At 40.0% G+C, this 249,959-nt stretch overlaps 7 protein-coding genes across 21 annotated transcripts; 4 read left to right on the forward strand and 3 right to left on the reverse strand.

Annotated features, from left to right (window-relative positions):
* The first annotated feature begins 67,531 nt into the window (after positions 1-67,531).
* Positions 67,532-77,975, forward strand: ZBTB43 (zinc finger and BTB domain containing 43). 5 transcript variants are annotated; one of them, XM_027741347.2, is made up of 3 exons: positions 67,608-67,704; positions 69,664-69,824; positions 69,918-76,832. In XM_027741347.2, exon 3 carries the CDS (start codon positions 69,941-69,943, stop codon positions 71,333-71,335), a length of 1,395 nt encoding a protein of 464 aa, XP_027597148.1. In that variant the 5' UTR covers positions 67,608-67,704; positions 69,664-69,824; positions 69,918-69,940; the 3' UTR covers positions 71,336-76,832. The 5 variants fall into 5 exon arrangements, 4 of the variants coding, with proteins under 4 accessions (XP_027597145.1, XP_027597148.1, XP_039240415.1 ...); XR_005564757.1 differs by lacking the exons at positions 69,664-69,824; positions 69,918-76,832 and adding exons at positions 77,034-77,146; positions 77,695-77,975 and having other exon boundaries at positions 67,643-67,704; XM_039384481.1 differs by lacking the exon at positions 67,608-67,704 and adding an exon at positions 67,833-68,909.
* Positions 77,715-90,420, forward strand: ZBTB34 (zinc finger and BTB domain containing 34). 4 transcript variants are annotated; one of them, XM_039384285.1, is made up of 3 exons: positions 77,715-77,748; positions 85,583-85,697; positions 86,661-90,420. In XM_039384285.1, exons 2-3 carry the CDS (start codon positions 85,657-85,659, stop codon positions 88,180-88,182), a joined length of 1,563 nt encoding a protein of 520 aa, XP_039240219.1. In that variant the 5' UTR covers positions 77,715-77,748; positions 85,583-85,656; the 3' UTR covers positions 88,183-90,420. The 4 variants fall into 4 exon arrangements, with proteins under 4 accessions (XP_039240219.1, XP_027597200.1, XP_027597197.1 ...); XM_027741396.2 differs by lacking the exon at positions 77,715-77,748 and adding an exon at positions 78,284-78,368; XM_039384354.1 differs by lacking the exon at positions 77,715-77,748 and adding an exon at positions 78,570-79,032.
* A 6,704-nt stretch (positions 90,421-97,124) lies between these two features.
* Positions 97,125-176,108, forward strand: RALGPS1 (Ral GEF with PH domain and SH3 binding motif 1). 3 transcript variants are annotated; one of them, XM_039384673.1, is made up of 22 exons: positions 97,125-97,268; positions 98,512-98,628; positions 101,468-101,563; positions 103,454-103,576; positions 105,201-105,308; positions 107,148-107,198; positions 110,147-110,230; positions 110,709-110,798; positions 112,249-112,341; positions 113,416-113,542; positions 142,520-142,657; positions 144,346-144,439; positions 150,737-150,804; positions 161,987-162,113; positions 162,992-163,143; positions 164,382-164,433; positions 164,722-164,802; positions 166,928-167,033; positions 168,069-168,161; positions 168,336-168,441; positions 169,440-169,531; positions 175,052-176,108. In XM_039384673.1, exons 4-22 carry the CDS (start codon positions 103,520-103,522, stop codon positions 175,061-175,063), a joined length of 1,731 nt encoding a protein of 576 aa, XP_039240607.1. In that variant the 5' UTR covers positions 97,125-97,268; positions 98,512-98,628; positions 101,468-101,563; positions 103,454-103,519; the 3' UTR covers positions 175,064-176,108. The 3 variants fall into 3 exon arrangements, with proteins under 3 accessions (XP_039240607.1, XP_027582853.1, XP_027582855.1); XM_027727052.2 differs by lacking the exon at positions 175,052-176,108 and adding an exon at positions 169,873-173,600; XM_027727054.2 differs by lacking the exons at positions 97,125-97,268; positions 98,512-98,628; positions 101,468-101,563; positions 103,454-103,576; positions 175,052-176,108 and adding exons at positions 106,797-106,898; positions 169,873-173,600 and having other exon boundaries at positions 105,231-105,308.
* On the reverse strand, positions 117,461-134,352 carry ANGPTL2 (angiopoietin like 2). Its single transcript, XM_027727055.2, has 5 exons — positions 133,956-134,352; positions 124,442-125,295; positions 119,989-120,182; positions 119,553-119,823; positions 117,461-119,070 (listed from the first exon to the last, which is right to left on the reverse strand). Exons 2-5 carry the CDS (start codon positions 125,244-125,246, stop codon positions 118,871-118,873), a joined length of 1,470 nt encoding a protein of 489 aa, XP_027582856.2. The 5' UTR covers positions 125,247-125,295; positions 133,956-134,352; the 3' UTR covers positions 117,461-118,870.
* A 7,903-nt stretch (positions 176,109-184,011) lies between the features above and the next one.
* Positions 184,012-194,179, forward strand: LOC113991060. Of its 3 annotated transcripts, none has more exons than XM_039384786.1 (3): positions 184,437-184,486; positions 190,161-190,247; positions 190,408-194,179. In XM_039384786.1, the coding sequence occupies exons 2-3, from the start codon at positions 190,200-190,202 to the stop codon at positions 191,761-191,763; spliced, it is 1,404 nt and encodes a 467-aa protein (XP_039240720.1). In that variant the 5' UTR covers positions 184,437-184,486; positions 190,161-190,199; the 3' UTR covers positions 191,764-194,179. The 3 variants fall into 3 exon arrangements, with proteins under 3 accessions (XP_027582861.2, XP_039240720.1, XP_027582860.2); XM_027727059.2 differs by lacking the exon at positions 184,437-184,486 and adding an exon at positions 188,087-188,128; XM_027727060.2 differs by lacking the exon at positions 190,161-190,247 and having other exon boundaries at positions 184,012-184,486.
* Positions 194,180-194,481: 302 nt separating this feature from the next.
* Positions 194,482-204,903, reverse strand: FBXW2 (F-box and WD repeat domain containing 2). 2 transcript variants are annotated; one of them, XM_027727063.2, is made up of 7 exons: positions 203,314-204,903; positions 201,373-201,882; positions 199,872-200,066; positions 198,945-199,078; positions 198,250-198,336; positions 197,401-197,570; positions 194,482-195,944 (listed from the first exon to the last, which is right to left on the reverse strand). In XM_027727063.2, exons 2-7 carry the CDS (start codon positions 201,860-201,862, stop codon positions 195,656-195,658), a joined length of 1,365 nt encoding a protein of 454 aa, XP_027582864.1. In that variant the 5' UTR covers positions 201,863-201,882; positions 203,314-204,903; the 3' UTR covers positions 194,482-195,655. The 2 variants fall into 2 exon arrangements, with proteins under 2 accessions (XP_027582864.1, XP_039240827.1); XM_039384893.1 differs by having other exon boundaries at positions 201,373-201,790; positions 203,314-203,587.
* A 5-nt stretch (positions 204,904-204,908) lies between these two features.
* Positions 204,909-243,096, reverse strand: GARNL3 (GTPase activating Rap/RanGAP domain like 3). Of its 3 annotated transcripts, XM_027727050.2 has the most exons (30): positions 242,907-243,096; positions 237,591-237,660; positions 235,178-235,252; positions 233,648-233,747; positions 233,175-233,293; positions 232,484-232,548; positions 232,102-232,165; positions 231,828-231,854; positions 231,370-231,445; positions 230,656-230,754; positions 230,031-230,134; positions 228,745-228,853; positions 227,422-227,467; positions 224,852-224,958; positions 223,880-224,001; positions 223,021-223,125; positions 220,474-220,548; positions 219,425-219,536; positions 218,593-218,691; positions 217,906-218,022; positions 217,084-217,256; positions 216,613-216,771; positions 215,812-215,878; positions 214,775-214,882; positions 214,231-214,349; positions 213,672-213,807; positions 212,413-212,622; positions 211,993-212,104; positions 210,561-210,669; positions 204,909-204,985 (listed from the first exon to the last, which is right to left on the reverse strand). In XM_027727050.2, the coding sequence occupies exons 1-29, from the start codon at positions 242,960-242,962 to the stop codon at positions 210,597-210,599; spliced, it is 2,904 nt and encodes a 967-aa protein (XP_027582851.1). In that variant the 5' UTR covers positions 242,963-243,096; the 3' UTR covers positions 204,909-204,985; positions 210,561-210,596. The 3 variants fall into 3 exon arrangements, with proteins under 3 accessions (XP_027582851.1, XP_027582850.1, XP_027582849.1); XM_027727049.2 differs by lacking the exon at positions 204,909-204,985 and having other exon boundaries at positions 209,274-210,669; XM_027727048.2 differs by lacking the exon at positions 204,909-204,985 and having other exon boundaries at positions 209,274-211,264.
* Between the last annotated feature and the right edge of the window lie 6,863 nt (positions 243,097-249,959).

A 249,959-nucleotide genomic window follows, 5' to 3' on the forward strand; every position in this document is an offset into this window, starting at 1 on the left:
CGGTCACACAATTGTGCTCATTTATGTGCCAACCACTGCCTCTGCTCTACACATGTATTTTTTAGAACAGAGGAGAAAACCATTTTTTTTTCTCATGAAGTAGGTTACTTTCCATTTATTCTGGCAGCTACTCTTTGCTACAATGCTCTTAAAATAGTACATTGTAAAATATCTTAAGTCTTGCAGTAATGGTTAATGTTGATGATAGTAATTGGCAACTGCGTCATTATACACCAGGCTGTCATCTTCTCGCACTAGTAACTGTAAATATCAAGGCAGCTTCAGTTTGCCACCGCTATCCTCAGCCAGATGAACTGGTACCTTCATGTACACCAGTGACTTCTTCCGAATCCAGTTAGAAGGTGCACTTGAAAATCCAAGAAATGAAGTGGCTTCCTATAGATTTCCTTTGCTATAGTCCATCTTCTGTTCCCATAGCTCTTGACTCTTCACTGCTGAACAGGTGCAAGATGTTTGCAGAAATTGCTGCTGTGCTCCTGGATGTGTAAGTTCCTTTCTCGAGCTGCCCTTGAGCAAACACTCTGCCTGGGTAATGTTGGCCAGCACAGTTGGCAAGTAATGTTAATATACAAATAATGAAAGAAAGGAAGGAAAGATAAACCCTATTTTATTTCTAGCCATAACAGACATTTAGTAACCATATGCTACTTGCTTAGCACTCCAACAGATTTCCTTATTGACCTTTTCATGGCACATTTCAGGATACAGCTGAAAGCTGAGGGCCAGAGCAATATCAAGCAGGACAGTTAGAGACATTCCTACAGATTGTTTTAGCTTGGGAAGATGCTGCTTTATGATCACAGCAGCTGGAAACACTAAGAACTGAACTGTGGCAGGGAGAAGAGTGTGGTAGTTAACATGCATAAAGTTTTATAAAGTTTTCAATGTATGTGCCTTGTCAGAATTTACAATAATTTAAGGTGCTTATTATTCCTTCAGGCATGGAACTCATAAATATTACTCAGTGCTATTTGTCACTGGCTTCTCTGTCATGCATACAGCAAAATTAAATACTTATCTCTATATCGTTAACGTATTAAACATTAGGATTTATGGGGTTTGAGATTTTACTTGCTCTGAGAACATTAACTTCCTGATGAAAGATCTAAATGCAAATAGAAGGAATGCCAAAATACCCTGGAACATAATTAAGGATACTGAGGTGCAAGGAAGCCCCAGGCACAGGAATGTGCAGTTTTCTTACTTCCACTGTCATGGTGGGCTAGTTTTCTTTGTTCCATATTTTTATGCACTGTCCCAGTGTGCCACCTTGTTTCTTTGTCATCAGGTGAAGAAAATGTAAGTTCAGTCTTATATGGGTTATCAGAGAAATAGTGTTTCTGGTTTAAAATGTATCCTTGATATGCGTACTGGGAAACAACAATTCAGTAGTGTCTAAATTTAAAAAAAATCATAGATCACTCTTTCCACGTGAAGAAAAATTCCCTTGGGAGCTTTACTTGATTTGTTGCTCTTGTTGCTACTCAAGAGTTCCTGCAGACAGGAACAGAAAGGGACAACTTTCCTGCAGAAAGGGACAACTTTTTAACAAATTTGTATTTCTGTAGCAGAATAGAAACACTTTCTGTGCTGGGGTACAGCCTGTACAGCTCTAACTAAATCTACATCCTATTGTCCATCCAGTGCAGAATGATCACTACCACTATTTTTGTCTCTTCACACATGAGGCCAAGATATGTCCCAGCAGCAATGTTGGTGGCCGATCCAAATACACAGATAGAACTTGCTGGCACTGTAACATCCTGTATCTCATCCCAAAGGACTATGTCGTTTTATTCAAAAGACATTTTCTATTCTACCTTGTTCTAGTTGATTTAAATATCCTTAGTGACATACTCCACCCTTTGATTATGAGACTTCTCACAGCCCTGCAGAGCTCGCTGCCAGCTCAAGGTTTGCCATTATTCATTCCTTCCATCATTCCTGCTTTTACAATCCATTAGTAATTCCTCTCCCACTTATATGTCAGCTATAAGGCCTCATCTTTGAGGCCGAGTAACTTCTGCCACTTTTCTCATTTGACCCATTCTTTTGGCCCGTTTCTATTATGTTTTGATTCTTGCTAATATTTGTGACCCTTTCCATTTAAGTACAAGTAAGTAATTGTATTAATCACTCTATTAAAAAAAACAAGTTAATGAGTTCCGACTTCACACCAACTGTTGAAAAACCTGAGCTGACCCTCCCCACTGCTCATGAGACAGAGAACAGCGGTGAAAGTTCCACTGCCATCATTCACCCCCTGTACCAGTCGCAAAAAGAGGGCAGATGCTGTCACTTGCTTCCTCTTGAGGCAATTAGGAGGGAGGACTTGCATCATTCATGGTAAGACAAACAGCACAATAGGCTTGCCAGATCTGCACAGAGGATTAACAAAACTTTGTGCTGTCCTCCATGAGTGAGCAGCAGCCAGGTACCACCCAGCATCCAGTACTCAGCACCTGGGGGCATTTTTCTTTGTCTTGATAAAAGTACCTTTCACGGAGGTTACTACATGGTGGTGGGAACTGGTTTAATCCTACTGTGAGAGGGGGTTCAGAAACTTTCCCCATGTATAGATCAAAGCACAGTAGCACTGACTTCAGAGTAGTGATTGTTTGCACACAGCTCATCTCTCCCAGCTTCTCCAGATGTGACATCACTGTTGCATTTGGGACAGCCTTTTTACTCAAACCAATCTCCTCACTGAGATGCCTCTAAAGAGCTCAGCACACATAGAACCACCCACCCACACCATGCTGCTCCTTGACCTGTGACAGGAGCTTCCCAAGGCTGTGCTGGCCTCCCTGTGATCAGCAAAACACCGTGAAAACCTCATTCTAAACTGTAGACTTTATGCAGATCAATTTATTGACAAGTCAAATTGTCCTCCTGTCCCAGGCTGTTGTTGTAGGTGCATGTGATGAGGTTTTTGAGGGGAACAAGACGTAACTGGCTGACTTCACTCACTTCATCAGTTCTTCACTCACTCTGCTTGGTCTCTCTCATCTTTTCTAGGTCGAGGCCAAAAAGCCGTATCTTCACTTACTATATCTTCCTCTGTTGCTTGCACAGATTAAGGACTTTTTTTTAACATATTAATAACTGAAAGAGCATGACCAAAGTAAAAGATCTTTTAAAAGACTAAAGAATTTTGAAAAATTAAAAAATCTGTTGTTTGTTTGGAGATTATAAAATCCAAAATGAATACTAAAATGTCAGCCACAAGATTTCCAGTATACCAGTCTTCTCTTTTAAGGAGGTCTTTTCTCATTCTGTGCATTACGGATGTTTAAATGAAAGGTTACACACAGGGTCATCAACAAGGCTCACAATGCCTCCAGCCTTACAATACGCTTCACTTCAAAGGGATTGGCTGCATTCCTGAGCCTTGTACCAATAAGCACTAATAACACTGAAAAATGAAAACTGAAACAGATGTCTCCAATAGTATTGATTCTTATTAGCTGTTCACAGCTATTCTTACACCTCTGGGCATAATGAGGCAGAGCCGCACGCTGGGTGTGTGGCTGCCGAGCCAGTAATGCCGTTGGAATGCTCCCACACTGCTGCATGCTGCATTCTTGACAGACTGGCTCCATTATGATCTTAAGAAAACTTCTTTAAAATGTCATTTAACAATGCGTCAAATGTGTGAACTCTTACTTAATCAGGACAGGATTTGACAGTGACATGTACTTCTTAAAATTAACCCCCAAAAAGTGACAAAATGTATGGTAGAACTGACCCAAACCTTTATCTGTGCCTCGCTGCCAATCCCAGAGCTGTCGTGGCCACCCAGAATGAGTTTAGGACAGGTCTGTGGCAAGAGAGATGAAGAATGACAATCAATAATTTTAAAAAGTGTTGTGCATACTGCTATGTTGTAAATACTTCAAGCAGACAAGTAACAGCCATCAGTTCTTCACTAAATCTGCTCAGTGAATGGAAGTGAAACTGCTTTGGTATAACCCACAAGCACAATGAGTATCTGTACCCTTGACCACAGACCCAGAGCCTAAAACACATGCTTCTTTGGTTTTGCAGAACTTCCTTGTCTGCCTGATTTTCTAACACACTTTTGTTCTTGGACATCATCTTTCTTCTCAGGAAGAAGGGCAACCCTGACAGACAGGGAGTCCAGAGGGAACACATTTTAACCTCATCTAATGCACAGGCAAGAGACACTGCTAATACTCCTTTGGAGACAGAGCTGAAGAATCACCATGCACATTCTTTACCAGTTGAACATTAAGTATTCTCCTAATAAATGTAAACAAAAAACCCAACCAAACAAACCCCCAAAACCAGACAATGCAATTGTTACCAAAGTGAAGGCCAGATGACCAAAATAGGAAAGTCAAAAACTCTTTCATAGAGCAGCTGTCCATGTGAACAGCACAGGCAAAGGCACATGATCTTCTGCTTCAAGGGAAATTCGTCCATTACTCTATTTTCCCTTTTCCCAATGCCAGCAAACACCAGAGTTATTCTAAGGCTCTGCAGTGATGAAAATCATAGTAAAGAAGGAAGAAGCAAGGATGATTGCATCAACCAAGGGAAGTTTCATGGAAAAGATATTTATTGGGTCCACTTGCATCCATCGATGAGTAACAAGTGGTGCATCACTCAACTAACTGGATGGAGCTCAAGGGAGACAGACAAATTTAGGACTTAACTAGAAGTAAGAAATGTTGCAATGACTTGTAAAACATGTCTGTTGGATCTGGGCTTCTGCCATCCTCACTTCTGTCTGTAAAATCCATTCCACAAGTTCTATATTGGGTTATATCCCAAATGAGATTATTTTACACACAACTATATTTAATTTGCAGTGAGGGGAACACCTTGGTTTGTTTTATGTCAACATGCCTGTTTAATTGGGCTTCTGATTATTTAATGTCACTGCTGCAAATGTAGCTTTTATGAGGCACAAAAGAAAATTTAATGAAAATTATTCACAAGCCCAACTTCTGACTAGTAAAACCCAGAGCTTAATGTAAGAGGCAAAGTCCCCATCTGGTGCTTCTCTTTGAAAAGAACAGCCCACATGAAGGATTTATTGTGACATTACAATGCTTGATGTCAAATAATCTAGCCAGAGGAACAATATTGCCCTAAAGAGAGCCATCAGGCCCTGTGTGACATGGGTATTTGAAAGGATTAACTGCACTTAAATCAATATGGGCAATGAAAACAGAAATAACCAATCTCTTGGCCGTTCAATTATTTAAGAGTGTCTTTAGTCCCCACAGAATGGAATTAAACGCTTGTTTAAGAGGACTGACAATTAAATCTATTTCTTTAATGTCAAAATAAGGGCATGGGATCTGTGACTGCAGTACAGCATGAGGAAGTGGCATCTCACGGAGAGGAACACGTGAAGGAGCCATTGGTGAGGGGTTTTCCCGGGGAGGGGACCTGGCTGCTCCCACTGGCACAGCTCTGTGTGTCCTACAGAATCATGGGATGGGGTGGCCTGGAGGGAACCACAGTGGCTCATCTGGTCCCAGCTTCCTGCTCAAGCAGGGTCATCTCAGAGCACATGGCACAGGATTGCGTCCAGATGGTTTTGGAATATCTTCAGGGAGGGAGACTCCACACCCTCTCTGCACAACCTGTTCCAGTGCCCTGCCACTGCACAGTGAGGAAGATCTTCCTCATGGTCAGGTGGAACTTCCTGTGCATCAGTTTCTGCCCATTGGCTCCACTCAGCAGAGTCTGGTCCATCCTTTGACACCTCCCTGCAGATACTGGCAGATATTTATGAGGTCCTCTCTCAGCTGTACCTTCTCGAGGCTGAACAGGCCCAGTTCCCTCAGCCTGTCCTCATAAGAGCGATACTCCAGTCCTTTAGTCAGCTTAGCAGCTCTTCGCTGGATCTGCTCCAGGAGCTCCCTGTCTTTCTTGCCCTGAGGAGCCCAGAACTGGACAAAGCACTGCAGGGCTGAGCAGAGGGGCAGGATCCCCTCGTTGGGCTCCCCTGCCATGCCAGTCTCTGTGGCAGTGTGGGACTGGGGGACAGCAGGAGGTCCCGTGGCAGTGCTGCCAGGTGAGACCAGCTACACACAGCCACCCTTGTGAAAGGCTGCACCCAGAGACAGCTCCTTGGCTATCCCTTTCTCTTCCTAGTGCTATGCTTTAGGAGTATAAAATGCAGGCTTTAAAATTCACAGAATACTAATAATTGAGTGTTTTTCCAGGTATATAAATGTAAGACCATTTAATTGAAGTGGACTGACAATTTCCCAGTTATCTTCATTTTGAAGTTTGTCTCACCTATCCCAATATTGTTTTTAAGATTTTTTAAGGTGTTTTACAGAGTAACCACTCTGACCTTTCATGATGATACTATTTCTCCTGAGGTGTTTGTTCATCTGAAATGCACTGAAAAAATTCCCAGTGTGGAAAACTTTAATAAGAAGTTCTATTTTCAGGTGATAAAAAGGAGGTAACAGAAGCAGGGTGTATGCAAAGCATTGAATGTTCATCCATCATATTGCAGATACTCTAGGTGACAGGGAAATACCAGATGCCTGCATGCCTTCAGTTAGAGTTCCCAGCCTGAAAAGCTGAGAGGTGTTCTTAAATTAGAGACAAGCCATTGCACTAGAAATCTGTGGAAAAGAAGAAATTCTAGTCGCAGTTGTCCATCATGAATTTCAGTCTTTCTGAGGTTTCTGTGAGTGGCAGGACAGTTAAGAAGCCTGATTTTTTTATTTTTAGGTAACTTCAAAACATGGCAAATCTCTGCAGAAGCCCTTCTCTGTTTGGCAATCAACACGTGATAGTCATTCTCAATGTGCCATAGGGACTTCTTCCCACTGCTGAGCTCTGACTGATGATAGAAAAGCTCTTCCGGGATCCTCCATCTCTTTTTTGCATTTTGTATCTGTCCATTAAAATATCTTTAGATATTAATTCTTTTCAGCCAGGAAAAAAGTGCAGTCCAGAGAAGCTGATATTTTTCCAAGTATTTTTTAAAAACAATTTGTGAAAATGTACTGCAGAAAATCATTACTCATGATTTTTGCCTTGACACTTATAAGCATAATAGCTTGAAGGTATTGTTGATTAATGATTTCTAGTTCCTCTGATGTTCTTGTACTAACTTGTCCACATTTTGGAGTCATAGAGTAAGGTGCAAACAAAGAAAAAAAAAAGAGAATTGTCACTTTGTAAGCAGAGACTGTAGATTTTCTGGTTTATATATGCCCTGACAGATACTTTTAGTATTGATCCAATAGCTGTGATGCTGAGCCTCACCCTCAGCACATGGCTGGTTTGCAGCACCCCGCTGGTTATTTCATGCTATTATTTTACTGATCATCACCAAATGATTTATTGCCTCATCTCCTGCATCAGTATTACAGACCTGTTCATTCTTCTTTAAAGCATTCAGATCACTTTCTCTGCCCTTCCTGCCCTGTTATTCCTCCCACGTTTCTAGCAGTTCCACCACGACTGGGGCACACATCTTTCAGCCACACATGAACCCATCTAAGCTGCAGTTTTACTGATGCTGCCATCATTATTATCTGCCCTGAAATGCTGACAGTCTTGATATAAGATGATTCACAACAGGTAAAGATCACAAAGATCTGCAGAACATCAGGTATCAATGAGCTGGTGCTGGTCCACACTGTCAGACAGTCACAGCACACGTGCAGCCCAAACACCACTGACGCTTCCATAGCTCCAGCCACGTGTTTGCTCTCCCAGCCTGTGCTTGCAATCACACCAGTGCATGGGGAGAGTGCAAGGGGCTGCCTTGCAGAACTGGGCACACTCCCTGAGCCACAGGGAAGATGCAGCCACAGTGTCCTGTGAGGGGAAGGATGGTCTGCTGTGGGCACCTGCTTTGTGTGAACAAGTTCAGGTGGCTAGGTGAGAGCTGCAGTGTCCCTTTTCCAATCCCTTGGAATGAAAGTGTTAAACCATTCTCTGCCATATAATTTCAAGGTACTGATTGTCACGCTTGGTAAAATTTGCATTAAACTGTATGTATGTTTATACACATTAGAGGCAGAAAAGGTGAATTTGATTTGCTTGCAGATTTCAGAATTTCAGAATTTAGAACTAAGTAGAATTTCACAGGAGAGGAAGTTTTTTTTTCCAGCATGGAATTAATTATATGAATCCAAATTTGGTGCATTCATTTCCCACTAGCTTACTTCTGCAGCACCTGAAGGATGTGGATCTTGAATATATGTGACATTGCCTGCATGATGTTACAGCCTGTGATGTGAGAATCAACTATTTTGGGCAATAATCCTGATGCAATGAGCAGGTAGGCCATCACTGAGCCACCCACAGTCACGGGGACTTGCAAGGGGCTGAGCAGCACAAGCCTTTCCACAGCAATTCTGTGCTACCTGCTGCACCAAAGTTCACTGTTAGCAGAGCTCTTGGGAACTGAAAACACAAAGGGAATCTCTTCCCCTCTCCCCTGACTTGTATTCTGGCATCAGCTGACTTGAAGGCTGGATTTCAGCCACACTGACACTGTGCCACAGCCACAGAGAGCTCTGTTTTTCTCATCATGTTATACTTTCCATCCTCTTTTACTCAACAAGAATTACTGCTACTGCACATTGCATGTAAACACTGCTCCAAAGTGGTGCCTGCAACCTAGGAAATACTTCTTCAGAGCTGGTGCCAGCCTTTCCCACCCTGTGACCTGAAGGTGTTTTCTGGTTCCCTTGGCAGGAAGACACAAGTCTCAGCAGGAGAGCTTCAGCTAAGCCAAGGAGGAATCATGCTGTGTGTTTTCAGGACTGACTTCTATCAGCTCTGTCCCAGCTGTTTTGACCCAGTCACCTGTGGCTGCTCTCTGACAGGGCTAGTTCGTGCCTGCCTCTTGCCACTTGCTAAGTGGGAGAACTTGTCTTGCTCAGACTGTGCTGTCACTTTTTTTCACTTGACAGAAGACTGGTCTGACATGGTTCTTGTCACTCAAGTGGTGTAGAGCACAGATCCCTTTAATCCATCTAACAAGAAGTTCTCTTGTCTTCTCTCAGCACCAAAACTAATTACACAGCAAACCACAAGTGTGTGGTTTCATGCAGGGATATAAGGAAAAAAAAGACAATGTTTGCATGAGGGTATACAGAATAGCCAGACATAAAGTCTGTCACATTTTGCTTCCTTTCAGCCCTTTTCCCACACCTGAGAAAAGCCAGGGCACAGTTTAAATCAAGCTTAATAGTTAGATCTTCAGCTGGGCTCATCTCTCCTGATGCAAAATGCTGGCTCTCTGTGGCAGGCCAGATGCTGTAACTTCTCACACAGGTTTTCTTCCACAGGCTTTGCCACAAGCTGCAGCAAACTCTTTCCTATGGCTCTGTGTCCTCCTCATTCACAGAATGATTCAAATCATGGACCCTCTTCAGAGGACCCATGGATGTTCACCCACATATGTCCTACTGTGACCACTGTGCGTGTGGCAAATTGAAGCTATGGCCTTCAGTTCTCTGTGCCAGGAGTCTACTCTTTTAAAGTTTCAACAGAAGACAGGTTCAATCTTTTCCAGATGAGAAAATAGGAATATTTTCCCCATGCTAATTATATTCACTGTTCTCTAGTGTCATAACAAACCCGGAGCACTAATCTTTAATCCACCTCTTTGCCCAATTTCTAACGGATGGACAGGAAAATAAAGTTTTGTGAGACAAGAATTCATCCATTACTGGTGCTTCTTCCTGGACTTAGTAGTTGAAGATTTGTGCTAAGTAAATGGAAATAGAGTCGTCTATTTAGGCAGAATGACAAGGAATGAGCAAGAAGTAAAATAAGAAGTCTAATCTTCCTAATAGTTCCCAGGCCAGGGAACTAAGCATCATAGAGATGGGAAGGAAGGAGCCGGTGGAACAGCGCAGCATTTATTCTCTTATGAAGAAATCTGACTTGGACAGTATGTTTTGGAAGAAGCATGCTGGACAGGCATGAAATCAGCATTTTACTTTGCAGCTATACTGATAGGACCATAACTGTAAGTAGATGCACATGAGCACAGGATTTGAATCCCACCTCTGGCCTTCGCAGCTCTCTACTGCAGAAGGAATAAGTCCTATGTATGAGTTGCAGAAAGAGATAGGAAAGGATGTCAAACATCTAGCTGTAAAATCCAAGGGATAGATCAAAATTGTTTCAAAAAGCAGTAAGATCTTTCTCTGCAGCATTCCCCCTACGTCCTGGGGCAGGCCATGCACCTACGGAGGCTCCAGCGACCCGTCACCCCCATTTGCGGGAGAAGAGCCCTGTGGCTGGAGGGCTTTCAAGGCTCAACATTCCTCCTGCAAACTGCCAATTCACCTGTTTCTAAGCTGTGCTCCAGCTCCTCCCCTTACCAGCACACCCTTTCATTTTATTTATTAGGGAAAATGGTGGGCATGGGTTTAATCAGCGGAGAGGTGGGATGCTGATAGCTCCGGGGCTGTCCCAGCTGTGGGATGGAGCCGGCGCTGCAGGGAAGAGGATGGTTGACAAGCTTTGCAGCTTTAATCTCCATGGGCTTCATGTTCCCATGGGGGAAGCCCGTGTCAGATCTGAGAGATGGCTCAGCACAGGCTGGCCAGGCAGCGCTGTGCTTGCAGAATGCCTGTTATTGGGTTCATTTGTCAGGACATAACACAGCCAGGAATCCTTCAGAAATCTCCCCCGATGTCACTCCTGCATTAATGTGAAAAAATCGGTGGAATCTGAAGTAAGATACTCCTTATTAATAAAAGACAGCACGTCAGAGGCAGCGGTGACGTGGCATTCCTGGGCCTGTTTGGAAGCAGGGGCAGTTCTGAAGGCAGCGGAGAGGCAAAGTGTGTTTGTGTGTACACTGAGAGAGAGGAGCAGAGAGAGGGACATTCTGCCCTCTTTTACCCAAAAGGAATGGAAAACACATATAGCACATTGTGATGGACTTCTGAGTGACTACTGGGGAATGGGCAGGTTCAAAACAATTCTTGTTACTAGAAGCCAACAATTCCGCTTATTCCTGTATGAAACACAGGGAGTGACTTGAAATGTGATCCTGTTTCAAAATACACTTTAGCTGCAATAAAGCAACATTTCTGAAGTACTGTCTCTACTGTCTGTCACTATGGCAACCCGTGCGGTGCTGAGAGGCAGAACCTGCGCTGGGGCTGCATCCCGCGGCTGTGTCCTAGGGCAATCCACATGGCAAACAAACAAACACTGGTTAAAATCTTCACAAAGGCATTGAGCAGGACTTTCAGCAAACTCAGAAAGCAAACTGAGGATTGGCAAACAGCTGCCTCTAAAATTACATTTTGGAAATCCCTTCTGACCATATCGCTCCCCCAGCCCCTCCCCACTCTGACACTGGGGCGATGGCTGGCAGCTGGGCTTTGGAGCAAGTCCAAGAATTGCTCCTTGCATTTATGACCATAAGACCAGCGAGCATTTGTTAATATTGAAATATTTAATATTAAAAGCAAATAAAGCAAAAAATATTTTTAAGATAGTATTTCGCAGATGAAATGCTTTAGTGATATCAGAGGCTCAGAAATGAGAAATCACATTCTGCCTTTCTATTATATTTTTAAGGAAATACAAGAGAGTGATTGCACAGTCTAAAGACAGATGTTGGTAAACATTTGTGCCCACAGCCCAGACTTGTCAGGAAAGCACCAATTTGTTTTGCCACTTCTGACCGAAGTGTATGTTTTTAGAATGTCTGCATTGAAAAGCTTATTCCAAGGTGAGAAAGGGTAAGAGAAGAATACTTTCAAAAGAGGTCCTTTTTCTCATGTAGTCTCTCAGGATATTTACGAATTATTAAGTATTTTGGGTTTGGGTTACAGAAATTGCAATATTTTAAGAAGTGAGTTCAGGCATTTTGCTGGAAACCAACATCCCGATCTGCAAGTTAATGCCAGTTCTGCAGTCAGAATTATCAGAGTGACAAACATTTCTGGCATATTTATTGAGAATGATCTGCCACTCACCCAGGTCCCACTCCAGAGCCTGGGACCAAGCAGATAACAGCCTTTCCCTGAATCTCCGTGAGGTGAAGGTCTGATCTGTATGCAGACAGCTCTAAAAATGGGTCCTGAGTCACCAAATTCTCCTCTAAAACTTCCATCCCCTTCCCCGGACTGGGAGCAGAGCTGCTCCTCTCAGCATCCTGGAGGGCCCATCTATGAAGAGAAGACACAGACTTCTTTTTTAAAGCACGGAGGCATTAAAAAATGCACAATTTTATGCCTATCTGTACAGAATAACTCAGTAAATGTGCCATAACATATAAAAGAAGCAGAAATAAGTCCATGTCTCCCAGAAATATGAGAGAAAAAGACATTCTGTTTTTCTCATTCAAACAGAATGACTCTTCAGAGTTGGGAAAGAAACATTAAAAGTAAAAAATAAATTATATATAAGATTAATACCTACATGTTTTTTTAAGGTCACAGTTACTTGGTTCTTTGCTACAAGCAACTCACGAGCTGTGTGAACTCAAGGTGCTCAGTCTCAGTCGAAACAAATGTTCAAATCCCCTTCTCTTGAGTTTTGAATGACCAACCCAGACCCAGTTCTGAGCCTTGTTCTGGCCTTTTCCCACAAGTGAGGTCAAGCCTACCAGGTTTTATGCTCAGGAACACTGATACACAGCAAATGTTGAAGTATTCTTTGCATCATATTTGGAAACCCCGTATTAAAATTCTGCTAAGAGAACCTTAGCAGCAAGATTGTTTGGAAAGCTGATTCCTGTTCTCTGCTGTGAGAACACTGTGCCCGACCAATGCAGCCAATTGTGCTGAAGGAGAAGAGACTTGGTCAATTACATTTGAAAGTTTTTAGAATTGGTCAATTTGGTTTGAAAGTTTTTAAAATTAACGGAAGAAAACAATAATGTTTTTTCTAAAAAGTGGAATAAGATAATAATTTGCTTGTGGATATTCCACAAACAGGAAAGAGACCAAATGCATTTAATAAATGATTCACCATGAATTACATACCCAATATAGACAAAAATAAAGTTCATTCACACAACCATGACCCAGCCTTGATGGTTTCAGCTGTTACTTTCTCTCAGAAGTGGCATTTCATTAACAAAAATCAACGAGAAGGTATTAGGTGCTTTCTGTGACTAGCACAATATCTCTGTGACTAGCACAATACCATCTGCTGAGATCAAGGATCAAGAGGTAAGAAGGAAAGGCCTCAGATGTAGGCTCGGGAATTTCAGTGCACAGAGGAAAGGCAGGAATGCAAATAAACTAAAAATCATCCTTATGCTGAAACTGTATCTGAAAATAATAGTGGACAAACACTGTCCTTTAGCCAATACTACAAAAGGGGTAACAAGCTTCCTAGAGGAAGTGTAAATAGATCTCTGTGTCTCTGAGATGCTTGATGGAAGCAAAGAGGTTAATAATGTTCCAGTTATAATAACAACACGTCCTTCCAAAGTAAGTCACTCCAACCTCACTTCACTGATCCCTCTTTAAGTCCAGTTGTGGAATAAACCAGGTTGTCACTGGGGTGAATTTATGGTGTAAACTGCTTCGGTCAGAGCACTGTGAAATAACTGAACTGGGAGGATATTTGCATCTCTCAAGCCAGGGCTCAGGGCTGGCCCAGAATTCTTGCCCAGCTGCTGGGCATTAACTCGCACAATTATGGCCACAAGATCAGCTCCGGGAGCATTTCTGTGTTGGGGATTTATAGAGGATGCATTTTCATTAAAGATGGCTGAGTGTTAAGATGAAGACAAAGACAGTGATGGGGAACAAAAAGACCTGTGTATTTATCAAAAGGTTTGGCATAAATACGATGCTAGTAGAGGGTTTCAGCTGTTTTATGTCTCAGCAACAGTTCAGACAATAACATTCATATCACAGAATGGTGTAGATAATATCTGCAATAAAACCGGGTCTTTTATGTTCAGGAGCAGACAAAGCCAGGGAAGCACATTGATAAATGAAACTGAACCTTTGCATTTCGTAGTGGTGGAGCTCCCTCTAGCTTATGGCATTAACCCCGTGTCTGTAAATCATATTTGCTCAAACTCATACCTCCATTTTTGGGGTAGAAAAGGCTTCTGATTGTATATTCTTGGAAGCATTTATGACATTTATAATTCGTCTGAAAAAAAAATGCTCCTAAAGCCCATCTGCTGAATGGCATTAATAGCATTGACGGCAGTAAATTCCAGACTTTTAAAAAGAACAGTATAAGGGAAAAAATTGTGGCATCAGGGGATGTGACTGTCATAAGCAGCTTTCTGCCTCTTCCAGCTTTATTATCTTTTATTTTCACATCTAGAAATATATATAACTTTACCCACTTGGTTGAGAGAACTACACATTCCAAAACAGCAATGAGGAAGTTAAGGACATTAAGGTAAATTTATTTGTTAAATGAATAACATTAGATAATAAATTAGTCTGAATAACTCAAATTCATAAAAAAATATTCTATTCACCTTTATTTATTGATAAGAACAAATCATAAAAAGTGATTAAGGAGTATCTTAGTCTGATTAGGGGTAGGAAACTAATCTCCATCACTTCTCTTGTGCAGAATAAAAATATTCGTTTATTTTAGTTGCAGAATCTGCACAGGTCCCCCTCTTTAGGATTCCTCTGTTTTTCAAGGCTGAATTAATGGATGTAAATACTAACTGCACCTTTAAAAAAAGTGACATGAATGGCGCATTATGGAAACCTTGCTTTGCTGAAATGCTAATTTGTGTAGATTAAGAAGACATTTCTGAAGAACAATATCCAAAATCTGATGTGAAGCTTAAATAACTGCAGAAATGATAAGCAGGCAGAGCTACAGGAGAAGAGTTAATTAAAAATCTCCAAGGCAACTTATATTCCTTTGTCACAAAAGAAATGCTATGCTGCTGATACTGTACCTGGAAACTGAAAAATCACCAGCTGCTGTAGCAAAGCAGAGAATAGAAAAGGATTTACTGGTTAGCAAAGTCACAAATATTCTGCATTTTAAATGCATTTGGCCACATTTCTTCATAAATATTACTCCCTGGGTTTTCTATTTAATTCAAAACTACTTATCATAAGCTCCTTTGTACACTGAAAAATTAAGTTCACTCATGTTAAAATTAACAACAAAGAATCAGTTTATTACAGACTTTGAAGAATCTGATTCAATAAGAATAAATATTAAATTCTTATTGAACACTGAAACAAAATAGATGCTTTACATACCTTGTTTGGGATACGAAAGCATAATGAAAAACAGAGCTGTAAAAATCTTTAGGGCTGAACTGTGTCTGTATTATTGCTGCTCCCCCACCCCAGTAAATTAATATATGAGAGTCTTTTTATGTTTCAAAATTAAATATGCTATTTAGATGTGTTAGAATACTGAGATTTAGAAACTGAATGCTCTGAAAACTGTCTGATCAGAATGCCAATTTATCTGCTAAACTGCAGCAGTGATAAGAGATAAAAGTTTAAAAAAATATATCTGCTGCAGTTTGCTCTGTGTTAGCTACCGGGAAGTAATCCTCCACAGAATTTGCTGTAATTCAAAGTACATTTGAATTAATTCTAAAGAGATGAGAGAAAAGAGAGAAATACTACTTTTAATGGAAGAATATCACATTTAGTTCTATCAATTTTAATTTTAAATATCACTGCTCTTCTCAAAGTGTTTTTGGTTTGTATCATATTTTAGAAAACACAAATTTAGCCAAATTCATCTTAGAGTTTAAAATATTCTCCAATAAATGCAGTGTAGTTTAGGATGAGATGTACAGGTAGAAGCCCAACAATCACAACTGATTAGTGATGAAAAGTTCAAAGAAAGAAGTCTTTTTTAAAAACATTTTTCCTGTACTGGGCAGCGTGGGTGCTCCTGCTTGGAGTATCAGCATGACAAGAAATTGTGACAAAACCCCTTGATTTACTGCCCTCGTGTTATATGAAGAATTCTTGCTCTTGAATGACTCAATGTCAGAATTGCACATCCAGTTTTGTGGGTTTTTTAATTAATTTTCCCAGAGGCATTCCTGTTACATGCTGAAATCAATCTCCATCATCAAATTTTGGAGGGGAGTAAGAGGACAAGAGTCTGACACTTGCTATCCCTCGGAATTTGGGGAATTGTCTAATTTCAAAGCATTTAGTCTGCATGAGATCTAACAAGACTCTTGTCACCTTCTTGTTTTAAAATGTATCATACAAGTTAAACTTAAAAACGAGTGCAGCTTACTATGAGGGTCAGTAATCACAAATTCTTTTGAAATATGTATTAAACTTGAAACCAAGTCTTATCTTATAATCTTAAGTGCCAATAGATCTGATAGCTGTGCACAGGAAGAACCCAGAGGCTCTTTTTATTAAACATGCTAATAATAAACTTATGTTCCTTAAATCACACTCAATACAAATAGTATGGGCTAGATTTGTAGCAGATTCCTAACTGCTGGCCTTTCTTAATGGTCTGTATCATAAGAGAAATTGCTCTTATGATTTCAAGAATGAAAACTAATTATTAGAAGCCTTAATTTTTTTCATAAAAGATAAATATCATCATACACTGACAAGGTGTACCTTTGAAAAGGTCAAAAGCAGAATACAGAAGAGCAACAGAAATATGTGAAATGACACTATGGCAGTGCTATAAGGTACAGTGCTTTGCTTCCATGAAAAGACCCTATTTTTGAATTATCATGGCACTGAAAATGCTTGATATGATTCGTTTGCAGCCTGTGTAGAGAGACAAAACCTGTTATACACATGCTCACATCCAGCTTTGGTTTGCTGTGAGCTCACAGTAACCAATACATCAGAGAATGAGAAGAAAAACATGAAAACAGCAGATGAAATGTTGAGGCTTAAAATCAGTTGGCTTAGATTGGAACAACTAGGCACAAATAAAGGATGGTTATTTTCAATTTTTTTAATGAACATTTTCAGACAATTTTTTTTTCCCTTTAAAGTCTTGCTCTGTAGTTAGGCATTTAAGTGACTTTATGTACAAAATAAAGGATATAATTTTGAAAGCCTTCTCAAATTTATACTTTAAAAGAAAATCGTTCTTACACAATCGAATATTATAACTTTATCCTGTAGGTTCCTTATAATAATTTTCTATTTTCAAAATTCTGTTAACGCTAAACCTGCACCTTTCTGCTTCTTGTTGAATATTTTTTCATCACTAAAATTATGTGACTGAGAAATCTATAGAGAAATGCTCTTTTTCTCTTACTTACGCTATTTCCCCTTCTTGCCACAATAATTTTGAAGCTTTCACAATGAGTTTCTAAGCTATACATTACCCTGAAATATTTGCCCAGGAGATGACACAAATCAGGGCAAGCCACTACCTCTGAGGAGAGACAACACGCATACATACATCCTATCAAGTCTATTTTTCATGCATCAAATCAGAGACACAGGAAACCTGTGTATGAACAAGAGTGTGGAGACCTGGGGAGATAAAAAATAAAACAAAGACACTGCAACAGCCATCAGGAAACTCAAAAAGGCAATGCCACCACTTCCCAGGCAAGGCAGGGCTCCAGGACAGGTCAGCACAAGTGCCTTTATATCTATATATATATACCTGTTGCAGGTGCTTTGCTGAAGAAGTCAACTAATAAAAAGTTTTCCTTAGCTCCACAAATAATTTGTCTTACACTTGAGTTTTAAGGTGTTTGCCATAGGTAGGTAAAAATGACCAGACTGAGTGGGACCAGAGGTGGCTCCTGTTCCCAAAGTGCAGTCCAGTACCAGACCCAGAGAATGCCCCGTGGGGAGTCCCAGAGTGGGGGGCTGTGCCTCTTCCTGTGTTCATCAACTGCATCAAAATCAGTGAGTGTAACGGCAATAGTTTTTTTCCTGGGCTTCTCTATCTCTGATGTACAGTGAAAAAAAAATTGTTTGAACAATTTAGTTCAATTTTTTTAGGCGAAAAGTGTTACCACTTTTTCTTTAAAACATATTTTTCAATGCTTAATAGCTAGGAAGGTCAATAACAGATAGTTGCAAGAAGTAGGAGGTGGAAATAGAGTCACAGGGATACAGCCATCAAAGTCCAGTGGCCAGAGATACTGGGAAATTTCACTGACTGACTTCTGGAGAGCACTATTTCTGTATGTTTTCCTTTTTTGTTTTATGGTGGCTGATTGGGTTCCTTTTTTTCTGATTCTAAATTTTCTGTTTTGAATTAGACCTTCAGCTTCCGCATTTTAACATTCAATAGCATTTTTCAAGTTGGAGTATCTGGAAGAGTATTCCTAAAAGAGAAGTATCAAAACTACATTCCATGCCTTTAATTAGAGACTTACTTTTCTGCTCACAAATTTAGACATCATCTTTTATAGAAATGTATTTTTATGCCATATGCAGGTGTCACATTCAGCAAAACTAGAAAGACTTTCCCAGATTACATAACTTGCATCACTCACAGCTAATGCTTTTGGGACCTCAGGGGAATCTTTGTTCTTGGCTGGGCTCTTGCCCCACTTCATTCTCAGCTGCTTTGCTCACTGAACTATCCTCTACATCAGCACAAGTTAAATCCTGCCCCTTCACATACTCATCATCTCACCCCTCAGTCTCTAAAAGCATTTTGGGCCAGTTTGTCCAGCTGTAGTTTATGCCTTGTTTAGCCCTACAATTCAGGACTGCCTGGGATGGCACTGGTGAGTAGCATGAGCAGCCTGCACACCCGGGCCAGCACAGGTCAGATGCACCAGAGAGGAGCTGCCAGGGGGAGCAGGGAAGGCAGTCACAAACAGCTCCTTATTTGCACATGTACTTACATCCCAAGCTTAACAGGTTGAAGCAGTAATAGGCAGGTCATAGCTGAGCAACACATTTCTCTGCAAACATTTGCCTTAAGGGGAACAGACCAATTTTTCTTGCATCCACTGAAACAGGATCTGTTGCCCCGCAAAGCTGTACAGGAGCTCATGAGAAAGAGGCTTGGTTTAAAATAGGATTATTCACAGGCAAACACAATTTTAGAAAAAATATTTTTTTACACAATTATTACAGCATGTAAGAAAAAGTGATGCAATGAGCACTAGTCTGTAGTCACACCTGAGCTGAAAATCACAGCAGATAAAGGCCAGCTCCCAAAGATAGCAAGTGTAAAATAACTTGCCCCAACTGTTCTTGATTAACTCCCATTTGAGGGCACGAAAGCATCTTTTTCCTAGTCAGCTAAGAGACATTTAAAAAATGGAATAAGCTAATGAAGAAACAAGATAGTCTCATTAAAAAAAATAAAAACATGTCCTTAGAAGGAGCTTCTCTTACCTGGGGAATATGAAGTGCATTACTTTATGTGCATTAATTTTCTAATACAATTTAGCAAAAGGAAGAGGTAAAAATTGTCCTCAAACTTAGTGTGGCAGCTCTCATGTCCCAGGACATCAGCAGGCTGAGCAGGCTGTATTCCTCAGGCTGGTACTGCTCTAAGTGCAGAGACAGCAGGAAGTGCCCCAGAGTGCCAGCTGGGCACAGGGAGCACTCACATCCCAGCTGCACCTCAGCCCTGTCTGTAGGGATGCAACCTCCAAAGCAGAGGTTTATCTATGACCTCTGAAGGTTATGACAAGCTTAGCACCTGCAATCCCCCTCCCAGCAGCGTACCCCAGATGCTCTGGATGGGCTAACATGTGTGAGCAGAGGTATCTCTCCTTTCTTTCCATAAATCCATATGCAACCTTCGCTCTGAGGCTGAGAAAGGGTGTGATAACAGTTTCACTGTAAGATTCTGGCTGGGTGCTGGGTAACGACTGTCATTCCTCTAACGCCACTGACTTCTACAAAAAGTTTATAGTATGTGTGTTATTATCTCTTTTGGGTTTTTCTTTTGTCATTAACTTACACACGAGGTAAATTCATCTGTGCTGCAAATTTGGCTTTAACTGTATGAGCCTGATTCCTGCTCAGTGAGAGAGCCAGCACTGATGTTCCACCCAGTGAGTGAGTGAACTCTGACAGGTCAGATGAGCTGACCAAAGGTCCCGCTCTGCTGTGCCCAGAGGGGTGTCCTTGCTGTGTGCCAGCCTGCCATGCCAGCTTAGTGATGGCCTGAGGGACCGAGGAGCTGAATTCTGCTGTGTGACTTGTCACACCTTCCACAGTATGAACAGAAGGGAAGTGTGGGTTTAAGAAATCAAATATAGGGAAACAAGAGAGGGAAAAGACTTTTTTGCTGCTGACATGCAGATTAGCCCAAAGATACTGTGAAACAGTGTAATGGTGGGGCTAAGGGGAAAGGCAGTAAAGCTGTTGGTGGTGGGTCTTAACAAGAGACATAAGGGAAAGCACTCCCATTTTCATACAGTTTTAGTTTTCCTTGGGGAAATAATGACCATTCAGCTGTCTTCAAAGAAACCCCTGGGATTTTGTGAGGAGCTTTTTTGTTTAGCCATTAGGATGCAAAGCAGAGGGTGTGCCCTCCCACGTACCAGGCACACCCGAGCCCCATCTTGTACTCAGGTGCAGGGGCTGCTCCCCATTTCTAGCACGTGTCCAGTGTCCAGTGGGTGGCTGGGGCTGCAGCATTGCTCTGCCCACCACCAATCTAACCTGACTGATCAGGACACCTTTCTGTTAAAGACATCCTTCAGTATAAAGTTCAAAATTACTGTGTTGTTATTGTAAATAATACGGTGTTTATTAATGTGTGAATTATGACATTAATAAATTTTGATATATCATTATTAAATAAGTTGCCAGCACATTCAGAATGAAATTTCCTAAGAAATGCAATGAACTGAGGTGGAAAAGTTAGTAAGTGGGTTTAATCTCTCTTTTCCCTTGCAGTTCTCTTAAGTAGAATGATGAATAGGAGAAAGACCCTGTTTGAAGAACTTCAGTGACCTCTCTGTGCCTTACACACCGGAAAGGATTGCTGGCCTGAAGTGGAAAGTGCTGCAGCTTTGCAGAAGGATGAGAATTCTTTGATACAACCTCAAAATCATACCTCAATGCTAATTTATAAAGAATAAAGTCAAGAAGAATCAGTATAAATTCAGAGACAGTTTAGTCTGACTGAAGCCAAGACACATTGATGCGTGATTTAAAGAGCTCATAAAAACAGACAGCTGGCTTTAGAATCCATGGAAAGCAATAAAGCAGTTAAAAATTCTCCCAGTTGTAATGCCTATAGATTTCCTTATCTTAAATTCTTTGGCCAAACCCCTGGAGCAAATTGCAGGGCACGTGATGGGAGTTTTGTCTTTCAGCCCGGGGCTCCGGGGCAGTTCCCGGCCCCTCTCGGTGCCCCCCTCTGCGCGCGGTGGCTCCGCTCTAGGGGAGCTTGTCTTGGCGGCAGTGTCTAGACATTCCCAGCTCCTATCCTTCCTGACAGTCTCATGCCAGTGGTAATTTAAAAATTGTTTGGGATAGGCTGTGCCTCATAGACACAGGGAGCCAGTAATAACCCCCAGTTCAGTGACCCTGGTCGGATCATCAAACAGATGGTACAAGCAACCTCAGTTCAGTGTTGGGTCAGGAATCGTGACCTCCCCTGACCTTTTTTGTAGATTTAAAATTGTTTTGAGAAAGAGAAGAATAAAAAAGATACGACTCCAGGCAGTTCTGGAAAGCACTCTAGCTTCCTGTACTGTACACATGCATATAAGTAACATGTTTAAACAGATGCAGCTCTGGCAGGCCTGAAAAATTAGGATTTAGATACTTTGTACATTTTTTTTTAATGCAGTGCACATTGCTTCTATTTACTCTAGAAACTTTGAAGTTAAAAGACACTGTATGAAAACATTATCTTCACTACATTTAATAGAAAAGACAAAAAAGCAGGTCAGGTAAATTTATTTTTTAAAAATGAAGGATTAGCTAAGCAAAAAAAATAACCAAAATCACCGTATGTGGATTTTTCAGATGCATTACAGAAAACTGTCTGGTGGATCAGTGGTGTGTACCAGATGAAAAAAATTAACACTAAGATTATTAGACAAATTGCCTTGTAAGAGCAAAATGTATACAAATGTAGACTGGTTGGTTTTCAAAGGTTTCCTTTGTGTACACAGTATTTGCAGTCACAACCAATAAAACAAAATATACTGGCACTTTATTTGTGGTTTTGGTTTTGGAATTGCATAATGGTGACTAATATTTTCTCAAAATCTACTTTATAATGTTTACTTAGCAGAATTTTCATGCACTGTACCTGGAAAGTATGAAATGTACTTTGTGTGCTTCCAAAGGGTTGTGAAGGCTCAGGAAGAAGTTTACCAGTTAATGGAAAGAGAGCAGAGAGTGTTTCTCCTCTCTGGGCTTTTATATGGGCTGGTACAGATCAGAAACACGTCAGCCAGGAGAGGGAAGGGAAGAGTAAAGTTACAGGAGCTCTCAAAGAAACATCAAAGTATAGACTGGCAAATGAACCGCCAGTTCCAGAACGGCACACGGATTTTACAGGAGCAAACGCAGTTTAACACACCAAGGATATCAGTGCTTTTGCTGTTTTACAAAAGAAAAGCATGTACCTTTCTGTTACAGAAATGAAACTGTCAGCAAAGCTCAGCACTAATGTGTCACGGTGGGGCTCAGGGATCTGGGCCATTCCCGGACAGAGCAGCGTGTTCCCAGCAATCCCCCCAGCTGCCTTCTGATCATGTCCAAGCCATCAGCACTGTCCTCCCTGGCTGTGCACAGCCCCATCCCAGAGAGGCACACGCAGCCTCTGGGAGCTCCTGCTCTCCAACTAAACACCCCTTGGGACTAGGACAGCAGTTCTTGCTGTGTCAGTTATCCCTTCAGAGTCTTCTCAAACACAGGCAGCTGTTCCTGTACTTATACACAGCTGGTTATATTGCATGTATATTCTCAGGTTGTCTCCTAAAGCTTTCGAGACACACACTAATTCCATTTTTTGTACTGAAAGGTTGCGGTCTGATCTAATCATGGGAGGTCAGGAGACAGGGGTCCTACAGTCATATCCATAATTTCCTAATCCAGTCCTGACAAATGAAGTTTTTGCAGCATAAACCACTCTTAGAGAGCTGTTTCTCACTGAATTCCTTTATTTTACCAGAGATAAATTTGCTGCTGTTCTCACTGTGAGGAACTACTGCCCTGAGTTTAAGCAAATTCTATAAAACCCAACTCCTAGGTAAAATTCCTGAAGACTTTCCATTGCCATAGACCGGGACAAAAAGGTGGTTGCAAGGTCTCATGTCACCTCCAAGTGAGTAGAGAAACAGTATTTGCTTGCCAAAAGCTGTTCTTATTGCAAATCCTTTCTAATTTTTCTTCTTCTCCAGCATTCTCTGGAGCAGTCACTGGAGAAAAGTAACCAGAAGAAGCAGGCAGTTCCAGTAACCTGCCTCTCCTAGCACACAATCTGCCATGGGCCTGGGTGTGCTCAGCTCTTAGTGATGCAGAACTCCCTCAGCAGAGACCCTTGGTATCTCTTTTTAATCAGTAATGGCAATTTAAAACAATAGTTGTATGGTTTTTCTCCCTTCTGTTTGAAGTATCCCAGCTTCAGCCTTGCTCTTTGATGCCAGAGTATGTGTTCACTAGGGGGTGTGATGGCAGTAAATGGACCCAAACCTCACAACTCACAGAGACTGAGTACAACAAAAAGTTTTGGTTCCCAGGGATTCCTGGAGGCTGCAAACTACTAAAGATTATCTGAAATTACTGTTCTCTATGCACCCAATGGTGAAGTCATGCTGCCTGTCTGAAACAAGCACCTGAGGAACAGCACTCCCCAGCACTTGTGTTACAAAGGTGCTTTCCTGCCCTTGAGACCTGCAGATATTGCTGTGCTTAAATAGGAGTAAGAGGAGACAGCAACAGAATTCTAGAGGCTAAAGTGATCACTGAATCATGCCAGGGAACTCATACCAGGCCCGTGTCAGGCTACAGCCCACAGAATGGCCAGCCCAGGACACACCAGCCCCACACACCCCCAAGGATCTCACCCAGTTTCTCTGGGTTCACATCTCCCATGTTATGCTGGAAATTTCTCTCCATGGTTGCATCAGTAGCTGACTGAAATAGGAATCTAGTTAGTCTTTAGAGCACACAAACAATAGGTATTATGATGGCTCTGGTAACTAGAGTGTTACTGGTGCTAACAATTAGTTGCTGTAATTTTAATAAAGTATTAGTAGTGTAAATAATTAAATCTGCATGAGAACATCCATCAGGAAACCCAGGCAACCAAAAGAAAATCACTTCTAAAACTTAACATCAAATTGATTAATTTTTAAGGCCTGAATTTCTTCTTCCCATGGGGGCTGGTATGGGAGAGCGAGGTTAGACCCAGCTAGATGCTATTGTGTCTCTATGGCAACGGGGGAGTTCAAGTAGCCTCTGCCATTCCCTGTGATTGGCAAAATCACTACACAGTGGATAAACTGGCCAAGAGAAGCAGCAGCCAATAAATACAGAAAATCCTTAAATCAAAGAGACACAGAAATAAGAGGTGGAAACAACCTGTTAGATCATCTTGCTCATTCCCTGAGGCCCTGTGCAGTATTATTAACAGCCTCAAGAACCTTGAAAAAATCCTAAAAATTCCATCCAAGGTACTTGTAAAAAGTTAGTGAAGGGGAGAGCAATTTCTCGGGAAGTTTTAAAAAATCTTCCTAATCTGCTTTCAGGTGTGTACTGAGCATGCTTAGACATCAGGTTCTCCAGCCTTTGAGAAATGGGATGCAGGGAAGAGGTTTAAGGGCATTACTCACCCTAACACAAGTACTTTTGCCAAAAATGAGACATCCTTCAGTGTCAGCTATATCCCTCCAAATTCCCCCCTCCAAACCACAGAACAGTTTGCTGTATCTTCAAAGCAGAATAACTGTTTTAAGAGCCTGCTTGTCCATTTCAGCTGGTAGTTCCAGGTGTCCCACTGATGAGTTGCAGAACAAATTTCAAATAGAAAAAAGATATTTTAGACAAGCATTTGTGTTAAAGTTATAGCTCCCCTCCTGCTTTTTCAGTGAAAGGGAAGAGAGGAATTAGACTGCTTCAAAACTTGTGAACCTCTGTCAGGAATACAGAGGGAATGCCCACATGTGCCAAAGCATCCTAGTGTGCCGCACTCCGCAAAAGCACACACATTCCACTTTCAATAAAATAATGAAAAAAATGTATCATATGTATCATTCAGGTGGTATAAGACTGGAGAAATCTACCTGGTCTTGTTCTCATTGTTGCAAAGCAGTTGAAGACATGATGGTGGAAGCCTGTGCCCTCCTACCCAAAGTGATTTACACCTACCAGGTCAAATACTGCTGTTACACAAAACTGTGCTGCTCCAGAGTAATTTTCTAAAGCCAATAGCATTAATATAGGTTTGCTCAGGTTAAAGGAAGATATATCTTTTCCACAGGGATTATATGCTGTCTTCAGGCAGAGCTATGACTACAGGTGTGACATCAGCAGCAGCACAGATATACCCTAAAGATATATAGATATATCTAGAAATATAGATATATCTTAAAGGAGTGCTACCTTCACTTTGGCATTAGGTTATTGCTGTACTACATAACAGTGACTGAGGCAGCTGCAGTTTCTACATCTACAGCTACATATCTACAGTAATGGGGCAGATGTCACCAAACACTTGAGAAGAGGTTGAATGTTGGCTGGATGAGGTAGGAGCAGGACTGTATCTCCTCACCCTGCTCACCTGTCTCCCCCCAGCCTCTCCTGAACTGCATAGCCTCAGGAATGAACCAGGGCAGTGCCAGGCTCATGCCAATCTCCACTGGTCTGCACCCCCCAGTCAGGGCTGGGCTGCTGGGATGCATCCCATTACTTCCCAGCCTGAGAAGGACTAGCAAGGAAGAGGGGACTCACCTCTGGAGCAGGAGCTGCCAGGAGAGTTCTTCTGCAGCTGCTGAACCAAGCTATTTAGTCTGTCAGCAATTGGCTAAGCAGAAGTAATGCTCAGCAGCTGACACAGAAGTTCTGGTATCACCGCACATGCTTTATTTTCTTGCAACCACCTATTGATCACACTCAGCCTCTCAAGAAGAGAAAATAAGACATCTCATCCTATATTTTTATTTCCTTATTTTATCCCATCTGCTGTTCTTTCCAAGTGTGGGACCCTAATTATGTTCATATTCAGGATTGACTCCTCTTCTGATAAAGAAATGTGGACTTTGAAGCTAGCCCAGCCTTGGATCACGTTACCAGGCCAGTTACATTCCCCAGTGGAAATGAGTCTTATTTTATTTATAGATAAAAAAATAAAAACTTAGTATTGTCTATTATCCCAAGGGCATTGTTTACATTAATTTAGCAACTGCTTCCAAGGAGCTACAGCGTTCAAGAGCATTGCTAAACAGTGAGAGCCCATCCTGGATTGAGTTACTGACAGAATTACAGCTGACACTAAGAACTGCTTGAAATGTCTTGAGGGGAACTGCAGACAATGGGCTGTATTATTTAGCAGAATAGAGGTGAAGTTACAGGGGATACTAGAGAACAAGAAAGGCAGAGTCAGTGAATCTACCACAAGTATCTGCTGTGGTTGTACTAACAGCTAGCAGGGATCCCAGATCAAGAAAAGGAGATGTTAAACTTGAAGTAAGCCAATTTGTTGAAACTTCAGCAATTTTTATTCTTTCTTCTGTAACATTCAGCCATACATTGGACCATCAGATACACTCTTTGCTTACTGTTCTATCAATACCTTCTTTATAATCATTAATACAAAAGATGGAAAAACATTTGAGTTAGCTAATAAAACCACAACATATTCATGGTATTTCACAGGTAGAATAAATATGTCAAAGAAATTATTTGCTGGACATTATTCTTCAGAGACCTCATAATTAGTTAAAGACACCAGGCATAGAATGCAAAAAAGAAATGAAAATGTTTCTGATACCAATGTTTATTTACCATGGGGATACTTTATAATTCTCCCATTCCAGTGGATGTTTTGAAATTCTTTCCAAGACAGGTGTGATATTTTCTTGACAAGTATCAAGTGGAGGTATTGTAGTGATAACCATGTTATCAATAGTGTTGAATGAATCTCCTGTTTGTAGTTAGCTAATAAAGCATAAGTGTCTTGTGCTCTGCTAGTAGGGGAGCATTATTGCATTGTGGGTAGGGACAGTGGGCAGAGTTTTCCCACTTCACACATAATTGTAGCTCTTGGCTTGATATTTCTGCACTTGGCTAGTTTGTGGAGCACTATATGAAATTCAGTCAGATCAGTTTCTTTTACTGCCCCTATGTCAGGGCAGTTCTCAGCCTCTTGAGAAAATCTATAGAGAGCAGTAAAGCCAGATTGTCCAACCAAGCTCAGTAATTGGGTCAAAGCACTATCAAGGGGTTCAAAATCATTTTTCACTCAGCGTTTCTTATGAGTAGTTACTCTCTACTTTAAAGCCCTTCTCCACAGCATATTTGCATCATTACTGTTCTAGCACTGCTTAAGGCCTCTGAGCAGAAAACAAGGATTGCCTAAATGATAATTTTGTTGCTTACTTCAGCTAGGGTATGAGGTACAACCAATTAGCAAGAGCTCGCAGCCTGTCAGAGGTATGTCCCACAACACCTCTCAGCAGAGCGAGTGCAATAGCAGGCACTGGGATCCCATGACAAATTACTTCACTCTTCGTTTAACTGCTCTGATAAAGAAGCCCTAGGAAAAAAGTCTCAAAATCACAATTTTTTTCTTTTGAATGAAAGAGCAAACACAGAGATGGAGCTGAAGATTGAATTCCAGAACTCTCAGAATAAAGTGGGAATAGTCTGACATGGTTGCATAACCCTGTAAACAGGCCTGTGCTTGAAAAGTTGTCTGCTTCTATAGCTATTTACAGTAAGCCACAAAAGAATAAATTTGCACTAATAACCTTGAGGGTTTAGTTTCCACCTGCACATCATGACACTTACAGCTGACACTGCCTGTTCCTTTTAACTTCTTGACCCACAACTTTTACCAGTAACTCAAGCAAACAGAGCAAGCTGAAAATAGATGGATGAGACTGAAGAAACCTCCAAATCCATTCAGTCTGCTCCAAAGCTGGCTTTTCGTGTTGCTGGAATGTCTCTATTAGCAGCAATTTCCAAACTGAAGTCTTAGCCGAATGGTGACCTTCCCATACTCACAATCTGTAGCTGAGTATTTGCTGTTCTTCTGGACTGTGGCTTCAGCTGCTGCAGCATTATCTCAGCCTCATCCCGAGGATGAGCAGTTGTCATGGTTTTCCACACAGATTTTGTGAATTTGCACTGAAATTCAGGGGTTGGGCTCTACCAGATGGGCACTGGCAAATGCAACATCTTCTAATTTGAACCTAATTTCTATGCGATTTTTAATCTGAAATTCCCCAGTTCTGGTCCTCATAGTGTTCTGTACTATGGTCTTTGTCCAGGTAACCACTGCAAGCATCACAAAACACACGAGAGGCCTTTGCAAGTAAAAGTGTCTCTGTCCTAAGAATCTTGCTGTCAAGTGACATCTGTACTGCCATGAGCTGTCATGCCCAAGAGCAGCCCCTCTTAGTGGTGCTCTGCAGTTCTGCTTCATACGGCTGCTGGACCCTGGGCTGAGGCCCCTCGTGCTCAGGGGTCCACAAGAGAGCTTCTGGTAGCCTTTCACAGGAACCTCAGGCTGAATTTGATTGCTTCTTGAGGACCATGGAAAACATGCGCCAATTTTCTTCTCTTCCCTGCACAAAATACCTATAGGAGATAGCAATAGGAGTGTCTACCCCGACAGCACCTACTGGCAACTGAATTGGGCTGCAAAGCTGCACCCCTTGCTCTCGACATCACACACACAGGTATGCACAGACAAAGCTGACGTGGCTTCACTGTGAACGGGCAATTTTGAACTCAGAGACCATGGTCAGAAAGCCCATTCTTACCACAACAGCAGGGAAGGAGGTGGGATATTTGTCAGCACCAACTAAATTGTTATCTTTCCAACTGCTGCCAGTGCAACTTTTCACGAGCTTGGAGAGGGTGATTCCCTTCCAAAATATTTCCTCTGCGGTTGCACTCCAGCAGCAGCGTTTCTCTTTGCAGATCACCAACCCTCCATATGATTCCTCCCTGCCCTTCCTCTTCTCTCACGCCTTTTTCTTCTCCACCTTCCCACAGTGGGACTCAGCCCTAGCAGGACTCGGCAGGAAGGCAAGAAGGAATCCCTCCTCCCCTCCATGAGCAATAGGAGATCATTCCTCACATATTTTATTCAATATTATTTTGACATTCTGAAGTTAAAACAAGATCACTTGGCACTAGGGCCAGCAGAGTAGCGTCCTTCTTTGATCACAGGTCACTGCACAGCCCCTGCTGGGCTACCTCACAGTTTGTGTTCAGTAGCTGTGCTGGGGGGGACTGGGAACCCCACCACTGCTCTGGTCCCAGACAGTGCACCATGTAGTGTTTCTCTACCAAAGTCACACATAGCAATGAAAATCACAAAGAAACAACAGCAATGACAAGATCCCTGAGCCACAGAGAGCAAAAGGCTGCTGAGGCCGAGTTTGTGTTGATCACTCCACACTCAGCCTTCACCCCTCCAGTCAGGGTGAAAGTCAGGAGAACAGCTGGCATGAACTGCATGTAAAATGCTGCGACAGTGGCCAAATCTTGGAGGGATAAATACAGTGATGACATCTCAGAAAGAATCCCTCTTCCCACTCCTTCTCACCTGTGTCCTGTAGGTACCATCTTTTCCAGAGCTGGAGGGAGATGAAATGACTTATTTCCAGCATGAGGACTTCACTGAGCAATGTAGCTCAGTGTAGTGCTAAGCCTGCTGCACATGCCTGACCAGCCCCATCCAAACTCATGTTGTCTTCCCAGTCTCTGGGCTATCCCAACACATACTATCTGCAGCAGTATTTGTGCAAGAACAGGAGAAGCAGGTTCTCCTTCCCTGTGCAGCCCTCCAGATAGAGCCCAGGTAAAGCCCCTGGATCTGAGGAGATGGGAGGTAAAGCACAGGAGCTGCCCATCTGGGCAGATACCTTTCCCAATAACCTGCTCAGTGGAGGAAGCACCCACCTCCAATGCCAGCTTCCTTGAGTTTGCAGGTGATTGGATCTCTATTTCAAAAAGAAAATGACCGCTGCTTTGTTCCTTCACTCCAGCTGAATACTGCAGGTTTATGCTCAGCAGATGTGCAGGAGGGAAGATAATTTTCCCTGACAGCAAGGCCAGAAGAACTACAGAATCTCTCTCCTCCTAAGCAGCAGCTCACTGTGCTGAGCACAGTCTCCAGGAGAGGGAGGCCAGAACAGTGGGTAATTCACTGAGAGAGGGAGTATGCTACTTCTGCTGGTCCCAAGTTGAGACTCACAATGTTGATGCATGTTTTACCACAGCAATCTCATAGGATATCCCATAGGATACTCAAGGGGTAGCGAGTGTGATGTAAGGTAAGAAATAAGGGGATAGGACCAGGTTCTGGTGTCTGTAATTGTAGGCAAACAAATTATAAAAATAATAGTAATTTTGAATGTGTCAAGATATTAAATCAGAGATAACATTTACATCATAAAAATGTAGCTGTTTAAATTTTACTTGAAAACTGTAATGAAATCTCTGCAACCGGTAGCTTTTGCTGTATATCTCCCAATTATTCACATTGATCTGCTAATAATAGGATATAGAATGCTTTTCATCACCAGAGAAGCTGTAGTTATTAGTCAACCTTGGAGTTTTTGATTCAGTTCATTATTCTCAATTATGCTAATGAAAAAGCTGATGTGGAGAAATGAGCCTGTTGATTTTCCTGTGATTGCTGGAACGCAGGAGCACCAGGCACCTCCCTAGGTCTTTGCTCTTACCAGCTGCTCTTGCCAAGCTGATCAGAATGTCCTGGATCCATGGACAAGAAGTAGGAATGCTTGTTTTCTCAAAAAGGTAAAATAAGGTCTAAAGCAAGCCAGGCCCAAATATCTTGAGCAGTACCCCTACCCCACCTGCTGTTCTCCTAAGCTATACTGTGGAGCTTATCTAGGAAGCAGCTGAAACAAAAATATCTAAGTCAGGGAACATTTGTTTTCCTAAAATTTTCCCTGGTTGCAGCCAAAATTCTTCCAATGGAGCCAGCTGTTCAGGTGCCATGGTTGGGCCAGGATTAAAGGAGCCCTCAGGTGGTCAGTAGCTCTGAGCTTCATTCACTGTTGGTCACTGGCAAAGGTTCAGGATTTGGCTCCCTTACCTTTTCCCATGAGCTAAGCCTCAGAACTCAGCAAACAGTGACAGCTGTCTGTTCATGACCTGCAAAAAGACGTCACATTGAACTCTGTGGATCACTCAAAACTAGAGAAATTACATCACGAGCTGGATTTGATCTGCTGAATAATAGCCATGTCCTTTCACTGCTGAGCAAGGGGCAGACAACACCATTAAAAGCACTAAATAAAAAATACAGGTAAATAGGTAACTTTATTGTGTGGCATTCCTATCGGTAGGTTATGAGACAAATCACTTCAACAGGATTTAAAACAGGGCAGATAAGTTGGCAGAACCCAAAATAATGCAAACACATAAGCTTAGGGAGTGATGCATAACAAAGCATGCTCTGGTGTGTAAAGTGACTCTCTGCATGTCAGAGACACCTCTGGCATGTCAGCTCTCTGCAATTGGCACAAACTGCAGTGAGAATGGTTAGGGGTGAGATGGTACTCACGGGACAAGGGCCAAGGTGAGGGCAGATGACAGATTCCACACACCCCCACGGCACAAAGGCTGCGGTACGGGCGGATGGCAGACCCAACTGACCTGGAAGAAACTGTTCTCCTCTACCAGCTGTTTTAATGGTCAAAATATCTTTTGTGAAAAGTACTTCATGCATTCCCACATTAGAACTTAATCTTGCCCTACAGATTCCTTCTTAGAGCTGTTCCTATTTGCATAATTAAAATGAGGACAGCAGAGTCTTTTGTGTCCTTTTTTTTTTTTTTTAACTCAAGTCAGGGGCACCACCTAATGGCCATTGAATCCCCAGCTTTGCCTCCCTGTGGCTGGAGAGTTGTTCTACCAACACTGACACTACAGGTAGCAGAGATAAAATCCAACTGTTAAATTGAGTTTGAACTAACAATTACTAATCCTGAAAACTGGCAAGATTGATCAGGGCACTTTACATTATACATACAAGCACACCACTACACTCAGCCATGCACACAACTGATCTTCAGAAAGAAAATTAAGCCTCCGTGGGTCACCAGGCCCTGAGGGCATCTGGCAAAAATCAGGAACGGCTCTGGCTTTTAGGGCTGGGCTAGCACAGCAGACAGCACTCTGTCCCAAACACTTCTAGCCCTTTTGCTTTTGTGGTTGGTCACTTATTCGGAGCAGTGCAGCTCAATTAATCCTCAAGATGGTTCACAGCATCTGTGATCTCACCTGCAGATAGTGCATGGCAAGGACAGGAAGAAAAGAGCACTTCTTGTGCTTTTGTGAAATCCAAATGCTGGTAATTTGAGTGTTTGGAGGAGTTGCAAAACTATAACTGAATAACACAGATCAACATATTTAGTGGCAGAATGTGTTACAAACACAGGGAGAGTGTGAAGTAGGAAGATACAGACAGTCTAAAGAGCATGTTCTTCTAACACATCCAGGAGGAAATTTATTCTATACTCTCTTCCCTTCATCTTTAGATAAAACACTGGTTTATAGCACGCTCATGGGAAATACAGAGATTATTCCTTTTTCTGTGGATGATGGCAAAGCACAATTCAACTCATGCAGCTTTGCAAACTTGCTATACACACCTGTACAGGAAAATTTGTCCCACTTTGAAGTGCTTCTTTGGGAAAGGAAACTCACGCAACTAACCCAACAATTACATCAGTAAAATCACATGAGAAAAAGGGCACTTTTAAGTTTTTTTCATTAAAGACTTTGGGTCACAGTTCAAAACTTGCCAAGGAAGATGGTTTCTTAATAGTTTCTCACAAGAATTCATCAAAACTTAAAAAAAGTAATACCGCTTCTCCTTATGCTAACTGGGCAAGTCTAACTCTGGACAAACTTTGAACATGTGCAAATGTCACCTGTATAGCTGGAGGGACTCTTCACCTACACCAAAATGCTTCTTATACAGTAGCCTTTTGCCACCCATGTACCTAGACCTGCTTTAGCTTGTCATCTTTTATAGTCATTGCTCTCCAATTAACTTGGGGTGTTGACAGTTTCCATCAGGATTGCTAACTCCTTCATGAATCTCTCTAAATGTTTTATCATTTTCTAACAATTTCAGTGGTTCTCTGAAAAGCAATCCCCCCCATCAGTCTCATTTATTCAGCATGATGTGTCAAGGAACTACTTTCACTTTAACATAGTGTGAAATTCATAATAAAACTTTCAATTTTCTTGTTCTATAAATATGACACAAATTATTTCATCTCTAAGTATTACATAGACAAAAACATCTGGGAAGTTTCTGTGGCTTTCTTCTTTGTCTGCAGAGATGTATTTGTCAACCAAAAGTAAAAAAATGACACGACTGCTCATTACTGCAGTAAGCAAGGGCTTCTGGACTACAGAGCTAGTGCCCCAGACACTGCCACTGAGTATGTTCAAGCTGCTTGCTTTCTCACAAAACCTCCTTAGCAGCCAGGTGAAGATGATTACTGCCCACTCTGATGAAAGTATGGTGTACTTCTGCTACCTTTTGAAAAATGACTGGCTTTGTTTGTTATAATTGGCAAAAAGGGACCTAACCTGATTTCAACCTTGATAAAGTAGAGATATGGGCACTTTGCTCTCTTTTTGGAAGAGGATATGAGGAATCTTTACCTGATATGGCCTTCACTTTAATGCTTTTTTATAGCTTTATATTTCAAAATAAGTTTGGACATAATGAATTGTTTTTACCACCAATGGGGTGTAAAATCTGCATGTGCCCTACCTGCACTGCAGCAGCAGGCAATGCTCTGCACTGCTGCAGGAGTCAGCTCAGTTTAGGCCACAGGAGGTCAACAAATAATCTCCAAAGCATTGAATAATTTAAAGGGTAATTCGGTGGTCAATGAATGTCAGATCTTTGTAATTCCATAAATCATCTCTCAAAATGATCAATAAATTGCATTACACAATGAATTTTACACAGTTCTCCCATTGACTGTCTGTCCCACATAAGTATGGATTTCAGGTGGGTAATTGTATATGCTCCAGTTGTTCTGATGATTTGTAGGACAAGGAAGCCAAGCTGAGTATTGCCACTTGCATTCAGAAAAATGTGTGACAGTGTCCTACCAAAAGATAATACAGTAGGACACCATCTAGTGAACACAGAGGCTCACAGAGTTTGAGGTTGCTGTCCTGAGGGTTCATCAGGAACACTTTGTTCTACATGAGCTTCATTTTTATTTCTTGATTTGTTTTGAAAAAATGGAGAATGTTAAAATCATGAGCTGCCTGACTTCTGTAGACTGTGCAATGGATTCTGCCAGCCACCCATTTAATTGAGCTGAATCTGAATTTTTCCTTCCTATAAAGTTTTTACTGAGCATACCCAATGATATGTGAAAGTGTCTTTTAACTAATCTTCTCCATATTGCTTCTTTAAAGTTCTGAAGTGGACATGTTCTTTTTCTGTGCTTTCTTCCGAGTAAATTTGTCTCCAGCAAGTAACTGCAAGGTCAGGGCTATTGGCATACAGACAAGGAATGGGCAAACCATGAAAGAGAAGCTTAGTGACATCTTTTCCACCTCAAGCCGAGTGAAGGTGCCAGCCTCAGTGTCCCCTGTGGCCCAAGACAAAGCACAGGTTCTTTCGGTCCAAGAGTCAACAGCTCTGCTGGGCAGTTACACCTGGGCAAGGCAGACCTAACATGCCTGTAGTACTTTCCTCACCCCAGAAATGCCAACTGTCTCCCTGGGCAGCCCAAAGTCACTTTGTGGGCAATCAAGATTGTTTTTTCTGAGGCTTGTTAGTAGACTCCACAAAGCGTAGCAGACAGTTCTGGGTGCTTTTTTGTGGTGCTCATCTTATGTTCCCATTGCTATTAGAAAACAATGAAATATAGAGGAAACTAATATATCCATCTATTTAACCTCGAAAACTGATGAGCAGATTATCCAAGGTTACTGTACCTGCTTCGGAGATTAAACATCATTTGGAAGTCAAAGGGCAACTATTTATCGGCTGCAATGTATTTAATTCAGAGCCTTGAGCAGGATTATGTTTCTCATGGGTATTTGTGCTAATTTCAAAGGCTAGACTGACAGACAGTGTCTGAAAACAAAAGTATAGAGGGATGGATTTAAACAGAATGTTTTCCTTTCCAGAATCCAAAGTGGCCTTATTTTTCAGTTGCTGGACTGAAAAATACTTCCACGTCCTTGGAGGATCAAGGGCTATCAAAACAGACAAAAGGAAGATCTGTGATTTAGTGGCATCACAGTTCACATGGTTTGTATTTCTACTAAGCTTCCTGTGCTGTTTCACAGACCATGTGGCTTGGGATTGCTTTCAGACACAAAACTATGCACGGAAGTACAGATTTAGATACAACCTAAGATACATCCACAAATATTTTGTGCTTCTGAACAATCTGTATTGAATCAAACCTGCTTATATTAAAGTATTAAGTACATGTTGTCTTTAGAAATTTTCAAAGGCATCTTCGGGAAGTTGTTATGTGGAAAATTTAAGTAATAGCTTTAGACCAAAAGGACAGTGGGCCATCTGAACAAACAGAGCCTGCAGAGTATCTTTTAGAGTGAAGGACTATTTCACTTGTAATTACCACAGCAGCAGCATTGGATTGTATTATTCTAGCACATGCTTTCAACAAACCATATTTTTCAGTTTCTTCCTGATTAAAACAATTATTTTTGCATTCATTCAGTGCTCCCAGTGCAGTGTGAGGAAAAAAAACATGTCAGAGAAAGGTCTGAGACCACTTTGGGAGTGGAGAGTAACTCTTGAATCCTGAGAAAGTACTGCAGCTTTTACCTGACAAATGATCTGAGGTAAGTTGGAAGTCTAAGTTGCTGTGCCATGTAAACGTTGTGGGTTCCCCCCCTGGTAGTAGCTCAGCCCCACAGAGCCATTGACTCACTCTCCAACTGCCCCCATCAGCAGGATGGGGAACAGAAGAAAAGTGGAAAGGCAAAAGTGGGAAAACTCATAGGTTTTACAGTTTTACAGGTTTTACAGAGATAGTTTAACAGGTAAAGCAAAAGCTTTCCACACAAGCAAAGCAAAAGAAGGAATTCATTGCCTACCTCCCACAGGCAGGCAGGTGTTCAGCCATCCCCAGGACAGCAGGGCTCTGGCGTGGGTAACGCTGAGTTGGGAAGACAAATGCCATCACTCCAAGCATCCTCTCCTTCCCTCTTCCCACAGCTTTTATTGCTGAGCACGATGCCATATGATGTGGGATATCCACCACTGGTCGGTTGGGGTCAACTGTCCTGGCTGTGTCCCCTCCCAGCTTCTGGTGCACCCCAGCCCCCCTGCTCATCAGTAACTGGAACACTAGTTACCAGGGTGTTACCAAGGCTGCTTTGGTCACACATCCAGATCACACATCCATACCAGCTACTTGGAAGAAAAGTAATGTTATCCCAGCCAAAACCAGAAAAACAAAGCAGTAGTAAAATTTGTTCACCAATCATATGCAGTCATAGTGGACGGTAGCAGAAAACAGGGATTTCTAAGAGAAAAGAATAAGCATTTAGAAACCAATCAACTTTCTCCTTGAAAACCTGCAATGAACAAGTAGATCCAGGTTTCAGCCTTGCAATGTGCATCTGAGAGGGAAGCATTACAAAATCTTTGGCTGGATTTGAGTCATTCTTCTAAGCAAAAATAATCAGCACTGTGGGCACTGGTTGTAAATTAATGACCAGCTAAAAGAGTTGGCCTGGGACATGAACTGTAGTGAGTTATTAACTCTGTAAGCCCGTGAGCCAATGTCATGACTGCTATGCCCCCTTCAGGGTTTCCATTCTGTTCGGAGGAACTCGCCCCACTCTATTTGCAGCGTCAGCTGTCAGCAAAGGCAGAGCTGATGGATATGTGCATCCCTGACACAAGCATCCTGCCCAGCGCATTCCTTCAGGTCATGCCAGTTCCACAGGCTCTTTGCACACCCTCTAACCTGATCCACTGCCAAAATCTTAGTCAGAGAGCTTGTGTCATTCTTCCTTACAGTACTCATTACCTACAAAGTAACACTGTAGCAGCACGTATAGCAAACAGTGCTCCAGGATTTCCATGAGCCTTTTGTCTAGACTGTGAGCTCTTTGAAGCCCTCATCCTCAGCAGAGGTGGAGGGGACAGTATTTAGGCACTGGAGATACTAAGGTTTTAGCTCCACAGCTAAAAAAATCTGCTTTGGTGCTTTTCAGTTCCTTTCAAATTTCAGAATTCCCCAGTCTGGGACACAAACAGTTTCAAATGCAGAGAACTGAGTCTGGACCCCTTTAAGTTTTGCACAAGAGCTGCTAAAAGCAACTGACTAGTCAAACCCAAAGAGCAGATTTGTGCTGATCCTGGTTCTTGATGCTGGGGTGGAAGATTTCTCCTTCAAAACAGCTCTAATCACAGTTTCAGAATATAAGATGCCTTTTAGGATGCCAGACCACACTATTCACACTTGAGGTCTACCAGCATCCCCTTCGATCTGCCCTCTGCTCTCTGCAGGGTACTGCTGGTTGTCACAATGCTGTGTCAGGCACAGCCACACACCTGCAACCTGCACAAGGTAAGACAAAGCAACAGGGAAAGGAATTTTCAATGTAAGACAATGAGAAGCACTCTCGGAGGAATAGGCGATTGCAGGGTTTCTTCACAGTACCTGCAGAGTCTCTGCTCCTTGTTCCCCAATCATGGTGTCAGCCATCTGCAGAGAACCCTCTGCAGTGTACCATCCCAGCACCTCTGAAATGATGTGCCTGGAGAACCACACACTGGTTCAGATCACTCCAAAGCCCCCTTAGTGGTTAGTGCTGTGGGACATTAGTTCTGGATGACTAATTATTTGGTTTAAAAACAGGGTTTTTGTTTCTTGGGCTATAAAGACAACATGACCACTTTCTGTACTTTTGACCCCAGGGAAAGAAAAGCCACAGATAATAGAATTAAACCCTCATTTCACTTGACATAATATTTGTATAAGCTCCCTTAGTAAAATGTCGTGTACACTGCCAAGTCTGCAGGTTATCACTTCCACAGTTTGAGTGTTTGGAGACAGGGCTTGGAAGTAGGGGGTATTTGGGTGAAAGCTCTGAGAATTATAAGACCTGTAACTGTAGAACGTTTTTCCTTCTCAGCCCAACATTTCCTTCAAGACTTGAGCTCAGACAGAATAACGGTTAGGATATTTTTTATTGGCCCAACACAGGAACATTTTATGAGGTTTCAAGGCCACACAGATGATTTTCCCCCTTTTAGTAAGACTCTCTGTAGACTTTGCAGGGAGAAGAATCAACACATTCAACTATGATTCCAACCGTGCTCCTCTTTCAAGGGATTATTTTAAAATTCTAAGCACCATGAAGCAAGAGAGCAAGTCCTCCCCATCAACACTCAGAGCCTTTTCCTTATAACTCTGAAATCACACCAACAATAATAAAGCTTCTTGGCCAAGTGTTAGTTTGAGACATGTCATTCCATTCCAGGGAAGAAATGAGCTAACCCTCCCTTTTCCTGCTGCACTCCTATTGTGTTTGGATGCCCATACAGTTTCAGGTAACCAAGATTATTTCATTCCATAACATTGGAGTCAGTCCTTCCACTGCCTTCTCCCTTCCCCAACATGTTATCTTTTTTGCTTTGTAAATTGCAGTACCTGTTCTGCAAAAAAAAAAACAACAATGGCACAAAGAGAATTTTAAACTCTCTTGACCTAGGTAGCACTCTGAGCAAGTTGGGTGATCACACAATACAGAGCTTTTTAGAGTGGCTTGTCTTCCCAATAAGGAAATGAAATTGAGGAACTTAACTTCAAAAAGTACAAGTCAATTTTTAAAATATTTATTATATAATCAGAACTTCTTAACTGCAGAACACCACTCCAGCCTTATCTGTGAAGGAATCTAAACTACCAGTTCTCTATTGTGCCTGTCCTCTATCAAATCTCAATACACTTTTTTAGGGTGTACATGTTCATTCAGTCGATATACCATGGTGCAATGTTTTCCTTAATTCACAGCTTCCAGCTGTTTCTCCTGTCATTTTATCTCCATGACAGAGTTGTAGAGGCAAAGCCCTGGCCCGGTGTGTCTTCATGTACAAAGCTGGTTTCTGAGGGCAGGGAGGGCTGCTGGAACTAGTCGAAGGAAAACAGGAGAGAAAGAAACTATTAGCTCTGCTTTGTGCAGTATGCTTTGGTGTCTTGTTACAGAATAGTCTGTCTACAGCGGCAATCCGCGTCCCTGCGCGATGCCACTGATGCCGCTGAGACCTGACACAGCATGCATGTGCATATATCCATGCTCTTTCATTCCATATCCCCCTCACAGGTTGGTGTCTGCAGCGAGCAGCTCCAGAATGTCTGTTTGAAGCACTTGTCCAAAAATACTGAGAAAGCTGAGCTGTAAACAAGTTCCAAGAATGAAATGGACAAAGGCGTGAGGGAGAAAATTTGCAGAAAGCAATTAAAGCAACCTATATTGTTATGACTTAGCTGCAGAATTCTGGGGTTGGAACAACATGAAAAACACTGGAAGTGGAAAGATCCTGTCCTTCTTGAGTCCTTTTTATGCTTCTGGCAATGGCTAATCCAGTAATACCTGACAAAAAGAAACATGACCTGGCATACGGGAAACTGGCTTTGTTGGTCACAACCAGAAGCACAGCCTACAAGTGGAACTACCCTACAGTCACCTCCACAGGAGACAGGCACTTGTCAGTCAGGACAGGCACAGCCCCAGCTCTTGGGCAGTGCCAGCTGGAGCCTTTACTGTCCACTGCTCCAGAATGCCCATGCTTCCAACCGGCCCCAGAAGATTTCTGCAGTGACTTGATGCCTCTGTGTGCATGTGTTCAGGTGAACAGACGCACACAGATTTGTTTGGTATTATCTCAGATATTTGTATAGAAGTTGAATGAAAGAACAGGCTGTGCACCACTTTTATTATCCCAATTTAAACCTGGCACACGGCCTCCCAAAAGCAGGTGCTAGATAGAAGAGCCTGTGGTCTTGAAGGACAGCTGTACAATACACCACTTTTAAGGACATAGGAAGGCTTCTGTGGTTACTTAGTGTACACTATGATAGAATAACAACCAATACAACAGTCTCTTACTGAAAGGAAAAAAGAAAGGATTGTTTGAACAGAAATCTTAAAAATAAATAAATAAGCAAAAATTTCCACAGCAGTTTAAACAGATTATTTTAAAAATCATACTATTAGTAAAGCCTTTAAAAGTCCATGTGAGAAGGATTATACAGCCAAAATCCCAGAGAGCAGTAGCACATAACTTCTAGTTGTCTTACTGTTCAAGCAGAGTCCTTCCCAAGAATTTCCACTACTCATCCTCTGTTTCCATCCCTCCAATAGAAAAATGAATAAATGATCTGTCCTCAAGTATTTCAAATACTTACTATTGAGCAATTCAGGATCCAGAAAAAAAGAAATCTTCCAAGTCTCCCTTTTCAGCCTTAAAAATGCTACAGAGGATATAAACACTATTTCTTCTCTTTAGCAGGTCACTTGTAATAGACAAGCTGCTTTTGATGCATTCCATGCTGGGACCAGCTATAAGCCATGCATCTGCTGAATTTAGGAATGAAGAGCTGGTCCATAAAATGTGGAATCAGAGGAGTGGTCTCAGGGGCATAATGGTGCATTTCTGCTGTGAGATGAGAGTGTTTCACTGAAAGATATATATTGTTACAGGAAAAGGGCTTCGATGCTTTTTGATTCTGTCATTATTTATTGTTGGCATTGCTCGTTCTGTGGTGCTTGATCACACAGCAGAGAGAACTCCACAGCTGGCTCTGAAGCTCACATTATTTGCCGTGGCAAAGGAAAGTTTTGTTATTAGAGCAAGTTGTGTGCAAGAACATTTAAGCTACTGCTCATCTAAATCTAGGAATAACTAGACTGTTTTACTTCCTGAGAAGGTCAGGCAGGCATTGCTCTTTGCTACCTCTCTACTGAACAATTCGATGGAGACAAACAGGATGAAGGAAGACAAAGGACGAGCAAGCTGTTAACAGACCTTCCCATACAGACAACCTCATTTAGCATTAGGCCCAGACACACTTCCACCTCTTACTCCTTTTTAATAGCAAAGGGCAAATATGCATTCTAGTCTGCTCAGGCCTTAATTACTAATTAAGCCTTAAGTCCCCAGGTGCTGGGAGAAACTTCTAACCAGCTGACCATTATCAGCCATAATTTTTTACTAGATACACCTGAAAACTATGACATTTATTAAGCAAGAGTCAGTGATTAACTGTGGATACATTTCCTATGCTTTTTCTCCTGTAAGTTTTTCTCAACAGAATAACTCAAGTGTATTGCTCCTTAGGTTTGCTGGATTAAAAAAAAATATGGATTCAAAGTCGCTTGAATTAATTATTTTTTGAACCGTCTAATGGGATTTATGTCTAGGAACAGAAATGTGTCTCTTTAGAATCAAGTGTCTGTATACTTTCTTGCAGCTGGATGTGCAGCTTTCTTAGGGCCATTTGGTGGCTCTCAGGCTCTTCAAACTGGTGTGGTGCCTGCCTGCTCTGAGGCTGCTCTGATAGTCAGGTTGTTTCTGCTTAATAACTTCACACATATAAGCAGCCTTGTCCAAAAAGACAGAGCAGTGCTGAGTGTCAAGTAGGGATGGGTTCCACATGTTGAGGGCTGTCACTTTTACTAGGTAGAGCAATACCACGTTTCCCTCCCTATCTTGAAAATGATGGGAGGAAAGGTACATTAGCATGGATCTCTGCCTTGATCCTCTTGCCATGCTGCAGCTTCACACACCTCTGCCCTGCAGTGCTGTCGATCACCCACTGGAAAGGCTGTGGCAGGCTTGAACGTGCTCAGCTGTGACATGTTGGAGCATTTTTTGTGGAGAAAACACAGAGGCAGTGACTGCATGCACACTGGGGAGCCAAGGGTGGACCTTACTGCTTCTAAGTGGTCACTATTGGTTTCAGCTGGCTAGTGATAGATAAGACCAGTCTCACCTGAAGCTGATATGAGCAGAAACACCATGAACTTTGCCCTACTTCTGCTATTTCTTGGCTCCTCAGAAAGTCCACTCATAGGTGAAGGGGGGATTTCTGAATATGAATTCATAGTTTATCTCACTGCCCAGAGATGATTCTGGGAGTTACAAACTATGCCAGAAAAAAACCTGACAGAAAACACACAGAATAGGATTACTAGATGGTAGCTAAATCTAAGACACTGGTTTCTTTTGTCCGTTTTCAGCACTAGCTAATTTCTCCCAATTTAAATGTTTCTAGCAGGAGAAATCTTGCCACTTCCAAACTGTATCCCAAGTCCTTATCAGATAGAGATGTCAGTACAGTTTGTTCCCAGACTTCTATTCAGCTGGATTCAGGTATGCTTCCTAAAGCACAGCAAAGCTAGGACTGTCCCTGCAGAAGGTGCCTGACCAGGATGGTGGCTCTGGAGGCACTGAGCCTGTGGATTGAGTGGTGGTGGCAGCAGGGTCACCTGCAGGGTCACCTGCCCTGTGACCCTGCACACAGGCAGGAGGTGCAGCCCTTCACCCTCTCTAGGTACCGAGTGCCACCAGAAATAGCAGCAGACAGGCAGGTGGATCTGCAGACTGTGGGAAATGCCCGCTGCAGTGCACAGGGGATGGTTCTGTGCTATGCATCTGGTTTGTAAAGATGATACTTTCCTTATAGAAAGCCTTGTCACTCTCATACAAGGTGTCCTTTATTTCTTCTGAACAGTTCTTGGCAGCTACAAATGGAGTTTCTAGGTAAGATGCCAAAACAAGCTTCATCTCTGTAATCCCAGATCAAGTGAAGGCATCCAGAAGATTAATTTGGGAATTTTCTCTACAGGGCTGCTCCTGGAGAGCTCCAAAAGAGACCCAGAAACTCTGGTTTGCTCTCATTTTAGTTCCCATATTTTTACTTCAGAGAAGGCTCTGAGGAACAAGTGTCTAAGCACCAGCATTAATGGGGCCTGTACTCGCCCTTTCCATCCCCTGTCATTCTTACCCCTGGAAATGGGAGATTCGGCAGCATCTTTCCCCAGAGGACAGAGCTGTTTCAGACTGAAAGTTATTGCTGGAGACTGTGTGTAGGGTTAGAGGGTAAATGTGAATTTGTTTTTTATAAAACAGTTTCTCCTGCACTGATTTGTCAAATATTGACCTCAGGGTCCTATATTTCCCATATTAAATTGATGATCTCACATATTCTGCTTAATGTGGTACCTGTTCTATGAGATATTGTATCTAAATATTTCTTTGGAGATGCATTTACCTTACATTCCTGCTGGAGACAAAACAGTTGAGATTTTATACTGTACTGGGATTCATTGTGTGTTTTTAGGTAAAAGTTTGTGAACCTCATTTGAAGGTATTGGGGTTTTTTCCAAAACATATATGGATGCCTGAACATACTGCTAGATATTTCACTGAGGTAATGTATTAATATTCTGAGAAGATAACGTTGGTGAATGCCTTCTTTAATACAAATGCCATACAAGAGGATATAAGACATAAAAATTGCATATATATGCTTGATATTAAGTCAGAAAGTCATCAAACTGGTCAGAAAACGTAATTGCAGCAGGGTGAAATGCAGAGAAGTGGTTCTGTACAGCCACAGCCTCATCACTCATGGGAACATATCAGATCTGCCAGCCCTAATCCACTCCAAAAGTCAGTGCTGAAACAGCCAAGTTCTTTCTGGACTTTAAAGAAAGAAATTAGATGCAGAAAGAGAACTACGTCCATTTTGCAAGGATGAGTACTAGGTTAGGGGTCTTTATATTTTTTTGTAAGGAAAACCTTCACAAGATGGTTATCCTCATGAACAGTCAAAACAGACATCCTTGGGACAATAGAATATGAAACTCCAGAAACATAGCTCAGGATCAATCCCCTGTTCATATACAATCTTTATTTACTTTGAGCTTGGGGGGGCAGGAATTAGTTTTAGTTTGGGTTTGGTGTTTGTTGGGGTTTTTTTCCTGTTAAGGTTGAGGGGCTTTTTAGCTTGGATTTTACAGCAGTACAAGAAAAAAAACTCAGTATTGATCCTTTAAGGTTAAGAACTTGGTGCACTTAAATTATTCTAACCCAGAGAGTTTGAAATTTATAGTCCCTCTTGAACCTCCCTGCCTCACCAGCTTCCTTGGGAGGACCCTGCTGCAGGCTGCACGCCAACTGCAGTAAAATTTAAAGAGGTGAGAGAGAAACTTCCCAGAAAATATAAACATTTCATGGAAATGAAATAAGTCTTCCCTTATAGGAACTCACCTCAGCAAGCTTTAGATAAATGGAAAGGTATTCAGAATTGTAAGTGGATATAAAGTGTGGTGGTTTAGATACATTTGTTTATGAGCAATGCAGAAATGCACATTGTCCTGGAGGGTCTGGGGGCCATCAGTGCCCTTGTCCTGGGCCAGCGGTGGGCAGGGCCGGCGGGTGGGTTTGTCCTTCCCTCTGAGGTGATGGCAGCCCCATACACCTCTGCCCCCAGGGACACCCTCTCCCTGCTCACTGCAGCCACAGCACTTGAGCCCGTGACATCCACACACCCTGTGAGAGAGGGAAACACTTGAGTTCAGAGATGGGAAACTTAGAAAAACAGCAGCAAGTAAGGCACAGGAACACACTCTGCTCTCGTGTCCAAGGTCTCTGCTGACACAACACAGAAGACTCACATGGCTGCACAATAACAACAACTGTGGGGAGAAATAAAGTGTGAGCACTAGGAGGGCTGTAAATTCCTCAGCCCCACTCGCGGGTACCGGCTCCAGAGGCCTGCTCCTCCTGCAGCTTTCTGTGACCCAGGTTTCCGCAGAAATCTCACCACATCCATGGAGCGTCTGGGAAACTGCTGGGAAAATGACCTGCTGGAGGCAAGAAGGGGTTTTTCAGAGGGGACCCTTTTTATGGCTGGGAAGATGCTGGAGAATTCAGATCCAGTGGTGGCTCGGAAACATCAAGGGGTTGATGCCCATCTGGTGCTGCTCTCGTGAAGGTCCTTGTCATGACCTCAGGAGAGACCTGGCCATCCCTCTCACATGGTCATTCATTCAACCAACAGTGATTTCAGCTAAGAACGTGGGTGAGCACAGCAGAGGTGTGAGCTGGCTCTGCTCAGCAGCCCTGTGTGGGTGTTTGCTCACACTCTGTGCTCCACCCCATCGGCACCTTCTTGTCAATGGTTAATTGACCCCAAGGTGTACCCAGAGCAAACCAGGTGTTCACATCTGCATATGCACAGAAATCACAGATAAAATCATGCCCTTATCAGGCTTGTCACATTTAATAGGAAATATAGGAAGAGAAAACAGATGCACAGGACAAATCACATAGTTCTACCAACTAATCCTAAGTCTTTAAAGATACTTAGCAAACACTCTGCAGTTTAATCCTTCTAAGGTTTCCCATGTCCCTCAATGGATTTTAACTCTACGCTGCTGCTGCAGCCACAGTTTATGTGGATGCATTGCCATGAGAACGAACATCTGTGAATGCAGAGAAGTGATGCTGCACTTCAAAATGCCATTGAGCATCACAGGACAGGTGCCAGCATGTTCCTAATGCATAAAGCAAGGTAATCACTGTCCTTCAGATGCCAAATGGGTACCAGCTGAGGAAGAAAGAAGACAGAAGGTTCTGCATTATGTGCATTGAGAGCTGATTAGGCCATGAATCCCACGATGTAACATGTAAACAGTAAGAAGTCACAAAGCCTGACATTTCCACATGCTGTTACTGACTGAAATGGTTCTAAAGTCAGGTTTTCCTTTCCCAGTTGTTTCTCCACAAATGTATAAACTCAGTTCATGTAGAAACTTAAAATTCAGTAGTTTAGAGATAAAATTTTTCACACCAATTCTTTTGAAATGGGTGCCCTGGTGGTGTACATCTCTCTCAGAAAAGCTTTACTGTCCATAATTTATTTTAGATTTTTTTTGAGTGAAGTTGCAGATAAAACAAGGATGTCATTGCTTTAGCCAAAGGCAGATAGAGGTATGGACGGGTGGAGTTGTAATGCCCCAATGCCCTCCCCATTCTTCACACTCTAAAATGTAATCCCGCAGGCTCTCTGGAGTCCCAACGTTGTCACAGTCCCTGGGAGGGCTCTCCCACTGCCCTATGTGAGCTCTGCAAGGGAGCCAAGAGGAGCCAGGGCTCCCTGTCCCTGGTTAATGTATCTACATTGTCCTGGAGGCATGTGGAAGAGGCAGAGGGATGGTGGCACCTTCACTCTTTTCTATGACATATTACATCCAGAAGAGAAAGAATTGCCTTGTAGGGAGCATAAATCAGGGGCTGCTTTCAGCTTTTAAAATGAGGTAACGTTTGTATGAATATAATTACAGCCTCTGATGCAAATAAAATAAGATGTGACAGATACAGAAGGCTGCCACTACTAAGCTAATGCTATAAAACTTCAGTAAGTGACTAGCAGTTGGCAGGAAGTTCAAAGAAGATTTTACTCCCTCTGACATTGATATTGTGTCTAAGATATCTCTTTTTAAAGCTTTTTGTTGAATTTTATATACTTTTTAAAACATTGATTACTTAAGATTGCACTGAGCTGCATCATTTAAGCCAAATTTATTGATTCCGAAGTACCAAATAAGTTTCTTCAGTCCCAAAACCAAAGTTATGCTCTTTGTGGTATTTGTTTCTTGGCAGTGATGTTACATTTTCATATGGCAAACATATATTCTATTTTCTAGATTCAGACTAATTGAGGTTATTACCTAATGTCTCTCTATAGCCAATCTTACCTCATATCTTTGAAAGACTACATCACTCCATACGTCTCACAGACTGATACATATGCACAGACATGTGTGTTCACCCAGCAGCAATGAAGAGTTCAGCTCCTTCATACCCAAAGCAACTTCCTACAGGGACCTTAAGACAAGAGGAGCTGGGTGTTTTGGGGTTTTTTTTGTTTTTTTTTTAACAGAGTGCTTTCCTTACGTGAGTAGCAGAGCAGCGTTCAAATACTTGGACAATGTTCTCTATAAGGTGCACAGGTTTCATAAATAGACATAAGAACAATATATGCCAGGTAAACATTGGACCAGGTACACAGTATCTGGAGGACTGTCCTGTCAGGAATTTGCAGGATTTAGAGACTCTCTATTAGAAGTCACCCAACTGTTCCCCATTTTACTGCTCAGATACTCATCAAGTAATCATTGACCATGACTCCTCACAAAGATAACATTCTGAGTAAGAGTAAATTACAATGATGAAATCTCTAAGGGACTATCTATACAAAGTATAATTACAAAAGCTTACTCTCTATGACACTTTCAACTTCTTATCACCAAGTCTCCTACAATTTGTTACCTTAATTACAAGTTGCCCAATTTTTCTGGTCTAATTTCTAGAATGACCAGAAATTAGACTGCCTGGTATACATTCCATGTTTTGCAAGGCTAGGCACTGTAAGGGTCATAGTCACCACTGCCTTAGTGGGATGAATCACTGACGTAGACATTTGCACCAATGTCTTGCATTGCTTTTACTTCAATAAATAATTATGTTGTTGGCACATATTTTCCCCTGCAAATAGAGCATGGTGCTGGCTGCATTGGTCTTCAGTAGTATCTCTGTGCCTCTCTGTGACAGCCTCTTTTTTTGGTGGCAGGTGACCTTTAAATCTCAGGTGTGCCTTGCATGTGACTCCATCTCAGAGATGTTACTTGTGAGCACAGCTATTCCTGCCCAGGCCATGCCCTCTGCAAACTCAGAGCAAGACAGAACAAAGCACCATGTTTTGCTCCCTCTGTAGGGGAATTTTTACTTTTTGTCCCAGGATCAAGTATTCTATGGTGAGCTAATTCCAAAAGGAAACTTTCCTTTTGTCACCTAGCTGCAGCAGTTCTTGTCACTGAAGCAGATCTCTCCATACAGTGTCATGCACACATTTCAATGTCAGTTCTACTCTCAAAAATCTCTCTGACTTGTAAGAATGAGCCCTCAGAGCTACACAGGACAGGGAGAGCCCAGCAGCCCACAAAACTGCTGGGATGAGACCCCCACGGAAGTGAACAAGGGTCTGGTGCCACTCAGTGCAAGTGTCAGCTTTTGTGCTGCCAGGTTAGGAAGGGAGTGGCTGTAAATCTCTGACCAGAGCCAACTAGAACCTCAAATGGAAAGATCCTCCAGAAACTCATCCAGGCACCCATGGGTTTGCAGTTTCTGCTCCATTGCCTTTACCACTGTTAACCCTAAAGCCAAACCTAGAGGACAGGTGTCTTGCTCCAGGCTGCACAGCAGAGTGGATGCAAGGAAAGACAGGAACGCGAGCGGCTTTCACAGGCCAACAGGCTGTCTTAAATCTCAGGTATAACAGGAGCTGCATTCTTACTGTTTGTCTTCCTTAGGTCATTGCAGCAAAGGCAAGGGGAATGTTACCATGTGAAAAATGGGATACATGACATGAGAGCTGGTCATATCAGACCCTGCCATCCTCCTTTCTCTCTCGCTATTGCGGGCAATTTTGTCTTCACCTCCAGCAATTGTGAGAGCCTTCTGAATCACAGCTGCATTCCCTCTGAGCAATATGACTTCCACCAGGGTATTTGCTGTTTTGAGCGTATTGAAAGTTTTACAAAATACCCTATTTTCCACCTCACTGAATGAGACTATTCAGTAACCTAACATTGGTCAGTGCCAAAGAGCAGGCAACCTTCAGTACTGCCAGTTCAATTTTCCTCCCCATGCCCCAGCACCAACTCTACTCTGAGATGTCATCACAGACCTCCTGAAGGAATTAGAGACAAAGAGTGACAATGGCAGCAGAGATCAGCCTTGTGCAAAGGAGAACAAGGAGATCTAACACCTACAGCACAACAGCCAGCAGCAACTCACTCCAGTGATGCTGCCACAGCAGAAGCTCTGGGCCAGTGCTGGAAAGGCCATGCAGCAGCTGTGGTTCACACTGTTCAGTGAAACAATTAATGCAATCAATTACTTTTCAAGAATGTCTTGTCTAATGAATCACTGGGCCATTAACCTGAACAGTTGTAATGTATATTCCCAATGTCAGTATTGCTTGAATAATCCTCAAGGGATTAATTAGAAGTGCATCACAGGGAGGAATGTGTAATACATTACTGGATCCTAGTAAATACTGTCAGGGATTTAGAAAGGTGTCAGTGGATGGAAGACAAAGAGGATGAGAGGCATGATGTGTGTCTTGCTGAGGTAGCTGCGGTTGATACCTCACTGTGAGTTTAGAGAATTTTTCTATCTCCTTAGGACATCAAGACTGAAGATGTGAAGCAGAGAAAGAAGGAAGTTATTTAAATTCAATGGTCAGATTGTTTCTTGATATGGGATTTAGTCCTCCCTGTGGCTAACCTATCAGTCTAACTTGCTCCCTATTTAATGTAGATGCTGGTGTCTATATAATCCATTCTTCAGTCATGACACTTCATACTTAGGCTCCTCTCTAGTTAGCCAGTTAATTCCACCCTTGAAGCAACCCCAGCAGAGCTAGCTGAGTAATTCACACAAGGGATACTCCAAGAAGAAATTATACACTAGAAGAGGTAAATTGCCCTGCCTCTGTCTAGGATAGGCATTTAACACTACGTCAAATGCCTCCATCCACCTTTGCCACAAGATACAGAACATTCATCCTCCATGCAATGTTTTAAAAAATTATCTAGCCCCCTACCCCTACCCCCTTTCACTACTACAGAAATTACAGTTGTGTGGTTTGGGAGTACAAGGCATGCAAGGAAAACATTACCAACTTCTGCAGGTATGGATGGACACACTGTCCCCCAAAGGATGCTGGCCATGACCAACACAGACAGGAGCTATCGACAGAGCAGAATAGTGTCTTTGTCTGTCTGCCTCGATTTCCCATCCTCATAAGCTGTTATTGGTATTAATATTTATTTAGGTCAATATTAGGACCTAAGCACTGTTACAGCCTGTGTCTCTACACAATAAGAGCTGGTAGGCACAGTAGGATAGAGATATGACCCTAAGAGTCAGTTATTTCAAAATCAAGCTACGCTGGCTCCTCATAAAAACCCTTTGGTAGAAAATCTCACTTTACACACCTAAGACTGTGACAAGATATAAAGGATTCACTGTCCTGTATCTTTCTTACTGCAGAAAATATCCTAGGTAATACAAACATATAAGTGTAGATATACATCTACCATCCACATTTTTTTTCTCATGAGGATGAAGGGTACATTAAGTGACCTTCCTCTCCAATAGGATGAGAAATCTAATGCCAGCTTAGGAAACTTAAAAGTTGTTAGCAGTTATATATTACTGGCAACATATTTTACACTAGGCAGCTATGAAAAAAAAAATCATAAAAATGCAATTAAATGTCTGAACTGTTGCTATTTTGGAAATTAAAACAACACACAGTATCCTTGCTGCAGCTTATATTACTTACTTACGACTTGTGCACAGTTATTTTCACCAGTTTAACCATGCTTCTTTTCCATAAAAGTCTGCTGTTAATAGGTCCTTTGGGAACCCTGAAAATAACAAGATCTGTAATAAAAAAATTAATAACACTGAGAGAAAACTCAAGTTGGAAAGGGGTTTTAGAGCACATTAAATGTTCTATGAAAAAAAAAAAGAAATATTTGCAGAGAAACCCCCCAATGCTCTGTAGCAGGTAGATCTGAACTGTCACTGTGGAGAAGTAAAAGAAGGGACACGCAGTTTTCAAGAAACTGAACTTTATAGTTGTTGGGAATACTACTAGACTCTCTGATGTTGCATTAAAGAATCGTGTTCTCGTGATAAAAACACACAGAGTAACATTGCCAGTGAACATCAGTCATGTTTACATTATTTCTACTTATAAATTCTTCCTGTACATGAAAAATTCCAAGGCAGCACAGCCCAATTCAATTCACAAAGCAGAAGGTAGAAACCAGATTCTTTTACGGTTATGAATATTCCAACTGAAAAGTATAAGCTAAAGGAGAGAAAGAAAGAGAATTATACGAACAAAACAGATCACGGAACATTGCCAACTGGTAGAATGCTGAATTCTGAACTTTTGTGGTTTCAAAAGCTAATGGTTTGTCTTCCTTGTTGCTCAAAACTCGTCACATATTTATCTAATTGGGACATTGGTGTTGTATGCAGAAGGACTACAGAGAGTTCTAAAGACTGTGCTGTTTCAAATGAAAATGGCACACTGTCTGGTAAGGCAGAAAAAGATGGTGTTCAGCATATATTTCTATCCCAAATGTGAGAAAAATTAACCAAAAATGGTTATACTGATGGAAGGTGATGAAACAAAGTTCATCATAGTGAGTCTGATGGTTACTAAAGGAGCAATAATTAAAGAAAAGATGGTGTAACCTGTTTGGAAAAAGGTGATCTACAGTGGCTGGGTGCTGAGAGAAGCATCTCAGGGAATGTGTCTTCTCTTTCCCAAAACACCGAGTGCCTGTCCTGTCTTTTTTTTTTTTGAAGTCAGAAGCAAACTGAGGAAATATCACATTTATGCTGGATCTTTTGGCTGCAGTCTGTGGTCAGGGTTTTGAATCTTAGACAAACTCTACGCTTTATCATTCTGTTTCATTTATTTATTGATTTTCAGTCCTAGCCCTTCTTTGTAATACAACATAAGTGCTCAAGCAATCAAAACTAATAACAAGAACTGACCACACCCAGAGGAGGTCACCATCTTTGTTTCTTCTTGTGATATCCAGACACTGTAATGTAAAACAATAACAGAAGAGCACTTTTGTACAGGCACATGCAAAAACTCCTTGATGTGATGGAAACAACTCTGAAGATAAGTTGTCAAAGCCCAGATGTGTGAGAAGTCCAACTCAGCAGACTCTTAACCTGTAGACTTTGGTGTGAGATATATTTTAACAACTAAAGTGTCCTCTGTAAAGATGAACAAAGACTAACAGACTATGGCATACTACATTGCCATTAGAGCTGCCAGTTTTATGATTCATTATCCCGGCACCCAAAATGTGTCAGGCAGCAAACAAATATGAAAGAAAGTATTAACATACAGGTTACCTGAAGGAGAAAATTGAAGACTAGCCATACTAATCCTGTCATGTAAGAAACTTTGTATGATTTGAACTTTATAACAGCAGGCAATCTGAAGTGCTTACTAAATGCTAATTGTACATGAGGTGACAAAACACCTTGATTTGTAGTTTTATAACCAAACATTGCTGGCAATGTTTGTATAGTACGTCAGCAGTGGCATCCAAGACCCAAATCTCTGATAGCTGCTATGGGCTCAGAGCAAAACGCTGGTAACCCACACAATTAAAATATTAAATGATTATGGATTATTGAAACTTTCTTCTGCTTGCTTTCTCTAAAGAACACTGTATGTAGCTGAGAACTGCTTTGCTACGGGGAGGACTGCCTTGCTACTCTGAGAAACCAAACAGTTAATAGTGAACTGACATCTGGTGCTCCAAAAGAGCCAAGAATGTTACTCCAGAGGTCACAAGGTGAGTGGCGCAGTCCCCGAATAAAATGAACTGGATGATTTCATGTAGAGTATCACATTTCTGAATATATTCCTGACATCTTGTCATATACACATCACCAGTGTTGCAAATGGGATGTAATAGCAGTTCCCTTAGAATGCAGTGCTTAAACAGCCAATGTTCTTCCAACAAATTCTCTGGTTTTGAAGAGAATTGAAAGCTGTACATTTTTAAAGCAATATGTTCAATAGGAATAAATAACAAGTCCCTGCAACGTGTAGACAATAACTAATCCATGGAGACAAAGACTTTTACACAATTTCTCCCAACTTTTTATTTAGTTCTTCTATTCATCTATACATGTACCTGGCAAAATGGCAGTGAGATAAGCATTATCTACAGAAACTATTTTTGGAATTATGAGGACTTAAAGTGTTCTTGGAGCTTGGTGGTTTGGTGTGACAACCTCAGTTGAGATGTGGCTGGCAGTGGTGGCCGCTGCCTGCCCTGCCCCTCCCTGGCTCAGTCCAGCCCACAGCAGTGGTCATGCCCCCATTAGCACCCAGGTACTGAAGTAAAACCAGGCACAAACACGAGGTAAAACACATTGGTGTTTTCTCATGAGTGAAATGTAAAGCAAACTATTTCATTTTGCATTTGTGATGCAATGAGTGCAGAGAGAGAGATGTGCTGGTTCTGCTGATATATAGTAATTACCTACACTGTGGTAATGGGATCACGTGACCGAGCATTTTGTCTTATTTAATCTGGGTATATAAATACTGGGCTGTTTATAACCTAATTGCTGGCGACAGCCCTCACATACCATCTAATTTCACCTTCCTTCTGTGCCACAATGCTGTGCAGTCACAGCTGGAATACATGAGGCAACGCCAAAGGAAAACCCCCTTTCTACCCTGCCAGTGAGGTGGCTGAAAAAACTTCCATTGTGTGGTAGGAAGGAAGAGAACGTACTTCTCTGGACAGAACAGTGAAAGCAAATCTAAAACTTTTAGCGTAATATTATATCTTTTATCATATCAGTGTCAGACAAGCTCCTGGGTACACAGACACCCCTCATATCTGAAATAGCAGCATATGATAGAGAGAAAAGAAGAGAAAAATTCAAATTGGAGAGGAGAAGAAAGGTGGGGCCAAATCTCCTCCATAATATTCTGGCAGTCGGACACTCCATGTGTTCATCTGACTTCCCCTTGCAGGGCCACTTTCTTCCCAAACAGAGGGTTAGTGCTTGTCCCAGCAGAAGCAACAGTTTTTAATATCTCTAAAGGTGTGAAAGAAACCATGGTATTATTTCTTCCACTGTTTAAAATCTGCTAAACACCTTCTAAGCTTCCTGCGCATTCCACAGGATGACCAGGAAGAGCCTTTCCTGTCCTCAGCTGCATTTGTTCTTACATTATGAGCAAGGATAAATGTGAGAGTATGATTTTCTGTGGACTCTTTTGATTTCTCATTATTAGATTCTCTCATTTTCATCTCTTCTCTCAACAAAGCCAAGCTATTTACTGTAAAATCAAACGATTTTTGTTGCCTGCCTCTGGACTCACTGATATTTGCATTGTATCATTTTAAGAATGAATGAAGTGGACAGAGCAGCCCTAGAGCTTGGATCACAGTAATATAATTCTAACAGATTTTAGTAAGTTTGCCTAAATTTTATGTACTGCTTGTCTTTGACTAAAGGTTGCACTTTCTCTGAAGCATTTGCTCTCCCAAACCATGTTCTCCTTCTTGCCAAAATATGTTCTCACTCCTCTCTAAGTCTGAGGGCACCCACGCATCCTACATCCACAGTGTCTGCACGTCCAGAGATTTTACTTTGCACTGACTCTGCATGTGAGCACCAGCAGCACTTGATGAGGATTCCAAGAGTGCAATCCTGGCCTGAACACCACCACCCCTTTGCTGTACTTTTGTATTTCTTTCCTTCACCGTAAGCCTTCTATCACCAGCCCCACCAAGGCCCAAGGCACCTTATCACCAAATTAAAGTTATCGTTTCTCAAAAAGCATGTAGGTAGAATATGTCAAAGCTATATACATTGTAAAATTCATACTTGATCCCAGATAATGTCTCTCAGTGGGTTCATATGTGTTTGTTCCAAATTGTCTTTTTAGTTCAGTTTCTCTGCTGTGTTTTCTCTGGCCATCTGACAACAGCCACTGACCAGCAGTGACATGAAAATCCAACAAGTCATTGGTGGTTTTATGAGTTGTAGCTAAGAGACATCAATTAGCTAAGATGTAAATAGCCTTCATGGGCCTCATAAAGTCACCTCCAACATCTGCTCTGCTAAGTGCAAAAGGCATCATGGTTCCAAGCCTCTGTCACAGCACAGGATTGGAGGAGCAGCTGGTGATGACTGCATTATGAGAGATATTATCTACCTATGCCAGCGACTACCAACTGCTGAATAAATGTTGGAAGACACAGCAGGGCCATTTCAGTAGAATGCTAAGGATCAGTTGTAAATGGTAGCATGACCACTCTTCAGGCTTATGATAAGACAGGCTAGCAAAAATTGTATTCTGCTAAACACGCCTTTCTTCCCTGGACACCAGCAATGAGCCACCAAAGGGCAATCTCCTCACAACAGGTCTGAGGCAACAGTGACCCAGACTCCATGTTCCATGGAAAAGCAAGGAGAATTACATATCCAACTCCTCCATTGCATCCATTCACAATCCATAACCATTTATGGATTTAGCAAAGAAATTTTTTTAAGCTTAATAGCTGTTTCATTCTTGCAAAAAACATTTCCAAATCAGTTAACTGTCTATACAGAAAAAAATCTGCTATATGGTTAAAACAAGGGCCAGACAGGAAAACCTATTCTGCTACAGTGTGGCAGAAGTGGCAGAAACCCTGTTGGTCACTTCTGTAGTTTCATCCCAGATGAAAAACTGGTTAAGGGGCTGGCAGCCCTGCCTTTCCCACCACAGTCCAGTCCATTTCCAATGCACTCTGTGCTAAGATCTGAGGGTGCAGATCCCTCCCAGTTCTTTGGGATTGCACTGGGAGCTGACTCTTCATCCCCACTTCTTTTTGAATACCTATTGTCAGCGCTGACAAATGTGCAACTCTGCCTTCAAACAAGAACTGCAAATATTACTGGGATTACCTTGCATGTCAATGTCACTATCCAGTCACTTAACAATCACTCAAAGAAATGATATAAAATATCACTTTTTTACATAGATGAATAATAGAGTGTTTGTCAGTCACTTCTAGGCTGACTGAGCCCCTTTAGCTCATGGAAACCAGAGTCCATTTTTTTCCTAAACCTCACGAGAAAATGTTGACAAAACAGGCAATTTTCTGTAATTTCTCTGCAAGCTTCTGTCAGCACAAGAGGCAGCCAGAGCCCGCTCATTTCAGATAACACCACGGGGTAACCTTTGACATCCACCCCCTCGCTGCCATTGGAGGCTCCTCTAAGTGCAACAGTTGTGTCTTTCAGGTTGCAGGATGCAGGCCCACAATTTGGGCTCTTGTTCGCTGAAGGCAGTCTTTGTTTCCCAGCTGACTAAGAAGCTCTTATAAAAGGGATAAGAAATGTAGTTAATAGCTTGAGAGTGGCCTAATCATCGGCTGCTATTACCCCTCCAATATTAGGGAGGATGACAGACCTATCAATAACAGAGCCCCAGGTGAGGTACGGGAGCTGATAAGGTGAACTTTGGCTTGATCTTTGCTCTGCAGAGCACAGCACTTATTTGAAAGAGAAGCCAGCATCTATTTTGTTCTTCATATTGTGCCAAAAATCATTCAGCTGAGCAGCTTCTGTTGTGTTTTTCTATCTTAAACCACAGTGACTTGACCAATTTAATTTATAAGCAGAGATGAAAATTTAAGAATTCTCCTATCGGACCATGTAAGCTAGAGATACGCACCTGTGTGATGTGTCCACTTAGGTGAAAGTAAAAGGAGGTGAAATGAGAAAGCAGGTCTCCATGTGTTACTCATCTTTACATACATGTGAGTGAGGACACATTTTTGCACAGATTCGCACATGTGCTCATCACACACATACTGGGTTCCAAGCAGTTAGTGTTTCCTTGAGTAAACAACATGCAAAAACTAAACATATAGCAAATGCACTGTAACAGCATCTTATGGTCCTGACAAATAAAAACACAAGCAGAATCCACAGATGAGACCAACTGGATATACTTCTGCTTGGAAACAAGAGTACAGAGTCTCCTTTAGTATCACATAATCTCAGAAGTTATCAGCATCTCCCTAAGAGGGAAGAGACTGGGAGCTGCTGGAGAAGGAAGATGAAGGTCCAGGGCTGATAAGAGGATAAGGGAGCCAGGGCAGACAATGGACACGATGATTCACTGACCTCTCTCCTAGTTGCATTCTCTGCCTCCAGTCTGGAGGGGAAATCAGGACAGATCCTTATAACCACAGGCTTAGTTCCAGGCCTGTGGAAAGGGGTGGGAGTCTTTCCACCACCTGCAGTGTGTTAAGGTCTGGGGCTGTAAGCAACTGGTGCTCAAGCAGCTGGTACTGGGACTAACTCACTTTCTGTCATACCACTGAGAAACTTAGGATGCAAACCACAGCCCTCAGCAGGCAGCTGCATGCTCCCATTATGTTGCACTGAATGAAGGTTAGTATTTAGAAGAGATCACAGCTAAGCAGGTTTTCTTCATTGTCAAACTATGTTCAGCTTGTTTTGTTTTTTAAAAAAAAATCTGTTTAATACTTTTCTTCTGAAATAAGGGAACTTTCAATATAGCCAAAGTGGATGCTGTTTTTAAACAGATACAGTCGTTTGAGAACGGCTTTGTTTTCATCAGGTATTTAACTGGAGTTTTGTTACTAATGCTGGAGTTACAGCAGCTAAAGCCAATATAATACCTTCCTGAAATATTGCTCAGAACTGCTTAAGCTAATATTTCCAAAGCCGGACTTCTTTAAAAAGCTAAGGGCACAATCTCAAATGGCTCAGAGCCACATACCACAAAGTCTGACTCTAAAATGTTTTTTAGGCAAGTTCTGTGTTCTTAAACTGTTGTGGCAATTCTTGTACCAACTCCTGTGACGGCAACCTTCTCCTGAACACAGTCCTGGCACTGTGAAAAGCATGTGAATTTATAATCCTAACCCTGAAGAGAGGATGCAGTGAACAGATTGGGATCTAAACCCAAGGAAACGTGAGCCCAGAAGAAATAATCCCTGTGAATGCCAGCAGCATGCTAAGGTGAAGGAGCCACCCTGGCTGTGCTTGGGGCCCTCTGTGATCTCCTGGCTCAGAGGATTAGGCAGCTCTTTGCAGAGAGACAGCTTCGCCCCACAAATATTACCTTGGTCTGCAGCTCTAGTTCAAATGTCACTGTGGTTCTGGAGGTTCAGCCCAGCTGCAGATGGGCCTTAGGGCAGAGCACCCCAGTGACCACAGCAGCTGCTGTCCCTGCTTTGGCAAAGCTGGCCCCACCATGGGCCTGTGCCCCAGCACCGCAGCAGAGCTGAGCACCAGCTGCTGCTCAGCTCCACACTGGGCTGAGACCCTCACACGCCCTCCTGGCTCAGTCCCTGTGCCTGCAGCAGCACCAGCTGTGTTGCCCAGCCTGGCTGCCCTGTCCCTTGAGAGCCACGGTGGGCTGGCAGCCTTGCCATGATCACGGGCCGGCAGAACACAAACAAGGCCCGGAGAAAGGTGCTGGTTTTGTAGAATGCACAAAATCTGGCTGATCTGGCTGTGCTTTTCAAGTTCACTTCCACCAGCATGAATCTGAGCAGCTACCACATCTTATCCAGCCCAGGATGAGCACTTGGAACATCGTCCTTTGCCTGCTAAATTCCATCTGTTCTCTGTGAGTGTGGCAGGGTCGATGTCTCCACTGTGACACAGCAATGCCATTAGTTATATTAACCACCCTCCACCCAGAAATGACAATACAGCATATCTCCAAATTAGCCTTTTTATTGAAATCAATAAAGGAAAAAAATACATGGCACTAAACTATTTGGTGGCAGCTTTTTTATAAAGTCATTACTGGAAAAACAGCAGCTGGACAGACCTTTAACCACAGCCATTGATTCCAGCACAGCAAGGGTGATCTATGGAGTTAATCAGCGGAGTCGCTGTGGACAGCCCTGGTCATGTGCTGCCCTGCCTGGGCCTCGCCCACATGTCAGCAAAAACTCCCCATGTGCAGGAGAGTTGTAGGCCAGGTATAAGCCTCACAAAAGCAAACCTGACACCACCACCACTCCCCAAACAGACTGATTTTAAAAGCAGTAGTTTCAGTGTCAAACCAGCTGGCAACACTCACTTTGGCCTCCGCAACCATTTAGTAGTGGGGGATGAGTTGCTTTCCCCAGCATCAGGTTTGGGGTTGCTGCAGGGGTTGGACCAGCTCACCCTTTGCTGATGCCTTGGTACTGCTCTTGAGCTTCAGAAGATTCACAGCCACACAGAGTTGGCCCTGCATGAGCAGCTCAGAGCACACTCCCAGTTTGAACAGTTCTGCAGAGACATGTTTTTAGGAACTGAGCCGAAGTTTCAAAGGACCCGCCCATAGAGTCAGTTTTGGCAGGGCTGACCCTTTCTGACCCTCTGCCTGTGTCATGCTCAGAGTTCTAGCCATTCATATGTGGGTAAATTTCAGGACTATTCACCTGAGGAAATGGCTTTTTTCCTCATGTAACTACATTTTTAAAGCTCCATTTGTGTTCCTCAGAATTCCTTTTTTATCAAGGTTGCTGAAAGAGGAGACAGCATCAGCATGAACACAGTGCTCTATGTCTCATTCCTGGCCTTGTGACAGAATTTAGACAGTAAAACACTTAAAATCAGATTTGTTTCACAAGAAAGAGTGAACTGAATTTTTGCAGGTATCCAGTATCTGAAACCTTTAAAGAGCCAGCATCTGATAACAAATATTCCTTCAAGAGCCTGGTATGAGTTTATTCCTAAATACATATTTACTTGCAGTCATTTGCCATCAAGCTGCTTTTTGAAAATACCAGGATACAGCATGTAACACCAACTAATTTTTTAACTTTCTTTTTGTCAAAGATGCCCCCAGATAAGTATCTTCTCATAAGTGCCTGTGCAGTTTAAAAGAAAAAAAAAAAAAAGAAATTCAGATGGAAAGCAAAAACATTGTATAAAGAAATGCCTGAGAACAGGGCACATTTTTTGAGGCATGTGACACAGAATTTTCTATTTTCCACCTCAGAAAATCTCTATAATAACAACCACAATTTAGAAGTAAATTTCCAGGTGCTTCCAGCCACATTTGCTGTTGCCATGCAGCTCCTGGAACAGGGTGGGACAGGACAGCCCATCTCCCTCAGCTCCTCAATGCTGGGTCTGCTGCCTGCCTGAGACATGGGCTCTGGCTGTCACCAAAGATGGGCAGGGCAGGGTTAGGGTTAGGGTTAGGACTAGCCAAAGCCACCACCTCGACATCCGAGATGCATCCTCCCCCCAGCTGCTGTATTAAACCTGAGCTAAAATATTTTTCTTCTTTATAGATTTTTTTTTTAATGGGTTTTCCCATGCAGGCATTCATTTCTTTTTACAGGATACTCAAATTCACCCCAGGGAGAATTTATTCTACTTACTCAAATGAAACTCAACTGTTTTCCCTGGGAACTTTCTGCAGGTTTCTCCCTGGGATGAAATTCACTATTTTTTCATGGAAACATAGTTAATTCAAGCTTTAATGACCTTTGCAAACAAAATTTGGATTAAAAGATACATAAGGATTTTCAGCACTCTAGATAGCAACAAGTCTATGACTCACAGGCAGGCCTTATTATGACTGAAGGGCTTTTCAGTTTATGGTATAAGAAAATCCTGCTCCCAGGTCATTCTTTACTTTATTGTGGCTGAGGTAGAGGTACTGTAGTTTTCTGTAGCAACAGCACCAGATAGTCGGGTGTGAGCTGTGTGCTGAGAAGATGATTTTTTTTTTCTCAGCCATCTGTGTGTTATACTGCTCCTTCTTTGAATTGCCTCCTTTCATACCCCCGGCATTCAAAACTTTCAGTGGGATTATTGTTTATTCTTGACTGTCTGTCTTGGAATGTTATTAATTTAACAGTTTGATTCTGTACATCCTCAATTCCCAGTGATCAAAGTTGCAAGAACTTCGGTCAAAGCTGCATCAGAGTTTTAAGTTGTGAAGTGCTTTGTGATGTCCTCTGCTTATGCAAAACTACATAACTTACAACAGAAAAGAACTTTTTCTTCCTACTTTTTCCTTGAACTGTTAAAATGACCTTGTTGCTAAACATCAGTATTTGGCAAATAGAAGGTCAAATAATTTTTCCAGAGCTTTATTTAACTCCTGAAAGGATGTGACAAGTAACTAGTCATATATTGGTCCAGTATTCCTTCGGATATCCAGGAAATTTGGGAAAGACTCAGTGGTTGCCACTATTAGAAACACAGCCAGCAGAAGCATACTGTGCATCTTGTTGAGAAGTTCTTAAGCTACACATTCTACTTTAGAATTATACCCCAGTTTTTAAGTTCCAGGATAGTGGCTTCTCCAGAGACAGTTCGGGGGTGTCATGCTTTGATTCCTCAATCAGTTCAGAGGAAAGGGAACAAAAGGCAAGGAAAGCATTTTGTTCAATGGCCAAGTTCACCTTATTCCCATCATATTGCAGAGTCAACTCCAGCCCATTCCAAAGGGAAAGAAATGAGATACTGCTATAAAGTGCACAGACTCAAGCCCTGATTTAATACTGGAACAGACTAATGTACCTATCATGGGAAATATATAAATACAAAGCTTAAAATAGCTCACACAGTGCATTGTAATGGGATATGTGTTCAGATATAAATATAATAGAAATTGTTTTGAAAATACAAATGAGGAGAAACATACAGATACTGTGTATTCCAAAACTTCTAAATTTTGGTCTTTGCATGGTTTTTTATCCTTGATCCCATATCCAACAAAATTAGATTTACTGTCCTCCTTCTTATGAAATTACACAGAGGCTGCAGCTTTATTCCTCTCCAAGACAGTAAAAAGCAATAAAATTCTTGCAGATTTTGACAGCAGGCAATTCAATAAAAGGCTATGTATATTTTATAAGTACAATAAAGACAAGTCTATAGCTGAATCATAAATGGGGTTTTGTTTGGTTGGTTTGTTTTCTGCAAGCATCAGTGTTAGAGTCTGTTTTCAACACAGGTTGGTCTTCTCAGCACACAGCCTTTCCTTTTTGGAGAGAAGCAGAATGAAATTTATATCTTTATAATGTATTATTTAGATTTTGCTCAAGGGATTTTGCAATGTGTGTCTATTTAAATTTTAAAGCTGTTCTGGAACTGAATACTTTCCTGTTCTTGATTAGTGCTATAAAATTTTACTTTTTTTTTTTGTTACATTGTAAAGTGTATCTATCTTATCATTGTGTCATTCCCTTTTTTTATGAGCAAACAACAAATATGTGATACATACACGATTATTTCCTAGACTTCCATCAATGCTCAGGGATTTTTACTTCTTCAATAATATAAGATAACATGGAGATTAATGGTTTGGTGTATTTCTGAACAATAGTGCTACAATGTGTTTAGTGACAGTGTCTGTCTACTGAAATATAAAATCTTATACAAATGTAAACCCAAAATTGACAACATGCAAATGACCCTCCCTACATAATTGCAGATGTGTCAATTTTTTCTTCTCACTTGAAGAAAGAAATTTTAAAAATACGAAGAAGCTGATTAAAGAAAAAATGTCCTCCCGATTTGTCTTTGGGATGAGTTCTCCAGCGCTGAAAATCAGCAAGAGGTTTATCTGAGTGGGGTCTGTGGCATCAAACGCCAAGTTTCCCAGAGAAGGAAACTTTACTATGTATCTGCATAGAATCCACAAGTACCAGTTTGCCCTTCTGAGTAGTTTGGTAATTAAGGGCTGACTCATACAGCAAGATATAACTAGTGTAATCTTAGAAGATTAACCAAAAATACAAACTTTCAGAGTGTATGAACACCATGGGACAGACCTAAACACATTTTTTTTCACCATCCCTGTGCAACTAAAGCTGCTGTTGTCCCTATTGCAAGAATTATAGAGACATTTTGTTTATCAACACAAGGGGATGCAGACTATCTCCATCTCAAAATCCAAACAAATATGATTTGGAAAGACACATATGTCAGCCTGTCAAATGTCAAGAAAGAATTCCCTTTCAGCTGACTTCTTAGAACATTGTGCTTCTTGTTATGACAGAAAAAGTATGAAACCCACCACCTTAAAAATAAATTTTAATTAATCACAGCAGGGAATACAGAGGAGGAAAAAGCCACACTATTACAAAAAAAGTATTCAAGGAAAAAAATCATGGTCTCTAAGTTTAGAATGATCAAGATGTGAGTGGGGGAAAAAAAGAAAAGCATGAGAGCTATGGACTCATCTCAGATTTCTGTTTCCAAATTGTTGGTGATTTGAAATCTACTCCTAGATACCGTCCCTATCAGACCTGGTACTCAGGATTGGCATGTAAGTGTTAAACCCTTCCTAAAATAATTGCAGGCTTCTACTTTCTGCCAAAAACAAATGATAACACGCTCCTTTGGCATTGTCATTTTGCTATTTCAAGATATGTAATCTGGTGACTGTATTAAAAATCTATTGATTGACACCTCACACCCAAGGACGCAGCTTCACAGAAGCACATGATTTTTCCTACCTGGAGTTCAGACATGGGTCCAAATTCTATTAGTGAAAGATGGAGGTAACACTGATTTTTAGCACCAATTTTCTCTCTCAGCAATGTAAAATAATATCAGTGCAACTGCATGCCTGGACACTTGCTCATGACTCACAGAGTCAAACTCAGCCCAGCAATCTATGCCAAGCAACTAAGAGTTTTAAATCAGACTGTTCTTTGCTGAAAATTAATTGGGAGTTGGGGTGTCTTATTCTTTTTTATTAGTTTTAAGAAACACTTCTAAAGGATTTGATTTGGCAATGAGAGAATTTAATGAGTATTTCATTTTAAGGAGCTAAGCAGTTGGCAGTGCTATTACACAAAAGAAGTATTTCAAGTATTTGGCTTTGGAGATCACAAGCAAGATACTTCAAAATAATTTCTCTTGTACCAATATGGTGTTTCTATTTTCCAGTAGTAAAAGGAAATATTTTACATTTCTTTTTGAATGGTTTAAAAGTAGGCAAGACCAAAAATTTCCAGTGGTTCAATTCAGTGTCAAGAGTGGCCAGATGGCACCACATGGGAATAAAACAAGGGTTCCCCTCTACAGCACAAGCTTCTGGGATGGTGCATCCAAAGCTCTGGGAATTACACCATCTGTGGCTTCCTGCTGACCGCAGTGGGCCCTGGAGTTATGTGTGACCATCATGGCTCAGCTCATGAGCAGCAACCAGGCAACATTCCCAAAGGCTGCTGCCTGCAGGAACAACCAACAGGCAGGCATTCTTCCAAATTAAGTTAATTCTTCTTAAAAAAACATGGAGAGAGATAAGCTTATGAACCACCTGCACGGTCCATGCAACTGGTAACAAAGGAATAATCAGTCTGTAAATTGGGCCAGTTATTTTATCTCTGCAGAAGACTCTTGGTAAGAGAAAGAGGCCAAGTTGAGTTGCCAACCAGCTTTTCAGTCAGCATCCTGCTGCTTGTCTTCTTAGTGCACCCAGTGAGCACCAGGGAAAACAAAACCAGTTACCAAAAATATCCACATCGAAACTAACCTGGATGGGTTGCATAAGTATTTATTAAACATCCAGCTTCCGAAAGATAAGAACAGTATTAGCACCACATCCACCAAAATCAGGAGAAAGGAGGGAGGCCAAATATATGCTCTCAAGTATGCAAACTGCAGTGCCCCAGGCTATGAGCAATGCTCTTCAGTAGGACCTCTTAACACAAACATCTCACTAATTGAAGCTGCATTTTTGTGTAATACTCTACAATTCTAATATTCCTATTTTGATGCTGTTTATAACAACCACTAGCCTTTGGGCCTCTGTTTGTGCTGCAATTAAAATGCAAATTAAACTTGTACATGCTAGTAATAGACACCAAAAATCTAGCACTTGGTTTCGATTCACGAGGGTTTTAATGTTTTGTTGCGGCTGTAGATCCCGAACTGAAGCTTCATTATTTACAGGTGTCTAGAAACACCAGGAAGTGCCAAAAATGGTAATATCCTTGCTTATATTCGTTAATTTGATCCAACTTTTATAAACTCAAGAAAAAATAAAACAAAAATTAGTTAATGCTGTTTCCATTTGTTTCCTATGTAAAATAGAAATTTTGATTTCGTAAACTAGCCTTGACCCTGTAGCTCTGCTCCAGCAGTCAGTGTTATCACATGGAAACTGCAGAATTAATCACGAAGAAAATCCAAAATGCTTTTCAGGCCATGCTCATGGTTAATCATAACTGGCATTGAGACAGATTTTATCTTTAAAAACAAGATTTTTTTTCTGAAGAAAATGCAGGATTAGGAAAGCAGGAAAATGTAGCAAAAGTAGCTGTTAATTCACAAAATCCTGAAAAGTAAATAATTACTGAAATTCACAGCACATCTAACATGCTAACATAAGGAGTGCTCTCTGTCTCTTAACTATATAGAATGATTTTTTCTGTATTTCAAATAATAATCATATATTACTCACACCACAATGCCTTTCTTGCACTTATTCCATCCACCGAGTGTGCCGCAGCCAGCTGCCACGCCTCGCGTCTCTTTTTCAACAAATATTTGGGCAGTAACGTCCTTTGTTTGTTCATTATTCAGCTCTATGGGATCTTGACTCTGATGGGGACTGCCAGTGCTATTTCAGTATAAATGCTGAGCCTATATAATATTCCAAATCTTTCACTGAGAGTGTTAGGAAAAGAAGCAATGTAGCATGCATTCTTTAAAGCTGAAGAAAATGCAAGACTTCCTGACTGGCAAAGGATCAGGTGGGACAGAGGACAATGCTTTATTTTTAATCCTGTTTAAGATTCTGTATTACATAAATGTAGAAATAAAGTAAAAAAATTAAAAGAAAAGAATTTAGTAACTTCCAAAATTATGAGGAAGAAAATGTGGGTTTGATTTGTAATTCTTCACCATGATTTCAGAATTCTACTCCTTAGTTCAGAGCTGTACCAGGTGCTTCCCATTGCAGCTGACTTCTAGACACTGCAGAGGCTGAGGCCGTTTCAAGGCAAGGAGGAGAGAGGATTCTGGAAGGTGTATAATCATCATCACCTGACTAATTTATCAGAGAAGGTAGTAGCAGATTTTAAGGCTCTCACTGAGGCCCCAGTTTGCAGTATGAACCTGGCATTAGTCAGGATATCTTCTAAGTTGTGAGATTTGCTGGTGTGGGCTTCTTGCTGGGGAATTGTGGTGCTGTCACAGCCAGAGGATGGATCTTATTGAGTCAGGTATCAATTGTGTGTGTGTTTTGACTCTTTACAGAAATCTCCCATTTAAAAAGTACATGATTGCTTTCCTATCCAGATGCTTAGCAAAGCTACCTGGCAGGCCAAGCAAGGTGCAGAGTTAATACTGTGGTGGTCTGGAGAGAAACTCCACAATATGTCCCTACGAAAGTATTTTATGCAATCAGTTCCAGTGGACATTAGATGACTCTTATAAGGCTGTACCTGAACAGCTCCTACCAACAGGGAGTACTTGAATCCCCGCACGTGGAGCAACTGAACCCTCTCTCCTCTTGTCTCTTGAATGTGCCACAAAGGCTGTCAGGGCAGCTCCTGCTGTTTATGCTACTGGCAATCAGGCTGAGTTCTCTTCTGTTGTTTCTTTCACATTGCTCTATGGATCTTTATTCACTTTTTGCAACACTTTGCACTTTTAACTGTGGGATCACAGTGTTCTCCACACAGATCAAAACATACACTTCAGTTAGCTGTGTACTATTTAATCTCTCAAAACTTCCTTGTTTTACTGCTTATCATTCTTATGCGGTGCTTAATTTGCTAGTGTATTCTCATAACGGCTATAAAACAATGAGATAATTGTGTTGTATTAAAAATTGGCTTTCTCATGTTTGTATTAAAGTTTTTATTCGGCTTCCCATTAATGTAGGAAGGATATGGACTTAATCCAGCACTATGCACTATCAGACTTGAAAATACACACAGACCAAATTCTGTTCAAACACAGCACTTGCTAAAGCAGAGGTGGCTTCTGTGTCAGAGAACTCCCTTAGCTCCCGTGGCATGGGATGCTCTCCCTCCTCCCCCTGAATTTTAGCGTGTTCCCTTGCCCATGCTCAGCCCCACAAACCCTCTGTGGCTTTGGCTCGGGCGCAGTTCTCTGCCGGCCGGGGCCGTGCGCCGGGCCGGCTCCGCCTCGCGGGCTGTAGGTCGGGGCCCTGCCGAGGCCGCAGCCCGGGGGCTCTGCGAGCCGGGGGGAGCCGGGCCGGCTGAAGTCTTTGTGACGAATTTAAAACCCAAGCTATTATCGCCAGTTTTCCTTTAAAAAACAAATAATTAAAGCTTAAACAGATTTATTACTAAATTTGTACGGGTTTGATTGGGGGAGTCTTCGGGCAGCAGCCACGGCCGCGGGACGGGCCTGGGCGGGGAGCAGCGCCCCCTGCAGGCGGGCCCGAGCGGGGTCACGGGGGTGGGGGGAGCGTGGCCACGAGAGCGGTTCGGCTGCAGGACAGTCCCGGCGCTGGAGCACTTCAGGGTCTGTGCGGGACACGCGGGCCGAGCCAGCCCCCGGCGCGGACAGCGGGCTCCAGCCGTACTGTCTGGTGCTCCCGTCCTGGCAGTGCCCACAGCAGCGCTGAACGTATCACCCTGGGTAGCAGCTGCGGAGCAAAGGCAGAGGAGAGGAGGGGAAGGGAGAGGAGGGGAGGGGAGGGGAGAGCTCGGCCCGGCCCGGCCCAGCCCGGCCCGGCCCGGCCCAGTGGGTCTGTAAGACCCCTGCGAGCCCCCGCGGCTCCACCAGGGGGCGCCGCCGCAGCCCCGGCGCGAGCGGGATGCGTGTCCTGCTGTCACGTGACCGGAACGCGGAAGTGCCCGCCGGAAGAGGGGGAGCAGCTTCCGGCGCGGGCCGGGCTGGGCGCGGGCAGGGACGGGGCCGCACCGAGCGCCGGGGCCGCACCGCCCGCTATGCGAGAGACGCCGCAGCCCGTAGGTGAGATGCTGCCTCTCGCGGCCACCAGGAGGCCACGCTGTCGCCGGGCCCGCCCCGCAGGCCCACTCTGGGGTGGGGCGGCGCACGAGGCCTTCCTGCCCTCCGCGGCCGCGGGTCCCGCTCGCTCCGGGGCGCGGGGGCCGCCCCGGGCCGAGCCGATCGGCAGGGCCGCGCGGGCGCGCGGGATGCCGGGGCCTGTCCGGGCCCGCGGGCTGGAGCCGGGCCCTGCGCGGGGGCGTTAGGAGGGTGAGAGATCGGTGTCTGTGTGTGCAGAGGGGAAGGAACTCCCTGCCCGCACTTCTTAGAAGTAACCTTATTTTAAAGCAACTAATATGTGCCTTGTATGTTTCACTCAACCCTGCAGCATGGAGACTAATTTTTTTATTATTAGTTGAAATAGAAGGACTTTATGAGTTTGGGGTAAACAAAATGCAGAAACAGAACAGGTTGTAGAAGGAGGAAGTGAAACCCCTTTGGAAAACTGAAATTTTCCTGATGTTTATAGATTTGCTAATAGAAAATATTTTCCTTACATTTTGTTTTCATGAGACCTTAAAATGCATGAAAGTCTGCTACCACCTGGATTTTTTTCTCTGGTGACATGCTGAGTCCTTGTTGAAAGTTGGCAGTGTAGATTAGCAGGAATTATGTGTAAATTCTACAGGCATCTACAGGCATATATACAGAATTATATATGAATTCTACATGTTCAACTGTCTTTAAATTTCAGTTGAACATGTCCTGAGGGCTTATCTTTTTTATAGGCTAGTGTTGAAAAATAGAATCTGAAATCTGAGAATATTCTAAAGGGAGGTAAGGACCTACATCTGTATAAAAAAATCTGATTGTTTAAAAAAAGTAGGCGTAATGTACACAAGGTATAAGGTAACTCAAAGTACTTAAATAATTATGTCAAGTTATTTTAAGCAAATTGGTAAGAAAAATAAACAATTGAACTGGCAGGCACAGAATTCCATTGCTCCCTGGAAAAGTATCGGTAGCTGATTTGGTCTCCTGGTTGGTACTTTGAGGAGAAAAACTGAGGAGTGCTGAAGACAGTAGATTTAAGGGTGGTCTGCAATTGTGTGGGTGGCAACTTCACATAACTAGGCAGAGGATACCACTTGCTGCCCTGTGGCTCTTTGGGAATCCCACTGCCTTCAATCTTCTCATTATCAAATTGAAAATGGTGCAAGTCAAAGGAGGTAATGTTGGTCTTTCATGGCTGGATTTAAATTTCTGTAGTTTTTAATGATAGTAGCATGCAAACTTATCTCAAATTCAATTAAAAAGTTCAATCATGCTTTTCAGAAAGTTGTATTACTGCTTAAGGGACTTTGTAGTGAGATGTCTGGATGATGTGGGAACACAGATGTGAAAATCTGGGAGCTCTTAGCTGAGGTTCTGGCACATCGTTGTTGTGTTGTTACTAATATTCACATTTCAGGCAGGAAAAATTCTGTACAGCAGAATATCAATTTCCTGATTGACATTTTAAATTCTGTAAGATTTTTCTGAAAGTAATGTTATAATAACATCTCGATAGGCTCGAATTAAAAATTGGATTATAGTCCTGCAGCTGTACAAGCTGTTGCTGTTCTACCTTCCAGTTAATGAAATGACAGGGAAATGTCACGAGAAGGGTCATAAGCATCCTTTTCAGTGGGGTTCTGCCTGTGCTGCTGTTGTCATGGGGTGAGTTGATACAGTCGCTTTTGAAAACTTCGTCTGAAGTGAAATATTTCATGAGTACAATCAGTGTTTGTTGGGGGAACAAGGAGGTTGTTGGCAGTTGAAATACAGAATCTTTCATATGCTGTTACAAACTCTGGGATATCCTGGAATTAGAGCACTACTGCTATAATTTCATGAAATAACTGATTTGTTATCCAAAACTCATGCTTGAAATGCTTAGTCTATCCCAACTGGGTAACATGCTCTTTGTATCTCCTGCTGTAGTGGATGAGTCCTCTTGGAGAGAAGAAACACAATAAAATGTGCTGGCATAGGAATTTGTGGCCTCAGTATGGCTTTCAGAAGAGAGAGAAATGAGGTGGAGTGGGAGAAATACAAGTACAGCAGTGACATAAGGTTCCGGAAGATGTTGGGTTGAGTTCCACGTGAGTCTGTTAAAGAAAAAGTTTAGGTGGAAATGGAAAGGTCAGTAATTGACTAAGCAGAATTTCTGATTTATTTTTTTTTTTCACTTGCAGCACAACACTTAATTTGTAATGAAATGGAGTCTGGGTCAAGCTCATTTCGAGTGGAATTTCCAGATTTTTCTAGCACCATTTTGCAGAAGTTGAACCAACAGCGCCAGCAAGGACAATTATGTGATGTGTCCATTGTGGTTCAGGGCCACCTCTTCAGAGCCCATAAAGCTGTTCTTGCAGCTAGTTCACCTTACTTCTGTGATCAGGTTCTCCTGAAAAACAGCAGGCGAATAGTCCTGCCTGATGTGATGAATCCCAGAGTATTTGAAAACATTCTTCTGTCTACCTACACAGGCCGGCTGGTAATGCCTGCACCAGAAATCGTCAGTTATCTGACAGCAGCAAGTTTCCTTCAGATGTGGCATGTAGTGGATAAATGCACTGAAGTGCTAGAGGGGAACCCAACAGTTCTGTGTCAGAAGATGAATCATGGCAGTGACCATCAGTCCCCAAGCAGTAGTAATTACAATGGCCTTGTTGAAACCTTTGAACTTGGCTCTGGAGGACAGACAGAATTCCACAAAGTGCAGGAACTAAGGGATGGCGAAAATGAAGAAGAAATCTCTAAAGATGAGCTGTCGTGTCAGCTGACAGAACACGAGTACCTTCCCAGTAATTCTTCAACAGAACATGATAGACTTAGCACTGGAATGACCAGTCAGGATGGGGAAGAAGGAACTAGTGATAGTGCAGAGTACCAGTATACCAGACCAATGTATAGCAAACCCAGCATCATGTCTCACAAGCGGTGGATCCATGTGAAACCTGAAAGGTTTGAACAGGACTGTGAAGGTGTTGATAATCCTTATGATGAACACCAAGTTTCTGAATCCATGAATGCGATTCAAGCAGATCATTCAATCCAGTCTTCGGGTGTTGAAGACTTTCACATAGGTGACAAAAAGATGGAAACAGAATTTGATGAACATGCAGATGAAAGTAATTATGATGAACAAGTTGACTTCTATGGCTCGTCCATGGAAGAATTTTCTGGTGAAAGGGCAGAGGGCAATTTAAGTGCTCACAGACAGGATCTTATGATAGCAGCAGGCTATGGTGAGGGCATTGATATGGCTGCCGGGATTAAAGAAGAAACATCTCTCACGGGATTCTCCCATGCTGATAAGCTCTATCCTTGTCAGTGTGGAAAAAGTTTTACACACAAAAGTCAGAGAGATCGGCATATGAGCATGCACCTCGGTCTTCGACCTTATGGCTGTGGTGTCTGTGGTAAGAAATTCAAAATGAAACACCATCTTGTAGGCCATATGAAAATTCATACAGGCATCAAACCATACGAATGTAACATCTGTGGGAAAAGATTTATGTGGCGGGACAGTTTTCATCGGCATGTGACTTCTTGTACCAAGTCCTATCAAGCTTGTAAAGCTGAGCAGAGTACTACTGAGATGAACTAAGACATTAGTGCTTACACTTGTCTAATAGAGTAAGAAAAATAAACTAATTATGCAAATAATGTCTGGTACTTGCTATTGTACATTCTCAAAAAACAAGTTTTAGTGATTATGCTGGTATAAACAGATCAAACATATTTTGCTTTCTGCAGTATTACTCCAGGTGTTCAGTGTGTGAAGTGCAAATGGTTAATCTGAAAGGTGCTTGTAAAAGGAGTCTGACATTGATGGTAATCACAGCAGTATTTAGAAGCCCTCTTGTATTTCTAAGTCATCTAAATTCACAGTAAAACTCAGCTCTAAATTGACAAAAATCCTGAAAATACCTAGATGAAGCGGGAATCCAGGTAGCACTACTTAATAGAAAACTAAGATGACCAAATTGGGTTATATGATTCACATTTTAATGAAAAAAAAATAAATTAGAATTTCACCTCAAACTGAAGACTCCAACGTACTTCCCATGCATCATTAGATAGTCTATGTCATTCAGTAGCCTTTGCTGTATTGCTGAATGCAAGGCAGTGGTAAAGGTGCTTTGGCTTTCCTTTATCTGTCTTTCATTTTTTTAATCTATCTTCAGTAAAACAAATGTCTAATTTTGTGCTAATTTTTATTTAAAGTCTGTAAAGCACTTAAATGTAGTTTATCAATATATAAACTTCAATATGTATTAAGTATAATTTGTCCTTGCTCCTCTAGGGTCTAATGCTGTATGACTCTTGACTTCATTAGATTTTAATTGCTACATCGTGAGAGCTTTTAGAAGTGTGTGTAATAAGTATGAAAAAAAGTAATATGTAACATTTGGAACTTACTCAAAGTAACCATATATGTTTAAACTGTAGGTTTTTGTTCAAATTTTTGTGACTTACTACAGTAGCAAGTACCAAACTGGGTTCATGAACTGACTTTATTGGTACAAAAACTTCTTTGAGAACTTCTATCTAGTTTTTGAAACCTGCCTTAGGAAAATTATGTAGCCATTGGTAGGTATTTATACTTCTAATTCTTTACTCTATAATTCTTTATTATAGTAAGAACTATAATATAGATTCTTGGTACTAAACTACTGTGACTGGTTAGGTGTGATCATGAGCAGAGTTGTTTACCTCTTCAAATGAAGTTGCTTGTGAAAAAAAGTAGGAAGTATGTGATTTGGATCTTCTAATGGTACTGCAGAACATGGTACCATGCTTATGTCTGAAGTTGGGATTCTTGCTGGGAAAGTGGCACTTGTTCTTTGTTAGGATTAGGATCTATGTGTGGGGCTCTCGTTTGTGGAGATGGATGGAGGAGTGTGTACAGTTCTGAGAGATGCTGCCAGCTCTGAAGGGAGAGGGAAGGCATGAGTTGTAAAGGTGACAACAGGATTTTTGGGTTGAAAGCTTAATGTAGTCCAATGCAAAAGCAATTAACCCTTCTCAGTAGCTTACTGAAACATAAAAAGGAAAGAGCCTTTAGAGCATACATAGGCTATAATAGAAAGAGGTGATGTCCAAGTACAGTGCTGATAACATAGGAAAAATATTAACCAGCATTGAAGGCCCGAGCCTGCGCGGCCCCAGTTTCTGTATTAGGCACTGCAGTGTGCAGGATAATGTACTGAAACAGATGACCCTGTATAGTGAAGCAAAACCACACAAAGATTATTACTCTTCAGTTTCTTTTTTGCAGTTTCTTTTTTAATTCCCAGTTAAAAACTGTCTTAGGATGCAACTGAACTGTATCCTGAACATGAATGTCTGCTATGAGCTGAGGGTTTACTACTCAGTGGGCTGTAATTACTGTAATTTCTTTACTGGCATTCTACTTACAAACTTTAATTTTTTTAAGAGGCTCTTAATTCTTAATCTTCTAATGCTTCAGATATTTTTCATATGGAGTTTTGTTAAAACAGATATTCCCAAATACAATGAACCCATTGCTGGCAATGGGCACGAATGGTCAGCACCACAGAGTTCCTGTTCTTCGCACTTAATTGAACTCTACAAATATTATGGCGGCCATGTATAACCCTTGTGATCAAGGTACCAAAACAGGGATTTTGCTCACTAACACTGTAGCCTGCTTAATGTATAGAAGCACTTTGTATTTAAACAAAAAAAAAAAAAAAAACCAAACCATAAAACTTTATAAGTATGTTTTTTAAACTTAGAAATTATATTCCCCTTATGGTTTGTTTCCACACTGCTAACACTGTCTTTTTTAATATTTAAAAAAAATTATAATGCTTGCCTGTTTACATGAGTGTAGTGGAAAGGGTTCTTGCACTCTGTGGCCCTATTTTTCCATTCTCGAAGGCCTTACCACATATAGGGTGTCATTTCTGCAAGTACCATCATCACGTTTGAGAGAAGGCATTAGAATCACACAAACATAGAATGGTTTGGGTTGGAAGGGGACCTTGAGGATCATCTAGTTCCAGTGTCCCGGCTGTGGGCAGGGACACCTTCAACTAGACCAGGTTGCTCAGAGCCCCATCCAACCTGGCCTTGAATACATCCAGGGTGTTCCTTCACATACTCATTTCAAGAATGATCTTGTATATTACATTAGTTCTCAGCCCCTTTGAAATTGTCACTTTAGTTTTGCATAAAAAGGTTAAGAGTGCCTCTTCCCATTTAACCATAAAAAAGGCTGGACAGAAACACCAGTCTGAAAACCATGGTCAAGCAAAAAATATGTCTGTCAAACCCAGACCATCCTACAGAGCTGCCAGCAAAACTGTTTCTTTTACCAGCTTGGAATGACTTTTATATGGGATATTTCAAGGTTAAACATTACTTCTATTTGCAGTTAGATTACTTTGAAATAAAGCTTTAAAATAAATTGTACTGCGAGAGACACTTTAAAGGTTTTATAGCAGGTCCAGTAGATCATATTATGGAACCATGTCCTTTTTTAATGACTTAGCATGCATAGTAACCTTTTAGTATTTGCCTATAGCTGTTTTACCCCATATTATGGCATTGTCTTAAAAGTCCAACAAATGTTGCTCCACTGATCTTGAAGCACTTGGCTGATGTTAATTTACATGAAACCAATTGATTGCAGGAAAATACTGATCTGATTGTCATGAGATCAAGTTGAGAGGTTCAATGATTTAAGGGCAGCTTCAGATACATGTCTAAAATCCTTACTTTTGCATGGCACAGGTGAAACAGTTGTCTTGTGGTGTTTTTCCTGAGTTCAATGTATTGCCCTTTGACAAACTTCTAATCGCCATTTCAGGTATTGGGGGGAAAAAATAACAAAAAATTACTTAAACACTTAAAAAAACATCTTTCCTCTCCCTGCTTCAGGTTCAGCTTAAGTCTAACACCTCTCCTCCCTTCCTTTGTAGTCTCAGTTTCCCTTGTTTTCACCAAGAGTTGCATTTCCTGCCGTTTCCTTTAGTGAGGTGAGGGTCACGCAGGAGGTTGGGCTCGTATGCACACTGCCTTGTCTGATGCTCTTCATTTCTTAGTGGGTGTCCTCTGGTGCTCTGGGCTGGTTAGTGTCACTGTTCATGGTGACGCCGGGCCACAGTCCCTTCAGGGATGGGTCTGTTCCAGTCTGGCTCTCCTGTGGGCCTCAGTTACTTCAGAGGTGTACTGCTCTGGCATGGCTTAGCTGTAGGCCAAAGTCCTCTCAAAAGTAAATCTCAGACACAGAGCGTGTCCTTCTGTGAGTATGTCTATACATATCCTCAGTGACTTCTCCAGGTATTTTCCCAAGAGCAGCTCTTCAGTTTCTCCACATGTCCCCAGGAGTATATTCTCTGTATGTGTCTCCCTGCACCTCTTGCTAGCAGCTGCCACTCTTCCTTAAATATGTTTAAACAGAGGCAACATGCACACCTCTGGTTGAGATTTTGGCATGCAGTGGATTGTCCACATCTGTTTTGGTGCAGGCTGAACCCCACTTGACTAGCACAGGGCAGCTCAGAAGCTCTGGCCACTCATCCCCCCTGCAGCCCCTGTCACTGGTGCCACTGCAGTTCTACATAGCCAAGATACACAGACAAGGCTTCTGTCAGGCTCTTAATCTTTGCTAATGGAGTGGTCTTGTTCAAGGTACAAAAAATTATTTCTTGTTTGTGGGGAGGAGGGAAGTGATCCATATATATATATATATAAAATATGAATGCGTATGTATACAATGAATTTCATTAATCTTCCCTTATGCTTCATTACCTTCAATAATGTGGCTTTTGGCTGTAGTAAAGTGTCTTCTGAAAACCAGCATCATTGTACACACAGGAGGCTTTCAGAATTTCCTGCTGCTGTGAAGCCATTCATTGTCCTAGCAGTGGTAAGAATACTTGATGATACTACAGCTAAGTTCCTTTTCATTCCATTTTGTAACTCAGATGTTAATTACCATGGAATCTGTGTAACTGCCATTCTGAAAAATTCAACTGTTAGCAGGGTTGCTTAGGTGTATATCAAACCCTTTTGAGGTAGGAGGTTCTTTTATTTCAGATACCACTGTTGTTTTGGGGTGTGTTTTTTTGTTGTTTCATTTTTTAAACTTTACCTTCTTTGTTTTATGAGTGAGCAGGTAGACTCTAGAAGGTACTGTCAGTACAGTTTTTGGTCTCAGCTTTTTTCATCTGAGGTGTGTCTGAATTTGAGAAACTGTTCTGTATCATGAGCAAGGCAGATGATCAAAGGCTGATGTATTGTGTTTCTCATTATAAAACCAATCCTTGACGGCCTTGTATTATTGAGCCTGAAAGAATAGAGGCACATCAGGGTTTGTAATCTCAACCCTTTTGCTTTGTGCCAGCAAGGTGACCTGTCTGAATTATGAGACCTACAGAAGTATATTGAGTATTTTGCTTTAACAGAATTAGGACCTTTCTCAAAACAATAAATGAAAGTTGTTTTTTTGTCATTTAGTTGCTTCATTGGATAGCTTGGCTTCTTTAGCTATTAGCTGTAAATTGTCAGTGCCCTAGGGGAAGATGCTGGAAAAGAAAATGGTATATTTTTAATGTGATTAAATTGTAAATTCTGATTTTTGCTTGAAGCCTGTGTCTGTCAATTGCTGCTCTTTTTTTTATTATTATTCATGGGATTCCATATTTCTTTCAGAAATGTAACTGTTTATGCAAGTGAATCTTCCTTAATGAGCTATAAGTTTTTATTCTAAACAAGTCATTTATAATAGTAAATTTGCATAACTTGATATTTTGTGAGATGTTATGCCTGTATTGCAGAGGTTGGATAGTTTTGTCTATAAATATTGCTGTCCTAATTGTACAGCATGGTTTTAATTTAATGTTACTGTTCAATATTTTCTTCTTATAGAAGAGTCCCATGCCCCTTTTTCGTATAACATGTTTTAATAAACGTTATCTGTCAACTTTGTAAATGTTTTCTTAAGCTTGACTGAAAGGAATGCATGTCTAGTACTAGTATTTAATATTTCACTTTGCCAAAATAAGCGCTCAAAGAAAAGTACAAATTCAAAAGTTGTTGATATATAACTTTATTAAATATATAAAGAAAAAGTATCTGGTAATGTGTCTTCTTGAAATATTGAGAACATGCCAGCCTGGTCTAATTAAAAACTAAACTAAAACCTGATTTTTATAACACAGTAAGTTTGATGAATTTGTAGAATTGGACCCATTTCCTTGTTGCTTTACGTAATTAGTTTCCATGCTAGTTCAGATTCATCAAACAGGTTTTGTTATAACTGTCTTTTGCAGAATGGGGATCTCTGAAGTTACAATACAGAATGTACATGCTGATAGGGAAATTCCAAAACACACAGACAGAGTAGCAGCAACTGCATGTCTCCAAAACCTCCTGGTACACTTAAGTAAGTACAGATAAAATATAGATTTTTTTTTTCTTGTCTAAGTATGAAAGAAATTTCATACTGGGAAAAGTATTAAAGACTAAGTCTCCCTTATCTTCCTGTGAGGATTCCTTCTCTCCCTGACTAAATTCATATACTCATCCTGAACAATTGATTTTGTCCAGCCTCCATCTGCTCTGCCCTTGTGGAACCATCCTAGCTGCTGCTTGCTACTTAAGCAAAAATGAACTCGCTCTCATTGAAAGCATGTTCAGCTAATTCCTGGAGAAGGCAATATTTGTATACCAGGCTTCTCAGTTTTCAGCAAAATCAAATGGACTATGGTACAAGCAAATTAATTTTCTCTTGCTGTTGGTTACACTTACTGAATGCATGTAAGAACAAGCCCAAAGTTTTCGAGTTTCTTCTATGTGAGTGAACAAATACAATTTGTGTGTGTGTTCTTTAGCTCTATTATTTGTGCCCTCATCAGGATGCTCCCCAGGCTGCTGCTTTATCTGATCAGCTTTAATGTCTAATTTCTGAAGACTGTGTTCTGTGTTTTATAGGGAGAGAAAGACATACCTTAAGAAGACAGAATGTGGTGTCCAAAGTTAGACCAGGTGGATATCCCAGCAGGACCTACTGCACCAGTCACTCTGACTTTAATCGTAGTACATCAACTGTCTGGTAAAACACTGAGTCGTTGCACTACCTGAACGACAAGTATGTGCAGGATAACAAAAATCCCTGTGCATGCATGCTGAAGCGATTTGTGTGAGTTACAGGGACAGTGTAACACAGGTGAACTTCTTAATTCTTTGCTCAATAAAGGTGGCAATTTACAGCTGGGGTGGGGGATGTTCTCCCTCAAAAGCTTCCTCACTGCCTCTGTAAGGGCCCGGTGGGGTTCTGAGCGCGTTTGTCCTCTGGAGCTGCCCCGTGGGAGTTCTCGGAGCGGCTCTACCCGTTTTCACGCCGGATTCAGCCACAGCTCGAACCCTTCTACCTCCCTGGGGCGCCGCACCGGGAAGGCGGCTCCGCCCGGCCCCGGGAAGCGCCGCGGGCGGGTCCCGGACGGCCCCGGGGCTCCGCCCGCTGCCGGGGCGGCACCAGGAAGCGGAACGGCCGCCAGCGGAATCAGTTCCGGGTGCGAGTGGCTGCGGGAGCGGGCGGGAAGCGGCGGTGGGAACGGGCCGGGCCGGCCGGGGACCCGCCATGTGAGAGCCCCCGACAGCCCCAGGTGAGCGGCGGGCGCGGCGCTCCCGGGCGGGACGAAGTCGTGCTCGGGGAGGGGGTCCCGGCACCTGACAGGCCCCGCGGGAGCGGCGGCCGCGGGCCGGGGCTCGGCTCGGCTCGGCCGCCCGGAGCGGCGGCAGCGGCTCTGCCGGGGCTGCTCTGGCCCGGCCGCGCTTCGCCGGGGGCTGTCGCGTCACCCGAGTCGGTGTCTCCGGTGCAGCTTTGCCGCGGAGAGAGCGGGTCGGGCGCGCGTGTGTCGGGTCTGCTGTTACCTCGGGCGAGGCGTCACATCCCCGGCCCCTTCGGGGACGTGTTCATTGCCGGGACGTTTGGGACCCTTCAGCCGCTACTGTTCCGTCAGAGGAAGTGGAAATCCTAAGTGAAAACCCGATCTCTTTAATGCAAAGGTCTTTCCAAATCCCCGCAGATGTGCACGGCATGCAAATTTGGTTTTGGTCTAGAATAAATCATATTTGAGAGTGAATTTGGGACACGCCAGAACAGTCTCAGAAACATTGACATAGGAGAGCCTGGTCGCCAAGGGAAAACCAGGTGGTATAGGATTAACTGCACTGCAGTCGATAAAGAATCCTCAACATCTGTGTCAGAATGTGACTGTGCTTCATCGCCTGTCTAGGGACAGCCACAAACTGTTCCGTCTGTCCCAGGTAACGGGTTGGAAAAATACTATGAAAAGGGCTCTTCACAGCTACTGTAAATCTACTGCAAAAAATGTTGCTGATATCTAGAGAATATAGTTACTTCATTGCCTAAAAGAAACATTGAAGCCAAAAAGTTATGATTTGCTGAAGAATGACTAAGCCTTAAAAAAAAAAAATAGAAAAGTGGATGGATTAAAATGCACAATGGTGATGAAGTATTACCTTGGTAGTAAATAATATTGTGATAGCAGGAGGTTCAAGAGCCCTCTCCCCCTCCTCTCACTCCCCACTTGTGAAAGTTCTGCCTATATATATATCCTGAGTCTCAAAATATAAGCTGGTGTTTTTTTATAATTATAGTGGCTTCTCAAAGCATAGGTCTCAAAGTTGTCAGATATTCAGATGTGACTATTTAGCATTACATAATGGGGATATTATGAAATTTGTGCATAAAATAAAAGTTTTTGATCATTTTTACTTGTAAGATCTTGCTGATTTAAGGTGTACGTATCACCAACATGTCCCTTTGTTTTATTTATCTGACAGAATACTTTTGTCAGTATTGGAATCATAGACTTACAGAATAGTTTGAGTTGGAAAGGACCTTTTGATCTTGGCTTGTCTCCAGTTTGCCTCCTAGTGACTTTTTTCCTGCATTCAGAAATAAATACATACTTGTAACTTCTTTTGTAGTAATTTAATTTCCAGAGCCAAAATTTAGAGATTATTTCTATTGAGGTTTCTAATTGTTAAGTGAAACATTTTTTATGCATTGATGGTTGTTTCATTTTTACTCTTTCAATCACTTTCACACAGGCAAGCAGTTGTGAGGAAAACAGTTAGAAACTAAGGGATGAAGGTGGCCCTTGGACTTCATTTTTACATCTGCTTGCTTTGGATATTTGTTCAAATAGGAGGCTCCCTTTTTTTTTTTTTTTTCCCCCTATAAATTGCTAAATATGCAATTTCAACAATTTCCCTGCTGCACCATGCTAACCACTGAGAATGGGTTTGTAGCGTTACTGGTATTGGAATGTGTCTATGCGTGCATGTGCATATATGTACATACATATAAATAAATTGGTTGTATTTTGATATCAAAATCATCCACTCTTTGAAGTGGTTTTCTGTTCGTCATGTTGTGGACCTTGGTGAGGTAAAAATAAATCCTTTTAAATTTTGGTTAGACAAAAGTCTGAATTAGTAAAGCTGTTCTGAACCGAGTGTCAGGAGTTACTGCGTTGCTCCCTGGGCAGCTGGTGGTGTTGTGTCCTGCAGCACTGAGCTCACCCACCAGGCAGGACCTTTGCTCGTGGCTTCACTGCAGGTGTTCAGTACTTAGGGTAGAGCATGGCCTCTCTGGCTGCACAGGGAGGATGATGACTTTCACTGGAGTGTTCTGATATTTACTGATGCAAGTGTGCAAGAAATAAGCTTTCTAGTAACTATATTGCAGAACACACTAACTGGCTTCAGTTTCTGAGGAAACTGGGCATTTCCTGCATCTTTAAGAGGTAAAGTAACAAAGTTTTTAATTGCTTTGTAGTCTTCACTACGCTATCAGATTCTGTATTGTAGTCTAAAATAGAACTGAAGCAAACTGATTTTCAAAGCTGTTTTCTAATGAGTAATATTCCACATGCACTCTTTGTTGTGTGCTTTCCTACAGATAATTTGGGCAAACTGTCTGTTTCTTCTTTGATTCTGATGGGCACTTCAGAAGAAGTGAAGAATTGATGCAAAAACCAGTTCTACATATTTGCATTGTATTTGCTGCTTATATTATTTTAAGTTTATTGTAGTTTAAAATTATCTCAATTGATGGGAGACTATGGGGTTTTTTCACCTTCTTCTGGTTTGTTTTTTTTTTTTTTTTTTTTAGTGGCTGCAGTATTAAAATCTGTTTTCTAGAAGTGGGGAAGCTACCCTCCTTTGGGGTTGGATTTGCAGTGAAGCAGTAGTGCTGTGTGGGACAATGCTTAAAGCCGTGCAAGGGCATTGTACGTTGACTTTTAAAAGATAATTAATACTTTACTGCTATGAGAGGTATAAACTGGTAAAAATATTCTATGAACAGTCTCTTCCCTATTTTTAAAAACTATTTAAAGAGTGTCTTAGAGACCCCCTGTAGCCTGTGACATACCTTATGGCAGTTTTTCTTGGATACAGCTAGAATTAATTAGTGTGGCTGCTGTAAATCTGAAGACTAATGCAAATGCAGTCTGAAAGGAGTGAGAGTGATGATGATCTTTGCCTAAAAACTTCCATGATCACAGCTGATGGGTTACATTCCTAGGTTAGAATTCTCTTGAATGATGATACATATTTGCAGTGATGTCTTGAGTTCTCACACAAGATGGTGTAGCAGATACTGACTCCTACAAAATGCAAGGGGGAAGTGCACTGCTCTATATAAATACCTATTTATTTTCGTGCTTTTTCTCTGTACTCTGAGCAGTAATGTATGGAGGGAGTATCACAGAATCATTAAGGTTGGAAAAGACCTCCAAGGTCATCAAGTCCAACCTGTGACCGATCACCACCTTGTCAAGTAGACCAGAGCACTGAGTGCCATGGCCAGTCATTTCTTGAACACCTCTAGGGATGGTGACTCCACAACCTCCCTGGGCAGCCCCTTCCAGTGCCTGACAACCCTTTCCATGAAGAAATTCCTCCTAATGTCCAACCTGAACCTCCCCTGGCACAGCTTGAGGCTGTTTCCTCTTGTCCTGTCACTTCTTGTCTGGGAGAGTCATTCTTGGTGTCATGGAGCACTTTGCTTTGTTTTTGTCTTAATTTTCATTATGACCCTCCTAGCTTTTCTACGTATTCCTGTTTTCAGACATGCTACAGCAGTAATGGTTTTTAATGTGAGGTTTTTTTCCCAATGATCCCTTGTTGCTGAGCTAACTTAAGAAAATGCAAGGAATCTTTTCTCACACCTTTGTGTGAGTTGAAATGAGTGTAATTTGTATCATTCACCTGTCTGTGAGAATGGTGAATCATACTTCAGTGAATGAAGGAAATTAAACAGGTGCAGACTTAGAAGCAGAAACTAATACGATGTTGGCAGACACACAGCTTCGTGTTGTAGTTATATGATGCTTCTCTGCTGCTACTATATGATGTCAGTAAAATTAAATACCTAATGTGATTTGTCACCATCTATTCTTGGTTTTTTTAAATTAAATAAGAGCTTTCATAGAACATAATTTTTAAAGTAAGTTTCTTTCAAAATCTAATGAGAAATGTTAAATGTCTATCACTGGTGTTCACAGGTTACTTCAATGAACACTTTTGTTTGAAGATGTAGGGCAGCAATTCACTACTAGTAAATTCATTCTGTGGCCTACATTTGCTGTATAAAACCCCGATGAATAAAGATAATACAGATGCAAAGAGAATTTATATGATTCTTTTAAGTGCAACTGGATCATCTACAGAAATACAGAGGAGGCTCAACACAGAGCCCTGCTAGGACTTACTGAACCTGGTGTCCAGTTCTGGCCTGTGCCTTCAGCCAGTTTCTTGGATACCTAATAGCTAGGAAAACCTTAAACACTTTGATCTACTTTTGCAAAAAGGTTTAAGAGAGGACTTGTCTGTGAATAGGTGTGCAGAGGTGGACTGAAATTCTACAGGACTTTGCCCGAACTTTACACTAACTCAAGGCAGGGGTGAAAGCTCAAGCAAGACAAAATGCATTACTTTTAACAGTGAGAGTATCTCATGTTGCTGTGAGTTGTCTTAATTCTCACTACCCCCAAATGCTTGAGTTTGTTTATCGCAAATAAAATTGTCATCATTCTGAACTACTGTTCTACATGGCTATCCTGAGCCTAAATAACAGAGGTTCCCTCTGCACGTGCCAAGATATTATGGAAGGTACTGAACAAGACTTCTGACTGAGCATTAATTTTTTTTTTTCTTCACCTGTGCTAATTCTGTAAAGAATTATTATGTGTGTTAAGTTTCATTCTGACTGTCTGGTTAACTGCAGAGATAATTTTTTTCTTTAGAGCACGCAGTGGGTGCATCCAAAGTTAATTTGTGCTTTACAGTGCCTTTCTACTTCAGTTTAATGCTACATGCCTCACCCCTGAAGGGAAGAGATTAGGGAGATGTTTCAACTTGAAGGAAGCTGTTAAAAAATTGGGGGGGTTCTCATTAGTCTTTTCAAACTGTAGTGATCTTCCAGGACTGTTTCAGAAATGTTTCAGTCATAAATCACATTGGCTTGTAAGAGCTACTGGCCTGCCAGCACTGATGAATGATTGAGCATTATTATGGTACAGTACCTGCTGAACATTATTTTGGTTAATGTTACTAGAATTTTATTATGGAGCTTTTAACTTGATCCTGTATACAAATAAAATAAAACCTTCTTGTGTATGGGAATATAATCTATAGATTACTTTTATTTTCTAGCTAGTGACATTCGGGATCTCTGTGAATAAGATCATTCTTCTTCTGGCCATTATTCACCAGTAAAACATGGCTAGCAGTGCCTGTTTCTCTGATGCGTGTAACACCCAGGTTTTTCCCCAGGTCTTGCTTTCCCTAATTGATGGAAGGAAGGTGGGGTGCCCTGATACTAACCCTGGCAAAATTACTGCAGCCTCAGTGCTGTTCCTGCTACAGTCCTGCCTGTTCCTGAATGGGGTGTCTATCAGCAACCTGATCAGTTCCAGAATCTCCAGCTGGAGATATAAGGTTGTGGCTGAAAGCAGAAGTAGGGTTCCCTTCTGTCAAGTGCTGTTGCAGTTCAAAATTCTTGTCATTTAACCCCAGCTTTCTACCCCAGATGTTTTCAAGGTCACAGGAAGCGTGTGAAGGAATAAACTGAGGTGGAAAAGTAGTCACAAGTGCATGCTGTCGCTTGTTCACTTTGTTTTTTAAAAGCAAGTGGATATAGAACCTTGTTGTCCACTGCTTTGGGGCTTATTTTTGTGTACTGGACCTGTTTGGTTGCTTTCAAAGCAACACTGTATGTTCCCTTGGTCCCTGTTGCTGGTTTTCACTGCTTTTCTGCTGCACTGGCAGCCAGACTTACAGACCGTTAACTCCGTCATCCTCTGCACTCACTGCCAGCATTCGTGCTGTTTACTCCTAGCATCTTTAGCAAAATAAGCTGCTTTTTTCCCAAAAGAAAGATGAAACAACCCTGAGAACAAGGAATTACTTGTAGATATGTATATGCATATGGAGTTAAGGGAATGTTCTAACAGAGTGATAATGTGCAGGTATCACCCTGGTTCCATTTCTCCTTGGTGTCCTTCCCTCCTGGTTCTCACACTTTCTCTGGTGTGTGTTTACAGTCCATTTTCAATGTGTGGCTGTGTCCCAGGACTGTGAATTCATTTAGAGATGCCAAGATGCCATGATCAAAAGGACATTTTTTTTTTCTCCATGGTAAGGCATCTTTTTTTCTACTCAGGTGCCTATCCTTAGTTCATTCCTTCTGTCTGGACCAGTGCTAGTGGTGACAATTTGCATTTTAATATTTTCTCTAGGAGTAAGTTGTTCTTGATTTTGCTAAGCAATAGCCCTTACAGAAGTATGGGACAAACTTTCTGTACATCCTTGACAAGAATGACAAATTATTGCTGCTGGGGACTGGTCTTTTAGTTTGTACACAGTCCTCAACCCAGGTAATTTGTCAATTCATGTCACTTCAGGTCAGCAAAAGTTCTTCCTCCACTTAGCATGGAGAATCATGAATGATTAATCAGGAGTGGCTGGTGTAGCATCTGTGTGTAGCTAATAAGCCCCACAAATTAAAGGTAGTGAGCTCTGTTGGGTTTGTAAGAAGCCGGCTGCCCTGTCAGACACCAGTGAAGGTGACAAACAGGCATCCAACTGCTGGGATGTCTTCCCTATGGGACTGGGATAGTGGTTCTCTGTACAGCATGCAGGGATGCTCAGAATAACAAGGTTAATCTTGCCATGTAACTGCCTCGCTGTTGGACTGGGGTTGATTGTGTGTTGTACTGTTTGATTTCTGACTTAAATCAGCTTGCAACTCTGAATCATTTTATAGCTTTGTTTGCTGAATAAAAGAACTGTCCTGCCCAAGCCATCTCTGAATGGATCACTGTGATCACATCACTTCTGGTAAACATCTTGCAGTCCTTATTTCCCACCTCAGATATAACAGGTGGGAAAAATGTCTTTCCCCCTTCTTTTACATCACAACTGTAAAAGCTCAAATGAAGGCTGGCTTACCCATTTTCATTAATGACACTGATAACTTAGAGAACATGTTTAGCGATTCCGATAACTTGATTTTGAATGCTCTGTGAGAGGTTTTTCCAGTTTTCTAAATAGGTATTCATTACCTGGAGATAGTGTCCAGTCAGGAAGCTGGCTCTCTTGCATTTGCTGAAAAGAAGTTCCATTTGTGAAAATTATGAATGTTAGTTTTAAGTGAAAGTCAGCTGACAGAGCTCCACTTCTTCCTTTCAGGCTTTTTATTGTATTTCTACCTGTTGATTTTGTTTTTAGAATACCTGAATTTTCATAATTTGATTTAAATTGTTCATATGTCCCATTACAGCATGTAGCATAATAGAAAAAAAAATCCACTAGTATATTGTGATACATTGGACATGCTTCCTGCATCCGAAGTCAATGGATGATGTTGAGATCTCTTTGTTCAATTGGAAAAGCAGGTATGGTGGCAATATTGTGTGTTTATACTTCTGCATTAATAAGAACAAGAATAGCAATAAAAGTCTGAAGATTCTTGGGCACTTGATTAGTGTCTTGGAAATGTAAGATGATGCTGCAGATAGACACTCTCAGGGTGACAAATGTGTGTGCTTTCTACAACAGTACTCTGTGAAAAGTGCTTTTCTTTAGCTCTTGTTTGGAATTCTGTACATTTCTTTAAAGCCTCTTGGAATGTCCTTTCCTGGTGGTTGAGTACCCATGGCTTTTAATTTAGGTTAGAATTTAAATGTCAAATCATTCTAGATAGGAAATAACTGTTACATGGGATGAGCTTCAAAGCTCACATTGTGGTTTATTAAAAAAATTAATTAAATCACAAAAGAAAATTTTTTTAAAAATTGAAAGTCCATGGGTGGCTCAAACACTTTTCTTTCAAATGCACACGCACACGTGCCTGTGGCGTTTCTCTGGCAGGTTTTTCAAACTTCATGAAGTACCTTCCAACAATAATTCTTGGGCAATTTAACAATGCAGTTCCTTGCAAGTATCACTGTAGTGTCTGGCTTGTACACCTACTCAGGGTTCTGAAGTGTTAACCTTGCTTAATGGCTATAAAACTGGTATTCTTTTGGAAGGGTGGAGGTATCATTCTGCAGTTCTTGCCAGGGAGTGGAATTGTAAAGTTTCTTTGAGGACACAGACTGTCCCAGGGAGCCTGTCATGTATTCTGAGCAATTCCATTGTGAATGTCACAGAGGAATAATTCACATTATAGAAATGCAAGAAATGCATAGATTAAGACTCTACTTTCTTTATTATATCAAGTATCTATGCTTACTGTTTTGTTGTATTGCACCTTTAACAGGTCAGTGAGGTGATGTAACTTAAACATTTGCAAGCATTTTTTAAACGGAAAACTCCATATTCATTCTCAGTTGTAAATCTTTGTATTTTTCTTTCAGATTACTCTTTACATCAGTAGAAATGGACAGCAGCAGTTTCATTCAGTTTGATGTGCCAGAGTACAGCAACACTGTTCTGAGCCAGCTAAACGAACTCCGCTTGCAAGGGAAGCTCTGTGACATAATTGTGCACATCCAGGGGCAACCGTTCCGCGCCCACAAGGCTGTGTTAGCTGCCAGCTCTCCATATTTCCGTGACCATTCAGCATTGAGCACCATGAGTGGCTTATCCATATCAGTAATTAAAAATCCCAATGTTTTTGAACAGTTGCTTTCTTTCTGTTACACTGGAAGGATGTCTTTGCAGCTGAAGGACGTTGTCAGCTTTCTGACTGCAGCCAGCTTCCTGCAGATGCAGTGTGTCATTGACAAGTGCACGCAGATCCTGGAGAGTATCCATTCAAAGATCACTGTTGGCGATGTTGATTCTGTCACTGTTGGTGCTGAAGAAAATTCAGAGAATCGCAATGGCGTTAAAGACAGCAGCTACTTTGCCAACCCTATTGAGATCTCTCCTCCCTATTGCTCTCAGGTGCGACAGCCAACAGCAGGCAGCGATCTGCGGATGGAAACTACTCCAGGCAAAACTCTACGGAGTCGTCTGCAAGAAGAAGGACATTCAGACCGAGGGAGCAGTGGGAGTATCTCTGAATATGAGATTCAGATTGAAGGTGATCATGAGCAAGGAGACCTGATAGTAAGGGAAAGTCAGATTGCAGAGGTGAAAGTTAAAATGGAGAAGTCTGACAGGCCAAGCTGCTCTGACAGCTCTTCCCTCGGGGATGATGGATATCACACTGAAATGGTGGACGGAGAGCAGGTGGTGGCAGTAAATGTTGGTTCCTATGGGTCTGTCTTACAACATGTTTATTCATTTACCCATGCCTCATCCCAGGCTACAGGTGTGTCAGAAACCTTTGGGAGCCTGAGCAATACAAGTCCTTCAAGGTCAATGCTGAGCTGTTTCAGAGGGGGTCGTGCACGCCAAAAACGAGTACCTACAGGTCACTTGCATAGTGATGTCCAGGGCTTGGTGCAAGGGGCTGACAGTGAATCCATGGTGAGTAATCCAGGATATGAAAATAGTCCACAGGAAAGAAATGCAAGAGGTCACTGGTATCCATACAATGAAAGGCTAATTTGTATTTACTGTGGGAAGTCTTTCAACCAGAAAGGGAGCCTTGATCGACACATGCGATTGCACATGGGAATAACTCCTTTTGTGTGCAAGTTTTGTGGAAAGAAATACACCCGTAAGGACCAACTTGAGTATCATATTCGTGGTCACACAGATGACAAACCCTTTCGCTGTGAGATCTGTGGCAAATGCTTTCCTTTCCAGGGTACACTAAACCAGCACTTGCGAAAAAATCACCCTGGGGTAACAGAAGTGAGAAACAGGGTCGAGTCTCCAGACAGAACAGAAGCATTTGTGGAACAGAAAGTAGATAATGATGCTTCAGCTTCTGAAGCCATGGATTCTAGTATGGAAATTCATGCAATGTCTAACACATCTGATTAAAATACTACATTTTAAGTGCAACACAGACAAGCACACTACTAGTGTATTTTTAAAGTATTTTATTCTTTTAGTAATCTTCAGTACAAATGTAACAGCCTTTTAATTTTCCTGACCTTCTGGAAATCAGTTAGAAATGGTTTCTGGAGAGGACTACACAAGTATTCTTTGTTTTTGAAGGAGGCTGAGTTGTTTGGGGTTTGTTTTCTACTTTTGGAGATGCTCAGAACATAAAGACTGTGCTGGGGAAAAGATAGGAAGAGTCTGCTGAAGTGTCCCTATTGATTGATCTGGCGAGACACAAACTCCAGTGGAGAAAGATATTAGAATAAGGTTGGCAGCTCTGCTGGATGCTCCAAGAAGCTGTAAGTTCCCTTATTTTCTGAAATCCTCTTGCTGGTAATGAGTTACACAGCAGTGGGGAGAAAGAATATCATAGCTTTGATTCTTGTGTCACAATGAAATCTATTCTTACTAACTGGTTTTGGTAGTGAGTCTGTTTATATATATAAATCTGCTTTATATATATAAAATGTTTTCACTTTTCCTATTCTGGTTGAGGTGAATGTAAAAGTATGGCAAGGCTGATACCATATACCACTCTTTCAACTGCTAGGACTCCTCTCTGCTTAGGGTTTAGGACTTTGGACTTTAGGAGGATGGTTTTGGTTTTAAATGAATGTTGTTTGGTTTTCATTTTATTAAACTATTACTTTGTGTGCAAAAGTGAGCAAAGTGAATTACCTTGTTTTAATAGCTTTGCTTTATAACATATGTAAACCAAATGCCATAAATCTATTAAATTATGGTTAAACTGTTGAGGGGTTTTGTTAGTTGTCTAGAATGCAAGCTGGACAACCTGTGGTGCTGACCTTTTTATATATATAGAGATAGATATATCTATATATATATATATATATATATATAAAAATATTAGCAAACCTAAAAGTAGCATTGTGGTTTTAAATGTGTTTTGGCTGGCCTCAGAATCTACCTTCATTTCGTACTGTAGAACCATACCAGGTAATTAAATTTAACTTCATCACTCTTCATGGTTGGTTAAAACCAGAGAGAGATGTAGTTTCTACCACAGTATTTCCAAGCAGTATTTTAATAGGTCTCTTCACAGAGAACCGTTTTCAGGTGCACGTTGACTTCCTACTTAAAGCTCCAAGTGATATGCCAGCACTTGGAATTTGTACTTTTTTTGTATAAAAAAACAAATACTCTATGGGAATATTGAGCAATATGTCTGTTATTTCATGTGTGAGTATTACAGAGTTGCTATGGCTTCTCTGCTATTTTCAGTGGTTGTTTTCTGCATAAAGGAGCTACCAACAACTTTAAAAATACTCTAAATCTTTTTGTTTCACCAAATATATGTTTTTAAAATGGTGCTAACTTCATCATTTAGGTCAGTATAATATATAAAATGTGAAACATAATAGTAACAGTTAAGAAAAAAAAAAATTCCCTAACAATAAACAAACAAAAGCCCCCACCCTACGCAAACCACCCCCTAAAAAAACCCCAAAGCCAATAACAAACAAACAACAACAACAAACCCCCCAAAAATACCACAAAAAAATCAATAGCTTAAGAGACCTCAAAAGCATGGACTGGCAAACACTACTGTGTAACATTCTACCTGAATTCTACCTGATGAACAGAATTAATCGTTAAATTAATCACATAATTCTTTAAAATACAGGTTTTGTATTATTGGGTCTTATGTTTGTTTAGCTGATATTGAAAATACGTCTGTGAACATGCTGTTTAACTCCTGAAATTTAGAAAATAAAAGCTTTTCTAAATTACGGGAAAACAAAAAGGTAGGTTTGCTATGTTGTACAGCTTTTTGGCCCCTGTGAAGTTAGGGCATATTTGTGCAGTAGCTTTATTAAATACACTAGTTCTTAATATTGTGGCAGTCTGCAATAAGAATTAATTTCATAAAACGTGGATTTACAGTATAACCCCCACCTGCTCCATTGGAGCAGTTTCAGTTAAATTGGGTACATCATTTGCCTCTTTGTCCCAAAACTGCCTAAATAAAGAGGCAGAGGGTGGGGAGATGTTTCTCTCCTTGAAGCAACAACAGAACTTTTGTTTCCAGTAAGGGAAGGGATAGTCTGTGTCTAGGGCAGGTAGTCTGTATGTTTACCCACCCAACAACATGTTGCTGTTTCTGATATAGTTTTTTCCCTAAGTGTATGTTTTAAGCAATTAAATGTAAAAAAAAAAAAAAAAAAAAAAAAAAAAAAGTAAGTTTTGATAAATTAAGTTTGAGACATGCAAAATCCAAGAAATGTACAGTTATTCCTAACCCTTTATCTTGAACCTGTGCTGTGGTGCCTTTGGTGTGACTTTTTCCCTGGAAGAATGAGTTGAGAATAGCAGGATATGGGTACAAATTTTATATTTCTTGAATTTCTCTGTGTCACAATCTTAACATTATTTAAATCTAGTTCTTTGTATTTGTAAATGTATTAAAATGGTTTGAGTTTACCAAAGAGTGACTTATCCAAAATTGTCTCAGACGAAAGCAAACAAAAAACCATCACGTTGATTGTACAGGTTCAGGTTCAAACCATTGTAAGGGGACTGTTAAGGGGCAGGAAATGATCCGTTTCTATACAAGCCCATGATCCAGCAACATGCAGGTCCTGCTTGCCCTGCTTGTGCCCGTTCCCTCCCCGGGGGCAGCGTTCCTGATTCCCAAGCCATAGCCCAGCTCTGCCCGGCCCCCCGGGCTCTGCTGAACACCAACAGCACCCCTGGCAGCAGCAATTCCATTGTGCCTTGTCACTCAACGGGGTGCCAGGATCAACACTGTCACAGACACGAGGCGTGACCTGATGAATTCATGTCACCAGCCCAGCGAGCAGGAGGCTGGGATACTTTAGCAACCACGGAAACACTGTACAATGTCTCGTGTCTGTCCAGTTCTCAGCAAAGAGCTGTTACACATTTCATTTACAATAAATGCAGAAGTCAATAAAATATGTGAAGAAATATTTGACAGCAAAATAAATGGTGAAATTATATAGGCTGGTTCATAATTGAGTCTCTTCTTAATCTACCTTTTTAATTCTAGACAAATGTGAAAGCAGTGACAGTGTCCTTTCTTCTAGATGCTTAACCTATTTTGACAAACTGTGAAAATAAAGGATTTTATACCTTTGCTAATGTCTGTGGTTTTAAACTGTTATTTTAATTTTCTTTCTTATTATCTTCCAGATTATTTCTTTTAAGCTTGTAAATACATTTAGAAAATAGCTTTGTAAATACTTACAGTATATGACAAGTTCATTTTGGTCACTAAGGCCTCAAGATTGACTCTGCTTTCTTGGTGTGAAATCTTTCCGTAGCATAAAGGATACTGTCAGTTCACTGTCAGCAGGGTAGACTGTAGGCCTAAATTGAGAGTTTTAATGCAGTCTTCCCCAGCATAAATTCATGGTTTATGCTGAAGCTTTTGGTTTACTTTTAGACAAAGCAATGAGGCCTCTTAATATGTTTAGGTTGAATTATGGGAAGAACAATAGGAATAAAATCAAGGGCTGGGAAAATATTGAATGAGCTTTACCTTTAAATATATATATTATTTAAATTTTTGTATTAGTTTACTGTGATTCTTTTATTGTCATTTTTCTAAACAGGTTTCACATGAAACCATTGAAAGGGACTCAAATATGCAACACCTAATCTATTTTCCAAGGGAATTTTACCCTTGAATGGTGCTTTTTGACTGGTCAGGGTTATTTATTAAATTTTATATTTGAAAGTATTTGGGGAATTATGTAAATTCTTTATATGAATCTCTTTATTTCATGAATTGTAAATTTCATAATACTCAGTGATTGAATTGGAAGTTTAGTAAAGTCATTCAAAATGTTCAAAGTTTATAATCTCTGTGCATTTTACATGTATTTTAACAAGTGCCAGAATAGTTGTATTTAATATTGTAGATTTAATAGTACTTGCACATCCCTGTGACAGCATTAACTTAAGTTACGCAAGTTTACATTAAAAAAAAAAAAAAGCTAAACAAACAAGTAAGCCTGGGACATGTGTTCCTGTATTTCTTCAGGGGATGTGAAGCCACGTATCTCTGACTGAGCAGGTTTGCCTCTCACTCCTGTAGCTCACTCCTGCCATGCCAGAACTGCTGACTCTCATTCCCACAGGGATTCAGCCTTTGGACTCGGACTGCGAGCCTCTGGTTATAGGTCTGGGTAGAGGTAGAGCTCTTGCACGATTTTAACAGTATTTGTTTCTGACTGAAAAATTGTATTTTTAAAAAACTTTTATTTGTATGGTTGTTTTTTGATGATAAATAATTGAACAGTTTGAATGACTTAACTTGGTGTCATTATCTTGCAATATAAACCGGGAACCTCACACCTCGCACTTCATTGCCACGTGAAGTAAATGAAGCTAGCTAAGCTGATGCTGTAACATCTAGTAACTTTGCCATTAAGAATTATTTTATAGCATGAACTTTAAAATATTTATTCAAATGATATTTTACTCTTGTATTCACTTTGGTTTTAGATTTGTGACATGAATATTTCTGTGCTGCTTTATTTTGTTCTGATGAATTTGTTTCTTGCTTGTAAATTGCTTTTTTTATGGTATAAAGTCAATCGGAGTTGCTGTTTGTAAATTAAAATGCTTCTAGAGCAAATCTGTGGTGTCAGTGTCTACATTTGGTTACTTAATCACTAAGGGGCTTGCATTTTAGATGCTATTCCTGAGGTGTGATTAAAAAGTTGCATTTTAATACTCATGTACCAACTAGGAGTCCAAAATTGTTAGAGACAAGCTACTCTTGAAGTTTCTCTTTTTTGCCAGTTATTAATTGTTTAGTTCTGAATGGATGATGTTTGAGTTTTGTACTTTTATGAAGACTCATACTTCTACATCCACCATTAAACTGAGCTTATTTTCTTATTACATAAGAACTATGTGTATAATAACTGTGAGTGGGCACAAGAGATCTCCCTTTCTCCCAAATAACTGAAGTTCTGGCATTAGAAAGAAGGGTGAAGTAGTATCAGGGAAGATCTTCTCTATGATGGGATGCAACAGAAAGCTTACGAAGGCAGAGCTCTGAAAAAATGTCCATCTGTACTGTGCTGAAACTATAAATGAGACCCTTGTTCAAGACACATGTTCCGATATGACTTCCTCAGAAGGCTTGTATTGTGTAAAACAAACAACAACAGATGTAAGCAGGAGAGGAAAAGATTAAAGGGTTTTGAAAAGAGTACCCATAGTGAACTCTTTCCTGTCATTAAAACAAAGGAGGGTTCTGAAGGAGGATGTTTTGAGGCAATTTTGTGAGGTTCATCAGTATGAGGCAGTATCACAGAAACTACAGAGGTGCTTCTTTGAAAACAAAGTAGAGAAAGGACAGTGACTCTGGCCAGGTATAAGGGAGACGTGATGGTAAGAAAACAGACATGTTGAGGATTAATGGAAAAACACGTGAAAGTGGAAGACACACAACTGCTTTTGGAAGAGAAAAACTTGGGGAAACAATGAAGGGATATCAGCAAAGCAACAAGATTACTGTAGGTTTAATGAGTCTGACTAGTCTTTCTGAAGATTGATTTCTCTCCTTGTATAGTGAGGAAAATCTGGTACAAAGACAAGGAGTTCCACTGTGTTCAGTCACTTGTGTGTGCAAACTGATTGGCAGTTTCAAAGAACCCCTTCTTTGCTAGTTTTGTCCACATGAAGATGTGGAAATAAGGGAAATTATGGTGGTGGGTATCAGATTATTTTAAGATTTTAAAAATGTCTCCAACTAATAGAATAATTCTGATATCCTTTGCCCTTAACAAATTATTCAGTTTTTCTTTTAACTCCCTTTCTTTCTAGCTAACCTTATGATGCATTTTTGTTGCATGGGATTTCAACTTTATCTAGTTCTGTCTAGGGATACACCATTGACCTTGGGTAGTTCGTATTTGTTTAAAGTTGCGATCCATGGCAATAATTACAGTGTCATAGTACAGTATGTGTGGTTAAACTTCAACTTATCTGCTTGCTCCCTAATAATGTAGAAAGGTTATTTCAGCAGAGATATCCAATAAAAGAACTATTGCATAAACTAAAGTAATTCTCGTGAGACCCCCCACCTGGAGCACTGCATCCGGGCCACAGAGATGGTCAGGGGGCTGGAGCCCCTCTGCTCTGGATAGGGGCTGGGATAGCTGGGGGTGTTCAGCCTGGAGTAGAGAAGGCTCTAGGGAGACCCTAGAGCTCCTTCCAGTACCTACAGGGGCTCGAAAAGAGCTGGAGAGGAACTTTGGACAAGGCCCTGGAGGGACAGGACAAGGGAGAATGCCTTCCCACTCCCAGAGGGCAGGGCTAGATGGGGATATTGGGAAGAAATTCTTCCCTGTGAGGCTGGGGAGGGCCTGGCACAGATTGCCTGGAGAAGCTGTGGCTGCCCCATCCCTGGAAGTGTTCAAGACCAGTTTGGACGTGACTTGGGGCAACCTGAGATAGTAGAAGGTGTCCCTGCCCATGGCAGGGAGTGGAAAGAGGTGAATTTTTAAGTCCCTTCCAACCAAATCTTTCTAATTTTATGAATGCTCTGAAATACCTCAACTTCTCTCATCTTTGCTGGCACATCTGAATTCAGCATCAAGGGAAAAACTGACTCAGAGATTGGACACTTGTTTAAAAAATGCTATAAAATACCATTCTCAGCAAAGCAGGAGGTAGAAGAAAAAGATTTCATGCAGAAGTTTTGTTAAGAAGGCTAAGGAAAAAAAGTTTGTGTAGGTTAAAAAAAAACCAGTTCTGTTTACCTGATTGTTGTGTACATGCAGCCGTACTGTTTAACTTTTCATAATGCAGACTTCTTGAAAACAGCTTGAAAGGAAGCTGGAATAGCCAGTGAACATGACATACTGAATTTATTCTCTTTCTGCAATAACCATGCAGGAAAAATGAAGCCTGATCCCATGGATGCTACATTTCATGAATAACATGAAATAGCATACTGCAATTGTATTGTGCATTAGTTTAGGAAAAATTTAAATTGAATGTTAAATCAAAAGTCAGTTGAATTATAGACAGCAACTTTTCATTAAAATTTTGTGAAATTATATGGCTAATGACATTGTCTAAAGTAACGTTACTTGTCCATGTGTTTTTTTCCACCAGAGGGTGCTGGCCAATTTTTTAATATAAGTTACTTAAAGTGCTGTACATTACTGAAACCTAAAACAGGAAGAAAAAACAAAAAACAAAACAAACAAAAAACCCAACAACAACAAAAAACCAAACAAAAACCCCAAACCAAACAACAAACAAACAAACAAACAAAAACCAACAAAAACAACAACAAAAAAAGGCTTCCAGTCTTTATTTTGACAACTTCAAGAGGAGCAGGTGCTGAGCAATTCCATTCTCAGCGAAGCAGGGTTTACACCCAGGATTTCAGAGACTGTTCTGCTGTGCTGCATGAGACCTGTCTGGGCAGAGGACATCATCATTTTACAGTGCTTTAAGCATCAGTTTGGAAATTCTGACTTGGAATCTCATAATCATTCAGATAAGAAGTACCTAGTGTTCAGACTGTTTTTTCCTGAATTCTTGTAGAAATATGACTAACCAATGTATATTTTTTAAAGAAGACTGTAGTCCATGAACTGCTGTTTTAATGTCCTGGCACAGTGAGACAGAGGAAAACATTTTGCCAGAGAATACCTTACTCTTGCTTTAGTGGGAGCTGATGCTGGAAGTTTTAGAGGAAAGTGTGTGTAGTGTGAAAGTAGTGGCAGTACTTAGTAGGACAAACTCAAATAAGAATAGTCTATTAAATGATTAGTGATTCACATGACATCAATTTTAATTCTTCAGCCTCTCTGAGGGGGAGGGAAATGTAGGGAAAATACCTTCCCATATAGTGCTTTTGGCTTTGATGTGGTTATTGGAGTTGTATCAGTACTCACAAGCAAATCTCAAATCTATGTTAATTTTTATAGTTTATTCTCAAATTGAATCTTTCTGCTTTGAAAAGCAAGCTCATACAAGTTTAATTGGGATGTCTGAAGATGTTTAAAGTGCTCTGGCTTTGATAGCGATTGAAAACCTTTAGCAAGCAGGAGACTGGAAAGATGCCTTCTCAATGTAATCTGGGCATCGTGCAGTATCTCGGAGCTTCCTTCAGGTACCCTCACTTGGCTTTTGTTCTCTAACGTGCAAAACTGGAGCCCGGTGTGAGGGGCTGGATTCAGCCCTGCACGTAGTACCAGTGCACAGAGCCAAGAGCACACTGTACCCTGAACGGGGCTTTTAGAGAAGCTGTCAATCAGCGAAAAGCGCACCTTTCTTTCGCCTCGTATCTTCCAAGTATCAATAAAGTATCTTCAAGAGGCCCACAAAGCTCTGTTTAATGGCCTTGGAAGAACACATACTATTCTGTCATTTCACTGCCGGGACCTGGAGCATCGACGTCCGGACCTGAACGCGGGCCCGGGTTCGGTGTGGGGGTTCCCAGAGGTTCGTCGATAGGAAGGGCAAGGCACAGCCGGTGCTGCCGCGAGGGGAGCGGATGGACGGCACTTCTCTGACCCTGCCCTAGGGGCTGGGACTCAGGCGGGAGGGAGTGCGGGCGCGGCGATCTGCGGGACCCCCGGGCCGTGCGGGGTCCGGCCCCGCTCCCCCGACCCTGCCCCGGCCCCGCGGCCCGGCCGGGCCCGGAAAGCCGCAGGCGAGGCCGCCAGAGGGCGCCCGGGAGCGCGGGCGGGGCGGGTGTGGCCAAGGCCGGCGCAGCGGCACCTGCGCTCGCGCGCTCCCGCCCCGCCCGCGCCCATTGGCGCGCGCGCTCCCGCGCGGGGCGGCAGTTGGCTGGCGCGCGCGTCAATCCGCGCGCCTCAGCCCCGCCCCGCGGTCCCCGCCGGGCTGGGCCTCGTCCTCGGCGGCGGCGGGAGCGGCACCGGCACCGGCGAGGGCCGGGCTGGCGGGAGCGGTGCTGAGGGCGCTTCCCTTCCACCCCCGCCCCGGTGCCGTCCCTGCGCCGAGAGGGCTCGTGGGCGACGCTGGAGGCAGCTGGCCCCGAGCAGGTGAGACACGGACGAGCCCCGCGTGCCCGGCAGGACAGGTGGGACCGGCCGCCGCAGCCCCTCGCCCGCCCGCCCGCCGTCCCCGCTTCGGGCGTGTGCTGCGGGCACAGCTCTGTGGCGCCGGGCCGCGCCGGGCCGGGCCGGGCGCCCACTCTCCGGGGGCGCCGCTTGCAGGAGGCCGGCGACTGCCGGGCCCCCGAGGGGCGGTGCGAGGCGCAGCCCTATCGCCGCCGGCCGTGCCGGGCCCGGGCCGCCTCCTGCGGGGCGCGGCAGGTGCACGGGCGGAGGACGCCGGGCTCTGGCAGGGCCGGGCGGCGCCTCCCACTCCGCGGGCGCCCGCCGTGCTCCGCGGCCTTTCTCGGCGGGGCCCCGGACCCCCACCCGCCGGGCGATGACGCTCCAGTGCGGCGCTGCCCGCGCTGCCCGCTGGCGGGGGCTCCGAGGCCGGCCCGGTGCGGTGAGGCGGAGCGTGCTCCATGCGGACACATGGGGCTGGTGCTTCGCGGTGCGAGGCCGGCGGACAGTGGAAACAGCCTTGGTACGGGTGTGGGGTGTGGGGGGAGCAGATGGAAACCACTTGGGGTTGGCCACCTCCAGCGGTCTTTAGGAATACATTTGAAAACTATTTGTATATCACGTGGATGATACTGTGCAGGTCCTGTTGAGAGCCTTGGTTGGCTGAGATCTGTTTTCAGATCACTTCAGGCAGTTTTTGGTCTGGCTCCTGGAGGCTTTGGTCAGTCTGGGGCTTTGGCAGGTAGTGGAGAAGGAACCGTTGCTGAAATTCTCGATTGTGGAAGTTCATCAGACCCTTTGTCTGCGGCCTGTTGTTCTTAACCCAACAAAATAGAGCGTATGTAGTCCCTTGTCTTACTGATTATTGAAAAAAATGAAATCTGTGTTGGTCTCTCTCTAAAATATGAACAGATATTCTTTGCCTCAGAGACCTTATATATGAATGTAGCAATTGACAGAGTGAGGGAGTTACAGACACATATTTGGAGTATATTTAGTTATGAAATTCATAATGTGTTACTCTTTCCTCTGTGATGTATTCTTTTCTTTTGTTTGGGAGTTTGTCACATACCAGTGAAACTAGAGTGGGGGACTAGCCGTGAGAGTTGAGGAGGAGAGATAAAAACAAAAATACCAGAGTACACGTATTAGGTGAACAGTGCCCAGTTTGAGAAGAACTGAGTTGTAAAGCAAATGTCACTGTAATCCTGTTTCCTGTTATTTACAGGAATGTCATGCTTTTAAACAAGAGATAAACCTGCTGAATAGCCAGAGCTAGACCCAGCAAAGGACTAATGGAGGTGTGCACCAAAATGGGTTGAGTGCACAGCTGCCTTATTCCACTGTAAGTATGCAACTGTATTTGAAGTTACAGGTATTTCTATATTTTCACTTACATTTGATACCAGATCGCAGAGATTACTGTCTGTCAGTTCTCTTCTGATAGAGAACTTAAGATAATTTTCTTTTCCTGTAACTGTTTCATGAAGATTACCTTAAGGTATAACTTCCCTAAACATATTTCTTGGCCTTCTAACCTATGCAAGTTTGCCAACTTATGAAGGGTGGTGACTGTTGGGGGAGGACATGGCTGGAGAGAGTGCTGCAGCTCTTGTCTTGATATGGATCAAGATGGTATTGGGTTCTTCACTTGGGGGAGGTTTATTATATATTTGTTTTTTCTTGAGGACATGTATTGCTTTTGTAGTTACTGTTAACATAGAAATATTTTTCACTTTGTTTCCTTTGACATGCAGAATTGCTTTCCTCCTCTTTGTGTTCATGTTCCATTATCCCCAATATAGGGATTTATGTACTAAATTATGAATTTTATTTCCCTTAAATTTTCATTATTCATCATAAACTATAGTAACAAGTTTCTCAGAAAAGGATGTGTATGAAAAAATGTGCATGCTAAATTGTCCATGGTGTATTTTATCTATAGGTGGTACTGTTGCCTAAAGCATAATGAACTATATTAGGGACTTTCAGGTGAAGTGGATACTGAAAATACACAAGAGTGTTTTCCTAGAAGGATCTTTAAAAAGACATCACATTTACATGACTACTCTTCTGTAGCCTGATTGCTTTTTTCTTAATAATGTGTTAGTAGAAAATTATTATCTAAATTCAGGCATTTTTCGTGTTGTACAAGATGTCCATCAAGGTCTAATGTTGAATTACTTCAAAAGGACTTTTAGAAATTAAAAGAGCTTTTTTCCTATAAAGCATTATGAGGGTTTACACAGCTCCACTGTCCAGTCCCAGATCTGTGTTTGTGCATGAAGCATATGTGGTGAAAGGGCTCTGGTGGCAGACAGAAGATTTTGAAATCCTTTTGAATTTACTTTTTTTTCTGGTTTTAATATTAAAATGATGATACTAAACAAAAGAAACAGTGTGAAGGGGGAAATGGTATGTAATATCTAGGTATGGAGAACAAGCAGTGCGTGGTTTTAGATACTGTGATGCTAATTGCCTTTTGGTCTTTATTACCAATAAAACAAAAAGATTGGACTTTCCCCAGCCTGCCCCTAAGAGCCTCTGGGCAGAAGCTGGACATGATGTAGCTGGTGATACAAGTTTCACATCAGCAGCTGATTGCAAGCACAGAGGCAGAAATATAACCCTGTTATTGTTTGATTCTGTTTTCATAATAAAGTCCTTTTCCTCTTTTAGTACGTTAGCTGTGCTAGCATATTGCCATTTGTACTCTACCCCTACAGCATCTGAGTATGACTTTGTTTGTTGTTCATCAAGGAAAGAAAGGTTGTAATGGTGAACATCTGGAGGAATAGTTTAGGAGTGAAGAAAGAGGAAAATGAATGCAATGATGAAAAACAATTCAGAACTGAAAATGAGCTCTATGTGGTCTGTTGTAAATGTGTCCTTAGGCTAGGCATTGCCAATGAAGTGCAGTAGTACATTGTTGGTCTTGTGGAAGGCGGACGCTTTTGGTATTCTTCATTCCCTCATCTTGATGGATGACAGCTAATCTTCCTGATACCAAATACTGGAAGACATATCCTCTGAGGAGCAGCAGAGGGCTTTATGATTGTCTAGTTTGGAGAAAAGGAGCTTGAGTAGCAACCTCATTGCTCTTCTCAGCTTCCTGAGAGGGGATGTGGAGAGGGAGGTGCTGATCTCTTCTGCCTGGGATCCAGGGACAGACCATAAGGGAATGGTTCAAAGCTGCACCAGGTGGGGTTCAGACTGAATATCAGTAAGCATTTCTCTGCTTGAGAGAGTGGTCACACCCTGGAACAGGCTTCCCGGGGAGGTGGTTGGTCTCCATGCCTGTCAGTGTTTAAGAGCCTTTAGCGATGCCCTTAATAACATGCTTTTGGTCATCCCTGAAGCAGTTAGGCAGTAAGACTAGGTGATCATTGTACATCCCTTCCAACTGGAACTCTATTCTGCTCTAAATTTATTTTTAAAAAAAATAAAAGCAAACCCAACTGGTAACTTTCGTTGATTCTAACCAAATTTATCCATGCCCAGGCAGGGACCCAGTGCTCTTTAATTATGTTCACTGAACCAGTTGTCCAGCTAATTTAAGCTTAAGAAAGAACAGTTATATTTTGGTAGAATACTGAAGTATTTTTTCCTAAAAGGATGCTGCAGCTCTCAGTTCATGACTCAGTGCTGTTAGGAAAACCATAACCAACTAATGAAAATAGTAAGCAAATGGGGTTTGAAATCAGCTAAGCCAGTTAACTTGTGGAGTCCAGAAGGGCTGAACTAGGGCTGATCAGAAGGCTGTCTAGCTCAGTATTGTTTCCTTCAATAAGAAAATCAATAAGAACAACGACCATCAGTGGTTGCTGACATGGTTCTTCTTGTATTTGCTGAGAGGAGTGTGAACAGTCAATAACTTCCTCAGATTGCTCTGCTAGCATTCAGAAATTAGGCCATAGAGACTTCCTTGGCCAGAGGTGATATCTGTGCTTAAGAGTCTCAGTGACTTTCTTGTGACTTGGGTAACTAGTACTGAGAATGAACTTATGGGCACTTGAATTGCATTACATGCATATTACTAACAGCAATGTGAAATTTGCATTTTTGCTTTTGGAGAGTGTCACTTCTGTGGCATAGATAACAAAATTTGATAAATGCTGTTAAAATAATGGCTATAGGGATTACTTCTGTGCTTGATTTTGATGGTGTTTTTGGTTTTTTTCCAGTTTAGTTGTTCTTGCACTGTCTTCAGTTTTGCTTCAGAGTGCGCTACATATCTAAATGGGTTTGTTAAGTTGGCAAAGAACAGACAACCTCTGGTGGTATGTATGTTTGCATCCTGATTTATCCACTTTGTTTCTGGCAGACTGTGAATGAGATCTGCAGTGTGCGTGTGAACCCTCTGTGCAAACAGAGAGGGTGTTTTCTTTGTTTTGATTTTTAGCACTGTTTGTGTAATGCATAGTTTTAATTATTAACCTGAGCAAGTTAAAAGAAATTGTAAGAATTAAAAGCTATGAAAAGAAGTTATATATCATTTCACTAACTTTTTACTTTTTATTGCCAACATATTGGACCTTTGATAATTTTCAGAATTTCAGAAATTTTTTAAATCTTGTTGGAGGGAAATATTGCAAGTGTGGGGGGGAGCATTGTTTTTAATATCTTTATGTTGTCTGACAGCCTCTTGTTACAGTAGGCTTAGTATTAGCTCCTGTGTTACTCTGTGTGCAGAGTGATCCTTTCTGTGATAGCAGGTGTAGAAATACTTCAAATGACTAGGTGGATTTGACATAAAAGGATAATTGCTCTCTCTGACTTTCCTCAAGGCAGCAAAGCAAATGGGTGTGTATAGAAGTATTTTTTTTATAGATGTAGATCTTGGAGAAACCTCTACACATAGGAAAAAGCAGTGCATTTTTAATGCTTGTGTTATATTTGAGACATTTAGGGGGAAAAATCTATTTCGATGCTTTCTAGAATGAAAGTTTCTAGCCTTGCAAGCTTTATTGTATGTACTGAACGTTGAAAGGCAAAAGTACATTGGTGCTTTTGGTTTCAGATATTAGAGCACTTCTGTCTCATTTGGATATAATGAACATTAAAATTTGGAGTAAAACTGAATTTAGGCAGTATACAAGTTCACATATGGGATTTTTCTTCCCATTTTTGGAGCATTTTGGAGCCCCCATACACTGGAAAGCCTAGTCAAAAAGGCAGGGAAGGAGGACATAAGTATATTTTTGTGGCCCTGATGTAAATGCCACATATTAAAGAAATTACATCTGCAAAATTGCTTTCCAATTCAGTATCTCTAAGGACTATTAACAGGAGCAACTCCAGACCTAGAAATACTTTGCAGTCTGTTAGCGCTCAAAATATGAGTTAATTTTATCAGGACACAAGATAAAGGAAGTTGCTTCTTGACTTGTCTAACAGGAGATTTTGGCATTCTTTGAAGCACCATTACTGCCTTGTTTCATGTGAGACAGTGGGGAGAATTGGTTTTTGTCTTTGTAGGGTTGAGAAGTGAAGACCTCAATCCTTCTAAAGAGGGTAAATAAGAGGTTCTTTTTATTCTCAGCTGTTTGCGTTTCCAGCATTTTCCTGTTGGTGTAATCAGTGCTGTGGGGAGGAGCAAGGATGCAGAGGGACATGCGGCAGAGTATCCCTAGTTGCATATTTGAGCAACTACGGATTTTGCTGACAGAGTCCATGTGCAGGAGTCAGTGGCAGTGGTGGCCATGGAACTCATCTATGTGTGCCATAGGGAATGATGAAACCACCCTGCTGTTTGTTTGCTCAGTGTAAACAGAACCAGAGCTTGATCTGACTTGGTAGTTGTGTAAGCAGTTCTTGGTAGCCTACAGTTTCTGGATGCATACTGCCTGGCAGGGACTTCATATATAACCTAATTCAGCGACAATGATAAACAATATTCTGTTTTCCCCATAATTCTTGAGATGAGTGGAAGTAGGGATAAGGACTTGGCGTGACTTTAGCGATATTTGCTTGTACTCGTTTACAGTTTGGTACCTGGAAAAGAAAAGAGAATCTGTCTCCTGAGATAATCTTGTTTCATAAGTTCTTTGCTCTGAGAAAGAAAAATGAAATCTCCTTTATGGATGGGGTTTTTTTGTGCGTGTGTGTGTGTGTGTGTTGTGGTGTTTTTATAAAGTTTATTTATTTCCCCAAATACATTTGCTTTGCAGGAATTTCTGTTTTCTGTTTTCAACCAGTGCTGGCTGAGCTGAAACTTCCTGTGTCTTGGGGAGAGCATGTATAAAAGGAATGACTTCATGGCCAATGTGATGGTCACCTCTGCCACTCCAGAGGTACAGTTCCTTGGATTTTATTAGCTCCTATATCAAATTGGAAATTTTGGCTTTTCAGCTTTTGCAGAAGCCCTTTCCACTACTAGTCAAATGCCACACCGTTTGTAAGAAAAAGGACTGGCATGACAGCAGAGTAATTTTAGAACACTCCGTGGTTCTTAGTGTTCACAGACACTTTTTTTTGTCATTGTTGATGATGATTACTCATTTTGATTAGTTTTAAATAGCATTTTTGACCTGTCATTCTGTAACTTAGAGCAGCCGTTTATTATTTTTCAATTAAGAGCAACGTAATGTACCATCAAAATTGAGCCAGAAATATCCAATTGCATTTTTTCTTCTTTTTTTTTTTTTTCAATTTACTAGTCTGCTAGTAAAAAAGTGCTCTAAGATTTTGTTCACGTTAACCTTTTGTATCCTTTGCAGACCATGTAGCTTTTTTGTGTTGCTTCCAGAAACTGCCTCATTCTGTGTTGAACTGCAGTGCACAGCTCCATGAGAGGCAAGGGAGCACTGCTTGGGAATTACTGCCCCCACTGAGCTTTTCTGGTTTTTCTACTTTCATCTAATATTATGATGAAATATTATAAATCAGCTACGGTAAAGCTTGCCCAGTAAAGCCCACATTTTAAATGTGGGATTGGTGGTACTTCTTTCCAGCTTTAAAATGGAGACTTATACTGCATATGTATTCCAGAGTTGGGTGCACCATGGATTTATAAAGGAGCATATTCATAATGAATTATATATTTTTTCCTTTCCTTTTCCAGACTTAGTCAAATCTTGTGAAGGCCCTTTTCAGTTTTTCATTGCCAGTTTTGGGGGTTTTTTTCCACATTTAAATAAATAAAATGAAAATCCATAGTCTGCAATAATTCTACACTGTTTTCCAGGTTGTTGAATATATAATAAACATCACTTATCTATGCATAATTCTCTGCTGATTAACATATTTCTAGTTCTTGTAACAACTGTCTTGTAAATAATTTTTTATCATTGCAAGGACAGTCTATGCTAGGGCTTAATGGCTTTGGAGTGACGAACCACATGAAAAATCTTTGGAAGTCTAACAAGACTGTATTAATCTTGATCCTTTACCCACACGTCTGTCGATACTGAGGCAGTGCTTCTCTTTCTGAATGCTGACTTCGCACTTTCATGATGAAGCATACCTATCTGCCTTTCTGCTAATGCCCCTTTATTCTCTTCTTGGGTTTGACCAGCGCAAATGTCAGGCTTCCTGATCAGTAGTTTCCCAGTTAAATTTCAGGATGTGTCAATTTTTCCCTTGTTTATAAAGTTATGGATAGAGCAGCTTGACTTGGATCTACCCACTTTTTACGTTGCGTATTTAATTTAAATATTAAGCTCTTTTATTTAGTTTGTGATTTTAAAAGTGGTTTACTAAAGCTGGAAATTTTGTAGAGCTAAAATTGTATGTCACTAAAGTCTGCAGAAGAAAGTCAGAAACATTAGTGAACAGTCCTAAACTAAATTTTATAATTCGGTGTCTGAATTTCATACATTTTGTTGTCATTACTTAGTATTTTTACACATATTTATTTTCTGAATTTGAGATGCAATTCATCATTCTGCAGATAAGCCTACTATTTTTTCTTTGTAGGGTAGTAGCAGCTCAGATTCTCTGGAAGGGCGAAGTTCAGATTATGCCAATAAAAGCTACGATGCAGTTGTATTTGATGTGTTGAAAGTAACTCCTGAGGAGTTTGCTGTAAGTAGAAATGTTATTTTTGCATTTAAGCTTGTATAACATTCAAGGCTTGCAGGGTACAAAAAAAAAAATCTATAAAACTTTCTGCTTAAAAAAAATATTTTTAAATGAACTTCCAGTGTTCTTGAAAGCAAATTTCTGATTATATCAACTTCAACAAAATAAACATGTCTTGGCATTTAATTACTTGGTACTGACCTGACACAGCATATTTGTTTTCCTATGTGAAGCCATCTGAATTTTTACTAGTGTTTTAAAAATCCTAGAATAGGTTTAAAGATGTTACATATAGAATCATAGACTGCTAAAGATTGGAAAAGAGCTGCAAGATCATCAAGTCCAACCTTTGACTTAATACCACCACGCCCACTAAACACAGTCTGGTTCAGTTTTTTTTAACTGAAACCACAAATACTCATCTTTTCTGCTGAAACATTATTTTCTCAGAAAAATCAGTTTCTTAAAAGCAAGGAAGAAGGTTGTAGAGAGGAAACAATTGGCATTCCTTAATACCAGTTTTTCAGTGCTAAACCGAAAACAGAACTGCAGTTTTGGCAAACATTCAGTGCAATTCTTGTCCCTTGCCCCTTGTTTTTAATTTGCATGTTAACTTGCTGGAGAGCAGGAAGGAGTGAGGATAAAAGCTACTGTACATAGTTGAATGTTTTCATTAACATTCTAAGCATCAAAATGATGTTTTGTTATTTGGCAAAAGTTTGTATAATACCTGTTTGCCAAAAAAAAGTCTTGGAGATAGGCCTACCTTATTCCCATAAGTTTGTCGCTTTGGAACAGATTTGTGTGGGTCTTTTTGAACACTAATACACACTACACAGATGAGAGCTGTTGTTAGGTAAAATTATAAAAATACTTGGATGGCAAATCTGCATCAACTCAGTTAAAAATCATTCCTGTTTGTCCAAGTTCAGATGATCCATGGCCATGGACTGCCTTCAGAAATTAACAGAGCCACAATTAGACAGGACTGTAAAATGGTATGAAAATAGATATGTCTGATTTCATCACAGTATGAATATTAAGTCCAAAGACAGCCCAGAACATAGAGTGTAGTCCTACATTTGTGGTTAACCTGGAAATGTATCTATAAAATGATCGAGTCAAGGTAAGGTTGCTCGTAACTTCAGGCTCATCAGTTTTCTATTCCAGCTGCTGTTGGTTTGAGATGGAAGCTTGTTGATGAGGGTCTTGATTTAGTGCTACACTTTAAAAACATACCTATATGTAGCCACACCCCCTTATATCATTGTAACATATTTTTTAACTCTCAATTCCAAACTTCTGTAAACTGCTTTTTTCTCTCCAGTCCCATTTGCCAGCTGTAGCCATGAGCAAAACAAAGACCCTACCAACCTGCAGAGAAACCAGAAATTTAACTGTGTGTCTTTGGGACTGAAAATCTCTGTATGATTCCCTTAAAGCCTATTCCAGTCATAACTAATTAACACATAATAATTTATTGCCTTTCAGCCCAGTGAATGTCAAATGTATGCTGTTCTCTGTGTGAAATAATTCTTCCTGCCGTTACTGTCCAGACTCTTTATTACATAAGAGGAAGACTCTCAAGCACAGGTTTGTCCCCTTAGACTGGCACAGGTACTGAAATTCTTCAGCGGGGGACAACCAGAGTGTAACATGGTGCCTCTCAGGATGGGGTGTTTGTGCTCGTGTATCAGGCTGAAGCAAGGGGGCCAAACTTAGGCTGGTCAGTTCTGGTCTGTGAGGAACATGCGGATGGTTCGTAGTTATTGAAGGGCAGATGGAAATATGTCATTGTTAGCTCTTCATATTACATGATTTAAAATTCTGTCTTTATTTCAGAGTCAGATAACGTTGATGGATATGCCAGTATTTAAAGCTATACAGCCTGAGGTAGGTTTTCTTAAACCGTCTGCTTACATCTTTGGAAATCACTGCCTGAGGAAATGTAACCATTTAAATAATGCTTTTTTATTCAAAAATGCTCACCGTCTTGCACTGCACTAATATTCTTCTAGGCTTATTGCTTGTTAGCACTGTGAATCTGTAACCCCGCCTGAGTTACTTTGATTTGTTGCTTGTTGCCAAAGGAGATGACTGTCTTCTGGAAGTCTTCCTGTCCTGCTTTGTGTTGAGCGTTTCTTCAGGATAAATTTATCAAATGTAAAAATTCTTTACTCTCCCTTCTGGTGCTGTTTTTCAATGCACATCTGATTTCAGAGTTTGACTCATGCCTCTGGCCATAACCTGTATTTTAGGCTGCATCAGCCACTTGGTAAGCTTTTTAATTTGTACAGTCACGTTTAAGATTCAATTCTGAGGGAGTAAATCAGCCCAAGCCCTTAAAAGTTAATGTGTTAGTGTCCTTTAAGTTTTTAATGTTTAAAGAAAGCAACTTGAGGCCTGTTGAGGAAAAGCCATGAAAGTTAACATAGGCATTTGAAAATTAGAAATAAGAACTTCAGAAATTAATAAAGGTAGTTATCACAATATGATAAATTGGCATAAAAACATCATCTCGGTATTTTGATTAAATAAATATATTTACTGCAGAAGGTACAAGAATCACACGATTCCTCCTTCAGGTGCTTCAGCATAAGAACATATCCTTAGATCCATTATGGCTTCTTGTCTTCCTTAGGTGGAATATCATGAATATATTTAAAGGACAACTCCACCCCTCCCTTCTGTCAGTGGAACTGAATTTCTGACAACATCAGTAGGGGCAGTCAAGTCTAGAAGGTTCTTAGTAGAAGCTCAATCCATCTAATTTGATCACCAAGAAAACAAGTTATCCTATATTTACCATCGTTCAGAGAGATTACCAGCCCTCTATTTTGAGAAAGTATAGGAAAGAAAATAAAAATTTGTCTGTCTGATGTCTGTCCTTCCTGTCAGATAAATTAATCTTTTTTTTTTTTTTTTTGTCCTTCCCCCTGAAAAAACACCAAGACAGTTTGGTTGCTGAAAACACTTGCATGCTTCTGAAATTGCATGTGTTCTCCAGGCAGCTGGGGAGACTTCTTTCCTGCAGGGAAAAAAATGGCAAATGAACAATGTGATAAGAAACCATCAATACCCATAGAAAAATCTGCTAACACAAAACTACCAATATTTACAAACTGATACGTAGATACTTTTTGTGAAGAAATTTTGTTAAGAAAAATATCAGTTAAAATAAAACAGATGGTTTTTTTTGTTCTAACTACCTCTGCCAAAAGTAAAGCCAGTGTCATACTCTGAGGAGATGAATGAACAAAAAAATAAAATATAAAACTATAGATACTGATATTTAAAGTGAATTTTGCATTTGCTTTAGTTGCTATGAAACATCTTTGCCATATAATTTTATAGCAAAACAAAATACCAATTTACTGTTCTTCTTTTCCTTTGTCATTGCTTCGTTTTGACTTTTGGAAATGAAATTTCCTGAAATGCTACTCTGGCAGATAGATGTAACTTAGTGAGGAGTTATCAGAAAAAAACTAACGTATTTTCAGCTCCTTCTAGAATTCAGGTTTGTGAATAAGTGGCAGTTGCCATAAACTGTTAGTTTTTTAATTGTGCTTTCTGACTTTCACTTTATTGGAATTACCAATATTATTTGTTTGCCAAAAATAAACAATTGCTTCTATCCTGAAATTCTGCTAACTGTAGGACTAGGTTTTAAAGCAAGAAATAGTTTGTGTATTTGTCATCAACCTCCATTTTGTTATTAGATAAGTTATTAGACTAAGAAGGTTAACATTTTCTGGTTGAAACTTACTGTTTTATTCTTTTAACATGGGCCTATGCATAGATGGAAATACTTAAGATTTTAGAGTTCTAGTTGCCAAGTCTTATCTCAAACACACAAACATCCTTTAAACCTGGCACTTTCTGGGGTTTTATCCTGCTTTTTGACAGCTATTACTAAAAAACACATCTGCATGTTACTGTGCAAAGTTCAGTAAGAGGATGTCTGGTTAACAATTCTTTGTTCTCCAGCAGAAATAACTACCCATACATTCTCAATTTCTGTGTAACTTTATTTAGAGTTTTTTCCAAGTCCTGAAGTTTGCAATCTCCACAAATTTCAGGGTTTTCTTGCACACTTGATGGGAAAGTTTCTTGTGACTGCGTGCATTGAGGAAACTGCCAGCATTCTTCCATACAAAAAAAAGGGATGAAGTGTGCTTCTAGAACACAGTGTCTTTCAACAGTATAAAAAAAATTCAAGAGGGGTATGTGGGATCATTTATCAACCTTCCTATCCAGTTCAGATTTGAAACCTCGTCAAATGATTTTGCCATGCACAGGATTTTCCATTGTTGCTTACTAGCCCTCTGGCAACTGCTTAATATCCTTAGGTTACTGACCTCTTTGACTTCTCTGATGAAAGTAGATTTTGCTGTCCCTCGTAGAGTGTCTCAGATTCTTTTTCTACATAAACATATGATTTCCAGTCTCATAAGATAGACATGGACTGATCATGTGTAGAATCTGTGTCTTGTCGGATATAAATTGGCATTTTTATGTGCAAAAGGTTTAAGTGCTGGAGATTGGGATTCAGAATATGTTTGGAAGTGCTTTTCCTGATGCTCACACAGGCACATGCGGATCTCTAGTGTATGTTCCATTTATCATCATGTGCAAAGTGCTTTTCAGAGGTAGAATTCTCTTTGGCTGACTCTGCCTTTTCATGTAAAGGCCTCCAAAGTTAGTAGTACACATTTGGAAAGTTGAACAATATTTTGATTGAAACTGAATTTGTGGTTCTAAGAAAAGAAGAATGATTTAGAACTGGTGTTAAGGAGGACTCATTTCTGGTTTTCAAGGCAATTTTTAAATGTGTTTCCTAGGAACTAGCCAGCTGTGGATGGAATAAGAAAGAAAAACATATCCTCGCTCCAAATATTGTTGCCTTTACTAGGAGGTTTAACCAGGTAAATAATTTGATTACTGTCATGAACAGGTACTGTTTGGCAGTTGTCTTTGAGTCTGAACACAACTATTCTTGTGAATTAACACTATCTTTCCAAATGAGGATTAAGATTTTTAAATGACAGTTCTTGTTTTCAATTGCTTTGTCCACATTTTCATGTTTTTCCTCTAGACCATTTGTTCCTAATGTATTTTGCTATTGTGTCATGGTACAACATTAGCAATTCTGTTCCTTTTTTTCTGTGTTTCACTTGCTCTTTCAGTTATCTTGGTGTTGCCTCACTTCTCTACCTACCTCTTATACCCAGTGGTAAAACTTTGGGGCAGTTGCAATGATACAGATGAGAATTCATGGGATAAGAACTCTTTTCTTTCCTTACCCTGTTTTCTCCCTGGAGCATCTTGAAAGTTTGCAAATATTTCATCTAATAAAGTCCATTTTTTTGTAAATAATTTAAGTTATATGTGTTTACTTTATAGGTCAGTTTTTGGGTTGTACGAGAAATATTAACAGCACAGACCTTAAAAATAAGGGCAGAAATATTGAGCCATTTTGTGAAAATAGCTAAAGTAAGTGCAACGTTCTTATACTATCGTTCAAACTCTTAATTGCTATTTGTTTGTTTCTGCACTACCCCTGTGAACCATTCTTGGATTGCGAGGGTAATGTTCTGGTTTGGTATGTCTGCTACGTTGTACCACTTGAATAGGATAAAGGTGTAACAACTGTTCTTTTCTACTTGATTAGATGAAACTACCCAGTTCAGTGGGACTCACCTTGGACCTCTGCCTACCAAGTTTAAAAGTGGTTTGGCTTGTTGATGGTCAACTGTTTGTTGCTAATGTCAAATGTGGTTGTAAACCGTTCTGGATTTTGTCTCCCACCATTTTCAAAATTCTATGAAAAGAAATTTCTTGCTTCTAAAGCAGCTGTTTTGAGACTTATATTCCTACTTGTAATGTGTACTTGCTGGTATAAAGTACTGCTGATAAAGCTCTGTTATTGTAGTGACTTCAAGCTCTATATTTTACTCTTGAAGTTTTATAAAAAGTTTTATACAAAACTTCTTTGTATTGTGAATATTTCCAATTAGTTTACTTAGTATTTTTGTGCTTATAGAAGAAAATTTGTCTGCATGAGTTCCTGGTACAAATGCGTAGTCCAAGTACTAGGACGATGGTCAACTTGGAGGTCCTGGGTTGTTCTTAGAAATAAGAGTTACAGTGTTTGTTTGGGGGATTTTTCTCTTGCGAAAAGGGGAACACTACCCTCTTTTTTTCTCTTTGCTTTTTTCCCTTTCCTTCTTTTCCCTCAATAAAGTCCAGATCTTCCTGAAATGCTTCTGGGCAATGAATAAGTGGATCACTCAAGGATGAACCCAGCTTCTTTTTAAGATTTACAAAGAAGCTCCATGACAGCAATTCTCATTTTTTTATTTTACTGGAACTATGTTGTAGCAAGCATTATCGTTTGAGACAGCTTTATTCCCAAGTATTGTCTACTGGAGACCAACGTGTTTTGAGTAATTGTCAACACAGAGTAAATATAAAGTACATTGAAGTGAGGCGAATTTTTCCTGTGAAACAGATTACAAAATCAAGCATTGTTTTAATTCTGAGAGGGTCGTCAGCATCTTTGGGGGATGTTTTTGGCTTGATTCAATTTTAATTTCTCCAGTTATACCAATTTGCAAGAACCATATGTCAAATAATTTTTTCCTATTTTCTGTTCCTGGAGGAACAGCCTTAGAAAATAACAAATTCAAGTCAAATACAGTTTATATTCTCACAACTGAAATGCCTGTTGTATCAATGGATATATTTGGAAAATTGGCAACTTTTAAAGTGGTCTTAAGAATTTTGCACATGACAGCATTGGATAATATCGTTGTCTGTAGTCATTGATGGAAATGTTATATTTTATTAATGAAAAAAATCATGGTTTATTAATGCAACTTTGAGATTAATTAATTTTGTGTCCCTTTTCAATGTGCTAAAAGCTATTATTCTCTTTTTTCAGAAGCTTCTAGAACTGAATAACCTTCATTCTCTGATGTCTGTGGTGTCAGCACTGCAAAGCGCACCCATCTTCAGGCTGACCAAAACCTGGGCTGTAAGTGTTACCTTGACTATTGTCCTTTCTGTTGGAAGATAAACAGGGAAATTTGCTCCCATCAAGCGTGTGACTGATTTGACTTAGACCTAAAGAGGTGTGAGGCTCTTTGTAGGCACAGTAGTTCAAAAATAAAATACGTTGCAGAGTCAGGGCCTCAAGGAATTCTCAGTGGTGATTAAAAGAAAACAGCACAATTATCCTGAAATATTTTCATTCGTCTCCTTTTTGTTATTTTTTTATTAAGAGCTAGTAGTACAAGCTAAGTAGTACAAGAACTGGAATTTTCCAGAGGAAGAGTTTATGAAGGAATGTGCTATGGAGCAGCTGTCTACTATCAGAAAGGACACATGCAAGAAGCCAGTGTATAGTGCCATAATTCTCCACTCACTCTGACTCAAGTGGCTTCTAAAACCATCTTAAAAATACTGCTGGGGTTTCTTAAACCAGCTGAAACAGGGAATGTGTTTTTATAGCTACAGTTGCCTATCATGTTTACTTTTCAGTCTTCTGTCACTAGGATTTTTGCATTACTGTATGTTTTTCTGGTTTTCTGTAGTAAGTCTAGCAATAGAAAATGTAGATTTAATATCAAAATGGTTTACTTTCTTAATACTTTCTTCCAAAACTTGACTTTTAATAAGACACTGTTGAAATGGCACAATTTACATTTATTTAGAGCATTTTCCATTGTTGTTTGTACTTTTAAATTCAGAGGATTTTAGCAGTTCTGATGAATTATGAGAACATTGGTGACTGTATAATAAATACTTTTTCTCCAAAAATGTAATATTGCTGATCTTATTCAAAACTGATGTAGTGATATGGGAATCCTTAACAAAGTATTCAGAAATAATGGTCATATTTGTTCATAGCTTAAGACTTGTGCTGAATTGCTTCTTTTTTTCTTAACAGGTAGCACATTTTCAAACATTATGCTGGTTTGAGTGATGATAATGAATTTAGTCTTAAATTTACTATGCTTTTCTTTGTGTGATTCAGCAAGCTACTGATTGTTGTTGGCTTTGTGGGGACTTGTCTTTTAAAATTTTATGATCTACATGTTCTCTGTAGCTTCTGAATCGTAAAGACAAGACCACCTTTGAGAAGTTGGACTACTTACTGTCTAAGGAAGATAATTACAAGAGGACACGAGAGTACATCAGAAGCTTAAAAATGGTTCCTACAATTCCATATTTAGGTGAGTGTGAACCTTATTTATCTGTAGCCCATTGACTGACAAGTACTAATGACTGACATGTTGTGCACATGAAGAATACTGTATATAGAAGGAATGGTTCACTCCATTTCCTATTCAGAAAAATGGGGTTAGGTTGAGATTTTTACGTCATACAAATGCATATGTACTTTTGGAATGAGTATTTCTCTCGGGTGCTGAATAAATACATGTGTAATACAACATAAAGATGTATTAAAAAGAAGACCTGTAGTTAAAATGCTGTCCAGTGTTCATACTGTCTCCTGTTCTTTTGTGACATGCACCAAGTAGCCATTTGGTGAACTGTTTTTGTAGTCAGTATTTCACCTGGGAATATTTCTGCACACAGGTCATTGTTAGTGAATGTAGTCCAATATAATGAACTGTTTAATGGTTTTACTTGTGATTTAGTATGATGCTAAACTGGAGCTAAAAAGGGTTGATGTTTTTAAATCACTGAACCTGGATAACAAGAGATCAGGAATTCTGCTCAGGCTTCCTGGACCAGAACTGCTGTCTCTGTATTAGTGACCCCCAATGCCTCGATGCATTCCTCGTCATGAACTCTTACACTCTCTCTTTAAACACTTGTAGGCTCCTTGCACGCTTGGCACCCAGCTGGCAGGATTTCCTCAGCTCTGTCCAGTACCACATTCTTTGCTTGAATTGAACATGGTATTTTCTACCTTCACTAGATAAACCCTACCTTGTTTCTTGTGCAACTTGAGGCTACTCCTGACATGATGGACTTCAGTCATTATCTCTGTTGCCTTCCCACTAAATCTTCAGTTAGCTCTCTTCCAAAAGGAGGAGTCCTTGGATTACTTGAGCATGCCTTGTACAGATGCCAGTTGGCATCCTTGACAACCTGCCAAGGCAGTGTTTCAGTCCTGGATCCTTTTTTTAGTGGGAGAGAGTGCACATGGACTGCCTGCAAAATGCAAGGTAGAAATGTGAGTTAGATTTATACTGTTACTTCAGAAAGTTTTTTTGTGCTCTGCTTAATAATCCCTAACATTCTGTTAGGTCAATGTTTAGTAGCCATCAGGAACTGTTTATTGAAATCCCAAGATTATGCTTTATTTGCGGTGGTTTGCCCTTTTTATTTTTATATGGAAAGTTAAGACTTTTTTCCCCCTTGTATCTAATGCTGTCTGTAGATCTTTCATTTTCTGTTTTACTGTTCAAGCAGCTTATCTCATAAATCTTTCTGCAGTTCCTCTCAGTCAGACCTTCTCTTTGCTCCCCTGAATTAGTTAATATTATCAGCAGATTTTTGTTCCATTGTTCACTCCCGTTTTCAGGTCACTTGCAAATATGTTGAGCAGCATGAGTCCCAGCACAAATTGCTGTGGATGCTTATCTAAAATATTTCTTATTTAATAAATTTGGCCATCCCTAGTGGCCGTACTTAAAAAAAGTGTTGAGAACTTGGTATGAGTTATTGAAACTTCTTAGAAAATAATTTCAGGTTAAAGGAATATTTAGCTTATCAGAATATTCAAAGGGGACTAGTTTCAGTGAATAAGTATCTTCTCGAGGAAAACAGCATTACGTATAGAACAGCTTCTTTAGTCTGTTTAAATGAACAAGTAGACTGATAGATCATGTTAGGAGTAAGTAGTGAATATAAAACAAGTGAATGAGAGTGACAGAGTCTAAAGATGTACAGTTAATGGGGGTCACATTTCATGCTGAGCCTCTTGTCTCACTGCAAGAAAGTTACTTAGTTGTGTTCTCATTCCATCTATGACAGCCTGAGATTGTTTGAAATGAGCTGGAGAACGTACTGGGAAGCTAAACATCCACTGAAGTTGTCTAGGTACTCTCATTTATAGAATTGGCTCACGCCCTTGTGTAAGGAATGTTTTAATACTACCCAGTTATTAGGACATCAAGCCAGTCCTAAATAAAAATTAAAACATTTCTGGAATGAATGTGTGTTACAAGCCTAATAAAAGACCTGGGTAATGAAAGTGAAAGGAAAAAATCCGTTACTGAATTACAAGGTTGAATCTGAAGTTCCTGCTGGTGTCTAGGCAGCCTCCTGGAGACTTTGAATCCTGCTGCATATGTTGTATTTCGGGTTTCGTGCATCAGAGGCCCTCTCCCTGCTGATTGGAAAGACTAAGCAGTGTTTCTGCTCTTGTAAAGTAAGGTTTTCCCTGCATCCTAAGAGGTGCAGTTGAACCTTCAAGTAATCAATACAGGAGACAATTACTGGTATGTTTACAACCTCAGGCTGTAATATGAGAGACTAATATATTCCTTACGATGTTTTAAAGTACCATTAAAACATCCAACAGTTGTTTTGTTTCCAGACAGGTCTTCCAAGTTTAAAAAGAGAGAAAGAAAGAAATCAATCAATCATGGGATTGGCAAGGCTGTAATGTGAACTGTTGGAAGCATTTAGCCACAGTGTGATCTAAGAAAAAAATAGCAGTCGCAGTGTTTTGAAGTGTGTGGTGGCTACCTACAGCTTTTTCCTGTCTTCACTGCTGGTGATCTTTCAGGTTGTATCTGTATGTTACGGGATAGACAAAGATGGGTATCATCTGTTATAATCTACAGGGTTCACTGAGTTGTGGTGTTTTGTTGTGTTGTTTGCTTTTTTTTTTTTCCTTGGAATATAACAATGGGGCTAATGCTGAAAATTTTGAATGATAATAGAAGAGTTTCAGGAAAGAACTGTTAGGAAATATGTATGCAAGAGAATAACTGGTTGTCTTCTGAAGTAACTTCAGTCTTGTGAGAGAGCTTTTTGTCTTCAGTGCTGTAGGTGGATCCCCGCTGTTTCATTCCTGATACATAGATAATGTATTAGTTGACAGAATTTTCTTTACTCTTTTGAAAAAGGTAGAGATATTTCAAAAATTCTGAAGAGCAACCTAAGTTTCTAGGAGTTTGCTGTTGCAGAACTATTTCTATGGTACTTCTTAAATGAAGGAGGATTACAGGAGAATCGAAGCTGTTATTCTCCATAGTGCTGCAGTTCTCTCCTATATAAACTCACCTTTTACTAATGATAGGTGTGTAAGTGTACTGTATATGATTTTTAGACAGCATGGTGTTGTCAGAGATGTACTTTTGGGGAGTGATGAAATAAGAATGTAATTGAAACAATTGGAGAAAATGAGGGGAACAGGAAAAACTAAGGCCTTTCATAGTTTATAGTTGTGGCATTGCTATAGTAGAGGGATCTAGTGCAAACAGTTCTGTTGTGTGAATTTAAAAAAAATAAGCATAATGAAATTTTGCAAATCTGTGATTCTGCCAATATACTTGCCAATAACTTCACTGTATAAGTTCCAAATTCCCTATGTTTAATTGTTTTTGATGTGCCAGCCTCTGTGTTTAAAATTATTTTATGCAAATTTTATGTAAAAAATTAAGTTCTGTTCTCAGACATATCTCCAGGTCTTCGTAACCTGACTTCTGTGCATTATCGTTTTTAATTACATGGACGAGTCTCTAGGTAAATCACTCACCTTTTAGGTAGAAAGGTTAAGAAATATGATTATTTTAACAAAAGACTGTCATCTTGGACAGGGGTTTAAAGCCTATTTGGTAGAGCACTCTGGCCAGCTCTAGGCCAGTAGGTGTGTTTAATATTTCTTACCTAAATCTTTTCCAGAGTTCAGTAGCTAAACCAGTAGCAGGTAAACCTTGAATACTGTTTGACAATTTAGGGCTTTTCAGATGACCTACAAAGAGTCCTTCCTTGTTGGACTATGTGGAAATTCAGTATTTTTCTCAGGTGAAAATTGTTTTGCTTTGATGTTTGCAATAGTTAAACACAACACACATGAATAGTAGTTGTATATCAGGGTTGATTTAAGTCACGAGGCAGTGATGTGAAATTAAGTAATCTGAACTAAAACAGGATGAAATCTGAACATGTCAAAATAACATTTGTTGCTTTATTAAAGAATTACAATATGACGGGTAATCTAATATATTAAAAAACCTACTTCAGTTATATACAACACATGCTACATCGCACATCATACTGTGGTAAAGAAGGGAGGAGGTAATGAGGGGAAAGTATGCAAGCACACACACATAAACACACAGTAAGTGTCTTACAGGCTTAGTGAAAAATACTGAACTTCTAGAGGCTTTTACTCTGCCTCTTTTATGCATTCTTTAACTTATTTTTTTTTTGCAGTAGTTGCTGTTTTGAACTGGGTGTGTTAACAATCTGTTCTAGAAACCTACCTCAGAAGAATGTTAGAATTATCCCAGTATGTATTTCTTAAGTGTGACTGCCTCTAAATATAGATGAGTAAATCTATTTAATAATTTGACAGTAATATGTTATATTTGTGAAATATGTTAAAAATAACTTCGCTTGGCTACAGATAACTTTTTTTATATAATTTTCATCTCTAGGCTAAGGATACTAAATAGATTATAAACTGGTATCCATCATTTGCCTGCAAAGTTGGATAGTCCCTTTAATTTATATCTAGCCATTTCTGAGTACAGAGGCTACACAACAGGTAATGACTGAAGTCAGGTACAAAATACTGTGAGTTGTGTATAACATGTTGGCTATATAGCACATAATACTTGTTGTAAATCTGGATTAATTTCCATATGCAAGTAGCTACTTCATTTTGGTAGGAAAAATCATTAGTGTTTTTAATCTAAACGACTTGAATCAGTGGTGAATTCCACTTTGTAGGAGCAGATTATTGAAATGATCAAAGTGAAGGGGAAAGACTGGATTTATCATGACAGTACTGGTTTGGCTGTCTGCTCTCAAAACAGAATTATATAGTACTGACTTTATTCATGGCAGTTAACAAAGATTACACCATAATAATCACACTAATGTACATATACCAGCTACACAGTTCAAAGGATATGATTTCCTGTGTCAAATGATTGCTCATAATAATAATAATAAAAAAACTCTTGCTGTACAGTTTGTAATATTTTCTGTATTTGAGAATATTTATACATAACATACAAAAATATTTTAATGTTGTGGCAGTATTTTTACCATCCAAAATTAATTTACAGGGAATAAAAACCAGGAAGCTTATCTACAGTTCATCTAACTGCCAGTTCTAATAGTACCAGTTGTACTGGTGTTCTGAATGTTACGGCAATTCCTTTTTTTTTTTCTTCAGCTTTTTTTTTCCTGGGATTATTCTTGAAAATACACTATACAAGCCCTCATATCTTATCAATAAATGTACAATATCTTACATTCCTCATTTCTGAAAAGGTCATTCCAGGTAATATCATATCTTTATGTGATTTTTTTTTAGAACAAGAAAGCAAACCAAGAGAAGAGTTATTTCAGTGAAATGTGTTAGGGTTAGGTCTTATCATCATAACAACTTTCTTTAGTGAGTATGACCCCCCCCGGAATTCAGCCCAGTAAACGCCATCCTGGTATCGGCTGCGGTAGTGCCCTCCCCGGTACCAGACTCCATTGAGATTGGAGTGAGCACATGCATTGTACCACCATCCTCCCTTCTGGTAATGGGCACAGTTACCTGCAAAAGAAAGTTCCAGCTCAGTGTCAGAATTCAATGAAAAATATTAGAGCAAGCAAGCTAAGCACAAAACTTTTTTTTTTAACTGTATGTTTAATATGTAGATACCAAGTAGTAAAAGGTGAATTTAGGCTTCTTCAGGAAGCAGCTCAGTAGTTATGTTCTACAGATGGAGTTCATTATTGGTATTCTCCCTTGCTGGAAGATTTGTGTGCAGTACTGTCCCACATAACCCTCCATAACATACTTTACAGACTCTTGTCTAGTGTAAACAAATTTTTGTTTTGGTGTTATTATTTATAAGGGTTGACACTATCAGTCTGTGCTTCATAAGGTAAAATTGACAAATCCTTTTGAGAGTGCAAATTATGTGTGTGTGTATGACTATAAGTATTTTTCCTTTTTCAAAAAAAAAAAAGAAATAAAATGGGGAGTGGGAGGGGAGGGCAAAAAAAAGGCAAGGCAGCTCAGGGCTCCGGTACCTGTGTACACGTCATGGTCCCTGTCCAGCGTGGTGAACTGTTTGCCATTGTGCCAAGTGAAGGAATCGCCTGCGTTGCCGTTGTAACGGCCCAGCCTCAGCTTGTAGTACTCACTCTCAGGCTCCAGCCTGAAGCTGGCATACTCAGCAAACACCTTCCGACCTGACCAGTCCTCCATTGTTATGAGCAGTTTGTAGTTGCCTTGATTTGTTAACCAATAAATGTTTTCTAATCCGAGCCAATATTCTCCATCTATATTACCAAATCCTTGCTGTAAAGGAAGCAAGAGAAGCACGTTAGTATTCTGCATCTGTGTTAGTGGTAAATCTGAGCGCATTCTTAAATAGAAATCTGCAGTAATTTATTTTATAGAGACGTCCACTTTACCAATAATTTTTAGAGGGTGGAAGACATTAATCTGCTCACTTGTCCTAACCTTGTATGTCTCCCAGTTCCTGAAAAAGTTGACAGAGCCATCCAGCCGTCTTTGAATGACTGTCCAGCCCCCAGGGTCGTGCCGTTGGTCACACCAGACCTGCATCAGCTGGTTTGTGTTCTCTGGTTTCACAAGATAGATGGAGCTTGTGTCATGGCCATCTTCTAATGCTTGTAGACAGTCTCTCCAGGGCCCTGTGTCAAAACAGAAGGGCTGTGCATCAAACTCCCCTTCAGCATATCTCCAATGCAGGGCAGTATTTGAATAGGCAGCTTTTTACAGTAGATGGTTTCGCTGAATAGTGCATTTGTTTTTCTTCTTATTGAAGGTACAGTATCCACCAAGTGTTTTCAAGTGGATTAATTTATTGTAATTTTATTTCTGGAACATTCCACAATAAATTACTGATAAAGGTAGATTTTTTTTAAATTTATTTTTTTAAGGCAGCTCTACTTTGGTCATTGATTACATCTTCAAAGAAACTAGGTATGAATGACTCCATAGACATGTATTAAGAATTTCCTTTAGAAAACAAAACAGTAAGTTTGATCTTGATTCTGTCTTTGAGAAATTCAGCTTTTTAGATCACCAGAAATGTTATTTGCACAGACATTAACAATGGAACTGGCAACATGAATTCAGATTGTAAGTTTTACTGTTGTAACCTTAATAAATGACAACACAATATAGAAATTAAGATTTTTTTTAACATGGAGTGCCTGTGAGAGAAATGTTACATAAATGAGAAGACTTTTAAAATACTTTGCATTCACAGAAATTACAGTTAATGCACTTGTGTTTTCAGAAGAATATATTTTTTCCTTGAGTTCAGTAAAGTCCATGAAGAGCTTACTCTTTTTGACAGTATTTTATATTTATGATTTTAAAAGAAATTTTCTGTATTGGGAAGATAGATTCCATTTTAATGAGTCTGAGAAATTTAAATATAAATGATTTAGGAGTCTGTGTTGATATCTGCATATAGACTCCCCCAGCTGCTTTGCTTCCTGAGCATAAGGGTGAAGTCAATAAGAATCCTCAGGATTTGAGATCAGAGACCCTGGATTGATACCCCCTGCCTGCTGAAAGAGGAAGGCTCGTCAGATCTTCTCATTAGGAGCCTTACTGAAGCACATGTTGCTATCAAGAGTAATTTCTGTTCTAAATTATTTCAGTTCTTCTACGCTTTTTCATAATTCACTGCCCAACACTAGTAATGGTACTCAGGAAATGAGTTAGAAATAAATTAGTTTTATAGAAATTATCTCAAGTGTTTGGGGGATTGAGGTTTCTTTTGTCTTTTTAACTATTTTAATCAGTAAGTCAGTGTACCAGGAGGCAATCCAAGTGTTTGTTCTGTGGCCATGCTGTGTTCTTGTTGCCCTAGTCATATTGAGAGACTGTACCTGGAGTTGTGCTTCTAAGTCCCTTTCCATCTCTGTTGTGGCTCACTGTTCAGATTTCTGGCAGTTTAGGTGTAGATGCAGTGCTCTGTCACACAGTTACATGGCTCGTTATGAGAAGTGGGAGAAAACAAATGTAAAGGGCACTGGTAATTTATATTGCTCATGTTTATTTAATCACAATGTGTATGTAGTGGTACTTATTAAAAACAAAAAAGAACATGTTAGTCCAAAACATTATTGAACTCCTTAAATAGTCAACCACAGAGCTTTGATCTTCATAAAAAAATTATAGCAGTATACAATGTAGTATTTAGAGTGTTCTAATCTTGCAGTTTCTTTTAGGCCACATGGCAGCAGTGCTCTACTACACATAGTTCTTTCCTCTTGAAAGTGATTTAAGATGAAGATAAGTACTTCAAAGCAGAGTTTGCTACTACTTTTCCATGACAGGTGTTTTTTTTGTCAGATATTAACTTTTCAAAATGTTGGCTAAGGTATGTTCCCTTGAAAAAGTGTGAACACCCTGACTTTCAGGTAGGTAGTTTTGATAAAATCACCTCTAGGGAGTCAGAATCACAGAAAGGCTTGGGTTGGAAGGGATCTTAAAGATCATCTTGTTCCACTTTCCTGCCATGGGCAGGGACACCATGCAACAGACAATGTGGACAAAATGTACAAATTTAATTAAAGCTACTGACAGTAGTAAGACTGTAGTAGTCTGTGATCAAGGGACAGTGTTGGTCTACTACTTTGTGAGAAAGGAAAGCTGTCAACAGATTAAAAGAAAGCATTTAATATTTTCCTTCTGTTTTGCTTCAGTTTTCATTCCACAGATTGGCTGTGATCAGATGATTAGTGCAGCAGTCAGGAGCTTTGGTAAAGGCTGAGAACTCAAGAAATAGTACCGAAAGGACCGGATAAAATATGCATGGATTTTTCAACAGCAGCTGGGCAGTGGTGGTGGTGGGTTTTGTTTGTTTTGTAGGATACTGCTCATGGGTTTTTCCTAGTTTATTCCAGGTATGACTAAAGCTTCGTTCTCGGCATTAATTGTAGGGAGAGTTTTGTTTGAGATGTGCTTTGTGAATGGAGAACATTCTGGAGGATGAGGAAAAGATATCAAATGTTTCATGCCCAAAAAGAAAGGGGAGGTGAGGGGAGGAAGATACCCTGAAAATGATAGGTTAATTAGCTTAACTTCAATTGTTGGAAACTTCCTTAAACAAATCGAAGCTGTAAATGAGAAAATAAGGGGAGAAATTAATATTATAATGAATTTGTGCAGAAGAAGCGTGAAACTTCTCTCCTGGTAAGTTATGTAGTCTAAGGAGAAGTAGCAGATGTCAGATCTTAGAATTGTGGACTGCGAAAGGGACCTCTGGAAATCAACACGAAAAATGGCTGGATAAGCAGCACTTTCTCAGGTGAGGATCTGGGAGATCTACAGGGTTGCAAATTGATCTGTGTTAGCATTTGACTTTTCAAAACAGGAAATATATGAGGATAGATAAGCAAAAGTACTGTGCACTTGAATTAACTTTTCTATTCCTGCTGTGTGATAGTGAAGCCTCAGCTCCAGTTTAAGCACTTGAAAGCGCAAGGAGGATGTGGAGCAAGAATGAGTTTTCAAACCATGTAACAGGAAAGGGAAAGGTCTTCAAAGAATGCTTGAAAGGTATTTCCCTTACAGATAGATAGGGAAATACTGTACAAAGCTTGAACCTACTTTGAGATGAAAGTCAAAATGTAATTAATAAAGAGACCATAGTGTATTGCTGCAAAGGAGTTGTAATAGACCTGATTTTCTTCTGAGAACTTTTTTTCTTGCACAGTACATTAGAATCATGATATTTTTGGTAGAGGTTCTGCATGCCAGAATGCAAGATTCGGTGAGTTCATCTTTGGCAATACTGTGGAAATACTGCTTTGTAGCAGAGCGTTTTAGAGACTTTACAGACTTTGGAGACTCAGTGCTTTGGACTGAAACACCTGCTCAAGTTTCTTTAATTGTGAATGTTTCCATGGAGAAATAAGATGGGGGTCTTTTGGAGGGTTTTTTTTAACATGTGACAGTTGCATTATTTGATAATTCTAAAGAGTTTGTTGATGTCTTGTTTGTTGTAAATAGCCACGAAATACACTGAGTGCAGTTCCCATGCATTACTCTGTTTCAGCTCTGAGTTCAGATGTCTGTGACACCCCATCTTTTTTCTGTCTGTGCAAGTCTGTGTTGCCTGCACACAGACAGAAGAACAGATTTCTGTGTTGCCTGCACTGAAGAACAGACTTCCCTTATGTGGAACATATATCTGAACTGTTTGTGGGGGTTTTTTTTAAATCTGAGGGACCATAGGTGAAATTGAATTCTTTACTTGTTAATTTTGTTACCATGTAGATCAATTGATCTTTAATGTGATTTCAGATCTTCTAATCTTGCTTGTGACAGAACTCCTAAGACTTTCAGTGAGGGCTGTATAATCTCTCTTAGTATTCCACCACTTCCTTCCCTTTTGCTCCTGTCTAGGGCACAAGTGCCCCATGTAAGGTATAGAGCAGATATGGATTCCTTTTGGAGTTACACAAGCACAACGTTATTACATAGATCAGCAAACTTGTAATAACTTCACAAATGTTCACACAAACAGTGCTAAACCCCTTCAGGTGTCGTGAATTGTAGTAGTTCAGTTTTGAGCAAAGTTAAATAAAATTTAGATGACTGTTGAATAATAAGATTTTTCTGCAGGTCCTTTATCTCATACACGTAATATAAATGGTCAGTTTGTCTTGGCAAAGTAACATGAGAAAAATCTGTGGGACTAGTGTGTCTGAATCTTAATTTTTTTGCTTTCTTTCTGTGCTTGTACGTACTACAAGATATCCAGAAGATAATTACAGACAACATCAGATCTAAGAAATCTCAGTTCAAAATAATTAATTGCATTTATTTTGCTAAACAAATTCTGACTGCATTTCTGATATTACAGTTAAAATGTTTGCCACTGCATATTAGCATAAACTAATGAAGCCATGTTAGTAATATTACTTACCAGATGGTTTATCAGTTGAAGTTGGAATACTAGTAACTGCAGGCATGGTTGGTAAGGTAGGTGGCAGAACCTTTAAGTTCTGATCACTTTGAATCTCATTAGTAGATATCTGGTTATTAATGCGATTGTAAGTAGGAGGCTGATACACTTTATGTGGTGGTTGTGGAGTTTGTGGCAGTGGCTTTATGGATGGCATTCTTTGACAGTGTTCTTCCAGCTGGGCAATTATCATTGACTGATTATTGGCAATTGACATCAAATGTTGGTACTTGTGCTCTAAGTCTTTGTATTTGCTTGCAAGCTGCAACATATCCGCAGTTTGGTTCAAAATCTTATTTTCAAGTTGAGAAAGTTCTAAGGCGTTATCACGTTTTCGGATAATTTCATGTAGTAGCTGCATGTAGAGTTGTGTGACACGAGAATTCATGTTTCTGCTCTCTTTTCTTAAGAGTTTAACTTCATTAACAATTCCACCGTCCACCTCTACCAGTTGCTGGAGAGTTTCTATTTGTCTCTTTTGTTTAAGTAGTTCATTGTTAAGTAACTGTAATTCTTGTTTATTTACCCTGTTTTCAAGTAGAACTTCAGGCTCCTTAGAATTAACACAAATGGCACCTGTCACTCTCTGCTGAGGTACGATAAAGGTGTAAGTGCATTTGTCCTGCGTATCACTGGAACGCTTATATCTGTTCATGTAAATGAATTCTTGATCTGTTTCCTTGTCATTGCCTTCAAATTCCTGTGCTTTACTTGTAGTAACTCCCACAGCAGTTACTAGCATTAAACAGATGAATCTTGTCATCATGATCCTCTAGTTCTGGTCAAATATTCTTCTGCAAAGAACTTGTTAAAATCTGTTTTAAAATAAATGTAATAGTAAATAACAAATAGGAAATCAATGTGGATTTACAAGTGATAATCTCTTCTAAAGCAGTACCTATTAACTATGTACACAAATGAGGTATTTTTCTTGTCCAGCCTGAATTTACGTTGGTTAAAGTGGACATCATAGGGAATAGTTGTATCATCCTATGCTCAAAACTGCAATTACTAGTTGCTAGTTCATCTAAAGCCTGCCAAGAACCATAAGAAACTAAGCAATAAATACCAGGATTTGAACTGGCCTTTCTTCTAGGCAAGTACCACAAAAGTTTCCAAGACTAGTGTTTCCATTTACATATGAATTACATTTTCAGTTTCTTACAGTTACAAATAACAGCCTTTAAATGTAAACAGAATGTAAGTTAGTATGTGTATTAATGCTGATAAAAGTTCTAAAACTATCAAATATCTCATTTGCAGTATTTTATAACTGCATGTATATTGCAAGAGATACAGCTTAGATGAAGTGTAACAATTTTACTTTATTCAGCAGTATTGAAATTCCATGGCTTAAAAAAAAAAGAAAAACTTTACATTAGTCCTTAATAATTATAAATTAAAAACTCTGCTACCCCAGACTAGTGGAATTTACAACTGAAACAGTTATTGTGACTCTCAGTGGAGACACTGTCTTTACACTCAGCCTGATCATCTCACTTCACAGACCCTTCTTGGAAGGGGAAGAATACCTGCATATGTACTTGGTGGACAGAGATGGTGCACAGCAGTCCAAATCAGCTGGAAATATCATTTGGCACAGTGCACCAGTTCCCTTTTGGTGACATTACCTGAACTTAGTTCTCCATGCGGATTCATATTCAAGGTGGAAAGCTGAGGCCTTCACAATCTCTTAAAAAATAAGTCAGTCCCAGAACTTTATAGGCACTGGTAGGCCTGGAAACATGGGCTTAGGATTGTCACTGCTGCCAGGAGCACCCCTGTCACATACCGCTCTCTTATCAGCCACTTGGACAGCACTTTGATGTCATATATTTCTAAAAGCTTTTTATTGTTGAATTTTAATAATCATGTATATGCAACCTAGTTTTCATAAAATAAATGAGGGAAAAATGTAATATGGAGCTTTTTCAGCACATAAAACCTGTTTGACACTTTTTAAAACCAAGATGGTGTTACCATCGTGTTTTTCTTTGCCTGTAAAACATTTCACATGGAATAATCATTCAGTATTTGAGTATCTTTCACCTAACTGCTTGGTCATCTTTAGTACAATGAAATTTTTTGAATTACATGAAATGGTGATAGTGACAGCTGTGAGAAACTGGAGTGAGTCCAGCTGAGCACAACCAGCATGGGTAGCATGGACAGCTGAAGGCTGCAGACGTGATGTATGAAGAGTAGCAGGAAGAGTGAGGTCTGCACAGCCTCCAGAAGAGAAGGTGAAGGAGATGTTTTATTGCTGTCTTCAACCACTTAATGGGTGTTTGTAGAGAAGACAAATTTTTTTTCAAAGTGCACAGTGAAAGTATATGGTGGATACAAATGACCTCAGGAAAAAATGGGTTTTATTAAAAAAAGAACTTCACCATGAGGATGTCTGAGGACTGAAGCAGTCACCCAAAGAGGTGGTAGAATCTCCACTTCTGGAAATCTGTGAAGTTGTGACTTAGGCAAGGCTCTGAGCAGTCTGATCTAATGTTAAAACTTGCCTTGCTTTGTGAGATGAAGATGAGGTCCCATCCAGTCTAAACTGTTCTATGATTCTAGGCAGCAGCTGACTTCTAAGAGATTTTTTTTTTTAAGTTTCAAGATAATGATGGATATGCATCCTTAATTATTCCTACTGAGAAGAGTATACTGAGTTGTCATTCACATTTTTCTGTTTTTGTGAAATAAACCATAGATATTTCTCTAAAAGATTCAAACAAAAGTGACCAGGACTCGATCTTTCTTAAAATTTTTTGATACATACTTTTGCCTCAGTTTCTTAGTTGGAATAAACCCTTTTTCATTTTGCAAATAGAAAGGAATGGTGCTTTACAGAACTTGTCAAGAATCTTGAAAACATGTTAGATGAAAATCTGGAGTTTGACGTGGTTTCTGTAAGCAAAGGAATGCTATTTGGAGTCCTGGAAAATAGGGAACATAAATTCACCCCAGACAGCTTTAACTTGCATAATCAGCATTTGCACAGCAGGTCACACTTGGAAAACCTGGCAGTTTTCCAGGCCTCATGTTTCTGCACAGATGACTGGTTTTGCAAATCTCTTGCATATAGGTATAAAATGGTTTTATTTCACTGCTGGAATTGTAATACCCGTTTTCCCCTCCTCTAAACCTGCAATTATTGTGACCACTGAAAAGAAACTGATTTTTTCCTCAGCATTCACTTCTATCTTTATTACAGCACCTCATGTCTTTAACTGAGCATGGGCTTTGGGGTGCACATTCTTTTCTGGCCAAAGAAATATAGAGCATCATATGACAGATTTTTCTCCATTTTTTTTAAGAACTGTGTAAGAAAATAATGGAACAGAGTTCATCAGTCTCGTCTTAACATATCATCTTAACAATCATCTAGTCCCACCACCTGACATCAGAGCTGATGTGGGGCACTGACCCCCTCTCTAGGAAGCCTGTTCTAGGGTTTGATCACCAGTCGCAGAAGGCAAGCCACAGTGAATGACATCAGCACGATTACACTGTGCTGAAATGCTTCTCTGTCACGATCTTGCCTGCATGTCACCTTTTCTAAGATATTCTTCCTATATGAAAAAAACAGTGGAAGGACAAGGACGTTGGTAGGAGAATACCCCAGTACAAACAGAAACAACCATCAGATGTCCTTCCTGCAGTCTCTTTATTATGATATTCTTAAGTCTTTTATTGTCTACTTGTTTGGTTAAAAAAAAGGTGTTTAGAATGAGGCCTATTTGTTGCATATTGTGAAGGATCACATAAATAAAGGACATTTTTTCCGTTCTGAAGCTGGATTAAAACGGAAGTTCGTGGAGTCAAGGAAGTGAGGAGAGAAGTCAGTGAAACAGTTTTAAGGAAGGATTTAATTCTTTTTAGTATCTTCCTCGTTTTGAGTAGCAAAACAGCAGATTCTTAGAACATGAGGACTCCTTCCCATGTAAGAAGATGATCATATCTGACATCTAGGACCTTAGCTTTCAGTTTTGCCGTGTTGTACTTATGCCCAGGAATTGATACTCTTTGTACCTGACTAGTGCCATTGCTGGTCACTCAGTTCTTCCTGTTTCTCCCCCTGTGGGGGCTTAGCCCCCACTTCCTCTCTCCCTCTGCCAGTAGCTCTTCTTCAGTGGACTGGGAGGGAACTATATTCCTAGGGCCATATTTGTCCCCCGTGCAAAATTCCACTTAGGCAGCTGTACACTTTTCAACCTAAAGCAAGCATGCAGGTTTGCAACAAATTTTTTTAATTACTGGAAATACAGTCCCTTATCCTCATGTGTACTGACAGAACATTAACACACAAGCATGCAAACAAAAACCAGGTGAAAAAGGCACACTTAAAAAGAAAGATGTTTTATTTTAAGTAAACATCAAATGGAACTTCTAATCAGAAGAAGTATGGAAGTTTGAAGTAATTTCATTTCTAGATTCTGGCTGTTCAAGACTTGTGTACTCATAAAAGCACTTTTGATGAGAACTGAGTTGGGACAAACTTGCCCTGGTGCAGATGCACCAAAACCCAGTTTTGTGTATGTTTACCCTACTTGGCAGTATATTTTACTTTTTATTCAGGCAAAATAGGGTTTTTTTCTGTTTGTCTTTTGCCAGCATAACTGCATCTGTATGAAAACACTTGGCAGCATTATTGTGTGGCACATAATCACAGCAGTTTTATACTCGAGCCAGCACAAGCACTTTGGTTAGAATTTTGGCTCGTATCCCAAATATTGGCCTATCTGTGTATAGAACTGGCAGTAGGTAATAAGAAATTGTTTGATTTGCTCATTCATTGTTTACTCAACTGAGGATGTTTCCATGATCTGGTGAAAAAAGAGGAAATAAACTTTCTGAAAGGGATATCAGATGTTTCAGCATTAGATTGTTTTTTCCTGCCCTTTAAAGGGAAAAAATAAATAAAATCTTACTTTGGCTTTGCTTTGGAACATTCTTCTGTCCTGTACTCTATCTTGCTTATATGGGACTCTTGATTAGTCAAAATGTGCTACCGTTTGATTGTTACAAATATCTTGACATTTTTCTTACGTTTCAACAAAATTCGAGAATTTTAAAATCTAAAATTATACAGGTGTTTCACAATCTATTTTTTAATCACTATCATCATCCTGAAATGCTAACGGTAAAAATATTTCTACATGGAAAAATATTACTGTCTGGCAAACGTTCACTTTTATTTTTTAACCAGGTTGCCTTAAGAGGAAGCATTAAAAGGAGCAGTGTCAGTATGATGGCCTTTTTGGTTTGCAGCTACAAAATACATTTCATTGTGGATATTCCAGACTGTATACCTTTTTTCATTAGTTGTTGATTCTGATGCCATGCTTCAGAGGATCTCATTTTTACAAAAGAGACTGGTTAACTGTCTCTCACTTTACCTGTGGGATTTTTGAGTGCAATTGAAGGTCTGTCTCCATCAGATGAAAAATAGGACTTGTAATAACATAATCCAAGAATCATTAAGCTTATCTAAAAATGCTACCGGTAGCGTTTCAGTGCTGTGGCTGTTTTTCGTTGCATGAAATTTGTTCATAAAATAGACACTTGCATTCTTACTCTAGAAAGAAATGCGTTTATGAAAGCCTGAGTATATACTGTCAACATTTGCATCTCGATCTCAAGTGGTTTTGCAGTGCTGAGTCTTTCAACCATTGAGAGACTGACATTTTGTGTCTAGGAGTTTGTACTATGTCCTTTTTACACCTGTGCTTTTCCATGTCCTCCAAAAAGTAGAGATGAAGCGGTAGGAAGACTGCTGGGTGGTGGCTGAGCACTGAACTTTGTTATGTGTTACTCTGGATTACAAATCAGTTCAAGGAGGAAATGTTTTGATGTTTAAGAAGACATCATCTGTACTATAGCATTTTGGAGAAATACAAAAGCAAAATAATGACCTCTGTGAATCTTGTGTGGAAAACCTTACATAAGACAAAAATGTAAAATAATTAATTGCCTGGATTTTGTACCACGATAGAAGTTTTGTATCTTAAATTGCATTATTATGTTATTCCTGCAGATAAGCAACACAATAGATCTCAGTAGGTAAAAGCAGTAGAATTGCTTCTTGCTGCTGCTCTTGTTTTTCTATAGATAGTAAACTGCTACAGAGCCAGAGAGCCATAGGTGTGACAGCATGATGCTGATTCATGGAAAGGCAGCTTTTGAATACGTGGGATGTGACACTGTCTACACTTGGGGGCTGCTTTACAGAGAAGGCGATTTTCTGAGCTAAAACTGTGATGTTACACAAGCATTTCTAGGGACTTCAGCATCCACTTGGATTGCAGTCTAGTTGAGTTTAAGATAAGCAAAAACACTACCAGTTTTGGTTTGAGGAGCTGATCCTCAGCTGATTCATCAGAACCTGGTATATGATGAAGACAGCAGCAATTCTCACTTTAACAAGTTAGGATAGATTTTTAGTGGCTTGTATATCACAGCTGAGGAATTAAGGATAATCATTGTAAACAAGGTGAAGGAGTAGGTTTCCTATGTGACTTCCTACACTTAAGCAGGAGTGCTCAGTAAGCTGTCAAATAAAATAGAATTCTCCATTTAAGTCATTGTATCTTTGAGATAACTGTTGGTTTTACAATAGTCACTGTCACTCAGCCCTCAGCCTCCATAAAAAGGCTCCCAGAGTATTACATCCCTTAGAAAAGTTAAGTTCAGAATTTTGGGGATTTTTTTTTTTATTATTTCCTTCTAATTTTTTGTATAGGGTTTTATTTACGTGTCTTTTTCTTGTAATAGGTGATTTTTATTTCATTAAAGAGTGGACAGGCAAGGTCCAATGCTTAGCATTTGTTCCCATCTCTGCAAATTTCTCTAACTCAGGAAGAGCTCATAGTCTAGAAGCTGGGTCATTAAGTGTGTACAGGTCCAGTGTGCCAGAATTGAATGCACAGTAATTAAACTAACAATATCAAAGCCTTTTAGAAATACACAGAAAACAAAAAACACATTCATAAGAAGGATGACACACACACTTCTGCACTACACTCCTGTTTTCTGATATTGTTGTTTTGACTACGAATTAAAAAGCAGCAATGATACCCTCCATACAGATGAGTTCATTCAGCTACACAAAACGACTGTTACAAAATCAGCTCTGGGGGTTAATTGGCTGTTTTGTGCTGGTCAGATTTAGTTTAACAAGACTACCAGTACCTGGATGGTCTGGCTTTTCCTTCATACATCTGATATGCCATCTTTTATGCAGAGTCCTCCAGCACTTACATACGTAAAGGAAGGCATGGTGTTAGCTATTGCAGCGTTTATCCTCCCAAAGATAAACTGCTGTATGTGATTGTGAATTCACACATAGTTTGATAATTGTGCATTCTAAAGAAACATGAAAAGCTAGCAACAAATCTTCACTGTTTAATACTTTTGTCTTTGATATTAAAAGGGTTTTTTAGCTTTACATTTTTATTGCATTATAAAAGCAAATGAAGCAAGGGTGTTGAAAATGTAAAATCCTACTATGAAAAGATCAGACAGTTTGGTTTTGGTTTTTGTTAACAAACATTAGTTTTTTGCTTCTGCAGAATCCTTTGATAGCCAGTGTTTGTAGACTTACAGTTAGCTGGCATGTTCCAGGCACCAGGCCAGTAATATGATCTGGATTTCACAACACCATTGTGATAAGACAGACAAGCATGAATTTTCTGCATCTGCTTGCTTTCTTACTCCCTGGCCTTTTTCTCAGAGCTCATGTTCTGTTTTTACTCCTTCTCCCAAACATTTTCTTGCGTGGAACTATATTAATCCATCCTCTCAATTTTTACCTCTCAAAGGTAATCTTCATACTTGATGCAATTTATTAATTTTTGCTCTTTTGTAAGGAGAGGGACTTCCACTGGTACAGGGTTTCCTTTAGAATTAACTCATGTAGTTTGATTTTTAGATGAAGAGTACTGCTGTAAAAAACCTGGATACTGGTTTCTTTTTGCTTTTGTAAAAGGAAAGAGCAATTCACAGTGAAAACACAGCACAGTAATATGTATGCCACATGTATTGGGAAAAGCCTTAAAGTTTTGTTTGAAGTTTTAAAGTAAATATAGGGAAGGGCTGACACCTAGTAGCATGCAGTTTTAGTTACAAAAACATGATGTAAAACTAAATTGAAAAATTTAACTCCAGACTTATGGAGGGAATGACTTCTGGGGTTTTGCCACTAGTTACTTGCTTCCATTATAAGCAGTGCCACACTGACATTAACCTATAAATTGCTTTAAGATACTCGTATTATAATGCAGTCACTACTCAGCTCTTCTGTCCACTTAAAACTGGTGAAATTTTGGTTCAAGCACTAGTTCAGCCTTGTTAAAAGGAAATAGTTTTCTCACTGAGGGGAATGGATGACTAAAGCAACATTTCAGAATGAGAGTGTCTTCATGACCTCTTGGAGAACTTTTGTTTTGAAATACTGTCAAGTGCTGCAAGAAACTGCAGAGGGTTATGGATCTTTTGCTGCCATGTAACTTTTTTCAAAGTTTGGCAAAAGCCTCTTTTTATAAGAAGTACAAATTTTCTTCTGGATTACCAAGAATTTTGGTCATGCTACTTGTGAATTGTTCTTTGTGCTTTACTAAAGTTCTGTCATAGATGTGGAATGTAATTACTGAAAGAGAGCACTGCTTTTGTTGTTGCTTCCCTTAACAGCGGCCTCACCTTATTTTCACTTAATCCAATCACTACCAGAAAGTGCTCATACTGTGTGTGCTTATATATGTGCATGAACATTGTTCATAACAGCTCTTAAAAATATTCACATTTTAATAAATATGACTCATTTTGCCCATGAAAAATAGCAGTTAGATCATTTAATAACTATTTAATGCTTACACAAATGTACTTATAAATGCTAGGCTCTTTAATTAAATTTTTGCAAAATATTTCAAATACTCATTTTATAGAATCTGTGAAAGTATCACGAATTTTAATATCTCCCTGATCAGACATGAGTGTAAAAAAAGACTGAATAGAGATTTCCTATAGTATGTCCTCGAAAATTTCTCGAAAGGCACATGCATTTACAGCAACTTTAAGGAAGTGTGAAGATCAGAGTTACACACAGAAATCAATAAACAATATTTTTAAAAAATATAATAATATTCCTGAAAATAATATCAAGAAGGTTTTCACTGCCTGGCATGTAATGTCTCAGCTCTCTTTACAACTCTGTTTTAATACGTGACGGATTTTTTTGTTTGGCTCGGGGGTATTTTTTTGTTTTTTAAAGGCACAGAGCAGGCTTGCTGCTCCGAGGGAGTGGTGCTGTCTCTGCCAGGCTGCTCGCTGCCGGCTCCGTACCCCGGGCACTGCCCGGAGCCGCGCCCGTTCAACACCCCGGCCCTGCCCGTCCTTACCCCGCCTCCTCGGGCCTCTCCCTCCGGCCCCGGGAGATCGCCTCGGTGACCCGCGGTCCGTGCTGGGGCCGGACGGGACGTACCTGGGGGAAGCGGCGCAGTTCTTCTCTTTTTCTCTGTTATGCTTGCTCAGGACCGTTGTGGGCTCGGCCGCCCAGGCTGAGCCCCGCGTCCGAACCGGGACCTTCCCGCGGGGCGCTCGGCGCTCCCGCCCGTCCCCTCACGCGGCCCGCAGCAGCCTCATTTGAACCCCAGCTCTTTGTGGCGGCTTGTCCTGGCCGGGGAAGGGAGAGAGAAGGCAAGGCAGCGGCGACCTGCCCGGCGCTGGTTGGACGGGCGAGCTGCCTCCGCCCCTGGGCCGCCGCAGCAGCGGCGCTGCCGGGAGGGGCTTCGAGCCTCGGCCCTGCCGGCTGAGCCCCCCCGCCCCGGAGCAGGACCCGGGCGCGGGGGAGGCCGAGTGTCAGCCAGGAGGTACCGCTAATGCCCGGGGTCAGGCAGAATTCGGGAGACCGCCGGTCCGGTGTGTCGGATGGAGTGAGGGTGTGGAACTGCTCGGGACTCGGCCCCGACAGGCCGGGGGGGGCACTTCCTGCCGGACTGTCCCGTCACGGTGCACTCGGGGAGCGCAGCTGGACGTGCCTCAGTCCCGGCTCCCGGGCAGCGGCACCCAGGGGAGCGCACGGGGCTCCTCAGCGCTGCCCAGGTCGTGTCTGTCAGGCAACAGCTCGATCCCAGAAATAAAGGAAGATAAAATTATCCAAATTCAAGCAAGCTCTTGAAACAGTCTAGTGCAGATTGAGGATTCATAATTTGGCTGAACCCCAGAGCATTTTGGAATGTTTCTTCCCACTCATCGTGGTAATCTAAACCCTGTTTCTCGTTTGATTGCTGTGAATTCTTACTGTTTTCCTAGGACCTTTTTAATAATTTGCTATTTCAGAACTTTCCGTGTGTCGAATGTTTTTAGTTATCAGCTGTCACCTCTGGGTTTAAAAAAGGTTTGTCCAATGAATGAATGTATTTAAGATGTGTTTATAACTTGCTGGGAATCTTGCAAAGAAATTACCGAAATTAAAAGTGAAAGTTCCCAATATAAAATCATACATTTTTATTACAGTTTAGCAAACCAAATGGTTGTTTCAGTCATTGTATATCATAGCCATCTTCAGAAAGCTATACCATATTGAAATAATGGGTTTCTTTGTAATTTATCTGTCAGTTTTAAAGATCTTTGGGTTTTGAAGCGATGGAGGAAACCAACATGAGAACACTGAGTACCTAAAGGACAAATAAAGAGGTTTAAAGACACTGGATTAAAACAAACTATTTCTGTTCAAGTTAAAAAGCAAGTAGTTGCTATTCTAATAATAAATTATTTCCATCATAAAAGTGGATGTCGGAAAAAAACCCACATCTAAATATATTGCACTAGCAATTCAGTACACCTTGGACTTTTTAAGTTCCTTGTACCTTTACTGTATGGTCTGAGATTCCTTCAGGGAATATTAGCACCTCTAATTATTTACTGGTTTTATGTTACCATTATTTTCTATTTTAACTCAAAGCTTATTCATTTCTTTTTCTAAAGAGGAGGACACAGGGACTGGAGTGGCCATGTCAGTGCTATTTAGTAGCATAGTCTGGATTCTTGGGATTAAAGTTGTCCAAAGCTTTTCCAATGCACCAGTCTTATACTGAAAATTGAACCAAAAAGTGATAATTCTATTCATTTTTGACAGATTTATCAGTAGTCCTATTAAGCTTTCCTTTCAAGTTCTGTGTGATTCATACTCCTTCCTTTCCAAGGTGCCTTTTCAGCCTAGGATACACAGAGCTGCTCAAGGAAGGGTAGTGGGAGCAGGAAGAACGTAGGGAGTGGTTTGCCATGAGTGTTTGCCAGGATATTGAAGTGGCTGTTTCCTGTTCTGATTGGTTTCTCCAATTTCTAACTCCTTGTAGAGCTGGGTAGGTGATTCCCTGCCTAGATTACTACTTGGCTGGAGTATCTAGTTTTCATTTTAAAAGTAATATTTTTAGATTCTTTGCTTTTGTAGGAAAATAAGGTTTCTAACTTGCAGTTATGCCCCGCAGCAACAAGGTTCTTGAAAAAACAGGATTTCCTGGGGATGAGGTTGTTTATTTAGGATGATATTTGTAAAGCATCCATAATGCCTTTTAAGCTCCTTAGCATATAGTTAAGATCCATTGATTTTAGGTCACTTAAATAAGTGCAGTTATATGCCTGAAAATTTTACCCAATGAAGGAGATTAGAGACTTCTCTTGTGTGTTTTTTAGTCAATGTCAGTAAAGTTCTCTTACAGGTAATTGTGTTATAAATCAAAATATTTGAAAAATCAAAAATAGACAAACTATTTCTTTCCTGTCCTCTTTGAACAAGAAATGTATTATTACACAGATCAGCCTTCTGATTAAGTGCTGAGTGGGGCTGTCTTTTTAAAGCTAAGTAAGCTGTTCCTGTAAGCTTTTGTATATGGCTCATTCCAAATCACATATGACAAAGCTGCCTTGTTTCTTTGACCTGTGTCACTTTTGTCTACAGGGAAAAAGAAGTTGTTGCAACTTGATAGATGACAGGGAACTTTTGTTTGGATGTGCCGAACATTTGTAGGATATCTGAATTGTTTGGATAACAATAGGTGTTTGCTCTTTGGGAAGGATTGAAGAAAAAAATGGGTTATGCCTTTGTGTGGGCATTCTGCTTGGACCAAGAGGGAATGCCTTTTCCTTGGATTTGTAGTACTGTGAAGTGCAGTTTGTTGCTTTTGTTAAAGGTTTTTGGCTGAATGATGTGCTTTGCAAAAAAATTCATAGTTAATTTGTCTTTCGTACTGACAATCTCAGGAATCAGCTTGTATTAAAATCTGCGATTGGAGAATAACATCCAGTAAGGTACTAACACCCCGTTATTTCTGACTGTGGAAGCTGACAGTCGTCAGCAGCAGGGTAATGCAGTCATCAGGGAAGGGTTTTGGCTTTGCAAATGAGTGAAAATACTATAAAACAGCTGGTCATAAAAATTAACTTAGGGTCAGTGATCAGAAGCTCAAAGTAAACAAAAGAGATAAGAATGTGCCAATCTTGAATAGGTAAACTTTGAGAAATGAAACAATTTGGTTTTTCAGAGAGAGTGCAGTTCAATTGCCACAATACCTTTCAAAACTAAAAATTAAAAAAAAAAAATGTTTCTGTAAGAATAACAGAAAAAGCGAACAGACAAATTCAGAGAATAAATCTTGTAAAGAAAAATTACCACCCAGACTTAAACCTAAAAGTGTTTATGTAAGATCTATCTCAGGAAGTCCCTTAACCACCACTTGCTGCTGACAGGAAGCTACATCTGGAAAACAGCTATTGTACCTTTGCCTTTTTCCTATACTCTTTTTTGAAGCATTCTCTGCTTTCTGACGCTGGATAGCATATGTTTAAAAATGTTAAAATGCAACCTTCTTAAAGTATTTAATCTCCTGTAATATATTTTTCCTGATTTTTGGGAAAAGTATTAGGAAATAGTTGGGTTTTGGGGAAAAAAATGAAAAAAAAAATTGGCAGTACTTTCAAGAAAATCTGATTCCTTTAGAGGGAAAGCTTTGCTAGAAAGCTCCAGACAGCTTCAGAATTTTTTAACCTGTTTCAATGAATAAGAAAATTATTTGCTCCGGTCACAAGTGATTCAGGGTACAACTTCCTGAACATCATTTCAGCTGAATTATTGGTAGCATTTTCTTTCATGTGGTGATATCTGAGTTTGAAAATTGCTTGGTTTTTGCTGCACTTACTGATCTGTTTTTCTCTGTTAGGCTTCATTGCTGCAGTGACAAAGGTGGGATGATTAATTCCAGTGATCCATTAGGGTGAGACTATTCAGGAAAGACCACAGTGTCAACAACATCAAATTTTAATTTTGTTAGTTGATATTGCTGAGGCTAATTGAGCCAAAATACGGTAGTCTCTCTAGCTCTACATTTTTATAAGGTAAATTTTGCTTATGTCTCATGATAAAAGAGATTGCTTGAAGTACTTGCTTTATTCACTGTTAAAATCGGCGTCCGTTGCCTGCTTGTACATGCAGAACCTTGCTGCTGCGGCAGTTTAGTCTATCTAACTGCTGTACTCCAAACTCCCCTACAATAATAGATGTGTGGGTATAGGCTAGCACATTTATCACGTTTATCGTAGAATAATAGAGTTGTGGCTGGAACAGACCCCTGGAGATCGTCTGGTCCAGCCTTCTGTGGAAAGCAGGGCCGTAGATTCGGTTATCCAGGGTCCAGTCAAGCCAAATCTTGGAATATTTCCAGCAAGGGAAGTTGCTATCCCCTACCAGGGAACCTATTCTAATATTTCATTGTACTCACAGAAGAGATTTTTTACTTATATTCAGACCGAATGTCTGCCATCGCCTCTTGTCCTGTTGCTGAGTATCACACTGAGTATTTCCATCTTCCCTGTAACTACCTTGTAGGTACTGGAAGAGTGGTCAGATCCCATTCCTGCCCTTTCACTTGTCTAAGCTGAACAAATCCAATTCCTTTAACGTTTTTTCCCCGTGACAAGTTTTCCGACTCTGTGATCACCTTGATGCCATCCATGGGAACATCTCATAATTATGTAATGTCTCTCGAGACATTTTATAATGAATGTTTCTGTGTGTTACAAATCCCATGGTATTGCCTTTGCAAATGTTTGTCTTCCGTTGTTTTTAGAGTACTCCAAGTCCTACCAAGGTTAACCAGTATATACATTTGGTTTTGTAGAAAATTTTTCCAGCCCTTACTCCATGGAAAATATCCAGTCCTCTTGAAACCAGCGATACCACAAAACTGTTGGCTTTTCTGCCTATGAGCTCATCTCCTAACAATGGTGTCTTTGGTTTTACAAACTGCTGACTGAAGTAATTTGGACTTTCTACCACGTAGTAAATTGATAAGTTTCTTTCCCTCTGTCCTCTACTTTATTTAGTATGGTACAACCACACTACTGTATGTGGGAAAATGCTTTCATAAATATATCTGACTACAAATTGGAAACATATCTTCATCTCTTCTGGCTCTTCTATCAAACTAGTGTCATTATTCAATTTTTGAGGAGGAAAAAATGGAAAACAATTACTTTCCGTGGGTTCCCTTCTGTTATGTGTGCCAGTTACTGCACGTCTTGCAGACACTGCTTCCTGTCCTGGAGGAGTGCTCTGTTCCCAGGCATCCATGTAACACGGCAGCACATGTGCATTTAGGGGCTGTGAATATCCATAGAAGTGTATATGATTGTAAGTAGGAACTAAATTGTCTGAGACTGTAAGAAAGAACTAAATTGTTCATTAAAACATTTAACTTTTTTCCTCCTCCTCTTACAGCGTGTTTGTGGTTTTCACAGTAACAGTACAATTTTCCAAACAAGTGTGGTAGTTTATTACAGTATTTGATCAAAATGCTACTTAAGAATAACAAATTGAAGTCCCCAGGCTAATCAGAAATACTTCCCCATCAGCTAATTATTCTTTGTTGCAAACTAGTGAATGTCTGACTGACAAAAATACCATACAGCAGCTGTTTCCTAACTTGCATTTGCAGAACAGACAGCAGAGCACTGTGCACTAACGTATATGTCAAGTGTACAGTAGTGGTATGGTTTAACCACCTAATTTTGGGTTTGTTAGTCCTACTATTTTACAGGATAGTTTTATATCCATTAGAAAAAACAAGTTTAAAAAAATAAAAAGGAAAAGAGACACAATTAAGAATGATGCAAGTTTTCAATCTTTATCTGCACAGGTTTTTTATGATCAGTTTTGCAACACTGTGTATTTGTGAGAAAATTTTTGGTACTGAAAGTTTTGGATTACGCTTTGTGCCCGCAAATTGTCATAAACCTCCAAAGAGATTTGAAATTCTGAATTTTTAAGACTAAACGGTGCTGCTCCTTCTACAGACTGTACATTGTTACAGTATTTCTGTGAGGAATTTAACCTCCAGTTTTGTTAAGTCTTCCTGGTCATATTTATTTTCATGAGGTCTTTCTGACAGGGAAATGCTCACGCTCTCTTTCTCTCTTAACTTTTGGGAAATAGATGATAACGGTAACTTGCCCTGGTCAAAGAAATCTGTGAAGGAAAAGAAAATTTGAACCCAGGTTTTCTAACTTCCAGGCAAATGCCTTAAAAACCAGATTTCCCTTTGTTTCTGTTACTTAGCTGTGAATTAAGACACCATTATATAGACTTAGGTCTGCATCCTGCTGAACACTGCAGTTCTCCATAAATATTTTTTTCAATAAAATTTAGCTTTGGAAGTTGTTTTCTGGTGGACGGAGCACTCAAAATGCATTATCTGGGTGGCATTGACTGTTACATTTCAAGGTCGCTTTTTGTTGTACTAATGTTTCCCTGTCTTTAAACTGTTAGTAATATTATTGCTTTGTTTGTGCTCTTCAGTAAAAATTTAAGAGCTTGTTATTACAGGTTTGGGGGTTTTTTTGCCAATTTAAAAATAATACTCTTTACATTATTTACATTTATTTACATTCACAATATTTTTAAAAATAATCACTCTTTACATAGAGTGATTTTCACTGATAGATTTAATTCTGGATTATTTGACTGTGCTTTTTCTTAGTCCATGTTAGTTTTTCCATGATACCATAAACTAATGAAGCACAATGTTGTCTGCATACAATACCCAGCTGCAAAATTAGTTCTGGTAACAATGGAGAAAAGTGAGTATCACTGGAAAATGATACTTGCCTGTGGAAGAAGCTGCCCATGAGCTCACCCTCTGGAAAATATCCTGATGGCTCCACAGCTTAGAGAGCTTTTTTCAGTGCACAGTAGCACAAATTGAGCCAAAGTTTGAAAAGCTAGTGCTGTGTGTTTGCTTTGGCATGGGGTAGCCCTGAGCCTTTCCTTTGAGAAACAGATCTTGAAGTCTTTTGCTGAAGGGTATGATTTTGTCATTCCTTGGTACAAAATAAACTGATTCTCATCTGTTCCTATTATCACGTCATATATGTAGAAGAGTTCAAAATGTCACTGCCCAGATGCAGGCTTGTAACACTAAAAAAAAAAAAAAAATCAAAGAATCATCCTTCTTGCTTTAAAAGAAAAGACAGAGAGAAACAACCTTAGAAAGGTGTTGCTTGGTGTGTAATTACAAAGAGTTTGGGGTTTTTTCTTACACTGTAAAGAAGAAAACTTCTAGTAAGTCACATGCTTTTCTTAGATTTGCTAGACTATGCTGGTGGTCTGTAACTTGTAGCTCTGTAGGATAGTAATGAGGCATTACTAGAGAACACATAAGAACATTTTCATTTGAGGAAAGAGTTTATATTTTCCCAGATGGAAATATGATTTCTAGGGGTTTGGGTTGTGGGGGGTTTTTTGTTGGTTAGTTTGTTGGTTTTTTTTACCTGAGTAAGTTTGAGGCATACTTACAACCAGGAAATGACGTGAAAATAATTTGTTTTCACTGCACAACCTTAATATCCTTCCAATGATCTGATCATTATCAGTAATTAATGCAGGCATACTGAGATTCTCTCAGAAGCAGTTTGCTTAGGCGTGCTGCCTGCATTTCCTTCCCCTTTGAAAAATTGTGCTTGACTAGCATAGCTGCATTGCCTGTTGTTTTAATAGGTGGGTTTTGTCGAGGAAATGTAATGTTGTAAAGCTAGAAGAGTGAAAGCAAGACAGCAAGCTATTTTCCTGGAATTAAGACTGTTCTTTTCAAAGCAGGGCAAGAAAGCATGGGCCAAAGGGGGAGTCATTAATTATAAACATGCTCAAAAAACAGTATGGAAAATCCAGTGTGGAAATATGGTAGATTTTTATGCTGCACAAATTATTTTCCTGCTCAAAAGAATGTTCCCTTCTTTGTTATGCAACAAAGAGGCACTAACTTTCCTGCACAGGTCACAGAACAGTTTAGGAATATGATAAATTAGAGTTTGCCTTTTAGCTGACCCTAAACGTTTGAGCAATCCTTTAAAAAAAATCAGACCGAGATAATGTTTTTGACACACTACCAATAGCTGCAGTGGCCTCTGAATGGAGCACATACAGACATTTCTGTTCAGTCTACAGCATCCACAGCAGACTCAGCACATTTTGTTCTTGATGGAAAAACTACATTTTTTGATGCTCTTTTCTAAATTAAGAAATCAATAAATAAAAACCTTTTCTTTATGCTTTCTTAAATCATTACATAATTAAGCCTAAGTATCTTCTCCTGGTGTCTTCGAGCAAAGTCAGCCTGGAGCCAGAGCCAAAGCTGCAGTAATTCCTTCCAGCAGTGACTAGTGGCATTGCAGGGGGCTCTGGCCATGTCCCCATCCTCACTCCACCAGTCAGGGCAGCTCTCACTCTCTTTTTTAGTGTCCTTGTTATGGTCCTGCAAATTGCTCATAGTAGGCATTAGCCTAAGTGCACAAAAGCTTTTCTGTCCTTTTTTAAGAGGTGTCATAGAACTCAAGCAGTAATTATGGAATTTTTCAATATGCAAATGCCAAGGTCTCCTTTGTTTAATGGGTCCAGACCACAGTGGGAGTAAATAGCTGCTGGCTGTTATTAAGAATTATGCAACTATTTCTGTTTGAAACACTGGATCAATTGGTTGATTGATTTGTTTGTTTCAGGAATTTATCTCTTGGATTTAATCTACATTGATTCTGCATATCCCGCTTCAGACAGCATTATGGAGAATGAACAAAGATCCAATCAAATGAACAATATCCTCCGAATAATAGCTGATCTGCAAGTCTCCTGTAACTATGGTTGGTAAATTTGGTTATGCCTATTAAGCCTTAGCTAAAATTTCTTTAGTACAACATTGTGAAAGCAGTTTTTGGCCCTTAGTAAAGGCAACGCAAGAGGCTAACGTTGGTAGAGTTGGACACTGACAAGTGATATAGCTTCCACTCCTGTGAAGCTTTGGTCTTACCAGTAAATTGGGCAGATAAATATGTATTCAAAACTGTAAGAGCTATGACAGAGGTTGCATAGAGTTTACTGCTACATGTGGGCTACAGAAGACGTACTTTCAAGTGCAGCTATTGCATTTGTGTTATATTCCATTTCCACCAGAGGCAATTAGAGAGAATTATTTTAATATTTTCCCTTTACCGTGCAGTAGAAATGATGAGTGTAGAATGTGTCATTTCATTATAATTTTGTTGTTAACATCCTGATGATACATTTACAAAATGAAATACAAATATTTCAGTCTATACAAGTTGTTCACTTGTGTTAAGCTTTTCTGCGTACGTTGCTCCTGGATGAAGTGATGAAAATGAGGGCTAGTTCCTTTTGTTAACACGATTTTACTCTAAAATTCGTTTCTGCAGTTCTAGCCTGCTAGTGAAGCCGTATGTCAAGAAATGTGCTGAGTTTGGGGTCTTGATGAATACTCGGCGTGCTTTTGGGGACTTAGCATGACTTTTCATTGCTTAAACATGAAACAAGCTGATAGGCCTTGACAGCAACTCTACAACTGAATAAATTCAGGACATTTAAGTGCTACAGTTTTGGAGAGTTTAGTAAAAAAAAATGAAATGTTAGATTGTGAGAACACGGGGCGAAAAATTAACTGTGTATGCTGAAGTATCCAGCCCTTGTCCTTTGGTATTATTGTCAACTTTGGTATTTTAAAGTATTTAAAGGTAGTGACTAGCCATAGTAATGTATGATTATGAATAGCTAGATTATTCAGAAGTCATTTTCTTGTTGTAAATTTCATTTTGTCTCTGAATACTTTGAATGACAAAGAAACCTCATTATTTCAGTGACCCTTGCCTTTTGACAGTTTTGGTATCTTCCTGCAGTGCTATGCATTGAGTGCTTTCGTTAAAACCAGGATGAAAATTAAAATATGGCCTTGAAGAAACAATGTTCTGGAATAATGGGTGCCTTTAAAACAGTTGTCTTGTCTTTACAAGAGCATGAAAGTTAAGTTAGGTACTACGAGGCATATTCCTGTCCATGCACCCTGTGTTCAGGGGTTCTTCTGTCATTCTGAACTTAGTGTCTTTCATTCTTGGTATTCAGCATTGTAATTTTTAATTAATTATTTAATAATTTTTAAGTCTCTTCAATTCTTGTTCATAAGAGAACCACTAATAGCCGTGGCTGCAGGTTTTGATTTTCCCCAGAACAATGAGCAAAAATTCTAGCAGAGTTTGCAGCAAATAACTCTTTTCCACCTGTAAGACAACATCTAATAAAATCCATGAGCTTTCCTGATGATTAAGTGTATCTTTGTTTTGTTTTACAACTGAGAGCATCACTGTTGCTCCATCTTTAACATCTTAGAGTCAAAGTAGTATTTCTGCCTGATTTATTCCTTAGGAAAGTTCAAATTCTCTTGTTTCCATTAAGGTAACCGTGAGAACCAGAAGAAAAACCTGAAACAATAATCAATTTTGGATGTTCATCTTCTTTGTTTGTTTGTTTGAACACTCCACAGATCATCTTACAACACTCCCCCATGTGCAAAAGTATTTGAAGTCTGTCCGTTACATTGAAGAACTTCAGAAATTTGTAGAAGATGACAATTATAAGTAAGTACTGTTCTTTTCTTCAGGCTTTGGGAAATTTAGAGGAAAGATCACTTGGTTCTTAGTTTGGTTAGGAGCTGAACAAAAAGGCCTTGGCTGAAGATGTTTTGGAGCGTTTCTACTGAGTAAAATCCAGAATCACAGTCTTCCTTTATGACTATAAGCAGATTTACAAAATGAAATGTATTTGTAACAGTTAAAAGTAGATGAAAATCTAGTCTTTATTCTATTACATGATGGTCGTATGCTGGGAATTTTGTTCAGTAACCCTAAAATCATCTCCAAGATTGGCTCTCTGGTGTTATGAATAATACATTAAGAACATCTACCAATTTCAAATAACTATTTTTAATAAATTGGTGCTTAAGATTTGGAGGTTTAAGTTTTGGGGGTTTAAGTGTGTCAAACCAATGCTTACAGAAGACCAGGAGAAGAGCTAACCCGCACAATGGTTTGATGTTTTCATAGCAAAGTTTATCTGCTCCGTGGAATTAGAATTCCTGCCAGAGTACTGATGCATGTTCTTCCTTTTCACATCCCATGACATTGTATATGTTTCACATATAGAGACAACATTGTGCAAGAGATGCACATTGACCATGAGCAGTGCACACAGCCTTTGAAAAGGTCAGGCAGACCAAGACATTTGTTGAAGGTAGTCTGAGAATTAAATCTCAATGTTAAAATTTAACACATGGTCATTATTTACTAATTTCCCCCATACTTCCATGCTTCATTAAAGTAGTGAAGATAGAGCAAAATTAAACTGAGTAGTCATTGGTAAAGGTGAAGACTTGTAGTTAGGATAGGCTTTACAGCCCTTGGATTGGATTAAAGAAACTGGTCATGTTGTTTAGTTTGATTTTTAGATGGAGTTTCCTATTGACGCAAGTGTTTATACAATAGCTTTTATGAACTGTACTATCTTAGAAAAACAAATTAAGGAAATGTTTTCTATAAACAAATGATATTATGACAATATTTGGAAAAAAATGCAAGTAATTCCATTTTAAATTTTAATATTAATTTAACTTTAGCAGCAGCCTTGCTGATAATGCTGTAAGATATTTGATGTATCTTAAAGATCATTTAGTACTTTTTCTTTTGATTTAGTTATTTGTGAGACTAATTCAATCAAGTTGAGCAGTTTTCTTTCTAGGCTTCACTGTGGCAAGGAAAAACTTGACTAAAGTCACAAATGGTATCAAAAAGAAGGAAAGATTAAATTCTTACCACAAGAAAGTTACTGCAGCTTACATACATTGGAGAACCTTGATCTTTTTCTGCTGTATTTGTTTCGTCAGACTAAAGCTTTAAATTAAAAAAAACCTCTATTAATTTAAATTCATCAAAACTCATCACATTTAACCTTAAAGGAAACTCTCATTCCTCATCCATTTTTGCATTTGGTAAGAAGCTTTTGGATTTTCTTTTGAATATTTGATTTCACATTTTCCTCTCAGTTTCCCCTAATGGATCTTTAGTTTCATAGCATTTTCTAGTCCCGTGCCAGAAGAAACTTTAAGCCTAAAAAATGCAGAGTACTAAGTTTTTAGAGTGGGAAAGAATCTCCTCTCTCTTCCTCTTTCCAGTGACTGCTCTTTTTGAGCCAAGGACAGCATTAGTGCTCTCTGCAGAGATGTATGTGTGACCTTTGGCATGAAGAACAGAACTGTCACACTACCAGGCTGTCAGGGAAAGAAGCTTAGATAGTTGCCCTAAAATGTATTGGCAGAATCCCAGCACACGTTTCACCAAATGAGAACCTCAATTACACTGAAAAGGAAAATTTGGCAGCCAGTTTATATAAACAGAGCTTTTCTCTACAATTTTTTGTGCTAGTCCAATTGCTTCCTTTAGGTTCATGCTTGTCAGCAAGTAGGAATGCTCCAGAAAACCCCTGACAATGATATCATACCCTAAAAATAACAGATCTTTCTTGCGCAGCCTATATACTGTTTTTTTGCAGAAGCTGCCCAGTTATAGCAGTATACAACATTGTGGCACCATGCCGTATCCTTTCCTAACCTGACATGCCTTGCAGCCATTCCTAAACAATCTTTTTGCTGACCTTTTGGTATCATTAGGCCACTCCTTTTATTCTCCACAGTTGTTCTTTGAGTAAAACCAGTTTTAAGATTATTTTTTGTATTACAATGTTACTTGTCTGGACAGGAGAGTCAGGATTGGAATCCTGTTGTGTAAGCTTCTACTATACCTATCTATACCTGTAATTCAGTCCTTCAGAGCATATTAATTCAGTCCTTCAGAGATATTCCAATATAGTAGTAAGATGATTTATTGAAAAATCAGTTCAAATTTAGGTTCAGATAGGCAGGATGCTACTGGAAAGCATCCGAGAGAAATTAATAGGCAATTAAAAGGTTATACTGACTCCTAGCAGTGCTGGTACTCTAGAATTGCGAGCTGCACTGTGTTAGTTCTAGTCCTGTGGGAACGGGAATATTAATACTGATAACAGTGAACCTTGGCCACAGTCCATCTTAAAAAGGCCTCCCAGGCAGCTCTAGTCTCTGGACCTTTTCCACCAAGAATTGTGATCAAAGGCAGGGGGAGGGGAAAACCTTCACTGTTAGTCTGAGATGCATACTGATCCCATGGCCACATGGTTCAGTAGCTATAATTGTGGCTTGACTGCCTCTTTTTCAGGATACAGAGTAGAATCATAGAATCATGGAATCACTAAGGTTGGAAAAGACCTCCAAAGTCATCAAGCCCAACCTTTGAACAATCACCACCTCATCAACCAGACCAGAGCACTGAGTGCCACATCCAGTCATTCCTTGAACACCTCCAGGGATGAGGACTCCACCACCTCCCTTGACAACCCCTTCCAATTCCTGACAGCCGTTTCCATGAAGAAATTCCTCCTGATGTCTAACCTAAACCTCTCTTTGCACAGCTGGAGGCTGTTTCCTCTTTTCCTGTCCCTTGTTCTCTGGGAGCAGAGCCCAACCTCCCCCTGGCTCCACCCTCCTGTCAGGGAGTTGCGGAGAGCAAAAAGGTCAGCCCTGAGCCTCCCTTTCTCCAGGCTGAGCCCCCCCAGCTCCCTCAGCCGCTCCTGGTGCTCCAGACACTTCCCCAGCTCCGTTCCCTTCTCTTGATGCACTCCAGCCCCTCAATGTCTTTTTGCAGTGAGGGGCCCAAAACTGACGCCAGGATTCAAGGTTTGGCCTCACCAGTGCCCAGTACAGAGGAACAATCACTACCCTGGTCCTGCTGTCACACTATTACTGACACAAGCCAGGTGCCTTTGGCCTTCTTGCTCACCTGGGCACACCTGGCTGATCTTCAACTGCTGTCGACCAGCACCCCCAGGGCCTTTTCTGCTGGGCCGCTCTCAAGCCACTCTGTCCATCCCCAGCCTGGAGCATTCCATGGGGTTTTTGTAACCGAAGTGCAGGAACCAGCACTTGGCCTTGTTCGTCTTGGCCTATCAGTGCCTCCTGCCCAGATCCCTCTACAGAGCTTTCCTGCCTACCAGCAGATCAGCATTGGTATTGTCTGTAAACTTATGGACTGCGCACTCAATCCCCTCATCCAGATCATCAGTAAAGATGTTAAACAGGACTGAGCCCAAAACTGACCCCTGGGGAACCCCACTAGTGACTGGCCCCAGTTGGATGTGGCCCCATTCCCCACCACTCTCTGGGCCTGGCCATTAGCCAGGTGTTTCCCAGTGAAGAATGCACCTGTCCAAGCCATGGACTGCCAGCCTCTCCAGGAGAATGTTGTGGGATTCTTGAGGAGCTTCCAGCAACCTAATGTTGCTGAACCTCCTGTTGTAGGATCTACTGTTTAAATGCTAGACAGGCAACCAAAAATGTTTCAGATATGTCAGACCCATTTTGTTTCGTATACAAATTGTGGTCAGAAATTGTGCCCCGAGGGACAGCTTTGAGGACTGCACTGCTTTGTTGTGACTAACATTGTCCTTGTCTCAGCATTGCCTTAAATCTGATAGCAGGTCATAGCACTTCCCCTGATGTACATATTCATAGACAGTATTTCACCTGTGCTGTTTTTCAAACGTGCAAAAGCTGTACTGAATCTTAGACCTTGATATGCAGTAAGCTGACGAAGTTGGTACAAAATGTAAAGTTAGACAAGTGATTTCTGGCCTTCTCGGGGACGTGACGTAGTCCTGCTACACTGGTTCTAAATAATGCCTGATTCTGTAAATAGTTGTCTGAAATTATAGACTGGACCTGCTTAATGAGAACAATTCAGTTCAGCATGCTTAAGAATAAAGCTAGTTTCTAATCATTATGTACAGATTTAAATTCCTTTTATTCTAACAAAGCAAGAAGTTTTCAGGAGGAATGCATTACAAATCACATCACCGTGAAAGAAAGAAGCGATTTGCTTACGTGGACTGAATTGCAGTCATATCTCTTTGCAGTGGGCTGATTAGACAGATGTTTCCACAGTGACCAAATAAACTGTAGCTATTGCCTGAGAACTAATAAAGCTGAGTAACTTACTTGATAACAGGGTAAGGAAAGAACATCAGAAATGAGCTCCTCAAAGCTGGCAGAAACTAAACATGCCATTTTCACATATGGGGAAGAACAGGTAACATCTCCCCTGTACAGACAGAAATAGAAGAAATCAACAATTGTGGAACAGTGATGGGTTAGCAGGAGGAGGGGTTGTCTGCTTCTGTTTGGAGAAAAACTGTGAAACAAGTTGAAACGCATGTTCTTCTTTGCCTAAGGACTTTGGTTTGTCAAATATGAGCTAACCTGGTAAAATGAGCTTAATATCTAAATTTTTCAGCATCTGTATATGGCACAGTTCTGCAGGAGATTATTTATGAAAAAAATATAGAAAGCTTTCTATGCAAAAATCAAGCTCACAGCATGGGAACAATAAAGCTCTAATATAGTGAGGAACAGATCACCCTTAAAAGTGAACAAAGGAATAACTACTGGGCAAGGGATGCAACTGGAACATTTCTACAGACATGGAAGATAAATTCACCCAGTAGGGCCCTGTTTACAGGGAAGTTCCCCCTGTTACAAGGGAAATTCTTTTGCCATTTTTCCATATTGAAAGAAATTCCCACGTGATCAGCATTTGAATCATGCACTTGTATTGTTGTAACTCTCTCATTGTTGGCTTCTAGGAGAGTCATGGTACTGCTTCCGAGTCACAGAAATCATGCTTGCAGAAAGAAAAGGTAGCCTGGAAAGGAACAATTGATTCATTACCTACTTGAAATACATTACTTTGGGTAGTTAAAAGAATGTAGTACTATCAGAAGAATAGAAATTCAGTAACATGAAAAGTGACCGTACGTTTGTTAACTGACTTCACACTGAAACATAGTTGACAGTGTTTGAATACTGTGAAAAAGAAACTGGAAGGTATTCCCCATAAACAGGGTAAGAAAAATGATAGTTGGGCCATACATGATATTTTGAAATGCTCTCATAGGTTCTTTCCCCTGTCCCTCTGCACATTTTTCTGTGCAGTCAGAAAGCCTTTCCTGGGTGCACAGTTGAGAGGTGCTCGAGATCTCCACAGCTGCTGCGTGTGTGCAGTGCTGTGCAGTGACAGCAGCTATTTCCTTTGGGGTTATGACTATTCCGTTAAAACTTACTTAACACTGTAGTCCTCCATACCTTTTTGTCAAACTGTGTGTACAGAGTAAAGGACCCATGAATGTCAAGTGCCTAAACTTGAGAGATGGCAGAAGTGACGTGCGGTGGGAGATGGAGACAGATTGGAGTGCTGAGATAACGCCAGAGCGAGTGAGGTCATCATAGAACACAAGGAGTTTGGCAGAGTGACATATAATATTTTCTTCCAATTATCTTCTTTTCTATTAAGTGTTGGTAACTTGGTTACTTTTCTGTAAGTCATAATAACTAAATAACTGTTTCTGAGTGCATGTTTCCACATGGTAACAGCGTAAATTCACTTTCATGCTCGGAGGGAATAAAATGTTTGCTGTTAGGTTTGTATCTAAATTATTAAGTTTTTAGAGGGTTTTTTTTCCAGGTAAAAGACTGTATGAACTTACAGTTTTACACTGAGAGGGAGGATAAAGTAACAATTTCCCTTTTTGTTTTCATAGACTTTCCTCACTGCTTCTTTCTTGGTTCTAACAGATAGTGATTTACTTTGAAAAAAATTATTGTTTTGTTACATCACTAAATAAATAACTATACTTCCAAGAAAGTAAAATTCCTACTTAGCACTGCCAAAATAATTACTTTCAACTTTTATTGAGAATTTTTTTTTGTTAATTTCTCTAAAAACTTGTTTTTCCAGATTGTCTTTAAGAATTGAGCCAGGTAACAGCTCTCCTCGACTGGTTTCCTCCAAAGAAGATCTTGCAGGTATAAAACATTGTTTGAAAACTTGAGTAAGGAAATAATTTAATTACAGACATCCTTCACTGAAGTGTATGAGAAAACCCAGAGGTACATCAGTAGCATGAGTCAACAATAAGAATTGCTGACTTATTTAGAAACAGTTGCAGGTCAAGGGATGACTCAGGGTGTTTGCTAGCATTGGAACAGATGTCAGATTGTGGAATTTTTCACAAATGCTTGTATTTTCATGATTATTTAATAAGTGATGAAAAAAGGGCCGTCTTTCAGTACAAACAAATCAGTGCAGTGAATAACATAGGAAATTGTCCTTTCAGATTTCTGTGTGATCATATAAATTTGAGACAATTTCATTGTGTAAAGCAGGAGAACAAAAGCTTTGTAACAGCTTCTAGCAACATCTGAATAACTGTGGTACCACCCATAAGTTGACCAAAACTAATCTGTTTATTTCTATGAACAGACTAAGCAAACATCAGACTGTATGAAATGTACCTACTGCTATAGGAGCCATTATCTCAAAAGCTGTTCTTTTTTAATCTCTTGAACCTGAATGGCCAATTTTCTGTCTCATTATGTTAAACCACATGCGAACGTAAAAGACTTACGGGGTCCAGACCACATCTGACAAGCAGTTTCATTTGGCATTCAAAGTGTCTTTTCTTCTCACTGAATGAGAGAAAGAAAAAGGAAGATACTAAATATGAAAGAAAAAAAAAAAGGGGGGGTTTCGTCTGCCTCCCAGGTCTTCATGTTGGCAGCTGTCAAATTACCATTTTTTTATAGGGAACCTCTTGTTTATCTCAGGAGTGTGATTGCTATTCCCAGAGCTCAATAAACAGTTGACCTGGTCTTCAGTTTCTTCAGGAAGGTGCTTTCCCTCTTCCTGCTCAATGCTCAGTATTATTAATTGTTGTGGAATAGGAATAAGGAAATAGTTCAGAGGAGAATTTTTTTTTATTAGGTGAGTTCAAATGTAGTTGTTAATGAACACGTGCATTTGAAAGTTTACTTCTCTGTAGCAGCCATCACAGTGCTGTGCTCTGTGTCTGCAGTTGGAAAGTTGTTGATACCTTTCCAAGGTATCAGGCTTCTGCTGAAGTACCAGACTTCTGCTAAGCAGTGCCCACAGCACCAAGGCTGTCTCTCTGAATTCAGCCCCCTGCCAAAAAGGCCAGTAGGCTGGGTGTGGACAAGATGTTGGCAGGGGACATAGCCAGGACAGCTCATTCAAGCTGCCCAAAGAGATATTCCATACCATATGACTTGCTCATCAATGAAGGCTAAGAGAAAGGGGGGAGGGAGGCATTTGTTACTAAGGCATTTGTCTTCCTGAGTATCTGCTGCAACGCTTCGGTCAGACTGTGGCTGCTCATTGCCTGCTGATGGGAAGTAGAGGATAAAACATTTGTTTGTTTGTTTGTTTGTTTTTTGCTTCTGCATGCAGCCTTTGCTTTTCTGTGTTAGATTGCCTTTCTCTCAACTCACGGGAGTTTTTGTATCTTATTTTCTTTGCCCCATCCTGTGAAGGATGGAGAGTGATGGAGCAGCTTGGTGGGTACCTGACAGCCAGCCAAGGTGAACCCACCGCATCATGTCATACTTTCTTTTGCTTTTGTGATGATTAGCTTTTTCACACTAGGAACTTGAAACTAAGTCATTGCCTCTCATTACATATTTAAAGCAGACATATGAGTGAACTTTTTTGTTTTCTGGCTTTTGCTTTGTATTGCTCATGTTGACATGCTCAGTATTTGGGCTTTGATGCTAACATTTCATTAGGGTGTTTATGGAATTTCTAACTTTGGTCATAGCAGCATAGTATGTGATCATTGCCGATATTCTGATTCTTAATCAAGGTCTGAGACTTTATTAGAACTATAAAGGAAGACAATTAAAAATTCCAAAGTTGGAAACAGGAAGTGTGAACTCGCCTGAACTAGGCAAGTAATATGGCATGATACTGCCTTGAGTTCAGCTGGAGTCCACAAAATAATGATGACAATGTTCAGTAGTACCTACTCAATTGAATATGCGATCATGTGGTATCTGGCAGTATTAAGAGAGGATGAATTTTCCCTTCTAAGTCTGCAGTGACCCTATGTGCTCTGTAAGGTTGCTTTGTTGAGAGTGAGAATTAATGTGATGACTAGAAACCAAGTGCTGACTCATTCCTATTGCTCTGTTTTTCTCTTAATATTTCCTTCAAAAGCTTGACCAACTTGTGGGCTGCTGTATTTCTTGCTCAGCTAGAGAGTTTTCACTTACTGCCAGTTAGACAATGAATGCCATCAGCATTTTCTAATACTGACAGGAATTTTTCAGTGACCTGCACCTATGTGGCTGCAAAAATGCTACTAAAGGGAATCCGGTGTATTTTACTGAAAAAACAGATTTATTTCTGGAGAAGGTTAGTTAAGTAAGGTCGCATGAATTTAAATTGAAATTTAACTAAGCATGAAGGCAATAATTTACTGTATATTCCACAGCATTAATAAATAGAAATATAGCCATATGGTAGTCTTAAATAATTCTGAGCTAAAATACTCAAGTATCAGTAATGATATATTTGACCGTGGAGAATTAAAAATAGCACATTTGCAGGTATTTCAGTCAGTTTTATTTGGTTTCAAATTATAGTTTGAGATTAATTCCACTTCAAACGTTGTGCATCATAAGTAAGTCCTTTGCAGTCAGCAAGCTGTAATGATAATAGATGATCTCAAAGGGCTTTGGGCAGCAGTTTAATGTTCCAGTCAATAGTTTAAGTCATGTGAGTCTCGTTATAGTAATTTTAAGGTAAAATAAAGGTTCTTGGCCCATAAGGACAGTCATCAGTTCAGTTCTCTCAACAATCCAAAAGTTAATATGTTCCTAATAGCAGTTAGTCTAGTCGAGTTCTCCCTGTGACATGCTGCATCCTCACACAGGTCGGTGTGTGTTTCCAGAGACAGAAAAAAACCTCAGTATCGTTGGTAATAATTCCAAAGTCCATAATGGGCTTAAGTGCAGGGAATAGTGTCATGTTCATGTCCTAAAGTATAATTGTTTGTGTTCATGATGGAAATGGATTTTACTTGCCAGCACTGCGACTTTATCTTCTACTGAGTTTTCTCTCTTTCGAAAGAATATTAACAGTTTACCCTAGCCAGGGACATTGTGGTTTTCTTTTTTTTCCCCCTAAAGTATCTTTATGAGTGTTGGGCTCAATAAAAACAGTTAAATCTACAGTATTTCTGGAAAGTACTGGAGAAAAACCATGTGTCCATTTTCCACTTTGTTTGCCAACTGGTTTTCCAGTAAATTTGAACAGGAGGTAGGCATCTGATTAAAGTGACTGTCTCACAACAAGCTGTGTTTTGTATATTAGTGGCTAAGAGAGTCTCATTTAATTACCAATGCATATATAATTGTGAATAGTGCTTTCACAGGAAGATTTTATATCTTCCATGATGCTGCAGAGATTCTTGTCTCTTGCAAACAGCATTTAAAAAGGAGCTTTAAGCAGTTTAGCTGAATGCTTTCAGGAACTGTGTGATTCACACAGCTTCCTTGGCAGCAACTTTTCATTCTGCCTTGCTGTGGTTTGAGAGAGAGAGAGAATGTAGCTGGAGAGCTTATAGTATGCTAACTGTTCACAGTTTCCAGTTGAATTAGCTGTAAAAGACATCTGTGTTCCTGCAGCGTTGGCTGGAAGGTGCTTGGCATTTATGGTACGGCTGTTAGGTTGTTTTGGAAGGTATAACTCAATACATTTTCCCAGAACAAAAGAAGATTTAATGCAATATATGGTAAATAAGTTAGTCTTCTAAGCATCCGAAGTTCCTCAGAATTCGCACACATCAGGAGATAAAACTTTATGTATGTTCTGTATTATCATGTTGCTTTGAAAAGTTTAGGGCACAGTGCTAATCGAAATTTAGAGAGTGGATACTCATTCTCTGAAATATACCATGTTTATCCTGTCTTGGAGAACAATATAAACAGTTAAAATAATATTAAAATAATTATCCAGAAAATTGTGTCTAATAGTAAGTGAATCAAAGACCGATCTTAACGATTCTGTGATTTTTAACAAACCCCTTCATTAAAGTAGCATCTAGCATTAGAGTTAGCAACAGCGAGGCCTCCGCTGTGGGTAGCCCTTATTTTGGGGGTTTTGTTATGCAGTAGTCAGGGATGGACCCTCACCCCCTCCCTTTTTTTTCTTTTTTGTCCCCCAAGTAGGTCTTTTTGAGCCATCCTACCAGGATAATGGAGTAATTAATCTGAAACAGGTATATTCTCTTCTTTGTTATTGGGGTAAAATTCAGCCTTTTGTGCTGTGTCCATTCAGCTTTGACAGGTAGCTCATAAACAACTTTTAATATGTATTTTAATTACTTAGAAGAGGTAAATTTATTGGATGTGGAGTATGTGTTATGTAGGAGTTGAAAATGTAGAAAGAGAAGAAAGAAAGACTGGGATGTTTGCACATTTATAACTCTCTGAAGTAGGTATACTACACTGGTGATACCTCTGCAGCAGTCCCAGAATTTTAGAATAAAACCCTCCCACCCTGTCGTTTTCTGTGTAAACACTGAGTTTGACATTTAGTTTTCCATTTGTTTTACTGGTTGCTTTGGCAACTAATAAATAGTTTGCGCTAAGTGCATTAGCAGCCAATCATTCTGTGGAAATGAGGATTGTCTAATTCTTGTGCAAGTTCTTGGCCATTGCTTCATGTGCAGTGTCTGCTTTTCTTACACGGGACTTAAGGTAGAAATGGAAGAACTAAGTTTTCCTTACATAAATTTACAGACTGTCCAGGAAACTTTGCTCTTTCATTTCCAATCTCTTCTTCTGTGATACTTTCCAGACAAATTTTTACAAGTCACTGGAGTATTTTTGAAACAAATTAATACCAGACAAATCTGTGGGATTCACATGTTATCAACCACTAAATCCAACCGGAATTAATGTACTTGGGCTTTTTCCTTAGTATACCAAAGGTCCACCAAAATTGTAGAAGCATTTTCTATCAAAACAAATACAAAGTTTCCAAGGAGAGAATGATCATGCTCAGTTTTTAATTTGATCACTTTCTATTACTTTCTGTGACTTCCTTATCAAAAAGCCTAATGTCCTAATTCATTGATGCTTATTTTAACTACCAAGCTGTTACTCCCAAGGAATGCTATGAACATGCAAAACAGCCAGAGGATTCGGTGCTTTTCTGTGCTGTTTTTTGGGGGTTTAGTTGTTTTTGGGTTTTTTGGGTTTGACTCTTTTTTTCACAGCAGTCACCTGAAATAGTTTTTCTGTAAAAAGTTGGGGTTTCTTTTAGGAATTGGTTAATGTATTTGGTTGAACCCAAACTTCACAGTTTCCCTGCAGCTAGGCTCTCACAATGGGTATGTCTTCACTGCCAATCTGGATGTCACCCAAGCCCATACACTGCTGTGCAGATCCAGCTGCAAAAAAAGTCAACATTTTTGCTGAAGTGCAAGTCTGGGTTTTGCATGTTCCACTGGTGCAGAGTAAGTAACACAAATGCTGACAATTAGTGACACCTGAAATCAGAAGTATCACTTCTACCCAGGAAACATTTGAAGGAATTAGACTCAGGTGTGCAGTCAGAAGGACCTGTGTGTGTGTGTGTGTGTGAGAGAGAGAGTGAGTGAGTGAGTGAGTGAGTGAGCGAGTGAGTGAGCGAGCGAGTGAGCGAGCGAGCGAGCGAGCGAGGTTTTGGGGAGCTTGGGGGAGCACAGAGAGGTGCAGCCAAGGACTCAAATTCTTGTTCTTAGTTTGCTCTTGTCTGAGAAGCAGCCATAGCAAACACGTCTCTTACACGTTCTATGTGTTAGTAGGCTTTCATTGAATTGTAAAGCAATACTCTGAAAATTAAAACTGTTCTTTTACAATAGCTGTCATTCTAGATTTAATTTTTGGGTGTCATTTTTGATTCTGTGCACAAAATTCTTCTTAAGTTCTTTATTGTGTGTTTTGTGAGTAGGTCTTTCTCTTTGAAAGTTTTAATTATCACCCACTGACTTTGGTTACAATGGAAACAGAACAGTAAAAATTTACAGCGAAGATTTAACTAGAGAGTCTGTGACTTGGAATGTCTTTATTAAGTTTTAGAAACAGAGCTGGTAAGTATCAGTTTTATTTCTTAGCTGCTCACCAGAAAATAGTGAATAGTTGAGACTGTTTTACCTTCCTGAAAAATCCCTCAGTTCTTCATCATATAATATGCAACTCATTTTCAGTTTTCTGTTTGCATGTCTAGTACTGGTTTATTGATAGCTTTCTACTGGAGAAAAATTGTGAACTGTAACTCCCTCACTCTGTTGCTTTTTTTAAAACCTCTGGAGACTGTAAATGTTCACATGTTTTACTGAAGGATTGCAAAAGTAATGTTCATTTATAACATTTGAAGGATTATTCATGGAAAAATTATGCAAAGGAAAAAACAGTGAGATCCTTTGGGATATGTGTAAACTTTTCCAAATGTTCTTGCCACAGATCTCAGAACAGCACTCAGCTCACTCTGATGAAGTTGTCTCACGTTCCCTAACACAAACAAATTTTTAATAATGTTTTAATATTTTTATAATTTTTTTTGTGCATGTCAGCATAATCTTGAAAATGATGCTGAGAAATAATGAAAACCAAACTAACCCTTGTTCATGCCAGCTGACTGGAAAATCCTACTAAGAGTGCTTTGTCTCCATGAAAGGCAAAATAACAGAATAGGAATCATGGTAACAGTATGCACTAGGAGTGGAGCCAGGAGAGTAAAGAGGAGAGTTACCAGTAGCAGATGACTTCACTTATTGGAAAAAAGGGGCAAAATAACTCCATCTCAAATGAATTTAAATATTTGAATTTTGTTATCAGCAGTATTGGGCATAGCTTCCCCAGCTAATTGCTCAACAGTCTGGTATGTCCATGAACATCCCTTGGTGCAGTTTTCATCAGTGTCTCACCACTTATCCTCTTTGGCATCCTTCTTGGCACAGGCTCTCTTTGTCTCTTACCCCTTTACAGAAATGGGGTCATCTCCCCTCTGCCCCTTAACTCATGCTGACACTCTCTGTACCCTACACTTGCTGCCCTGAGAGTGCCCAGCAGCACAGATCCTGCCTGACAGAGCTCTAAAATTCACCATTCTTCTTCGTAAACATTTGGCAGCAGAGCAGATGCAAAGACTTTGTAAAGGTTTTTACGTTCAAATTCTTTTTATCTTAGCGAGGGTTAACAGAGCCAAACTGTATATCTTTCCCTCTCTTGCCTTGGAGATGAGAATATGCAGAACTACACTGAGTATGAATTAGAGTAAGTCGCAGAATCACAGAATGGGGCGGGTTGGAAGGGCCCACAGTGGGTCATCTGGTCCAACCTCCCTGCTTCAGAAGGGTCATCCCAGAGCACATGGCACAGGGTTGTGTCCAGATGGTTATTGAATGTCTCCAGTTTGGGAGACTCCACATCTTCTCTGGGCAGCCTGTTCCAGTGGTTGGTCAACCCAGGCCCATTTCCTCCTTTCCCAGGACTGTTACAAGCAGTTTTGGTTGCCATATATAACAGTAAGGAAGCCAGGCTGTTAGCTTAGGTTGTAAGGATCTTCTACCTATTTCCACAAATTCTGTCACCCTTGACACATTTCACCTTAAGCCAGGCAGTATTTTTACATGAACTGAAGTTTTGTTTCCTAGTACTATTTTCAATCTGAGATGTGCAGTCCTTTTAGATATACGACTTGATTTTTAAGTAATTGTTTTTTTAACAAACCTTTTCTGTTCTGAAGCTATCCAGGTAATAAAAGCTCTTTCTTAAATCAAGTTATAATGATCAAACTTTAAATATTTTTGTGTTGCATTCATATTACTGGAAATTTCACTCCATGCTCCCCAAGCGGGGTGTCTAATTTGAAAAAAAAAAGGGAGTGTAGAGTGAAACCTCTCAAACAGTTCTTTTCTTGCTTGATGTGTTAATCCTTTTAGGTTATAATAGCGGTAACATTTGAACCTATCTCAAGTCAAATCCAGCTAACTTTGATTTTGTAATGGCTCGATTGTGTAAGCACCGGACTTGTTATTTTGCTGTTCTTTCTCTAGGTAAAGTGGTTTTGATGCAGTCTCAGGCTTTGTGTCAATATCAATGTTTTAGAATCAAAGTCATCAAATAGTCTGCTTTCAGCTCTGTGACTCTCCACAGTGAGAAACTTAAACCTTTAAACTATTATGTATTACAAAATTTAACAGTTATTTTTACATGTGGCACGGGGTCTGTGGGAAAAAGCACTGCACTGTACTGGTATTCATTTAGGACTGTGCCTTAAGATACTCTTTCAGAGGCTGTAGTTTCAGCAGTTTGTTAAACATAATGATTCGGTATCACTCAGTGAACTTAGAAGAACTTAATGTCATACACTTAAAGAACTTAATGCAAATTGGGATTTAGAACTGGCACTAGAAAGACCTGAAGGACGCAGCAGGAAGCAATATAAAATGAACAAATCTTGCAGCTAATTTAAGGGACAAGCCTTGGAGTAGCCACTGTTTATGCTGAGTTTCAGATTAAACTCTTACTGACAAATGCTCATAATTTTCAGGAAAATTCTTTTTCAGCTGCCACTATCTTCATACTGGGTCTCAGTTCCAATTTATTTTAAGCTTCTTAGCTGGTAATAAACAGCTCAGTAGTTCTAATTTTACTGTTCACAAATTGAAAAGTATCTGATGGAAAGGCACTACAAACAAAGCATGTAGAGTGCTCCTCTTTGGGAACCTAGTCCATCAGAAGGACTGGAGGTTTTCAAACTTAAGAGCTTGTAATAATTTCTGAAACTTCTGAATGCATTTGTTTTGTCTCTGCATAAATTTTAAAAATTTAATGAAAACTTGCGGTAGAAGACTTTAGTGAAATATATATTCTTGCTATTAATGCGGCAGATAAGATTTTCAGATCTAACAATGAAATATGAATCCATACACTTTTTACACTAAACTAGGCATCACATAATTTTGCTCAGATTCATACTTTTTCTGTTCTAACTTGTACTTAGCCTCCATGGTAGAAAGGGAAGATGAACTCTGTTGGTTTCAGGGAAGAAGCTTCCAATATCATATTACGGCCCAAATGCATAAAAGTTTTAGTTGAAAATACAGCAGAACATTGTACTTGGCCCTTTCCAGTCTCCCAAGTGTGTGTCACTGGTTGAATCTCTGGATCAAGTAATGATTGAAAGTGCATTTTTTAATGTGGTCATGTGGCCATTTAACATAAGACCTTCTCTGAAGGCGCAAATGCCAGTGACTGATGCTACTGGTGTCATTTTTCACATGTGTGTGATGGTAGCAAAGACAGGCAGACAAAAATGCTATTGTATATAACTTGGTATATAGGAATAAGGTAGAAAACAGGATTAAGAACTGTTTTTTCTTTTTGTTCTCCTACTAAATTGATGACCCAGTGAGTGATCTTACTGAAGTTTCCTCTAATGAGCTTGTTCTTCCTCTGTTGCTAGAAGCAGCTTCCTATTTTTGTTTATCCTGAGGCTCCCTTCATTGTTAATTAAACAGCACCATGAACAGTTTGCTCAAATGTGCAGAACACTGTGGATTAAATTTTTCCTCTTACTGCTAGGGGAAAAACCTTTGCAATTCTTCGTAGTTACGACCCAGTTTGTGGTGAAATTCCAGAGTCTAGGCTATGGGGAAATAAAAATACAAGTAATTTGTAATTAATTTTTATATTTCATACAACTTGATACGGTGAGTATGGATAGTAAATCGTCTTGTGTTTATTTGTATTATTTTTTGCCTCTCACTGGGAAAAACTCACTACTGGTTCTCCTATTTCTTCTTATGTCTCATTAATCCTCCGTTCAAGGCAGAAGAAGTTGTTAAATAAATTCTGTGCTTGGGGAGAGATGGAGTAGCCTATATAACAGATAGAAACATGGAATATCTCAAGTTGGGAGGGACCTATAAGAATCACTGAGTCCAACTTCCTGCTCCTTACGGGTCTACATAAAACTAAATTATATCACTAAGAGTGTTGTCCAGACGCACCTTGTACTCTGACAGGTTTGGTGCCACTTCTCTGGGAAGCCTCATCCAGCCGGTGACCACTCTCTCAGAGCCATTTCTGTTGAAGGTGTACCTTTACATCCTGTTGTCAAACTGTGCCCTGTGATGTTGAGGGTTTATTTTATTTTTTTTTCTTCTGTTCCAGTTTATCACTTGAGGTCAGACACTTCTGTAAAGATTCTGAGGATAATTGCATGTGTTTTTTCACGTCACAAAGTTTCTCTTAAAGGGCTGTGGTTAGAGGTCAGAAGCTGACTAAGCTGAGGTTGCTGAAGCCTCCAAGAAGTGATTCTTTTAACGTAGAAGAAAGTCTGTTCTGCTGCTAGCTGGACTGTACCAGGGAAAAGATATGGGGCAGGCAGCCATTTTCATGACCACTTTCAATCACAAGCACCAGTGCCATAACTATGTGTTTAAAAGTGAAATCTCAAGCCAAGAATAGCATTGCATTTACTGAGGATGGTGATAGGTTGTGTTGCTCTCCACTGTATGGCAAAGTTCACTGCCAGCCTTTGGTGAACAGGATCAAGGAACTGGAACAAGAACATTTCATCCATGTTTTCTGTGAGGCCTCATAAAATCTGTAAAATGAGTGTAAGAATGATTGCAGTGAGACATCTCTAGGGCTCATAGATGATTGAGAAGTAATGCATTTGTCTGGCCATTAGATAAATTAAAAACCTCTGCTTTCTCTTACATGCTCAAACTATGAGTCAGTATGAGCAGATTGTTTAGAGTTTATTCACAACATGAAGTTGTGAACAAAATTCAAAACATGTGTGAACATTCCTGCTCACACCCGAAGTACAAACTGACTTCATGGTTCTACATATTACACTTTGGCACATCCAGCTGTTGTAAGGATGCCAAGGTTTTTTGTAGTTCATTGTTAAAAGTATGAGCAAAACTGTAAAAAACTACTTTCAGAGAGTTCAAGCATATAGAGATGAATTTATAACAAAAATGGATGGTGTAACCCTGATGTTCAAGATACAGTGCTTCAGAAATGGTGCCTTTGGGTTATCTGTAACAATTCATTTTAAACATACCAGCCCACAAAATTTCTGGGGTTTGCACCAGTTCAGTGTTAAATGATCTTTGTCTTTTAGGTCCGTCCGACATGTCAGCAATTGTGAAATTCAGCAGGAGACCCACGTGTCCTGATGCCTCAGTAGCAGCAAGTTTCCCTACGCCTCCTGTGCCAAGGCACCGGAAGAGTCACAGCCTGGGGAACAAGTATGTACTCCCAGCTATCTCAGCTTGGGCAGTTTAATGCATCACAAATGTTTAAGATAGCAGCAGAACAGGTGGTATTTGTCCTTTCATTTCTTGTATTGCAAGAGTGCGTCAGGCTTTACGGTGTATTCTCTAGGTTTTCTCTTGACACTTTGTTATTTTTGCTTACTTTTTTTTGCTATTCTCTGCTGGTGCCAGGCATTGGCAGTACTTGAAAGCTGCATATCCACTTTGGTCTATGGATTCCTGTTGTGCATAACTTTTATTTGTTTTCTTTTGTTTGTTAAACATCTTGCTGATACATCTAAGGAAGCTTACTAGCTTGGTACACCTTATTTAGGGAAGGTACACCTTATTTTTGCACTGTTTTACCCAGGTGCTATGGATTAGAAACATTTTTCTCTACCATTTACCTAGCTAAGTGAGAGCACCTGCTCCCCAGTTAAGGTTTCAGCATCTACCAAATTTCACAATTAAGGGGTTAGGGGAAGAGAAGTTCATGTGACTTGTCCCAGGTCACGGAGCGATGGTGTGTTAGTTCAGCTTAGTGAAAGACCACCAAGCAGTGACTTAGCTGGATTCTCCTTTTTCTACTTTTGCTGCCACCAAGGGTGTTCGGGTTTTGTACAGAGAGGAGTCAAAAAACTTAAAACTTCCCAGCTGCAGAAATTTAATAATTGTTATTGACAAAGAGCAGTAAAATCTGAAACTTGTATTGGTAGTCAAGGAGCATCTGTACAGTAAATGGTACCATTTAATTGCCTGCTTGTTAATATCCTGCTGATGAGGCAGAGGCTGAGTGGAAATACTGTGAGCCAAGGGTGGCTGTTGGATGACATAAGAGAGGTTTCATGTTCTTCTCTTCCTCCCTGTTCCAGTATGATGTGTCAGCTGAGCGTCGTGGAGAGCAAAAGCGCCACCTTCCCGACAGAGCGGCCGCGGCACCTGCTGGATGACAGTGTCCTGGAGTGTCAGAGCCCCGCGCGCGGACACGCGCCCAGCGTGCGCCTGGCCAACGGCCTCTCCAGAGGTACCGGCACCCCTACCCTGTCCCAGGGCGCTGGAGACTCACAGGGATACCCAAAAGTAGGGAATTAAGAAGGTCATTAGCAACCATGCAAAGACTGGTTGCTTTCATGGAAGAAGGTAGATCAGAACTGCTGCCCAGATACCTGTTGACATTACCCCAGCTTTCTTCAGTTGCCCACTGATGGTTTTGGTAAAAGTGACACGAAGGAGGAATGGTTTTGTGGATGCTTGGTTTGTGACACAAAGTGTTTGTCAGACTTCACCAGGGAAAAAGCAGGATATATATTTTGAAACCTGCCTTTTCACAAAGAAAACTTTAATTTTAACTATATGTTTTAGAAGATGGGAGAGTAGTTTAGCTGCGCTCTCTGAGACTTCAGAAGAAATGTAAAATGCACACATTATGATATTATAATTAATAAAACAATTATTATAATAGCAACAGTGATCAAGAATCTATTCTAATAGCAACAGTGATCAAGAATCTATTCTAAGCATGAGAAAGCCACTTTTTAAGTGACTCAGGTTATTTCTAGAATAGGAAGTAGACTCTGAAAGATAGAACATTACTTGACCGAGAGTTAGACACTGAGATGATCTTTGCTCTTCTGAAATACAGGCACAGCTCACTGTGCTAAAACTGAGCATTAGAAAATCAGTCCTGGGCAAATTAAAACTGTGAGCTAAATAGTTGTGCCAGGAAAGGAGGGACAAATTGGTCATAGGATTGGAGGAGAAACAGGAACTGTTGCAATGAATGCCATCATATTTATTTGTCATGACTCCTAGCAGCAGCATACAGCTAACATATCCTCTGTTACAGGTGTGCTTGCTTATTGAAAACAAACAATGATATAATGTCTAATAACTTTAATCAACTTACAGATGTTGTGGTAGAAATATTGTCTTACAAAGGAACTGGATTTTATGTTCCTGAAGTGCTCAGCTTCTGAAGGAAAAACAGCAAAATGAAAATTAAAGCATCATGTAGATGTCTGGTATTTAAACACAGCAGTAATGCGAGTTATCAGTGAGATATTGTAAATGGGGAGGCTCATGTTAAGCCTCTTCCAGCTAAAGATTTTACCATGAACTCTAAACACTTCAACTTCAAAACATGACTTGAGTAAGCAATTCCATGGTACTATATAAAGAGTATTCTGGTGATCCATATACATTGGCTTTGTATTTTCCCATGGGTGGTTTTCTTACTCCTTCTCTGTACTACTCTCTTTCTAGATAGCAGTGAAAGCTCAGAATTTAGTGAGGAGCTGCCGTCAGGGCTTGAAAGGTGAGTTAGTCTTCATGTACACTCACTGAGCACTCTGCAGACTTAGCTAAGAAATTCACAAATGGTCCCTGACATAGGTAAGCCCTAAATCAATAGTTATTTTTATCAAATTATTATAGTTAGGAAAACAATGGCAAACTTTTTAAAATAAAGCACTGTAAAGGTTTTGTGTTTTTCTTCCCGTGGACCTGAAAAGATTGGAAGCTATCTCTGTCATGTTTGCCAAACCCTAATTGTTGAAGTCTCAGACTAGAATTTCCCTCATCAGATATTTGCATTCACAAACAGGGGTCGTTTATATGCCACACTGGGTCCTAACTGGAAGGTACCGATCCGGAATTCTCCTAGAAGTCGAAGCTGTGTCTACAGGTACAGTTCGGGTTCTGCCTTGCTCCTTGTGTGGTGCTAAATCCATTTGGGTCTCTACGCTTTCCTAGAAGCATAATGTATTTTGTGTCCAGATATCTTTGTATGACCGTAACACCTCACAGGAGTCTCCCCTTCCTGCTTGTAAAAATTCCTGTTAATGCTAAAGCAGGTATATGGCCCATTCAGATGAAATTCAGTTTAGCTATTGATTTAACTCATTATGTAGCTATTGATTTAACTCATTATGTGTGGATTCTGTTTTGCAGAAAACTAGGCTTTATTTAGGGGTTTATGACATTACAGTAGCAGGTTTGTCATGAAGGCCATCTCTGCCTCCTGTAACAAGTAATGATGTTAGAAGGATACTTTTTTGACCTTTTCTCACAATCTATTTCCTGATTTGCAGGACAACTACCCATAGCATCTGTTTGTGTCAGAAATCTATAGTATGAAGTGTTTATTTTGTACAGTAAAGAGGTGTTACCTTGGACCCTGAGTAACAGAGAGAATATCTGCAATGGCATATGTAGCAGGCATTCCCAGTGTTGCTAGTCATTAAGACATGGACTTTTCAGGAGCAAGTAATCCATTTACAGACCAAAGAGAGGTGACACGGAAAATTGTAGGTAGTTTGAAGGATAAAAATCATTGTTTGCATCCATACCAGACCTGGACTTGGTAAATTCTGTGGCAGTGGGAGATGAAGGTGTATGTATGAACAGTAAAGAAAATAGGGCCCTGAAACAGTATTCTGCAAACACTGTGATTTAGTTGGAGTTTAAATACAGTCAAATTTTATTTTGTATAAATTGGTTTGCTTCAGCCACTGTAGAAATATTGATATAATGTGTAAATGTAATTACACCTGCTTTACCTGAGCCAGTAACGTCTGATAGCAGCACAAGTTAGACAGGAATAAAAACACATACATTATAAATTAGTAAAGGAATACATTTTGGAATGGTAATTAAGCTATTATACCTGCTTCTGGAAAATACTCTCTTAACATGACCATGGTAGATTTGTTTCAAAAACATATACAGGCTAGAAATATAAATGTAAGGAGATAAAAATGTGAAACCCTAATAAATTCACAAAGAAGAATTATTCCCTAAAATACATTTCTTATGTTTGTCCACCATCAGGCAATTCTAATGCTTGTGTTCATTCTTCCAGTTCTGGGATCTTCTACTGCCTCCATCAGAAATACAGAACTGGCCAGAATGCACATTAGCACAGAGCAGGCGGGTCTGTGCAATGGGGGAAGATGCCCCTGCCAGCTGGAAGGGCTGTGCTTGTCTAGGGATGATTACGTATGTCACCTGCACCAGCATGTGCTCATACTCATTTGGGGACAGAATAGTTTTCTTTCACAGCTGAAAGGTAGATCATACACGTCCTTTTCCTTGTATTCATTATTAGACATGATTTGGTTGGCTCTGATAAACCTCATCGGTGCATATGAGAACATAAGTGTTGTGATTCCATGTCAGTGAAGAGAGGTTAGCACAGATAATTCTAACAGATCATCACAAACCAATCAGTGTTTAGTTGAGACATTGTTAATGACTGTTTGCATTTCGAACTTTGCCTGTGCTTGGGCTCTTCCGTTGTAGCTCTTTCTCTCTGTTGTATGTGGGAAGCTCTGTGTTCATCCTGGAAAAGCAAAAAAAATGTTAATCACTGTACAGTGAATTATTTGGCATTTTTATATGTAGATTTCCAATTAGCCAAGGTAGTTTAATTTGATTTAAAGTTACATTTGTGGGAGCTCCTATTAACAAAATTTTAAACTGTAAATTTTCAGAAATCCAGATAATTTCTGTAATTTACTGGAATAAAAAAAGAAAATTGCTTGTTTTGCCTTTGACTTTGGGCTTCAGTACTTATTCTATTTTTTTTTTCATATCTAAGCCCCCAGAATAGAACCTTTTGTTGATTTGCTATTTTGCAAAAATCCTGGTTCCTATTTGATAGCTAGGTTAGGAAAATATTCCAGAGTCAAGTGTCAGATGATATAATATATGTAATGCAGTGCAGGACAGATATATTTAGAGCTAAATTATATTGCTTACTTCTTGTCCTTATTTCCTCAAATACACAGAACAATGTTTTGTCTTTCCAGCCCAACAGGCACCTGCAGCTGCACAGCAGGTGGTTCCACAGGAATCATTACCATGGAAGGGCCATTAAAAAGAAAAACACTGCTCAAAGAAGGCAAGAAACCTACTGTAAGTGATTCTAATTATAATTTTTCCTATGATTCTAATTCAGTAGTGGCTGGTTTAATTTTCAGGATTAGATTAAACCTGCAGCTTGATAACATGCAAAGCAATGTTTTTATTAATTGTAAAGTAATTTTCTGATCAAAGTTACAACCAGGTTATAACAAGGTTGCAAGTCATGTCTCTGGCTGTAAGAGCAGGGCAGGGGTGAGCAGCTGTGTAACCAGCAGGTATTGTTGTGAGGGCAAAAATAAATCTTGTGGCACTGCCTGACGACCTGGAGCATCCTGATATTTTCCAGCTAAATAACCCTGACAAAGGTAAATGTTGCAGGATGGGCATTGTCTACTTTGTCTGCAGTATATTTCTGTGACAGGAAATAAGGTAATCTCTGTTAATGAGTTTGTAGATTACAGAACTTGCAGTGGCAGTCTCATAAAAGACTAAAGAGGGAGATCTTCAATACAGAATTTTCAAAGAAGAGTACAAATGCAATTGAACATATTTCTACAGTATACTGTGGTACTTCTGTGGTATCGCATTGAAGTGGAAAGGCTGCAGGGCACCCACCCATAGCACAAAAGTCATGGCAATTCATACTTAATCTAAATTTGTGGGTTTCACATGGTTCTAGTTCTGTGCATTTGGTAATTTTTTTGTTTTCTGTAGAGTTGATTGATATGTTTTACATGCAACTCTACTGTTCAGAGCTAAAAGATTTGAAGAATTGCTGAGTTGTCATCTCAATAAATTTTATTGATTAAAGTCTGAGATCTGTAGAAGGCAGCACACTATTTTGCTCTGAAACAATCGGTCCTGATGCTTTTATGAGATACCCAACTTAGATGGATTGTATTCACAGCCAGCCATCCAAATTTAGGTAGCTGGGCTGATTTACACCAGAAGACACTCTTTATCTAACTCTCCATTCCTTGCTTCTGAAATTACCTTTGGTAGCACTGGGACTTGCTTGTGAATCGATTTTTGAGATGTTAGAGATATGCAGAGTTTTTCCTCATTTTTTTTTCCTTTCTGATTCAGCTCTCCTCATGGACTAGATACTGGGTTATGCTTTCAGGATCAACTCTTCTGTATTTTGGAGCAAAATCTTTAAGAGGCACTGAAAGAAAACATGTAAGCTTTAAATTTATTCTAAACCCCAGAATTGGATATGCATAAGCAGATCTGGAAGGGTGTTGGAAGTGTACTTTCTGTTCTGGGCTAAAGCATATGTTTGCACAACTTTTACAGTCAAAAGTTAATCCCTGCTACAGTCTCAACTGTGATTGACTTGTCTGTCTCTTCCAGTATAAATCTACACCTGGGAAAAAGGTCTCCATTGTGGGCTGGATGGTGGCACTGCCTGACGACCCAGAGCATCCTGATATTTTCCAGCTAAATAACCCTGACAAAGGTAGGTATTGCAGGATGGACATTGTCTGCTTTAATTTCTGTGACAGGAAGTAGATTAGTGTCTCTTAATGAGTTTGTAGGTTACAGAACTTGCAGTTGCACTTATTTAAAATACTGAAGATGGAGATTTTCAATACAGAATTTTCAAGGGAGGGTACAAATTAAATTGAACATATTTCTACAATAGGCTGTGGTGCTTCTGTAGTGCCTACAGAGGTATTGCTTTATCTTGACAGTTACTGCAAGTTTTGCAGAAATTCCCCAACCAGTGAAAAAGACTGCAGCATGTCCGTGTGTCCACATACTCTCATCTCCAAGTTTCTGAATAGCTTCCTTAAAATCAGTCAGTATCAAATCTTGACTTACATTAGGGCCAATTAAAATATCAAACCATTTAGCAAAATAAGCCTTTTAAGTAATTATTAAATACTTTTTAATAATTAATTTTGAGGTGCCATAACTCTTTTCCCATGATTAAACTTGAAAAACTTCAAAAGACGAGGTAGCCCCCTGCAGTTATATATTGCACTTCGAGTGGTTACTTACAGATTTTTGAGACTTCTTTCACTTTTCATGTTTTCGGGTTTGGTGCTGGATATGGATTTGCATCTACTGTATGAAGTGCATGATTGCAGGAAACAATTTGCATGGGGACATTGAAGAAAGCTAAGTTTAGAAATAAGAAAAACTTCCTAAGAAGTCTTAATGAGAAGAAAGCCAGGCTTAAATTAGATGTGACCTAAGTCGTCCTTTCTGTGGCTATAATTTGGCCTTTCTGCCTGTGAGACTATATATGGTTCTCATACTTGCTTCGACAAGGATTGTTGGATAAACATGCCTCACATGGGCTCTGTTATATGAACAGCATCATATCTGAGCATTTGAGGTGCAAATTAATTTAACAGTTTACTTCAGGACTTTGGCTTCTGCACAGAAATCAGAATCCTGTGGAAGTACCTGTCTGCAAATTTAGAGCCTTTGATTTTCTTATTTTTGTAGGCAATGTTTACAAGTTCCAGACTGGCTCAAGGTTTCATGCAATATTATGGCATAAGCATTTGGATGACGCGTGCAAAAGCAACAAGCCTCAGGTAAGGTTGTGAAACTTATTTCTACCCACTTTTTCATGTTTTACAGAAAATCCTTATTAGAAAAGGTACCTCTTTTCAATCTCTGTGCACGCACAGTTCTGTGGGGACAAACATAATTATTTAAAATTACAGAATTCCCCAGGATTTGTGCAGGTCTCGCTATAGGTTTGGTTTCCTTAACAGCATAAAACTTCTACTCTCAATTGCTTCAAGCAAGGTAACATCTCTTCTTCAGAAGGGGCTTTCGCATGGACAGTGGAACTATTCTAGGATGGACTTGATGATCTTAGCAGTCTGTCTCAAACTTTATGATTCTATGAGTAATTTACATTCTCTTCCAGGTACCCGCTAATCTAATGTCATTTGAATAATTTGCTCTCCTACCTGGCGCGACTTCAAGTGCCAAACTGAAGAAACAGGTTATTGTTCTCTGAGGAGGAAGAGGAGGATGGTTTTCCTGACATGAGCCAGCCACAAATATGTCAGCACTTTCCTATGTAACTAGATTCTGGCATAGCTTTTAAAAGCAGAAAGTGAATGTTGTCCCTAGGACCAGATATAGTCTTATGCACTGAGTGAAAGCAGACAAGTTAGGTGGACAGAAGATTAATCCTGACTCCTGCAGGATTCTAGAGCCCTCAACTATTTGTGGTCAGAGACTGCATGAACTGATATTTGACCACAAACTGAGCATCGTATCTTCTGCCTATTCTTTTTTAAATGGTTCTTTTTATTGTTAAGCTGCTTTGTGTGACTGAAGAATATTTGGCCCATGTTGGGTTTCAATTCTTTCTAATGCACAGAATGACTGACAGTGTTAACTTGCTGCAAAGTGTCAATTAGAATAGAAAATTGTGGAACAACATTTTTATAATCTAAGTGCACTGAGTTGCTTGGCAAAGTGGCTGCCTCAAATTTTGTATCAAATCTCTGGACAATTGTGCTGTTCACATTTGAGCTATTTGGGAAAAATGTATTTTGGCATAGGACAGCTGGATTTGGTTTTATTCCGTTATTTTACTCAGAAATGCCCTAACAATGGATATAAGGCTGTTTAAATTTGCATTGTGCTAAAGTTTGTCTTTCATTCTCTTACTAAAGGCGTAGTTGCTTACAAGTTTGTTTTTTTTAATTCAGTCTGAATGTTGTTCATCTTAAATACCTTGGTAGGGAGGCAGGTAATCAGATGTTATGTATCACGTGGCCCAAGGTCCTCAGAATGATTCCATATCATTGTTCCTGCTCTGTCTTTCTGTGGATGACTTGGCTCCACTCAATTCCAGTTGCAATTTTAGGACATTAGTACTGGCAGAGGGTACTGCTATTATGAAATCATGATGGCAGTGAAAGCTAGGGAAGACTGTCTAACAATGGAGCAAATACAAAGAAACCTCCCCATCGGTGTCCAGAGAACAAAAAAAGAAAAAGCATACACCTGAGCCTTCTCTGAAGGAACTGTCCTGACATCACTGTGTCCCTGCTGTGCCCTCGCACTCCTGCACTCAGAATCTGTCTCTGTTCGTATGGTAAGTTCATCACTTCTTCTGTTTGAAATTCTTTTGCCATGAGGCATCAGTATTCAGATTCATCAATCACCAGAAACCTCTTCTGAGTTTCCCAAGATTGCATAGAGGAGAAATTGGCAAGCCAAGCCTGTAGCTTACAAACCAGGAACAACGCGGAAGTTAGTTTAAGTGAACAGAACAAGCTCCCTGGCACTAGCAGGATGTATTCTGTGGACTTGCGTGATTTTCTAAATTTTTGTTTTGAAACTTCTCTAAAAACAACAACAACTGCAATACCTGTACTGTTAAATGTAGGTTAAAAGTTTTGTTCTTTTAAGAGTTCATGTTACAATCCTGAAAGCCTAATACATACCAGCTTTTCAAGAAAATCAGTTTCTGAAGACAACTGCACTTAGATCCTGGGACATGTGAAAGTGTATGTAAAGTGGACAAAGTTTATTTGATAGTTCAGATGATGTGTGAAAAGAGTGAGAATGCAAAATATGTCTATACCATTTTTTCTCTTTTTTTGCTAAGTTAAGACAACTTTGAACTAGGTATCTGCAGGGGCAGAACATCGAATGCCATTAGAGATGATGTAGAAGCTTTTGAATGCAGTAATATCCTGTCACCAGTAAATGACTTCAGATTGTAAGAATATGATATGGCTTGAATTATTCTGCACCTATGGACTTTTGTGATTAGTTATCAATGAGATTACTCACGTGCATAGCCTTTTTAATGACTGTGCCACCTATGACCATGTGTCATGTGTGCTGTCAGTATTCATAGCGTTTGAACAGTGCAGAACAGTGACCAAAATGATGACACCTGAACCAAAACAGAACTGTTCAAGTTAAGAGGGTTTTTTTAAGTTACTAGTAGCCCTTTCCCCTTAAAAGGGAATGACCTGATCTGTCTTCAATATAAGCTAAATTTAAAATCAAACACTTACTAGCATAAAGTGTACACATACATTAGAAGCATGTAAATACTTATTCATTTCTAATGTGGAAGTGAACACAATGAGGGCTTGTGAGATTTTTTCCAGCATATTGCAATGGAAATAAACTAATGGATGTTGTAACAATTTTCAGTTATGTTTAACAAGCCTCCTTGGAAAGAACAGTAACTGCTGACTGATATGGTAGCAATAGAATGAGCCTGTACTCGCTTAGAATTTAATGGCTTTTAGAATTTAAGGGTCTCTGAAGTGTTACATATGTTATTGTATGTACAAGAGGTAGAGTGTTCTAGCCTTCAGAAATACACTTCTACTCAAAATTACAAGCCATGGAGCTTGCTGGAGAAGTTACAAAAGTGTCCATTTTCACTTGCTTGTAAAACAGATTCCCAACTAGAAAGGAAGCAGCTTTGGCTCAAACTATGATGGGCCACCAAACAGTATGGCATGAATGAAAGGCAGTATTTAGCAATGATTCTTATACTCAGTCATTTGTCACTGTCAGAAGATGAAACTGTGGAAAAATTAAACCCTTCAGTCCGACTCAATATTCAAACTCAGATCGTACTCAGAACCTTGTAATTTGGAAATATGTCAAAAGTACCTTGAATTTCCTCACACGACTGTCATTTGAATGTAAAAAGCATTATACAGAAGAAAGATGAATGTAGCAAATAACAGTTTTACACGATAGTTCGGTTAATGTTTTCAGTATAGCACAGTTGTGAAATTGCTGCACAGTATTAAAACATTCAGATTGATGGCAGTGTAGGAATACTACTAAACCATCTTAAACCAACTTTAAATTACTTTTTAAGAATGAAAAGGTCTGCCACTGCTGATTAGAGATTTTATGGTGTCATTTGGTACCATTTGCTGTTATCTGGTACTTTTATGGTTAATTGAAAGCTGCTATTGAAATACACTATATTGCCTATCAGGACTTATTATTACAGCATTTGCACAAAAAATACCACAAACCATACAAGTTTTCCTCCATCAAAGAGAGAATAACTGCAATAGTTATGTAAAAGTAAACATTATGTCATAATTACTGTTTTCAGAATTGTGAAGATATAAAAACTGTAGGTAATATTATTTATTTAACGTGCAATTTTTATGTAATTCAGTGCCAAAATGCATGTTTTTCCAAATAGCACTAAAACGAGGCAAAGAAGCTGGTTTTCAAATTGCGACTTACTTGTCACATTATAATGTAAACCAATTTCAACATTTTCGTTTGTTTTGTGTGAAAACTGTTGCACTATTTTTGGCTGTATTTTCTAGCAGTCCACTGCATGCCATTTGTGTAAAGAATTCTTTCTATAGTTCTTGTGAACTGTCTCACCCATAAGAACCCTGACATTGGAATCTAGGTTTTTGGCAAAGTATTTTGTTACCTCAGTCTTGTATCAAGTTGCTGTGTTTTTCAGTTTGTTACATTGATAATGATTGTTTCATTAATTAAATACTTTAATGTAAAAAAGATTCGTTTACTTCAACAGCAGTTGGATTTGGTTGTAAGTTTAAAAATGTGCAGAGTATGTATGCTGTTAACAATAAAATATTCAGAAAAAGAATAGTAGAGGTACAGAAGGAACATTTTAGCTCAAAGGCAGCAATTGTTTTATTTGTGAATGGATGGTAATACAGCGTAACAGATTTTATAGTGCATAGTGTGTAGCCATTTAATAGTATAAATACAGCAGAATCAAAATTTCTGAGATAAAATTGAAAAACCCTCCAAATTTTCAGTTTCAAGTGGGATTTGGAAAGTCCAAAGAAGCAGAGACAAACCTAAATTTCTTGGCACTTAAACTCAGCAAATTGCAGATCACATCAAGCTGAGGATGCAGTGACACATCTGAGGGACGGGGCCATCCAGAGGGACCTGGACGAGCTAAAGCAGTGGCTGAGGCTGACATATTTCTGATGAACAGACTGAGAGCAACCCTGGGGAGGACTTAAGGGTGCTGGTGGGTAAGAGGCTGGACATGCCCCAGCCACATGTGCTGGCACCCAGAAACACCCCGTGTGCTGGGCTGATCCCACAGCATGGGCAGCAGGTGAGGAGAGGATTCTGCCTCTCTGCCCTGCTCAGGTGAGACCCCACTTGCAGTGCTGCCTCCAGCTCTGGAGTCCTTGGTATAGGAAAGACATGGACCTGCTGCAGCTGGTCCAGAGAAGAGCCACAAAAATTATCCTAGGGCTGGAGCACCTCTGCTGTAAGGAAAGGCTGAGACAGTTGGAATTGTTTAGCCTGGAGAAGAGAAGGCACCAAGGAGACCTTATTGCCACCTTTCAAGTACTTCAAGGGGGCTTATAAGAAGGATGGGGACAGACTTTTTAGTAGGGCCTGTAGTGATAAGAGAAGGGATAATGGTTTAAAACTAGAAGGTTGATTCAGACTAGATATAAGGAAGAAACTTTTTGTGATGAGGACAGTGAAAAACTGGGTTGGTTGGCCAGAGAGATGGTGGTTCGCCCATCCCTGGAAGTGTTCAAGGTCAGGTTGGATGGGACTCTGAGCAACCTGATCTAGTGAAAGGTGTGCCTGCCCATGGTAGGGGACTTTGACTATGTGATCCAACTCAAACCATTCTATAATTTTATTATTCCATATTCAAGGTAAATAAGCTCCGTATTATGACTGGCAATGAAGGTCCTTTAATTTCTGCAGAAACATAATTTCATTTGCCTGAGAGAGAAATTAAATGTTACCCAATGTGAAGATGAGAGCAAAATAAACTAATATAAAGTTGCTATTTTTACAGCTGAAAAAGAAAGCTTATATCCTTTCACTAAAATGGACTCTTTTTCCTGTTATACCCCAGAAACAGGAAGAGTGTTTAAAGACTCTTTTATTACTTGGTAGTCTTAAAAATAAGTTGGATCTAGACAATTTTCCTCCAGGTCATCTCCAGTGTTTAATTGTAAATATTTTATCAAGGAAGCATCAATAAGTGTGTCTCGTATTTATCAAATGGTTCTTTTCACTAATAGCATCAGTTAAAATGGAAAAATTGATTGGAATTATTCTCCTTCCCATAGGTAACAGGATAGAAAATACACAAAGGAAAGAAGGGAAAAAAGTTAGAAAGGAAAACCAACAGTCACAATATCCAAGACTGACATTGTTATGGAGTCAAATTGCAGGGGGGAGAGAGGACTACTTTCTGCATTGCAGTTTTCACTATAAGGTAACATACTTTTGTCATACAACACCCAAAGATGAGTACTGAAGAGCTTATGAAATGGTCATTATGTCCAAGCCTCTTGTCTTGTAACCTGGGAGAGAAAAACCAAAAGGAAATATCAAATAACTTTGTTCCTATGTTAGATGCCAGGCTGTGCTTAGGTATGCAAGGAATGGCACTGGTAAATTGCATTTATTTTTCTTCTGAAATCGATAATGGTGTTGCGGTATTTCTATAGCTGTGACCTATTACTCTGGAGATTTGTTTATCAGATTTGGAGAATATACCAGACCTTTCCTTGGGGGGCTGTGAAGGAAAAAAAAAAAAGTCAAAGTTCACATGTCTCAATAGACCTCAGAGGTAAGAGCAAGTCAGATAAGCACATTAGGAAGGATGAAAACACCCATTTTGCGTCAATTAAAACACAGTTGTGCTAAGGAAGTGCAGATAGTAATGAATTGGAGGAAGTATCTTTTATATTTCTGGACTTCATCTATAGCCATGTTCTTTCTGCCAGAAATCAGCTTTTCAGCTTCAAGGAAGAATAGGCTGGAGTGGGGGTTGGGTTAGGGTTAGGGTGTGTTCCAATGATTACTTGCTTCAGACAATCCATGCTTTGGGTTTGCAAGCATGTTGTAACTGAATATAAAGCAAACAAGTAAGGTCAGAAAACAAATAGATTTCTTCTCACATACATATAAAGAAAAATCCATCAAATTCTGCAGAATAAAAGTAGCAAATAACCAGCTAGGTAAGCTATTTTAAGTATAATTTGTTAATTGACACCACTGTCCTTATAAAGTAAAATAATTTCTGAACAAAAAGGAACACCCTAGAGCCCTGGAAATGCTGAAAGTTATTTGTAACAAATGGTTACCCTTTCTTGTAATAATACAAAACTGCAAAATTGAGCCTGTCTGACGTGAATACAATGAATATATAACTTGTTGAACATAACGTCATACTCTCTTGCAGGGCAAAGAGACAAAAAATGGAAAGCAAGGAAAGGGGCAACTAGCTGGTGCAGGAAGGCGAAGGTTTCAAAAAAACCCACAAAACAACACTTCCTTTTAGATTACGAGGTGTTCTTTGCTGCTTTCAAGTACAGCATACTTGGAAGTCCAACTAGTCCTGTCTGCATTGTTTAGCAGTGCAATTGTTTTAATTCTTTCAACAACGGGGAGAAGGGGAGGGAATAGTTTTTATTTCACCTACCAGCCTCCAAGAGGGTGCATTCATAACTGCTGAGGAGACTTGATTTTCGAATCCTGAAGGTGAGTTTTTATGGGCTTTTTTTTTTCCCTGCATATATTTATGGAAAAAGAGAGGTGATGTGGGACACCACATAGACACGTTTGAACACAATTCACTCTTGGGCTTACGCTGAACTGCTGACTTTGGCATGCACTGTGAGGGGTGTAGGGCTCCAAGATCACCAAATGATGATTATGTTTGAATTTAAAACTTTTCTAAATTTGCTGAATTTTTTAACTGAGAGAAGGGGGAACAAGAGAAGAAAGGGCCTTAAGGCTGCAGGGGAGGGGGCATTGATGTTTTCAGTTATTATTTTGTAAATCTTTCTCATGAGCTAATTTCCTTGCCTATGCTTTAAGGTAAATGGCCCAAGTAATTCTTTGTGTTTTTAAGTGAACCCTTTGGTCTCCTTTCTTACCTGTGTCTGAACTTTATTGTTTCTCTTTCACCTTTTACTAGGCAGAACAAACAGAAATTCTCAGTGAACTTTCTGTTTCCACAGAAACACTGGAAACTTGTCAGTGTACTTCGGGATGTTTTTTAATGTGGCCAAACATTCCCCTCTCTCTAGTTAATTAACGATTAATGCAGCCACCAAAGAAAGCTGTGCCAGGAATGAGGGACATATTGGTACGAAGTCCAATTGGCAGTGACCTGATTTTTTCCTCCAGTTATTTATACTGAGTCACAAAGAATCAGACTGAGACACCTCTTGCTGACTTCTGCTCTTCCCTCAGCTTAGTAAACTCCTGATATCACAATAGGCGCCAGGAGAAGAGCCTTCTTAGAATGGAAATTTCAATAAAGAAACTGGAAGTCAAAGGTGAGTACAGAAGTTTGGAGTAACCTCCATCTATGAGGTGACACAGTTGCTTTAGAAAAGGAGGAGTCCAGGCATGAACACAAGCCCTCTGGAAAATCCATATGCAATGGTGCCCAGGGCAAATTGATGCAGCTCTGGCGTTGTGGCACAGGTTTGTGAAAGTAAATGTGAAGTCTTAAAGGCGAAAGACTTTTTCTAATAATTTTTTGGTTTTTCATAGTATTGGTGGTTTGTTGGTTTTCTGATATTCTTTTTTCTAAGTAACTGGCCTTTATTATAAGCATATATGTTGAGGTTTTGCACCTCAGTTGAAAAATACCTTTTTAAAGCATTCTGTGAGGGCCCTGTGGGTACTAATTGCCATAATGGCCCTGACCAGCCCATCTGGCACACCCTCCATGGGCCCAGGATCCCATTTAAGCTCGACTCTGGGCCCTCAGCCCCTGCCTGAGATCTGCCCTTTAAGGCTCAGGCCCCACAGACCCTGGGGTCCCGGCCCTGACAGCAGGTTGTCTCAGTCGTGGTTTTGCATTGTCCCCTGGGGACCCTGAGGATCAGCTTCTTGGCTTGGCCTCAGACCTCTCTCATCCCACAGACTTGTTGGGTGGTCTTGGGTTCTGGGGGAGGGAAGGGAGTTGGCTGTGGCCATGGCCATGGCCAGTCCTGCTCTCCTTGCCACAGTACCAAGAGAGTGGGTCCTGGTTTTTGAGGCCTCTTCCCCACCAGTTTCTTCCCCGTGAGTCCTAAAAAGAGAAATTGAGAGGTTTTCTCTCTAAATAGCTAATAAAGTAGACAAATCCAGCTTGCTCCCCCCCAAAAAATAAATATTTCTATTCTTTTGCATGTCTGCTCACTCAGTCTGCACCTTCATTTAAGTTAGTGTTTATGTTGGCTATTAATACAGGTCCACCGGCCAAGCAAGTGTTGACTCAAATTATATCTATCTACTATTTCAAACACCTGCTGTGCTAGATTAATTTGATGTGATTAAATATGAAATTTTATTTTCTGGTCTCATAACTGTGTACACAATTTTGTATTGATTTTATCATTATAAAGCTAAAGAGATAATCTTGGCAGGACTTAGTTTACCAAAAGCTCCTCTGAAAAACACAAGGGGCTATTTAAGATGAAACACATGAGGTTACAGTTGATCTAATGGAAAATGTTTAAATCCTGATCAGAGAAATCTCCAAGTCAAATTTGTTTATCCTGAGAAAATGACAGAAACAGAAAGCAAACTAATTTGCTGTACAGGAAGTTAACAGAGTCACGGGGTTTCCCCACAGACAGTCAAAAGCATTAGTACAATTGTAGAGGAAGCAGATGGGGAAACACGCAAGGTTGTGAGGTCTCTCATTTCAGTGGAAGCAGAATTGGAGCACTGGAAAGCATGAAGTACTACACAATGAGGCTTGAAACTGTGAGTAAATATACTATCGTTTGATTCCTCTGATGTTCAGAAGTGCATGATTTTGTGCGTTCTGGTGAAATATCAAGACTGCACATAACAAACACAAACTCCATTTTTTTTCACTTTATGTAACTGAAAAATGCTGCACTGTTGTCTTAACTATTCCAGGCAAAATGGGTGACAGTGTTTTATAAAACTTCACTACAACAGTTATTAAAAGCAAAGTTCTTTTTTTGGTGTATGAATAAGTTTCTCAAACTTTGTTCATATAACACACCTTGCAGTTAAACACTGTCTTCCGGTTTCTTCTCTGTACTGCAAGTAACCTAAGCAAACAGAGAAGGTCCGGAGTGGCTAACGTGTTTTAAAATTCCTCTTTTGAAGAGGAGATATAGTTTTCAGTTTCTGAACACAGAAAATATTTTCTTCGGTAACAGAGACCACAGCGATATCAGACAAGTGGAAACAGTGCTCGTTTGTTCCTTACTGGAAGTAAGGCTTTGACAATATATGTTCGTCTGAACAAAGGAAGTACAAAGCAGTACAATAAGTATCTCTTAAGTCCTCGTGTATAATCCTTTTTCAGAATGACAGTGGCTATTTCTGGTGAGAAATTATTGCTGTGACAATAGTTGAAATGCTGCATTTTTTAAAGATCCCATCCCATCTGAAAAAAGAGAAACTTAGTGTTTTAATCACCTGGTTCAGTTGATATCAGCTAATGGTTGCAGCCTGTGGATTCCAAAAGAAGTGGCACAAGCCTGAACCCAAAATCATATTTCATATTTGGGAACTGATGCCATCCCTTTCTTGGAAAATTTGTGTATCACCTAATATCCCTTTAAACAGGTCAAAATGAAAGACAGAAATGGGATGGTGCTCAGTAACCACTGGAGCTTACCAGAAATTAAACAGTTATTTGATGAGTAGGTTATTTAAACAGAGTATATGGATCTCTGCATGTCTCTGTAGTTTGTATAGACTTCTAAGTTCCTGTGTAAAAAGGACTTACTTGTTTCTTTAGTGTCCCTGTCTGTAAAGTTTTACTCACAGTCACCTTTCATGCCCTACAAAGCCCCTGGTTTCTAATTCGAATGCTAGTCTACTTTTTTCCAGATCAAGTGGATAATAATGCTGTTGGCATGCTAAAACTGCCGATTGATTGTTTGAAAACAAGTTATTGGGATGAATTTATATTGCCTAAATTGGGTAAGGTATACATACAAAAAGTGAAGAGAAACAATAGCAAAAGTTTGTTTGTACATAGTTCAAAAAGGAGCAGGAGATTGCTTCACCTAGGAGAGACGTGAGGGACAAGGGAACAATTGAGTGAACTTCCTGCTTTGCATAACTTGTACATAAAACTAAGATGAAGACTTCTGTGCAGAGGTATATACAGGAATTGCTCTCTTTATATTGGCTAGACAGTAGTGGTGTTCCAAAAGGTAAAGCATATTTTAAGATTTGGTCTTTATTGCAGGAAGACACTACTAGTTTTCTACTATTTCTTAAATCTTAAGAATGCAATTTTCCTGTAAGTTTCCCAGGCCTAATTTAACAAGAATTATTCAAGGCATATTGCTTCCTGCTGTAAGACTGATGATTGAAAACATATTTCACCAGAACAGTGTAATGATTTTTTGCACTTAGCATCTGTATAAAAACAAAGAAACAAACGAACAAACCTGGATCCTGTATTTCTGCAAAAAATCATGACAGACATTAGAACTTTATTATCACTTTGTTTCATCTCCCCCTTTAGTAAATTTGTCCTGTGCAGTAAATCATCCTCCACAGAAAAGTTTCTATCATGATGCTCTGGTTTTCTCTACCTTCCTCAGTCCTTTTTATGCTGAGGACCCCAGAGCTGGATGCAGTTCTCCAGGTGGGCTTTCATGAGAGCAGAGCAGAGGGGGAGAATGTACTTTTGATGCAATCTAGGACACAGGCTTTCTGGACTGCTAGTGCACATAGCCAGGTCACGTCAAGCTTCTTGTCCAGCAGCACCTCCAAGACCTTCTCAGTCCTACTGAAATCAACTGCCAGTTTAGAACTGTGGTCTGAGACTTAGCATCTCTAGTGGCAAAAGCAGTTTACGCTTACGTAATCTCAGTCACCTTATCAAATGAAAAGATCCTAGACAGTGTTGAATACCATAGGATCCTACTAGGCTCCAAAAAACATTTTCATTGTGACTTGGTAATCAGGACACTGAGAGACTGTGACAGGATCACTCATACAAATGCAGTTTGTGTTCACAGCACCTTTTTAGGAAGAACAGGGGAAAAGATAATTCTCCAGTTTTACAAACTTCTCAGAACATCAAATGATAAAGAATGTGGGTTCTCTCAAATATAAAGTTTCTTCTAGGCCTCAAAGGGATTCAAATTACACTATATTACCATTACTATATATCAAAACAGCTGAACCTGTTGCACTTCGCCCAATTGTAGAGTAAAATATAACAAAGCTCGAAATGAGAAGGTGTAAGAGAATCTCTCACTTTTTTCCAAACCTTTATGAAAAGTCAGCTCTTCATACTAGATTTTGAGGTATCAAAACAGTAACAGTTGTATTTAAGAGAGTACAGGTCCATACAAAACATTACTCCTTTTTGACAAATCACTAAAAGTGCATTTTTTGTGTGTTTGTTTTGTTTTAGAGAAAGTGAATTGAAGACTGAGTATAAAAGTCTATTAATTTGCAAATTGTGAAATTCAGCAATGATACACTGTGGAAAAAAACATATATGTGCTGTTGTTGCATGTATTCTTATTTTTGCCAGCATTTTAATCTGCTACTGGAAAGATCTTCAGCTACCGAATACAATAACTAGAAAAATCTTCCCCCAGGCAACAACTGCCAGTCCAGCAGGTCAGCTTTGTAGGGGGAAAATTGCTCAAAATGCAATAACACCATTAAAAGATAACAAAACTTTTATTATATCCCCGTACTTTGATGACAGAGAAAGCAAAGTCACTCGTGTGATTGGGATTGTTCACCACGAAGATGTGAAACAACTATACTGCTGGTTCTGCTGTCAGCCCAATGGAAAGATCTATGTATCAAATGCAAAAATTGATGTTCACTCAGATAGATTTGGATTCCCTTATGGTGCAGCAGATATAGTTTGTTTGGAACCTGAAAACTGTGATCCAACGCATGTATCAATTCATCCGTTTGCACATGGAAATATTGACCAGCTGCCAAGGTTTGAAATTAAAAACCGCAAGCCTGAGCCCTTTTCTGTTGACTTCACTGTGTGCATCTCTGCCATGTTTGGAAACTACAACAATGTCTTGCAGTTCATACAGAGTCTGGAAATGTACAAGATTCTTGGAGCACAGAAAGTGGTGATCTATAAGAACAACTGCAGCCATCTGATGGAGAAAGTCTTGAAGTTTTATATAGAAGAAGGAACTGTAGAGATAATTCCCTGGCCGATAAACTCACACCTCAAGGTTTCCTCTAAATGGCACTTTTCTATGGATGCAAAAGACATTGGCTACTACGGACAAATCACAGCTCTAAATGACTGTATATACCGTAACATGCAAAGGAGCAAGTTTGTGGTTCTTAATGATGCTGATGAAATAATTCTTCCTCTTAAGCATCCAAACTGGAAAACAATGATGAGCAGCCTTCAGGAACAAAATCCAGGGACTGGCATTTTCCTCTTCGAGAACCATATCTTCCCAGAAACCATCTCTACTCCCATGTTCAACATCTCGTCCTGGAATACTGTGCCAGGTGTTAACATATTACAGCATGTTCACAGAGAGCCTGACAGGAAAGATGTTTTCAATCCCAGGAAGATGATAGTTGATCCACAAAAGGTGATTCAGACTTCTGTCCACTCTGTCCTACATGCCTATGGGGACAGCGTGAATGTTCCCATGGATGTTGCCCTCATTTATCACTGTCGGAAGCCCCTTCAAAGAGACCTCCCCAGAGAATCCCTTGTCAGGGATACAGCCCTGTGGAGATACAACTCATCATTAATCATGAATGTTAACAAGGTGCTATCTCAAACCATACTGTAAGTTCAAAAGGGAAACCTCGGTTCTAAGGAGGGAAAGTGGAGAGCCACCCTTACTGTGGGAAGGCAGAGGAGGTTGGTTAAAGAGCACATCAGAATGATTTCCACATGAAGGTTACATTTTGCAGTGATTTAGGAAAGTAGCCCTTTTATGTACTGTGTAATTATATATGCATTTGATATGTGAACTGAATCAATGTATCCAGGGAAGAGATTTTCAAAATTGAAAAAATTATTTGGTTCACAAACGGTGTTTGAGGCTTCAGTCTACTATTTTTTAATGATATTTACACGTGATTGGGAAGTACCTGATGGCACTGTTATATGTCTTTGCAGGAAATTGGTGTGACGTAGCTCTTATCAAGGATACATCCCCTTGGAGATACACATCTTTGGCTTTGAAAGTGAACTGTGTTGGCTTTGCTACAATTTGAAGTGTAATAATGTAAAGGTGTTGCCATACGCATTTAATGCTACCATCTCCCCAGCAATAAATGCATTGTATGTTTAAATTCTCTAATACTCACAGGGAAAAAAAAGGTCTGTAACTTATGACCTTTGACAATAGAAAAAAGCATCCCACCATGGAACTCGTTCAAATGGTAACATTGTATTTTGTTGTAGGAATGATTCAGCTATCAGGTCTGTCTCCAAAAGTAGACAGGACTCCTGTAAACTACTGGATTTTATCGTTGTGTAATTATCAAATTTCCCAGTACTTTTTTAAAGATTGATTCGGATTTCGAAAATATAATGCTCGGCTTGTGTTTCTCCATTTTACACAAGTTAATGTGTAAGTGACAGTTCAGCGTCAGGGTCGAGTCCGGAGACTTCCCCGAGCACGGTGCGGCACTGCTGAGGTCCTTCTCCTGCACCTGGGCTGTCTATGCCGCTCATTCCAGGGATGCGTCTCCCCGGCACACGGCACGTGGACCTGGGTGATCGGGCAGACCTTGCTCCCCGAAATACTCCAGGACTGGCCGCCGCGTCTCGCCTGGGGCCTCCCTGCCCAACGCCCCGGGGGACGGGGCGGTAGCGGGCGCGGCCAGAGGCGCAGAGGTGAGGTCACCGCCCGCCCCGGGCTTCCCGCCGCCTCCGGCCGAGTCTCCCCTGCCCGCCGGATGGGCCTCCTCGGGCCGCGCTCCGCTGGGGCCGCTGGCAGGGGCTGCTCGCCCACCGCCGGTGCCGCGTCCAGCGATCCGTGCGGAGGCACCAGCCCGGCTCGATACTGCGAGCAGCCGCCCCGGGAGCGCCGTGCGGGGGTGGATGCGAACGGCCCCACCCGCACCGCGGCGGGCGGGGGCTCTGCCTGAGGCACGGCCTGGGCGAGGACTTGCGGGGTCTCTCTGGCCGCAGCCGGCGCCGCCTCGCCGGGCGGCAGATGACGGGCTCGAGCGCACCTGCCGGGCTCGGCTTAAGGGCGCCTTGCGGCTGCTGCTGTCCGTGCCGCGGAGGTGGCCGGGGAAGGGGCGCGAGGGCTCCGGTAGCACCGGCCCACCTCCCGCGGCGGTGCCCGCACGGGGCGCTGGTGGCGGCGGCGGGACCGAAGGCCGGGAGAGCCCCCGCTCTGCCGTCGCCGTGTGCGCGTGGTCGGCCCGGCGGGACCCGGGCGGGACTGGGCTGCGGCACCCGCTCGGGTTCCTGCAGCTGGCATCGCTCGCAGGAGAGGCTCGGGAGTTTATTTCCGTTCAAGAAATGTAAAATCAGATGGTCGTCAGCTACAGCATTATTTTACGGTACTGGTGCTAACCACTCAATGGTAAGTTAAAGGTACAAATCAAATTGTCCAAACCAGGCTTTTTGAGTCTACATCTAAAGACATGCCAAGCGTGGACTTTAATCTTGGATTTAAAGCAATGTATAACTGCTCTAAAGAGTAGTTCCAGTGTGTGGTGTGGGTTAACCCTGTTAGGCAGCTCAGTTGCTCACCCTTCCCCTTACAGTGGAATGGGGAGAGAATCAGAAGGGCCAATGTGGAAAAATTCATGGGTTGAGTAAAGAGTGTAAGAGGTAAAGCAAAGCCACGTGTGCAAGCAAAGCAAAATATGGAATCTATTCATTATGTCCCCTTAGCAGGCACATTTATAGCCATTTCCAGGAAAGCAGGGCTTCATCAGGTCTGATGGTAACTTGGAAAGCTACATGTTGTCAGTCACGTGTCTCCTCCTCTCCCCAGCTTTGATTGCTGAGTGTGGCATCATATGGTGTGGGAAGGGCCTTGAATCAGTTTGGTCAGCTGTATCCCCTGCAAGCTTCTTGTGCTGCCCTACTTCTGGGACAGGAGCCACATGAGAAACAGAGATGGCCTTGACGCTGTGTGAGCACTGCTCAGAGATAGATAAACAGCAATGTGTTTGAAACACTCAGTTTGGTCACCAAACACAGCACCCTGCTGGCTACCGTGGAGAAAATTAACTCTGGTCCAGCTAAAAAAAGTACAGTGTGAAAGACAAAAAGATGAAATAACAATCTTTTAAATGTCATGCAATTTTGATTTTGCCTGATCAATTTTTTTTCCAGTGGACACAAAGTCTAATTGTTTACCATAGGAGGAGTTTGCTTAGGGATGCACAGCAGATTATCATGGAGAAGTTTATGAGTGTACAGGGAACTGTGTGGTTTGTTAGTTCTAATGGCACAAAATAAGTATGTGGCAACACTGTATATTGGTCTGGCTTACCATCTGTGTATTTAGAATAGAAATGGCCAGTTTAATTTTTTTTAAGCAGTATTTTATAAGGAGTGGAATAATACTGCCTTCAGTTTAATCCTTCAAACAATATGCTCCTGACTTTGGATCTTATAAGAGAGGAAGGACACCGGTGTGTCAAAGAGTCTTTCTGAAAAATGTAATCTATGAAAAGATTAGCAACAGACAATCTAGATAAAGATGGTAAATGATTTGGAATTTTTATTTAGCACCAGTGGTTTGTGTTGTTACTTTTGACAAAAATCATAAAGTAGAGGATAGAAAATACCTTTTTTCAGAAATAATAAGTTACTAAGGCTGTTTGTTAGTCGTGGGTTTTTATTTAGGCCCTGCGTAAACCAAGGCTTAGGCTGTCTATTATTTCTGTACTACTGAATCTAGTATTATGCTTTGTATTAGCAACTGAAGCTCTGCAATCACCTCTATCAGTTTGCCCCCTATCCTTACCCTAGATTGGGAGATAAATAAACCGAGAGTTATCAAAAATTTCACTCAGTGTAAACTTTGTGAAGATACTGAAATGAGCAGCTTAAAAGGTCTTCAGCTGTCTCCATGCAAAGAAAACAAGTTACAAAGGAAGGCCATAATGCGGAGAGCATGTGAGGAAGATAAACAATTACCAAGAAATGGCTCTTGAACTAAATTAGCACTTGGTTCCACCTTTTAGTAAGGACTAAGGTTCCACCTTTTAGTGTCAGTTGTGGAGGATTAAAGACAGATGACGGAAAAGAAGTTCTGGAAGTAGAAGCTGTGCAGCAAAGGTAAAAACAACATCCAGTTGGAAGGCAATACAGAACAATTTCCATTTCAAAATTCTAAGAAGACAGACCAGGTATTGGAAGAATCTATAATAGGAGTTTATTAAAAAGTGTTGTGAGCATAGTGGTACAATGTGGCTAAAGCATGAGTGATTCCTTGGTTTAGGAAGGAAAAAAAAGATGATTTAAGTATATGAAAGTTTGTAGGTGCATTCTTGATCCCATACGAGCTTTGAGAGAAAATTTTAGAAGGACTGTGACAAAAGAAATAAGAAGAAATGTGATTAATTTGAGCAGCCTGATCTACTGAAATATGCCCCTACCTACAGCAGGGAGACTGGAACTAGATGATATTTGGAGGTCCTGTCCAACCCAAGCCATTCTATGATCGTAACTGTGACAAGAGCTCTTTATTGTGACCTTGCCGCAGAAGAAAACACATTGTGTAACTGCACTTGGCCAACAAACTGGGCAGATGTATATTAATCATTGGCTGATGACAAGCTCAGCCAATGTGATGTGATGCACCTTCAAAAAATGTAATCCTGGCATGTATTAAGGAAGAAAATTTCCAACAATGATGAGGGCTTGTTAATTGTCATGCACAAATGGACAAGGGACAGAGATTTCTAGTCTCCTGTATTGGAGATTAATTGAACCTTGGCCAAGCACGCAGAAGTGATTGGTAAAGGAAGAGTGTTTCTTCTGAGGCGGTTTTAGAACAGCTTGTCTTGCTTAATGAAACAGTAACAAATACAAAGACTGGGAGGTGATACGACTGCAGTCTGTCTGTCTGTCAGGGCAGTGAGGAGGAACAAAGCCTGCTTAGGGGGAATACTGCAAAGTAGCCATTGATACCAGTAGCTAAATTTAGCATTAAAACAAATTTGTATAATTTGTATCATGTTCTACTTGCATATTAATTGGAATTAAAAGATACAAAATTGGACTTAATTATTATTGGTTTTATAAAAGAAACCCTTTTAAATATGCTGAAAGCATACTTTTGAAGTTAAAATTTGCCAAGTACTCTCTGTAGTGAAGAAATTGAATGCTCCTAATTACACTGACTTTATGTATTTTCTGACTACGTATCTGTGCTGTTGATTTCAGGAGGTCAAAATTAATGAGTATGTTGGGGAAACCATGATTTTCACTCCTTAAATAACTGTGTATTTCTTTTCTTTAAGATTCTGTGTTCTGGTATGTCTTGAGCTCTAGATTTTGCTCTTTTTCTTTGCTTCTAGAACCTGCTGTTGTTTCAGTACTCTCTCACAGGTCCTCACAGGATCTGTATTTACCTATTTGAACTAGGCCTATAGTGTGTTAGGAAAAAAATGATTGCCCAATAAATACAGATATATGGTATATTTTTTCTAGTTCTTTTTAAGTAGGTGTGTGAACTGGGGATATATGGACACGAAAGATTAATTTCCAGAAGGAAACTTAAGTAGCCTTAAGAAAATCACCTATGTTTGATTTGCTTCAACAACTCCACACTCATTTGTAATTTAAATTAAGTTCTTGTGGCACAACTGTATTCATTGCTCAAGAGAAGGAAAACTTGTTTTTCTAGTAGGTGTGGCTGCTGTTACCGACATTAACAGAGCACCAGCTATCTGAAATACAGTGTGTCCATAGCTGACTTAGGTATTGTACCAGGATTTTTTTCCCTCAGTATTGTTCTGTATTGAATAATACTTGCAATTTACCTTAAAAATATTTAAGTTTTTATCTGTTTGAAAGAAACAATTGGTAGATTATCTCAGCAAAATACCTTAGCAAAAAATAAATGGAGGACTGAACAGAACTTCACTCAGCTATCTGCTTTAAAAGGTACTTTTTCCTTTCCAGTGTTCACTGTTTAAAACAGTTGAAAAGATGTATTTCTTCTTGTTTATTATCTGCTAGCAAAAGCAGAAGAAAAAAGCAGGTAATAAATTGATTCTGTTATTTAATGTTGACATGTTTTGATATTTCTTTAGTTAAAAACTATTCTAAAAGACTGAACAATATTTTTAAGTCATAAATAGATAAGTCTAAGGAAAAAATGTTAAATGTGACCTCCTCTATGTTGTAAGAATGCTAATTTATATAATAACATCCTTGGAATGAGAATGCTTGGGGAAGCTTTTTGTACTTTAGAATGTTTCATAAAAAGACTTAGAAAATTTGAGTTGTTTTCAGTCACAAATCTCCAGCTGAAAGTCATGTTGAAATAGAAAATGAAATAAAATTTATCTATGTTAATTTAGCTATGTAAGTGTGACTTCGCAAAATATAAAACTGCTTAAAAGTTTCTGCCCAAACTGTGGGCAATTAAGATAAAAATAGCTTAGGGAACAGGGAAGGCTTTTCAGCACGTAGAGAGGGGTGGGGAACCTGAAACTGTTTGAAGTGATAAAACTTTATGTAACTACTCTATAATGGTAAGAATAGGAGGTAAAACTAAGTGTCTATTTAGGTAAGGCAGACTGCAAAAAGAGTGTGTGTATAGATAATTTTAAACTTGCTACTTTCAAACTGTATAAAAAGCTATGGTATTCCTTTGCTCAGGGGAGTGCACTGGGGAGAACACCTACCCCTTTGCATTCCCCGGCCCTAATAGAAGTGCTTTTCAGATTGTTCAAAGGTTTCTTTGAATCAATGTGACAGTAGCAGACTCTTACCATGTATTTGCGGTTCTGATCCTAATTGTAAGAACTTCTGGGGGAAGGACTTCTCCGTTTCAGAGACAGAGGAGTCAGTGCTTTCTGCTGCTCCTTTTCTGCTTTGCGCCTAGTGGGATACAGTGAGATTTCTGGTGCCCTGTGACTGTTCCAATCTGTAAAGCAGTTTCTTGGTAGCTGGCAAAGGCTGCTGTAAATCATAACCCTTGGCAAATGGGGCATTTTAAGGAGTGTGTTGTGATTGTAGTTCTCCTTACTTGGCTTTCTCATGAAAGAGCAGTTGTGAAAATATTTTACATTATTCTGAAGGCATGAATGATTATTTTTTGCTTACTAGAAACATTTTCTTCATCTCTGCAACAGCATCACTTTATTTCGTGTTGGCATTTTACCCCACACTTCTTGCTGGCAGCTGGGGAAACTCTTCTTCCAGTCTAGTTTTCTGATCTGGCATGAATTTGATTAATCTGGGACACACTTTTTCCAAAGATCCTTGTGATACAAGCAGGCCTTTGAAGAGACTTGCTGTTACTTTACTGTTTATGGATCATATCTCAATGCCTAAAGATGAATTTGTAGAGAAAACTTCAATCTGAGCTCCATTTGCAGAAATTACTGCTTGAGAGTGCCCTGAGCTCCAGTCTGGGCATTAACACTTGCTCAAGACTGTGGCCATGCAGGACTCAGGGCTGCCTGTCTGTCCCTGCAGCAGCAGGAGTGTAAGAACCGACCGCCAAAATGTTCCAGGAGCTGAGCCAGCATTAAAGCAGGGTGAGGGGGCCCTGATCTCCAGTGAGCATTCATATGTGGTGACCTTTCCTGCAAGCCCTTCCTTGTACAGTGCCAAGTAGGGTAGAGCTGCCAACTGAGAATAAGTTTAATACCTGCATAGATTTCACCTGTCTACTGCTGGATTGTATGAATTGACCTTCCTCTGTATGTATTGCCTCATCTGTGGTGAACTGCAAATTAGGAAATTTATAAATTAGCAATTATATCTGAACCATTGTGTGCAATCCCCAATTAGTATGTTTATTATGAACTTGATTAATTCTATATAAATTTAATTTATATATCAGCCTCTTGCTTGTCTGTGAGAAGTCTGGTTGCAAGGATTTTTTTTACATAATATACGCTGTAGGGGAAACAAAAGTTTTGCTTTGCTTTAAGAATTACTGCCTAATTATTAAATTGGTTATTCTAAAATTTGGATTATAGAAAATATTGATTAATAATAATGATTAATAATTACTCCTTGTGCTGCTGTATATAGACCTCTGTTATATTCTCCTACAGACCCCTCCATGTACAGAAACTGCTCCAGACATCTGACAAATGGAGGCATTCAGAGTGTCACATGCAGTATCATCCATACCATTAAAGGTGTGTTCTGTGGCTGATTTTACATAAAAGCACAGTAGCTGGGTCTCTGATTAAGTCAGTGCAAAATGATAGAGATTTACCCCCATCTTATTTGTGAAATTCTTGAGCAATTATCATGAGTCGATATTATCTCATACACTACGTATTTTCTTTTTTGCAGATGTGGCAACATAAAGTACAAGGACAAAGAAATTTACATCCACCTTTAGATAAATTCAGAATGTTGTGTGGCAGGAAAAAATCTTACTTTGTTGCTGCTGTGTGCATTATTACTCTAACTTCAATGGTCACAGTTTCTTATCTTAGGTTGCAGAGACTTTCTCACCAGCCAAAAGTAATTCAAGAAGGTAGCAAATGTAGAGGGGAAATTGCCAATAGCACAATAACACCATTAAAAGATAACAAAACTTTTATTATATCCCCGTACTTTGATGACAGAGAAAGCAAAGTCACTCGTGTGATTGGGATTGTTCACCACGAAGATGTGAAACAACTATACTGCTGGTTCTGCTGTCAGCCCAATGGAAAGATCTATGTATCAAATGCAAAAATTGATGTTCACTCAGATAGATTTGGATTCCCTTATGGTGCAGCAGATATAGTTTGTTTGGAACCTGAAAACTGTGATCCAACGCATGTATCAATTCATCCGTTTGCACATGGAAATATTGACCAGCTGCCAAGGTTTGAAATTAAAAACCGCAAGCCTGAGCCCTTTTCTGTTGACTTCACTGTGTGCATCTCTGCCATGTTTGGAAACTACAACAATGTCTTGCAGTTCATACAGAGTCTGGAAATGTACAAGATTCTTGGAGCACAGAAAGTGGTGATCTATAAGAACAACTGCAGCCATCTGATGGAGAAAGTCTTGAAGTTTTATATAGAAGAAGGAACTGTAGAGATAATTCCCTGGCCGATAAACTCACACCTCAAGGTTTCCTCTAAATGGCACTTCATGCAAGATGGAACACACATTGGCTACTACGGACAAATCACAGCTCTAAATGACTGTATATACCGTAACATGCAAAGGAGCAAGTTTGTGGTTCTTAATGATGCTGATGAAATAATTCTTCCTCTTAAGCATCCAAACTGGAAAACAATGATGAGCAGCCTTCAGGAACAAAATCCAGGGACTGGCATTTTCCTCTTCGAGAACCATATCTTCCCAGAAACCATCTCTACTCCCATGTTCAACATCTCGTCCTGGAATACTGTGCCAGGTGTTAACATATTACAGCATGTTCACAGAGAGCCTGACAGGAAAGATGTAATCAATCCCAGGAAGATGATAGTTGATCCACAAAAGGTGATTCAGACTTCTGTCCACTCTGTCCTACATGCCTATGGGGACAGCGTGAATGTTCCCATGGATGTTGCCCTCATTTATCACTGTCGGAAGCCCCTTCAAAGAGACCTCCCCAGAGAATCCCTTGTCAGGGATACAGCCCTGTGGAGATACAACTCATCATTAATCATGAATGTTAACAAGGTGCTATCTCAAACCATACTGTAAGTTCAAAAGGGAAACCTCGGTTCTAAGGAGGGAAAGTGGAGAGCCACCCTTACTGTGGGAAGGCAGAGGAGGTTGGTTAAAGAGCACATCAGAATGATTTCCACATGAAGGTTACATTTTGCAGTGATTATTTAGGGAATCTATAGCAGAGCCAGGAGTCATTTAATCATATTAAAGTTCAATGTAGATTGCACTCTTGTAAAATTTGTTTTCAGTTAAAAAAATAAATTTAAAAAATCGGTATTTCTCAACTGATTCAGATAATGCAAATCAGTTTTCAACTGTACTAGAAATACAGCTATAGTCATTAGTATTAAACCTAAGTTGCTTAATTCTTGAAGTTTGTATGTCACTGGATACAAAATTTGTATGCACCGAGTAAAAGGTAAATTACTGTGTTAGCTCTACATTTCAACTGTAAAAAAATTAACCCCTCATGTTCTTGGAAATAGTGTCTGTTAAAGTGGTGATGTATTGTCACACTAAACAGCTGTTGGGAGTTTTGCTGATCCCAGTGTCTGTTCAACTGGGTTTTTGAGACATGTAAGTTTAAGAAGAAGAGTGATCACTCTAATTACCCACAGCTGTTCTGAATTACTTAAGTGGTAAGTGCTGAATTGTGTTGGAAAGGTTTAAAACAGAGGCAAGGGAAACAGCCTGGCGTTAAAGAGACTTTTGTGAACTGAAAAGAAGCTATTTCGAGGAGGAAAAAAATGGATGGCTGAACAACTATTTATGAAACATGTTAGTTTGTTGGGGGGTTTTTTGGGACCTTGAAGCCTCATAAGAAAATGTTTCTTCATGAAATTTAGGCATGAGTTGCATTTTTTTAGTCCATTATGTGGTGGGTAAGTTGAATTATATTGCTTCCTTGTGTAGGTGTAAGGGTACAGAAGCTGCATCTTTTCCAACCTTTATCTAAAAATAGTGCCAAGTAGTTGCTAACTTCTGCTGAAGGGTCAGATGGAAAGCAAAGCAAACAAAAAAACCTCAGTGTAGTTCCACGGTTTCAGTCATATATTTTCTGTTTGATAAGTCCCCAAAGCTGTATGTGCTGTACTGTTGTGGCATTGTATTAGAACATTCATTTGAAGGCACATCTGAGGGCAGTCAGTCTGACACTGGTGTCTGACAGAGGGAAGTGTGTGAGAGGTTTGCTTTTTTATATTTCTACACCAGTGTCACTCTTTCATCTCTTCATCTATTTTGTGGTGGCACATACCCTTAAGGAGCTCTGTCAGTACTAGATTAGTATTATTAGCTAGCAGATGTCCAAGAGGAACTTTACTTAGAGGTCTTCAAGAGACAGTCTTTAAAAAACTATTTGCTAATTGTGTTCATAATTATTAGCTGCTATGTTACTGGTTAAAATTTCATTTGTAAAACTAAAAGGGTAGAAGAGCAGCGTAGTGTGTACTGGATGCTTGTCATTGTGGTTTCTGCTTGCATACTCTGGGGCAATGTAGAAAAGGAAAATTTAGAGTTCTGATTTAGTTTAAACTTTTCTGCAACTTGTGAAATACCTGTGGCAGAATTCCTTTTCAACTACCACTTCACAGCTTTTGGCTAACTGCAGCATTTGCTTCGGAGTGGCTGCAATGTCTCCGAAAGTTTGTATCAACAAACTGGCAGCTGTATTTACAGCCCAGGTGCCTGCTGCAGGGGTACTGTCTTGCTTAGTAACAGGTCCACTTAGAAGTTTAGACTCATGTAGTTTGCAAGGGGCATCTGGAAGTCCAACTCATAGCATGGTTTGCTCAGGACTTTGTCTAGGCTGGCTGGACACACAGTCTCTCTGGGCAACCTGTTCCAGACTTAACCTAACCTCTAACAAGAGAATTTCTCTTGTTGCAGTTTGTGACAATTGGCCGTTGTCTTGCTGTATGAGTCTGACTTTGTCTTCTTTTAGTTCCTTATTAGTTAGCTGGAGACAGTAGCAGGGCCTCCCCTCCCCTTGCCCACCACCACCTTCCTTTTCCCCACCGTTCTTTCTGGAAGGCTGAACTTGGCTTTCAGTTTCTCAGTCATCTTGTGCTCCACCCCTCTGGATTCTGCATCATCAAGGTCACTAACAAAGTAGTTACCCACATTTTCCTGTTTCACTGATCTGGGTACAATGACATTTCTGGCATGCTCCTGTTTAATCTTTCAGTTAACACACTGTTTTACAGGTGGCTCCTTCAGAGGAAGCTGAGTTACCACACACATCATACACAGTGTAGTTACTCCTACATTAAGAATGATGAAAACTTGGTGTCAAGACAAGTAATTGAAAGCTTTCTACTTCATGTAAGCTTCCTTCACTTTTGAGTGCAGTTTGACTTGAGAGTTGTGAATTTGGGTTCAATTTTTTAAAATCCTTGACTACAGAAACATTTTTCAAAGTAAATTGGTATGAATAAAGGTGGAAAACTGAGTGCTTAAGACTCTGGCCTTGAATTTAAGAGACAGTGCTCCACTGTGACTTCATGCAATTCCTATTGCATCACTCAAATACTGATTCTTGCATATGAAAACTCCCACTGGTGTAATTAATACTGCAGACATTGGGGAACCCTGGCCTTCATTCAGTCCTAAGTATGAAATTGGGTCTCCTTGGAGAGTGGGAAGAAAAAAATCATATTAACGATAGTAATGCGAACAGTTTTGTCTTTTCAAGGACATGAGCCAATCTTCATGAAAACCCCTGTTTTCATGTTGTGTAAAAAAAAAAAAAAAGACATTAAGGGGAGATTTTATTTTAAGGGAGGAGGGGAAACCAACCTAAAGCGTTTCTAAAGCACGTGATGTCATAGATACAGCTTTTAAGTACATGTTAAATAGCACAAAAGTATGTGAACAAGTATTTGCTACTCAGCAGTTACCTTCTGTACGTCAGGTCTCTGATGATCAATAAGACCTTTTTTCAACTCCTGTGCTTTCCGGCAGACTTTTGATTTTTTTCTTTTTTTTTTTCCCCAGAGATGTGGCATTCTGTCATTTGCCCCTGCTTTCCAACTCTAGATGTAGCAAGTACTTTAAGTGCATTATGTTAACTGCAACTTCTGGAAAAAGTGAATGGCTGGTAGACATAATTTAATATAAGAAAGTGACTTATTGTAGAGATCGAAATCACCTTCCTATTCACTATATTTCTACCTACCTGTGAACTAAATTATGTTCTAACACAAACTACAGGAAATAAGGACTATAAAATACTGATCAAGCCATTCTGAGTTATGATGAACACTGTCAGAGGTTCTCTGCGGTTAACTGCGATGGCAAGCTCTGTCAAGAGATGAAAAGTTGCCTCATTCTTGCTGAGGAGAAATCACATTGACATGTTCCTGAACTTAAAGAAATTATTATTGTTAACATCTGATCCTAGTTAAAGGGCTCATGTGATTCTTCTATTTCAAAGGCTAAGTATTTAAAGCTACCAGAAAGAAAAACATTTTGGAGAAAGATTCTGGAGATAGAAAAGGTTTGCTATCTTCTCATTTTTGTTAAGCAGCCATGCACTGTAACCAGTATTTGCTGTTAGATGTATAAAAGCCTATGGTTCTAAAATAGTAGCTTCACCTTCTGTGAAGTCAGAAGTCAGGTCAAGCACTACTTCATTTCAGACTTGACAGCAGACTTGAATGGTTTAAACATTACAAGCTATGCTTCAGAACCCAAATAGGTATATTTAAACATGAGTATAGACAAAATGTTGTGGTGAATACTGTTAGCATGCTGTATTGCATTATGTCCAAAACAACCCATGCCCAAATGCCCAAATAAAAGTAAATGATTGTGCATTGCATGATGATACCATTGGGTGCGCAACTTTGGTTCATGCAAAGTCTCATTTTATGGACACGCTGCTGACAGTCCATATATTCCTGAAGATTCTGCATATGTGAGCTTTTCAGCCATGTTCTTTCCATAACACTAAATGGATGCTATGGTCTGGCATACTGGTGGCAAAAACCAAGCCCGTATCGTTTTGGCCATTTAGTCCATTTAACCAAGACATTTCACCAGCCAAAAAACTTGAACCTCTCTTTGACTTTCTATATTCTGGTAGTGGCCAGCGGCTTATCAGTTTTTCTGTCCTCAAGTCCATTATATACAGGTATCTGTTATCAAATAGTAGAGCAAATATCTCTCCAAAGCCCAGCAAGGACACATTTAAGAAGTCTGGAGGTTTGATAACCCTAGAAGACAAGAAAACAGTGTTAGAAACTCACAATGTAGTCATGAGCTTGAATTACTAAACCAAATCCTTAGGTGTCTATACTCACCCTTCTGAAAGAATTTAGTAAGAACTGGATGCAAATTTTTCAAATTAAGCAACTGAACACTTAGCTGCAGTCAGGCCTGTGGTTTCAGTTCTGACTTTGTGCATTCAGGACAGACCCTTCTGAACATAAATAAAAGTTAGGGTTTAAAAGGGACTGTTTTGCAGAGCTCAAGGGAAAAAAAGCCTTGTTTCCAGATACACACAGAAGAACAAATATACTCGTGTTTTACAATAAATTTCCATATGGATTTCATGTCTCAATATCTTAAAGAGGTAAAACATCTTGCTAATCTTTTGACCACTCTTTTAAAAGGCAGAAGTAAAACACAGAAATGCCTTATTGTGATAGGCAGGTAAGATAAATCATCCAAGACTGGTCCTTAACAGAATGCTGTTTTACTGATATAGCTCTATGCTAAGTTAAGCTTTTTCATCCTGGGGAGAAAGAAAAATATTTGTTAGTTCCCCAATATCTTTACGATATTTTCCCTTATTAAATAAAACTTGGAAAAGAAATTAAAGAGTTGAGGTTTCCACAACTGGCTGTACATTTGATCATAGCATTACATAAAGCACAGAACTGAGGCACAAAAATGTATGGAGCTGAAAATCCATTCGCACCAGTAAGAGAACATCTTTCTCTTTTGAAAGATGGGAGGGTAAACTAAGAGGTGAAATTACCCTGTTACTCTTACTGATAAGAAGCATGTCTTTAGGAGTAGATCTTTCAATGGTAGACACTCCCCAAATATTCAGGCCATTTGAATTAAGAGTTAACTGCTAGCAGTTCTGAAATGCACTTTTTTCTTTAGTAAGTTACAGTCTGATGCTACCATTTCTAATTGATACAGCTTCATTCTTTTTATGGAAACAGAATGCCATCATGTTTGATCCCTTACTGCAGTCTGATAGATTTCACTACCATTCCACAGCATTATCAAGAATGATAGATCAGTAGTGCTGTAAGGAAAAAGTCTTTTTAATTTCTTGTCTGATCAAAGGACCCTCAGAAATGTCTGCCTGGTTCTCTTACAGCAGTCTCTGTGGCACCATTAGCTTTGGGTCACTACAGTTTCCCGTTCACAACTCCTGGCACTGAAGTCTGATTTAACTCTATATTGAAACACTTCAGCTTACAGAATGAAAATGTGAAAGAGGAGTACCATGTGGCCATAAACCAAAACAGCAATCAAGTGATTTGTATTATCAAATAAGAAATTAGAATTTAACCTGACAATATGCATGAAGTAAGATGTTTACAGAATTTTTATCAAGATTCTTTTGGTCCCATCTAAAGTAAGTCATTAAAACTAGTATGTTCTACTTCTTATTTATTTAAAGAACACTGAATCCTAAACTGGAAGGTTTACCTGAGAATATCATAGCTGGCAAAGTCCCACTGGTACAGTCCTAGTGCTGAACTGCACACTATGTATTTACCATCAAAGTGCAGTCTGGGCTGTAGGGAGATGCTGCGATCTTCAGAAACAGACAGTGTTTTTAAGCACTTGCAGTTTATTTCCCTTCCAATAGGCCAAATCTGCAATTAAAACACAGTTTAAGACCATAAAAAAGTCACATTATAAACTGTTACACAGCAAGCCTCATAGTCTCTCCAGGCATCAGGTAAATGTGTGCGTGTTTTTTCAGAAATATTTATCTTCTTTAGGTAGGGGAATCAATTCTCCAAGTGACTTGTCTAACACTATTGTTGCAGTATATGTTGTTTCTAGCCTAAAAAACTCCAGTGAAAATGGATGCTTTAAAGAATGGCAAAAAAAAAAAAAACAAAAAAAACCCAAAAACCCAACCATCCAACTGGGACAGAAATCTAACAGCGTTTCAGTTATGAAACACTTCCATAGCCACAAACTTACAGCACTCTCCAACCCCAAAGTCCCCAACAGTAACAGTACTTGCAGTTAAGTGCTTCACTGTCAAGTTAGCACATCAGGCATGCACTGAAAGCACCGATTCTTTGCACTACCATTCATGTAGAGCCATCGTTTAAATCTAAATAAGCACTGATAATTACTGCTTAAGATAAGCACTGAAAAATTAGCTTCCAAAGAGTTTCATGCCTTGTATGCAGCCTCACAAGCAGAAAATATGGGAGAAAATAAAGCCTTATATTATTTGTAAACTTCAGCAAAGTACTCAAGCACTTTATTTCCCTGTGTACCAAAATGATATATATGTGAGATATATATAGTACATACCTTGATTTCATACTTATCTGCACTTAGGAGAATATGATCCCCAGGACTATGCATAAGAGATTTGACTTTGCACTTCTGCAAAACTACCTGTAATTGAAGGATGCAATAATTTATGTCGATGCTGGTAAATAACAAAACTTTCATTTGTATTTGTCACTTCACTAACCACCTGCATAGTGTATCCTTGTATAAAGGCAACACAAATAGAAAGAAAGAAACAACTGAAAGAAAACTAGTTTACGCTTTTATTGTTCCTGCTAGTGCCAATTTACTCTATTAATAAGCACACATACACCCTTCACCTGCAGAGTCACCCCCGATCTTCCAAGTTCTGAAATAATCAGAAGAAAAATACTGTTTCATGCTTAGATTTTTGTTATCAAGATCATTAGATTTTTTTTACATCATTCTTAAAGCAGCATTCTTTCAGAACCAATTTTTATTCAGTCTTTGAATCAAACACTGATTCCTAATTTTACTTCAGCTGCTTTGGAATAGAAATATCTTCAATGGTCTGAAAAGTTTAATTATAGCTTACTTTATTTTTCCTATTGAAATATTATTTTGCAGAATTTCCAGATGTTCTCCAGATTCTACAACTAGTTGCAGGGTTAGGATTAGAAAAACAAAATTTAGAACACGTTACAAATTCAGTGCAAGTGTTTGCGAGATTAATTAGAAATCAATATTCCCACCTTAGTGACCCATTCTGTGTGTCCAGTAAGGGTATTCAGGCACGTTCCTGTTGATAAGGCCCATACTTTCACAGTGAAGTCTGCAGAGCCACTGACCAGAACATCAAGTTCATCATTGTAATCCACACTAAAAACTACAAGCAAAGAGATACTAAATAAGGAATATCAGTCTCTGTGTTCTTCTGTGAGACACTAACTAGTAGCCTCTCTATGAATTTAGTAGCCTCTAAATTCATGTGCTACTTCATCTTTAACTGTTGTTCTTGAACTGTATACATGAATTGTTGCTCTGGATTCTTAAGTTTACATTGCAAAATTACTGAGGGTTTTGTCCAAATTAAGAGCATTTACATCAGTGGTTCCTTAATGGCTGGATTATGGCAGTGTAAGTAGTTCTTATTTCCAGAGTTCTAGTAAGACAATTTCAGCAGGATTAGCACATTTGATAGATCTCTTTACTCATAGGGGAACAGACCTACAGCTGAGTTGAGGATATTTTGAAGTAGAGGACAGAGAATTTAATTATGAGGGAAATGCAAATACAAATTCCCAGGTCCTATTCTGCTCTTTGCTGTAAGCTGATCTACAGTCTGGGGATATAAAGAATGGCCATGGCCATATGTTATCTAAGGTTTGCATCGTTTTGGTAGACATGAAACTACTGAATAACCATGGCATTTAGTATTACTTCCATGAAACTGCAAAATACTACATGGCTAAGATAAGCTCTGGCATATTTGAGGACAGATTTAGATCTGTTCTGGTCACTTCCCCTGCTATGGGGGAACTGAGGTGATTCAAGTGACTGAGGACAGAGCCTATAAAAATCAAAAAAGCTAATGTGCAAAGAGCTAACTAAATTATAATTTGTTTGATGATGATACGTTACTTGACTGGTGAAGTTACAAATCGAAAATTTCAACATACCTGCGCCAGTGTGTCCTCTAAAATGCTGTGTTTTTGCTCCAGAGCTCCATTCCCAACAGGCTACTGTGTTATCAAAAGATCCTGTGACAAGCTTTTGTTCATCAAACTTCACTGCAGCACAAGTGTGTGTCTGGATACCATATATGCACTGACCTGTGCTTACATCCCACAGTTTTGCAGACAAGTCATCTGATCCTAGAATATAAAAGAACAGGATAACTGGAAGCAAAGAGTAAATAATATTTCCAATCCTATACTCATCTTTGTTCGTTATAAACATAGCATTTACACAGAATCACAGAATGGTTATGGTTGGAAGTGACCTCTGGAGGTCAACTCTTCCAGTCCCGTTACTAAGCAGGGCAACCCACAGCCCAGGACTATGACCAGACAGCTTTTGAGTGAGCCCAAGGATGGATTCTCCAAACCATCCTGGGCAACCTGTGCTCAATCACTCTCACAGTAAGAAAAGTAAAATCACTCTCACATTAAAAAAGTGTTTAAAGGGAACCTCTCGTGTTTTAGTCTGTGTCCACTGCCTCTTGTCCCATCACTGGGCACCACTGAAAAGAGCCTGGTTCCCTCTTCTTTGCATCCCCACTTCAGGTACTGATAACATCCTGAGCCCTATCTTCTTCAAGATAAAAAGTCCCAGCTCTCTCAGTTTCAGTTGTTGGTTTCTAGTAATCATCTTACAGTACCAACAAATGTGGGAGTACTTAGTCAGGATTCTCAACTTAGCATATAATGTTGTCATCTCAAATGATTGGGAAATCCTTGGAATATTCTCTAACAGCAGTTCATTGTAATTCTGTTACTGTTCTTTCACACTTAATGCTTCATATATGTTCTGTCTGTATTCTTAAGTTCAAACTGAAATCTTGGAATCTGCAGTGTTCAGGGAGGAAGCTGAAATTATGTGCAAGTCAGACTAGTAGCAAGGTTAAATCTAGTTTACATGTCTTCATAAAGCACTTAGGTTAAGAACTGAAAGTGCTTACAGTCTTGTTTCAAGGAAGAAGATAGAGGACTTTTTCTGCCACACTTTGGGAGACTGAAGTGCTCACACAGCCCAAACGAGGCCCCTTTACCTGAAAGTTATCCTCCTAGAGGATAACTAACATATCCGTACTTCTCAAATGAGCTTACTAATAGCAACAGCATGAACAGAGTCATAGAATGTTCTGGACTGGAAAGGAACTTAAAGATCATTTAGTTCTAACCACCCTGCCATGGGCAGGGACAATGATACGTGCTGTTACTATTTTTTTAACTAACGGAGAAATTGATCTCCTTGTTTTCTTATTTAAGTGACTAATGGGTTTATTAGTGCAGCGGGTGTTTCAGAAATTGAAAAAAAAAAAGTAATTTTGAATCATCTAAACTGCATTTGCACTATGAAAATAATCTGTCTGGTAAAGGAAAAGAAAACTGTCAATAATCATAGGAGGGGAAGAGAAAATAAAGAATTGTAAGACTCCAAGTTGTCTGTCCTTCCTACCTGTACACAGAAGTCCATCTTTATAGTAAAGTGCATATACTCTGGCACTGTGTCCAATTAAAGAGGATGTCTCAAAGGCTTCGTGGTCCTTCAGTTGTTTCATCCTTAAAATAGCCTTTAGGTAAACCTTCTTCCAATGTAGAGGATCTTGAACAGAGTCATCTATCTGCCAACCCAGATTCTTACATGCAGTCTGCCACACCTCTGTACAGGCACTTATAACCTTGTTCCACTGCTTAGAGACGAGGCAACATGTGAGTAAGGTCTGAGGATCAAGCCATTTTAACAGATAAAAACTAAGTTCCAATGGAAGAAGTTTGAGGAAGTCCCTCTTGAGGAGAATCTCTAAATTATTGGAGAGGTGCCTGAGCTGGACTGCTCCACTCAAGCTAATCAGGTGATCCAGAGTTTCATTTTTCTGCAAGTCCGTCAGAGAAAGAAATGTAATAGAAATGTTATCAAGCCATGCTTCAAAGTCCTTTTTCTCCATAAGGCTATGGAAAAATTTACCTGTGATACATCAAAATACTGTATTAGTTCTGTTCAGAAAACAAGGTAAGAATCACATCTTTATTACTGGTACATCAGTATTCCAAATGGCACGTTAACACATAGAATGAAGCGAACAAATGCTTTTTAAAGTATTCAGGACTAAGCATTTGCATGCACTTTGAACTATCATTTGTCCCCCATCAGACTTAAAAGTAAATTGTATGCAGGTAGTGAATGTTAGTATTCATTATGAATGTTAACATCTTTCTTGTTTTAGGTTAACACTTTCAAATTCTGAGTCCAATAAAGTAAAGGTTAGTTTAAGTTTTGAACCTATTATAACAAGTAAACACTGTCTTAGTTTACTCATGGATTATACTGATAAAAGAAAAAAACCAAAGCACATAAGCAGAGCAATAAGCTAGTTACTGACAGAACTTATTTGTATCTTTCTCCTGAACTATTTTAAACACAAAGCAGGTAGCTAGTAATTTTTAAAAAAGATACAAAGAGATGTCCAACAAATTGGGTGAAGGATACATTAGTCATATTTGAATTTGGCTTGTGTAAGGACCTGAGCTTGTGCTGGTCTATTATCAGTTTTGACACGGTTGCACCACTTTGACCTAGATGCATTAAAAAAAACCCTCCTCTGTCTTTTTTCCTATTTTCCATGTTTATTTCCACTGAGCACTAACTGTGAAATTGAATACCACCTCCTGAAATACATGATCTGCATGTACTTATACTATCCTGTGGCGTCTCAGCTTCCTGGAACCATTGATTAGCAAGACAAATGTCAGGTAAACAGTTTAAAAATCATAATTATTTATTTTCTCTGGAAGGTCTAATTCCATTCACTAGACAACTGTCTGAATTTAATGGAAGCTCCCAAACGGAAAGAATTGAGGAATCTGAGTGGGACTCAACAGTATGTTTATTTGTACACACTTTACCTTCATAGAATAAGATCTTAGAGTACACCTCTTAACAGGGCATAGTAGTACAGAAAAGTACAGTCTTCACTATAAAAGGCTGCACATGGCATGCCATTATTGATAAAAAACACAAGAAAGTTCTGGGTGTCAAATGCACAGAAACAGCTGCCCCTATCGAGTCACAAGTTCATACAGTAACTTTTATCTGCTGACAGCTTTCCTCAGCACATATAGCTGAGCACATCTGCTGTTCAGATAGGCCTGTGTTCTCTTTAAAACATTCTAAGAGGCTGTCTCTGAATAAAAAATCCGGTAAGCTCTAAGGTGTTTGTTGTATTCAATATGTGAAGCTAATACTGAAATTAAGGGCCGCCGAAAGCGATGCTGGAGCCCCGTGCACGAGGCTGTTTCCCAGGCGCTCCGCAGCCGGCGTGATCGGCTCCCCTCGCCCGCCCCAGCTACCTCCGCACACAAAGAGCACGCCGAAGGCTGGAGACTCCGCGCCGCTCACCTCAGGAGTCGGCCCGGCGCGGGGTGTCCTTCGGCGGGCAGTCGCCACTGCTCGCGCGGCCCCCCGGAGCCCGGACCGGGCTGGGGCTTCCCTGCGGCCATCGCTCCACGGCAGGACCGGCTCCCGGCACTTCCGCGGCCCGCGCCACAGCCTACAGGCACCCGCGGCGGGAGGAAAGGGGGCGAGCCCGGGGCCTGAGGAGCGCCGAGTGCTGCAAGGGGCGGGGGAGGCCGGGCCTGGCCGAGCCGGGAGAACCGGCGGCACCGGGGACACGGAGCGCCAGCCGCTCTCCAGTCAGGTGGCTTCCGGCGCACTCCTTACGTCATCACTGCCCGCCGCGGCGCTCCCGCTCCCCGGGCCGGGGCTGCTGAGGCGTCTCGCTGCCCGCTGGGGTGCCCTGCCTGCGACTCGTACCCGAGGGCGGCAATTTCTGCTCGTTAAGAATATTCCTGTAATTAATATGATATAAAATGCACTAGCGTTTATCATACTGCCTTAAAAATCACTTATTCTCTGTCCTTCTGTTAGAGGCAGCGTGTTGCTGGAACCGTCCAAGAATCTGAACATGAAAACTGCATCCCCCTTACTGGATTAATTTGGACATTATTTACTTTTTCCTTTAATATGTACTTAACTTGCATTTATTTTCTTCTGTTTGTAATTGCAGGGTTTGCCCGTTGCTGTAGTCCTGTTCCATGGCTGGTGATACCTGAAATCTTCCCACGTTTAGCTTGAGGTGTGTCCAATGCTGCCTGTGTTAAGGAACTGGGTTATGGCCTTCTTGGTAACCAAAGAATTTAATGTTTTTATATTAAGCATCATAACTTACAATCTGAAGTGACTTTTCATAGGGAAATTTATTAAAGATGCTCCTGAGAGAGCCTTGAGCCACAGTCTTCTCTGGCAGAACAGAGCTGTAGCTGTATGGGAGTGAGCTGTAATAATGTGGATTCTTGTTCCTCCTCTCATGAGAAGACATGCCAGTATCTTTTCTTCTACTATGTAAATTAGATTTTAATTTTGTAAATAAATAAATTAAATTTCCTTGCTCCACTCTACCTTTTCTTTATGGCGTGTTACAGTGAAGAAGGTCATGATGTAGCCTGGGTAATGTTACTTGCAGAGTGCAGTATTTGACATTTGTATTGCTGCTACAATTTCTGGGATGCCTGACCACAGACTAAGTCTTAATCCCAAATGGAGATGAATGCTTGGCCTTCACACCTGTGAGGGTTTTTTCCTACTGCTGTCAAGTTGGCTAGGAATGCATTTAAATCACAGGAAGGGCTGGAGCTCTTAGGAGAATGTCTCCAAGACTTCGGGAAAGATTGATGCTTTTTCAAAAGGAATGACAGGGTCTGGGAGACAGCAAGAATATACACTTAGTCAGAAAAGGAAAAATACTGTCTTTTCTAGTGTTAATTTAAAGGGTAAAGATCTCCAAATGAAGCAGGTCTCAAAGTCTAAAAGATGCCTGGAAACATAAACCAATTTGGATTATAGTTTTGGTCAAAGATGGGTAAAGCTTAAGATACAAACACCAATCTCACAGGTAGGATATAGCCCTTCAAAGAACGCAAATGGAATCGGTAATCCAGAGCTCTATGCTACCTCCTGTCTTTTTAATTTCTTGTCTTTTTCTTTCCAAATTTGGAGTTCACTAGTTCTGCATCTGTGAAAGAAAGAAGTGAGGTCAAATTTATAGTTTATTACATATGAAGGAATAAACCATCTGTTTCTCCTTCACAGAGGTGATAAATAGCACTTAAACAGTTCCAGATGTAATAGGACTGTTTCTATTTGGATGTCACATCTAAAACACAAACCATACACGCTATCAAATGACATTAAAACCAATGGTAATACATCAGCATTTAAGACAAGTGGTAAAGAGTCTTTGAACACAAATGTAGCAACAGTCTTAACAATATGCAATTATTAAATTACAAAGCAGTCTGCTACCATTCAAAGGCTTAATTAAACTGACATTTCAGATTAATAACACTCTGCATAAACCTTTACAGACATAACATTTTCCATTCAACCAGATAAATACCTAATAGAGCTATAAATAAGCAGAAAATAATATCTTAATTTTCTCTTCAAGTCATGTGCTAATATCACGATTTCCAGTAGCAAACAGGAATCAGTCAGTTACAGGTGAGCAACAAAGGGAAGCAGCTAGGCAGTATACAAGCTGATAAAATTGCTCTGCTCAACTAAGAAGAGTAAAAATACTTTCTAATCTGCATGCAAGTACCAATATTTGCTGCATAATCTCTGGAGCCTTCCCATATTGTTAATATTAGGTTCCCAGGGTATAATTTATTCCTTCACAAAATCAGACTAAGCCTATCTGAGAAAATAGTGCTTTAACAGAATTAGCAAGCACTGTGCACATGAACCATGACATCGAATTGTTAACAATGAAAATAGTATGGTACTTATTTTCATACACAGAAGCCAACAAAAATTATTTTTAACTTCCTTATTGCTTGCAGATGGGACTTTTCCCTCCCCCACCTTTTATGATCCCATTATTTTAGATTCCTATATATATAATCTTGGGACTTTTAATCCCCTAAAATTTATGGTGGAAATTACAAATATATATATATTTGTATATGTGTATATGTATATATATTGAAAACCAAATCCAAACACAAAGGATTATATATTTCAAATGCAGACTAAGCCAACAGCTCTGGAAAAGCCATTGCATCTGCAAGCACAAGTTATAGACTCACACCTTTAAGAAAACATACATGAGCTGGCTGTTACTTGGTCAAACATACATAGAACAGCAGAAAGTATGTCAGGAGCAGCAACTTTGACCATACGTAACTGGTTAGGCAATAGCGGTACCCGTCCCCTGCCTTATTAAGCACTATTTAAATATTTATTCAGTTGACTATCACAGTACTAAAAAAAATAAAAATATCAATTTGAATCTACCAATCAATTCCAAATGCTTGTGCATTTATGGAAATAATCTCATGAAGGCAGATAGCAAACCCGCTATTCATTCTAGGTGCATACTTGCATGTATGTTATGCATCGAAAAAAAACAAAAAACCAACCACTCACTGCCAACAACAAAACAAAAAAACCAACCAAACAAAACACCAAAACAAAACCACAACGAAACCAACCAACCAACCAAAAAAACCCCACACCAAACACACTCAACCCCAAGAAACCAAACCAACCGAAACAAACCAAAAGAACCCCACCTCAGCCCCAGACAAGGGAAGGACTGTAACTACAACAGGCCCTACATTTTCCTTGCCAGCCTGGAAAGAATGTATGCATGCATCCATTCACTGCATGATCTCTTGCTACCCATGAACAGCTACAGACCTTTCAAATTGCATGTGGGTCTTTGTTTCTTATTAGAGGGAAGTGTTTTGTTACTTTCAAACACTTTTAAGATTTATGTGTACTGCATTGACACTAGAAGAAAGAACTGGACAAAAATGACCATTAGTCTGCAACAGTTTCTAAAGCCCAAACTGGGCTTTAGGGACCTTGGAAAGGGCCCATCAAAGCCTCAGCCTTAAGGGCTGCATATTGTGTGTGTGAAAGAATTAACTTAGCTCACGTGTCTTGGGGTTCTTGAGTCACACTTCAAAGCTGGATAGTTTATATGCATGCTGTGATTCAAATGCAGGACAAAGATGATGAGTAGCTCAAAGTGCTGCATACCCATTTTGAAAATATTTTTGAATGGAAGTTCATGGGGTTGGGTACTGGACTACATGATATGCAGTGGTCCCTTCTAACTTTAACTATTTTGTGATTCCATGCATCATTACCCATGCTGGTGCCGAGGCACAAGTACATTCTAAATTAACTGCCTGAACAGTCTAACGCTTGCACCAAAGTAAATGACATTCCTGTAATTTAGTCCCCCTAAGGCACAGTGCTGAAGTGGTGACAATACCATTATCAAAAAGGCATTAAGAGCCCTGCTGCTGCCAACAAATCCAGCACATTGGGATAGAAAATATTTCTTGCAGAAACTTAGCCAAGAGTCCTGAACGGGCCTTCAGTTAACCTTAGCTTGACAGAAAGTGTTCAACCTGGTAACAATTCTTCCATCATGGAAACAATGTCTTCCATCCATCTGTAGCAAGATTTTTCAGTTTTCCTATTAGAACAACACCCATCTCACATAGTTGTAGATTCAAAGATTATCTTTTCTCCCAACCATGAGATGGTCAGCCAACATCAAGAATGCAGCCTACAGGCAGCTTTAACATATGATGGTAAAGTAGGAAGGGTTGTGCTTAGGGTACACATGGCTACAATTTGTGCCCAGGATTACTTTTTAAGTTTTAATGAGTATATGCATGCACATGCTGGAAAAGCAGAAGGGAAACAACATGGCTCAAAATGCTGGAGTGAAAGATAGTATAGTTGCCCATCCCAGCAGCCTTCTAACAGGCCTTGTCCTCTTACACCAGTCTGAAGTAGGAGAGGTTCCACAGATGTATAAAAACCTTGCCCTTCATAAATGATGCACAGGAGCTTATATATCAATACCACCAACTGCCTCTTGATTTTGATTAGCAGTCTGAACGGTAGGGATCTAAGACAATATTTTGAGAGAAACAGTGACTAGAAGCTAGTTCAGAGAATACCAACTCATCACACTAGGAAGCACAGAATTCATGGTAGTCGGATGAGACTATTAAGAACACACAGAAACCATGTCCTTGTACAGTAGATATTTGTCCTGCTATGCCAGCAATTTCACATTATTGTGTTGATATTTTGTCTTTTGACACAATAAATGAGATACAGAATTTGGTTCTTGTGGCTCATGTCAAATGAAACTGGAATATTATTACCATGTTCTCTGCCTTCTACCTATACTCTGCTGCTCTCATACAGTAAGTAGGTAGTAAACTACACTTACATGACCCTAAAGCCTCAAATACCATCTCTAGATGTCACATAAAACAAACTAGAAGTTGCATCATCCCTCCCTACTTCTTTTGCTAGGTCTGATATTATCCCTATAAGATGCACTGATTAATTACAGAAGCAAAAACTCAGTAAGTGGAAGCCTTGTTAAGGCACTTACTGGACACATTAAGAATGAAGATACGTAATTTTTTTCCCAGGGTTCAGATACTTCCTGTCCTATATGAGTAACAGTCTGTTAGGTCTGGCAGTTCTCACTGTGACCTGAGTAACAGCTTCTACCTGACCCATCAAATCAAGCTATAGAATAAAATTCAGGTGGGAGGTAGGAGAGGATGCAGTTGCTGGGCTGCCTTCTTCAAATGATACCAACATCCTGTTCCAGATAAGTACACAAGGCTGATCTGGTTTTGTCTAGCTTAAGCAATCAAATATCTGTACTCTTACAGTTCATTGGCTAGATATCATCAATGCTGTGATTACAGGTAGACCTTCAAAGGATCTTTCACTCACTCACACACACACACACACACACACACACACACTCTCCGACTCTCTCCTTATTTGAAGTAATACTTTACAGCTACTGCTGTACTTCTGGTTAAAGAAAATAACTCTTGCTTTATGGCCCTTTCTTCTATAATTATATCTAGAATTCACAAGTGCCACACCTATATGCATTCTGACTACCATCATAGGCAGGAGTCAAGCTTTCTGTCAAGCTCTTCTCATTTTTCTTGATCTCTCTAGTCCTCCAACTCTAAGGCTAGTCTTTCAGGATACCTAAATATGTATTTGTTCAGGTACTTCACAACAAGTTTTAAAATCTCCATATGTCGCTTCAACTGCTATTAAACCATAGTAATAATTTTAAATTGTGCTATAATAGCACAGATGAACGTCTGCAATGTATTTAAAATCTGATATCCTAACAGGGCAAAGCAAAGTTTCCAGTTAAAATTATATTTTAACTAAAGTCCCAGTTTTGCAACACACTGGTATATTCTTCAAAAACACCCACACGACAGAAATTAAATACTACGTTGAGAAATTTTATTGGGAAAACGTGGTTCTTTTGCTTTCTAAAAATACTTAAGTGCTAGCAGTGTCCCTGGAAGTGGATTCAGTACAGAAGTGTTTACAGCTTCCAGGAGAATAAGCACCACGTGATACTTTCAGATTGATTTTTTTAAACCTTAGCTGCCCGCATAAATAAGGATAGGGTAAATTAACACAGTCTCTGGAAATAACATTCTCAAAAAAGAATTATAAGCTCTTGCAAAGACTTTGCTCTGGTACTTCCTTTTAGATGCTTATTAAGGCTCACCCCACATATCTATGAGTGCAAAACCCACTAAAGTAATAATAGCCTTTTGCTCCTAGACTAATTGCTGTTGAAAATATTGCTTCTTCTCTTGATTAGCCACTCCAGTTGAGAGTAAGAAATGATGCTTCCAGAATAAGGTCTTAGATATTTTCTTAGGTGGAGCAATTCAGCCATTATATACAATAAACTGAGAAAAAAGTACTTTGCAAAAGCAGTTTTACATTCAGACAGACGGCAGAAAAAGGCACACATCTCCAGCTGACCAGACTTGAACAGAAAGTGAAATCATGACATGTGAATGGTACTGTGAAATAAAATCAAGGATACGGGAGTATTTCTACATAAATAACAAGAAATACTTGCTAATAAAGCTAAAAACTTCACATATAAAAAGGTTGGAAGCATCATGCTTTCATGAAAAAAACCAAAACCAAACCAAACAAACCCCTTGCAAAGGGGTTCTGGAGGAAAGGGTTAAAAAAAAAAAAATTAAAAAAATCAACTTTTCAATATAAAACCAATATAAAACATAAGAGCCAAGATGACTATTTCGTCATAGAAAACTAGCTTATTATCAGTGAAATTTCAGTCTCCATCCAGTTAGAAAAATACAACTGTCTGGAACAATGACTTACACTGTTGGTGCTAGTGCAGACATCAGCTAACGCTGATGCCTGCACAGGAATCTCTGGGTAGTCAAAACAATCGGGGTTGGCTCTTCTGCCTGTAATGGAAAAATCTGCAGATGCACTACAATAAAAGTTTTCCAGTAGATGGATTGGGGTTTTGATTTAGGGTTTTTTTGCTTGTTTGTTTGTGGGTTTTTTAGGGTTTTTTTACTTACAATTCTTAAGAAATATTTTGAAAGCTTGTGTTTTCTATAAAAAGTTTCTCTGCTCAAGGATTCTTAACACCAAAACAGTTTTCAAGTTTCTCTAAACAATGTGCATGGACAAGCCAAAGCAAAGAAAGCAGTATCCTCATATCTTACCTGATTATTCAATGAACATACCAGAGCTGCATCATTTCAAAGACTGACTGCATTGTTTGAAATGACCTTGCCTGCAAGCCTCTTTTTTTTGTTGTTGTTTTGTTTAAGACTGAAAAACCAAAAGCATTGATTTATATTATAAAATTCCTCTTTTTACATGGCATACACTGTTGTAAAACAACTCATGATAGACACAACAGCAATCAACTTTGCTGCATGTCATTCAGGTACTTCAAAGCATAAGAAGCTCAGAACAAGTAATACTTCTCATTTACTTCAGTTTCAGCCTAAATCTATCATTGATTACCTACTTGTCAGAATGCCACAAAAAGTAATGGTTCGTTAACTGAGAAAACATACCTATGTCAAAGATATAAGCATCACCAAATCAGGCTGTGCTAGCCAGAACAACATGGGTTCTATAAAGATTTATCACCAGTACTTCCAGCCACATTTTATCACCAGAAGCAGTGTTTGTGACATTCCCATAGAGCTCACAGAGTTGTAAGAAAATGTGAAGTAAGGAACAAAGGTTTTATGACTGTCTTCATTTCAAGTCAATGATGTCTTCATCATATAAAGAAATCAGCTGAAATGGATAGCTAGATGGTGAGCTCCCCTCCCTGTGTGCTAAAGTATCAGGATCTGAACTAGTGGAAAGATGACGTGTTTCAGAATAGCTTTCAAAAGAGCTTGAGATTATCCTGCAAAGACGAAGACAAAAGTTACTAAAAAAAATACAGTTTGAGGCAAGAAGGAACAATAGCTATTTCTAAACTCAATCAAGTTATCCTAAAGACAGATACAGACCACTGCAACTGAGTTTCCTCCTGTTTTACTCTACTGAAAATAATCAAAAGGTAGTATTAATGAAGCCCCTCATCCAACAAACTTCCAAATGGAGAACTAAACTGAACATGGTTTTACACTGCAGCAGATTTTTTGTTTGTTTGGTTAATCTCAGTCTCCTGTATCTTGGCTGAATTCTGCCAGTATTCTACACAAACACAGCTTATGAAAACAGTGAAAACAAGAGAATGGCAGTGGGGTCAGTGCCGAATAGACAAATGCTATGGTGTTTCTTCACAAAATTTATTCTGGAAATAGCAACACAAGAGCATATGAAGGAAAAAGCAAGAGAGTCTGCAGAGTGCAGACTCAGTAGTCCAAATCTTAATTACAGGCTCAGTTGCAGCAGGCCCCCACAAAGTCCCATTTAGTCTTACTTTGCTCATCAATGTGTCTTAAGCAAAAAGTATAATCGGATCAGTACTTACCGTAATAAGATACTCTAGCAAACACATTAGCATGAAATGCATATGGCTATACAAAGGTCTCAGTCAGCCCCAGCCAACTGAGATAAGCATGAACAATCAATTCTGAATATATTTACAGTCTAACTCAGTCTCTTTTCTAAAGCCAGTATATTTACCTGTCACTACTAGTCGATCTTACTGCTCCCTGCTTGGGGTCTGACTGTCTTCGAGGAACCTTTTTATGCTTCTGTGTGCTTTCTGTCCTGGGTACAGGCTCATCCAAAAGGCCTCAATAAAGGAATAAAAGACTTAATACTCTCAACAGAAAATAAAGCATTCATGAAAATGTTAAGGTATCTGTTGCTAGTTTCCATTATTAACCATTTCTACCTGGCTTAGAATATGGTCATCTTATACATGATCAGACAATGGCTGTACTATTTGCAAATAATGTTTCCTCACAGTTTCATTTTGTTGTTCATTTTAATAATTTATGAATACTAACTGCATGTTACAAATCTAACTGTGATGGCCCAAAGATTAGAAAGCGTGTAATTGGCAACTGATATAAACACTGAAGAATGAGGAGAGTTTACCCAGCAATTCTTTACGTGTTCTGCTTGCAATTTCTTTAATTTCCATACGAGATAAGGATAGTGAGTGTGTAACTGGAAGTGAGGCAATGCCACTGGATGTTGTAGTAGCGATGACCTTGGGAGCCAAAGGTGACTTCAGAGGTCGTTCAATGCTTCGCCCAACCAGATTGCTGAGAGGAATTTTGTACAGGTTTCTGCATGGAATTTCACCTGAAATACAGAAAGAAATAAGAATGTTACATTTTCACAACAGAATCAGTTCTTAACACTTCCAAATGAAAAGTTATAAAGGAAAGTTATACTTGTTGAGCTGGGTGCTTTTTAACCCAAATGACAAAGATTCTTCTTGCTCTGGAGATCTTTCAATATAAATAAGATAGGAGGAGGAAGAAATAGAGAGAAAAAGAAGATTGATTCTTGGTGACATGAAGAACCAGCAGCAGACGCAGGAAGTAAATTAATACAACTTCAGGCTGGTACTTTGACTATTACAACACGACTCTGCACTCTGCAATATTCCCCATGCATTTTAACATACTGCAAATAGATTGGAGCCTGGATCTCAAGTAGTTTAAATTATGACACCTCCTCTTAGGCAGCATAAAATAGCATGTTTTCCTAATTCCTAGAAAAAAACTAAACTGCCTTTAAAAAACTGAAAATGTGGTTACCTTCTCCTTCCCCCTTCTGCTAACAGTGCACCAGCAGATTTAAAGAAGAAAGGTATACATACATCTTGCATTATCTAGTTAATGTTCTCTTGTTTCTCCATTATTGTTACACTGTAGATTGATTGTTCACAGATCATGTTACACTAAATTGACTGTGCAAACTTTTTCAAGGCTAGAACTTACTTTTGGTTCACAAAAGAGCTTTAGCCATCCAGTGGTAGTTTAGCTTTTCTTAAATGAAAGGCATGGTGTATGCAAAATCTCAAGTTTTCCCACTGTTTTATGCCTCTTTTTGCATTATTAGTCGTGGCCATATTACCAAAGATGCATCAAGCTACTGAAGCTTAATTCCTCCCTTCCTACAGAAATTATTTCTTCAGAACAGTGCTACCATGTATTTAGAAAAGATCGTACAGGGCAAAAGCTCAGCCAGGTAATTCATATCTGTCACTAAATAGAAAACCTCTTATCCTCCAGACTCTCAGCTAGGAACTCAAGATCTTTTACCATCTTTACTAAAGATCAGCTTCACTGAGATGTGATAGCTATTGGAATTATTAGAGACCATTATTCAAGCTGCCACATTACCTTCTAGAGAAGAAAGAGGACATTCTGGCTTTTCGTAAGCTGTCGGTGTTTGAGGAGAACTCTTTGAACTCATTTCCTTAGAGCTGCTGTCTGATGATCCACTTACTGCAGCAGTTGCTTTAAAATAAATGTCTGACTGAAATGACAAATAACTCATCATCAGTACAGTGAGACTTTCTTAACTATCTTCCAAGTAAGAGTTTGTCCACTATGTTCTACTGTCACTATTACTGTATTGCTGCTTGGTCAACAAGGGTTGGTCATAGAAAGGTTATCACTGTAAGTGGAGGGAACATCTGTGATGTTGAGCAGAGCATTTGCCCCATAAACAGCCAAATATCTTAGAACTGTATTACCGCAACCAATAAAGGGCAGCATGATCAATCCTGATTCTCTTTGTACTTGATATAAACTAAAAGCAAACATGAACAGTCAACACAGATCAAATAGCACATATTTCAGTTTTGGCTTGTTATGTTTTTAGCTGCAGCAACTTTTATGTGAATTAGATCCCAATTATATCACAGAAATAGTCAAACATGATTTTACTGTGTCTTACCCTTGATGCTACAAGTTGAAGCTCAGGCACAACTGCTGTGTGGACTAAGTTCCCATTCACCACTAGTCGGATCTCAATGGAATCAGTAGTGAAAGCAAGGATATAAGGGAAAGCACAGACTGCAATGAAAGAAAAGTTATTTGGCAAGGAAAAATGGTGAAATTCTTTAATGTGAAAGTTTTTCGGATGCTCCATGAAAACTGTTCTTGATCTCTTCTGGCATCTCCCTTTCCTATGAAAAGTTTGTCTAACTGGATGGACATGGAGCTACATCAAGCCTGAAGAAAACTTCACTCTCCATGCCTGGCAGAATGTAGAGAGAATGTAAAATGAAAAACAGAAGAAAGAGTTCAGCAAAGGAAGAACTTGGCACCAAGACTACACTTTCTAAATTTAATCATATGCAGAAACTAAGCTCAAGTGGCATCATGAATGTAACAAAGTAATGAAGTGTTCCTAGAACATGGTAATTCCACTAAGAACCAAGTGCAAGCTAAAATTGTAATGAAAAACAACCATCTAGTAAAAAGAGATATTTTCTTACCAACAGCATAAGGAACTTGATTCCAGCTGAACTGGAAGTCATAAGCTGATGGCTGGATCAGCGGAGAACCTCCACTGAAAGGATATACCTTTCTGTATTGGCAAACATCTGTAACAAAATAGAAAAAAGCAGCATCAATAACCAGAGGAGGCCACAAAGTTGGTAAGAGGACTGGAGCACCTCCTCTGTGGGGACAGGCTGAGAGAGTTGGGGCCATTCAGTCTGGAGACGAGAAGGTTGTGTGGAGACCTCATAGCAACCTTGCAGTATCTGAAGGAGCCTCCAAGGAACCGGAGAGGGACTCTTCATCAGGAAATGTAGTGACAGGACAAGGAGTAATGGGCACAAAGTAAAAGTGGGGAAATTTATGTGAGATATCAGGAAAAAATGTTTTATTGTGAGAATAGTTAGATTCTAGAACATGGGAGGTTGTGGACGCCCCAACCCTGGCAGTGTTCAAAACCAGGTTGGATAAGGCCTTGAGCAACCTTTTCTAGTGGGAGGTGTCCGTGCACATGGCAAGGGGGGTTGGGACTAGATGATCTTTAAGGTACATTCCGATCCCTTAACATTCTATGATTCTATATCCAAGACCATTTTATAAAAGGAGATTGAGAGAATTACAATGAAATAATGCAATAGTGCCAAGAAGTAGGCAGAAGAAAAAACCACAAAGACCGAATGGGACATCACACAAGGAAAAAGGGATGAAATGCTAAATTGTACATGTCTTGAAAACACCTAATAACTGTGTAACTACCTAAAGAATGAGCCAAATCTGAAAAAAACGGGACTTTTTTTAACATGGCAACATCTATAAATATAGAGATGCACATCTATAAAACAGCTAGTATGTCTAAAATAATACTTGAATTTCCAGTCTCTCCAATATGCATTTAAGTTCAAAAGACTATATTTTACAAACTTTCCAGGAAATACTAAAATTTATTTTAAAATACAGACCTGGACTCCAATGAAAAAAGAATTATATACACAGATTGCGCTATTACCATTTTTGTCCTTCTGTTAACACTTACAGTTATAACACAACAGTAGACCAGCTTCACCATCTTCATATACATCAATAGCCGCAACAAAATTAACCTGCAATGATAATGGAAAAGGTTAAGAGCAGGCAGAAGATATTGTGATTATTCCAGCAGGGTTTTGACTAACAAGCAAGACAATCAGTCGGAGGATAAAAGAAAAAAAAAAGAAATAAGTAAGTAAATAAATAAATAAGCATGTTCTAAATGCAGACTCTTATGTTATTAATTTTAATGTCCAGGATAGAAAGATTCAGTTATTACTTGACTGGGCAGCAGTTTCTTAAATAGAAATATAAGCTATGTGTAAAAATCTTAGCCATAGTACATGCAAATAGGCAAATCTGAATGAGATACTGGTGGCCAACAACTGAAGTTATTATGATGCAATTTCATAAACAACAAAACTTTGATACCACAAAGATGAAGCGAAAAGCAAACTGTTGACTAAGAAAGGAGAAAAATGAATTTACGATGGTAACAATATTCCAGAGCCTGAAACACAGTCTCTTTCCTGTGGCTGGGTGGGCACCTGGTGTCCAGCCAAGGTCAACTCACCACACATATCATATCTTATAACTACCTCTCTTGGGAGTTGTTATTATCACATATCCCAAAAGGAACAAATATCTCTAGGTGCCATAAAGCAGCATTATAGAAGTGAAAAGTAACAGAGACGAGGATCTCCATAAATTACACTCCCAGAAGGTCAGCATAGGATGCACTGAGTCTGCAAGAAGTTATGTTCAGCGGGGCTCTGCGAAAACATAGGTTTCAATGATGCAAACTTACTTTATTTGTTTCAACATGATGCAGTCTGTAAGACTCCCCCGTGCTCTCATTGACTAAGTCAAACTGGTGCCGATATGCTACACAGATCATATTGTCACTCTCTCCAGTAGGTCCATCCACCAGCGTCATAACCACTGGAGGGTCAGAAAGGCATATTTCCTATAACATAAATAAAGGAATTATTCTCTTTTTCAAGCTCCTACTGTGGGTGCTGCAGGTACTCCATGATTTTAAAGGGATGTGCTCTGAGCACAGCAACATAACAAAGAACAAGCTGAAACTTAATTTCTAAAAAATCTGAAAGATTTCTTTGGCATATATATGATCGAACTCCATCATATGACATCTCACTTTTATTTGTCTGGAGGTTTGGGGTGATGATAATGCACGTTCTTTGCCTTTCCCACACTCCCCGCACTAGCTGATTGCTGCCCAGTCTGTTAAGGTAATTTGTAATTAGATTACACATACCCGGATGTACTGGAACTCCTCTACTGGAGATTCAGGTGATGAGAGCACAGAGCTGCTGGTTAAACTGTGGTGTGGATTATATTTCTTTGTGACAAGAAGTAGTTTGTTTCGAATAGCCACAACAATCCTCAGTTCACTTCCATGGTGAGTATTTATGGCATACAAATGGCAGCCTGAGGAAATAATGTTCTAGACTGTAGGTGGTTGGGGTAGGGTCTGATTTTTTTTTCTGTATTTGTATGATGATTAGTACAACAGGATTCTGATGCATGTCTTAGCAACACAGAATGAAACCCCCCTCAATAGGATAACATCAACTTCTAGAAAAAGACAAAAGCCTATGACTCCTTTGAAATCTATTTTACCCTTATTCCTAAATACATGGATTTTCACTATTCTGCAGGTTCCAGCTTTCCACAGCAGCTTGCTTCTGAAGACCAGAAAATGTTTATGTCTACTAAAATAATCAGCAACACCCAGACTAATCTAAGAACTACTATTTAATGGAGATTTGCCAGTGTTCCTTGAACTTAAAGTGTGCTTTATTTCAGTTTAAATCCCTGCAAAATTCTTCTCATACCTCCCAATCCTGAAATCCTATTTTTCTTTAACACTATTCATCAGCAGCAATTGTCAAGTAACATGATACTTTTACAACATTCTAATTCTGGATTATATCATGCTAGTTTTCAAATACAAGTTTAACAAAGTTTGAATTAACTGTCAAGAGAAAACACTAAAGTGAACACCTACAACTGCCTCAAGGGAGTTAAAAAGCCCCTGGTAACTACTGGCATCATATCACAGTGGAAATAAAATCACCTTTTGTTCTCTCTAGTTTATTTTCTCTGCAGTCGTATTTGCTTCTTATAATTTGCTTTGTCTCTATATCTTTTTGGACAGCACTGAGTCTGAAGACAAGGAGACGAGAGTCCTTCCCTGACACAGGAAGAGAACCAGGAAACAAGAAGTTAAAAAAAGAAAATGTCAGTTTGAAATTAATACTTCCAAAGAGAAGCAGCATCTAACAAATAGAGCAAATATAAGCAAAGCATAATGCTTTAAGTTGTTTTATACCAGAAGCTTCAAGAAAATACATTCTATAGCTCTAGGATGTGGTGACATTTAACAGCATAAATACCAACGAAACACATTTTGTAAAATAGTGACAGCATAAGTAATTACCCCCATGTTTTTGTGCAACTGAATGAATATATAATTCAGTCACAGATATTTGCAAAAAATGTCAAGTTCTAATGGTGGCCATAAACTGACAATATGACCAGTTTCAGGCTTGCCTTGAAGGAAGCACGAATGAGCGTTTGGGTATTTCCACCTCCAACTCCTCCCCAGCCTTTCAGAAAGTAACAGCAGTTTCTGTATGTGCTCCTTCATTCTAAATAAGGCATCTAATATACCTATGCTGATAGACACAATTGCCTCATGAGACACACATACCCAGACACAGTCAGATTCATACAGGAATCAAAGAACAGGGACCTCTCCTACCTTTGTCTGTTCGGGCAATCAAAAGATCCAGAGCTTCCAAAACATGCATCTGCTTTATCTGGAGAGTTTTATCAAATACTTGCACTGATGGTTGACCATCTAAAAAAGAAACACACACATGTATTCAAAATCCTGCTAAACTTTGCTAGTCACTGGTTTTGAACTCTTTCTTTCTTGTAATAAAAGACTCGATTTTTTTCTTACAAAAATGAAGAGAGGGGGAAAAAAAAACCCCTCCACAAAGCTGCTACATATACCACAGCATCATAGTCAATACTACCTCACAGGAGAGTTTTATGATTGCTATGGATCAGATTATGCAACTGAAACCTAAAAGGGACTTTCCTTTGGAAAGTTCAAGAACTATGACCAAGAACTAACTTCATTCCCTCAGTCCTGCTGGCCTTATGTGGCACACAGAAGATAAGGGGTCAAAGAGCAATATCAATGCTAATGGAAGAAGCAGGCTTTCACTGTCACATAAGCCCTCAGCTTCATGCTCACTATCATCAAGGGCTAAGAAATCAGACAAGCCATTTAAACACTCCTCGAGCCTGGATGCAACCTCCTAAGTCTTTTCAGATGATCAAGAAAACAACATCTGAAATAAGCAGAAATCTGCATTAACATTCATTCCCCAATATGGCTTGATTCCAGAGCAGAGAGAATTTTTGCAGCTAGGTTACATAAATGCAATAAATTCCCTTGGATTAGTAACTATCCCTATATGTAAAGACCTATCAATAACTGAACAGACCTTATGAACATACATTTTCAAGAAAATGGTCAGATACATAAAAATTGACACAAAAACACTGGATCATTTACTAACCATCTATTAACAAGATGCCAGCATCTGTAGAAACCAGCAAGGACTGGCCCCAAGAATCTGCACAGACAACCTCATGAGGAAAATTACTGCAGAAAGATTGAGATTCCCAAGGCTATGAAGCAACATAAGGGATACAAATTAAGTACACTAAGAAATACAGATCATACAGACACAGAATGTGATGGACAATGGCAAATAATAATATGTAAATGCTTTTGGCAGGATACATTTCCAAACAGTATATTTTTTGAAATATCAAAATTGTGTTAATTTTCTTGCAGAGAAAATTCTGTATTAATTCTGGCTTGGAGACTAGTAAATCTAAGACACATTCCTGAAACACTGGAATTAAAACGCATGCAGCTGATACTCAGAGCAACCCTGGAAATACTCCATATGCATTTTACTTTAAAAAAACCAGATTGATAGACTTAAAACATATGTACCACCACGCATACACAATTTGCTTACATTTTATGGTTCAGTTTGTGATGTTTAGTCACTAGTACATGGTATAGTTAAAACTGCCTTTCTACTGAATCGTTCTTTCATCCTGTGTTCTTCTCTGTACTTACCTCCCAGAGTCTGCCCCTCCTCTCCCAGTTTATATACTAGCTAGAATCTGAAATTTTAGATGCCGTTCTGAAGCTTCTGTATATAAAATGCATGCAGAAGTGTGCAGTTTGCATATTTCACTCCCTAATGATCTCAAACAAAATCTGGTACTACACACCAGAATGAATGAAAATCACAACTAATTTTTTTTCTAAACTTGTTGAAGTTAAAATAAAAGATGATTGCACTTGGAAAATAGCACTTTCATCAAATTTTCTCAGACATAAAAATGTCCACACTTGCTTTAACTTGAGAAGTGTTTCTGCCCCCAGGCTCATCCTTTATTAATCTGATAGTGACTGCAGAATCACTTTGATACTACACACTTCATTTTTTTCTGCTGCAGCATGTAATTACAGAAGTAAATAAAGAGATGCCATACTTGATAATGTTTAATTTTTCAGAAGTTTTCTCAGACAGACAGTTTCACTCACCTCCTTTTTACAAAAGCTTGTGGTTGCCAAGTGAGCTGTGGTATCCCCTTTCACAGTGGTTTTCAATTTCAGTGCCTAATACAAACAGATGTTTTATTTAAACTGAGTTTTTGTCAGCAATACTCAAGCTAACGACTACATAAAAAGGATATTTTAGGGCGAGAAAGTAATTCCAGTTTGGAATTCCTATACCACTTTAAGTAATTAGAAAAGAAGTAGAATTTTGTACTCTGAACAAAGTCTGCATGAATTACTAGATGGTTACTACGTATCTTCTCAGCCAAAACATATATTGGCTGGTTTTTGTTTAGGTTTTTTTGCTTGTTTGCTTTCTAAATGGAAACTCAAAATCAGAAAAGAAGAGTCAAACATAATAACAGAGAAAAACCTCCACCTCAAACAATACAAGCTAAACATCTGCACAATTTACTGTATAATCTAGCTGGATAGAGGATTCTTTTATCAATTACACAAACTGGCTTTTTACTTGCAAAACTTCCAAACAAACACTAAGTCAAACCATCTATCTATTTATGTATTGCTAGGTATCCCAAGGACACACAGTCACAGGATCACAAATTCTTCAGCTAGAAGACACCTAATTTTGAAAGGGTCAGGATCTCCAGAGAAATATACATACTTAGTTTCAGTGAGCTGCACAATAAATCTCTTTAAGGTATCCTATATACCTTCATTGCTAACTTTTACAGTCGTATTCCTATAAAATGGTGACACATGGAATTGTCACGGCATTCCTTAATGCAAAGCTCAGAACTAACATAAAACTAATTTTATTGCCCCAAAATTTGCCTACAATCATGCATAGTCTCTGTGAAGTGGCAGTAATCAGCTGCATGTACCATTTGCACATTTGCATTAAGCATGGCTGTCAGCTTATAGAGATACACGAAAGACTTCACTGTATGAACATTTTAATTCCATCTCACCAGTCAGAAGAGATCACCTTGACAATAACTAAATGATTTAAATATGCTGCTGAATCAGTCTTCAGTGAGTTTTGTTTACCGTCTAAAAACTCAACTGACTGCAACTAAAGGAGAAAGACATTCATAGTTTGGCAAGAATGATTAACAGTTACTTGGAAGGCATCTTGAAATGTGTTCAAGCCTATAGTTTGTAACTTAGAGGAAAGATATTTCAGACAAGGGAAAGATTTTAATGTGAAAAGAAGCTCCAAGAAAAACGCAAACAGGTATCCATGAAGTTTTTGCCCACATGTTAGATTTTCCTTCAGTGAAGATCATGTTAAGGACGGAAGTCTTGCTTAAGAAATGAGTCCCAACTAGATTTGTTACATGAGTATCTTATCAGTGTTTAACTTGTGGGAGGTGGAAGGGGCTCAAGGTTATAGGTTTCTATACTTTTAATAATCTTTTTTTTCCCTTAACTTATGTAAAGTAAACTTGAGGAATAAAATCATTGGTTACTCCTGTCTCAATATTACAATCACATTCATCTTTTTTTTTTTTTTAACCCGCCTAAAGTGACTGGTTATTTCAAGGTGATGGGGGATAGGGTGGGCAAAGCACAAAGGAGCAGACTTTGCAGTTCTTGTCAATGCAAGCTTTAATAGCCCTGAGATTTTTCTGAACCAGCTCTCAACCACCCAGTACCATTCACTTCCTTTAACCAGACCTAGAACTTCTCAGAATCATCTATTCCTTAGATTACTAAAAAAAAAAAAATAAAAAAAATAGAAGGGAAGACAGGAGACTTGGGTTTTGTTGGTAACTGTGAATTTTTGTTTTGTTTCTTTTTTTTTTTTTTGTTTTGGTTTCCTGGTCTGTTAACTCCTGCTGAGTTAAATCAGCTCAGAAAGAGATATTCTTAAGATAAGCTGCAGAACCATGACACCAGTCCAGAATCAAGAAGAAACAAGTGAGAAAGGACAGGGGAAGCATAGACACTGTTGACTTCTTTGCTACAGTGAACTGTCAGATCAAAGCAGACTATCTTAATCATCAGGAAGCTTTACTCCTCACTGAATCAAGATATTAATAAGCCCATAGAAGATTGGAGTTAGCATCTGTTATGTTCAAAGATGTGTGGCAACCTCTGATTTAGCAGAAATATTGTTGAAACTTCTTTCTGACTAAAGTAGGCTAAGTATTTTCTAAGAAATTCAATCTTAATAAAACATATGGAAGAAATCCATGAAAGTTTATGTTTTTCCAAAGCACAGAAAAAGACAGAGCACTCTTCTGCTTGGAGGCAGAACGCATCTGCTGCATAAAGCAGAGAAAGACCTTCTAAGTTTGACTCTAAGGTCCGATTTTTCCAACCTTCATTTAGCTTAGGTACTATATAAGCATTTGTACTTGTGTTGCGTACCTTAGGTGCTACAGATAAATACTTCTATTCATATTTTATTTTAACATAGCTTAAAATAATGCAATACTACAAAACTATTTCTGATCACAGAAAACTCCGTGAAGTCTTGACATAACTGCAAGCTAATCAAATTCTAACAGAAGGGGTAACACAGCCTTTGTAACCCTACCTGCATACCTTCTAAACTGACCCTACCTGACCGAGCCGAACAAACTCTGCTTGTCGAGCTTCCTCTTTCTTCCGTGTTGATTTTGGGGACTCTGGTAACACATCACTGAAGGACCTTCTATTGAGCATGTTCTAAAACAGAAAATGTTTCTTTTTTAACCTGAAAAGTTTTCCAAATCTTTTCATCTGAAGTAACTTAATGTGACATCATTTAAATTTTCTGGTTTTGTATACTTTCCTGTAGTGATGAATCTAATTGTATAGCTTCTCAGAGAGGAGAAATTTCAACTCTTCCAATCCTTGAGTGCTTTACCTTCCAACTGGTCATGGTTTACTACTGTCATGTGGTAAATCATACCACATGAATATATGACATAAATATATGGAAAAAAACGTTTAGGCAGATCTATTTAGATAAGAGAAATAGACAGTGGGGAAGAAATAGCACCTTGTTAGTTTCAGAAGTATTGAGTTTCTTTTTAGTTAGTTAGGAATTACCTTATTAAGAAGTCTTCATCCTCTAAAATAGTTATCTCATCTAACAGTAAAAATGATCCAAATTGACACATAACAGAATGAGTAAATGCAGTTTTTATGGTGACAAGACTAATACATATAATATTTTCAGTGCCTAAATTTCCTACTCCCTTGCCATGGGTAAGCTTACACTAAGTATGACATTGTTATGCTTCTCCTCACACCTGGAAAATAGTCCTATCCAGAAAGGACGGTCTGTCAACTTTCACGTAACTGTAAAATAAGTTATTTGACAGTTCACATTTAGTCGTACGCAATTCAGTGCTCATTAGGATGACATGACAGTCTTTTAAAATATTAAAACAGTGAGGAGGGCACATGTGAGGGGATGCAGAAAATTCTGACTTACATTTACCCTGTGTAGATCAGGCATCATATCTTGGTATAAAGAGCGGATCAGCATGTCTAGAGTGCGTTGACGTTTCTGAGAAAATGTTGGTGTTTCCAAGGTGGCTTTTTCCCCATTTATTACTAAAAAATCATGAAAAAAAAAAGACATATTACCTAAATGAACTTTGACAACTTCCACTGACTCTAGTTTGCTTCTGTACCAAACCACCTGTTTTGCCTTTATTAATTTAGAGTTGCCTCCTTTTTGCATTTTTTTTTTTGGTTTTAGTGAATAACAATCCCTTAAGCTTAAAAGAGAAAAATTAGTAATAGGAGAATTTCACAAGGCATCCCAATAAACACCTAACTAATAAAAAAATTACAGACAAACTGCTAATCAATTTAAGTATTAAACAATTTAAATACATGAAATGAGTTATCAGTCAAGTTCCTGTCAGGTAAGCATCTAATTGTAATCATCATGAGTAGTTCTCAAAGATTTCCTTCTCGCTGATTTAGAAGGGCAAATAAGGATCAATGAAAACTGGAACTGAACCATTACAGAATTAAAAAGTGCTGCATAGGTGCACTTCAACATCTTTAAGAATATATTCAGAAAAGCTTCTATTTTCAGGTTTTCAGAGATACTAACACTTTCTATTACTAAATTATGAACAGCATTATAAATTCTTTCAGATCTCCAAATCCTTTAAGAAAATGTAAAGCTAAATATGGCTGCACATTCTGCAAATGTAAAAGTCAGCTTGTACCTCGTGGCCTAAGAAGCAGAGAAAATCAGGTTTTTTGTTACTCTTACTAGAACAGTTTGATGGAACCGACATCCCACCTATGTTACTGATTTGGAAAAACAAATTGTATACAGATCAGCAACATACACAACAAAATATGTTTACATTTTAAGCATCATGAGTTTCAATTTGTTAAAGCACTTATTAAAGAAGTATTTCTAACAAAGTAAAAACCGACTTACATTTCACCAACACAAAATCCCTGAATTCCTGGTGATTTGTAAACACAGGTGGGGATGGAAGGGGAGGCCCAAAGAGAGGAACACTTTCTTCTGAAAATATTTTCAGCCTATTGGAAGTACAAATCTTTATGTATATTGAGTCACATTCAAACTCTACCCTTTTTATAGACAGTATTCAAAACAGAAGAAATGGAACCTGTCATCTGGGTATGTCTTATATAAGAACTCTGAAGGATCTAACAAAAAAGATTCACTTGAAATAACTCAGTAGAGCAAAATTATGCTTCCTTTACACAAACTAATACTGGGACACGAAGAATTAGAACAGAACTTTGCAGTTCTACTCATAGAACAATACTTTTAGTGGCACTAGCAAAATCTAGTCGTTTTCCAAAAAAGGTTCTTTGCCTACAAGACATGCTCTCCTTACAGACTTCCACCTTACCTATGCATTCACCACAGCATGAAACATTCAATTCTTTCTGAATAACAATGGCTTATGACATCTGAATCTGTATCTTGGGAATAGCAAATTCATTTTCTCTGAGGAAGAAAGAGCCAGAATGACTTCTGTGACAGCTGGACCTGCTGAGTTCTTGTGATCCATAAAGGATTCCACATAGCAAGAATGAATGGCAGGTACACCAAACCCATGTACACAATATGTTCAGCAGGCACTTCTATAAGATAAGTTACCATTCTTTGCTATTTCAATTGACAGTCTGCAGACAAAGGTCTTCCAAGTGGCATGTGCAGATGACGCAAGCCACAGCAATTTAATTGGTAAAATTATTGATTCAACCCATCTCTACTGTTACACAAACCAGAGTCAGAATTTGCTTCCTCAAAAAATCACCAGTGAGTGACTGCTATTGAGTCTAATGGATTGTAATGGTTTCATACAGTCTTTTTTCATGACAGCTTGGAAACTGTGCATACAATATGAAACACAATGAATACTAATCATTCTAATGTTGATTTCACATATTTGAGACACAATTTCATAGATGCCCTATGTCTATTTTATTAGATCCAGGTAAAAAAAATAATCATTTATCACTACGAAAGGTGTGAAATGTTCCTTGAGTAGAGTAGAATGAATTAAGACAGGGAAAGCCAAAGCAAAACCAACCAAAGAAATAGATTTCTTGACTGAAGTAAAATATTCTGCATTCTAAGCAGAAAGTCAGTGTCAGATCTCACAGTGGCATTGCATTTGAAACACGGAAGATTTGTCTCAAAACACCAGAGCATCCCCTCTCTCCTTTGACTGACATTTTGGCCACTTGGAAGACCATCCTCACACACAAAAAAAATAACAGAAGGAACAAGAGTTCTATCCAGGCCTAAGATGAAAGGACAGAAGGAAATGTAATTAGGTCAAGCTGAAATATATGTATCATACAGGGAAAATATATGTGTCATACAGGGAAAAAATACTGCATGACATGTACTGCAGTAAGATGTGTCAAGACCGGCAGAATGAAGCAACTAAAATAAGATGGACTGCTCTAGTAAAAGCAGCCAGTTATTTAGAGTGAGAGAGGCAAATTTATCTTAATTACTGCTACTCATTTGCCTCCCAAATAAACAGCAAGGTAAAAAGCATTTTACCATGGCTAGCCCATCTACTGACTATCAGCTTACAATCAGGACAACATTCACTTCTAAAAGGAAATGAGGGATGTAAGCCCAAGTTTCTGTCCCAAAACAAGAAGAAAAAGGAAAGAAGTATCTGCACTGTCACTGCATATGGGAATCATGAACATGTTTTGTGCCTCTCACAAACCCAGGAATGCTGAAAAGCAGAAGCTATGAGGACAATCAATTTAAAAAAAAAATTGCAAGAAGGTGCTGACAAGATCTTCAAACAAAATAAAACTATTCCTTAACTGTGCTATAGATATTTCCAAAACAAACTCCAGCTATAAATGGGAGGGGGGGGAAAAAACCACATATGCAAACTGAAGTATCACGCTATTGGATACTTCTCTGGAGCTAGATTTAATGGAATGCTGAAGAAACATAGTAATATGCAAAATTCTACTAGGTTTAAAGCATGTGACGTCCAATTATACAAATACTCTGTTAAGATCCCTAAAAATGAATTAGTTTGCTCAGCTACTGCTGAACTGAGACTTGTAAGGATCTGCAGTCCATGGCTATCACATCATCATACACATCTAATTAACTTCCATACATCTAAGTAACTATCATACATATAGTTCACTATGTCATTGATCTCATTAGGTCAGAACATTCCAGGTATGTCTTTCATAATTTTGTTACATTTCATCTAAAGAATAGTTTTGTTTTTCCCCCTTAGCTTATGCCTGTTACAGAATTTAATTTTCCTGATGGTTAGAAACACGCAACATATAGCCAGTTTAGAGACATCTGCATCGAGGTCCGTGCTGCTCTTCAGCTTCTTAAGTTCATTTGGCCTCCCAGCATACAGATGGGTGGACCTTCTGTACACCAGGAAATCTCCCCATTGCCAAAACGTTATCTCGTTTTCTCTAAACCATCAGAAATTCAGTGTGAAGTTATTTGTTACAATCAGCACCTACCTGTAACTATCATTCTGCTTATTGTATCTCACTAAAGCAAAAATATCTGCCATGCAGTTAAGGAAGTTAATCCACTTCTAATAAAGATCACATGTACTTTAATACACTTTTTCTTCTCCTGCAGTTACATAGCAGATTTAATAAAGGTAAAACACATTAATCAATGTAAATATATAAAACATTCTAAACTATACAGATTTTGCTATTTATAAAGGAGGTCCCATACAGAATTTTATGGTTTGATCAAGTTTTAAAAATCAAGCTAGTACCACAAATACAGCATAAAACATGCTGTGGCTTATGTGTGTTTGATAGATTTGTGACTAAAAATTCTTTTAGTTGATAAAAAAGTACTGATTCCAAACTTCATTTATACCAAAACTTCTACTGAAAAAAAGATTCCAATGAAATAATTTAGTTAACAAAATTATAAGAAAATGGAGAGAATGATTTGAAGTGCAAGTACACAAAAATGTATGAACCTCAAAATATTTGCCAAAATCAAAAGTAGGCTGTATCAATGACATTGTGACAAGTCCTCCAAACAGCAATAAGGGAATAATTATTCCTTTTATACTAAGGCTGACACTAACGAAGAGGTACATTGACTTGGTAAACAATTGTTCTTAACATTCAGTTTCCTCTGATATCTAAAGGTTCTTATTATAAGAGTTTTCTTCTTTTCATCCATTTTTATTCATTCCACTCCATTTAGTCTAATGCCATATTCTACAGATTACTAGTCTACAGATTACTAGTGTGACCCCATGGTAATCCCAAGTGATTGGCCACTGGTTTTGGAATCATATTGTCTTCACAATGTTTTCAACTGAAAGTCTGAAAAACATAGGCTGACAAAATCTGGAGAATATATGGTTAATGGTCTGAAAGATTTGAGAAACACTGATCTAAAATACATAAATATGTAAAATAAACAGCATCTAAACATTAAAAGGCAATATTCAGTCAAACGTCAAAATTTAATGCCAAATTAATTCACATAACTAACAAATATATTTATGAATTTATATTTTATGAAAAGGTATAAAATTTAATTTGTGAAATTATCCAAATAAATGCTTTCGATAATAAAAACATGATTTAAAAATCACATTCTTGCTTTTACCTTATCTTCTAGGGGATTCAACACAAACTTTGTTTTATGTTGCAGATTTGGAGACTCCTAGTCAAGCAGCTGAAGGTAAAGAATGCAAGAATGCAACTGTCTTTCTAAAACAGTTTTCACTTCCATAAACAGCATGCAGGAATTAAAAGTAATATTGACCTTTAAAAAAAAATTAGAAAATGTAAGGAAAAAGATACGTGTAAAATGAGAGCGAATCATGGATGGCTTGAATGCTGGAGAAGACTCTTCACCTTCCTGAAATACTATAGTGACAATGTCATTTCCAATATGTCGCTTCCTTTCTACCTGGAAAAAAAAAAAAACAACAAAAAAAAGGAAAAAGAAAGAAAGAGAGACAGACACAAGGACTTAAAATACATAAATAAATATCTTAACAATTCTGTGAGAGAGTGGTAAAACAATATTCCTAAACTGCGAACCGAAAAATGATGGTCAATAGTACTAAGGCCAATATAAAATTATTACCTAACTGTAAGCAAGTCTACCTAGCAATGCCACAGTGGACACAAGAAGGTTCTAGAAGAGCAGATATTGCCTATTTTTAAGTTAGAAAAGCACTCATCTTTTATATAATTTACATAATTATTATTCACAAATTGGGCATGGAGGTCTTAGCATTCCAAAAAAGCAAATCTACCACTTGAAATAAAAGGAAAAAAAACTTTGATGCTGAGTTATTCTTTAAAAATAAATATCCTGAATGGCCTCTGTTTTCTTCTGTTATCTTGTTATCGGGCCAAGGACAAAGCATGGGAAAACTGACAGAAATAAAAAAGGGACAACATAATGGTATACTCTAGCTATATTATTATAATACATAATAAAAAGTAAATCAAGTAATTTTAGGCAAATCAATATGAATGTATGACGTGTAATAAATGCATGCGCTTATAAAGTATTTTTTCATCATATAATACAAAGAAAGGTTTGAGCAATGGATGACAGCACATTTGATCAAGTACCCAAGAACCAACCTAGTGAACCTATGAGAATGTGACAGCAGTGCTTTAGCGCCTTGACGTGCTCATAACGGGAATTTCTTTCAAGCTGCACTAATTGCTTCCCGACTTTGAGTTTCGTATTACACACGTGAATATTCCTACAATTCACACACAAGGCTAATTTTCAATTTTCCTAAATTCTTTGATGTAATAATTGAAGCAGTGCAGCCCTTCAAGTCACCTGGACAGGACAATACTCAATTACTTCTCAGTGAAGCAATTTTGACCTTCTTCACAAGTATCTTTTGTACCTTAATAAAGATGACAGGATGCACTATTTCTAACAAACATCATGAAATTTTCAGCATTTGGTATAATATTGAGAAAAAAACAGCAAAAGTCTTAAACCCCACATTTATAAAATATTAACAGGCAAGAAATCCCTTGTTTCTCCTAAAGTTTTGGAGTTTGTGATTTAGTAAATAAATGAGGGGCGGGGAGAAATAAAGAGAACCATGTACCTGCTGCTTGTTCTCTCTAGAATATGGTAGCATAGTTGAAACATGGAACATAATTTCGTGCCCTTGAAAAATTGTATAGATGGAACAGGTTCCTGTTGTATCATCTGCAAGGGAAGACAACATTCTCAGCAGGAATATGCCCTCTAAGTTTTCTAAAGAAAAAAAGATATTCCAAGTCCTTCTACCAAATATTCTTCAGTTATTTTTTTTTCTGATCCATTTTAGAAAATATCCACACTGCATGTTTTATGTGAGTCCAAACCCAAGTTTGGAATTAATCTACCTATTCACACTTAAAACCTATGATGTCCTTCACCTACCCTCTTGCAATCACACAGTTCTTCAAGCCTTGAGGTCCTACCACCACAAAGCAAGTAATGTGTCAGGTTAGTCTTCGTTCGAATTTAAAACAAAACTGTTCATCTTGAAAATACAGGTCATATAAATACTTTTCTTTAACTGCATTACATATCAGTGACTTAAGTTGACCAGACTTTTTTCTGGTGAAGTAGAGCACTTAGCATGCACATGAGGAAATCCATTTTGGGATTGTATTATAACTACAATACATATAATATGCACATGCAATAGTGCCCCCTCTTTATTGCTTCAGATAAGCTCTTACTTTTAGTGTCCAGTCCTCCTCTGTAGCCTGTCCAGCCTTTCAAAGTAACTGTGTCACCCAAGAGATGCAAAAATCTTTGAAAGCTTTCACTTCCATTTTCTACATGTGGGAGAGAGAAATGTAAAAAACAAACAAACAAACAAACACATAGTTACAGGACATGTATAAAAAATAATCAAAATACAGAAATAGGTACCGCTTCTGGAACACAAGGACCCAAGTTTCAGCTGAATTAGTTTCTCTTCATGTCATCCAAACCTTCTACCTTTCCAGAAACAGCAACCCAGCCTTGCAGAATAGGCATCATCATGTGACATTAAAAAGTGACATCAAGTGCTAACATCAAGACTACGCTGTTCAAGTGAACGAGAGAAAGTGATCATGCTGCAAAAAAGTTAAGAGTGAAAGAACTACAAACAACAGTGAGTAAACAAGTTGCCTCCTTCAACTGCTTCTTTTTTCTAAATGTTATGTTGCATAGTTTAGGAAAGAAATTTCACTATCTTCCAAGTCGTAATAGTACGATTCCTATAGCAACTTTTTATAGAAACAGAAGGTTCTATGCTACAATTTATCATCCAACATGAACATGAAAACCAACAAAACTACGGTTTGTATAACAATCACCTCCCGTCTGTCTTCCATGCGTAGGCACTATTTTCCATTTTTTTATTCACGTGAATAAAACAATTAAGAAAAAGGAGAAAAACTCACCATTACTGAACATTTCATCATCTGTTAGTTGACCGTCCTTAGCATAAAGGACTCCAAATTTAAAATTCACAGATCCCTGAGAAATAAACCCAAATATTATATGATAAAAAGACAATCAAATAGAAGACCTAAAAAATGTTTTCTCTAAGGACTTTTAGATATATACCTTGGTATACATCCTACACATGGGAATATACATTTTACACCAACTCCTAATACATAATAATTTACCTTCAAAGTTTTATGGTATAGCATAAAATTAATAATCTGAGTGGGTGCTATATTAAGTTGGTGCTTAAAATTATTTTTTATCTCATATGTCAAAAAACCTACATTTTTTACTGTAATAAACAATTGATTAGTAAGTTGTTACAAGTATATCAGTGCAAATATTTCAAATAAAAAAATTGTATTCATTGAACAGGTCTGTGAGCTAGGAGAGGTAGGTTTACACTTACCTCTTGCTCTTCAAGAACCAATAAATCCTGTAAAGAAAAACAGTATCTTTAGCACACTGATATTAAAGATAACACAAATAAAACTAACAACCTTATATATTTAAGTTTTGATTTGAAGTGGCCAGTTCAACTGATAAAGGCAGTTTAAGTAGTTCACATAATCCTACTCATTTTTATCCTGGTACTGAAAGAAAGCAATTAGTAGCATTTATACCCCATTACTTATATTTCCACAAAATAATAAAGAAAAACAAGCGAACAAAAAAAGTCCTACCTTTTGTATCTCAGGATGAAAAATTTCCCTTGGGCTCTTCTCAAATTTATCAAGACTCATAGCACTGAAATGCAAACAAAATACTGCTTTGTAGAAGGGCAGTGCAGTTTCATTTAGCATCTGTTTTCCAATTACCTTGAAAATAGTCCCTCTGCTAAAGAAAAAGTGCTAAGAATTTTTTTCCATTTTAAGTTGTCACTTTACCCATTATAGAACAGGCTTTAAAACCACTTTTTGCTGCCTTCAATGATTAAGATTTTCAAAGTTAATTTTTTACTCTTTTTATAAATCTGTAATGAAAAACATGGAACACAAGCTCTGAATTACAGGAAAAGGCATATTGGCAAATATCTTACATGATAACCTATGTGTCAATACATACCTTAATATAGATTTCACTGATAATGTTTTTGTGGGACTATAAGGGAGACATATTTTCTGAGTACCCTATAAAGAAGAAAAGCCAGGATATATTACAGGACATACTGACCTATTCAAGTAGAAATATTAATAAAAACAATTAAGCAAAAAAAACGAAGAAAACTGAGCTAGTTTTATTTAGCTATATTTAATGACAGTTTGGAGAAAAAGTAATGATGTTGCAGAAAAAAAAACAAAAAAAAAAAGAACCATGCATGCCTACAAGAGAGTTTTAAATCAATTGCTTAAATAAGAGGCTCTTATGGAACCTTAAGTGGAAAAAAATGTAATTAAATAATATTAGTGAAAACAGTATCACACTTGCCTATTTTCTTACCATTATAAAAGAAAACAATTGCCTAAATTGATCACAGGACATAATCAAGAACAATTTAGGCAACAGTTCTAAAAAAAAGCAGAGTTGCAGGTAAGCACAATTAGAAAATATCTGACATCACAGATTTCTGTCAGAAAGTTTAGTATAATGTTATCTACAAATTTAGTTTAATTTTATCTACTACAGTAGAATTATATGTTCTTATTGTATCAAATGAAATTATATAATACATACTGGAATTCTGAAGAAAAAGTGTATGATAAACATACCCAAACCAAACACAAGTCAGAGCAGCAGTTAAATATTTGTTTCTTACTGTTTTTCTCCAAAGTATTGAATGATATTGAGGAATGCGCTGATTATTTTGGTCAGACAGTACCACAGACAGAAAGAAAGGGTTCTTCTCTGCATCTGTACCTATATAATTCTGATGAACTGTTGGAGAAAAACAAGACGCAGTATCAACCATAAAGAAGACATGCACACCCACTCATGCAGAGGCTGAGAGAGACACCTGTAAATCTATGCATTCATATGTAAAATATATAATTGCCTACATAACTAACTATGTTTTTATATACAGATGTGTAAAAAAACCCCAAAAGATAAGTACAGATTTCAAAGCCAAGAAGGTTTTCAAAACATCCCTTGTAGGTAGCAGAGGTTTCACTGCTTACAGAAACCCAAATTAACACTACACTTTTTCCATATTGAAATAACAGCCATTCAAAGCTACATTACATTTTCATTGATTCAAACTCCAAGTCCTTCACAAACAAAAAAAATTACCTTTCCCTAAAAAATATTTGAAATACCATCTTGTATGATACTCTGGGTTTTCCAAATGCACATCTGTTCTGTGCCATGTACCCGGTGTGCAGTCTGTATTCTGAAATAGAATTGAGAGACTGTTACATTAAACACCAAGTGAAAAAGAAAGACAAAATATAGGTAAAAGCCGAGACTGGTTGATTCATCTGAAGTTTTAGCTGTACACTGTTTTTTAAAAAGCAAGAATTATTCTGAAGTCAGTTGGCATGTACCTGAAATTGAAACTTTTCCCTCTCCTGTTCTCTTTTTTCCCCATTTCTTTCTAATTAACTACAGACTTATCCTAGTGTAGCTCTATCACAGGCAATGGCTTAGAATTTCAGTGATTTCAATGTGGAATTTGAAGAAAAGCATTCTAAAACTTAAAAATAAATAAATTAATGAATGGAATTCTGCGTCCAGGTTTCATTTTCTCAGTTCTTCCCAAAATAATCCCCAAGGACTCCTTGCTTGACAAAAGCATGCTTTAGAAGTTCTTCAGTGTTGTTTCTGGATTAGCCAGTTAAGGTAAATTCCCAAGCATCCCTCCAGTCCTTTTCCACTAAGAATTACCATATGCAAAGAAAAAGCCATTCTAAGTATTCATTCACTATGTGGCCATTCATCGCCCACTCTGGGAATCTTTCTGTGATATAAGCTAATCAGCTTTTGAACTGCATGAAACTGAACTAAAAAGACAGAGTATCAAACATGACCCCACAGAAAACCAATGCAGAATACTTAAGATTGCTTTAAACTCTGCACCCAGTGCTGATGCAAACTGATGATTAGTAATAGTTTGCCATTAATATTAGTTCAATACAAATGTACCAAGACCTTACATGTATTTCAAGAATATGAGGTCTTCTTTCTTTCAATATTAAGATGGTATTTACAGATGAAAAAGTTTTACAAAGGAAGATAATATATGAAGATAAGCGAAAACCTAAGTGTCACTGGAGCGGTTGCAGGGACACACTGTGAGTTTAGCAGCACAGGAATCTGGAGGGAACGACTCTAAGGCTCCACTCACCTTCTTTATTTCTTATTTAGAGATAAGCACGGCTGCCAAAAGACAACTAAGGGGACAAAAATGAAGCTGTAACTTCATCACGCCAACAAACACAAAAGCACAAAGGTCAGCTTGAACACAGTTGTACCACCAGGACACCAATATAAAGTCACAAACTAGAGACTATGAAGTGTCATTCAGAGGGTTCATATTTTTCTCCTATCGTGAACTGGTGAACAAAAATGTTACCAAAATGAAACAAAATGCCAGCTTTTCCCTTCGACTACATACTCTTGAATGAAAAACTAAGCTAGTCTGTGAGAGGGGAAAAACCCACCAACTTACTCTTCTTAGACTCTGACATTTTCATATTATTACTTTGTGTTTTTCAGGTCCTCTTTACTTAGTAACTGACTGCAAACACATCTTTCATTGCTGAAGAACTACTGAAGCTGAATTATTTTTTCAGCTTTCTGTGAGTATTTTTAGCCACCTACCTCATCAGAGGAGCCGTTTTCCACACGGAACCGCCCAGCTCTTTGAATGGCTCCATCAGCATCACTAGATATAAGCTACAAGAGAGTTTAAGAGAGAGGTTCTAGTTCCAAAAATAGCCATACCATCAGCAATCAAAGCTTACTACCATTTCTTCTTGTTCCAGGTATCATATAACTAGCCAAAGAGAAGAGATCGGCCCAGCTATTTCCAATTTGACTACAGGCTTTGAACAGCCCGGTAAGAACTCTTAAGTAGGCACAAATGGGTGAGAGATTCACTCTCTTGGTAGATCCAAGTACCAAGCACAAAATTCTCCTGTCTCAGATTTTGGCTGCGCCAACACACAGTACTCCTAAAGAGGGACTTGTCTGCCTTCCAGAAATTGATCTTGAAGATTGCTCCTTTCCAAAAAATGGGTCTTACAGACATGATGATTCTTGTCCTCTCAGCCTTGCAAAGCCTAAAACTCTACTTGTTGGCAATATTACTGGGACTAGCAGTTTTTTACTGCATTTTATTTATTGATGTCTTCCTTTATTGATATTTTTAGGAGACAGAGAGCAACAAGAATCTCCAAACACAATGCTCAGTGATGATGCTGAACAACACAAGGTACAGGAGATGTCCTGGTCTGTTTCCAGCACTAACATCAGAAAATAGGGCTTGTTTCCAGCTGAAGACTTCAACAATTTCAAAAATACTCTGGAAAGGCTGCTTGGTCTTTTTATAAGGGAATCCAGGGATTCACAGAACACTGAAACTCTTTCTGTTGCTAAAGAAGCTCTTGAGAAGACAGTAAAGCAAAGGATAATGAAGTAATTCTCATGTGTCCTGCAACACCGCTTAGGATCCCTACAAGAGAAGGGGAGGAGAATGCTGCCAACGATATTGCATGTTACTCCTCCCTAAACTGTAAAAAGGGTGATTGTCGCATATCATACCAAACTTATGAAATGGGATCTGAACAACAATAATGTAATTCATTGCTTTCCTCTAGTAATCTATGTTATTCTAGGATAACATCTTCTTCCTTCACTTGCTAGGAGAGTTATCACATTTTGAAGTTTTCTCCTTGTTTTGAAGCACCCTGAGGCTATGTCAGAAATAAACTAACAGGGCAAAACCTCCAATGCATCCTCGTGCTTTATATAAACTGTAAGAGAAATTATACGGACAACTGGCACACAATGGGAAAGACATACAAAAAGTGTTTAGGGCAGAGACAAAATGATTTGGAAAGAACTGAGCAACTAAGATGCTACTGTGGAAAACATTAAGCAAGAAAAGTTAAATACCGAACATTTAGAAATTTGAAAGGGCAACAAGAACCTTTATATGTTTGTACTCCAAAAGATAAAAGGACACAATTTCATAAAATACCAGCAGAATTTTAAGAAAACCAACCAAAAGACAAGACCATTTGTGTGAGCTTACTGCGAATTTATAATTACAAATAACTTTTTCTTTTCTAGCAAAAGAGTCTAAGTATTAGTAATGAAAGAGCCTCTTAGCAGAAAATGGTTCACTTGTATTTTTTGATTAAAATACCACATCTGTTATGTGGAACGTATGGAAAGAAAAGAAAGATACCTGGTGTTCTTGCAATGCAACTTACAGTAACTAAGCCACCAATATACACCCAATTTACATACATATTAATAAATATATTACCCAAGAACTTTAAATTACAACTATAGCTAGTAGAAAATTTGTGATTTCTTCCCACAGTAAGAGAGCTGGAGTTCATTTTCTTTACTTCCTCTCACTTCTGCTTTCCTATAGTAATTTATATAATTTCATTATGACCTTGTAATCAGTGACACTATTTTAACTGCTGATATACTGCTATTTTCACAGCAGAGAAGAAATTTATGTATGAGAAAAATGAAATGCCAACTTAATCTTGGAATTTGAAGAAAATACAGGATAATTGACAGATTTTAGGTAATCATTTTCAATATATTTATTCTAACTAGTTCTTTTAGTTTTAAACCTTCTCCCACTACTCTGAGGCCTGTACATACAACATTACATACATCTCTACACATGTGAGCATGCAAACAGTTTATGACTTACATAATAGCAAGTACTTCATTAAATACTACCCTAATATTTTGCAATCTTCAGCTTATAAGACAAAAAAAGGCTCAATTTCATCTGGAGGTAAAGATAATATTTATATAACACTTTCTGACCTGTTATCATGAAATATTCGTAAATAAAGCAGTAAAAATATTTCTAATCACAGGCCTAAAATATCTATTCTGAAGACTCTTCTTATTAGTCTACAACTGCCAAGTCTAGCTTAGAAAGCACATTTTCCAAACTAAATTCAATCTTTTTACCTGGAAATGAAAAGGATTTCAGCTCTGTATAAGGTGATAAATCAAAGGACAAACTATATAAACTTACGAGCTCCACAGATCCATAATGCTTTCTGCTAAAGTCTCCACGTCTGCAACCCAGATCTTCAGAGACAGACCTGGAACAGAAACGCTTCATCAGTGTACACAGATCAACTGGACTTACATTTCCTGCAATGCAATACTCTAACATTAAAAAAAAAAAAATCATTCCTGCTGAACAAGATTCACAGTGTGTGAACTCATTGCTGCAGAGAACACTCCTTATAGCCTACACAATCTCTAGCAGCCACTGCAGTCTGGCTTTCATATTACCCCCAAAGGAAAAGAAATCATAGAATCATAGAATCAGCTGGGTTGGAAAGGACCTCCAAGATCAAGTCCAACCCTTGATCCACTACCAACGCAGTTACCTAGACCATGGCGCTAAGTGCCACATCCAGTCTCATCTTAAAAACCTCCAGGGACAGAGAAGCCACCACTTCCCTGGGCAGCCCATTCCAATGCCTGATTACCCCTTCTGTAAAGAATTTCTTCCTAATATCTAACCTAAACCCCCCCTGGCACAGCTTAAGACCATGCCCTCTTGTCTTGCTGATAGTTGCCTGGGAGAAGAGACCAACCCCCACCTGGCTACACCCTCCTGTCAGGTAGTTGTAGAGAGTGAGGAGGTCTCCCCTGAGCCTCCTCTTCTCCAGGTTAAACAAACTCAGCTCCCTCAGCCTCTCCTCAGAGGACTTCTGTTCGAGTCCCTTCACCAGCCTTGTTGCTCTTCTCTGGACTTGCTCCAGCATCTCAATATCCTGAACTGAGGGGCCCAGAACGGGACACAGCACTCGAGGTGTGGTCTCATCAGTGCTGGGTCCAGGGGAAGAACCACTTCCCTGGTCCTGCTGGCCACACTGTTCCTGATCCAGGCCAGGATGTCATTGGCCTTCTTGACCACCTGGGCACACTGATGACTCATATTCAGCTTCCTGTCAATCCAAACTCCCAGGTCCCTTTCTGCCTGGCTGCTCTCCAGCCACGCTGTCCCCAGCCTGTAGCGTTACAGGGGGTTCTTGTGACTAAAGCGCAGGACCCGGCACTTGGCCTTGTTGAACCTCATCTCGTTGGAATCAGCCCAACTCTCCAGTCCGTCCAGGTCCCTCTGCAGGGCCCTCCTGCCTTCCAGCTGAGAGTCTGGGTCTTGACTGGAAGTAAAAGCTACGATTAAATCAAATATTTAGGTATGATGCAATCAGAGTTCCAAAGGGGGCAGTGGTTTATAACCACATTTGAAAATCTAAGGGAAGAAAAACCTACGGTAAACTTAATGCTTCAAATAGGACAACTGCACTATACTCAATAAGACCACACTTTGTACATTGCTACTGATTTTTCCAGTCTCTTTTCAGGTTCCACATGAAGAAAAACTAAACCACTTAATTTCTTACACTTAATTCATAAGGGTAAGAAAACAACATCATTTCATAGGTTTCCTTCCACCACCTTAACAAAGACAGAATTATCAAGTAAGCCAATATAATCCTAGATTATGAAGTTTAAAATCTACCTGCATTATCACATATAATCTCGTACCATCATATCACATTAAGCACCACCTCCTCTAACTACAAACACTAAGCCTCTTGTCTTTGCAATGGAGATATACATGTTACAAACACAAGCTAAATAAAGATGCAGGTGGAAATTTAACATAGACCTTGATTACCCAGACTGTACCAGGGCCAGCAGATCAACCCCTCCATCATATTCCAAACTTACAGTTCTCCCTTCTGTCAGCAGTTATGAAAATAAAGTTATTTAGTTTTAATGGAAAAAAACCCTAACCAAGCGAAACAAGAAGAAACCCTCCATCTAGCAACATGAGATAAAATTTTCTGAGAATTATCAGTACTATAAATTGTAAGGTTACATCAATAAGCAGAAGAAATATCTAAATTTTCATGTAACATCTTCATACGTTTTACTTTTAGAGAATCAGTTAATCATAGTAGCACTAGCATTTTTTTGTGTGCTCCTTTTCTTCTACAAAATCTGTTTTTGTGACTAGGTGTGCTAGTTGCCTTAGAAACCACTGTAAAAGCAAATCAGATCAATAAATACTTGGCACTGTCAGTACTGTTGACAGACATCTGGACAATCCCAAACACAAATATAATACAAATTAGAAAGTCACCACAAAGAGTATCTGGTCTATGGTGTTTGGAATGGAACCATTTCCACCTGGATAATTTGTCATTGTCATCAGTCATGCAACAGCTCCACAAAGCAGCAGAAAAAGCAAGCTGAGCTTTATAAAACTGAACTACTTTCTGCCTTGTGGCAAAGCTACCCTCAAAACACATGAAATCAGGGGAAAATGCCATCTTGTGAATTATCTGCATGATAAAGCCAGGGAGTTATGGAGGCATTTGAGAACTATCTGCATACACAAACTAAGCCCTATATCTTATTTTGGTGACATTTTAGCTGAGTGAAAGTCAAACTCTCAGAAAAAAACATGCTAAGATCTGAGCATATTAATGCTGCAGAGGTAACAAAGTCAGCAGCTAACAAAAAGCTTTAAAAAATAAAACACGAAACGAGTATTCAAACCCAAACACAGGGCACAGAAATAAGAAATGGCTTTGGCATACAACACATGTATGCACTAATGTAACAAAATACTGGTTATTGAGTTAAAGAAAGACATGACATGAAAACCATTTACTCAGAAATACAAAGTGCCAAAGTAAAGAGCCTGGTCTGATCAAGATACATACCAACAATGACTACTGCAGTAACATTTCCCAACCAGAGAGTCAAAACAACAGACAAAGCGAGGTGCAGAGTTAAGTTGGGGTTGCTACATAAAAATCTTTTTTTTTCCCTCAACGTGGAAAAAACACTCTCAAGTGTTCTCAACATTTCTTCTAGCAAAATTCTGAAGACAGATTAGTTCAAAGAAAAGTTCACCATAAAGACTCCCTGATGACCATGAGAGAGAGGATGTTGAAGGAAACCCACTGATATACAAACTTGTGGTTTATCTGTACTTAGAAATACAGAGCTCTTCACAACTGGTGTGATGCCTACAAACTATATTCTCTACCATATGAACATATCCTCTATTCTAGGTTCTCAAAGAAACCCTTTTTATCTAAATAATTTCAGTATGGTTATTAGATTTTTCTTTTAAACATTTCCATAATGTCAAGCTATAAAACAGTTGCCTTTAGGAGGCACTCCAACATGCTCCAACATTTCACATTTCACCAGCTTTGCTGGTGACAGAATGACACAGAGTAGGGCTGTATTAGAGTTCTATACACAATGATTAAGCACAGACACGATAAGCATGTGGACAGGAGCAGTATATATACAATAACAAGGAGACAGCACTGTCACATTCTGCAAGGAAACTGGAAGAGGCTTCACATTCATCAGGTCTTGAGATGAGTTACCACAATACCACAGCCAGCCTCTAGTGCAATCTCACAGTCACAGACATTTATGGTGACACAGGTGAAAAAGAAAGATGTGATAACCACGCATGCCTTGTAAGGTGAATCCACAGGACTCCATCCCAGCCCAAACGCCTAAGATCTATTCCTACCAAGGTTACATAAATTCACAGACCTAGAGAGACAGGGTATATTCATCAAATGATGTGGAGAACATGAGGAACAAGCAAGTTTCATTGGAGAAATAATGTTTTCTCAGACCACATGATACAGAGGGAAAATACAGACAAGCTCAGAAAACACCTGAAGAGCAGTTTGTGCATCAGAAAGGTTTATGGTCCAATCCTCTCCACAAACTGCACTCCAATGACTTGAGGAAATATAGTGGCTTGTCACAAACCATACCTTCGGGTATTAAAAGCATTTTTCTCACACTGCTCTCGCTAATTAAAAAACCTAGAGTATATCTGAACAAATGATTAAAACAAGTGTTTTAATATTAATATTCTAATCCATTTGTGTCCCCAAACTACTGAAAACATACCTAACTTTCAAACACACTAGCAGTCCTTTGAAAAATCAGAATTATACCCAATAGCTAATCTCTGCTTCTTCTCAACCTAACTACTTCATATCATAAGTGTCATCTCCTTTGTATCAAGTAATTAAAGTAGAATCTCACACCAACACAAACGCTACACAGACAACCTCATGAAAGTTAGGCGTCTTAGCCTCGATTTATGCATAGCTAAGATTTACATTATCACGCTATTTGCGTAAGTGCATGTACTCCCTAATGAATTCTTGCCTGTGTACCTCTTTGGCTTTCTGTTCGTGGTTACCATCATGATTTGTACTCAGCTCTCTGACACATCACATCAGCTAATTTAAAAAACACACTGTGATTAACATCAACTGTTTATATTAATCTTTCTCATTGAATTACATCCTTTCTCAGTCCTAACCTGATCTACTACATCAGAAAAACTGTTGCTCCAGTTATGACAGTTTTAGAGTAGTTTTCATCCTATTAAGGTGAACTGCCAGCACCGAAGAGGTTAGTTCCTCAGTGGCTCAGATCACTTTGACTTAATTTAAAATTTACTTATATTGCAAAGTGTTTAAATACAGATGACCCTTTACTGACATGAAAAAATTAGCTCACACGCATTTGTACAGCACCTAAGGTACACTGCACCTCTCTCTCCCATTTGTCTAGAAACAGGCGCTGTTGTATAAACGAAGAGTAATGACGAAGAGGAGATAGGACTAGCTTCCTCCCATTTCAACAGAAGCTCCTACAAACTTCAACAGTCCTGAAAGTTGAACAACGAAGCATAAACATATTTGCTGATCTAAATCTATACGGTTTTAGGATCCTAGTGTCAAATCACAAGTTTTGGCTTTTAAGAGTTCGACACTGGAAAGCACTTTAATTGGGGGCGGAAGGGTAGTGGCAGAAGGGAACGAGTTTGCAGATTGCACCTGTGTGATCACAACGACATAGCGCGCGTGCCTTCTGGCTCGCCATTCTCCTCACATTCCACATGTCTACTTGCCAGTATGGGTCAATCTATTTTCATCTAAGAAGCAGTCACAGGTACAAGCGCACTCAGCAATCGGATAATTGCAGCGATATCCTAGAGATATCTGCTTGCGCGAGGGCAACGCTGAATAAGCTCCGAAACAGATTCCGAAGACACTCGTCCGACTCCGCTCACGCCACCTGCAGCAGCTCTGAGGGAGGCGGCTGCGGCTCGGGGGCTCCCGCCGCTGCGCTGCCCGAGGGCCGCCCGCCCGTTCGCGCGGCCCCTCCGGCCCCGGCCGGTGGAGGCAAAGCGCCGCCTCTCCACCACGGCCAGGGCGGGTCCGCACCGCGCCGCGCCCCGCCCGAGCTCAGCCCCCGCCTCCGGTACCGCTGAGTGAGGCCGAGGAACCGGGTGGATGCCGCCTCTGCGCTGCTCAGCTCCATGCGGGCGGCCAGACGGAGACCTCACCCCTCCAGCGTCGCTCCCGCGACTCCGTCCCGCGCGGGAGAGGCGCCGGGAGCTCAACGCGCACATCCCGCTCCCGGCGCACGGTCCCGCGCGCCCGCCTCGTCCCTACGGCCCCTCCCACGGCGCATCAGGCGCGGCGCCGCCGCAGGGCCCGCCGGGAGCTGTAGTCCCGGGCTGCGAGAGAGCGGCCTGGCCGCCGCCGCCGGGAACTGCAGCCCCGCGCCCCTGTGCAGCGAAGGGCCTCGGCCGGCACCGCCTTGAGGGGTCGGGCCCGCAGCAGAGCCCCTCCCGAGCGCCGGCTTCCGAAGCGTAAAGGTGTAACGTAATTTCAGACACCTGCTGAGAGTTTTCCATAGAAAGCACGCCTATTCAGTATGCCTGAAAGTAGCAGAAACTAGTCAGCTTCAAGATGGCCAAGTGCATAGGTCAGGTTTACTGTCCAATGCTGCCCTTAAGATGCCACACTAGAACGATTTGCATTCACACTGCGCAACTAAAAGTGCACTTGTCTGGTGACTTTCCTGCCAGATGAAAAGCAAAGGACTACGAGACATATCTCGATGGCATTGTACTGGATACCGAGAAAAGCCAGTCATCATAGTACATGCACAGATCCAATATAAAAAATATTTTACTATCAAAAACAGTTTACTTAGAACTAATAAATTAGAAGTGCCACAATAGCATTCTCTTAAATGTAGTCAGCATCCCCTTTGACACCAACTAGATAGGGAGAATTTCGGTGTGCAGTGGAGAATTTTGATATTTGAATGCCAGTTCTGGCTCACTAGAAATGAGGGAAGAGTTCTTGCACTGATTCAAAGAAGGGTGAAAAATCTAAATAAAATCCTGTAAAGCCAGTAGATCCCAAACCAGAATGCTAGCTGTTGGTAAAACACCAACAACCAAGGCAGCTCCAACATGGGGATAAAACTTCAATGACTATTTTTAAGAGAGCTAATACATAAAATATGTAACTCATGGAGAAAAAAATCCCCATGACCATTAAAGTTTATTTCTTCGGAGGAGGAGGGGAAGGTATATTACATATGTAGAATTAAAGTAATTATCTTCTAAAATGCACTCAAAACTTCACAAGATTGACTGAACGGTAGGTATTTTTTGCAGATAACTGGTTGAGTCATCCATTTCCATAAAAAACAATCATTCTCAGCAATTAAAATATTTTAAATACCTCAGAGAAGCAGCGTATCGAGAACAAAAAAAATTTTAGGAAACCAGTATAACATCTTCCTTTATTTAAAAACTGCTGATTTCCCGTGGAAATGGAACAATTCATCTATACAGTTCTTAGTATAGTTTTGAATGGTTTTTAAGTCAAATTAAAAAAATTTTTATTCCCACAGGCAAGACTACCTCATGTCTCTGAGAATAGGTGTATGCCTATCTGTACATATACAGAGACGTAAGTACAATTGAATCTATAGAGAACATAGATGTCCACGAAAGAAAATGTAGTCTTATCAAGGTCTCACCCCCACACACCCCCAGCGTGGGGGCGTGGCCACCTCACAAAGCTTTTAAGGAAAACAATAAAGAAATCAAAAAAACAAAGGCCCAAAAAGAAGAGAATTAGAAATAATATAAATACAACCCAAAGAAACGGAAATTTGAAAGAAAAACAAAATTAAAAAAATAAAATATAGAAAATAAAAATAACATTGAAATAGGAAATATATAAAATAAAACAAACAAGCAAACAAAACAAATAGGCAAAAAAGAAGTGCCGGAATCTCTGCTGCTGCCCTTTGGTGCTGATCTCGAGATACTGCGCGTGCGCGGTAACTAGAAGCGTACTTCAGTAAATTTAAGGTACGCATGCGCAGTTGCTCCAACGAAGCCAAATACCATGTAGAAAAAAAAAAAAAAAGGGCAACGTGGCGGCAACATAGCGCATGCGCAATAGCGAAACGAAGCCAATACTTCACATAACGAAGGGCAAGACGGAGCCAATTTGCGCATGCGCAATCATTTCAACGACGACTACGTAAAGGGCGCTTCGGCCGCGAAATGTCAGGGAGGGGCCCCAGAAAAGCGGGCGAGGCGCGCGCAGTAAGAAAGAGAAGCCGGGTGCTCGAGCGGTGGGGGGCGGAAGCCAACGTAGCGATTCCGGCGCATGCGCAGTCGTTAGCAAGACGCCGGCGATCACGTGGTAATTAAGGGCGGCCAGGAGAGGAAACGGCGACGCATGCGCAGTGGATCTTGTGCCGGTGCAGCGCTCCCTGCTCGACTTAAAAAACGGTTCCGGCGGCAGGGAGGGACTCGCGGTCTCCCGTCTCTCCTGGGGTGTGTTTGGGGGGAATAACATGAAGATTTTTGGGGTGAAAGCGCAGGAATTTGCGAGGGACGAAAATTTAAGAAAACTCGGTCACCGGAAGTAGAGAGCGACCGGACTGTTTTCGAAGGCGCACCAGCAAAGATGGCGCCCTCTAGACCGGAAGTGCTGCGAAGCCGCCCCGAAAAATAGATGGCGGCGCCATAACCGGAAGTCCTCCAAGTCCGTACAAAAAGATGGCGGCCCAGGCCCGGAAGTTCGCCAAGCCCACAGTAAAGATGGCGCCGCCAGGACCGGAACGACCACACTAAAGATGGCGGCCCCGGCCCGGAAGTCCGCCAAGCCCACAGTAAAGATGGCGCCGCCAGGACCGGAAGGACCACACTAAAGATGGCGGCCCCGGCCCGGAAGTTCGCCCCGACGCCACACTCAAGATGGCGCCGCCACGACCGGAACTTAGCCGAGGCCACACTAAAGATGGCGGCGAGAGGCCCCCTCGCCTCAGAGAGGCGTCTATCCTGTTGCCTGACCTCCGCCGCGACCCGGACCCCCGCCCCGCGCCCGCAGCGCCGTCTCGCCGCCCCCGCGCTTCCCGCTGTGGGGACGGGGCGGGGGGCTCGGCGGCGCCGGGCGCGGGCGGCAGGTTCGTGGGCGGCGGCAGGCACCGGCGCGGGCAGCCCCCGTCGCGGAGCCGCGGCGCGCGAGGACCCCAGGCGGCGGGTGGGGGGGGCCGCGCGAGGGCCGCAGGGGGCGCCGCGCCGCCCGCTCGTCCCGCTCCACTCCCGCTCCCGCTCCCGCTCCCGCTCCCGCTCCCGCTCCCGCTCCCGCTCCCGCCGTGCCCTGGAGATGCTATCGGGGCTGCGCCGCCGCCTTCCCCCCCCCCCGGAAGCGACCCACGGCGGCAGATCCGACGGAGATCGTCCCCGGGGTAAGCTGGGCGCGGCGGGTGGGCGCGGCCGCTCTTCTGCCTCTCCCGCGGCCATCGGGGACTGCAGGCCGGGGAAGCGACAGGCAAGTTTCTCGCCTCTGCGGAGAAACTCGCACCTGCGTGCCGCCGCAGGGCCGGGTTCGGATGTGCCCTGGCATTGCACACGCACCACACCCCCCGCGGGGAGGGTCTGCGCTGCCTCGGGGACCCCGTCTGTGCTGCCGGGAGAGAGAAATCCTTTGGGAAGCTGGGCTGGAAACAGCAACTCTGTGAATTGCTCAGCTTTTCCTAGGCAAGGGCAGGTTTTAGGGAAGAAAGGCCCGGACGCGCGAAAGGCGCCGCGGGTCTCGCCAAGGGGGGGGGGGGCGCGCGGCTGCAGCGCCGCGCGCGGCTGCAGTGCCGCTCCCGGCCGTGTCCGCCAGGCGGCGACTGTGAGGCAGGGCCCGGCGCTCGGGGGCGCTCTCGCAAGCGACGCTTGCCGTGGGAAAGCGGCGTGGTTTGGGCACTGCCGGCCTTCCCCCGGAGGGCCCGGGCTGGCCCAGCACCTGGCAAAACCTCGTAGGGAAAAGGCAAGCAACACCTGCGGTGGTTCTGCCCTTTCTTTAGCCAGGGACTGGAACACAGACAAAATCAAGGGGCTCTTTGACCTGGGCAGGCTCCGAGCATTTTTCAGCCTTCCTTAGCAGGGCATTCTCACCCTCTGAAAAGCTGAAAGGCTTTAACAGCTGGAGACGCGCCTGCAGCTGTGCGGATTAATGGAGTTTCTTTGAGGAAACGAAGGGGAGGTTTTCCTGTTGTGAGCCTAAATACCGAGTCTACTCTGCTTTTTCAATCAGGTGACGAAGCTTATGGAAAAAAAGACCAAAGGCCTCGAGGTGAGCACATTCTACCGAGTTCTGCTTTTCTGGAATCGGTTTGGGAAAATCACGTGAAATTCTAAAAAGCTTCTCTCCGTGTTTTCTAGTTGTTTTTTCAGCCTTGGTCTAAGTTTCATGTAGAAAAGGGCATAGAATTATTAGAACAGACAAACTACACTTTCTCGGGAGAGATGGAAGAAAAGGCTGCTGATTGCAGTTCTGCTTTTCTTGTCTTCTATTAGACTGTCATTTTCTCTCACCTACTGTTCAAATAGGCAGCAATTAATTCCTCTGCTGAAGAGTTTGCTGTACTAAGTGTCTGTCAAATTGATGCCTTCAACTCAAGATAGCACCTGCTCCTTAGTTACAAAAAGTTCCTCACAGGAGATTTTCAGGCGTGCCCATAAATCTCCTGGCTGTTTGTTTGGGAGAACAGGGTTTTCTCGTCTGTAACAGAACAGTCGTGGCATTTGCTATGGAATGCTGGTGGCAATCTAGTCAGAAGAGGACCCCGTGCTTCACTAATTTTGCCTTTTTGTTGTTCGGGGTGACTTCTTCCCAGGGAGGTTATTCTTGACACCCCGGGGCAAATGGAGGTATTCACCTGGTCAGCGTCAGGAGCCATCCTAACTGAGGCCTCGGTGAGTGCTTTTTGTATGACTGGACAGTGAAGCTGTGTGAATGACCTGGCTAGTGCTCGGTGTACTCCTAATTAAAGTGTCTTTTACTCCGTGTTCCCAGGCTCCCTCCTTCCCTTTGGTCGCCGTGGGTGTGCCGGACGCCTCTGGCAGGGCTAACCCTGTGGCTTTTCTGTCCAACGTGCTGTGCTGTGTGTGCCTGCAGGTAAGAAAAGCGGGGAGTGCAGTCCCTCTGCTTTGCTTGCTGTGTCGCTTGGGTAGTGATTTTGGAGGGGAATCCCAGAGCGATTTGGTTTGAAGGGGACCTTCAAAGGCCAGCCTGCCTTCCGTGGGCAGGGACACCTTCCGCTCTCATCCCCGGCTGGATGCTCCCAGTCCCATCCAGCCCGGCCTGGAACACTTGCAGGGATGGGGCAGGCTCAGCTTCCCTGGGCAGTGTGCTCTAATATCTCTCCACTGTCATCAGGAAAAATGTTGTCAGCGTGTTTTGTTCAACGATGGTAAGCAGGACCCGGGTGAAAATGACATTCTGTTAGGTGCAGAGGGAAATAATTCTCCTTTGAAGCCAAATGTATTCAGATTTGCACGAGTCTTGTCTGCCTTATGTTTGAATTGCTTTCTATTCTAGGCAGTTGTTTTAAATTAAACTTTTATTTTGTGTCTCCCCCGCCCCCAGTATCCTGTCCAAGACCAAGCTACCTTTCCTCGTGGGAATGGACCGGCCGGGCTTTGGCAATCTGGCCCCTCGAAAGACTAAAGTGACCTCTTCCAGCAGGGGAAGACTGAAGCAAGCGGTGCCAGACAGAACTGGAGTTTCTGGAGAATAAAAGCTGGAAGCGTGCCCCCGAAAATCCCCCCGGCTGGTCAGCGGTCTGACGTGCACGGACCGGTGGCCTTGGCCAGGAGCGGTCCTGCGGGAAGCGCCTTTGCCCAGGCTGTAATTTTAATTTCCATTGGATGCTTGGCAAAGCCCCCCTGGGTGAGCCCCAGTGCCTGGCATGAGCGGAGCGGGCTTCCAGGGAGGTATTCACCTGGTCAGCGTCAGGAACCATCCTAACTGAGGCCTCGGTGAGTGCTTTTTGTGTGACTGGACGGTGAAGCTGTGGGAATGACCTGGCTATTGCTCAGTGTACTCCTAATTAAGGTGTCTTTTACTCCGTGTTCCCAGGCTCCCTCTTTTCCTTCGGTCGCCGTGGGTGTGCCGGACGCCTCTGGCAGGACTAACCCCGTGGCTTTTCTGTCCAACGTGCTGTGCTGTGTGTGCCTGCAGGTAAGAAAAGCGGGGAGTGCAGTCCCTCTGCTTTGCTTGCTGTGTCTCTTGGGTAGTGATTTTGGAGGGAAATCCCAGAGCGATTTGGTTTGAAGGGGACCTTCAAAGGCCAGCCTGCCTTCCGTGGGCAGGGACACCTTCCGCTCTCATCCCCGGCTGGATGCTCACAGTCCCGTCCAGCCTGGCCTGGAACACTTGCAGGGATGGGGCAGGCTCAGCTTCCCTGTGCAGTGTGCTCTAATATCTCTCCACTGTCATCAGGAAAAATTTTGTCAGCGTGTTTTGTTCAACGATGGTAAGCAGGACCCGGGTGAAAATTGCATTCTCTGAGGTGCAGAGGGAAATAATTATCCTTTGAAGACAAATGTAATTCAGTTTTGCACGAGTCTTGTCTGCCTTATGTTTGAATTGCTTTCTATTCTAGGCAGTTGTTTTAAATTAAATTTTTTTTTTGTGTCCTCCCCCCCAGTATCCTGTTCAAGACAAAGCTACCTTTCCTCGTGGGAATGGACCGGCCGGGCTTTGGCAATCTGGCCCCTCGAAAGCCTTAAGTGACCTCTTCCAGCAGGGGAAGACTGAAGCAAGCGGTGCCAGAAAGAACTGGAGTTTCTGGAGAATAAAAGCTGGAAGCGTGCCCCCAAAAATCCCCCCGGGTGGTCAGTGGTCTGACTTGCACGGACCGGTGGCCTCGGCCAGGAGCGGTCCTGCGGGAAGCGGCTTTGCCCAGGCTGTAATTTTAATTTCCATTGGATGCTTGGCAAAGCCCCCCTGGGTGAGCCCCAGTGCCTGGCATGAGCGGAGCGGGCTTCCAGGGAGGTACTCACCTGGTCAGCGTCAGGAGCCATCCTAACTGAGGCCTCGGTGAGTGCTTTTTGTGTGACTGGCCGGTGAAGCTGTCTGTGGGAATGACCTGGCTATTGCTCAGTGTAGTCCTAATTAAGGTGTCTTTTACTCCGTGTTCCCAGGCTCCCTCTTTTCCTTCG

Source organism: Pipra filicauda, unplaced genomic scaffold (assembly GCF_003945595.2).
Source record: "Pipra filicauda isolate LSUMZ 115617 unplaced genomic scaffold, ASM394559v2 scaffold100_size2392355_pilon, whole genome shotgun sequence".
NCBI lineage: Eukaryota > Metazoa > Chordata > Aves > Passeriformes > Pipridae > Pipra > Pipra filicauda.

Excerpts from the sequence above, each read along its gene's own strand:
- ZBTB43 (XM_027741344.2), top strand. The coding sequence starts at position 67,680 with ATGCGAGAGACGCCGCAGCCCGTAG. Across the intron at positions 67,705-69,917 it reads AGAGACGCCGCAGCCCGTAG|CACAACACTTAATTTGTAAT; the intron begins GTGAGATGCTGC and ends TTTCACTTGCAG.
- ZBTB34 (XM_039384285.1), top strand. The coding sequence starts at position 85,657 with ATGGATGATGTTGAGATCTCTTTGTTCAATTGGAAAAGCAG. Across the intron at positions 85,698-86,660 it reads TTGTTCAATTGGAAAAGCAG|ATTACTCTTTACATCAGTAG; the intron begins GTATGGTGGCAA and ends TTTTTCTTTCAG.
- RALGPS1 (XM_027727052.2), top strand. The coding sequence starts at position 103,520 with ATGTATAAAAGGAATGACTTCATGGCCAATGTGATGGTCACCTCTGCC. Across the intron at positions 110,231-110,708 it reads TTACTAGGAGGTTTAACCAG|GTCAGTTTTTGGGTTGTACG; the intron begins GTAAATAATTTG and ends TTTACTTTATAG. Across the intron at positions 162,114-162,991 it reads AGTCACAGCCTGGGGAACAA|TATGATGTGTCAGCTGAGCG; the intron begins GTATGTACTCCC and ends TCCCTGTTCCAG.
- ANGPTL2 (XM_027727055.2), bottom strand. The coding sequence starts at position 125,246 with ATGATGACAAGATTCATCTGTTTAATGCTAGTAACTGCTGTGGGAGTT. Across the intron at positions 120,183-124,441 it reads TTCAACTGATAAACCATCTG|GGCCCTGGAGAGACTGTCTA; the intron begins GTAAGTAATATT and ends GTTTTGACACAG. Across the intron at positions 119,824-119,988 it reads GGAACTGGGAGACATACAAG|CAAGGATTTGGTAATATAGA; the intron begins GTTAGGACAAGT and ends CTTCCTTTACAG.
- LOC113991060 (XM_027727060.2), top strand. The coding sequence starts at position 184,109 with ATGACGGGCTCGAGCGCACCTGCCGGGCTCGGCTTAAGGGCGCCTTGC. Across the intron at positions 184,487-190,407 it reads CTGGTGCTAACCACTCAATG|ATGTGGCAACATAAAGTACA; the intron begins GTAAGTTAAAGG and ends TCTTTTTTGCAG.
- FBXW2 (XM_027727063.2), bottom strand. The coding sequence starts at position 201,862 with ATGGAGAAAAAGGACTTTGAAGCATGGCTTGATAACATTTCTATTACA. Across the intron at positions 198,337-198,944 it reads ACACAGAATGGGTCACTAAG|GTAGTTTTGCAGAAGTGCAA; the intron begins GTGGGAATATTG and ends CTTCAATTACAG. Across the intron at positions 197,571-198,249 it reads CAGATAAGTATGAAATCAAG|ATTTGGCCTATTGGAAGGGA; the intron begins GTATGTACTATA and ends TTTTAATTGCAG.
- GARNL3 (XM_027727048.2), bottom strand. The coding sequence starts at position 242,962 with ATGGAGCTGAGCAGCGCAGAGGCGGCATCCACCCGGTTCCTCGGCCTC. Across the intron at positions 233,748-235,177 it reads AAAACGGCTCCTCTGATGAG|AATACAGACTGCACACCGGG; the intron begins GTAGGTGGCTAA and ends ATTCTATTTCAG. Across the intron at positions 217,257-217,905 it reads TAAACTAGAGAGAACAAAAG|GCTGCCATTTGTATGCCATA; the intron begins GTGATTTTATTT and ends TTATTTCCTCAG.